This window comes from Schistocerca americana, chromosome 2 (genome assembly GCF_021461395.2).
Source record: "Schistocerca americana isolate TAMUIC-IGC-003095 chromosome 2, iqSchAmer2.1, whole genome shotgun sequence".
Classification (NCBI taxonomy): Eukaryota; Metazoa; Arthropoda; class Insecta; order Orthoptera; family Acrididae; genus Schistocerca; species Schistocerca americana.
Window position 1 is genome coordinate 774,878,915 of NC_060120.1, and position 288,358 is coordinate 775,167,272.

The 288,358-nt window shown below is 42.7% G+C and overlaps 1 protein-coding gene and 1 pseudogene across 1 annotated transcript; one reads left to right on the plus strand and one right to left on the minus strand.

The window, feature by feature from the left end:
- Positions 1–34,625: 34,625 nt before the first annotated feature.
- LOC124594416 lies at positions 34,626–218,887 on the minus strand. Its single transcript, XM_047132787.1, has 6 exons — positions 218,579–218,887; positions 180,000–180,310; positions 129,411–129,651; positions 103,016–103,503; positions 41,797–42,211; positions 34,626–34,919 (listed from the first exon to the last, which is right to left on the minus strand). Exons 1-5 carry the CDS (start codon positions 218,885–218,887, stop codon positions 41,800–41,802), a joined length of 1,761 nt encoding a protein of 586 aa, XP_046988743.1. The 3' UTR covers positions 34,626–34,919; positions 41,797–41,799.
- Positions 218,888–232,681: 13,794 nt separating this feature from the next.
- On the plus strand, positions 232,682–232,799 carry LOC124597491 (annotated as a pseudogene).
- Positions 232,800–288,358: the final 55,559 nt, after the last annotated feature.

Sequence of the window (288,358 nt, forward strand, 5' to 3'; positions counted from 1 at the left end):
TGTAGAGACTGACAGTACATTGTCGTGGATGCTAAGGCCAAACAAATCAAAAGCATCTAAACCGAAAATGTTCTCACTGTCTCTTGATTTCAGCACAGTAAAATTCACTGTCCTAGTGAGGGATTTGTAAGTGGCAGGCAAACTACACTGTCCAAGCACTGGGATTTCCTGTCCATTTTATGCAGTGAGGTGCTTGCTAAATTTATAAAGGCGTGATAAACCTAATTGTTCGTACGTGGCACGATTAAGCAAAGTTATTGAGGCACCTGTGTCTGACGGAAAGTTCACACGACGACCAGCAATGCGTAATGAGACAAATAGTTTGTTAGAACGTCGTTGCACAGCACTAGGGCGAGAAGGAGGCAGGACCTTAACCTTACTTTTGTCAGATCCAGTTGTAGGTTTGGGAAACACAATGTTCACTGCATGTGCACGAACCTGTTTTTTACGAGAATGGGCAAAATTGACTCTTTTGTGTCATTGCAAACAAACTGCTTGGGCATGGACTTTTTTCCACACGTGTAACACGTTGCGTTACGTGATGGGCAGTTCTGTCTTTTATGGCGAGCAAAACATCTAGGGCAAGACTTTATAATATTCACAGGCCTGTTTAGATGTCTACCTGGCTGTCCGCGCGGCTGTGTTCGCGCTCGTTGTGTCTGCTTGGGGCAGTCGCGAGCAAGGGGCGACTTGGCCCGACAAATCGGGGCGTGGTCAGACTTATCGGCCGCTATGGCATCCGAATCACACTGCTCTAAGATTTGCAATACTTGGGGAAGTGATGGACCAGAACACTTTAGGATCTGTCCCCGTATTCTGCTATCGGGGGCATTGAATGTAAAGCATCTCTAATCATTAAATCACTGTAAACGTTGCCACAACTACATTTACATTTCCTAGTCATGCCCGTTAGTTCCGTGTACCATTGACGATATTGTATTGTGTTGTATGTTAACCGGGGACCTAGAAACGACGGAGAGGCTCCGTCCCCGCCGCAGCCGCAGTGGTCCACACAACCCCACGACGACTACCGCAGTCCACTTCACACCTCTGCCGCCCCACACCGAACCCAGGGTTATTGTGCGGGTCGGCCCCCGGTGGACCCCCCAGGGAACGTCTCACACCAGACGAGTGTAACCCCTATGTTTGCGTGGTAGAGTAATGGTGGTGTACGCGTACGTGGAGAACTTGTTTGCGCAGCAATCGCTGACTTATTGTAACGGAGGCGGAATAAGGGGAACCAGCCCGCATTCGCCAAGGCAGATGGAAAACCGCCTAAAAACCATCCACCGGGCGGATTCGTGTCGGGGACCAGGCGCTCCTTCCCGCCTGGAAAGCCGTGCGTTAGACCACAGGGCCAACCGGGCGGGCACCATTGACGGTACGTCTGTTCCCGATTTTTCTGCAAGCGAAAGAACTGATATCTGGCTCCAGCTACTTGAACTTGTTCGTCATAGTATTGAGTTAGTGCAGCGAGTTCGACGGGAGGCGCAGCTGGGAATAATTTTTGTATTAACCTGAACACTGGGGACCCCGCAATCGAAAGAAAGTACTGTAGCTTCACAGTACCTAGAAACTCGAACTTCTCAATGTGCTTGTAACTGTTTCAGATATTCGAGCCACTCCTCTTCTGTGTCGTTAAATTCCCGGAAGGATGGTATGCTGGTCGGCGGCACTTGTTGGGACAGTCGGTAGGTCGGATGTTGTTGTACGGCCGACGCGGCTTGTGCAGCCAGAAGCTGTTGCAACGTAGTCAGAAAAAAAAGCAATTTGTTGGTTCTGAAACTAAAAAGCTCGAGCTAGATACATCACATTGTCCGTCTGCGGCTGAGGCATGGGGCAGTAGTTGGAGGGGGCGGGGTAGCCATGGTTTACACAAATATGTCATAGCAAAAAAGCAAGCAAAGCATTTGGAAAGAGAAATCTGACTAGTTCTGCGGCTCCCCTCCTGGAATACATGCTAGTACACAACAACAAATTAGCAACACGTCAATACGAGCAACCCTGTAAGATAAAATACGGGATGTTCAAAAAGACTCTCCGCAGTTCCGTATGATTGTTAGCCGCGCGTGCCGTATGCCGTACTGAATATACCGAAATGAAACTCAGTGAATTACCAGTTATTAATTTATTGAATATTCATTTTTACTTACAAATTTTGACATAAAATGTTGAAAGTGTCCCCCCTATTGTTGAATACACAATTCAATTCGTCTAATCATGTTTCCAAACACAAGCTGTAACATTTCTTCCGTAACAGAAGCAGTGAAAGTGGATATTGCAGTTTTCAATTCATCGATGGATTTTGGACAGTTTTTATAGACAGTTGCTTTCGCTGCATCCCAGAAGAAGAAGTCAGGTGGTGTTTGGTCAGTTGAACGAAATTTTTGAACCATTGACAATAATGCAGTCTCTTGCCATGATCAGTATTTTTCAGTTCTTGCACGACGTTCACTTTGTATGGGAGAAGTTCTAATTTTTTCCTTAGAGCTGTGTCGGCCGTTCCGACACTAACATCGATTTCCTGGGCGAGTTTTCTTACTGACTTGTTCGGACTCATGGACATTTTATCGGAAATATCGAGTAGTTTATCCTCAGACAAAACGCTACGACGACCACATCTCGGTGCATCTGTCACTGAACCCGTACTTCGAAATTTGTGACTCAAATCTCGCACAGTATCGCGATGTGGGAGTGTTGTCTCCGGGAAAACTGAATTAATTGTTTGACTAACTGAAACTGTGTATTTACCGCCAGCTGTGAACACTTGTTCGACTAAAAACACACGTTCTTCAATGGTTAGCGTTTCAACAGTAACAAAAACGAAACAAATGAACACAGGAATTAAACGTTCACGTCAACACGTAACGACACACACCAACGGCACTACTGACGCTGGCTGAGATAAGCGAAACAGTAGAATGTTGGGAGAGTGCACTTGAAGGGAAGTCACCCAGACAGTTTGAACACCCCGTACAAGAGAAGCAAGCAAAATCTCCACTGAATTACATTCGTCGCCGTTTCTTGTGTAGTCTCGTTGTCACTGTAGGCTTGTACTATCGGAAGCAAGGGGAGGATGTTGTTTGGTGGCCGGTATCCTCTTTCCATAACACAAACTGGCATGTGTTAACCGGGTTCTTTATTCGTAAGAACAAGAAGTTACTTAAGATAGTCCAGGTGTTGTGGTACAAGCTCTTTGTGATAGTCCACATTAGCATCACTGCTGCTGAAGTACAAGTCCAGTATGTACACTGCTTTGGTCGCTAGGTACTGTCTGCCTCTGAGCTAGAGGCTGAGCTAACTGCGACTGCGATTCCCACTGGGCAGCAACTGATACTCGATGACTAACTGGGTGGGCCTTCCGGTCGGCACCGGCGCTCTAAATACTGGTGGCGTGTTGCCTGCGTCTCTGTTTCTGGCCTCTCTCCTGCTGGCGCGTTGCTTGCGCCTACTATCGAACTTCTCGCAACCTCTTTGCCACCTGCTGTGCTCGCAACAGCTTACGCCAGCAGAGAACAAATTGTAAACAGCTTTTCGCTCCCTGTATTTCACCACTGCCACCTTCAGAATTTGAAAGAGAGTATTGCAGTCAAAATTGTAGAAAGCTTTTTCTAAGTCTACAAATGCTAGAAAAATAGACTTGCCTTTCCTTAACCTACCTTCTAAGATTCGTCTTAGGGTCAGTATCGCCTCGCGTGTTCCAACGTTTCTACGGAACCCGAACTGATCTTCCCCGAGGTCGGCTTCTACCAGAATTCCATTCGTCTGTAAAGAATTCGTCTTAGTATTTTGCAACCGTGACTTATTAAACTGATAGTTCGGTAATTTTCACACCTCTCTACACCTGATTTCTTTGGGATTGGAATCATTACTTTCTTTGGGATTGGAATTATTATATTATTCTTGAAGTCTGAGGGTATTTCGCCTGGGCTATCAGTAGTTCTAATGGACTGTTGTCTATTCCCGGGGCCTTATTTAGACTCAGGTCTTTCAGTGGTCTGTCAAATTCTTCACGCAGTATTATATCTCCATTTCATCTCCATCTGCGCCCTCTTCCATTTCCTTAATATTACCCTCAAGTACATCGCCCTTCTATAGACCCTCGGTATACTCCTTCCACCTTTCTGCTTTGCCTTCTTTGCTTAGAACTGGTTTTCCATCTGAGCTCTTGATATTCATACAGATGGTCCTCTTTTTTCCAGTGGTCTCTTTAATTTTCCTGTAGGCAGTATCTATCTTACCTCATGTGATATACGCCTCTACGTGCTTACATTTGTCCTCTAGCCATCCCTGATTAGCCATTCTGCACTTTCTGTCGATCTCGTCTTTAAGATGAAACTTCCTGGCAGATTAAAACTGTGTGCCCAACCGAGACTCGAACTCGGGACCTTTGCCTTTCGCGGGCAAGTGCTCTACCATCTGAGCTACCGAAGCACGACTCACGCCCGGTACTCACAGCTTTACTTCTGCCAGTATCTCGTCTCCTACCTTCCAAACTTTACAGAAGCTCTCCTGCGAACCTTGCAGAAAGGCAAAGGTCCCGAGTTCGAGTCTCGGTTGGGCACACAGTTTTAATCTGCCAGGAAGTTTCATATCAGCGCACACTCCGCTGCAGAGTGAAAATCTCATTCGTCTTTGAGATGTTTGTATCCCTTTTCACCTGCTTCATTTACTGCATTTTCTCCTTTCGTCAATTAAATTCAATATCTCTTGTGTTACCCAAGGATTTATACTAACCCTCGTCTTTCAATCTACTTCATCCTCTGCTGCCTTTACTATTTCGTCTCTCAGGGCAAACAATTTTTCCGCTATTGTATTTCATTCCCATGTTCTTGTCAATCGTTCCCTAATGCTCTCTCTGAAAGTCCATACAACGTCTGGTTCTTTCAATTTATCCAGCCCCTACCGTTTTTCAGTTTCTTTAGTTTTAATCTACAGTTCATAACCACATCTGCCCCTGGAAATGTCTTAGAATTTAAAAACTGGCTTCCAAGTCTCTTTCTTACCATTATGTAACCTATCTGAAACCTCTCAGTGCCCCAGGCCTCTTCCACGTATAATACCTTCTTTCATGACTCTTAAGCCAAGTGTTAGCTATGATAAAGTTATACTCTGTGCAAAATTCTACCAGGCGGCTTCATCTTTCATTCCATACCCCCCCCCCCAGTCCAATTTCACCTACTAGTTATTCTTCTCTTCTTTTTCCTACTATCGAACTCGTGTCCCCCATGATAATTAAATTTTCGTCTTCCTTAACAATTTGAATAATTTCTTTCATCGCACCATTCATTTCTTCATCATCTGCAGAACTAGTTGCCATATAAACTTGTACTACTGTGGTAGGCGTGGGCTTCGTGTCTATCATGGCTACAATAATGCGTTCACTATGCTGTTCGTAGTAGTTTATCCACGTTCCTATTTTTTTATTCATCATTAACCTGCTCCTGCATTACCCATATTTGATTTTGTATTTATAACCGTGTATTCATCTGACCACGAATCTTGTTCCTCCTGTCACCGAACTTTACTGATTCCCACTATATCTAACTTTAAATTATCCATTTCCCTTTTTAAAGTTTCTAACCTACTTGCCCGATTAAGGGATCTGACATTCCACTCTCCGATCCGTTCCCCTGTTAACAACAATCTCCTGGGTAGTACCCTCCCGTAGATTGGAATGGGGGACTACTTTCTCTCCGGAATATTTTACCCAAGAAGCCGCCATCATCATTTAACCATACAGTAAAGCCACATGTCCTCGGGAAAAATTTCGGTTGTAATTTTCCCTTGCTTTCAGCCGTTCGCAGTAGCAGCACAGCAAGTCGGTTTTAGATGATGTTACAAGGTCAGGTCAGTCAATCATCCAGACAATTGCCCCTAAAACTACTGAAAAGGCTGCTTCCCCTCTTCAGGAACCACATGTTTATCTGGCCTCTCAACAGACACCCCTCCGTTGTGGTTGTCCCTACGGTACGGCTGTCTGTATCGCTGAGGCACGCAAGATCCCCCGCCAATGGCAAGGTCCATGATTCATGGGAGGTACAAATGCCTGGGTGAAACGTGATATGCAGAAAACTTGGTACAGCATCAAGTACTATTAGCGTAGTGGAGTGTGCAGAACAAGATGCCTCTGGTGTGCTATTCTCACATCGTGAAGCACCCAAATGTTTATTTATAGCACACTGCAAGAAAGAAATAAAATGGAATCGATAACATAAATGGTCTGTCCATTCGTCGATTTTATGTTTCAGCTCTGCAGTCGTGATGCCTTGATCTAAACTAGTTTTTCGAAAGAAGTGTTAAGATCATGATGTAATCATACACTCCTGGAAATTGAAATAAGAACACCGTGAATTCATTGTCCCAGGAAGGGGAAACTTTATTGACACATTCCTGGGGTCAGATACATCACATGATCACACTGACAGAACCACAGGCACATAGACACAGGCAACAGAGCATGCACAATGTCGGCACTAGTACAGTGTATATCCACCTTTCGCAGCAATGCAGGCTGCTATTCTCCCATGGAGACGATCGTAGAGATGCTGGATGTAGTCCCGTGGAACGGCTTGCCACGCCATTTCCACCTGGCGCCTCAGTTGGACCATCATTCGTGCTGGACGTGCAGACCGCGTGAGACGACGCTTCATCCAGTCCCAAACATGCTCAACGGGGGACAGATCCGGAGATCTTGCTGGCCAGGGTAGTTGACTTGCACCTTCTAGAGCACGTTGGGTGGCACGGGATACATGCGGACGTGCATTGTCCTGTTAGAACAGCAAGTTCCCTTGCCGGTCTAGGAATGGTAGAACGATGGGTTCGATGACGGTTTGGATGTACCGTGCGCTATTCAGTGTCCCCTCGACGATCACCAATGGTGTACGGCCAGTGTAGGAGATCGCTCCCCACACCATGATGCCGGGTGTTGGCCCTGTGTGCCTCGGTCGTATGCAGTCCTGATTGTGGCGCACACCTGCACGGCGCCAAACACGCATACGACCATCATTGGCACCAAGGCAGAAGCGACTCTCATCGCTGAAGACGACACGTCTCCATTCGTCCCTCCATTCACGCCTGTCGCGACACCACTGGAGGCGGGCTGCACGGTGTTGGATGTTGAGGCGTGAGCGGAAGACGGCCTAACGGTGTGCGGGACCGTAGCCCAGCTTCATGGAGACGGTTGCGAATGGTCCTCGCCGATACCCCAGGAGCAACAGTGTCCCTAATTTGCTGGGAAGTGGCGGTGCGGTCCCCTACGGCACTGCGTAGGATCCTACGGTCTTGGCGTGCATCCGTGCGTCGCTGCGGTCCGGTCCCAGGTCGACGGGCACGTGCACCTTCCGCCGACCACTGGCGACAACATCGATGTACTGTGGAGACCTCACGCCCCACGTGTTGAGCAATTCGGCGGTACGTCCACCCGGCGTCCCGCATGCCCACTATACGCCCTCGCCCAAAGTCCGTCAACTGCACATACGGTTCACGTCCACGCTGTCGCGGCATGCTACCAGTGTTAAAGACTGCGATGGAGCTCCGTATGCCACGTCAAACTGGCTGACACTGACGGCGGCGGTGCACAAATGCTGCGCAACTAGCGCCATTCGACGGCCAACACCGCGGTTCCTGGTGTGTCCGCTGTGCCGTGCGTGTGATCATTGCTTGTACAGCCCTCTCGCAGTGTCCGGAGCAAGTATGGTGGGTCTGACACACCGGTGTCAATGTGTTCTTTTTTCCATTTCCAGGAGTGTATGATAAATTGACCTATGTAGATATTATCTGTCACACCCTTAGGGTATATATACAGCACTTTTTGCTAAGTCCATTATAGGATCGGTAATGCAATATCCAAAACACCTACTTGTATTCTTTATCCGAAGTATCAGGTAAGTTAATGTCCATGTATTAGACACCATCAGAACCATCATTTTTATTCTGCAAGTGCTTAAAAAATGACCGTATCTTTAAACACTTTACAGTAAATGCAGGTATCCAATGTCCAGTTCGATTTGAAAATTTTCCATATTTTACATATTTTTTCCATATTTTACATAATTCAACATATTTTTCATATTTCTCTTATTTTTTTCATCTACATCTACATGGATACTCTGCAAATCACATTCAAGTGCCAGGCAGAGGGCTCATCGAACCACCTTCACAATTCTCTATTATTCCAATCTCGTATAGCCCGCGGAAAGAACGAACACCTGTATCTTTCCGTACGAGCACTGATTTCCCTTATTTTATAGTGGGGCTCGTTTCTCCACATGTAGGTCGGTGTCAACGGAATATTTTCGCATTCGGAGGACAAAGTTGGTGACTGAAATCTCGTGAGAAGATTCCGACGCAATGAAAAACGCCTTTTTTTTAATGACGTCCAACCCAAATCCTGTATCATTTCTTTGTCACTCTCTCCCATATCTCGCGATAATACAAAACGTGCTGCCCGTCTTTGAACTTTATCGATGCACTCCGTCAGTCCTATCTGGTAAGGATCCCACGCCGCACAGCAGTATTCTAAAAGAGGACGGACAAGCGTAGTGTAGGCAGTCTCCTTAGTAGATCTGTTGCATATTCTAAGTGTCCTGCCAACAAAACGCAGTCTTTGGTTAGCCTTCCCCACAATATTATCTGTGTGTTATTTCCCATTTAAGATGTTTGTAATTGCAATTCCTAGGTATTTAGTTTAATTTACGGCCTTTAGATTTGACTGATTTATCGTGTAACCGAAGCTAAACGGATTCCTTTTAGGACTCATGTGGACGACTTCATACTATCCGTTATTTATGGTTACTTTATAATTTTCGTACCATACAGATATCTTTTTAAATCGTTTAGCAATTTGTTTTGATTTTCTGATGACTTTATTATTCGATAAAAGACAGCGCCATCTGCAAACAACCTAAGACGGCTGCTCAGATTGTCTCCCAAATCATTTATATAGATAAGGAACAACAAAGAGGCTATAACACTCTGTCAGAAACTACTTCTGTTTTACTCGATGACTTTCCGTCACTTACTACGAACTGTGACCTCTCTGACAGGAATAATGAATCCAATCACATAACTGAGACGATATTCCATGAGCACGAATTTCACTACAAGCCGCTTATGAGGTACAATGTCAAAAGCCTTCCGGAAATCCAGAAATACGGAATCAATTTGAAATTCCTTGTCAATAGCAGTCAACACTTCATGCGAGTAAAGAGCTAGTTGTGTTTCAGAAGAACGAAGTTTTCTAAATCCGTGTTGACTGTGTATCAATATCCGTTTCTTAGAGGTAATTCATATATATACCAAAATCCTGTTGCATTTCGACGTTAATGATGTGGGTCTGTAATTTAGTGGATCACTCCTGCTACCTTTCGTGAATATTGGTGTGCCCTGTGGAACTTTCCATTCTTTGGGTACGGATCTTTCGTCGAGCGAACAGATATATATGATTGTTAAGTATGGAGCTATTGCATCAGCATACTCTGAAAGGATCGAGTCTGGACCAGAACTCTTGCTTTTATTAAGTGATTTAAATTGCTTCACTACTCCAAGGATATCTACTTCTACGTCACTCATGTTAGCAGCTCTTCTTGATTCGAATTCAGGAATATTTACTTCGTCTTCTCTGGTGAAGCAATTTCGGAAGGCTGTGTTTAGTAACTCTATTTTGGCAGCGCTGTCTTCAATAGTATCTCCATTGCTATTTACTATCTCGCAGAGAAGGCATTGATTGTGTCTTGCCGCTAGCTACTTCACATACGACAAGAATCTCTTTGGCTTTTCTGCCAGGTTACTAGACACAGTTTCGTTGTGGGAACTATTATAATCATCTCGCTTTGAAGTCCGCGCTAAATTTCAGGCTTCTGTAAAAGATCGCCATTCTTGGAGATAATGTGTCCGTTTAAATTTGGCACGTATTTTTCGTTGCTTCTGCAACAGTGTTCTGCCCCTTTCTGTGTACCAAGGATCAGCTCTATAGTTTGTTATTTTATCTGGTATTAATCTCTCAATTTCTGCCGATACTGTTTCTCTGAATTCAACCGACATCTGGTCTACAATCACGCTGATAATTTGGAACGAGTGGAGATTGTCTCTCAGGAAGTCGTCAAGTGAATTTTTATCTGCTTTTTTGAATAGGTGTATTTTTCGTTTATTTTTGGAAGATTTAGGGGTTACTGAGCCTCGCTCGATAACCCTGTGTTCAGTAATCCCTGTATTCGTTTTGATGCTTGTTATTAGCTCAGGATTATTTTTTGCTAAGAGGTCAAGAGTGTTTTCACAACCAGTTACTATTCTCGTGGGTTCATGAACTAAGTGCTCGAAATAATTTTCAGAGAATGCGTTTAGCACAATTTCGGACGATGTTTTCTCCGCACCCCGGAATTATACTTGCATTTTCGCCAACATATCGAGGGTAAATTAAAGTCACCACCAACTATAATTGTATGAGTCGGGTACGTGTTTGAAATCAAACTCAAGTTTTCTTTGAATCCTTCAGCAACTGTATCATCTGAATTGGGCGGTCGGTAAAAGGATCCATTATTATGTTATTCCGGCTGCCAAGAATGACCTCTGTCTATACTAACACACAGGATCTATCTACTTCAATTTCGCGGCAAACACGCCACGGCCAACTGTGTTTAGCCTATCCTTTCGGAACGTAGTTAGCTTCTTCGCAAAAATTTCAGCTGAACTTACCACCAGCTTTAGCCAGCTTTCAGTGCCTATAACGATTTGAGCATCAGTGTTTTCTGTTAGCGCTTGGAGCCCTGGTACTTTCCCAACACAGCTACAACAATTTACAACTGCTATACCAATGGTTGCTGTATCTATGTTCTTGCTGTGTTCGGCCTGTGCCCTTTACGACTGAAGTTCTAACTTAAAAAACGGTCCATTCCACGCTACACAGACACTTCTACCCGTGTAGCCGCCTCCTGCTTGTTGTGGACTCCTGACTTCTACATCTACATCTACATCTAGCTGACTTATTCAGCAGAACCCGAAACCCAACCACCCTATAGCGCAAGTCCAAGAATCTGCAGCCTACACGATCGCATAACCGTCTGAGTATCTGTACCAGAGGTTCGTATCGGTCAAGTCGACTATACTGCAAATGGTCAGCTCTGCTTTCATCTCACAAGAAAGACTGGCAGTCTTTACTACCTCTTTTAGCCGCTAGAAACCAGAGAGAATCTTTTCTGATCCAAAGTGACACACATCGTTGGTACCAACGTGAGCTGCCACCGGCGTTGGCTGCAGCCTGTGCTCTTCATGTCATCTGGAAGAATCCGTTCCATGACTGAAATGACTGCCGGCCGCGGTGGTCTAGCGGTTCTAGGCGCGCAGTCCGGAACCGCGCGACTGCTACGGTCGCAGGTTCGAATCCTGCCTCGGGCTTGGATGTGTGTGATGTCCTTAGGTTGGTTAGGTTTCAGTAGTTCTAAGTTCTAGGGGACTGATGACCACAGTAGTTAAGTCCCATAGTGCTCAGAGCCATTTGAACCATTTGAACTGAAATGACTCCACGCAGTACCCAGAGGGAGTGCACATTGGCTTTCTTCCCCTTCTTGGCAGTCATGTCCCTAAAGGGTCCAATAACGAATCTAACGTTGGAGCTCCCAGCTATCCTCTGTGATCGCCCAGGTCTTGCAGGCTGAGATGTTTCCTCTGAAACAGGACAGGCGACTGCACCTGGCTGAACGACAGTGTCAGTCACAGACAGCACCTGGAACCTGTTTGTCAGACTAGCCAGGGAGGCCTTACGTGCGCCCCACTGGGAAGTCTTTCGGTGCCTACCGAAGGCGACCTCCCACTCGACCACAGGTTAGGGGTCAACCACAGTGCGAGTGTTAACTGGGCTGGCCACAGGTGAGAACCGATTGGCGGACTCGGATGTACTGGACGTCCGTTGTATCCCCACGACTGGCCCACAACAGTGGTGCCCATCCACTGCAGCTTCAAGACGTGTAAACGAAGCCATCACAGCCTGGAGCTGAGAGGGAAGTGTCACCAACTCGACTCGCATCCACACACAAGTCACAGTCCCTATCCATAATGAAGACCGTGGTAAACTGCACTAAACAGATACATGGACTATTGGCGTGTGCTGCGGAACTATGCTGTAGACGCTGACAAAAACGCAGGAACTGTGTCTAATAAATGAGATCAATACGCAGGGATTCAAAAACCAAACTACTGAAGCACCCAGGTGAGACTAAATAATTCGCCCCTGATTAGGAACTTGTAATATGTCTCAAAACCGGTTTACTTTCCGACGCAAACGAAAACTCGAGAACCGTGACTGATACATATTAAATTATTACGCAGGAACTAAAGAAACTAAGCTATCAAAGGACGCATATGAAATTGTACGATTCGTTCCTGTTTAGGAACTCGTAAAAGTAACAAAATCGGTTACTTCCCTGTTGCTGCGTCTGTCTCGGCCGGTCGCTGCTGCTATGTGTATATCTGTGCAAAGTATTTGTGCTTTTATTAATTAGCCTACCGGGTTTCCTTTGCATCGAACAATGATTCAGATTCCTTCCTCTGACAAGCCAGCAAGACTCTACAAAGTGTCCGCGAAATTACTTACTCCTATTCATCCAAATATCAACCCAGAAAAAAAACTTCTGTCACAAACTGCTAATTGCCAAGGTCATCTCTCATATATACTAAAACACACGTGGGTTGTGGTGGAATGATGACCTTAGATATCTTAAATACAAATTTATTTTAACAGATTCTTACAAAATCTGATTCCATGAGCACCTACGAACAATGACATCCATTTGTACTTTCTCGTATACTGATAACACAGAGTACTGTCCAACTATGGTTATCAGAGCTTCATACAGTCCACCAAAAAGTGTACGCGTTATGAAATAAAAGACACTATTATAAATATATGTTTACATGAAAATACATGTTACTAGTAATTGCTCAATTACCTAACAGTAGTCCAATCGACGTCATTATCTGTTATAGCTTGGCACATTTTTGGAATACTTTTCACGAGATTTTCTGCATAATCTGTCGGTAACGGTCTCCATATCGTCCTGATTTTATATGACAGTTGCTTCAAATTATATATTGGCTTTCCTTTAAGCTTCATCTCAATATACGACCAAACATTTCAATTGGATTTGCATCCGGAGATATCGCAGGCCAATCCATCGTGGACACTCCATTGTCTTGTTTCCACGCTGCACAGAGACAGCTGCGATATTTAAGATCATTATCCTCTTGAAGACCCAGTTTGCCTGGTTCGAACCAAATAGGTTCTTAACGGATCTCAGGAGACATTTTTGATAAATATTGTACATTTTTTCAGAGTTTAAATTGGCTGTAAAGAAGTGAAAATAGCCAAAACTGCAAACAATAAAACATAACATTCAACTGTCACACTGTTTTCTATACACCGTGCAAAAGTACATTGAGTACAGATGCAAGACCACTACCGGTTACATTTAAATTATGGTGCACACTTTCTTGTGGAACTGACTGCAAGATACAAGATGTATGTAATAGACGTAAGTAACAAAGTCATCGTCAGCTTAAAACTGAAATCTAATGCGGCATTATCTCCATGAGTCATCAATCATACCGACGTATATTGGATAACAAAAATGAACACAGGGTAGAAAAAAAGAAACTTCATAACGTATAAGTGCAGGGTAGGGGATGTCATATCCTTCCAGATAGACATAACTGTATAATATCTACTGTTATGAAAAAATGTGTGTATAGTGGGTGTAGTGCGTGCAGTGGCTGGGAGTGACAAATGAATACGCGGTGTAGCATTACCTTTTTATCGTTATTAAAAAAACGTATTCGTTAATCGTGTTGTACGCTTGGGGTAAACCTAATATGGTAGTACTGTTTTAAACAGAAGGGGCCTTGTATTCGGAAGGGTAGTGACTCCACTCTTTGTGCACCCACCTTGATTTACGGAGTTTGTGGTTTTCCTAAATAGCCTATTAAGTTGGTGCATAAGTTCCTAATATTTTTGTTTTTCATGTCTTATTCCGGTTACTATGGGTTCACTGCTGCTATGCGAGTTTACATATTGGCATTTTGTCATTTGGAGATACTGAATGGAGTTGTGGACGCTATAAAATGGAGTGGGAAGTTGGAGAAATCGTAACACTTCCGACATATTCTTCTGTTTGAGTTCAGAAGAGGCGCTGCAGCAGGAGAGGAAGCCAGAAAGATTTGCGCCTTGTGTGGGGATAATGCCATTGGACAGAGCCCAGCAAGATAATGGTTTTCTCGTTTTAAGGAGGATTGTTTTGATGTTCGCGACTCTTCACGTTCAGGAAGACCTTCGGGGTTTGATGAATATCGTTTAAACGCATTAATCCACAATGATCCATCTCAGTGTACCCGAGAACTGGCAAATGTGATGAACTGTGATCATCCCACAATCAAGAGATATTTGTATGCAATGGAGAAGGTTGTCGGGTGCGTGGATGCTGCATGCTCTAAGACTCCACCAGAAGAATCAGCATGCATCACAAGAATCAACTCGTGGCTGGGCACACGTGGATCTCTGCTCACTCGTCATCAATCGGCTCATGAACGACACCTATTATTTGTATCCTGAATCGTTGCTAGTGACTAGAAATGGTGTATTTATGCTAACACAAAGAAAAGGAAGGAATGTTAGCCCAAATAAAGTAGCAACGCCCCGTACAAAGACCTGTGCGCATCCACAAAATATAAGTTATTCATCTGGTGGAACAGCGACGGTGTGATGTTCTACGAACTGCTTCCTCGAAGCGTAAACATCACTGCCTCCCACAAATATTATTCTTATTCATCGCTATGAGGCTGCTCGTTTAGGTTTGATAAAAATATCTAAATTAAGGGGTCAAACGGGCCGACTTGGAGCAGGAGAGGCATCACAGGACATTTTAATTTCCAGTGTCTATACTTATACAAATAAATTCACCAAACTTTGTCAGCATCACCAGGAAGGATTCAGGATTCACACCCATTGCAGCGGAAGTACGAAAACATAACAAAATTAATTTTTTTACGTGCGAAATTTCATCATTTTTTCACTTACTAATGGCTGCATTTGTTTCTATAGGTACAATTTTCTTCATAAGTTAGAGAGATTCTTCGATGAATTTTGCACAGCATACATACCATACTCACAGGTGTATGAAACTCTAGAATTTATTTAATTTATGAAAAAACCAATGAACTATTATATTTTAAACTTCACGTTTAGAAAAAAAAATTTTATAGTTAATTACCTCAATTTTTGCCACAGTTTTTAATAGATTTGGAAAATTTTAGAGTTTCACACACCTTTAAGTATGGTTTGTATGCTGTGCAAAATTCATCGAAGAATCTCTCCTACAGCAACAAATGCTGCCATTAGTAATTGAAAAAAATGAAGGAATTTCACACATAAAAAAATTATTTCGTATGTTTTCGAACTTCCACTGCTAAGATTGTGAATTCTGAATCCTTCCTGGTCATGCTGACAAAGTTTTATGAATTTATTTGTAAAAGTATAGACAGTGGAAATTAAAATGTTCAGTGGTGCCTCTCCTGCTCCAAGTCGGCCCGTTTGACGTCCTACCCCCCCCTTAAAAATAATTGAATTAAATGTTTAATAATAATGAGAACTAAAATTCGATTGCCTTCTATGAGAAGAAAGAGAAGTTGAGAACTTGTCATCCTTACTAAAATTTCTAAAGTAGGTGAAAACTCTTCATGAGAAATGGATCTAGTCATTCAGTTCTAAAACAAATCGGCAGTCATAGTTAATGGAGACTTGCAGACTGTCCTAAAATATGTATAAAATAGATTAATTTGTAGAAAAAATTGTGTATTCAATTTTCGTCGTTCAAAAGGTGCCATTCGGTCATTTTAATCAAATGTACAACAACCAGCACCGCATAATATGGCAGAAACTTTTGAAGAAGCAATTTGTTAACTATAAGCTATAAGGTTACCTTGGTTAGAAAACAGATACCAGATACAAGACTAAGTAATGGCGTCCGAGATCTCTTCATATCAGTATCGTTTACAGATTATGCTGTGACACTGAATGGGTGCTGCTTACACTACCAGTCTCATTTTACAGTTATTACTTGTCTTCCGTTTTGTCACATTTGTACACCGAATTCGCTGTACATACAAACTGAATGGAAACGGAGAAAAATAAATGTTTAATTCACAAATTAAAAACATGAACGGTAAATACAACGTTGTGTGCACTACAGACATATCAAAATTTACTGCCTGATAAAAAAAGTGAAGCACCTGGAAGACATGGTCAGATGTCAATGTAACTTCGTATATGTACGCACCGTGGGCGTACTTGTAAATGATTAGAGTTACAGTCTCTCTGAGACGTGGAAACAGTCTCTCTGAGACGTGGAACAGTCAAAATAGTGTATTAGTGTAGTTCGTGTTTAGTGCTGCTACCAGCCCTGGTAGGGATATGAGGATGTGAACAGCGTCAGGTGTTCGGTGATCACTGTGGAGGACATGAAGATACTGAGTAGTAGTGTGAGATATCGTTATCAGCACCTGAGAGAATCTGAAAAGCATTGTGGGTCTCCATATGGTCATCTGGTAGTACTGTGCAATACCGCGAGTTGTATAGCATGCAGATGTGACAGCAACTCGGTATTCCGGTCACCCACATCCGACCACCACAAGGGAGGACTGGCGCATTGTGCACAAAGCCCATCGTAACCCTTGCACATCTGCACCTGCTATCTGAGGACAAGTAATGGACTCCCTGCAACGTTCTGTGTCAACTTGCACCACTTATTGGAGGGTAGCAGCTGCCAGAACAGGGAATTACACTCTCATGTGTAGGCTACCGTTAACATCGCAAGACAGTGGGTGGATTTGGAGTGGTGCCATGAACGAGGACCAGAGTTGTGTTCAGTGATGAATCGCGGTTCAGTACTACTCTGAATTACCATTGCCATTGGCTATGACGGCGACCTGGGGAGAGGTGCCATTCTTCGAATATTATGGAGATGCACTGGAATCTTAGTCCTGGCTTCGTGGTGTGAGGAGTCATTGGATATGAATTCATCTCACAGCTGTTAGTGATAGGGGTACTCTGATAGCACAACAGTAAGTTTCAATCAACTTGCATCTTCATGTGTAACATCTCACATGACAGTTTCGTGGTGCCATTTTTTAGCCAAACAATGCTTGTCCACACATGACACTCTCAGCATGACTATGAGATATTCTTGAGGCCAGAAAGACCCCCATGTCTGTCCATGACAGAACATGTGTGGCACCAGCTTGGATGTCAACTGCATGCCAGTGTTAGTACTCAGGATATCAAGGAACAGTTACAATGAGAGAGGACAAGTCGCTCTCTCACTGTTCTCCATATTCAAGGGCACAATTTAGTGTTAGTATTTCACCCAAGACATCGTGTTTTTGAGACGACAGAAAGTTATCAGCATGAGCAGGCATTGATGGAAGCATGTTCAGTGTTAATGGATGCAGGATCTTTATGGTGGCTCTCCTTCAAGTAGTATTTTCCTGGAGTTGAGGAAAAGCAGGCAGTTTATTCTCTTAACAGTAAATCTTGCAGTGGACATTAGTGGCTTGAAACCATGTGGGGCCATTAGGGAAAGGAACATCTTGAAGCACTGACTTGGGACAGAATGATGGGCCAAAGAATTTCTCCCCAAGTGTGTAGACAATGGGTTGGTTCGAAGAGGTAGAAAAATGGCCTACCTGGACCTTCCTGTTAGGCTCCTCTTGCCATAGCAGGAGCCAGGGTCACGAGAGAAACCTATGTCACCAGCCAACGCATTATGAAAGCGTTGTAAACGCCCTTTATGAACAGGGATGGCAACCATAAAAATTCGTGAGTTTCCATGCTCACCGTGGGCTGGACGCTATCGAGGAAGTCATCAGGTGGTGGTGTCCTTCGGCCTACACAGTTTTCTTGGTAGCCTTCAACCTTCAAAACAATTTTAGAATGAACGATGCTCTGAAGTGATCTGTTTTGGAACAAAAGCACGTCTCTTACTTTAGCCACAGCCCCTAGTTAGATGCAGCATAATGTTCAGGCCATCCAGATAATGATCTCTAAGATAAATGTGTTATTCATTTTAGAGCTATACGGAAACTCAAAAGAACGCACTGCCTAAAGTGGCCATGGAAGAAAACAAGTCGAGAGCATGACGTCTCCTCCTCCCTGCATGGCAGTTTGCCAGCCATGGATTGGACACTTCTCCTGAAAAGAGAAGAATATTGTTAACTTTGATTAGGACTGGCAGATGACTAGAGCAGACGAGTTAGTGGGGAGACATGGAGCTTAGGGAGTCTTGTGATTGGCACAAAACCATTGTGGGGTCAGCATTCGGGAGGACGACGGATCAACCCCGCGTCCGGCCATCCTGATTTAGGTTTCCCGTGATTTCCCTAAATCGCTCCAGGCAAATGCCGCGATGGTTCCTTTGAAAGGGCCCGGCCGACTTCCTTCCCTAATCCGATGTTACCGATGACCTCGCTGTTTGGTCTCTTCCCCCCAAACAACCCAACCCTTGTGGGGTCAGTTGCGGGAGTCCTTTTGTAAAGTTTACTAAAGTTCGATGGAAGGTGAGGAGATACTTGATCTCGGGATTCAGACTCCAGGCTGGAGTGAGTCTTCTGATTCATACTCTGGTCTGGAAAGCATTTGGGTCTTGACTTTTGTTGTGAGTGGGTTGCACTTGTCCTGGGCGTGACTTTGCACTAGCAGGCCTTGACTGGGAAGCCTGTGGTGAGGACTTATCTGTACGACAGTTTAGACCTCAGTCATCCCTGACAATTCGCTGTGGCGTGGGCAATCTTATTCGTGACATGTCTGCCGCTCTGATGTTTGATCTCCTTGTGCGCACTGCCGTATAAGTGAGTCAATTTGGTCCTTGGTATGAATGGCGAACGGGAGCAACACACGTTCAAATCTGCTAAGATTTCAAGGCTCTATTAGAGAGCAATTGCGATGTGTCTAACAGATCGCCAGCCGAAACTTTGCATATTTCGTGCCCGCGATAGGGGATTGCCGGCGCCACGCATTGCTGCTCTGGAGGCGATTGAACCACTGCCGTCACCTGAGAGCGCCACACATTGAGAAAAGGGGTATTGTACTGCTGCTCTGGCTTGTTAGGGCAAACAAGATCACAATCTCGCCACTTGTTCTCAGCTGCACCAACCTAGTGTAACTTCTTTTTGTATAAATCCATCAAGTTCTATTCAGTGTTAGATAATTTCAGAGTGCAACCAGGCAAACCTTAGTCTTTGGCAACCAGTCGCCACATAGGGTTGTTGACTATTTGTTGCATATTTCTACTGCCATCAGATCATGTTTTATTTCTTGCCATCACACTTAACATGTATTTTTGTCCAGATTTTTAATCAATAAACTTGTGCCATTATTTTTATAAATGGTCAATCACATGCTGATATATTAGTCACCCATCAACAATTGACAAAAATAGTAACAGGGCCACTATTTCATTAATATTATTTCAGCATTCAAGTTAATTTAGATTATGATAACTGTGATAAACTCTAATGCAGGTGATCAACAACAAACACACATAAAGGGCAAAATTAATTTTGCAGACCCATGGGGCAGGCAGTCAAGTCGAAGGTTTACTAGTTAAAGTGATTGCTGTCAGAGCAGTAACTCAGAGTCGGCTGTCGCCTTGCAAAATGGTTCAAATGGCTCTGAGTACTATGGGACTCAACTTCTGAGGTCATTAGTCCCCTAGAACTTAGAACTAGTTAAACCTAACTAACCTAAGGACATCACACACATCCATGCCCGAGGCAGGATTCGAACCTGCGACCGTAGCGGTCACGCGGTTCCAGACTGCAGCGCCAGAACCGCACGGCCACTGCGGCCGGCTGTCGCCTTGCAAAACATACCCCCAAGTCCAGTGTAGTCTTGCAGTCCTGCCGCACGCAATAGCAATGACAAACGCTTATGTAAATCAGTTTTTAAATACACTCCTGGAAATTGAAATAAGAACACCGTGAATTCATTGTCCCAGGAAGGGGAAACTTTATTGACACATTCCTGGGGTCAGATACATCACATGATCACACTGACAGAACCACAGGCACATAGACACAGGCAACAGAGCATGCACAATGTCAGCACTAGTACAGTGTATATCCACCTTTCGCAGCAATGCAGGCTGCTATTCTCCCATGGAGACGATCGTAGAGATGCTGGATGTAGTCCTGTGGAACGGCTTGCCATGCCATTTCCACCTGGTGCCTCAGTTGGACCAGCGTTCGTGCTGGACGTGCAGACCGCGTGAGATGACGCTTCATCCAGTCCCAAACATGCTCAATGGGGGACAGATCCGGAGATCTTGCTGGCCAGGGTAGTTGACTTACACCTTCTAGAGCACGTTGGGTGGCACGGGATACATGCGGACGTGCATTGTCCTGTTGGAACAGCAAGTTACCTTGGCGGTCTAGGAATGGTAGAACGATGGGTTCGATGACGGTTTGGATGTACCGTGCACTATTCAGTGTCCCCTCGACGATCACCAGTGGTGTACGGCCAGTGTAGGAGATCGCTCCCCACACCATGATGCCGGGTGTTGGCCCTGTGTGCCTCGGTCGTATGCAGTCCTGATTGTGGCGCTCACCTGCACGGCGCCAAACACGCATACGACCATCATTGGCACCAAGGCAGAAGCGACTCTCATCGCTGAAGACGACACGTCTCCATTCGTCCCTCTATTCACGCCTGTCGTGACACCACTGGAGGCGGGCTGCACGATGTTGGGGCGTGAGCGGAAGACAGCCTAACGGTGTGCGGGACCGTAGCCCAGCTTCATGGAGACGGTTGCGAATGGTCCTCGCCGATACCCCAGGAGCAACAGTGTCCCTAATTTGCTGGGAAGTGGCGGTGCGGTCCCCTACGGCACTGCGTAGGATCCTACGGTCTTGGCGTGCATCCGTGCGTCGCTGCGGTCCGGTCCCAGGTCGACGGGCACGTGCACCTTCCGCCGACCACTGGCGACAACATCGATGTACTGTGGAGACCTCACGCCCCACGTGTTGAGCAATTCGGCGGTACGTCCACCCGGCCTCCCGCATGCCCACTATACGCCCTCGCTCAAAGTCCGTCAACTGCACATACGGTTCACGTCCACGCTGTCACGGCTTGCTACCAGTGTTAAAGACTGCGATGGAGCTCCGTATGCCACGGCAAACTGGCTGAGACTGACGGCGGCGGTGCACAAATGCTGCGCAGCTAGCGCCATTCGACGGCCAACACCGCGGTTCCTGGTGTGTCCGCTGTGCCGTGCGTGTGATCATTGCTTGTACAGCCCTCTCGCAGTGTCCGGAGCAAGTATGGTGGGTCTGACACACCGGTGTCAATGTGTTCTTTTTTCCATTTCCAGGAGTGTAGTTAAAATTTTTATGCCAGAACAATAATGATAAAAAAGTTGCACTTAAACAGTAGGGCTCAAATAATTAATGATCTAACACCACACAATAACAGTAACAAAATTTTAAGCAATTAAATTTTTAGATAGTTAAAAACCGCAACAATCAACCAACTGACCTTGGTATATTAGACTAGGTAAATGTAAATACAATCTGCAGGCAAGCAGAAGGGCACACCACGGCCCTTGCATCCAGACGAGGTACACGACACAGTGCCTCTAAACAGGCTGCTGGCCGGAAATCCGGAATGGAACCACACACATACCACATTAAGGCGATCAGGTACTTTCCTTTTCTTTTTCTTTTTGTCTTTAGGCACTGGACAGAAACAGGGATGGTCTAGTGCGGATTGGACACAAGCAAACAAACATATGAACAAGTAGGGCTGTACTAATAATACTAGTGCTCATGGCACGGTACAGGAGTCTCACTGCGCCGTGAGTTAAAAAAAATGCCTACACATGGAAAGCTTAAAACAATACTCTTGCACACTACCACCATCCAGTGTCATAGGACAATAATCCAGACGAGCACAGTCCGCTATGTTGTTGTTGTGGTCTTCAGTCCAGAGACTGGATTGCTGCAGCTCTCCATGCTACCCTATCCCGTGCAAGTTTCTTCACCTCCAAATACCTACTGCAACCTACATTCTTCTGAATCTGCTTAGTTTATTCATCTCTTGGTCTCCCTCTACGATTTTTACCCTCCACTCTTCCCTCCAATATTAAATTGCTGATGCCTTGATGCCTCAGAACGTGTCCTACCAACCGATCCCTTCTTCTAGTCAAGTTGCGCCAAAAATTCCTCTTCTCCCCAGTTCTGTTCAGTACCTCACCATTAGTTACGTGATCTACCCATCTAATCTTCAACATTCTTCTGTAGCCACACATTTCGAAAGCTTGTGTTCTCTTCTTGTCTACACTGTTTATAGTCCAAGTTTCATTTCCATACATGGCTACACTCCGTACAAATACTTTCAGAAACGACTTCCTGATACTTATTTCTATACTACATGTTGACAATTTTCTTTTCTACAGAAAAGCTTTTCTTGCCGTAACCAGTCTACATTTTATATCATCTCCACTTCGACCATCATCAGTTATTTTGCTGCCGCGCGGGATTAGCCGAACGGTCTGGGGCGCTGCAGTCATGGACTGTACAACTCGTCCGGCGGAGGTCGAGTCTCCCTCGGTCACGGGTGTGTGTGTTTGTCCTTAGAATAATTTAGGTTAAGTAGTGTGTAAGTTTACGGACAGATGACCTTAGCAGTTAAGTCCCATAAGATTTCACACACATTTGAACATTTTTTTTTTAGTTATTTTGCTCCCCAAATAGCAAAACTTAGTATCACCTGATTTAACTCGACTACATTCCATTATCATCGTTTTGCTTTTGTTGATGTTGATCTTATATGCTCCTTTCAAGACACTGTCCATTCCATTCAGCTGCTCTCCCAGGTCCTTTGCTGTCTCTGACAGAATTGCAATGTTGTCGGCAAAGATATGTCTAACAATCAAACACTGCTGACTTAATCGCAGGGCAGTAGAAGGCACTTCGTCGCCAGAACACTCCACCTGCCCCAGTTCGAATGCCTATACATGGCAAGTTTCAAATAAAATACCACATCACTGCAGGAAGCAAGGACAGATGATCGATGCGTTTGTTACTAATATCGCACAAGCTCGGCACGGGCCTTGCGGCTGGCAGCGCCCTCCTTACAGTGTGTCAGCTGTGTACTAAGCTGCCCCACCGACGCCCACAAAGCCCAACCGGTGGAAAGAAAGTCTCTCATGAAAGCCCCCTACGCACGTGCACCAGTTAACACACATTAGGGGCTAAAAGAGTTCGGAGACTCGTGTGGAATTATACACTCGCTAAAGTGTCGTTACTTGGTGGCTGAGACCTTGACGTAAAGGTGTTTTGCTTACACTGCAGACAGATTTAGGCTGTTTCCTGACATTCTTTTCCAAACTAATTCGGTAAATAGGAAGTTGGTAGAATATTTATTTCAACCTTACGTATTGATTCATACCTGACAACGCTATGAATACTAAGTGCAGAAGTAATTCTGTTTGCACTTTAGGGTTAGACTTTCGATATGGTCAAAATACGTTGCCCTGTTTCTTTTATTTTTCCGATCACTACAGTGCAAACACAGTGAACTGGTAATTGACCGTGATCGTTGACAAACTAGATTTATGACCGCCAGAGGTGATGATCGTAGGGATCGCCGATCCATTCCGCATGTTGTGAGGAACGTAATCTAATTCCTGATGGTTCAAGAACTGTCTTTTCACTCATCCAAAAATAAGAGAGGAAAACAAAGTATTTTGTAACGGCTACCGCGCAGTTCCGTGCACTGTCGTAATCTAAAGAGTTCGGTATTTGACCGAAAAGATAATTTTCATAATCTGACGTCTCAATTTCGCTTGAGGATGAAACTGTGAATATTGTCAGTATCGATTACAGTTGCCAGATTTCAAATTGCCCAGACGATTTTCTCTCCCGTGCAAACGCACGACTATTCTTGAGGTGTCTGGTTACGGAAATTTGTGGTAAAATCTTATGGGACCAAACTGCTGAGGTCATCGGTCGCTAAGCTTACACACTGTTTAGTCTAACTTAAACTAACTTACAAGGACAACACACACACCCATGCCCGAGGGAAGACTCGAACCTCCGACGGAGGCAGCCGCGCGGACCGTGACAAGGTACCTCAGATCGCACGGCTATCCCGTGCGGCTGTCAGGTTACGTCTTCCTTCTGTGAAGGAGAAGTATAGCACCGAACACGGAACACAGAAAGTCAGTCTCTTCCCCCCTTCCTACCTCCCGCTATCCCCTTGTACTTCTGCCTTTGTCCTCATGAAACGCATCTTTTTCTTAGTAGCGTCGCTTATATTGTTGAAAGAGTTTACAGAGCATTCGATTGTTTATGGGTCGATTGACTTAACTTTGTCGTGTAGTTTCCACATCGCTATAAGCGCTAGAGTTTTGTTTTGTTTTCTGTGACCTTTTGCCACATGTCTTCCTTCTTAAACTGCGCCCGACACTTAATTTTCCCTTAGTGGACTCCCTGCACCACACTCATATAGGTACGAAACGACAGTTACCTGTCGTAGGAAGGAGGCAGAGGATCAATTTTATTAGTAGTACAGTGCAGGCGTTGGTAGTAGTCAATCACAGTGCACATGTCGGTCCTGCAGTGTCGGCCGCATGAGTACAAAACTGGTTCAAATGGCTCTGAGCACTATGGGACTTAACATCTGAGGTCATCAGTCCCCTAGACTTAGAACTACTTAAACCTAACTAACCTTAGGACATCACAGACATCCATGTCCGAGGCAGGGTTAGAACCTGCGACCGTAGCGGTCCCCCGGTTCCAGACTGAGGCACCTAGACCCGCTCGATCACAGCGGCCGGCGCATAAGGACATGCACTGCCGTAAGCACTGTGGCGCGAAATGGAAACCACGGTGAAAACCATAAATGTTTTATTTGGAAGAGTTAGCTTTTCTACATAGTCGCAGCTCCCACTTAGACAGTTGTCCTACAGTTGTACCAACTTTCCAACGCCCTTATCATAGAAGGCAGTCGCCTGTGCTTTTCGCCAATTCTCTACGCTGGACTGCATCTCGCTGCCTATATCAAATTGTCTTCATAGCCAGCGGTTCATGTCACCGGAGATAAAAATCAGAGGGGACGACGTCCTTGCAGTGTGGTGGGTGATAAAACACTTCCCGTCGAAAATGCTGGAGGAAGGTCTTCATTGCCCATGCAGTGTATGACCGAGAACTGTCATGAAGAAGGAAATGCATGCCAGTTACGTTATGTTGGGTTGCATGAAATCAGGGGAAATCTCTCGGCAGGAAACCATACCTGGAGGAAGACACTATTCTTTAGGGATCTTTACGTGCTAACTGTGCGCTCAGAACTGCAAAGTGCATCGACGGGCATACTAGAGAGACTGCCCAACATACTGTACCTGTTCAAAGCTTCAACGGATTTTCACTGTGGTTTCCATTTCGCGACTGATCGAAAGTAGTGATATTTTCTACCACCAAGCCGAATTCATACGCACGCTGATGGCAGTTGGTCAAAAGACGATGGCTGGAAGAACGCTAATAATTGGGTTTACAGCTTCACACAACAGATAGTACTGTCACATCATCCATTCTTGATTGTTTTGGGGCTAATTAGTCCCACTGTAACCACATTCAAGATTTTTTGCAATGACTATGGTCACATCCGTTAACATCAGAAGTCGCCTTGCCTTCAGAGTTGTAACTGCTTGTGTTAGGCATTATACGGCAAGAATCGCATGATACACAACATTCGGGTTGATCATAGCGTCATTACAGATGGACCACTTCTCAGGTCGCCCCTTAGATTTATATCACGACACGTAGGTGCCAAAATTTGTATGGCGACAATGGGAGAAACTTCGTTGGAGATAGTTGGTAACTCAGAAAGTTACAAGTTGTTGTGAGCAGTCGTTTTCAGCAGACATAGATGGAAAACATTATGAACAAAGAAGGCACCGACTGAAACTTGAGAAATGTGTTGCCCGGAATGTAATCTTAAATCTCACGTGGGGGAGTGAGACGTTATTGGAGGGTAAATTTGATTAAAAATAGGTCGCTTGTTGTGTAGGGTCGTGTGGATTTTTTTGTGTGTTACGTATATTCGGCGTCACTGTTTCGCCAGTTAGTAGTGCCAGAATTCGATGTATTTGGAAACATTACTGACAACTTGGTATGAACCTCTGATGGTAGGCAAATGCATTCGGTTGCCAATGCTAAGATCGCAGATCGAAAAAGCGGTAGCTTATCCCTATGAAACATTGAGAGTGATTATCAGTATAACTGTAGCCTTGCAGGAATCGTTAAATTAAATCCTAATTTCATCAGGGGTCCTCACTTATGTGTTTATGGTTGGCAGACGTTGGCAACTTAATTACAACAGTGGGACAAATACCTGAATCATAGAATTTTGGTCTGCTAACAGCGTGCATTTAAAATTCGAGGATTACACATACAAAGCATATCTCCTAGAAATTAACATTATAACACAAACCAAAGAACAAAATTTTTCAGGAAGACAAACTTAGGGTCGCCACCAGTGTGTTGCTGAACTATACTGGCTGAATTAATGTTCAGTTACTGTCAGAGGTAGCTATTTAATTCAACCGTAGCTACTTCAAAATATTCAAAAAAAGGCAGAAAAGTGAACTGAGTACCCAACATCACTATGAAAATAGCAAGAAGAAAATAATCGTATCAGCATGGTCTCAAAGAAATTATTCGTCATTTCAAAGGCTATACATGAGTGGTGCTTAATTAAAGCTTGCCGGCCGCGGTGGCCGTGCGGTTCTGGCGCTGCAGTCCGGAACCGCGGGGCTGCTACGGTCGCAGGTTCGAATCCTGCCTCGGGCATGGGTGTGTGTGATGTCCTTAGGTTAGTTAGGTTTAAGTAGTTCTAAGTTATAGGAGACTTATGACCTAAGATGTTGAGTCCCATAGTGTTCAGAGCCATTTGAACCAGCCAATTAAAGCTTTCCCCCGAATGTAACATAACAGAAAAGAAATAAGTACGCAAACAGTTGCGTAAAGCGGAATTTACAGTAACAGATTAGCGGAATGAAATCTTCTCACCTCAAACAGCTGAAATTCCTGTCGTCGAAGGCTCGCACTGCAGTGCGCGCATACAGCGTCTACAACGAATCGGAGTGGTGTCGCCGTATGCTGGGCCGCTGCGAGCGCTAGTGGTGGTTTGTGTAGGGCAGGCTGTTGTGGTTTCGGCTGCAGGATGCAGTCATCTTGTCAGACGGGAGCACGAGAAATTCGTCTAAGTCCAGTCAACCGCTGGCGACTTAGCACAAAGCCAAAGCCCAGATTAGCTCATGAAAGTCGCGGCAGTCCTGAGAGTGACGCCCAGAGCGAAGTCCCCATGGGTTTCCACTCAGGAAAACCCACTCACTTCCCTTCAAGCCTCGGTGTCTCCACTCAGCGCGCTTTGTTCGGCCAGTAACCGAAAAAGCCTAATTGTGCCTCCAATGAGTAGGGTTGGAATAGATCCGCAACTTTTTCTATGGTTAGAAAAACAGTCATGAAAACTGTGTTGCACCGGAAGAATATTTATTTATTGGTGACCAGTTTCGAACTATTTATACATCAGCCATAAATGTAAATCTTGTGTCTACCAGTCATACTAGTGGAAAATTGGCCATGAAATCATTGCCTTCACATGTGCTCATCACTATCAGAGTAAAAACTCACTTAGCGATGAGCGTATGTGGCAGCCACATATCTGCCATCACACATTTATGTTATGGTCAATTTTCCACTTGTATGACTAGTGTAACACTTATGGCTGATTTGTAATGGACAAACAGTCCAAAACCGGTCATCAATAAATAAATGTTCTTCCTGTGCAACTTAAGATGGTTTTCAAGACTGTTATTATATGACCAAGATATTTAAAAACGCTAATCTGTTCAACAGTTAGCTATAATTCAGATCTTTACTCTTTTGGAGGATCTCCTGGCAAATTTTGGTATCTTAGTTTTCTGTAAAAATATGTTTTTGGCGGTAAGTACAGTCTGATTCTACGGTTACTTGGTCATAGGTAAGTAATAAATCCATCTTCACGAAGATATAAATAATAGAATTTTGTGCATCAAAGCAGATTTAGTAGAGTCAGGTGTCCAACTACACTACTGGCCATTAATATTGTTACACCACGAAGATGACGTGCTACATACGCTAAATTTAACCGACAGGAAGAAGATGTTGTGATATGCAAATGATTAGCTTTTCAGAGCATTCACACAAGGTTGGCGTCGGTGGCGACACCTACAACGTGCTGACATGAGGAAAGTTTCCAACCTATTTCTCATACACAAACAGCAGTTGATCGGCGTCGCCTGGTGAAACGTTGTTGTGATGCCTCGTGTAAGGAGGAGAAATGCGTACCATCACGTTTCCGACTTTGATAAAGGTCGGATTGTAGCCCATCGCGATTGCAGTTTATTGTATCGCGACATTGCTGTTCGCGTTGGTAGAGATCCAATGGCTGCTAGCAGATGGAATCGGTGGGTTCAGGAGGGTAATACGGAACGCCGTGCTGGATCCCAACGGCCTCGTATCACTAGCAATCGAGATGACAGGCATCTTATACGCATGGCTGTAACGGATCGTGCAGCCACGTCTCGATCCCTGAGTCAACAGATGGGGACGTTTGCAAGACAACAACCATCCGCAGGAACAGTTCAACGACGTTTGCAGCAGCATGGACTATCAGTTCGGAGACAATGTCTGCGGTTACCCTCGACGCTGCATCACAGGCAGGAGCGCCTGCGATGGTGTACTCAACGACGAACCTGGGTGCACGAATGGCAAAACGTCATATTTTCGGATGAATCCAGGTTCTGTTTACAGCATCATGATGGTCGCATCCGTGTTTGGCAACATCGCGGTGAACGCACATTGGAAGCGTGTATTCGTCATCGCCATAATGGTGTATCACCCGGCGTGATGGTATGGGGTGCCATTGGTTACACGTCTCGGTTACCTCTTGTTCGCATTGACGGCATTTTGAACAGTGGACGTTACATTTCAGATGTGTTACGACCCGTGGCTCTACGCTTCATTCGAACCCTGCGAAACCCTACATTTCAGCAAGATAATGCACGACCGCATGTTGCAGGTTCTGTACGGGCCTTTCTGGATACAGAAAATGTTCGACTGCTGCCCTAGCCAGCACATTCTCCAGATCTCTCACCAATTGATAACGTCTGGTCAATGGTGGCCGAGCAAGTGGCTCGTCACAATACGCCAGTCACTACTCTTGATGAACTGTGGTATCGTGTTTAAGCTGCATGGGCAGCTGTACCTGTACAGGCTATCCGTGCTCTGTTTGACTCAATGCCCAGGCGGATCAAGGCCGTTATTACGGGCAGAGGTGGTTGTTCTCGGTACTAATTTCTCAGGATCTATGCACCCAAACAGCGTGAAAATGTAATCACATGTCAGTTCTAGTATGATATATTTGTCCATTGAATACATTTTTATCATCTGCATTTCTTCTTGGTGTAGCAATTTTAATGGCTAGTAGTGTAGAATTGAGCTAAGGGTTTCTGAATATGTAAGTGTGGACTAAACTGTCAAAACCAGACGATAAGCAACAAAAAGCATTCGAAATATGATTCTACAGAATGAAATTGTAATTTTAACAGGTGGCTGATCGTAAAATTCAAGAGTATTAGGAACAATAGACAAATAACAACAGCTCTTCGTAGCCTTCAAAGCTTTCATGGAAGAATCAGCTGCCTTGTGGTGCATGTGCTAAGCGATTCAGGTACAGCTTGACAAAGAAAAGGCAGAGGGTACAAACGGTAGACAAAGACTGGAACATGTAAAACATGCACAACCGTTTCGTCTACTTGAATGGATCTTTCAGCCCTAATAACCACTTTAACGGCGCATCGTTTGGTTTCAATTCGAACTTCCTATTAGTCACATAACAATGGAAATAGTAATACCATTCGTAAATCAGTATCTCTTTCTCCGTGGTTGAGTAATTCAGTTTGACTTTATTTAACTGTCTTGACACGTATACCACAGGGTGTTCCTGACCATTCACATCCAAAGTCAGAATACATCCAATTGTCTGTTAGCTGCATCACAGGACAGGATAAATTATTTCCCTGCTCTGAGAATATCAGCACTAGGCTCTTTCAACTTCATAGCTGAAGCTGTTTCATTGTTTGTGGTTGTAAGAAATCACGGACCGTACATATCAACCTTGGGTCACTCTTTACACCATAGTGGCTAATCACATGACCTAGATAGTTTACCTCCTTAGAGACGAAGTGACACTTTTCAATATTTAACGTTAAATATGCGAAACACAGACTCCTAAGCACTTCCACAAGTCATTGTGTGTCTCCCTCTAGATCTTTAGAAAACACGGTAATATTATCTAAACAAACTATACATTGACATGGTTTTAATCCCCTCATTTTATCAAGTTACCTCTGGAACGTGAGTGGCACATTCGTAACCTCAACTGGCATCCGTCAATAGTAGTAATGTCCTCATGGAACGGTGAACATGATCTTTGAGTGGCCTGATGAAATCACTTCAAGCTGATGATATTCACTCTTCAAATCCAACGCAGTGCTTAAATTGGTCAATGTTGTCCAAAAATCCTTTGAATTTTGTATATGATATGCGTCCATGATTATCCATGTGTTTACTTATCGGTTGTTGCAACAGACCCCTGTATTTCTTCATCCTATCCAATGATTTCCTTCCAACAATGAGATGGCTGTTCCACATAGATGGTCACTTTCCTCAACATTGCCATCAGCCAATTGATGAATTCTTCCACCATCGGTTGCAGGTGCTTAGGTATTGTGTACAACTTTTTGTAGACTGGAGGGTTATCCTCCACTGGCATTTTAAGCTGGATCATGTGTGTTCCCAGCAATAGCCCACTAGGAATGAACAGATCTATGAAATATGTTAATGAAGCCTCTTCATTTTAAGTGCTTCAGTTTCTCGTATAATGTAGATGCATTGATGGGTTGTTTGTGGCAAAGGTCTCCACGAAATCGTTCTTGTGTAGGATGTCCAAATTGGCAACCACGTACCATTTTGGCAAATTCACTTTGTCTGAGGCAGAATTATGTACTCACTGGAACCATGTAATCTCCATCTAATTCCTGCATTCATGTTATACTTACACACATAAAACAATTCAAAGTATCCAATTTGTTGTTGTGTTCCAATGGTTCTATGATGTACATCACATTATTTTGTAGGCTGGAACTCACACTTATCGATTGTAATTTTCTTTTACCTCTTGGTGTTTTATCATGCGAAGTGAGCTTTAATGAATGTGTGCACAGCTCATGTTGTTTCTCCTTCATGATTGGTAAAATTTGTGACAATATATCTGTATGTCCGTTTCGTGACTTGTTTTAGAAGCACTTGAAGAAATGTGTACTAGAAACTACAATAAGGAGTTTCATGCATTTTGTACTTTTTGTTGGTATGCGACATGATATTCTGTTTTGTACAGCATTTGATAATATTTTGAGTTCTACACGTTTAAGAGCTGTAAAATAAATTAAAGCTATTTGGAAGATATTGCTAATTCTTCAATTGCAGAATTTTATTCTGTTTGTTTTTGAACCTGTTTTTATAGAATGTAATTGGTTAAGAGGCATTTTGTCAATTGTGCACCATCTTGTAACCTTGAAATGGAACAAGGTCTTCAACCACGGAGAATATGACATATGCAAATAAACTGAGTTTCTTTTAATATCTTGACAATTTTACCTGTCATGAAAGTGGAAACGAATAGTTTCTATTTCAAATACACGTTTAATGCCTAACTGGTTTTTGATAATAATTGTACTCAATTACATTTTACTTACTGGTTATTGGTGGACAGTAGAGTAATGTGTTGAATACAGTACTGACAAAATTTTCACAACTGTAACACTTCTTAATTACGTTGCTGCGGTAATGGACTCTCGAGTCCGGTATGACCAGTAAGTGAATGTGTGTGAGTGTAACACTTCTTACTTTCAATAGCATGTTTCCTTTTATGTACATGACCGTGTTGTGTCTTGGAACATAATTTCACATTTGGAGAAACTTTACGTTTCTCGAGCCTCTTTTGTATTTTCGGATAAAGACTGCAGCACGCAAAAATATCATTTAAAAATGGAATAAGGAAATATATTAAGTTTTAAAGGTGTTTCAAAGCACTAACTCTCCCCTACTGAGTAGTTCTTATACCCTGGAAAGGTCGAGTAGGGCCTCTTGATTGGCCAGAACCTTGGACTAATTAAACACATATTGATATTTTTCCTTAAGATGCATGCCAAGAGGTTGGTGTACGATACTCGATCTGTCACTGGAGGTCAGTTGATATCTGGAACCATTGATGACGTCAGCAACAGAGTTGGACAGCTATAACTGTGAAGGTATCGAGCTTGTAATGGGGTGCATGTCAAACTGTTTGAATACCAGTTGTAGCTTCTTTCGACCATGCTTTTAATGAAACATAATTTCTGTAAAATTGGCGTTATTCCTTCTCAGAATTCACGTGACTCAAACGACGTATAAGGATAATATCGTTTAGTAAAAAAATAATTACAAAGGCTGATTTTCTGTGTACAAGTTATCATTCCTCAAAGTTTGTCGGTGATATTATGAAACACATTGTATTTCGCATGAAAAGAACCTTGCTGCTTCATCTGTTCGACGTATTTAGTTTGAAGTTCGTACATATCTTTCGAAAAACTATACACTCCTCCGTAACAGAAGCGTAAAGAGAAGTAAACATATTTGTTTGTATTTGGTATCGAAGTGTTCAAGTGTTGCGGGGAACATGAATATGCGCAAATGAAAATTTACGAATTGTTCTTTGGTTGGTTTATTTGTCAAAAGTTATATCCTCTTGAAGAATCACCGAAACTAGTCTTCAGGCTGATGGAAGGGGTGACTGCTCGTACCACACCTAGATAGGCGCTGTGTCTGGTTTACCAGCCTGCTGCGTTTTTGAGGGCGGTTTTCTTACTTTTTTACTTTGTTATACTAAATTCATATTTACATTGTAATGTCTAGGCTTCGAATCACATGGCGGTTTGAAAACGGCGGGAAATAATTCTGGGAAGCTTTCGATATTAGCATCGGTTATGGTTTCGATTGATTAATTTTTCTTCAATTTACAGTATTGTTTGTGTTTAGTAATGAGATTACATCTACACACCTGACCCATATGAGAAAGTACAACTTTTATTACTCACAGGTCGACCAAAACACTACAGTTCATAAGATTGTTTTACTAACCACACATATTTTATTCATAAGAGTACCTGGAGACCATGAAAATTCATTGTCTTTATTTAAGGAAGAAGGCCTCCTTCACTTTTTCCTTATTTTTCATAATCATTAATCTTGTCTTTTTTTCTTTTGCCCTTACTTTTAATTTCTTTTCTTTTCCTCTGTTAACGTTAGTGAGTGAAATGTACATGTGGAAAGCTGTGAAGTTGACAAGTCCAGTATGGATCGCTACTCCCATGCACCTATATCAAAATATTGTGCATACGTATCTCAGTCGTAGGCGACTAATAAAAACAGTAGTTACCTTCTTTTTAATAAATATCAATGTAAAGTAGCATTTCTGTTAATTTATTAAGCCATGTTTTCTTTTCTTTTGTTTCCTACATATTAAATGTATTCAAATTCAGTGCAGTTACATAGCAAAAGTTTACATCTTTAAAATGTAGAGTGCATCCTTCTCTAGCCCGCATCTCGTGGTCGTGCGGTAGCGTTCTCGCTTCCCACGCCCGGGTTCCCGGGTTCGATTCCCGGCGGGGTCAGGGATTTTCTCTGCCTCGTGATGGCTGGGTGTTGTGTGCTGTCCTTAGGTTAGTTAGGTTTAAGTAGTTCTAACTTCTAGGGGACTGATGACCATAGATGTTAAGTCCCATAGTGCTCAGAGCCATTTGAAAATGCATCCTTCTCTAGCGCTGTTTTTAGTCAGTTCCAGCACAGAGAATCCTGTGAACGGATGCAATCGATGATTGCCATGTCTGACTGAGAAGTTTGTGTGAAATTTAATGTTAACAGTACTGCGGAACTGAATTATCGACAGCGGAACTTCGCCATCGTTGTGCGTTATGTAATTTGAAGTGTATATTGCAATAATCACCGTTGTCCACAGCAAACCACTTACAGTCAAATATCATCCTTGAGTGATGTACAACGTTTCTTGAGAAGGTATCAGCTTTTTTTAAAAATTTTTTTATAAATGTGTTGTTTAATCCTCGTATGTGTTTTGTGGGTGAAATATTAAATTTATATACGACTAAAGGGTGAAGTAAAACTTAGTGCTTGCAATAACCACCACGAACTATTATAAATGGTAGGTGACAAACGTGTAACAACTTTTCGGCATAATTTTGACTGATAGTGCTGTGGTAATTAGTGAATCAGAGACAGAATTCATCACCACGAAGAGTTACAAAAGGAAACATCTAAAGGAAGAAATCGTGCTGAAATAGTATGTAAAGCGTTTCGGGTTCACTTACAAACTATATTCCTGATACGCTCAGGATTTCTTTCAGACGATTTGGACACTGGAAATATTTGACTAACATGAAGATCTTTTTATTTTTTAAATGTGAATAATGTATACAGTCACTCATTTCATTTGAGCAATAAGCTCAACATGAACAAAAAATTCCCTCAGTCAATTTTTTGAGTTACAAAATAACTAAACACTAAATAAAATAAATATTTACACTAACATTATGAATATTTACAAATATGTTGATGAGAGTGCACTACGAAAAGAAAATGAGCTACAGTTCTGACGACTGCTCTCTTCCGCTCATTTGCCCTTCTGACTTGAACAGATCCTCAGTGATGCTGAACGTTGAGAGATCCTGCGAACAAAAGAGGAACACATGTTACAGTCTGTATCTTCACAACAATTTACAAACAAGCAATTACCATGCCACCTCCATTCCTTAACATTCGAACTCCCGTGCATAACATCTTATCTCCAGAATGTCGTATAATAACATAATATTGTAGGTACATCTTGGGTTATATGTGGGTACTGCCTGCAAAATGTGTTCAGTTAGCGTCAGTAGTAAAGAAAATTAAGACGTCATGTCTGATAGAGAAGTTTTACTGTACGAACAGCTAAAATGTAGTAAGTGATAAACTTCTTTGTCTTTTGTGTGGTTGTCAGCGAGAAAAGGTTCCTTAAAGATTTGAAATTATGTGTAAAGTTTGTTTCAAGTCGCTAAGTACTCTCATTTCGAACACTGGATGAATGAATTCCGAGAATCTGCGTCTCGTCAGTTAAGGTGCTTCAAGATAAACACACAATTTCTAACTGTAATACATCTTGTCATATTGTGATAAAATTTTACCTCTAACTGGGGAGAATATGACGGCGTTTTAGAATTTTAAATTCGGTCAATAATTACGGGAAACATAGAAAATCGAATTTTTGTTGCCCCTACATAGCAACTGGTAACGCGTCCCGGTTCCAGGAATAGCGTTTTACTAGTATAGATGAGCAAGCGTAGGTTTCCCTGGCCGTTGTGATCTGCAACTAAACGTTTCCAGTTATGCAATCGCATCTTGATTTTGTTTCTAAAACCAAAGTTCGTCTGCTGTAGTTTTTTCTCGATCTGAAGTTTTAACTAAAATGAAAAACAAATGTACCGGTGAAAGAATGAGAAATTTTAATATGAGATTCCATGAACGTAATAATAAAACATATTAATAATAGTGAAAATAATCTTTTAATGTTCAGAACACATCTTAGAGGAAAAAATCATGAAGTTACGTACATACCACATCGCCTGTCAGTTTCACACACAGCTGATAAAGACAAATAGAAAAATAGAAAGAGAAACCTTTCCCTACTTGGAAAAAGGTACGAGGAATATTCCAAAAGACCTTACCGAAAAAAATACTTGTAATATTCTAAATGACCAAACCTATCAGAAAAAATCCATTTTATCGAAAATTTTACAAGCATCGTCGTCCAGAGATGAAATAATCTCCTAATCTAGACACAAAAGAATTTATTCTTACTATATTTTGTACAGTTTAGTTTTATATTAAATGCACTTATAGAAAAATATCTCATCACCAAGAAGGAGTTGTGCGACATAAACGATGCTTGGTAGACGTGTTTCTACATCTGAAAAACGATGTCTATTCAAGTTTCGCGCCAGTCGCACCAGAGTGGCGACAGTAGCGCCACTATGAGGATGCAAATCAGGTTTACTTTTAATACTCTCTATAACGGTCGTGAGCATTAACCTTTTGAAACTAGAGGTGATGAGTTGACGTCAGTCAAGAATACCTTTAAGGCAAGAAAAACGTCATTATCAGCACCTCACTCAGTTTGAACGAGGCCGTGTCATAGGGCGACTAGAAGCTGGATATTCCTTCTGCGAGGCTGCAGAAAGGCTTGGCAGGAACAGAGCCACTGCACATGATTGTTGGCAGCGGTGATCATGAGAACGTACGGTCGCAAGAAGATGGGGCTCCAGACGGTCACGTGGCACTACTGAGAGGGAAGATCTTCGGCATATGATCTGTCGCATCGAATTGCATCTGCAGCAGCAATCTGAGCAGTAGTTAGCACCAAACTTGGGCGGTCATGCAGATTGCACAGCACAGTTGGTTTAATGTGTAACTCACACCATAGACGTCGTAATATGATTTATATGTCCTTTATAACCGAACCTATTAAAGGACGCTTGCGACGCCATCTAGTGGGAAAATTTTCTTTAGATTTCTTTTGTTTCCGTGACGTTTGCCCCCTCTTCGATAATGTTCGTCCAACTTCGATGTTAATATATATATATATATATATATATATATATATATATATATATATATATATATATATATATAGTGGAAATGTGTATAAGTGAATAGACGTGCATCTGCTGAGCAACTCGCCAACCAGATGCACCAAGGGCTACCAACAGTGTGTCCTCAATGACTGTTCAGCAAAGGTTGCTGCATATGGCCCTCTGCAACGGCACTTGGTCCGTACAGATATCCCGATTGCCGTTCGTCGGCGACGAAGTTTGGAATTTGTGCGCAAATGCTGCAACTGGACATGCATCGAGTGGCGACAAGTGGTCTTCTGAGATAAATCAAATTTTATGCTCCATCGGACAGGTGGTCGTTGCAAACACCCTGTAACAATCGTCGGAAGAGTCCAGGCTGGAGGAGTGTGTGTTATGGTTTGGAGAATGTTTTCGTGGCATTGCCTGGATGATCTCGTCATTCTGGAAAGCACAATGGATCATCACAAGTCATTAGGGACCATATCGACCCCTACATACAGTTTGTTTTTTCTTAGCACGAAGGCACCTGTGAGCAAGACAATACAACGTGTCACGCAAATCGCAGTGTATGTGCGTGGTTCTAAGAGTACCAGGATGATTTTCCCGCAGAGCCCCGTCCACCAAACCTCCGTGGATTTAAACCCAATTGAAAATCTGTGGGACCACAGCTACTGAGCTGTTCGCGCCACGGCTCCTCAGCCGAGGAACCTGGCACAGCTGGACATGGCACTGGAATCTCCATGGCTTCACGTCCCCATTGGTAGCTTCCACAACCTCATTGACTATCTTCTTGCGTGCCTGCCAGCGATCCACATTGCAAACGGTTATTATTCAGGCTTTTCACTGGCGGTCACATTGATGTGTCTGGACAGAATATGAAAAAACAGTTCTGTCAACTTTCATTCGAATTTCCAACGTAATCTACATGTGCAGTCAGCAGTCCAGTGCACAGCGTCATTCCGAACGCATTATATAAATTGTTGTTCACCATCTTCGTGAATGCTGCAGGAGATGTTGAATACAAAATGCTTGTAAAAACAGTTAAAGTTCTAACATGTTGGCAAATTTGTTAAAATAATGTTTGCTAAGAGGGAAATGCAAGATTTCACTACGCTGAGTAAGCTGTAAGTGGACTCACAAGGAGAACACAGCAAGTGCCATAACGCCATTTCCCAGAAACTTCGCTCAGTCGAAAAGTGATCAAGTGAACAAGTGTATCGAGTCATAAGTAGATACTCGACCGTTTCTGAGAAAACGACGGAAAACATTTTAGACATAATTTAAATGCTTTTTATCGCGCAGTATTGTTAGCTGAAATGAAGGTGGCAGCGACTAGAGTTGTTGCCTATTACTCTTGCGCCCCGTGTTCGAAACTCGATTATTGTGTTTACATATTTTATCATATTTTATTTTTTTCATTTATCTACCCCATTTCCATAGTAGGTTACTGCACAAATGTTTCTTATCAGTTAGGAGATACAAGCACATTAAATTAACTATAAAATTACAACTGGGCTTCTCAATAAATGTCATACATTTATTACATAAATATATGCGTGTATGGTATTTTCAAGGTTTAAAAACTTTCCAAAATTTTCATAATCATGTATTTCATTCTTATATCGAATCTTATATTAATTCTTACATTTTACTCTCATGTTTATTCTTCAGGAAGGTTTGGTGCGTTCCCTTGGATCATACCAATCACAGAAACATTCGAAACATAGATGTTCCGATCATAGAATGAAGGCTTTCACGACTGAATGACATAGTTCCTGGTGAATCTTTCGGGATGTGACGTTTTGTCGAGGTCCGCGCTGGACATCCTCAGAGGCGCTCCTTCGCTGAGTCTTGCCGACTGACCGGTCGGACGTCGAGGAGCGACGAAAATAATGTAGGAAAGGGGGCGTGGTCAAAGTAACACGTGAAGAGAAGAGATAATCCCTATCAGAGATAAACTAACTATCGATTTTCGTCTTGTCTGGCGATTCTGCAGAGCTACTGTCCACATGTCGCTAAGTTTCATTGCCTCCTCTTTCCTATTAAAATTATCCTGATGCTTATAAATTTAAATTGTTTTTCTACATAGTCGTGGACAGTAATTCGACGTTGTAGATAAAATTTCTGTTTCAAAAAACTTAACTTCGTGGTATCCTGACTGAAGAGCATGCTGTGCTACAGCTGATTTCCCTAGTTTTCCTAGACGGCAGAGACTTTTGTGCTGGTCTTCGCCGACTAGGAAAAATAGAGAAATCAGCTGTATCAGAGCATACTCTTTAGTCAGGAAACCATGAAGTGAATTTTTCTGAAACAGAAATTTTATCTACAATACAAATTATTATCCACGGTTATGTAGAAAAGCAATTGAAATTTATAAGCATCAGGATAATTTCAACAGGAAAGAGGAGGCAATGAAACTTAGCGACATGTGGACAGTAGCTCTGCAGAATCACCAGACAAGACGACAATCAATAGTTAAGTTTATCTTTGACAGGGATTATCTCTGCTCTTCAAGTGTTACTTTGACCACGACCCCTTTCCTACATTATTTTCGTCGCTCTCCGACGTCCGACCGGTCAGTCGGCAAGACTCAGCGAAGGAGCGCCTCTGAGGATGTCCAACGCAGACCTGGACGAAACATCAGGAAGAGAAGAGTTTGTTGGAGGACGACCTCACATCTCGAATAATAAACATAATAATCGAGTTTCGAACACGGGACGCAAAAGTGTGAAGCCGCAACACTAGCCTCTGTGCCATCTCTTCGGTTGAACTATGCACGGTGAACATTAAGAAAATCGACAAACTGCGGGGGCAGATTCCAGATTGCAAATGGGGGGAAAAAGGTCCTATGAACATGTGTCCAGAAATGAATCGTTGCGACCGGCCGGAGTAGCCGAGCGTTTCTAGGCGCTTCAGTCTGGAACCACGCGACCGCTACGGTCTAGGTTCGAATCCTGCCTCGGGCAAGGATGTGTGTGTTATCCTTAGGTTAGTTAGGTTTAAGTAGTTCTAAGTTCTAGGGGACTGATGACCTCAGATGTTAAGTCCCATAGTGCTCAGAGCCATTTGAACCATTTTTGAATCGTTGCCACGGCAGGTGACGCTGACGAATCAAAGTTCCTCCTACCACGTGTCAGGGTGTTCCTTGTGTACTGCAGGCTGTGTGGTTGACATAGTGCACTATAAGCAGCAGAATGGTCCGGTATTCATGCCAGGAACAAGCCGAGATGGTGTCTGTGTACGGCCAAGCAGACGGAAACAATCGAGAGGCAGCATTTCCTGTAGAACCCAGTCCTCCAAATCTGGTGTACACACAGCCCGCCGCCTCCCTGCACATTCGTCTGGCTGAAAGGATCCATGATCACACAAACACCCAAAAAGGGCTCGAAATGTTGTGTGATGTGGTTGGCGTCTGTGAGGGACTTTTTTTTTGTATAACCGTGCTGCCTCTCGATCACTTTCATCTGCTTGCCCGTAAACAAACATCCTCGCGGCTACCGAGCGAGGTGGTGCAGTGATTAGCACACTGGACTCGCATTCGGGAGGACGACGGTTCAATCCAGCGTCCGGCCATCCTGATTTAGGCTTTCCGTGATTCCCTAAATCGCTCCAGGCAAATGCCGGGATGCTTCCTTTGAAAGGGCACGGGCGACTTCCTTCCCCGTCTTTCCCTAACCCGATGAGACCGATGACCTCGCTGTTTGGTCTCTTCCCCCCAAGCAATCCAATCCAATCCAGATCCTAGCGGCTTCTTCCCGGATCATTCTGCTGCTTACAGCACGCCACGGCAATCATACAGCCTGGAACGCGTGACTAGTTCTCAGAGGAACTTTCATTCACCAGCGCCGTCTACCGTGGCAACGGTGCGTTTCTGGACACATTTTTATATGACCTTCTTTCCTCCATATACAGTAAGAGATCCTTACCTGCAGTTTGTAGATTTAATTAATGTTCGCCCTCTACAGGGTGTTACAAAAAGGTGCGGCCAAACTTTCAGGAAACATTCCTCACACACAAAGAAAGAAAATTTGTTACGTGGACAAGTGACCGGAAACGCTTACTTTCCATGTTAGAGCTCATTTTATTACTTCTCTTCAAATCACATTAATCATGGAATGGAAACACACAGCAACAGAACGTACCAGCGTGACTTCAAACACTTTGTTACAGGAAATGTTCAAAATGTCCTCCGTTAACAAGGATACATGGATCCACCCTCCGTCGCATGGAATCCCTGATGCGCTGATGCAGCCCTGGAGAATGGCGTATTGTATCACAGCCGTCCACAATACGAGCACGAAACGTCTCTACATTTGGTACCAGGGTTGTGTAGACAAGAGCTTTCAAATGCCCCCATAAATGAAAGTCAAGAGGGTTGACGTCAGGAGAACGTGCAGGCCACGGAATTGGTCCGCCTTTACCAATCCATCGGTCACCGAATCTGTTGTTGAGAAGCGTACAAACACTTCGACTGAAATGTGCAGGAGCTCCATCGTGCATGAACCACATGCTGTGTCGTACTTGTAAAGGCACATGTTCTAGCAGCACAGGTAGAGTATCCCGTATGAAATCATGATAACTGGCGGTGAATCGAGGAAGTACGGTACATACTGACGAAACTAAAATGAGCTCTAACATGGAAATTAAGCGTTTCCGGACACATGTCCACATAACATCTTTTCTTTATTTGTGTGTGAGAAATGTTTCCTAAAAGTTTGGCCGTACCTTTTTGTAACATCCTGTATACGCACTTAAGGGCACATAAAGTATCTGCAAATCTTTGACCATCATTTTCTCAGGAACGGTCGAGTTTCTATGGATAAGCCAAAAAATGTGTTCGCTTATTTTTACCCATCTTGCACTGACCAAAGTTACTGGGAAATCGGATTATAGCACTTGCCGTGTTCTGGGACGTGGAGGTGAAACGGGTACGTACTGGTCAGTGCGTGGGCGGCAGCGGGCAGCCCTGCAGCGGCGGCGCGTTGCGCAGCAGGTTGACGACGCGGCGCGTGGGCAGCTGCAGGTGGTAGTAGGCGCAGTAGGGCAGCGGGTCCCAGGCGGCGAACAGCGCCTCGCGCTTGTCCAGCACGGTGCCGAGCAGGCGGCGCACGGCGCGCAGGCTGGGCTGCGCGCGCAGCGTCTGCAGCAGCGCGTCGGGCAGCCAGTAGCGGCCCGCCGCCACGGCCGCCGCGCTCGCGCTGGCGCCCTGCTGCTGCTGCAGCTGCTGGTGGCGCCGGCACGGCCGCCACAGCAGGCGCGCGTGCGCGCTGTCGTGGCAGATGTACGGCAGCGACACGCCCACGCGGCTGCCCAGCACCACGAGCGCGCCCGACGCCTCTGACACCACGAACCTGCCACATGCCACCAACATCTTATGGTCTGGGCGCACAACGCTTCTCACAGATTCAGAAATGCTGAGGAAACAGAGCGTGTCGCATTCTCCAGTCCACAAAGAACAGATGAAATTGAAGGTGGCCTGTCGACATCATGCATGTAAGGGACAGAGACAACTCAGCTAGATAAGAGCTACATCCACTTCTATTCAAGCCACAGATTCGCGAGGGTACTTCGTGTATTGAGACGTTATGTGCTCGCCGATTCACGTATTAAAAAAAGAATGTACTCTGTGCGACAGGATTAAAGGATCACTTTTATCAAACCCTGTAATTGTCTCCACCACAGCTCAGGAGTTCATGTGAGTTGTAACATGGTTTAGGTTCTACGCAGAAGCAGAGAGGATAGGGAATATGCGGAAAACACTGACAAGAAGAAGGGACAGGGTGATCGGACATCTGTTAAAACATCAGGGAATGACTTTCATGGTACTATAGGGAGCTGTAGAGGGCAAAACCTGTAGAGGAAGAGACTGGAATACATCAATAAAATACACTACTGGCCATTAAAATTGCTACACCAATAGGAAAGCAGATGATAAACGGCTATTCATTGGACAAATATGTTATACTACAACTGACATCTGATTACATTTTCACGCAGATTGGGTGCGTAGATCCTGAGAAATCAGTACACAGAACAACCACCTCTGGCTGTAACAACGGCCTTGATACGCCTGGGCAAGGAGTCAAACAGAGCTTGGATGGCGTGTACAGGTTCAGCTGCCCATGCAGCTTAAACACGATACCACTGTTCAGCAAGAGTAGTGACTGGCTTATTGTGACGAGACACTTGCTCGGCCACCATTGACCAGACGTTTTCAATTGGTGAGAGATCTGGAGAATGTGCTGGCCAGGTCAGCAGTCGAACATTTTCTGTATCCAGAAAGGCCCGTACAGGACCTGCAACATGCGATCGTGCATTATCTTGCTGAAATGTAGGGTTTCGCAGGGATCGAATGAAGCGTAGAGCCACGGGTCGTACACATCTGAAATGCAACGTCCACTGTTCAAAGTGCCGTCAATGCGAACGCGAGGTGACCGAGACGTGTAACCGATGGCACCCCATACCATCACGCCGGGTGATACGCCGGAATGGCAATGACGAATACACGCTTCCAATGTGCGTTAACCGCGATGTCACCAAACACGACTGCGACCATCATGATGCTGTAAACAGAACCTGGATTCATGCGAAAAAATGACGTTTTGCCATTCGTGCACCCAGGTTCGTCGTTGGGTACACCATCGCAGGCGCTCCTGTCTGTGATGCAGCGTCAAGGGTAACCGCAGCCATGGTCTCCAAGCTGATAGTCCATACTGATGCAAACGTCGTCGAACTGTTCGTGCAGATGGTTGTTGTCTTGTAAACGTCCCCATCTGTTGACTCAGGGATCGAGACGTGGCTGCACGATCTGTTACAGCCATGCGGACAAGATGGCTGTCATCTCGACTGCTAGTGATACGAGGCCGTTGGGATCCAGCACGGCGTTCCGTATTACCCTCCTGAACCCACCGGTTCCATATTCTGTTAACAGCCATTGGATCTCTGCCAACGCGAACAGCAATGTCGCGATACGATAAACGGCAATCGCGATAGGCTACAATCCGACCTTTATCAAAGTCGGAAACGTGATGGTACGCATTTCTCCTCCTTACACGAGGCATGACAACAACGTTTCACCAGGCAACGCCGGTCAACTGCTGTTTGTGTATGAGAAATAGGTTGGAAACTTTCCTCATGTCAGCACGTTGTAGGTGTTGCCAGCAGCGCCAACCTTGTGTGAATGCTCTGAAAAGCTAATCATTTGCATATCACAGCATCTTCTTCCTGTCGATCAAATTTCGGTTCTGTAGCACGTCATCTTCGTGGTGTAGCAATTTTAATGGCCAGTAGTGTAATTGAGGTCGTAGGCTGCAAGTGCTACGCTGAGATGAAGAGGTTGACACAGAAGAGGAATTCGTGGCGGCTCGCATTAAACAGTCAGAAGACTGATGATCCCCCCCCCCCCCTCCCAAAAAATAAGATGGGTTAATGATATCTCACATTGGCACCAAATTTCACCACAATTCTGCCAAACGCCATCGTTGAGGTGTCACACGAAAGGAAGGTCTTCACATCCTCTCCTGCTCACATTTTACCCCTCCTGTCGTCTCTGCAATGGAAGTCAAAACCGCGACACCTACCCTTCAAATCAGCAGTTTTCTAATGAGTGTCCAAGGAAAAGATTTCAGCCACACTGTCAATCAGAATCGATATGAAAAGGCCTCAGCGGCTGGCATAAGAACGTTAATGAAACCTCCGCTTCCCTTGGGTCGTTGATTCCAAAACATTTCGCTGTCGAGAACGATAGTTCGTAGTGCGATGAGAAGCAGGAAATGTTCTTGACGCTTGCTCGGACTTTGTGGAGCTGCAGCCCTATTAAATGTGATCACACTCCTTTGAGGTGCAGAGTGACCGCAATTTTTACTCTTGTATGCAGGTTCGAACCGCTATGGACCGTTCAGTACCATGAAAATGAAGTTTGAACGTAATCCAAAGCACTAAAAGATATTTATGCATTCCCAGCCATCCTGTTTTTCGCCATCCTGTCGCGTGATCACGCGGAGTTCGACATTAACTTGTTCTTGTTGTTGTGGTCTTCAGTCCGAAAACTGGTTTGATGGAGCTCTGCAGGCTACTCTATCCTGTGCGAGCCTCTTCATTTCCAAATAACTACTACAACCTACATCTTCACAATCTGTTTAATGTATTCATCTCTTGCTCTCCCTCTACGAGTTTTAGCCCCCAAACTTCCCTCCAGCACTAAATTGGCGATCCCTTGGTGTCTCAGAATGTGTCCTATCAACCGATCCCTTCTTTTGGTGAAGTTGTGCCACAAGTTTCTTGTCTCCCCAATTGAATTTAGTATCTCCTCACTAGTTACATGGTCGACCCGTCTAATCTTCAACGTTCATTACTTATTGAATGCTTCTGTTCTCTTCTTATCTAAACTCTTTATCGTCCATGTTTCTCTTCCACACAGGGATACACTCCAGACTTCGGAAAAGACTTTCCAACATTTAAAGTTATATTAGGTTTCAACAAACGTCTCTTCTTAGAAACGCTTTTCTTGCCATTGCGAATCTACATTTTAAATCCTCTATACTTCCGCCATCATCAGTTATTTTTTTGCCCCAACAGCGAAACTCGTCTACTAATTTTCTAATCTAATTTCCTTAGCATCAGCTGATTTAATTTGACTGCATTGGATATAAAATGTAGACTGGCAATGGCAAGGAAAGCGTTTCTGAAGAGGAGAAATTTGTTGACATCGAGTAGAGATTTAAGTGTCAGGAAGTCGTTTCTGAAAGTATTTGTATGGAGTGTAGCCATGTATGGAAGTGAAACATGGACGGTAAATAGTTTGGACAAGAAGAGAATGGAAGCTTTCGAAACGTGGTGCTACAGAAGACTGCTGAAGATTAGGTGGGTAGATCACATAACTAATGAGGAGGTATTGAATAGAATTGGGGAGAAGAGGAGTTTGTGGCACAACTTGTCTAGGACATGTTCTGAGGCATCAAGGGATCACCAATTTAGTATTGGAGGGCAGCGTGGAGAGTAAAAATCGTAGAGGGAGACCTAGAGATGAATACACTAAGCAGATTCAGAAGGATGTAGGCTGCAGTACGTACTGGGAGATGAAGCAGCTTGCACAGGATAGAGTAGTAGCATGGAGAGCTGCATCAAACCAGTCTCAGGACTGAAGACCACAACAACAACATTACGTTGTCTTCATTTTGCTTTTGTTGATTTTCATCTTACATCCTCCATTCAAGACATTGTCCCTTCAACTGCTCTTCCAAGTCCTTTGCCGTCTTTGACAGAATTCCGGTGTCATTGGCGAACTTCAGTTTTAATTCTTCTCCCTGAACTTAAATTCCTTTCTTTTATTGCTTCTTCACTGTGCAGATTGAATAACATCGGGGATAGGCTACAACACCGTCGCATTCCCTTCTGAACCACTGCTTTCCTTTCAAGCCCCTCCACTCTTATAACTGCCCTCTTCTTTCTGTACAAGCTGTAAATAGCCCTTCTCACCTTGTAATTTATCTCTTCTATCTTGAGAAAGAGAATATTCCAGTCAACATTTTCAAAAGCTTTCTATAAGTCCTCAAATGCTATAAACGTAGGTTTGTCTTCCCTTAACCTATCGTCCTTGATAAGTTGTAGGGTCAGTACTGCCTGGTGTATCCCTACATTTCTCCGGAATCCAAACTGATCTTCCCCGAGGTCGGCTTCTCGCAGTTTTTCCATTCTTCTGTAAGGAATTCGTGTTGGTATTCTGTAACTATGACTCACTAAACTGACAGTTCGGTAATTTTCAGACCTGTCAGCAACTGCTTTCTTTGGAATTGGAATTATTGCATTCTTCTTGGAGCCGAAGGGTGTTTTGCCTGTCTCATCCATCTTGCACACGAGATGGACGAATTTTGTCATTGTTGACCCTCCCATGGCTATCAGCAATTCTGTCTGAATGTCATCTACTCCCAGAGCCTCGTTTCGATTTAGATCTTTCAGAGGCCTGTCAAATTCTTCTCGCTGTATCATATCTCCATCTACGGTCACTTACCTATCTATAATAGTTCTTTCATCTCCCTTGTATGGACCCTCTATATACTCCTTCCACCTTTCAGCTTTCCCTTCTTTGCTGAAGACTGTTTCCGTCTGAACTCTAGATAGTCATAAGATGTTTCTCTTTTCCCAAAAACCTTCTTTAGTTTTCCTGTAATCCGTATCTATCTTTCCCTTAATTAAATATGCTTCTAAATCCTTACATTTGTCTTCTAACCATTTTGCCATTTTGCACATCCTGTCAATCTCATTTTTTAAACGTTTGTGGACCCTTTCGCTTCCTTCATTTACTGCATTTTTAAATTTTCTCTCTTCGTCAATTAAATTCAATATATCTTTTGCTATCCAAGGATTTCTACTAGGCCTTATCTTTTTACATATTTGATCCTCTGCTGCCTTCAAAATTTCATCTCTTAAAGCTACATCTACATATTCGTCTTCTATTGTATTGCTTCCCTGTTCTAGTTATCTATTGCCTAATACTCCCTCTAAAACTCAACTGCCTCTGGTTCTTTCAGCTTATCCGGGTCCCATCTCCGTATGTTCGTACCCTTTCCAATTTATTCAGTCTTAATCTGCAGTTGATAACCAATAAATTGTGGTCAGAGTCCACATATGCCCCTGGAAATGTTTTGCAGTTTAAAATCTGGTTCCTAAATCTCTTTCTAGCCATTCTATAATCAATCAGAAACCTTCTGGTGTCTCCAGGTCTCTTAAATGAAGTGTTAGCAATGTTTAAATTATGTTCTGTGCAAAATTCTACCAGGCGGCTTCCTCTCTCATTCCTTTCCCCCAGTCCATATTCACCTATTATTCTTCCTTGTCTTCCTTTTCCTACTATCGAATTCCAGTCCCTCATCACAGTTAAATGTTCGTCTCCTTTAACTATCCGAGTAACTTATTTTATCTCTTTATACATTTCTTCGATCTCTCCATCATCTGCGGGGCTAGTTGGCATATGAACTTGTACTCCTGTGGTAGAGGTGGGCTTTGTATCTATCATGGCTACTATAATGCGTTTACTATGCCGTTAATAATAGCTTACCCACATTCCTGTTATCTTATTCATTGTTAAACTCACTCCTCCAATACGCTCATTTGACATTGTATTTATAATCCTATATTCACCTGACCAGAAGTCCTGTTCCTCCTGTCACCGAACTTCACTAACCCCGACTATATCTAACTTCAACCTATCCATTTCCCTTTAAAAATTTTCTAACCTACCTGCCTTATTAAGGGATCTGATATTCCATGCTCCAATCCGTAGAATGACAGTTTTGTTTCTCCTAAAGAAGACATCCTCCCCGCCGGGATATCCGAATTGGGGGGGGGGGGGGAGCAGTTTTACTTCCGGAATATTTTAGCCACGAGGACGCTATCATCATTTAGCAATACAGTAGAGTTTCATGCTCTCGGGAGAAATTACAACTGTAGTTTCCCTTGATTTCGGCTGTTCACAGTACCAGCAACGCAAGACCGTTTTGATTGGTGTTACAAAGCCAGAGGAGAAATTACTCAGATCGTTGCCCTTACAACTATTGAAAAGCCTGCTGCCCCTATTCAGGAACCACACCTTTGTCTGGGCTCTCAACAGATTCCCCTCCGTTGTAGTTACACCTAAGAGACGGCTGCTGTACAGCAAGGACACGCGAACTATCTCACCGACGGCAAGGTCCATGGTTCATGGGGGTTGACACATTAACATGTATTGTAACGCATTAACTTGTACTTGAATAAAACGGCAAAGTGTGTCTCTAAGACCGCCCATTTCGGTAACATCCTCGGTATCACCCACACACCTTTCTTGAGCACTTAGATATGCACCTGCCAGAAACTTCGACACCATTGCAGCCTGGCTGCTGCTCTAGCGCGTGAAGGTAGGCAAATGCCATCCAAGGAGGTCGAAGGCGCTACCTAACACATACGAAAACCACGTGATTTCAACTTTGAGTGTCACGGTTCTGACTTCCGTCACAGAGACGTCAAAAGAAGGGGTGAAATGTGGGTAAGAGGAGCGGTGAGGGCCTTCCCATCGTGTGACACGTCAGCGGTAGGGTTGGGCACAATTGTCATGAAATTTGGTGCCAATGTGACACCATTAACCTCCTTCCAGTTCACATCAACTTCTGAGCTACGGTCTTTTTTTCGCATGTGTCGACACCTTGCTCTTTGAAGAATCGCCATGCCCAAGGGTGAGGTTACAGGGCTCCACGCTTTAGCGCCTTTACAGACGGTGGTTGTAGGCCACTTTGAGCCGAAATTTAAGTCTTGAAATGGGAGCTAATTGCCAGGTTTCGAAAAAGTGGTCTTTTAGTTCTGTTGAGCATTGTACATGCCATAATGGGTATTTTATAACCTTTTTGCGAGATATACAATGGTGGCAGCAGAATTGTTGCTCCGTCTTTCTCAAATATACGTTCTGTGAATTTGGCAAACAGTCCCTACGAATCCTTCTATGGTGCTGGAAGCACGTCTCTGAATTCCTTCATTGTCTGCTCTAATGCCTGCTGGATAAAAACTCCAAACGCTGTCGCAGTATTTTATAACTGGTCATATGAGCACCCTGTATGCAATTTCTGTTCGAGACGTCTGCACATTCCCAGAACTTTCCTCATATCTAATGGTTCCATTCATTTTCCCTACTACCGACTATAGGGTCACCAGAAAAAGGATTAGACACTTCCAGGAGTCATCTTAATACTGCATAACATCGTATTTAGTTGTGACAATTACCACTGTTCGTCGAGGAACAAAGACTACAAGTCTCTTCAGGTTGTATCATATCCAACTTAAACTTTTGATCACTAGATCCACTAGAGTATGTCTCACTAAATGCTAAATACTCCCAGGCATTTCCTATAGGATTAAGATCGGAATTTTATCTTGTCAAAGAACACGTAAGATCATGCCAGTTCAGGACAAGTCAATGAATTTTTGTCGAGCACTTCAACATAAACTCACCACCAGGGACACTGACATGGAATGCATAGGGTTCGACTACAGACAGAACAGGAATAGAACATCACTGAAAAAAACATTTCAAGATAAATTTCAACGATGACTCCTAAAATCTTAAAATTCGTAACAACGTAATATCTAAAACAAACTCTTTCAAATAGCCAGGATAATGGATAACGCGAAATGAAAAAATAAAGATAACAGTAGAAAACAAAGCACATAAAATGGAAATGGCGTTCCATATAGAAAAAACGTATGTAACAAAAAATCTTGGTCCTGGAACAGAAAACTAAGATGCTATCAAACAGTGGTAAGGCATGAAACACTTGATGCAACTATCAAGTTTGGGGATCTTGAAAAACAGGAAGAGTTCTAAGGAAAATAAAGGGACCTAAAAGTAATAGTAACAGTAATTAAGATAAAACAGAGAGCTCTATTTGAAAATGGGAAAAATTAACTTATGTAATGAGGAAGAGAAGAATATTTTATGGACGCTTATACCGAATAGATAATAAGAGACTAAACCAAGCAGATCTCCAGCTTACGAAACAGCTACAAATCCAAACCCACGTGGTTCACTGAAATTGACAAAGATATGAAAAACATTGGAATTACAATGGACATAACAGTTAACAGAATAGTTTTTACAGAAACAACACAATAGGCAGAATATCAAGGAGGAAAAAATTTGGAAATGGAAGAAAGTGTGCCCAAGAAGAAAAGGGACAACACTCTCGAAGGGAAAAGGAAGTATGGGAGCAACGAAAATTAAATACAAATAACCAAAACCAAATTTCCAGAATGAGATTTTCACTCTGCAGCGGAGTGTGCGCTGATATGAAACTTCCTGGCAGATTAAAACTGTGTGCCCGACAGAGACTCGAAAGGTCCCGAGTTCGAGTCTCGGTCGGGCACACAGTTTTAATCTCCCAGGAAGTTTCAAAACCAAATTTGATTTATCGTACTCTCCAAAATGGTTACTCGAAAAACGAAATAAAACAACAAAAGCACCTTCTCGATGTACAAGGAAACCCCATATTCATAAAGAGTAAAGAATAAATAAATCATAAATGATCAGACAAATATGGCAAACCACACATATTAAATACAGCCGTCAACCATGTTTCTGACTTTGCAACAAGTCAAATCATTAGCAAGGGGGACCTGGGAGTACTACATAAACGGATCATACAGAACGTTGGCTGAAGTACAACGACTACAGAACGACTGACAGACATCAATGTAGCCCGAATACCAGATACAGGCCCTTGACCACAGCTCTACCTTTGTCACTCACTATCACCCCTGCCCCCCCACTTCCCTCTCCCACTACCAACTACTTTCCCTGTAATCAGTTTCCCCTCTCCCTCACTTCCCCTTCTCTACTCACATGTCTGTTGAACACCTGCCACATCGTCCCCACTACCATCTCCTCCCAATTGCTTTCCCTATAATTACCCCTCTCCTTCACATCCCCTTCTCTACTCAAATGTCTGTTGAACACCTGCCACATCTTCCCTAATAAAAAACTTGCATAAACAAAGTTCACTGTACATCTCACACAGAAAAAACGGAACAAGATACATAAACATAGTGCTGAATATTTCTCTTTTGAAGTTTACGAGAGTGAGGTGAGGTGAAAAAAACATCAATGCAGAGCAAGACAAAGCAGGTTCATAAAAAGCAAAATATTGCGAAAAGGGAAAGTACAACCAGATTTCTTTCAACTTCAACCTCCTCTAACGGCGAGGGAAAAAACAGTGGATTAATAATAGATGCTGCGGAAGGTGGTCATAGGAAACAAATATATTAATTGTTAGTGTATTTAACGCACGTAACGGAGGAAGCCAGGTAGAAGGTGCATGCAAAAATGATGGTACAGGACAGAACACATCTAGGAGCAATGCTGTATTTGTTGCCCGCTATGTTTGCCTGTCTGACTTTCGATGACTGAGAAAAGATGGCGGATGATTTGTATGGAAAATGTTGCTCTATTGTATTTGAAATTACCAGCTTTAGAGCCACAGCAGTCCCACCAGATGGTGGGTATTTACAGGAACTTCTATATTTTAGGCCAAATGCAGGTAGTAGATACGATATTGGCTCTGGTAAAGGTACATTTACATATTCCACCAAATTATACATATAAATAAAGCATAGTGATATTATTTAGTTCAATACGTGTTACATAATCCCGAAAACTGTACAGCACTTTAAACCGGTCCATTATAAACTGGTATTCGAAACACAGCACATAATCTTGTATCAAAGGATATTCAGACGACTCTGTAATTAGTTTGTCGCTCTTGTGGATGCAGACAAATCATCGTTCCTATCTTCTTATTACGAGGGTGACTAATGCTGTTTAGTCACTTCGGACGAAGGTACCCATTATAATACTAAATTCATCCAGGCATCGACGATCGACCAGGAGCCATTTGTAGTTATCACAAATATGTTAAGGGGTCAATAACATTCTTCTGAGTGTGTGTCAGCATTGTCAATGTGAAAAACTACCGACATTTCGACCACCATTGCGAATAGCCTTCCTCAAGGTGTTTTCGCTAAACACCCTGAGGAAAGCCATTTGCAATAGTGGCCGAAACGTAGAATCAAATGCCAAGTGGTGCACCTCGCAAACATTCGTTGGTCACATTTAAAGCAAGGTTATAAATAAAGCTACACTTGTCATATACTTTACACGAAGGAGATAATGTCATGAAACAGGGATATGTATAAATGAAGATGGCGATAGTAGCGTGTACACAAGGTATGAAAGGGCAACGCATTGGCGGAGCTTCATTTGTACTCAGGTGATTCACGTGAGAAGCTTTCCGACGTGATTATGGCCTCACGACGAGAATTAACAGGCTTTGTACGTGGAATGGTAATAGTAGCTAGACGCATGGGACACTCCATTTCGGAAATCGTTAGAGAATTCAACATCCCCAGATCCACAGTGTGAAGGGCGTGCCGAGAATGCCAAATTTTAAGCATTACCTCTGGCCATGGATGGCCTTCACTTAACGGACGAGAGCGGCGGTGTTTGCGTAGAGTTGTCAGTGCTAACAGACAAGCAACACTGCCTGAAATAACCGAAGAAATGAATGTGGGACGTACGACGAACGTGTTCCTTAGAACATTGTGGCAAAATTCGGCGTTAATGGGCTATGGCAGCAGACGGCTGACACGAGTGCCTTCGCAAACAGCGCGACATCGCCTGCAGCGCCTCCCCTGGGCTCGTGAACACATCTTACACGTATGGCCTGGTCGGATGAGACCCGATTTCTGTTGCTAAGAGCTGATGGTAGGGTACGAGTGTGGCGCAAACATCACGAAGCCTCGGACTCAAGCTGTCAACTGGGCACTGTGAAAGCTGGCTGCGGCTCAATAACGGTGCGGACTGTGTATACATAGACTGGACTGGCCCCTCTGGTCCAACTGAACCAATCATTGACTGGAAAGGGTTATGTTCAGCTACTTGGAGAACATTTTCAGCCATTCGTGGACATGTTCCCAAACAACGATGGAACTGACGCTGTGCCACAGATGTTCGCGATTGGTTTGAAGAATATTGCGAACAGTTCGAGCGAATGACTTGGCCCCATTTATGGGATATAATCGACCGGTCCTTTAGTGCACAGAACCCTGCACCAGCAGCACTTTCGCAATTGTGGACAGCTGTAGAGCCAGCACTCACTCCGTCCACAGACCACGAGTGGCCCACCGGGACCATCCGACCGCCGTGTCATTCTCAGAGGAGGATGTGGATAGGAGGGGCGTGGGATCAGCACACCGCTCTCCCGGGCCTTATGATGGTATTCTTGACAGAAGCCGCTACTATCCGGTCGAGTATCTCCTCAATTGGCATAACGAGGCTGAGTGCACCCCGAAAAATGGCAACAGCGCATGGCGGCTGGATGGTCACCAATCCAAGTGCCGGCCACTCCCAACAGCGCTTAACTTCGGTGATCTCACGGGAACCAGGGTATCCACTGCGGCAAGGCCGTTGCGCTGTATCATGGTTCAATATTTCTGCACGGGACTTACAACGACTTGAAGAGTCCACGCCACGTGCAGCTGCTGCACTACTCCGGAAAAAGGAGGTCCGACAAGGTATTTGGAGGTATCCCACAACTTTGGCCATCTCAGTGTATTCCAGGGTTCTAAACAGACCACTTAATTTCGTATAGTTTTAGTTTTAATTTTAGTTATGTTATGTTCCGTACATCATTTTCCTGATTATTTTATCGATATGATGTGGAACAAGTCAGTTTACAAGATAATATTAATATTACTGAAATTTTTAATTCTAAACATGCAACTACATTTAGAGGTACATTTTTTTACCATCTCTGAAACAGAAACTCGTCCATGGAGCAGAAAGAGTTGTCGAAAAGAAATGATTTTAAGCTAGATTTAAAACTCGATCGAAAGGCATGCAGTCAGACGACTCAGTAACTAGTTTGTCGCGCGTGTGGAAGCCGACAAATCATCGTTCCTGTCTTTCTTATTGCGAGGGTGAGGGTTAGGTTAGTGTTGTTTAATGTCCCGTCGACAACGAGGTCATTAGAGACGGAGCGCAAGCTCGGGTTAGGGAAGGATGGGGAAGAAAATTGGCCGTGCCCTTTCAAAGGAACCATCTCGGCATTTGCCTGAAACGGTTTAGGGAAGTCACGGAAAACCTAAATCAGGATGGCTGGAGACGGGATTGAACCGTCGTACTCCCGAATACGAAGGTGATTAATGCTGTTTAGTCACTTCGGACAAAGGTACCCATTGCAACACTAAACTCATCCAGGTGTCTACGATCGACCAGGAGCCGTTTGTTGTTATCAAAAGTATGTAAAGGAGGTTACACTGTTTCCAAAACCTGTAGATATTTATAATTACAACGTCATTGCAGATTGTTAGAATTTTTCTTCCTATCTGTGGGTAAAAAGAGTTAAAGGACCAGGCTGCCATTGGCATTAATGAAACGCTATTACACAGAGAAAATACCAAGTGGTGCACCTCGCAAAGATTTCTTGGGCATATTTAAAGCAAGGTTATAAATAACACTCCACTTGCCACCACCTTATATTTTATTTTTAAAAAATCTGTTCTAAGTCAGATAATTTATCCATTCTTATGAGGTGTGCTTACATAGACGTAATGAGAGTAAATATCCACCAACGTTATGTGCCTACAGGTTAATGTCATTAGTTGTGGGCACGAGAGCGAGTTTTCTGCAAGACTTTGGTGGAATTCCAGGCGGACTGCGCATCAGGGCGAATGAGGAGCACATGACCAGTGCTGCTGCCTCTGAGTCACCGTGAATATCGCAGCTGGTTTCTTGTGGTACGCTCGCTAAGGAAATGAATCCAGCGTACGGAAGAATTCCATTCAAATACTTGTCCAGTCTCTGCAACAGATATTCTAAAATTTTCTCGTGGTACTTTCGGTTACTATGCACATGGTTTCTCCAAAACAGATTGTTTATCCACTCCAAGACCTACATACAAAGCAAGACATTGCTATTAAATGTAACTTCCTTTGTTAATGAATAAATGAAACAATGTAGTGGTTACAACCCTGAACACGTAACACAGATGAGCGGGGTACAAATATCCGTCCAGCCATCCTGTAAAGGAAACAAAAGAAAAGTTCGGAGTAGGTATTAAAATCCATGGAGAAGAAATAAAAACTTTGAGGTTCGCCGATGACATTGTAATTCTGTCAGAGACAGCAAATGACTTGGAAGAGCAGTTGAACGGAATCGACAGTGTCTTGAAAGGAGGGTATAAGATGAACATCAACAAAAGCAAAACGAGGATAATGGAATGTAGTCGAATTAAATCGGGTGATGCTGAGGGAATTAGATTAGGAAATGAGACACTTAATGTAGTAAAGGAGTTTTGCTATTTTGGGAGCAAAATAACTGATGATGGTCGAAATAGAGAGGGTATAAAATGTAGACTGGTAATGGCAAGGAAAGCGTTTCTGAAGAAGAGAAATTTGTTAACATCGAGTATAGAGTTGTCAGGAAGTCGTTTCTGAAAGTATTTGTATGGAGTGTAGTCATGTATGGAAATGAAAAATGGACTATAAATAGTTTAGACAAGAAGAGAATAGAAGGTTCGAAATGTGGTGCTACAGAAGAATGCTGAAGATTAGATGGGTTGATCACATAACTAATGAGGAGGTACTGAATATAATTAGGGAGAAGAGGAGTTTGTGGCACAACTTGACTAGAAGAAGGGATCGGTTGGTAGGACATGTTCTGAGGCTTCAAGAGATCATCAATTTAGTACTAGAGGGCAGCGTCGAGGGTAAAAATCGTAGAGGGAGACCAAGAGATGAATACACTAAGCAGATTCAGAAGGATGTAGGTTGCAGTAGGTACTGGGAGATGAGGAAGCTTGCACAGGATAGAGTAGCATGGAGAGCTGCATCAAACCAGTCTCAGGACTGAAGACCAAAACAACACAACAAACATCCTGATACGTATTTCATTTTTCGTGACTACTTCAAACACAGTAAGGTGAATGCCAGAATGGATCATTGGTACGGGACACGCCTCATTTCCTTTCCTGTGTTAGCTTATGCTAATAATCTCGTCACCATGGGACGTTAACCTTTACCTTCACTTTTTTGTGTTATTTTATGTTCGGGCAAACGATATGAAACGCTCCCCAAAGGCGATGAGGACGCAGTAGTATGTCAGCACCCATCTACCTTTTCTTCACTGTTTAACGTTAACGCTTATCCAGAACTTGTCACACTACTCTAAGCGTGACACTGTCATCACACTAATCTGAGGAACATCCCCAGCAACGCATGATTAGCGTCTGCGGTCATCTACCCCGAACAACGACAGGCAATTTACTGTGACAAGTTCCTTCGGCCTACATCCAAAATCTAGGTGACTATTGTGAGCCCTGAACTCCACTTATAAACGTGATTTATCTGGTATTCACTACCTAAGAAGTTTGTACAAGTTCTGACTCTGCCAAGACAGTCTGCAGAAAGGATCTGCTCAGAGATTTAACTATTTGTATCCCAAGGTTAACGTGCACCTTTGGCAGTGTATCGTTGTTGTATTTCTGATTCCGTTTGGTTGTTTGTTCATTTTGACCTACATTTTCCAAGCACTTCGTCTATGAGAACAGTAGTCGGAGAAGTTGCACCGCCTGTAATTCGTCCCTCATTTTGAAAAAAAAACTATTTTGAATTACTAATTTAGTTAAAAATATCGCTACAGAATTTAAAACGCTGCTGCTTTACACGTAACTATTTTTACTAACGAAAATTATTTATGAAAGGTGTCACTTACATGATTAACAAGTGCAGCTTATTTTACCTAAGTAGGTTGATTAACGAAAATTATTCAGCAAAAGATAACGCTTACGTGACCCGCTTACTGCTGTGATATTAAGGTTAGGTCAGTTCACTACCACTACACAAGCATAAAAAGTATCGCAATAAAACTCTTGCAGATAAATTATCTACAGCCTGTAACATTGTCGGTACTGAGCAGATACAAAGACTGGAAAACGTTGTGCTAGATGCTATTCTGAAACCGAAACTTGGCCTTTGGAGCCACTCGCTGTTGAGAAGCCTGTTCTCAATATTTATATTCTTTGTAAGAAAAATACACTTTCATGACGCAGTATTGTGGTTTTTTGATGGCAAGCACTAAACTCATAAAATAAAATAAAATCTCCCATTGTAAACATGATAGTATTTTAGGTACTCACGTTAAATACTTGTAATCTACATGTATTGTGCGTCACTGCAGACGTTCAATGCATCACACATCTGAATACATAAATGTATGCATCGTAATGTCCACAGAAATGGATTTAGGAACAAATGTTTAGAAATTTGCCCCCGTTCGCTGCAACATATCGTTCAGAGAGTCGTCAAGTCAACAGACGCTGGATATATTTATCTACTGATGAAGTAGGGAAGTTCCTAATGCATTGTATGGACATGTTTACTAAATAGTTACTGTTTGCGACTTACAATTTGATGCTTATAGTACGTTTGAGAACAAACACAAAAGAGACTGGAGCTATAAAAAGATGGTGTTTAGAGGATTGTATGTTTATTCCATTTTCATTAACTGAAACTTTACCTTTTTAAGTTTCTCATTTTTTTACTCTCTGCAAGACACCTACAGGTGACAAAATCTATCTGGTTCTCTGTAGGCGACTATTAACAACACAAGCAGTTCTATCTATCCAAAAAAGAATTCCCGGAAATAAATATTCCAGCTACAACTTATCACTATTTATACAACATTTCTCTGAAGTCGAAGTTATTAAGGCCAGAACCATTTCTCTGCAGCATTTGTTTTCTGATATCACAATCAGAGTTTATTTATTTAATGAAGTTGGTCTGTTAGTCTTTCGCTATTCTACAGAAATTTATGGTGCTATATAGTATTTTTGTCAAGATTAAGCATAACTGTAAATAATTTATGAAATATTTGAGCCAGCATGCCATAATTATACTATATGTGATTACGATCTTCCATAGCTTCTGTCTCATGCAACACCTGTTTCCATTGGATTAACTCTTGTATGGATTAAGGAAAGTGAAAGTAAACAGTAGGAAAGACAGAGAAACTAATCCACATGTGACATGACAGAGTCTCGACTCGTTAATCTTTCTACCAAACATTTTAGACCATTATGCTAAGAATGCCCTTACGGCTGTTTTGCCAGCTACTGTGGAGTTGAGAAACTGCTGATTGTATACAAACTTTGAGATGACACTAACGTATGCTAATTCGCGTTAGAACAAGAGAAAGCACATATAGCAGCAGCTTTTCTACGTTGTAGCGTTTACAAAATTTAACAGCTAGCATAATTGACTTTAATCATCACCAGGGGTTCACAATATCTTTGTGTACATACCCAAGCATCCAAAACCCTTCACAACACCTATGGAGATACTCTGAAGGTAGTATAAAAACCGCAGTACTCCTGCCTTCTCAGTGTAGATGAGAAATACATACACGGCGTAATAAATTCGAGCAACTGTCTGATTTACTGAAAAATTGAAACTTAACACTGTTATCAAATTGGTACTTTTTTCTAATCAGCTGCTAATGTTTTTTTTTTTAACCACTTACGGTATTTATAGACTGGCCAGTCCTGGTACCTGCACTGTAGACACGTAGATAAGAAACTCATAACATAAATAAAACAGTTACTCCCTAGTAATTTGATCCAAAATCAAGTTTCCCGGCGAAGTATCACAACCAATAGAAATGAAGGTAGCATTCAGGTAACCCGGCTGATCGCCGTCTGTGCTCTTTACTTCTATCTTCGAGTAAGTGAAAATGCGCTGTAACAAAGCGTGGACAAAAACCAAATACATTCGTTTTAAGTTTGTCACGCAGTCCGTATCAAGTACATGTCATACGAACTAATTGTTTCTGCTAAGGAGCGAATTTCAGCCACAATTCAGTGAAGTAAATTGGATAAGACTACCAAATTCCCACGTCCGACCTGAACGAATAACCAAAATGTTCGATACAGCTACATCTCTGATTTTGGTAAGATCAATGAAATCCAAAATGCAAATATTTCGAAGAATTAAGACAGGTACTTAAATACTCCAAGCACATCTACAGCAGTAAAAAAAATCAATAATTCAAAAATCTCACCCTCATGTAATTATATCGCAAGTGTACTTTGCTGTTGAATATCATACGATGTTTACAGGATTTCGCGAACTAGTAAAAGCATTCCACAATGTATACTGACCCAAGCGATTCGAAATTCTCAGGTGTAGCCAATAGCGGAAGACGGATGTTACACAACATGTACAAGAACCGAGAGGAAACAGTAAGAGTTGAAAACCAAGAACGAAGAGCTCGGATTAAAATAAAAGTTTAAGAAAAGGCTGCAGTCTTTCGTCTCTTATGTACAATCTGCACATCGAGGAAGTAATGGCGGCCGGCCGAAGTGGCCGTGCGGTTAAAGGCGCTGCAGTCTGGAGCCGCAAGACCGCTACGGTCGCAGGTTCGAATGCTGCCTCGGGCATGGATGTTTGTGATGTCCTTAGGTTAGTTAGGTTTAACTAGTTCTAAATTCTAGGGGACTAATGACCTCAGCAGTTGAGTCCCATAGTGCTCAGAGCCATTTGAACCATTTTTGAAGTAATGACGGGAATAAAAGAAAGTTTCCGGTGTGAGATTAAAATTGAAAGTGAAATGATGTATATTGTAAGATTTGCTGATAACATTGCTATCTTCAGCGAAAATGAGGAGAAGTTGCAGGACCTGTTAAATGGAATGAACATTGTAATGAGTACAGGATATGGACTGAGAATAACCAAAAGAAAGACGAAAGTAATAAGAGTAGCAGAAATGAAATTAGTAGTTAACATCAAAACCGGAGATCACGAAGCAGGCAAAGTGAAGGAACTTCGCTAACCTGGAAGTAAAATACCGAATGGCGGATGAAGAAATGAGGACAAAAAGCAGGATAGGATAGGCAAAAGGTGCAAGTACTGCTCAGTAGAGGTCTACCAGTTCCAAACATTGGTCTTAGTTAGAGGAAGAAATTTCTGGGCATGAAATATGGACTGTTGGTACTATAGAAAGGCGTTGAAAATTAAGAGAATTAATAAGGAATGAGGAGGTCCTCCGCGGAATCAGCATATTGAAAACACTGTTAGAAGAAGATCTAGGTTGATAGCGTGTGTTTTTAGAAACCAGGGAACGATGTCCACGGTACTTCAGGGAATTTTAGAGGGTATAGAAGAGCTAGGTTGATAGCGTGTATTTTTAGAAACCATGGAACGATGTCCACGGTACTTCAGGCAACTTTAGAGGCTAAAAACTGCAGAGGAAGAAACATTGATATATAGCCAACAAATAATTGAGGACGCCAGGTGCAAGTGTTACACGTCCTCTGGGAATTTGAAAAAAATGTGAGGACAGATCAAAAAATAATTTTTGAATGTTTCAGCAACAAAAACTCAAGAAAGTTAGGAAGAAACAAATATTTCCAATGACGCATGCAACTTCAGGATGTTTAACAAACGAAAAAATAGTGAATACAGAAGAATCCTCCTCTCTGCGGAACCAAGAGGCAAAAGAGAAAAATAATGAAAAAAATGCTGAGAAGAAATAAAATATCGCTAGAAAAGATGAGGTGGTTTATTGGTCCAGAGTAGGACTCAAACCAAGAAGAAGCTGGAACGCAGAACTGTCGGACCTTTCACTAGGCAGTAGAGTTAAAAACTATTGTTTTGTGGCAGACTGCTGTCACTTGTATTCGGCTTGAGCGAGCCAGTATGGCTGAACTACAAACTGTCACACTTCCCTTGTAGTATAACGCCGAGAGAGGACTTCAGGACACGAGAGCTGTGTGCGGCACGAAAGTGGTTCAAATCCCTGTCTGGCCCTCCAGATTTAGATTTTCCGTGATTTCCATAAGCCGCTCCAGGCAAATGCTGGGATGCTGATTTCCTTCTGTATCATTCCGCGATCCGAGCCTGTGATCGTTAAACCTTCATCTTTCTTCCATCCTTTTGTAGTTCAAAGTGGTAAAACCCCGTGTAAGTGGCCTGCTATTTTTAAAAAAGGGAAAATAGTTACTTTTCTTTATACAACCGCCGGCAGATCGGGTTTTGAAATTAGCAGAGACCCGTGACTTGAATTATGCACAACGTAAATGCTCATTTGGGTCGAACCTAACTACACCTGGAAGTGGTTTGGATTATCTGAACATAAAACCATCTTACAACTATATTATTGCCTTTCATTTTCATTACTCTTTAGATGAGGAAAAAATTATTATTGGGCACAACAAACCATTTTTTATGAATGATATAACATTGAACACGCAGTAAGACCATAATCCCTTGACGATCATGATTACTGCAGGAAAACTAATTCCGAAGGAGAAACCAGCCTATGAATTTTGTGAGAAGGTGAGTAATGTGGCCAGATGTGTGGGAGAACCGAAGATAATCTTGCATTAATGTTCTGCCTGGCTAATACTCGACTCAATACAGACATGAAATATTATGTTCCTCCACAATAAGAACTACTTGGACGGTCTGAGGAGGCTACCTGTTCCAAAACAAAGGTTTCCCATCGACACTTGGCACTGAAGCTGCACATTCCTGTATTACACAACGTATACCGCGTAACAGTAACATCTGAACTCGAGTAACTGCTGAGGGCACTTCCCTTGCACGCTTAACTGCTCGTTGATTACTATACTTCATACGTGGTTTACAAGAACGAATTAAAGACAACTGAAATATACTGAAAATGAAACAGATCGTGATACAGTTTTATTAGACTTAACAAGATCCACGATGATCAAGAAAACACCACACCCAATTACTCAAATGACAGACCACTGCTAAATATACATGGCCACCTGCATCGCGAACAAAGCCAAGAGCTAGTCCATATGTAAATTGACGAAACCGATTCACTGAAATTAAGTAATAACACTTCCGAACGTTCTACAAACTGAATGGAATGAAATTCTCCTACCCATGTAACACTGATCCCACCAATCTAACATCTTAATATATGTTCTGGAGGAACAACAGGTCTTGCCACCTCACCTTAACACTCCTCGTGTTAAGATGGCCAGTGGAGGCCTTATACGACGGAGAGAGCTCTTTTTTTACAGGAGTGGGGCTGGAGGGCTCCGCACCCCGCTTGCTAAAACATGGGAAGAGCTCTGATTCTTCAAGAAAAAAACTCGCCCGAATGTTCTAAAAAGCTAACAGTATCAGAAAGCGGGAAACGGTATGGTTCGTGGGTAAGAAAAAAGTAGCAGACTCTTCTGGAAAAAGCTAACAGAACTGATACTAAAGTATGGACTACTCAAGAAAATCTTTGCTTCTCTCGCTAGTCGATTTCAGACAGACAAGATCATAGGCATTAAATAACCAGAGATTTTCTGTGGAAATGGAGAGGAGCTGAAAGGGTAGCTCGTCGATACATGAAACAAATATGTAATCACACACTGCGCATTTTCTTTAAGAGGCATTAGGACAAAACAATCATCTGTTGCATTTTTATATGAATATTAATTGATATGAATCGGTCAGTAATACCGCTGTCTTTCACACGTAGGCGGTAAAATTTGTTTTCGTTGTAATGTGTTTATGCAGAAAATTTAAAGCATTGTGTCTTTTCTTACGTTCAGTTTGCATGTGGCTCTTCCACTTGCAACACAGGAATTCGGTAAAACGGCAGATATTGTCGTGCACAATGACGACAAAAAAGTCGTGCTCATGTACCAGATCTCACTTTCATCATCTTCAGTTCCTGCTGACCACGTTGTAAGATGCATGACCCCATGGATTTGACCGGGGCGCGACTGTCACAAAACGTTTACCACGCTTGTCTTCAATTGGTCCGCGCCCAGCGACCACTCTCCAATGTACGGCCAATGGCGTTTCTCAGTGGCTGTAAGTTGCACCACTACTCACTAGGGTCATGAGTCCTCCTACGCGCGCAATCACACATAGAAGTATTTAACGCACTTGCATGTTTCGTACGCGAGTTGCAACCCATTACTTACCGTGCCTCCAACTGTTTCTATATGAACGCACAACGTAATGGAACTAGGTGTATATCAAGTTTTACCATCAGGAAGGTCATTAGGGTTGGAAAAAAAATAATACGAATACAGATTTTTTCTGGTTGTGGACATCATAGGCATCCAAAAGGGCGTGAAACCTTAGTGTGATCGTCAAAATCTGAATGTTAAGCGAGCCCTTTATTTCCATTTCTCTCTAAACATATTTTTCGATCCCTTTAGAGATAGTGGATGCCAACGTCCTTGCCGCAGTAACACCTTTTCCCGTCAGATCACCGAAGTTAAGGGCTGTCGGGCTGGGCTGACACTTGGATGGGTGACTGTCAGGTCTGCCGAGCGCTGTTGCCAAGCGAGGGGCATTCAGCCCTTGTGAAACCAATTAAGGAGCTTTTTGATTGGGAAGTAGCGGCTCCGATCACGAAGACTGATAACGCCCTGGAGAGCGGTGTGCTGACCACTAGTCCCTCCATATCCGTATCCAGTGACACCTGTGGGCTAAGGATGACACGGTGTCCGGTCGGAACCCTTGGGTCTTCAAGGTCTGTTCGGACGGAATTTAGTTTAGTTTAGTTTAGAGGTAGCGGACGACATGAAAGACATGTCATTTCATCCTTATGCTAATCAAAGTAATGTAGGATATTATAAGAGGTATCTGCTGAGGCTTTCTCGTCTTGGAAGATGCTGAGAACGTTGCATGTGCCACCTCTGCATAGTCACGTAAAACCGTTTCACATACCTTATTCGTTATCTTTTCTTATACGTCTAAACATATGGTCTAATGGGTAATGCACTGAGACAACTCAAACATTTATAGAGTCTTCCATATTCTTAACACATCCCCTTGTCTTATTAGCATGTAAACACATTTTAGTCTTCGTTGTGAGCATTTTTCAAGATGACAAAATCTCAACTTACATACTTAAAATACTCTACACTACTTTAGATTTCATATTCCACCGAAAATAACATACGGTTTGGGATATCACAGCGACTGGGAAGGAGAAGTGTGGGTTAAATCCATCTATTGGAACAGTAATGAAAAAATTATTAAAGCCAAACGTGTTTCGTTTTATTCTAAAGCATGTTCAGTGGGCCCTGTCACAACATGGTTTTTTTTCTCTTACTATGTAAGAACCATTCGTATGCTTTACTTACTACTATAAGAAGTATTCTTATAATTAATCACAATTTTTTGTTATTTACAGAATTCTTCCTGTTCTTACATATGTATGTTAGATTTTAGCATACAGCACTTTTACTGCACTAAATATATTAGAGTTTCTGTGTTGTGAACAAGCACTTACATCTCGCCATTTCGTGCGTTTTCTTTTGCTATTGTGGGATGCACTCGTGTTTTGTTTGTTTTGGTGGTGGTGGAGTATCTGCTATTGTTCTGTCTGTGTGTGTGTGTGTGTGTATGTGTGTGTGTGTGTGTGTGTGTGTGTGTATGAGTGAGTGAGTGTTTGGGTTTCCCTACTAGAGAGAGAGAGCACAATTTTTAATTAAGTAATAAAAGATATTGTTGAGAAAGAACAGCCCTCTAGACACCGTAAAATAATATCACAAAGTAGGTAATATCCCGACCCCTGATCATCCATCAACCACTGTACCATAGTGAAGCAATAATTTACACACGCAGTAGTCAGGACATGTTGACTCCCTTTATAAACTCTCTCTCTCTCTCTCTCTCTCTCTCTCTCTCTCTCTTTCTCTCTAGTCGGAAAACATACACTCCCTCTCCCTCTCTCTCTCTCTCTCTCTCACACACACACACACGCAAACACACACACACACACACACACACACACACACACACACACACACACACAGGGGAATAGCAGACACAACCACCAAAACAAGATAAACAGGTGAACACATCCTGCAATGGCGAATCAAAACGCACGAGATGCCTGTTTCTTCACAGCACAGATGCGTTAACATATTTACTGCAATAAAAGTGCTGAGTGCTAAAATCTAAAACATACATGTGGAAGAACAGGGAGAAGGATGTAAACAACAAAACACCGCGAGGAACGAAAAGAATTAACAGTGTTTATAGCAAAAATGGTTCAAATGGCTCTGAGCGCTATGGGACTTTACTGCTAAGGTCATCAGTCCCCTAGAACTTAGAACTACTTAAATCTAACTAACCTAAGGACATCACACACATCCATGCCCGAGGCAGGATTCGAACCTGCGACCGTAGCGGTCGCGCCGTTCCAGACTGAAACGCCTAGAACCGCTCGGCCACCCCGGCCGGCCAGCGCTTATAGCAGTAAGTAAAGCATGCGAACAGTTCATGATCCCAGCAAACTAAACTGTAAGAGAAAAAAACCATATTGTTACAGTGACCACTGAAAATGCTTTAGAATAAATCGGAACGCCTTTGGTCTTAAAAAGATTTTCATTACTGATGCAAAAGACAGTATTTAACCTACACAACTTGTATATCTACAACTGCGGGAAAAAAAGAGGACGAAAAACAAAGAAGGCAGCATGACTGGCGATAAAATCAACGTTTTGTTTTGTCTTCTTTTTCCTGACCGCTATCCCGAATCTTCTCGAGATCGGCTTTTTCATTACTGAATTTTGCAGTGTTGGTGGTAGACGGTGGCCTGATGCCGTTCCTGTCACCGTCTTTTCCTTGCAGGACTAAATCTGTGTATCCCATCTGTCTGCGTGTAGTGTTAACCCATGTGGAGGATTGATTGGTTGGTTGATTTGGGGGGGAGGGGACCAAAAGGCAAGTACATAGGTCCCATCGGATTAGGGAAGGACTGGGAAGGAAGTCGGCCCTTTGAAAGGAACCGTGCCGCCGGCATTTGCTAAAGCGATTCAGGAAAATCACGGAAAACCTAAATCAGGATGGCCGGACGCGGGTTTGTACCGTCGTCCTCCCGAATGCGAGTCCAGCCTGCTAACCACCGCACCACCTCATTCGGTCATGTGGAGGAGCAGAAGACTAGTGTTTAACGTCTCGTCGACAACGAGGTCATCAGATATGGAGCACAAGCTCGGATTAGGGAAGGATGGGGAAGGAAATCAGCCGCGTCCTTTCAAAGGAACCATCCCGGCATTTGCCTAAAGCAGTTTAGGCAAATCTCGGAACACCTAAATCAGGATGGCTGGACGCGGGTTTAAACCGTCGTCCTCCCGAATGTGAGTCCAGTGTGCTAACCACTGCGCCGCCTCACTCGGTATTAATCCATGTGAAAGTGTGTGAACGTTTTTCCTAAAGGTTTGCGAATCGTGTAACTGAGGGAGGACATGGGTACCAAACCGGTACTCACCAAGACGAATGTGAGAAACCGCCTAAAAATCACGTCCAGGGTGGCTGACACACCGTTCCTCGTTGTTAGGCGGGCTGGCGAGATTCCCCGAATTCCAAAAGAGCAGTGTTAATGCGCATGGCTCTCTGGGTAGATCCAGCATGTCATTTTATGACGATCAAAAATGAATACAGCGACATCACGTAGGAAAAATGTTAGATTATGTGTCGCACAGGATTATGTGAAGATAGAGTGCCACATATTTTTAAATTTCTGTTAATTACGGCACACTACAGGCTTATTTACACGTTAATATATGTGAATATTGTCACAATGCAGCAGTAGTTTGCTGAAGCAAAGGAAATCATGATTTTACAAATAACAACAAGTGGAGGCGATTTGGCTAAAGAGATAAACAGCTGGACTGAGAGAAAAGAAAAAAAACCGACCATCTTCTACACTGAAGCTGGAAAGAGATGTTAATGACAAATTCAAATAATTCCACAGTAAATTTCTGTCGATATTTGAAAGGTCCCTTTCTAAAAAGTTATCCAGAAAATCCATTAAAAAGCAAGTCAGCTATGGATAACTAAGGGAATTTAAATATCGTGTAGGAGTAATGTGGAAGTTTATTTGCATACTATAAGAAATATTGTAATGTTGTAAGGAAAGTCATTAAAAAGTCAAGAAGAATGTATGTCCTGGCACAAACTAATGCTGCAGATAACAAGATTCAAACTATATAGGATATTGTCGAGCTGGAGACAGGACAGCCAGTATACAACCTACCATTGCATTTAAAATAAATGACAATGTTGTGCCTAATAATTCATAAATTTTGAGTTCTTTCTAAGTGTAGCTGGAAAAATAAGATTAACTGTTTCAGTTCAAGAAACAAGAGAGTATATAACTAAAAATATCATTCTGCAAATCTTTAAGCAAATAGAAGTTGCACCAACACCTTTCACTGAATTCAATAGTATTATAAATATTCTAAGAAACAAAAGATCATATGATGTTGATGGAATTTCAAACAAAATTGTGAAAAAGTTGTTCCAACTTAATAAGTAACATACTTCGTGATATATGTAATGAGAGAAGAAAGATTTAAATAATTATTGCTCAATTTCCTTACTGACATATTTTTCCAAAATATTCGAAAAAGTAATGTACTAAGAATTTCACATTTAAGTAGAAATAATGTACTTAGCGTACAATAGTTTGGGTTCCAGAAGTGTTATTCGACTGAGTAACCATTTACACATTCACCCAACAAATATTACAAGCGTTAAAGAATAAATATCACCAGCTGGTATTTTTTGTGATAGTGCCAGGCGTTTGATTGTGAATATCATGCTCTACTCTCAAAAAAACTCAAGTTTAATGGAATTGATTCCTTTACACACTACTTGTTGGAATTATACTTAAGAAATAGAATTCTAAAAGTTGGCTCAATAATAATTGAAATAATTTTAGACGGGTTGAAAATTTTGGAGACTGAGAAAGAGAAGCCACAAAAGGAGTCTCACAGTGTTCCGTTCTAGGTCCACTCCTATTCCTTATGTAAGAGAATGACCTTTTATTCAACATTCAACAAGCAGAACTGGTAGTTTTGCATACGATGCTAGTGTAATAATAAATCTGATCAGAGAGAAAGCAACACAAGGGATTGTTAATAACATTTTCCGAATAACTATTAAGTGGTTTTCAGAAACTGGATTGTCTAAAAATTTTGAAAAAAAAACTTTATTCAGCTGCCAGTGGCTCAGAAAGGTGTTCAATATGCCACGACAAAATATTTTGATGCTAAAATATCAGAAAGGTAGCAAAGCAAGTTTTAAATCGAACCTAAAACCATTCCTCCTGGTCAACTATTCCATTGAAGAATTTCTATTTAAAAACTTGTAGCCTGTAAAAAAATACTTTTTCTGAAGTTTAGTTGCATGAGTAAGACTGAAAAATAAATGTTCTTGAGTATTAACAATAATCATATAAACATGTCCTGTAAACTTTCTCGTTCCTCATCATTTCGATAAAAGAATCGTTCAAAAACCTATGGGTCACGTAACTAAGTAACGAACCAACTAACTAACTGGCCACAGCTAGAACTGCATAACTGCGTTTTTTTATTTTATTTATTTGTGTATTTATTTTTCCAAAAACCCATCGTTAATAAGAGAAAATAACGCTCTTAGCGTTAGATTATTTAGAGGTTGCTATCGGTATCTATGCAGTTCAAGTCTATGTTGTCACCAGTTTCAGCTTATATTAATCCAGTGTGATTAGAAAAAAAATATTGCTCATAAAAGTAAAACAGAATCAGATCCTGGGTGACATGTTTTGGTCAACAAATTATCATTAAATACTTACTAAGGAGAGCATGTCTCTGACTAAGTGAATACGTCTCAATCGAGAAAAAACATTTTTAATGGCAGTTGTACCGATTGTTATCAGAATATATATATGAGCAGTTTGTATCTAGTGACAATGGCCGATGTTGTATTGTTGTGATATTTTAATTGAAGTGAAAGTTACGCTCAGAAATACGACTGCGGTGAAATGGATAGCATAGCAAATATTTCAGATATTTCGCGGTGTAACACCGAGTGGTCTATAAGGATCCAAACAGAGCAATTTTAGCTACAGGTGTTGTGTTGCTGTAGGTTTTTGAACTGTAGCCAACGCAAACAGCATTATTCTATACTTGAAGACATAGCTTGAGTTTCCACAAACTATGTAACAAGTTTATTTTGAAATATTTTGTTGAGTATGGTGACAATTCCTGAAGTTATTTAGATCTTTTTTTCTTTGTCTTTTATGGATATAAAGTGGCGGTGTCAAACTAGAAGTTTTTGTGCGTAGTTCCAATATTGCGTTGGCATAAAGTACCAGCTACTATATTTTATTATTTATTCAGCTTCCTGTGACAGTTGTGTACATATTCCTTAATGGTCACTAATTTCGAACGAGTCCGTTCAGTTTCGAATCACTGTCTGTGCCAAAAAGTACATTTCTATTCAGAACTGCATATACAAAGCGTTAAAATTTATAAAAGTACTCATTCACGCTCCTTGCGACCTTTGATCTGTACACACATGATGTTTAAGAACTTTTATATCTTTTAAAGTTTCGTACTTGTATTTTTCACTAATAATGTACTTTTGGCATACACAGTGATTCGAAAATCAACGGACTTACTCGAAACGAGTCACCCTTAAAGAACATGTATGCAACTGTGGCAGGAAACATAATAAATAGTAGGAGTTTTTGTCAGAAAATTCCAATAGTTAAGTAAAACGGGATACGCTACGAAAATTCAGCATAGGAGGCATGAATAAAGAAAAAAATTTATTTAACTATGCTATAGCAGAATCTAAAAGTTTGGGTTTACATATTTTAGTTTACTCTACCCTGCAGCTAAGTTACCAGCAACAAAATAAAGAAAAACGATAAAATATATACTACTGACGTGAAGAAAATTTTTTACGATAGATGTATATACAAATTGAGATCGATATGAAACTGATTTTTTATTAATCCCAATGTTATTTGAGAAATGACTTTTTTCCAATTGTAGCAGAAGAAGGTGAGTTCAGATAATATTTTATATTGCTTTATTTAAAAGTATGTAAGAAAAGATTTTAATACATCTTTGAGGGAAATACCTTACATCGAAAATAACACGTACTGCGGGACCAGATGGTTAATGTGTTATATCTCAGCAGTGTTTAGCATTGATGATGATCGAAGAGTTCTGTTTAAGAAATAGCAAAGGGAGATATCGATTTGAAAAATGGGGTCTCCCTGTTACGTAGTAGAAGAGGAAATTAATTAATATTACAAAGACAATTTCATCTGGCATCGATCTGACGACGTAGGTATCATTATATCGTAGATATAGATGAATAAAAAATATTATTTTATATACTAAAGAAGATTTCATGACATTGATCGTAACTTTTAAATAGATCGCAAAACATTAAATCCAGTTCCGAGCACATCGGTGAAGCAATATGTTGCTATTTAATATAGCTAGCTGTGCTAAACGTACTAAAAATAATTAACCATCTGTATAAAGCAGATCTGCAGTTTATTTTACTATAATCACCTGTGGTAATTTATGTGGATTTGCAGATTTGTAATAAACGGTTTTAGTTTTAATATTACCATTATTTTTCCATACCGATATCTTGATAAGATGTATCTGCAATTTTAATCACGTAGTTGACTCGAAACTGCTGTCGGTTGAAACAGATCATTAGCGGCACGGCATGTCGACGTAGACTCGTACTTTGCAAAGAAATCATCCTGCTAACCGCCCTACGAATTTGAGTCCAGCAGCAAAACAACGGCGCCACCTCGTTCTGTTCCAGAAATGAGGCGATGTAGGAAGTTCTCCGTCGTATTTTGCCCAGCTACTGCATTCACTGTTTCGTAGTAAGACGGAAGTCTGTTGCTGGGCGGACGCTAGACTCTGCCTTCGACTTGCGAGATAACGGACGGCAGCAGAGTTACAAAGAACGCGTGTCTCGGCTGGGAGCAGAAGGGCGACCTCAGGCCAGAGAGCCGCGTCCAGTCCGGCGCTAATGAAGGCGAGGCCAGCCGGGGGCCACTGCGCCCGTTAGAGGCGTCGCAGCCTTCAACTCTGGCCCGCGGCTCGCTGTCACGCGCCTTATTAATGCCGTCCACGAGGGAGGCGCAGTCACAAACAAGCTTGCCCCTCTCAGTCTCAGTACAAAGTTAAATGCTACTCATTCCAGTACATCGAGAGCTTCAGGCGATTCGGAAAAACTGAGTGACGTTACATCGTATGTTCACTGCGTAGGACCATTGTGACGTCGTGAGCGTCTACAGGCCGGGCCACATATTCCAGAACCTACTGGAGCCTGAAATGGTACTTACCGTTTGTTGGCACTGTTTATGAGCAACGTAAATATTACGAATATTTAACTACATGATAATCCTGTGTTTGAACTGCTTGGGCACCGTGAAGCGCCCTCCCTAACATTTAGTCTGTTAGATGATTCTGTACACTATTAGAACATTTTGACTGTCGCAGCGGCTTTGTCAGTTACAGCAATCGACTGTCATCACGTTCTCAAATATATAAAAAGTACAAGCGAATTGTGACACCACTGGTCTTCATATGGACGTTTCTTGTACCTCTACTCCTTTAACAATATTCTCCAATTTCGTGCCATTCATCTCATGTTTTCCCGAGTTGTTCTTTTTTTAATAAATTTTTCCTAACTTGTGGAAGCCAATATAAAACATTTTCCCCTCCAGCGCTGATAAACTACACTGCCTGATTGAAAAAAGAGATGCTTCCAGAAGACATAGTCGGATGTCAAAGTAACTTCGTATACGCACACACACCATCGGCGGGCATGTAGATAATTAGAGTTACAATTCTCTGTGATTGGTAGAACAGCCACCAGAGTGCATTAGCGTTGTTAATAGGCCTGGTATGGTATGTAAGGGGCGTGAACAAGGTAAGATGTTGAGTAATCATTGTGGACGTGTGAATGCAGCATACTCACGTGGGACGCCTTATCATCACCTGACAGAGTTTGAAAGGGGCTTCATTTTGGGTCTCCATCCGTCAGGCTGCTCGAATTGCTCAAAATCCAGATTTGTGGGGCACTCAGATGTTGGAATGTTCGGAAAATGAAGGTATGTATCTTCGTTGTCGAGGTTCTGGTAGAGCACGTCTGAGCACTGCAAGGGACTGTCGCCATTTCGAGGACCAAGCACATCGTAAGTCCCTTCACATCTGTGCCTGCCGTCTGAGAACAAGTGATGTATTCCCTGCGACTTCCTGTACCATCTCGCACCATTGGTCTGAGATTAGCAACAGTCCGACTAGGGATTTAACGTCCCAAGTGCAGGCTACCGTTACCACGAAATATACAGTAGCGTTTCATGCGGAGCAGCGATCAGTTTTGCAGAGGCACAATGGGATTACTTCTGATGACGATGATGATGATGTTTGGTTTGTGAGGCGCTCAACTGCGCGGTCATCAGCGCCCATACTAAGTCCCAATTTTTGCACAGTCCATTTTTTTTCACAATCCAATCTAGTCACTGTCACAGTTGTTGTTGATGATGATGATGATGATGATGATGACGATGATGATGATGAAATGATGAGGACAACACAAACACCCAGTCCCTGGCCAGAGAAAATCCCAACCCGGCCGGGAATCGAACCTGGGATCCCATGATCCAGAGGCAGCAACGCTAATCACTAGACCACGAACTGTGGACATTGTTACTTATGGAGTCATGGTGTGGAGTGTCGTTCTGTATGACTTTAGGTCACGGCTGATACTGATCGAGTGGACTGTGATGGCATAAAGATATTTCACAGACATTCTGCGTCCTCATGTGTTACCTCTCATGCGACAGTACCTTAGCGCCTTTTTCAACGGGCAACGCACTTTTACACATGGCACATGTCTCTGAACTGCCTGCTTGCTCAAGTACTCCCTTAATCATCAAGATCCCCGGATCTGCCCCCTATAGGACATGTGCGGGATCAGCTCAGGCGACAACTCCGTCCCAGTGCCAGTATCCAATATATCAAGGACCAGCTACAACAGTTGTGGATCAGCTTGCCACGGGACAGGATACAATGTCTTTGACACACTTCCTAACCCAGTCAGTACGTGCATCCAGACCAGAGGGAGTTCAATATCATACTGATATACGAAATCGCGCTGCCAAGTTCTTTGTAAAACTGACACCATTCTGAGGTAACACCTCATATCTTCTCCAAGTGAAGTTTCATTCCATTTTCTCCTTCCCTTCCAGATGATTCACTTTTTTGTCAACCAGTGCACGCCGAGGTGACAGAAGTCATAGGGTACCTCCTAATATCATGTTGGGCCTACTTTGACCCAGCGTTGCGCTGCCATGCCATGGACTCAACAAGGCGTCTGAAGTCCCCTGTAGTAATAATGAGCCCTGTGGCCGCCCATAACAGTGGAAGTTATACGAGTGCAGGATGTTGCGCACGAGCTGGCCTCTCGATTATGTTCCATAAATGCTCGATGGGATTCATGTCGGGCGATCTGGTTGGCCAAAACATTCGCTCGAATTGTCCAAAATGTTCTTCAAACCAATCGCGAACAATTGTGGCTCGGTGACATGGCATAGTTGTTTGGGAACATGAAGTCCATGAATGGCCACAAATGGACTCCATATATCCGAACATCACCATTTCAAGTCAACGATTGGTTCTGGTGGACCTAAAAACCCAATTCCTTCCACGCAATCATAGCTAACACATTATGGAGCCACCACCAGCCTTGACTTCCTGAGGTTTGCACCACACTCGAATCTTACCATTAGCTGTTGCGAATTGGAATCGGGACTCATCTCATCAGGCCGCGGTTTTCTAATGTCTAACGTCCAACCGACAGGGTCACGAGCCAGGAGAGGCTGTGCAGGCCATGTCGCGCAAAGGCACTCGCGCTTGTAGTCTGCTGTCATAACCTATTAACGCCTCATTTTGCCGCACGGTCCTAACGGATACAATGGTTACACGTTTCACATTGATTTCTGCAATTCTTTCACGCAGTGTTGCTTGTCTGTTTGCACTACAACTCTAAGCAAACCCCGCTGTTCTCGGTCGTTAAGTGAAGGCCGTCGGCCACTGCGTTGTCTGTGATGCGAGGAAATGCCTGAAATTTGGTATTCCCGGCACACTCTTGACAATGTTGATCTCGGAATATTGAATTCCCTAACGAGTTTTGCGTCTAGCTCCAACTACCATTCCGGTTCAGAGTCTGTTAATCCCCGTCGTGGGCTCATAATCAAGTCGGAAATTGTGCAGATAAATCACCTGAGCACAAATGACATCTCCGACAATGTACTGTTCTTTTATACAGTATTCTGTTTACGTGATATTACCGCAATCTGTATAATATGTGCATGTCGCTATCCCATGACTTTTATCACCTCAGTGTGTATGGTGGCACGGGTGATATGAAGATATTGAAGAAGAGAGTAAGGATAAAATGTTTGGTGGGAGTATTGTATAATGGTTGTGGCCGACTGCGTCTCTGGGCAGACGAAGAGGATTATTTATCTTGTGCTGGATATATAGTTTCGGTTGTTGTTATAGGATTGGAAAGACATCTCATTTAAAATGAAGGACTAGACTTTCTGTTGCAATAGAGTAAAAATGTGTCGAACAGGAATTTAATATCGGTGCCACAGTTTGGAAATTATTTAAGTAGATGAGGGCTTATTTGTAGGAGTGGGTGACCTAGGTGTTTAGATAAAAATGGAGGGGGTACCAGGGGGTGTGTGGTCTTTGGAATGTGAGGATATTTGGTGTACGATCGTCACGAACCTTATAACATCATCAGCATGGGAAATGGGTACGCACCTATGGTTAATGGTACCTTTATGTCTTGACTATGAATATATCAGGTTTTTCTCCTTTATTGCATTTCAATGCCCCACCTGGGGCAGGCTGGCATCAGCATTTGCGCTGCTCTTCAGCCAAAAGTAATTATACAACAGGAAGACATTTAAAATAACAGAAAGGAGAAAATATGGTGTACATAGATATAAAAAGGGAGAACAGTACGAAAGAGAACAGGTGGCGACTGTAAAAGGAGATAAAAACCCTAAAAGGTAGCGCACACAAAAAACCACACACTGGGACACTTCAAGAACATAAGGCGACGTATGACTGGATCCTAAAAGTATCGACGTATGGCGTCGCACATAAAAATCACTGCAGTAACACTACATTCAAGTCCTGCACACAATTAAAGCACAGCTCTTGATGCATGGAAGAACAGCACCAAACACAACACTGATCTAGGACACTGATGACGATGACGATGAGAAAACTGAGAGGGTCTGCCAGGGAAGAAGGGAGGGAGGGGAGGAGAGGGGGACGACGGGTGGGGGGCGCGTCGATAAGGGCTGGGGAGGAAAGGACATGGGAGGGAAACAGTCGAGGAAAGGGTGCAGGGGGGAAGGAGGAAAATCTGCTCAGGGAGAAGGAGGGGAGAGGAAAAGGGGGGCCCTGGGGAGGGGATGGAAAAAGGCCTGGTTACAGTTGGAAGGAAGAGTAGATGTCACAGCGAAGTTCAACATCCGGAAGGGGGAGGTGCTGGAAATTGCCCTGATGAAGGAGCTGGAGGGTGTGGAGTTGCAGAGAGGGAGGGATACAGCGATAGAGGTGCGGCAATGGGTGGGGGGTGGAGAGGAAGGAGGAAACCAGGGGGTGGGGGGGATCAAGCTTGCAGACAGTGTAAAGGATGCAAAGATGTTGGAGGAAAAGGAGGAGGTGGGGGAAGATGATGAGGTCATACAGGAGTCATGTGGGGGAAGAAAGGTGGATAAGGAAGGCAAAGTGGAGCATGTGGTGTTCTAGGATTTGGAGGGCCTTATAAAAGCTGAGGTGGGGAGGGGGGGCGGAGATCCAGCGACACTGGAATGAGAGATGACAGGATGGAAAAGGGATTTATAGGTGTGGAGTATGGTGGAAGGACGCAATCCCCATGTCCAGCCAGACAGAGGGGGCAATGGGCTTTCTGCTGGATGGTCAGAAGTTGAGGGGGCCAGGTGAGGTGACAGTCAAGAGTGAGGCCAAGGTATCTCAGGGTGGGGGTGAGCTGAATGGGATGACCATAAATGGTGAGGTAGAAATTGTGAAAGCGGAAGGAGCGGGTGGTGTGGCCTATGATGATTGCCTAGGTTTTGGAGGAGTTGATATGAAGGAACCACTGGTTACACCAAGTGGTAAACTGGTCAAGTTGGGTTTGGGGGGTGCGTTGGGACCGTTGCAAGGTAGGGCGGAGAGCCAGGAAGGCGGTGTCATCAACATATTGGAGGAGGTGACAGGAAGGGGTGGCTTAGGCATATCGGCAGAGCACAGGAGATAGAAGAGAGGGGAGAGGACAGAGCCCAGGGGGACGCCAGCAGTGGGAGAAAAGATACAGGAGTTGGTGTCATGGAGGGAGACATAGGAAGGACGGTGGGAGAGGAAGGAAGCGACCACATGGACAAAATTGATAGGGAGGGTGTAGGTTTGAAGAGGAGACCTGGATGCCATATGTGGTCATAGGCATTTTGGAGGTCGAGGGAAACAAAAATGGCGGAGCGACGGGAGTAAAGCTTGAGGGAGAGAAGGTGGACGAGGTTATGGAGTTGGTCTTCGGTGGAGAAGGAGGATCAGAAGCCACACTGGGTAAGGGGAAGGAGGTGGTGTTGATTAAGGTGCTAATGGATACGACGGGAGAGGATGGATTCGAAGCCCTTACTGAAGACAGAGGTGAGGCAAATGGGACGATAAGAAGAGGCGACGGAAGGGGGTTTGTTGGGTTTGAGGAATAAGAGGATACGGGAAATCTTCCGCACGTCCGGGTAGAAGCCGGTGGAGAGGATGAATTGGCAAGGACAGTCAGGAAGGAGAACGAGAATTCTCTAAGGTGGCGGTAGGTGGTACAGTCGTGACCAGGGGAATATATCAAGAATGAATGTCTTATTTCAAACGGCATATGTAAACTGTGTCAATCAGACGAATAATGGGTACATATTCTTTCTCATGGGTAAATTGTGTCATGTAAACAACTAAATAATAAAAATATTTTAAACATTTTACTGGCTGTGATCTGTAATTAAATAAAAATAATTACTCACAGCAAAAGGCTAATACTAACGCTACTTGCAGGACACTGTAACGTGCTGCTACCTACAACAAGATCCTCGAACAGTTCAGTGAGCCGCTGTTTCCGCTTCTTCCGAACTCTTCATCTCGACAATAAAGGAATTAAACTATAATCTTCTTAGTAGAAAGTCGGTACGGAAGTTTTTACCCGGGTTCTGAGTTACAATAGACGAGTCATTCTATTGAGTGTCCTGGCGCATCTGAGCGTGGGAGCGCGCTTATGTACTTTTGGCGCAGCTTATTGTGGAAGTGAGGAGAGAGCACACGCAGGGTCCTGAGCAGCCACGAGCGGACGTGTCGACACTGGAAGGTTGCATGCGAGTCGCGATAAACTGCACGGAGCGCGCCTCGGCCGGGGTAATTACGGTTAATGCGACAGGCGGCTGTTACCGCGCAGGCGCGCAGCGTCTTGCCACGGAATGAGAGGAGCTGTTAGCGGAAATGGGAGCTCGTTGAGCACCGGTCGCCAACTTGGCCGTGCTGTATTTGATACCCGCCCGCAAAACACGTCGAGCTATCCAGAGCCGCACGCTTGCTGGCCGTATGAGGTACGAAAAGCTTGCCACGAAATTCCAGCACGCCTGTTAAATTTAAACACACTTGCAGTAGAAGGTCGCAATACTAGAAAGGAGTTGTGTGACATAGAAAAAAGTTGGTGGTGTGTTTCTATATCTGAAAGATGATGTAGACACACATTTCGCGCCATTCGTATAAGACTGGCGCTAACAGCGCCACTATGAGGATGCAAATAAGGTTTGCCTTAAACACGCGGTTTAACGGCCGCCAGCGATCGCTGCCTTTGAGACTGGACGTGATGAATTGATCTGAGTTGCCTTTACGGCAACAAAGAAGCCATTATCAGCACCTCACTGAGTTACACTACTGGCTATTAAAATTGCTACACCAAGAAGAAATGCAGATAATAAACGGGTATTCATTGGACAAATATATTATACTAGAACTGACATGTGATTACATTTCCACGCAATTTGGGTGCATAGATCCAGAGAAATTCGAACCCAGAACAACCACCTCTGGCCGTAATAACGGCCTTGATACTCCTGGGCATTGAGTCAAACAGAGCTTGGATGGCGTGTACAGGTACAGCTGCCCATGCAGATTCAACACGATACCATAGTTCATCAAGAGTAGTGACTGGCGCATTGTGAAGAGCCAGTTGCTCGGCCACCATTGACCAGACGTTTTCAGTTGGTGAGAGATCTGGAAAATGTGCTGGCCAGGGCAGCAATCGAACGTTTCCTGTATCCAAAAAAACCCGTACAGGACTGCAATATGCGATCCTGCTGAAATGTAGGGTTTCGCAGGGATCGAATGAAGGGTAGAGCCACGGATCGTAACACATCTGAAATGTAACGTCCACTGTTCAAAGTGCCGTCAATGCGAACAAGAGGTGACAGAGACGTGTAACCAATGGCACCCCATACCATCACGCCGAGTGATACGCCAGTATGGCCATGACAAATACACGCTTCCAATGTGCGTTCACCGCGATGTCGCCAAACACGGATGCGACCATCATGATGCTGTAAACAGAGCCTGGATTCATCCGAAAAAATTACGTTTTGCCATTCGTGCACCCAGGTTCGTCGTTGAGTACACCATCGCAGGCGCTCCTATCTGTGATGCAGCGTCAAGGGTAACCGCAGCCATGGTCTCGGAGCTGATAGTCCACGCTGCTGCAAACGTCGTCGAACTGTTCGTGCAGATGGTTGTGTCTTGCAAACGTCCCCATCTGTTGACTCAGGGATCGAAACGTGGCTGCACGATCCGCTACAGCCATGCGGATAAGATGCCTGTCATCTTGACTGCTAGTGATACGAGGCTGTTGGGATCCAGCACGGCATTCCTTATTACCCTCCTGAACCCACCGATTCCATATTTTGCTAACAGTCATTGGATCTCGACCAACGCGAGCAGCAATGTCGCGATACGATAAACCGCAATCGCGATAGGCTATTATCAAAGTCGGAAACGTGATGGTACGCATTTCTCCTCCTTACATGAGGCATCACAACAACGTTCCACCAGGCAACGCCGGTCAACTGCTGCTTGTGTATGAGAAATCAGTCGGAAACTTTCCTCGTGTCAGCATGTTTTAGGGGTCACCACCGGCGCCAACCTTGTGTTAATACTATGAAAAGCTGATCATTTGCATATCACAGGATCTTCTTCCTGCTGGTTAAATTTCACGTCTGTAGCACGTCATCTTCGTGGTGTAGCAATTTTAATGGCCAACAGTGTATATAATGTCGGGTAAGAGAGGTACGAGAAGCTAGGTGTCCCTCCTGCGATAATGCAGAAAGACTTGGAGAGAAGGTATCCATTGTACTGGCAGTGGTGGTCATGAGAATGTACAGTCGCAAGAAGACTGGGCTCCGGACGGACCAAAGGCCATCGTGGTTTTACCACATACTGTCTTTATATCGTCGACCTTGTGCTACTGACCAGACACTTCCTTCACGACTGTCCATTTGGTTTTAATTGTATCCTGTGAATTAGCTACTCTTTGCCTTTCTAAAAACATTTTAAGCACCTTACAGAACTATTTGCAATGGGCTACTGTAGCTCTCTTGTGACTACTTCTAAGGCTTTGATATAATTTCCACTTTGTTCTACATTGTATGCTTATCCCACTAGTTGACAAACCAGACTGCCCTTTACTGCTAGTACCCTGTTTAGAACTTTTTTGTGGAAAGCAGCTTTCAAAGAGCATGAGAAATGTGTTAAGAAAAGCATTATATTTGTCATCTATGTTATCGGCACTCTGAACATCCTGCCACTCTAGTTCCTTAACGAGGGTTAAAAAAAATCTCTGTTGCCGTTAGATTAGCTTTTCTATATAGTTTGTAGTTATGTATAACATTTGCTTGAGCGAAAAAGCCTTTTAGTATTAAAATTTGTGCATCATGGTCTGAAAGGCCATTCACCCTTTTACTAACAGAATGCCCATCTAGTAATGAAGAATCAATAAAAATATTGTCTGTGGCTGTGCTACTGTTCCCTTGCAACCTGGTTGGAAAAAATACAGTGTGGATCAGATAATACGAATTTATAAGTTTTTCCAACATCATTTTTCTTTCACAATCATGTACGAAATTAATACTGAAGTCACCACATACAACTAATTTCTGGTACTTCCTTTCAAGTGAACCAAGAACCCGCCCTAGCCTGAGCAGAAATGCTCTGAAGTCGGAGTTAGAGTTCCCATAAATAACAACAATTAGAATTTTAGTTTCATAAATTCAACTGCCCCTGCATAACATACAAATACCTGTTCAGTACAGTGCTTTGATACGTCTGCAGGTACAAATTGAATACTGTTTGCTAAGTACATGGCCACTCCACAACTCCACAAAGAACTCCCTAAAAACAACCATCTAATCTGTATCATTGTAAAGAAAGCCTCTGAATTGTCAACTTATTTAAGTGGTGGTCATCTATAAGCAGTTCACTAACTTTATCTCTAATACCTCTTATATTTTGATGAAATATGATAATTCCTTCACTACTTGGATATCTAAGCTCCTCTGAAGATGATTCCTTTGTTAAGGAGACTGCCTTTAAGCAGAGATACCTATCAACTGACTTCAATCTAAAAAAAGTGCAGTTCTAACACCAACTACTACAGGAATTTTTCCCATGGGTGATCCCGTCACCGCCCACTACACTGTCATCTATAAATTTTGCCAGCTTTCCCTTCCAATACCTATTGAGGAGCGTGCTATGTCTAGTAAAACCCGATCTATTGATAGACTCAACTGGCACCACTGCAAAGTAAGCCACGTAGTGCACATTTATGCCATCAGTTTCAGCAGCTATCTTTTTCAGATCACCACCTACATCGTTCTCTCATTCCCTATCAAGACAATTCCCAGCTCGACATACAATCACTACCTGAGCCTCTTTCGTAAAATTCCTACATAACTCCCCTCTGTTAACAGTCATCTGAGGCAATCCTGTACTAGGCTCCACAATGCTGGTGACCTGGTACTCACCCCTCAACACTTCCTGCAACTGCTGGCCTACACCTCTCCCATGCCAACTACCTAGCAGCAGAACCGTCTTTTTATGGTGACAGGCGAGATCTCATCGGAGGGAGAGTGGAGGTCTGTTGTGTTTTCTGATGAAAGCTGGTTCTGTCTCGGTACCAGTGATGGCCGTTTCTTGGCTAGAAGGAGGCCAGTTGAGGGCCTACAACCAACCTGTCTGCGTGCTAGACACACTGGGCTACACCTGGAGTTTGTCTGCGGTGTGATTTCGTATGACAGCAGGAGTACTCTCGTGGTTATCCCACGCACCCTGACTGCATATCTGAACGTCAGTGATTATTCGACCTGTTGTACTGCCTTTCATGAACAGAATTCCAGAGGATACGTTCCAACAGGATAACGCTCGCCCACATAGCGCTGTTGTAATCCAATATACTCTGCAGAGTGTCGACATATTGCCTTGGCCTGCTCGGTCACAGATCTGTCAACAACCGAAAACATATGGGACATCATCGGACGTCAACTCCAGCGTCATCCACAAACAGCATTAACCGTCCGACAAAATGCAACAGGTATAGAGCTACAATCCAGAAACTAACATATGGCACAATGCATGCAAGTCTGCATGCATGCATTCAGTTATTTATGTACCAGCATTTCACATCTGCAAAGGCGTATCTCGCGCTTATACACTCCTGGAAATTGAAAAAAGAACACATTGACACCGGTGTGTCAGACCCACCATACTTGCTCCGGACACTGCGAGAGGGCTGTACAAGCAATGATCACACGCACGGCACAGCGGACACACCAGGAACCGCGGTGTTGGCCGTCGAATGGCGCTAGCTGCGCAGCATTTGTGCACCGCCGTCGTCAGTGTCAGCCAGTTTGCCGTGGCATACGGAGCTCCATCGCAGTCTTTAACACTGGTAGCATGCCGCGACAGCGTGGACGTGAACCGTATGTGCAGTTGACGGACTTTGAGCGAGGGCGTATAGTGGGCATGCGGGAGGCCGGGTGGATGTACCGCCGAATTGCTCAACACGTGGGGCGTGAGGTCTCCACAGTACATCGATGTTGTCGCCAGTGGTTGGCGGAAGGTGCACGTGCCCGTCGACCTGGGACCGGACCGCAGCGACGCACGGATGCACGCCAAGACCGTAGGATCCTACGCAGTGCCGTAGGGGACCGCACCGCCACTTCCCAGCAAATTAGGGACACTGTTGCTCCTGGGGTATCGGCGAGGACCATTCGCAACCGTCTCCATGAAGCTGGACTACGGTCCCGCACACCGTTAGGCCGTCTTCCGCTCACGCCCCAACATCGTGCACCCCGCCTCCAGTGGTGTCGCGACAGGCGTGAATGGAGGGACGAATGGAGACGTGTCGTCTTCAGCGATGAGAGTCGCTTCTGCCTTGGTGCCAATGATGGTCGTATGCGTGTTTGTCGCCGTGCAGGTGAGCGCCACAATCAGGACTGCATACGACCGAGGCACACAGGGCCAACACCCGGCATCATGGTGTGGGGAGCGATCTCCTACACTGGCCGTACACCACTGGTGATCGTCGAGGGGACACTGAATAGTGCACGGTACATCCAAACCGTCATCGAACCCATCGTTCTACCATTCCTAGACCGGCAAGGGAACTTGCTGTTCCAACAGGACAATGCACGTCCGCATGTATCCCGTGCCACCCAACGTGCTCTAGAAGGTGTAAATCAACTACCCTGGCCAGCAAGATCTCCGGATCTGTCCCCCATTGAGCATGTTTGGGACTGGATGAAGCGTCGTCTCACGCGGTCTGCACATCCAGCACGAACGCTGGTCCAACTGAGGCGCCAGGTGGAAATGGCATGGCAAGCCGTTCCACAGGACTACATCCAGCATCTCTACGATCGTCTCCATGGGAGAATAGCAGCCTGCATTGCTGCGAAAGGTGGATATACACTGTACTAGTGCCGACATTGTGCATGCTCTGTTGCCTGTGTCTATGTGCCTGTGGTTCTGTCAGTGTGATCATGTGATGTATCTGACCCCAGGAATGTGTCAATAAAGTTTCCCCTTCCTGGGACAATGAATTCACGGTGTTCTTATTTCAATTTCCAGGAGTGTATTAACTTGTGATCTTGCAAAGTTAATCACTTAAATATGATACCTAGACAAATGTATTGCCGAAATTTCGTTACTCTACATTAATTATATATGGTGCTGCTATTTTTTCCACCAGTGTATATTACTTCCAGTAGTTATCTGATATTTTCTGTTGCTAACGAAATTGGTGTTGTACCATCAGACCATGCTTAGTCAACTTATGTTCTAAACTTTGCTGAAATTAGGTGATTCATGTGAATTGCGGATAGTTTAGGACTGGAAATTGGAAACGGGAACGTGCCAAAATTTGATTTTTTATCTGTAAATCACTGAATGTTCCATGGCTAACAACTTGACATTGGTTGCAAGTGCCAGAGGAGCCTTCTTGTACTTCAAAATACCGCCACAAGATTTAGTAGTACGTACACGGTGACAATTATTGAACTATATCAAACAAAATCGTCAAATTTCTAAACGATTTGCGCTAGGACATCGAAACTGTGCGGTTGGCCGTGTGGCATGACGGGAATTGATATGCGCGTATATCGTTTGGTTTAGCGACGAAGCCCACTTTCATTTGGATGGGTTCGTCAATAAACAAAATTGGTGCACTTGGGGGTCTGAGAATACGCATTTCCCGATCGAGAAGACTCTTCGACCTCAACAGGTCAATTTGTGGTGTGCAATGTTCAGAGCCGGCCGTTGTGACCGAGTGTCACAGGTTCGAATCCTACCTCGGGCATGGATGTGTATGATGTCCTTAGGTTAGTTACTTTTTTTTTTTTTGCGATGATCAGTCACAGAAGGCGCGGTGACTACCCATGGAAGCAGGAAAGTATTTGATGTCCTGGAGGAGCACTTTGGGCTCTGGGGTACCTAGAGGTTATCGACAGCATCGATGTTCCACACTTCAGCGAGTCATGCAAAATTTCACTATTCGGATATTCGTCTTTGAGCCACATCATCGCTGATGATGGCAGGCATATCGAACATGTCATAACCCAAACCCGAATGTCTGTAGTGACGTTTACATGCTGGATAAAGTGTGTGCAAGCTGCCGTTGGTATCTAATTTACGTTTTTTTTTTTCATATAGTTCGATAATTGTCTCCCTGTATGTTCCTTTGTTCGTGACATGAAAAAGACCTTATGTGCCGAGTGTGTCTGATCGCGGTATCTGATATGTTTCCTGTTCGCCTTCCCACAAGCAACAAGCAGTAGTACATTTTATTTCATTTTAATTATTTTAGATGGGAATATTTTGTATTCAGTGTTTTATGATTCAACGAAAGGCTAGACTACAAACATAAAGGTGAATACTGAGCAAACAAAAGGACGGCTATTGCTCAGAAAGCACCTGATGTAAGCTGAAATCATTAGAATTTAACTGCGTATTGCACTGAATAATGAAATAAAATATCGCTTAATTTGTGGTTAAAACTGCATGATCTATTCGAAATATTCCTCGCCTTTCAGTGACCACCAAATTATGTTCTGAGAAAAAAGGTCGATTTTCTTAGGTGAAATACAGGGAATTTTCTTTGTTGTTATGTCAGTGATGTCAATATATTTTCTTGGTTACTGCTCAGAAATAAATGAAATTATGTTGTGCACATTGAATAATTCCTTGGAAGTAAAGAATGACATATCTCCACCTAAATTGTCATTTATACATATACATTTGTAAGATGGCAAGAACTATGCCCCTTACATGAAGTCATTAAAGATCACCTAACTCACGTTGAGCGAACAGTAGGGCTGAACAAAAAATGACTGACAAGGCACAATGCATCTTGTAGAGGGTATAGTATGGACGTATTGGAATAGTTAATGTCGGGTGATGGTATTAAAGTAATTCACACAACATGAAAACTTTGTGGAAACGAGTCGATTTACTGGACGCTAGTTTACCTCAAGGAAGCATTTAGAGTTGACCGTGGCTGGCTGGGGAACGGTGAAGGGAAGCAACAATAGGCAGCTTAGGGCGGTTCAAGCTCTGAGAAAGCGGTAACGTGGCGCGGCCTCCAGCCGCCTTAAGATGAGTGACAGTGAGTGGGTGGTTGACCCCGACTCCATGCTGGTGTACCGAGAAACAGACGGAGAACTTGTACGCCTTTTGATAAATGTCCATCGTCCCGTTTTCCGTGAAACATGCGACAAAGCTGCGCAAAGCTATGGTGGAGCGGTCAACAGAGGTTCGTGACTATAGCAACTTCACACTGAATTCACAGTCTGCAGAGCCTGAAGTAAATCAGGTGAAGAGCAACAGCATGAAATACACCGGCCTCCGATGGGAACATAGGACTAAGGAATTTGAAGTACTCTCCTGGGAGTCAGAATTCCGGAAAACTTAGTGTTTGTGCAGACGCTAACCTTGGTGGGTGGCCTGGGGGGAGCTAAATAGAAGAAGATGAGAGGAAGGGAAATTTTGTGGGAATTTGTTCACTTCCCAGAGCAGGCATTGGTCGGCGCTGGGATGCAACACATAATTAACGCAACTTGCGCTGCAATTGGCGTAAGTGATTTTGTTGAAGGGGAAACCTAGGTGAAGAGTGGACTGGCAGAAATCTCAGTAGAGGTCTTCCGTTCCCAGCTTGCCTAGAGTGCGGACATGGCGTTCTTTACTCAGCTTGCCTGAGAAAGAGTGAGCATCTCTGCAGTTTAGGATTTAGCAAATGGAACGATTGAGCTTGGAAATAGAAAGTTTTGGCTCCGCTATGTACTGAGCAAGATAGCTAGGAGTGAATAGACGAGCACAGCCTTGCAGCACCACAAGGTCCGCCGACGTCCACATAATGATGCCGCTCCCCCACGCTGTATTCGGTGATATTGCGCCCGCTCCGGCTACTGATTAATTTGTTGGATCACGTCGGCAAAGTTTCCACGAGGGTTTCATGGGCCGTGCACTGTAGAATTCTTCTCGCACTTTGCCTGGGTCAGTCGATAGGAATTACTTTTGAGTTATCGAGCTTTACTCCACGCAAACGCAATTTATTACCACTGCGTGGTAGGAGAGTCATGTAATGTGATGATTGAAGATCGTGAGTTAAAATAAATTTGTGATAATCGACTGCATCTGTTTTCAATCAAGTAGTTCAAATCCCAAGTCACTTTCTAAATTAATTTTATGTTCAATATTTGCATCTGGTGTTCAATAGCTGCATATAACATCAATGTGCACCACTTTTTAATTAAAAGTGATGAATTCTGAATCAATTAATGTCAACACTGCCACCACAGTTCAATCAGGAGTCACAGGGCCTTATTACTTTCTTTGCGTTATCCGATATTGCGGCAGTTTTGCACTCTCTGTTGATCTGTCAGTCAATTAGCTGGGGTGAACACACGCCAAAACCAGATAAGCGACGGGTGGGGTGTTACACATTTTCTGAATCTACACGTATTACACTTTTGCGACACTTTTTCTGTCAGACGTTAAAAGCGATGTGATTTGCATTCCTTCAAATAAAATTATTTGTAATGTGAATCTGTGACCGTTTTCTTTTTCCTGTTTTCTTACATGTAGACGTTCCACACTTTCATCGTTCCCCATTCATCCCATAAATCTTGTTAGCGCTAGGTTACACTCATTTCGATCAACGTGATGGCCGATAGAAAATAATTTTATTGCCATGCGTAGTTGGACAATGTAAAATATATCATACCTGCACAGAACTGTTCAGAAGTTAAGCATAATCGAAAAAATGAAATGACAAAAGGACGACTACCATGGTAATAAATGATCCCCACAAATATGAAGTATAGTATTTGGATAGCAAAGGGGAAATTCATTAATTCGAATATAAGCTTCATTCAAAGACAGTGAAAAGAAGAGCACATATGCTGTAACGTTTCAATTGTCTTTACCCTTTCTTTGGGAATGGAGTTCAGTTTGTACTGTATCATGTACGATTATTTTACAAATTTTGTTATTATTTACGGAAAGTATCTTCTTGTGTTGAAATCTAGGGAATTAGGTGCGCAAGTGAATGATCTGATTTAATAGAGTCATTGAGCAAACACAACGGACAGATGAAAGTGCAATGCGCCTCGAACAGTTAGAAATAATGCGACGAGATAGACGCTAATCAGCGCAATGAATTCTCTGACAGAATAATTATTCTTTTGAATTACATGTAATTTGCGTACTGAGTTATTAAATTTTAATCACGATGGCGTGAAGCTTTGAAATGGAAAGACGTGTAGTGAGTTTCGGGAGATTTAAGCGTATTGTTGGGCATCATTAGAAATGAACTGCTAATTTGATGAAAACGTTAAGACACAGTCAACTTGCAGCCAAGTGTATGTTGTTTATGGATCGTTTGTCCTTAAATAAAAATAGTAAAACATAGAAATAAGCACAATTGTGAAATCAATACTGTATAAGTAATTTATGAGCCAAATTGTTAAGATAAATAACCTCTGTACAAAAGCATATCATAATCTGTGGAAGACCTATAATGTCATCTCTGTGTAACTGTTTTGTTTATATAAGATATTTTCGATGTGTAAAGTGTACAAAAAGTTGTGTGTGATGTTTAGTGTGTGTGAGACTCTGCACAAATGGACCATTAGAAAACTGTAAGTACAAATTCTTCTAAATCTCGCGACTAACTTCACAAAATGAATTGATGCCCAACTAAAACATCACGTGTTTCTTGTGTATTGCAGTAAAAGTCAACGAAATGAAGCAGACTCTCATACACTGACAACATCAAAAGAAATGGCTCAATACACACAAAAAACGAACTTGAAAATGGGAATTATTTCTCGAAACGCGTCGTGTGAAAAGTAAAATAAAGAAAAATCGTGACTGGTAGCAGAAGATTTATTTAATTATAAACAAACCTACTGAAAATACAGCTCTCATATACAATATGTGGAGCCAGGTGGCAAATAGACCGCTATGTTTTCAGTACCTTTGGTGTGGTTTGGTTTCGTACTTCATTCTAAGTATTGACGGGAGCTATTGTCCAGTGAATCTCATGTTTTTTCCTGAAGCATCATTTACATTGTATTTATTTGTTCTTAGCACAGCTATGTGTGATCATGATGTGTTGAAATGCATAAATAAATTAATTTGCGAACAAGACCTTCCGCAATTCATTATTTGGCAACTCTGAATGGTCGTCTGCCTTGTATATGCAAGCATTTCTCTGCCAAGCGAAGAGAAATAAATAGCTTGATTAAAAAACAGCTTAATTACAAACCCAGTGATCTGCTTCTCGTAATGAAACCAAATGGTTGGCCGCTTAGCTCTTGACTCTTGAACAGTAGATAATGTACCTCGTGTTAGAAACATCTGACAGTGTTCCGATTTGGGGCAGATGAAAATACGATTAATTCTTAAGATGTAGGTGAAATAACGTGATCACCTAAATACAGTTACAAAAAAGTTTCTTGCCTGGTGAAAATTGGGTAACGTACCAGGAAATTCATTTCCGTAAACTTGTCGTGCATCGTTTTAAAATGTGCCATCAGAGATAAAACTGAAATTTAACGTTGTGAACCTCTTTTAGAACACGCTGATGCCAGTTCTGTATTTCTAAATTGTGTGGTTTGCGAGGTTGAGCGGATTGGGTAGGCTGTAAGATTACTGGTGTGTCGCTTGCGGTAACTGCTCCACGCGTCCACGTGCTCCTGCCGAAGTGTCTGCCCTGGCGCAGTACTGAACGGGCTATTGAAGGCGCCGCGTGGACTTATCTCTGACGCTCGTGTGAGTTGTCTGTGAAGTTCAAAAGAGTGATAGCTGTAAACAATTTGACCCTGCCCACGTGTCTGTGCGCGACGGAAGCAGCCGGGACGTTTCCGCCGTCCGAAGGTTTTCGTCCTGGGGTCGCCGGAGGCGAAACAGATACTCTGGTGGACTACTGGACGGTCGGCCTTGGCCCACAGCTCGCAGCGCGCATCGCGAACGTGCCGCGAAGCACGGCACACACAGCGGCTCCCTGCACCGGCGTGTTCGTGCCACACACACACACACACGCACACACACTCACACACACACACACACACACACACACACACTGCTCACGGTGCGGCCGGGCTAGGAACGAGAAAAACCAACCACCTAAAACAGTTACCGGTGTTTTAGTTCCGAATAACCGGAATTTTTCCGTATTTGGTCTCGATTATGACACGTGTTTTTCATTTTTAATAGTAGCCGAGTAAAAAAACCGAAATACCAATTAGCCATAGCAGCAGTGCTAAAATTGTTCGTTTTTAAATGAACCTGGTTTAAAAAGGAGTAATTTTTATTCATAACATCTGCATTGGTTCGCTATGTTGTGCTATTAAAGAAAATTGGAAAAGCGATCAGCGCTATTTTAATGTTCAAATGTGTGTGGATTCCTAAGGAACCAAACTGCTGAGGTCATCGGCCCCTAGACTTACACACTACTTAAACTAACTTAAAGCTAAGGTCGACACACACATCCATGCCCGAGGGAGGACTCGAACCTCTGGCGGGACTATTTTAATGACAACGCCGACGGAAAGAAGCGACAAACACATGGCATAAGAACTGAGACAATTATGACCCTGTTGCTGTGTGTCGTGGCTTGAGGTAAGCATACACTCGCAGTGTTTTGTTTCTCGGAGTCGTCTCCAGACAACCGTTGCGTTACAGAATGGCACCAACCACAGTCTGGAGATATTTTTACGAAGTGACGTAGCAATGAAGAAAAATCCTTTAAAAGATAAAAGTATTTCTACGAAATAATAAAAGAGGAAGGAAGTTATGGTAACAACCCTGGGTGTACATAATTTGCCTTTCTCGGCTATGAAAACGGACAAATTAACACGAAAAATAGAGTTCTTTAATCCTCAGCTTGCATCCTTTTGCACTGTCTATTAGTAATGCCCCAATAGTGGTACGATTCCCGATTGCAAGATGATTTTTCAGCAGTTTCAGAAAATTATAATCAGTAGGAGAATATTGGTGATTTTTTGTAGTATTCAACCACTTATTACTTTCCGAGGAAAGCAGCGAACGGTGGAAAGACTAAGTTTTCTTTTACTTGCCTATTTAATATTTTCATTCTATGTATCTTGAAACTGAGGCAGTGAAAATTTTTCAATTTTTTCGATTTGTACGTTTATTACAGGAAAGAATATGAATTAAAAACCGAAAATCGTTTATTTCAAAAACCTATTATTTTGAGCGCTTTTATAAGTCATGCTAAACTGGCGTGAAAAAAAAACGATATACCCGAATAGCGGTTGTTTCAGCGATAACCGCCATCCCTAGGCCGGGTGCAGTCACTATTGGTATGGGCATTTGGTAACTCTTGTCTCTTTTTGTTAAGTTGCAGACGTTTGTGGTGACACTTTCAGTGTAATCAGGCATCCACTCAAACTACCTGCTAGAAGCTTAAGGGGGTCTCTTTGATGCGCTCACGATCATTCGTGCCGCGTTTCCGTCCCAACGTACAGATATCTACATCGACGTCTTAGCTACGTAAGCTGGAGTGTGGCAGAAGATACACAGTACGTTCTCCCAGCCCCACCTTCCACCCCCACCCCAACTCCCCTCTTCCCCATGCTCTTCTTTTTCATGGATGTTACGTGGGAAGAAAGACTGTCGGTACCCACCACCTGAGTCAGCTCAAATTTCTCAATATGACGCGTCGTAGACATTGCAAGACATGTAAGGTACGAGAGACAGCACGTTCCTTGACTGGTTTTGGGTGCTGACTCACACAGTTTTATAAGACCAGGGCAATTTATAGGACCTATAGACCTGTAGGCTGCACCTGTGGTGTGGGCCCTGTCAGAGAGAGTTTTGTGATAACTAAACCGCTGCAGTAGCACTTTAAGACAATTTTCGAATTAAAAGACTGAAAGGCAACATTTGAGATTTATTATTTAATTCCAAAAAATAGTACTATACAATTTGTGATTTAATTAATTGTTAAAATAAACAATAGAATTTTCGTTTCGCACTTCCGCATTTGATGTCGATACAAGTAATTACAGATTACCAGCGACCCGTCACAGCTTCGCAAGGGTAGTACTATGAATCTGTAACCGGGTGACTTCCTTGAGGTAGTGGCAATTTTGTTTACAGGCAATGAAATTCAGACAATAACGTTTGCTAACTGAATAGTGATTCCAAATTGTAGTGTAACTTAAACGATTTCAGCAACGCACACCATACAAGATCTCGACAGGCACGACTTAAACGTCAAACATCATCGTAGTTCATCCAGTTTGCACGAAATAAAAATTATACACATAAACCTTCTTCATGAATCAGCCTATCTATTAGTGAAGACCATATCAAAACATCTACAATAGTTCCTGAGATTAGGTTTCAGTAACAGACAGAAAAGCTAGGCGAGGACCTTTAATTTAGTGATATGTGTAGCCATATAAAAATATAAAACAACGCCTCATTACGGTAAACTGCACAGTGATCGGAAACAGTCTGGAAAGCTTGTAAGGGTGTTGCAGGGTAGGTTGTGCTGAGAAATAACTGTTAACGTTATACGTTGCACCGCTTCCGAGTTAATTTCAATTGAAATTAGTCAATCAGACGGTTGCCTGTGTAAATTCAAGCGGCCTCCCTGATACAGTTAATGTCATAGCGCAGGTTATGGTGCTCGGACTGCTCAACCTATGGCTCGGGTTCAATCTCTACTATCGTCACACGTCCGATTTTTGTATCGCTCGCTTCTTCGGTTTTAAGAAACCAAACGAAGAACACGTTTGGTGACACCGTCTCTGGCGGACCGCTTGAATTTTCGCGCGCAACAGTCTTTTTGGCTAACTTCAGTGCCAACTAACTCGGAAACGGCACGACGTAACGAATCTTTTCTTAACAATAATTTCTCTGCACCATGTACGCTGCAACACCCTTACAAGCTTTTAAGGTTGTTTCTGATCACCTTGTACATTTCTAAGCGGCTAACCCGGTTCATGGATCATAGTTTCATATTTCCAGTTGAAAGTTGCCTATTTAGCGGCCTCCAGCGGCAACAAATATTTTGTTCTCAGAATTTCATACAGTTATTGAAGAATTTAAAAATTTCAAATGCTGTCACAATTTATATAATCTTATGTCAAACGTTTGGCACAGTAACGAAAGCTTTACAATTAGAAACTGTGTGTATGCACTGAGGCAGCGTAACAGATGGCAGCCCATTGCCCAGACTACATTCATACAGTATTTGAGAATGAGAGCACTTAGTGACTTCCAAAAAACTTTATACATAATTACGAACTTTTACGATCCTTTGTCCGCTGACATTCGGCAAAAAATGATGAACGAAAAACGTTTACCCCTGACTTCATTCGCTGTTCTTGCAGTATGAGTTTTAAACTTAGACCTCTTTACTACTAACTAACATACTTTTCAGACGATATCCACGTATACCACTGATCATACTGGAAAAATTATATTATTTTACGACACATACTTCGCGAGATATGACATTTCATGCATGGGAGATCGATTCTTGAAACAACCGGGGGTGGGGACCTTACTGATGCCACACTACTCGAGATGTGCCAGACGCTACGTTCGCTTCTCAAAATGACTCCCGATGGAGAATGAGACCTCGAGTTCTGCTTGCTAGGATGTCTTCGATGCAATCGCTTATCTGTCTGGATATTCATATGTAGGTATTTTCATTAAACTCAGAATAATAGAAGCGGGGAAACTGTCGTAGTGGGTGTCGCTACGAGTAAGTACGTGCTTCAGCGGAAGGCAATGATCTCTAAATGTACGATACACTTGCAAGCAACGTGCTCGCGAAAAATTCATGAACTACTTGAGTAAAAGACTGACGCACTGTTCTACGCCTGAGCATTCGGTGAGCCACATTGCTTGCGGGCGTATAGAAACTTAGGGCACTTTGAGCTCGCCGAAAAAACAGCAAGTGGCTCAAATGGCTCTGAGCACTGTGGGACTTAACATCTGAGGTCATCAGTCCCCTAGAACTTAGAACTACTTAAACCTAACTAACGTGAGGACATCACACACATGCATGCCCGAGGCAGGATTCGAACCTGCGACCGTAGCGTTAGCGTGGTTCCAGACTGAAGCGCCTAGAAGCGCTCGGCCACATCAGCCGGCGCAAGTGGTTCAGATCAGCGTCTCACTAGCCGCTCGCAGAAACATATGCTCTTGGCGCAATGTGCTCGCGAGCGGTTTATGAAGCGGTTTCCATACGACTGAATACGCACCTTGAGATATTACGGTTCCAAACACTTCGTTAGAAGGAATTCACCACCCAAAATAGAATAGACGACAGCGCATTAGTGGAAGCTAAATTACAAACGAAATTCTGTATGCTAAGTAAACCTACAATCAAATCCGTGTACAGATAGGGTTTTCTCAAAAAATAATTCGAAGAATCTAACTCAAGGGATAAGTGATTGACCCTTCCATTTAGTTGAGAAGAAGTGATATTACTAACTTGTTTACACGTGGTTATTCGTGAGCTAAATTAAAACTTTATCGTAACATTTTCATAAACTATCAACACTGCGTATACTTCAAAATTGATGTTACAACATATTCCATTTTAAATATACTCTTGCTTTATATGTATAAAAACTGTATTTTCATCTTTCTCATTACAGAATTTCATTTATAACAGTGTCTTCTAGAACACTGCAGTGATGTTTTTGAAATAAACATAAAATAAGCACAATTGACAAGCATCTCTCTCTGTAAATGCTAATTTAGGTTTTCTATATAATTTCCTAAAATGGAATAAGGGTAATGTTGGAAGGTTACTTTGAAAAACACATGGCTGGATTTCTTCCCCATCATCCCTCCATCAAAGATTGTGATCCGTTCCTGGTGATCTCATTCTCGACAAGACGTCGAATCCTAAATTATAATTTTTCCTTTTGCTGTTTTTGGGCATCAACCATCCGTTTTTTCTGCTTTCTTGATATCATAGAACAGCAGAGCAAGCTAGGTTTCATATGAGCATTGGATGTGGAAAGCATCTTGGTTCCTAGAGAGAAGTTATTCATTCTCCAGAAATTCTACAACTCTTGAGTGACAGATCTCTATTTGCTTCTGGATAGGAATGATTTTCATTTTTTTGCGCTACAGTCTGGAGCCGCGCGGCCGCTACGGTCGCAGGTTCGACTCCTGCCTCGGGCATGGAAATGTGTGATGTCCTTAGGTTAGTTAGGCTTAAGTATTCTAAGTTCTAGGGGACTGATGACCTCAGAAGTTAAGTCCCATAGTGCTCAGAGCCATTTGACCCACTTTTTTCCATTTACGTGGTATGCTTAGCTGTTCCAGCGAACTTCGGCTAACTGCTGAAGGCTAGGGCCTATTCCTCCGCGTGGTGGATGTAGAACAGCTTCAGTGTCCATTCCTATATCGAGTGATCTGAGCGAATTTCGATTCCGTCCCCATACATTTCTACATGCGATATCTACACATCTGTGGCGGTTTAAATTATAAATTGCTTTTCGATTTATAAAATGAAGTCCAATACGGAAAAGAAGTTAAATAAAAATTAAAATGATTAGTGGACTCTTTAAAGTGATGCTTCATGTGAGCCATTTCACAATTAAATAATGTTGTACTCCATTTTTGTGTAAAGTCTTCAGGCTTATTTGATAACATGATTCATTACTTAGTGTCAAGTGCCAAAAAGCGAATGTATCAGAGCGTTCCTCGGCCTGCAATACAATTTAACACAGTTTATTTTCGCAACAGTGGAATAGTAACTAGCACACTTAACACAAACAGTGTATAATACTTCTGCACATAGTCGTTTAGTGGTAGTGTCTTAGCCTTGGTCCTGGATTCTAACCCAGCTCCTGCATAATTTTTGAATAAAAGTCATCAACAATGGTAGCCGAAGACTTACTGTATAAGAAGTCAACCTCGTTCTGGCAAAGGCCTGCTCAAAGAAATCGAGGAGCAGAAAGAGTTTCATGGTACCCTCTTGCTCTTGGGGTGAGAAACTGCCTCTAAAAGACGGACGAATCAACAATGATCGACGGCATAATGTTGTAGAAGCCAATGGAAATCACTGCATTAAAGACACAACCATAGGGCACATGGCCTGTAAGTGAAAAAGCATCATGATGATCTCTCCATTGGTAAAAAAATTCTAGTTTAGTTCCCTACTCAGATATCCGCAAGGGTTCTGCCAAGTGGAAGGCAAACGTGAGAAAAAGATTATACAATGAAGGCTTCCAGGACCGGATGGTACTGTTGTTGATAATTCTTTCGGGTTATATGGCCGTGGTCCATGGAATACTTCTATTCCTAACGTTTCGTCCAACGCAGTATTGGACGAAACGTTAGGAATAGAAGTATTCCATGGACCACGGCCATATAACCCGGAGAATTATCAACAACAGAAAAAGATTAAATAATCAACGAAAGGGTAACAGAGTCGGAGCGTGGAATGTCAGAAATTTCAACGCGATGGTGAAGCTAGAAAATCTAAATGGGAAATGCAGAGACTCCATTTAGATATTGCGGGGTTAAGGGATCATTGAAGTGAAATGGAAACAAGATAATGATTTCTGGTTAGACGAATGTAGGGTAATATCAACAGCAGTAGCGTTATGAATAGGAAGATACGGCAGAGAGTGAGTTTCTGTGAACAGGTCAGTGATAGGGCTGTTCTCATCAGAATCGACAGCAAAACTACGCCAAAAATTGCTGAGGTATACATTCTGACGTCATAAGCAGAAGATGAAGAGGTAGGGGAAGTGTATAAGAATACTGAGCGAGTAAAGGGAGACCATAATCTAATACCTGGTACGCGACAGTAAGGTAAGGAACAGAAGAACGAGTTACGGGAAACTATGGGCTTGGTAGCAGGAACGAAAGAGGAGAATGAGTTCTGCAATAAATTTCAGCTAGTAACAGCGAATACACCGTTCAAAAATCACAAGGGTAAGCTTGTTTGGTGAATGACGGCGAGACGAAATAATTCCACCTTAATTACGCCGTGGCCAGACAGAAATTCCGAAATCGGATATCGGATTATGGGCCTACCCAGGGAACAGGTATAGACTCAGATCGCAATTTATTAGGTGAAGGTTGTCTGAAGTTTAAGAAAATCATTGGGGTAAGAAGTGGGATGTACTAAGAAATTATAGGAAAGATAAGATGCTTATGAAGTTCTGTAGGGCCGTAGATACTGCCGTGATAGAAGCAAAGATGGAAATAAAAAAGAAAGGTTTAACAGTAGTATTAAAATTCAGGGTGGAAGGATATCAGTGATAAAACTGGATGATGACGGTTGCTATCCTTAGTGACAATGAAGAAGAATTACAGGACCTGCTGACTGGAATTAACAGTGCAACAAGTACGGAATATGCACTGAGTGTAAGCCGAAGAAGGAAGAAAATAAGGAGGAGTAGCAGAATTAAAAATTGCGATTATCTTAACATCAAAACTAGTGGCTATGAAGTAAACGAAGTGAAGGACCTGTGCTACGTTGAAAACAAAATAACACATGACGGACGGAGCAAGGACGACGTAATAAGCACAGGACAGGCAAAAGTGGAATTCCCGGCCAAGAGTAGTCTATTAGTATCAAAGTTCAGCCTTAATAACTGTAGAGGGTAAAAACTGCAAGGGAAGACAGAGATTGGAATACAAAATATAAATCAAATTATTGAGGCCGAAGAGTCAAGTGCTATTTTGATATGACGAGGATGGCACAAAAGAGGAATTCGTGGGCCGCCGCATCAAACCAGGAAGAAGACTGATAATTCATAAAAAAGAATCCTATTATCACACCTTTCCGTACCTCGTATAAAAGCGTTCTTCGTTGAAAATAGTGCACCATCAAACGATGCACGTCCAATGGTGACGACACTTTTTTTACTCTTTTAAATTAAGAATGTAGGTAAAAATCGTTTGCCCTCATTTTCTTTTAATTTTAATTTTTACTATGTTAACCAAGGTTACAGTGTTATGACCTTGACACTTGATCCCAGATCCGTTTGAAGTGTGCTGATATACTGATACAAGAACAAAGAGAAAACCGAACATTTCGGTTTTTTGCTGAGCTAGCAGTTATAAGGCGCGTGTGAAAAAGAATGTGTGGCACTCCACGACCTCTACGATCCTGCGACCTTTGGGGCAACCCTCTATCAGTCTACCCGCTGCATATGAATTATATCTGCGCAGACACTAATTAACTGTTGTTCCAGTAACACAAAAACTTGTTATATGTGACATTATAATGACATTTTTTCCTGAGACCATTCGAATGACATCATTGCCTTAATCTTCTAGGCATTCCAGTTTGGTTGATGTTCTATATTATTGCTGCTTCTCGAATCAGGATGGAAAAATAGAGGAAAGTATTTTGCGTCTTGGTCAGACGAATTCTCGGAGGTTCCCTTCGATGAGGTCACAGTTCACCATCTTTCTAAACTGTGGTGGTCTTGGGAAACCTGGTACCACAGATGGTGGGAGATATACAACACTCGTTCTTGCTGAGAGTGGACAAAGGACAGTTGTGTTGAAATTTTCGTCATTGAATGAATCGGTGGTACAATGACAGTAAAACAGCTTAGGCTACATGAAGAATTTTGATGCTGTCACTGGTTGGAGCAGGGTGAGTACTGTAACAAAGCGATGTTAATGCGAGAAAGAGTAAACTGAAAGAGTGTCTGCTGGTGTTTTGTGGCTGGAAGTTCAGGAGCCTAGATGAACTGTAATTGGTTGCGATAACATAGTCGACTTCTTAACGACAAACAATCCGAACAAATAGAGAGCATCTGACGGAGAAAGAAATTAGGTCATTGACTTAATACAGTAACATCCAAATCCACCAGAAATAGGCCTCAAACATATGTATTTGCAAAAAGATAAAATTCTCTTGTTGAATTCTTACGGGACAGTCTCCATTCCTTTCACTTTATGTAAGCGTCGACATCATCCGGCTTAAACTCAAAGAACATACAAATCCACCAAAAACAATCGTCGAATATATTGATATTAAGTAATTGATGCTTTCTACAAGGGATATAGAGTTGGTTATACTATCCTAGAAAGCTTCTGACATAGTTGCTCACAAGACACTTCTAATCAAATTGTGTGTATATATGGAATATCGTCGCCGTTGTGCGACTGGATTCGTGATTTTCTATTAGAAGGGCCACAGTTCGTAATAAATGACAGGAAGTCATCAATAGAAACAGAAGTATATGGCGTTCCTCGAGGAGGTGATACAGCCCCTCTGCTGTTTCTAATCCACACAAACAGTTCAGAAGACAATCTGGGAAGATTGTTTGCAGATGATGAAGTTATTTACCGTCTCCTAAAGTCGCCAGAAGAGTAGAACAAATTGCAAAAAGATTTAGACGTAAGAGCTGTGTTGTGCGAAAAGTTGGAAGTAAACAATAAAAAGAATAAATAAATATCGTTAAATTTCGATTACACGATAAATCACACAAATTTAAAACTTGTGGATTCAACTCAATACCTACTGATTACTATTACGAATAACTAAAATTGGAACAATCACACAGAAAATTATCTGGGGAAGGCGACTCGAAGACTGCGTTGTATCGGCAAAACACTTAGAAGATGCAACAAATCCTTTGAAAAGATTGGTCTACATTACTGTTGTCCATCATCTTCTGGCGTATTTCTGCGCGGTAAAAGGTCCTTACCAGATAGGACTGACGGAGGACATTGATTAAGTTCAGGGAAGGGCAACTCGTGTTCTAAATCGCTTAATAGTGGTGAAAGTGTGATGGATATGATACGCAAGTTAGAGTAACAGTGATTAAAACAAAGGCGATTTTCTTTGCGGCGAGATCTTTTCACAAAATTTCAATCACCAAATGTTTTGTTGGCACCGTATAAATAGCGAGAAATGACCAACGAAATAAAATGTAAGAAATCGGAGGCTCCACGAAAAGATTTAGCTTTTCATTTTGCTCACTTACTATTCGAGAGTGAAACGATGGACAAATTGTCTGAAAGTGCCAAACACTGAAGTGCCAATTGCTGAGCAGTGGTGTAGATGTAGAGGGAGTGTGCGTACTGACTAGATTAAAGGAACATTCCCTGTAGAATGGAATAATACTGGTGTTCCTCGCGAGAGTAAATGAATGGGAGTTGATATCAAGCTGAGGAAGCTATTGTCGTTTTACTGAATAGAGCAAAATGAGAAAATGAGGCCATCTACGAAATCTAGAATAAAGTAGGGACTACGATACTCTATTTAAGGAAACTTACATACCTAGTTATTAGTTTAATTCGTCTTCACCATCCAGTCTTCTGAAAGATGTCATCAAGGCCTAGAAGTTTATTCAGCGATATGTTCGTGTCCAGAAGGTGAACAGAGAAGAATGTTTTGAAAAGTAATCGTCAGAGCTAACTCAAATGGTTCAAATGGCTCTGAGCACTAAGGGACATAACATCTGAGGTCATCAGTCCCCTAGAACTTAAAACTACTTAAACCTAACTAACCTAATGACATCACACACACCCATGCTCGAGGCAGGTTTCGAACCTGCGACCGTAGCGGTCGCGCGGTTCCAGACTGAAGGGCCTAGAACCGCTCGTCCATACGACAGGCCAGAGCTAACTGTCACGGTGTTTAATTAGTTTCTCTGATATTTATCAATCTTAGTAAAGCTGTGGAAATGTCTGGATTTGCTTCATAATCCCGATGCGAGTGCTGATGAACTCGAGTAGAGTATTTACATGGATTATACACATTGTGAGTGAATGCTCAAGTATTTTCTGCGGCTACGGGCAACGGCGAGATTTGGTAATGAGTGGTAATAGAATGGTGTCTTTCACAGATAACGCTTAATAATGTTCTGGGAGTGTTTCAGCAACACTTATGTGAGGGCCGTAAGCGTACAGGAGTGAAAGCATTACTTCTGTCTACAGCAGTGAGCCAAAACATGCCGACCGCGAGACAAATGCCGACTTGAGGCCTTGCGAACAGGTGACACGGTAAGCACAGAATCTCTCTGGCGACCATACGGACAGAAATTCACTGACATAAGCTATTTCGACAAAGAGAAAATTATTACCTCGTAACGAGCATCTCGGAAACAACGGAACTGGTTAGCTGTTCGCGTGCTACCGTCGTTAACGTCTATGGAAGGTGGTTGAAGGACGGTGACCACAAGTAGGAGACAAGGGGTTTTGACGCACACGCCTCATCACAGAACATAGCGGTCGGGGGCTCGCACATTCTGTAAAAAAGAATAGTCGGCGATCTGTGCCAGATCTGACAACAGAGTACAATGCTGGCCCAGGCACAAGTGTTTCGGAATTCATTGTTCAGCACACACCGTTGGACATGGGGAAGTGCAGAAGACGTACTCTGCGTACTGCCACGTTGACCAACAACATCGGCAATTACGAGTGCAGTGGGTACAGGGTCATCAAGACTGGACAATGGACTATTCGAAACGTGTTCGTTTCAGAAGTGCAGAATTGTGCTACGATATGAAGAACATGACAGTGAATTTACGTTTATGTCTTCCCCACAAAGTTCACCCGATCTGAAACCAGTGGAACACATCTCGTATGCTACAGGGAATTCCGTGACCAGCGAGCAGACTTCTGGTGCTTTATACCTCCCGAAACCTACCAAGAATTTGTCGAACCCATGCCATGGAGAATAACTACTGTTTTACTTTTCAAAAGTGGTTACTTTTGGCTCATCAGTGCATTTCGTCAGCTTGAGCTGTTAAGAATCCAGAATTCAAGGATTATTTTCACCAGTTGCAATGTGATTATCTGCAGTGCATTGTACCTAATCGGAGGCTTTCGATATATACTTGGGTGTTAGCTGCGAGGATCGATGTAATTCAACGATTCATCTGTAGTAACGGATGGAAAATTTCAATCTTCCATTTGAAGAGTAAACATACTTATCCAGAAGTAACTATGGATAATACGAAAAAGTAGTGTCTACGTGATCTCAGGCCAGTGATATGAACGGGAATTTCACAACAGTGGTGTTTAGACCTGTGCAACATGGGCCCATATCGTTCACAAATCTATGCAGATATGTGAGAGTCCTACTTAGGGTTCCACAAATGGTTGAAATGGATCTGAGCACTATGGGACTTAACATCTGAGGTCATCAGTCCCCTAGAACTTAGAACTACTTAAACCTAACTAACCTAAGGACATCCAACACATCCATACCCGAGGCAGGATTCGAACCTGCACCGTAGCGGTCGCGCGGTTCCGCCGCCTAGAACCGCTCGGCCACTCCGACCGGCGGGGTTCCACACACTTGTGAAATACTACCAGCTAGTGGTATGTCAAACTCAGCGCCAGCTGTGATGTCACAACCTCCACTTGGGATCCAGATTGGTATCTGAAGGTACTCCTTTCCAGAGGACCAATCTCTTCCGTGTGGGTAGTTTTACCTTGAACGTTTCAAAAGTAGAGTGTAGAGTTGCGAAGCAGACTCTAAGCGACATCTGTAAGCTATATAAAAATTCAGTTATAGTTACGGTTACCATCAAAAAGGGTAACTACAGACATTGTAATTCTGTCAGAGACAACAAAGGACTTGGAAGAGCAGTTGAACGGAATGGATAGTGTCTTGAAAGAAGCATATAAGATGAACATCAACAAAAGCAAAATGAGGATAATGGAATGTAGTCGAATTAAGTCGGGTGATGCTGAGGGTATTAGATTAGGAAATGAGACACTCGGAGTAGTAAAGGAGTTTTGCTATTTGGGGAGCAAAATAACTAACGATGGTCGAAGTAGAGAGGATATCAAATGTAGACTGGCAACGGCAAGGAAATATTTTCTGAAGAAGAGAAATTTGTTAACATCGAGTACAGATTTATGTGTCAGGAAGTCATTTCTGAAAGTATTTGTATGGAGTGTAGCCATGTATGCAAGTGAAACATGGACGATAAATAGTTTGGACAAGAAGAGAATAGAAGCTTTTGAAATGTGGTGCTACAGAAGAATGCTGAAGATTAGATGGGTAGATCACATAACTAATGAGGAAGTATTGAATAGGATTGGGGAGAAGAGAAGTTTGTGGCACAACTTGACCAGAAGAAGGGATCGGTTGGTAGGACATGTTCTGAGGCATCAAGGGATCACCAATTTAGTACTGGAGGGCAGCGTGGAGGGTAAAAATCGTAGAGGGAGACCAAGAGATGAATACACTAAGCAGATTCAGAAGGATGTAGGTTGCAGTAGGTACTGGGAGATGAAGAAGCTTGCACAGGATAGAGTAGCATGGAGAGCTGCATCAAACCAGTCTCAGGACTGAAGACCACAACAACAACAACATAGATCAGGAACAGCAGAGGTCCCAGGACGCTTCCTTGGGGAACACCCGATATCACTTCAGTTTTACTCGACGATTTGCCGTCTATTACTACGAACTGCGACCTTCCTGACTGGAAATCACGAATCCAGTCGCACAACTGAGACGATACCCCATAGGCCCCCAGCTCGATTAGAAGTCGCTTGTGAGGAACGGTGTCAAAAGCTTTCCGGAAATCCAGAAATACGGAATCAACCTGAGATCCCCTGTCGATAGCGGCAGACAGTTTTAAGCTAGCAGGAAGTTTTAAAATGATGACTCACCTGAAGGAGACGTGTCCCGAGAACTGCCTGAGGACGCGCAGCCTGCTGAAGAAGGCGGTGAGCCACTGGTCGACGGCGCGGTGGTCGACGGGCACCAGCTCGCCCGAGTCGAGCACGCGGCACGTGACGTTGGCGAGCACGACGGCGTCGCGCACCGTGGTGCAGGTGAGGAAGTGCTCGCCGGGCAGGTCCTGCACCACGACCCACGGCCGCTGCGGCGACATCTCGTACGGCATGCGGAACTGGGCGCGCGCCGCGGGCAGGCGCAGCTTGACGCGGTCGCGGCAGCCCAGCGCGCCCGCGCTCGCCATGAAGTGCGTGCCCGCCGCCAGCACGCCCGACTCGTACAGCCGCAGCACGTCGTCGCGGCGCGCCACCGGGTAGTACAGCGGCGCGTGCAGCCCCGCCTCCTCGGCGCGCCGCAGCACCTCCTGCACGTCGTCCAGCAGCCACACCTCGCGCACGCCGGGGCAGAACACGGTGCACCCCTGCCAGGCAACACGCGGCACACTTCAGCACTCTCACTCCAGGCAGTTCCACTTCGCGTGATCGTTCGCCGGCAGTTGGGAGCCCGCGGGCCGAGCAGGACAGGGGTCAACCAACACTAGCAGTCAACACTTTGCACACAACATTACTTGGTATATACAGGGTGTTACAAAAAGGTACGGCCAAACTTTCAGGAAACGTTCCTCACACACAAAGAAAGAAAATATGTTATGTGGACATGTGTCCGGAAACGCTTACTTTCCATGTTAGAGCTCATTTTACTACATCTCTTCAATTCACATTGATCATGGAATGGAAACACACGGCAACAGAACGTACCAGCGTGACTTCAAACACTTTGTTACAGGAAATGTTCAAAATGTCCTCCGTTAGCGAGGATACATACATCCACCCTTCGTCGCATGGAATCCCTGATGCGCCGATGCAGCCCTGGAGAATGGCGTATTGTATCACAGCCGTCCACAATACGAGCACGAAGAGTCTCTACATTTGGTACCGGGCTTGCGTAGACAAGGGCTTTCAAATGCCCCCATAAATGAAAGTCAAGAATGTTGAGGTCAGGAGAGCGTGGAGGCCATGGAATCGGTCCGCCTCTACCAATCCATCGGTCACCGAATCTGTTGTTGAGAAGCGTGCGAACACTTCGGCTGATATGTGCAGGAGCTCCATCGCGCATGAACTACATGTTGTGTAGTACTTGTAAAGGCACATGTTCTAGCAGCACAGGTAGAGTATCCCGTATGAAATGATGATAACGTGCTCCATTGAGCGTAGGTGGAAGAAACTAAAATGAGCTCTAACATGGAAATTAAGCATTTCCGGATACATGTCCACATAACATCTTTTCTTTATTTGTGTGTGAGGAATGTTTCCTGAAAGTTTGGCCGTCCCTTTTTGTAATACCCTGTATTTGAAAATTGTCAAGACTCGCCGCCAAGACCTGGTGTTAAATTATGTATAATCCAAAAGATATTAGCCACTTGAATCGTGTGTTTGCAAACCACTGGACATCTTCGTTCGACTTGTAAACAGTAATCAGGTACAGAGTGCTTCCTCTCGTAACGCTGTAAACTGACTGTTAATGCAACATGGAGTGCAGTATCACAAATAATTATTTGATAACAGGTGACACTGTATATTTGCAAAAAAAAAAAAAAAAAAAAATGATTCAAATGGCTCTGAGCACTATGGGACTTAACTGTGCCGCGCGGGATTAGCCGAGCGGTCAGAGGCGCTGCAGTCATGGACTGCGCCGCTGGTCCCGGCGGAGGTTCGAGACCTCCCTCGGGCATGAGTGTGTGTGTTTGTCCTTAGGATAATTTAGGTTAAGTAGTGTGTAACCTTAGCAGTTAAGTCCGATAAGATTTCACACATTTTGTTGTTTTTTTTTTTTGACTTAATGCTGACGTCACAGTCCCCTAGAACTTAGAACTACTTAAAGCTAACTAACCTAAAGACATCACACACATCCATCCCCGAAGCAGGATTCGAACCTGCGACGGTAGCAGTCGCGCGGTTCCAGACTGTCAGACTAGCGCCTAGAACCGGTCGACCACACCGGTCGGCATACTTGCAAACTACTGATGTATTTCGTGATATGTTTTGACCCTATCTGTTACAATACTTTATGTGTCGCACATTTGTTGCCAATGCAAAATTATGGATTTTATATTTTTTACGTCAATTATTTCGTATCACCTCGTAAACTGTTGTAAATAGTGGGTAGTTATAGTTAAGATGCAGCTACTCGCAGAGATCCAGTAAGTGAAGTAATTATCGCATGGCAGCGAAACTTGGCAGAGATTCTAGTGCGTTATTGAAGAACCCATTTACCTGGAAAAAATTAGTTCCACTCTGAACCACGAGGTCCAAATCTGGCGCTGTGAGTGCAAGGAAGACATATGGAAATGGTTCCGTACGTAATGTTGATCGAAAAGATCAAACAAGTCAAAAAGGCATAATGTTGATTTCAGTATTAACCACCGCTTACGCGATTATTTCAACACGAGCACCTGGTGACTAAAGCTGCATTTTTTTTCCCAGCGTAAATGATTTCCACATTGCTGCATTAGCATACCTACCAAGTTTCGCTGTCATACGATAGTTACAGCCCACGCTAGACCTCCTTGAGTAGGTGTACATTAATTACAACCACCTGGTTCTTATGTGAGTATGTGACATCTTACTATATGTGTTTTTTGGAAATTTGTGATAAGGTCTTACGGGACCAAACTGCTGAGGTAATCGTTCCTCAGCTTGCACACTTCTTAATCTAACTTAAACTAACTTAGGCTAAGGACAACACACACATCTATGCCCAAGGGAAAACCCTAACCTCCGACCTCGACTGGGGGTGGGGGGGGGGGGGGGGGGGGCTGCCGCACGAACAGTGACGAAACGCCTCAGACCGTGCCGCTACTCTGAGCGGCTATACGTGCTTCTGGAAAAGCTGTTACAGCTATAATGACAGTTCAGTTTTCAATGCCTTTTATGTGTCCTTACGATTAGTACAAAAGATATCTGATGAAAGTATATGATTTGTGGGCCGGAACTGGTTGTATGATAACGGGATTTTAATAGCTGCTATTGGCAATTAACCATGATTTTTTCAGAAAAATTCAATGCAAGTAAAAATAGTTACTTTGTATTACGTTTGTGTAACATGACATATCTTTTTATTCACAAATGACAAAATTTTCTGTCAGGCTCCGAGTTATTGCAAGATACAGAACTCTCACCAGTGCAGCACAGTTTTTGTATTTTTTTCATGGCAGGAAAAAGCTGCTCGCAACAAAACGTTAGGCCAAAGAACTGGTGTTATCTGCGTTACGGAGTAACTTTGGAATCTCTTTTAGAATTGCATCAGTAATACCCGCACTTGAGCAAAGTGCCGTTCTGTAAATCAGCCATTTATAAATGCCTTGTCGATGGTTCAGTATATGGTGAAACTGAAAATGGCGAGCTGTATGATTTCAGTAAATTTTCTATGCCATATAGGTCTTGGATCGTTTTTTTTTAAAGCTCTGAAGTAGCTGAGCATTACTTTACCATTAAATGATGAAATATGTGTCTTGATGTAACCGTAATCATCAAGGATATTCCAGAAAATTTAAGTTCTTGCACCAAACTGCCTCTGTAAATATTAGGTTGGTCCATAAGTGCGAAGCATTTTTGTTTTGCATGTTGGTATTCCGGTTCCCATTTATCGATTGTCATTTTTTAATTGTATTCAACTGTTGCTATTTATTTGAATTCACATATCGTCATGTTGTTATTTGCAGTTAGTGAATGGAGCTGTGGACGGTAGAAAGTGGAGTGCCAAGTGGAGAAAGCGGAATATTTCCGATAAATTCTTCTGTTTGAGCTCAACAGACGGGTGACATCAGCGGAGACAGCTAGAAACATTTGCACTGTGTATGGGTATAATTCCGTTGGACAGAGCACGAAAAGAAAATGATTTTCTCGTTTTAAGGAGGATCGTTTTCACATTAGTGACTCTCCATGTTCAGCAAGACCTTCAGGATTTGATGAAGATCGTTTAAACACACTTGCCCACAATGATTCACTTCATTGTACTCGAGAACGGTGATCATTTCACCATCGTACGGCATTTACAAGCAACGGGGAAAATTCAAATATCGGGTGTATACGTAAATGTTCTAAAACAAAACCAAAAAAATCAGCAGGTGCATCACTGCTTGTTCGTCGTGAGTTAGCCCGTGAATAACAGCAACCAGTCATATTCTGTATCGTTACTGGTGACGAAAAATTGTGTCTTTATTCTAACATAAGGAAAAGAAAGGAATGGTTGAGTCCAAACAAAGCAGCAACTCCATGTACAAAGACCTGTGCGCATACACATAAGATATTGTTGTACCTCTGGCGAAACAGCAACGGTGTGATGTTCTACGGATTGCTTCCCCGAGGTATAACCATCACTGGCAACATTTACTGTCAACAACTGAGACCTCTTACAGACGAAATCCAAGAACAACGACCAGGAGGACTGCGTTAAGTGATGCTACTCCATGATAACGCTGCCTGCATTCTACTGGACTGATAAGAAACACTGTGCAGGAGTTCGGTTGGGAAGCCACTTCGCACCCTCCTTATTCACTTGCTCTTGCCCTCTCTATCGAACAACCTCAAGGAATTTCCTTCGAAAAAAATGCTCACCTCATTGCTCGCCTCAATGGCAAGTGATTTCTCCAGTTGCGGGATCGAAAAGTTACCCCATCGTCGGCAGACTGTTGTAAACACTGAAGGATAATGTACACTCCTGGAAATGGAAAAAAGAACACATTGACACCGGTGTGTCAGACCCACCATACTTGCTCCGGACACTGCGAGAGGGCTGTACAAGCAATGATCACACGCACGGCACAGCGGACACACCAGGAACCGCGGTGTTGGCCGTCGAATGGCGCTAGCTGCGCAGCATTTGTGCACCGCCGCCGTCAGTGTCAGCCAGTTTGCCGTGGCATACGGAGCTCCATCGCAGTCTTTAACACTGGTAGCATGTCGCGACAGCGTGGACGTGAACCCTATGTGCAGTTGACGGACTTTGAGCGAGGGCGTATAGTGGGCATGCGGGAGGCCGGGTGGACGTACCGCCGAATTGCTCAACACGTGGGGCGTGAGGTCTCCACAGTACATCGATGTTGTCGCCAGTGGTCGGCGGAAGGTGCACGTGCCCGTCGACCTGGGACCGGACCGCAGCGACGCACGGATGCACGCCAAGACCGTAGGATCCTACGCAGTGCCGTAGGGGACCGCACCGCCACTTCCCAGCAAATTAGGGACACTGTTGCTCCTGGGGTATCGGCGAGGACCATTCGCAACCGTCTCCATGAAGCTGGGCTACGGTCCCGCACACCGTTAGGCCATCTTCCGCTCACGCCCCAACATCGTGCAGCCCGCCTCCAGTGGTGTCGCGACAGGCGTGAATGGAGGGACGAATTGAGACGTGTCGTCTTCAGCGATGAGAGTCGCTTCTGCCTTGGTGCCAATGATGGTCGTATGCGTGTTTGTCGCCGTGCAGGTGAGCGCCACAATCAGGACTGCATACGACCGAGGCACACAGGGCCAACACCCGGCATCATGGTGTGGGGAGCGATCTCCTACACTGGCCGTACACCACTGGTGATCGTCGAGGGGACACTGAATAGTGCACGGTACATCCAAACCGTCATCGAACCCATCGTTCTACCATTCCTAGACCGGCAAGGGAACTTGCTGTTCCAACAGGACAATGCACGTCCGCATGTATCCCGTGCCACCCAACGTGCTCTAGAAGGTGTAAGTCAACTACCCTGGCCAGCAAGATCTCCGGATCTGTCCCCCATTGAGCATGTTTGGGACTGGATGAAGCGTCGTCTCACGCGGGCTGCACGTCCAGCACGAACGCTGGTCCAACTGAGGCGCCAGGTGGAAATGGCATGGCAAGCCGTTCCACAGGACTACATCCAGCATCTCTACGATCGTCTCCATGGGAGAATAGCAGCCTGCATTGCTGCGAAAGGTGGATATACACTGTACTAGTGCCGACATTGTGCATGCTCTGTTGCCTGTGTCTATGTGCCTGTGGTTCTGTCAGTGTGATCATGTGATGTATCTGACCCCAGGAATGTGTCAATAAAGTTTCCCCTTCCTGGGACAATGAATTCACGGTGTTCTTATTTCAATTTCCAGGAGTGTATTATTGATGACTCTGTTACGCGTATCTGTTGTGTTTATAAAAATTATAGAAAAACGCTTCGAACTTATGCACCAACACAATGGTTTGTCCACGAATGCATTAATTTTACCATACCCACTAACAGTCAATAGGCTCTTCCCTAGATGTGTCACATTGAAGTTATTTAATACCCCATTATATCACTGAGGGCGGTTGTGTGCACACGATAGAATAGGGCAGTGCAATGACAGCTGCTGGTCAGCCACCAGTGGCACCTGACCGGAGCGGCCGTGTCGTGGCGGGGGGGGGGGGGGGGGGGGGGGGGGGGGGGAGCGAGCCGTAAGTGGTCGTGGCCGCCTGCGTCCGTGGACAGAATTGGAACAACCTTGTCTAACCGATGACTGGCTCAGATTGCTACCCATCACTCATAGCACAAAAAATTGTTCATTTCATTGTGCCAATCTTAATGTATATGAAGCACTGGTGCCCGATCCCAAATAAATGGCTTTCATTGGCAGTGCTCTTGACATGGAACTACCTGAGCCCATTTTCAAACCACAACTCAAAGAGTCAACTTCGAACAGATTCGTCTCCCGTTATCACCACAGAGCTTCTCCCACTGCGTTTTGCGTTTAGCAACTACGAGACAACCGTGAGGCAGACTTCAGTGGAATAGCGTCTAGACAGAGCCTCTCCTATGTCTCGGCGGATCGAGAGGTTATAACGGCATGTAGCAATGAATTGATCCATGAATCATGCTCAGATGGCCGAAGTGTGCAGCACTTATGTAACGGAAGTGTGTGTATTCGGTGGTAACCATAGGAGAGAAGTAATATAGTATCTGGGTGACTATGTGCATGTGGTAAGATCTGAGTAACTGCTGTAGACATTGTATGTGGCTACACTCACAACAACAGTTCGTGAGGGGTCATCCTGAAAACAGCTCAGTATTTGAAACTTCGTGGCAGATTAAAACTGTGTGCCGGACCGACACTCGAACTCAGGACCTTTGCCTTTCGCGGGCAAGTGCTCCACCAACTGAGCTACCCAAGCACGACTCACGCCCCGTCCTCACAGCTTTCTTCCGCCAGTACCTCGTCTCCTACCTTCCAAACTTTACAGAAGCTCTCCTGCGAACCTTGCAGAAGGATATTGCGGAGACATGGCTTAACCACAGCCTGGGGGATGTTTCCAGAATACTTGGGTAGCTCAGTTGGTAGGGCACTTGCCCGCGAAAGGCAAAGGTCCCGAGTTCGAGTCTCGGTCCGGCACACAGTTCTAATCTGCCAGAAAGTTTCATGTCAGCGCACATTCCGCTGCAGAGTGAAAATCTCAAAAAAATGCTTCAAATGGCTCTGAGCACTATGGGACTTAAACATCTGAGGTCATCAGTCCCCTAGAACTTGGAACTACTTAAACCTAACTAACCTAAGGACATCACACACATCCATGCCCGAGGCAGGATTCGAACCTGCGACCGCAGCAGTCGCGCGGTTCCAGACTGAAGCGTCTAGAACCGCTCAGCCACTCTGACCGGCTGAAAATCTCATTCTGAGCTCAGTATTTGTTTGTTGGCAGATAGCTTGCCGTACCTATCTGAAACCTAATCCATCCACTTGGACACCAGAATCGTTGATTGCAACACAGAAAGTCCAGTTAGAAAAGGTCCGCCAAAGACGTCGCAAAATGACATCGAGTTGAAGGGAACGTTGTCGTCGTAAAAGGAGATTTCCCATGGCTACAAGCATATAACAGAAAAACATGAATGTTTCTACGTGTTTCTGGGGGAAGTCGTTTGGCGGATAAACAGAGTTGTTAGCAATAATACCTAATACGAGTTCAGAGCTTGAAAAACCAAATGCCATTACCTGGAGCATATACGGGTTAAACGGATAAATCAGTGTCAATAAACCAATCAAAAAAGAAGAGCGAAGAGGGGAGAACAGTTTGAGGTCGAAGCATTTGCAAGCAGGAATGTTCTGTTGAAGTCTTTGAACAGTCAAATTGTCTCACTAGCCATCACTGCTTGGAGACGGTAGCCTAGTTGTCTTCCACAGTTCCTATATCAATAGCCTGAGATCCGGCCATTTTAGATCTGATCGATACCTGCGTCTGGGATATGCGTCATCGACTGTTTGAGAGGAAGTAATCATACTTTTCATAAGCATTTCTAACTGTAGACCAGAACTTGTATTGGTGTATAATATGTGTCTATTCTTACTCAACTCGGGAAAGTTTTGCCCTCTGAGCAGTCTATTGATATTTTTTCCTGCCAGTCAAACACTGTAAAGACTTTGTCCCGTTGTTGATACTTCCAACGATTTAAGGTACGTGCTTACCAATAATAATGTTTCACTGGCTCATACTTGCACATACGAGGGCGCTGGTAATCTCGCCATTGAGCGTTTATAAGCTTCAAACACACAAGCACATGCATATCACTTTCCTGATTCTTTTCATTCAGCGTTGTATCAACACCGTAACACATTTTAATTAATTGTTTTGTTGTAACTAGTACGAAACCCAGGTCACTGATGAAGTTGAACCCTTTTGCATAAACTCCATACGAATTGATTACCCTTGAAAGTCAAGCCTCAGTACATACTGTATCCGATCAGAATATATTTGTCTCTATGGAAGATGAATCAAGAGGTACATGACCCTAGTGTCGGTAGTACAGGCGTAACAAATGGAAGAAGACTTCCTGCAAAAGGAACATTTCTGGTTTTGAATCACCGAGCCGGCCATGGTGGCCGAGCGGTTCTAGGCGCTACTGTCCGGAACCGCGCGACTGCTACGGTCGCAGGTTCGAATCCTGTCTCGGGCATGGATGTGTGTGATGTCCTTAGGTTAGTTAGGTTTAAGTAGTTCTAAGTTCTAGGGGACTGATGACCTCAGAAGTTCAGTCCCATAGTGCTCAGAGCCATTTGAATCATTTGAATCACCGATACGGCATCCAATGTTAACTTGCCACACACAATCAAAACACAGAATACACCACAAACAGTCAAAGGATTTCTTCGTAATAATTGTACAATAGTCACCTTGAGCGGCCATATCCATTGACTTTATTGTGACACAAGAAACAACATTTAGTGTTATTACCAAAAGGGCTTTATAAGTCGTACTGGAACCGCAAAAGTGGATGGTGAATAATGGGAGTTTTTCGATGTGACAAATGTAGTCAGGCAAGGTCGTATACTGTCACCTCGGTTATATAAAATCTCTACATAATAAGTCATCAGGGATGCAGTGGATGGCTGGGAAGGTGAAATTTCAATTGACGGCGGGAAAATCAACGATCTGCGCTTTTCATGTGCTACTACCCTCACTGCAGGAAGTGAGGAAGAACTCTGTTCTCCAGAGTGAAGACTGTACTTTTTGTGGTTCAGTCCGAAGTCTGTTTTGATGCAGCTTTCCGTGCTACTCTATCCTGAACAAGCCTCTTCATCTCCGAATAACTACTGCAACCTACATCCTTCTGAATCTGCTTGAAGTATTCATCTCTTGGTCTCGCTCTACGATTTTTACCTCCAAACGTCCTTCTAGTGCGAAATTGGCGACTCCTTGATGCCTCAAAATGTGTCCTACCAACCGTCATCAGGATGCGCCACAAATCTCTTTTCTCCCCAGTTCTATTCAGTACCTCCACATTAGTTACGTGGTCTACCCCTCTAATCTTCAGCATTTTTCTGTAGCAGCACGTTTCAAAATCTTCTATTCTCTTCTTGTGTAAACTGTTTGCTGTCCTCGTTTCACCTCCGTACATGGCTAGTCTCCACACAAATACTTTCAAGACATCGTAATACTTAAATTTATATTCGATGTTAACAAGTTTCTCTTCTTCAGAAACGCTTTTCTTGTCATCGCCCGTAACACTTAAATCTATATTCGATGTTAACATGTTTCTCTTCTTCAGAAACGCTTTTCTTGCCATCGCCAGGCTACATTTTATATCCTCTCTACTTCAGCCGTCATCGGTTTTTTGCTGCCCAAATAACAAAATTCAACTACGAGTACTACTCTGCCTCGTTTCCTAATCTAATTTCCTCAGAAGCACCTTATTTGCTTCGACTACAATCTGTCATCCTTGTCTTATTTTTGTTGATGTTCTTCTTACATCATCCTTTCAAGACATTGTCCATTCCGATCGAGTCATTCACTGTATCTGACAGAATTAGAACGTCATCGGTAAACCCCAAAGTTTTTGTTTCATCTTAGTGAACTTTAATTTCTACTCCATATTTTCCTTTGGTTTCCTTTACTGCCTGCTCATTGCACAGATTGAATAACATGGGGAATAGGCTACAACCCTTTCTCACTCCCTTCTCAACCACTACTTCCCTTTCACGCCCCTGAAGGCTATTTCTTTAAATTTGGTCAAAAGGTAAGCATGAAAAAGACCAAAACTAAATGTTATTAATCGACAAGGTTTAGATTAAATTCAACTTGGGAATTAGTTAAAGGATCTAGAGGTAGTGAATGACTGTGGGTCTCTGTTCAATGACAGGAAATTTTGATGAAGGAATAAATCGATTAATCATCTTGGCCGGGCATCAATAATTAATTACACTTAGGCTGGCAGAACCGTGCAATCATCAGTCTTCCGTACGTTTTTGTGCGACTGCGTGAGTGGACTGGAGGCAGAAGCATGGACATTACATTGTCAGTGCTAACAAACAAGTAACACTGCGTGAAATAATCGCAGAAATCAATGCAGGACGTACGATGCACGTATCCGATAGGACAGTGAAGCGAAATTTGGCGTTAAGGGGCTATGGTAGCAGACGACCGACGCGAGTGCCTTTGTTAATAGCACGGCATCACCTGCAGCGCCTCTCCTACGCTCATGACCATATCGGTTCGACTCTCGAAGAATGTAAAACTGTGGTCTGGCCAAATGAGGCCCGATTTCAGTTGGTAATAGCTGATGTTAGGAGTGTGGTGCAGACCCCACGAATCCATGGACCCAATTGTCAACACGGCACTGTGCAAGCTGGTGGTGGCTCCATAATGGTGTGAGCTGTATTCACACGGAATGGACAGGGTCCTCTGGCCAACGGAACCCATCATTGACTGGAAATATTTAGGTTCGGCTATTTGAAGACCATTTACAGCCATTCATGTATGGATGACAATGCGCTATGTCACTGGGTTCGCAATTGTTCGCCATTGGTTTGATTGACGTTCTGGACATTTCGAGCATAAGAATTGAACACCCAGAAAGACCGAATTGAATCCCGTCGAACATTTATGGAACAATCAAGAGGCCAGTTTGTGCACAAAATACTATACCAGCAATACTTTCGCAATTACGGACGGCTACAGAGGCAACATGGCTCAATATTTCTGCACGGGTCTTCCAGCGACTTGCTGAGTCCAGGCAATGACGCGTTGCTGCACTATGCCGGGTAAAAGGAGGTCCGACACGATATTAGGAGGTGGCCCACAACTTCTGCCACCTCAGCGGTGCATACTTTCAGTTGTGTTGTCAAGTAATATCATAATTCGGCACCAGAGGGCAAGGTGAATAGATTGGTATGTAATTAAGTGCTCTTCCAATTATTGAATCACACAAGTATATGTGAGGGCCTAGTTGAGACTGGCTCCCCTCCATTCTCTCTAAATTCCACAGAGACTCACTCACAATAATAAGCAACAGAACCCATTAAGGGAATTGTATACAATAGAGTGAGACCTCATGAAGCACCTAGAGACTGTAGGGGGAAACGATAGGCTTTACTGGTGGCTGATGAAAGACACATGTGGGAGCTCGTAAAGCAGGTACGTCAGTCTCCTCCTACAACTGCCACTGTGTGGAGCTGTAAATTAAGTTATTCTTACGAAGGTTACAATAGCATTATTCGTGAATTTATAGTAAATAATGGAATATGGCATAATCATTTGCATGTCGGAAAACGTTTCAATGTGTGTGTTGTGAAGTGCTTTATACAGGGTGAGTTAGGGGGAAAGGTACGTGTTTTGACGGGTGATAGCAATACCGATTCTGAACAAAAAACTTGATGTGGACCTATGCCGTATTCCGAATGGTTTCCGAGATAGAACACATTTAATGTACATTTATATTTATTTCCTGTATTATTCATTGTCATTGTTTACAACGTATCACAGTAATATAAAGGAAGTTGAGACGAACATTTTGATACAGGACGCTTGTGGTCTATCACGTCGGAAAGCTACCTCAAACTGGCCTACAAAAAGTACCTAAGCTACAGCGCACGCGCGTCGCGCGAGATTTTCAATATTCCCGCGATCTCTACGCGCAGAGTTTTAGTCCTAGACAAAAAGCAAATAGAACCTTTTTTGTAGCAAGTTTAATTTAGTGTATCTGTGTATTGAGACACGTTTTCGTTGGAGTGCGTGGTTTTCGAGTCATTAAAAAAACGTACAAAGTTATATTAAACGTGTTCTATCTCGGAAACCATTCGCAATAGGTCATACGTCCATACGAAGTTTTTTGTTCAGAATCACTAATACTATCGCGTCTCAAAGTATATACCTATCCTCCTGACTCACCCTGTATATCATTTTCAGTTTTATCAATAGAAGGCATAAAGCTCATGATCAGTTTTCGGTTCTCCTGTTCCACTAGTGAATATTATACAGAAATAGCGGATGGCAGTAAGCCTTAGCATGAAAGAAAATTTCTCTGATTTTAACATATTTTTACTACGTTTCCGTCTTATCTGTGTGGTGAGTACAAATTTTGCAATTGATTTTAAGCTTACTTCCCCATAGCTAGAGATACTTGTTTTTACACCTAGCCCAGAACTGGATGACAATGGGACAGTGTGGGGACAAAAATCACTTCCTGCAACAGGGGAGGATTAGGGGTAAACGGGGTAATAAATAAGCGTAACGCAGAGCACCGGCTGTCCACCTGGAGTTCCCGCACGATTTCTCTGCTTAGCAGATTGCGTCATAGCCCCTACGGGCGCAGTGTCTCAAATGGCCTGCTGCAGAACCTCTGTGGCTGAGGGTTGGAGTGAAAAATTGCAATAAAATTTGGTGTATGCATGACTCATTTTATTACGTATTTAACTCTCTCTCTCGTCTGTGTGGTAAAAATTTTGCAAATTCGATTTAAACTAACTTCTCAGTGAGCTAGAGACTTTAATCTTTCAACATAGCTCAGAACTGGATGACAATGCAATATTAATTCGCTTTCTGGTGCGGTGTGTGGTGGAGGGTATTTTCTTTACCACTGTCATTTCCCGTAGCTGGATGACAATGCAATATTAACTTACTTTTGTGCCTGGTGTGTGGTGGAGGTTGCTTTGTGTACCACTTCCATTTCCCCCTTTTCCTGTTCCAGTCGTGAATGATGCGCGGAAGGAATGGTAACTGGTAAGCTTCCGTGTGGGCTAGAATCTTTCCAGTTTTTACCTTCAAGATCTTTTCGCGATATGTACATAGGGGAAAGCAGCATATTGATTGACTCAGGTGTAGAGAAATTGAAATAAACCTGAAATTTGCTACACATCTTAGTTGTTATCTCATCAAAGTTTTTGAAATACATGGAAAAATTTCACATTTACAGGACTGAACAACAGGAAAAGTTATTTAAATAATTTTTTAATACAACATGTTTTTATATTGGACTAAAAAGCATAAAGTAATTGTTCCAAACACTATGCAGATCCCAAACCACATAGAGATAGTTGTGAAAATTGGTGATTGTGAATTTTCAATAGCTTTGAAAACATTTGTAAAATCCATGACAAAAAACATGGGGTGAATGCAATACATAACTGAGGCATGAAGTGCTCACCTCCTGTCCATCTCAAGCGCTCCACGTCTTTCGTTACGCATTTTAGAACTATTTTTATAGCTGTTAAAAATTCACAGTCACAAATTTTCGGAACTCTATGGAGTTAGGAATCAGTATGGGGCCTGGAGAAATTATTTTATACTTTGTAGTCTGGTATAAAAAGTGTTATATTAAAAATTTATTTTTATTTAAATAATTACTATCGTTGTATACCGTGATGCACAATACCTTCTTGTGGCACCAGCCACTGGAGATGATTGGGCGTCATCAACACTTTCACAATAACAAAACTATCCACCGCTAAAATAAGCAGTTCCACCTGAATCTTCTAAGTCTTCTTAAAATACTCTATAAGGCCCCAGATTATGGAGATCCGTTCAAGACTCGATCGAAAAGCGGTTTTACATTGAATTCGTCGAAGAATTACAGTGAATCTTAGTTTGATATTTCGTTACATTTAGAGCTTTTGCTATTGCATGTAAGGCAGATGCTAAAAAAGATGTCTCTATTGCCATGAGCTATCACGATTCTGGCATTTATTTTGGCAAATATAGAAATGCAGCTATCCGGAAAAATAAAAATGGGACATTAGATACCAGGGTGTCCCACCTAAGTCTGCCACCTTACATATTTCCGAAAAGAAACCTAATGTGAAAAATGCAATTGGCCAGGGATGCATTTATGTCACGGGTCACACAATGGTCAGAAATGCACAGTAAACAAACATCAATTTCAACACAAAATTACGTTTTTTTCAAGTGCCATACGTATGTTTTGTCTATGGAAGCCAAAACTAGAGGTACAGTCAGTGACGGCAGACTTGTTTTCACTGTTCTAAACCTCATACCTTCTGAAATACGTAGACTTTAAAGGATGGCAACGGCGCCACAGCTCCCGCTCTAATACACAGAGCAAGAGTTGCCTTCAGCAGTCATCAGCACAGTGCAGGCAACCCCCATTACGACCTTTCAATATCAGAGATGAAACTAAGGCATCGTTTTCATTATTTAAAGTCTAAATACTCCAGAAGACGTGAAGTTCAGGGCAAGTAAACCTAGTCTGCCATCACTAATTGTACCTACAGTTTTTATTTCGGTAGAAAAAAACGCTCATGTGCCATTAAAAAACATAACTTTGTATTAAAAATGTGTGTGAATTCCTAAGGGACCAAAATCCTAAGGTCATCGATCCCTAGACTTACACACCACTTAAAATAACTTTCGCTAAGGATAACACAGATACTCACGCCCGGGGGAGGACTCGAACCTCCGGCGGGAGGGGCCGCGCACCTACTCCGCTAACTTTGTATTAAAAGTCATGTTTGTTTACTTGTAGCTGAGTTTTCATATTTTGTTTCATCTCGGAAATAAATGAGGTGGCAACGTTCTGTTTTTCTTGGAAATTCGAATGCTGGTGTTAGTGTTCGACCAATTTAATATTACCTTTCTCCATCAGAAAAATTATTTTGGAACCATACATTAGTATTACATGTATCACTTACTAATACTATTTTGTGCAGCTGCGAAGAATTTGGGACTGCCCCTAGAGACATGTGAGCAGTCTTGGACACGCATTTCTCTTACTGCAGTAGTCGAATCGTACTTGTTTTCGTAGATATGGTTGCTGGAATAGAGTCGCCTCCTCTATTATGTTGTATGTATTGTTAGAATTCGTACCTTCAGATGAAACAGAGCTTTAAAAGCCGTGTTTGAACTACTGTTGTTGTCAACCCAATCACTAGCTGTAGCAGCTGACTCCATAACCATCCACTTGAACCGAAGTGAAGCATGTCCTTGATTTATTTTCATACTTCTGAGGAGGAATGTGAGAGAGATAAGTCTTGTCATCAACAAGACCGGACGACCTATTCCCACCAATAGATCGGCAAAAATGCAGTTGAGCAATGCTGTTTACATTCTGCCAGCCACAGCAAGCGTTCCGGGTGCCGTCTCTGCAGGGGGCGTTCCACTCGTAATGTAAACCTACACACGGATCATCTTGCTGTACTTTGGAAAAATGATTATCGCCCAGGGAGAAACGGAAGCAAATGCGATTGCGAAATTTATGCTTGGTGAATTGACCACGCAGGTGGGCATGTCCTATTACTTGCCATAAACTCTTAGTTTCAGCAAGGAACTAGAGTTAAGGCTAATAATTCCTTAATCTCGATAAAAACGTACCCTTGTCAGATATTAGTTATGTATCGCCGGAACTTTCCATATTGTCCTACAGGTCTTTGGCTTGTTACGGGGAGTTAGGTTCTATCTAATAAGACGACAGCTATTTCACAATTTTGACAAATCGAGAGCTGGTCTGCAAGTGATGAACACTATTAAGCATCCTACATCGTTACCCGAGCTTTCCAGACTAGACAATCTGTGGCACATTTCTGGATGGGAGTTCGATTATGTACCACAGCCGTGTGATATTTAGAAACTGTGGAGCGTTATTCGAGCCACCTGCTATAGATTGTCACAGAATGTGGATACTTAGCAAATAACACTCAAGTTCCTGGCAGAGGGTTAATCGAGCTACCATCACACTAATTCTCTATTATTCCACACTCAAACAGCAAGCGGAAAAAACGAACGCCACTATCTTTCCGTACGAGCTCTGCTTCCTCGTATTTTATTATGATGATTGCTTCTTCCTATGTAGGTCGGCGTCAACAAAATATTTTCGTATTCGGAGGAGAAAGTTGTGAGTGAAATTGCGTGAGAAGATCCCGCCGCAGTGAGAAAATATTTGAAACTTCCTGGCAGATTAAAACTATGTGCCGGACCGAAACTCGAACTCGGGACCTTTGCCTTTCGCGGACAACTGCTCTACCATCTGAGATACCCAAGCACGACTCACGACCCGTCGTCACAGCTTCAATTCTGCCAATATCTCGTCTCCTACCTTCCAAACGTCATTCTGTAAACATCCCCCAGGCTGTGGCTAAGCCATGTCTCCGCAGTATCCTTTCTTCCAAGAGTGCTAGTTCTGCAAGGTTCGCAGAAGACCTTCTGTAAAGTTTGGAAGGTAGGAGACGAGGTACTGGCAGAACTGAAGCTGTGACGAGAGGTCGTGAGTCGTGCTTGGGTAGCTCAGGTCCCGAGTTCGAGTCTCGGTCCGGCAGGAATTTTCATATCAGCGCACACTCCGCTGCAGAGTGAAAATCTCATTCTGGAGAAAATCTTAGTTTAATGGTGTCCACCCCAAATCCCGTATAAACGTGACACTCTGCCTCTATTTCTCTGTAATACAAACGTGCTGCCTTTCTTTAAAATCTCTCGATGTACTTCGTTAATTTTATCTGGTAAGACTCCCATCCCGTACAGCAGTACTCCAAAAGAGAGCGGGCGATCGTAGTGTAGGTAGTCTCTTTAGTAGATCTCTTGCATCTTCTATTCTGCCAATAAAACGCCATCTTTCGTTCGCCTTCCCCACGACATCTTCTCTGTGTTCTTTCCAATATAAGTTGTTCGTGATTGTAATTCCTAGGAATTTCATCTACATCTACATGGATACTCAGCGAATAACACTCAAGTGTCTGACAAGGGGTTAATCGAGCTACCTTCACACTAATTCTTTGTTATTCCACACTCAAACAGCGAGCGGAAAAAAGGAGCACCACTATCTTTCCTTAGGAGCTCTGCTTCTTCGTATTTAGGGCCTTTAGATTTGACTTATTTATTTTGTAACCGAGGTTTAAGGGATCACTTTTAGCACTCATATGGATGACCTCACACTGCTCAATATTTAGGATCAATCGCCAATTTTCGCACCATATAGATATCTTTTACAAATTTTTTGCAGTTTTTTTTTTATCTTCTGATGACTTCACTAAACGATAAACAACAGCGTCATCTGCAAACAACATAAGACAGCTGCTCACCTTATACAAATAAGGAATAGCAGAGGGCCAATAACGTTACCTTGGGGAACGCCAGAAATCACTTGTGTTTCATTCGGTGATTCCGTTAAATTACTACGAACTGCGACCTCTCTGACGGTAAATCACGAATGCGGCCGCATAACTGAGACGATATTCCATACACACGCAATTTTATTACAATCCGCTTGTGAGGTACGGCGTCAAAGGCCTTTTGGAAATTTAGAAATACGGAGTCAGTCTGAAACCCCTTGTCAATAGAACTCAACTTCGTGTAAGTATATAGATAGTTGTGTTTCACAAGAGCGATTTTTTCTAAATCTGTGTTGACTTTGTGTCAGTAGATGGTTCTCTTCGACGTAATTCATAAAGCTCGAACACAATATATGTTTAAAAAACCTGCTGCACATCGACGTTAATGATATGGATTTAGTGGATTACACCTATTGTCTTTCTTGAATACTGATGTGACCTGTGCAACTTTCCACTCTATGGGTACGGATCTTTCGTCGAGCGAGCGGTTAAGTATGGAGCTATTGCATCAGCATACTCTGAAAGAAACCTAATTGGTATACAGTCTGGACCGAAAGACTTACTTTTATTGATTTAAGTTGCTTCACTACTCCGAGGAAATCTACTTCTAAGTTACTATGTTGGTAGCTGTTCTTGATTTGAATTCTGGAATATTTACTTCATCTTCTTTGGTGAAGATATTTCGGAAGGCAGTGTTCAGAATCTCTGCTTTCGCAGCACTGTCGTTGACACTATGTTCACTGCTGTCGGCAATGCTTGTGACTTTCCGTTAAATAATAATGAGCGTATGGCATTGGTGGCCGGGAGACCCATCGCGGGGCGGTTAGGCCGCCGCTCCACAAGTTCTTTAACGCCACTGTGGCGACTTGCGAGTGAATGAGGATGAAAGACACACAACACCCAGTCATCTCGAGGCAGAGAAAATCCCTGACCCCGCCGGGAATCGAACCTCGGACACCTGCGCGGGAAGCGAGAACGCCACCGCAAGACCACGAGCCACGGATTGTCTTTTCGTTAGCTACTTTACATACGATTAGAATCTCTTTGAATTTTCTGCCAGGTTTCGAGACAAAGTTTCGTTGTGGCAACTATTACAAGCATCTCGCATTGCAGTCTGCCCTAAATTTGGAGCTTCTGCAAAAGATCGTCAGTCTTGGGGATTTTACGTTCGTTTAAATTTGGCTTGCTTTTTTCGTTGTTTCTGCAGCAGTATTCTGACATTTTTTGTGTATCATGGGGTATCAGCTGCATAGTTTGTCAATTTATTTAGTATAAATCGTTCAATTTCTGTCGATACCACTTCTCTGAATTCAGTCACATCTTGTCTTAATTTGGACGAAGTGGTCTCTCGGGAAGGCGTCTAGCGAATTTTTACCTGCTTCTTTGATTAGATATATTTTCGTTTATTTTTAGAGGATTCGAGAGCACTGTATTCAGTTACGCTACGACAGCCCCGTGTTCACTAATCTCTATATCCGTTTTGATGCTCCTTATTGTCTCAGGATTCTTTGTTGCTAAGAGCTTCAAATAGCTCTGAGCACTATGGGACTTAACATCTGAGGTCATCAGTACCCTAGAACTACTTAAACCAACTAACCTAAGGACAGCACACACATCCATGCCCGAGGCAGGATTCGAACCTGCGACCGTAGCGGTCGCGCGGTTCCGGACTGAAGCGCCTAGAACCGCTCGGCCACTCCGGCCGGCTTACCATTAATCCCACAGACAGTGACTGCCGGGATCTTGAAGGCGAGAGGTTTCCTCTGAAACGGGACAAGCAGCTGCATCTGGCTGAGGGACAGTGTGAGCCACAGACGGAACCTGGAACCTATTTGTCAGACTAACAGGGGAGGACTTTTCTTCGGACCCCCGGGAAGTCTTTCGCCGCCTGTACGCGCTACTCCAAGCTACAACGCAACAGCTCCTTCCAGAAATAAGAAGAAAACTGCACTTTGAGAACAGCGTACGTTGAGCAGTGTTCTCAGAAATGTATTTTGGCAGAGTCTTTCGTGGTGGTACATATTTCATTTTTTCGACGTCAAGCGGAATTATGTGCACTTGAAAACAGATAAATGGAACTCATTTGGAATACTGTGTGATAGAAAGAAATAAATACATAGCACTCCTAAGACCACAATTCATTTTTATTGCGCCATAGGGAGGAAGGTGGGCGATTTAGGCCTCGTCTGCGCATAATTAAATACCAAGTAGTAGTTTAGTTTCAGTGGGCTTAGGCGGCGAGCCACCACAGGTTGTCTATGAAACTTTCTTGACGTTCTGTCTGGCATTTAACATTCTAGTGATCTCAGGGAAGGGTGGAGGTGGGGGCTGGAGGGAGGAAATCAGGTTGGCTGAACAAACATATGAATGAAAAAATGAGTGAACTGGCGCAAACGTTAAGGCACTGGACTCCATGTTCGGAAAAAGTGTCGTTCAAAATTCCATGCAGCCAATACAATTTAGTTCCCCGTTCACTGCTGGCGCGACGGGCTCATTAGTTCGCGTGCCGAGCATGTAATTTGTGCGGTAAGCGGGGCTAAATTTTGATGAGGTTCATTTGTTGTGGTGATTATCAGAATGGCGTTAATAAGTAGAGGTGGTCGAGATGGAATTCCTTAAAGTGATCAAAGCATATACGCTACGAGATAAGAAAGAATGAAAATTGTCAGAGAAATTTTGTATCCGGATGACCTGTGCGTCACACTTCGCGTTGCAAGCGGAGAACATCTGTCTTCTCTAAACTGAAGGTTGAAAATTGAGGTGGGTAAGTGTCCTATGCTAGGAGATACCTGCACTTGACTCAGCTATCAAAGGAACTTCCAGAAAAACGAAATCTGAAGGAACCACTAATGAAGTTTAATAGAAGTGTGTTCTCTATCCTTAGGCAACGATAAATTACAAGAAGTACATAGGATGTGCACAGGAACTTCACAAAAATACTCATCTCCGACGGGAGGTAATGTTGGCACCAGTGCTAATTGCTGAGACGTGAAACTTGAGAATGCGTAGTTCTACATCAGATATCGACCATCACAGGTTCGGCGCCTGTGTGCTTGACGCAGAGAAAGCCCTGTTCAAGAAAACATGGAGTTTTATAGGCTAACAAGGAGAACCACGGCCAACCAGTTGGGCTCATATTTGACAGGTACAACCTAAAATGAAAGGCTCTAAAGTATTTTGGCTCAACACGCGCCCGTTGCTGAGATAACCTTCTCTGAAGTTCATGACGCATGATCGACTCACTTTTGACGGAATCGACAGATAATTGAGTATTTATCATCATCCCATACCGGGTCCGTAAAGGCGTGTTTTCCTAAAAATCGTAGAAAGAAACGCTTACGACTGCCGCTTGCTGTATGTACCGAAGTGGTAGACGATATTCAATAACAGCGCCGCTGGTGTAACGACGAAGGCATTTGTTTCTTATGTTACTGTACAATTTTTATGTTGACAGTTCACATTATACAATGTTCCTTCAGACATGCAAGCATTTGCGAATCAAACTTTTTTAATGTTTAAGATACCTTGTTGCTGAAGAAAAAAACTGTGTTCCATTCCCAGTTGCAGTCTGCACTTTTTTTGTTCGTATTTCTTTCCATTTTGTTGTTTGTAGGTATATGAGAGGTAATATGGTAATTGGTAACAAATAATAACAAGATAGGCAAATAAATTTGTCAAAGAACTGAAGTTTTAAGGCTCACTGTGTGAAAAAAGTTCCGAGTAATAGTGCTGTAAATTCGTTACGAGAGACCACAGGCACAAGACCACGAGATGCTTGTTTACACAGAAGCGCGGTATAGCCCTCTATTTGGAGGTTGCAAAATTGCTATATGCTTCTGGAAGCGCAGCACGAATTACATAACCATGCATATGCAACTACGATCCACAACATAATTCATGAGCAACTTTCAGCAGAGATTTTTCAGATCGTGTGATCTCATGCGTGGTATGCATTAAAATTAATTTCCGAAAACAAGAAACTTTTTTAAATGCAAACAAAGTCTGTTTGTCCGTTAAATATTCGGAAGGAACGATGTTATTGCGGGAGGATTGCATTCTTTAGATGTTCTTCGCGCCACGTGTATATTTACTTCGAATGTGTGTGTGTGTGTGTGTGTGTGTGTGTGTGTGTGTGTGTGTGTTTGATCTTTACGGAAGCTCAACGACGAGGTTATCAGCGACCTTACAGATATCCAAAAAAACGAATGTGGGTAAGATGGCTGAAAAACGTTATCACACAGTGAGGAGTAGTGCTACAAAATGACACTCACTCATTTGCTTCGAATGTTTGTATGAGAAGTACCGCCCATGTACTGGGTGGTTTATAATTAATCTGTCGCTGCTTGAGACCATGTAAACGGAAAACTACTTGCCGCATGCGTACGGATCTTTATAGGAATGGTGTTCAGATCGTGTGCTGCAGCATTTGCGCTGTTAAAAAATGGCTCTGAGCACTATGGGACTCAACTGCTGAGGTCATAAGTCCCCTAGAACTTAGAACTACTTAAACCTAACTAACCTAAGGACAGCACACACATCCATGCCCGAGGCAGGATTCGAACCTGCGACCGTAGCGGTCGCGCGGTTCCAGACTGTAGCGCCAGAACCGCTCGGCCACCAGCGGCCGGCATTTGCGCTGTTAGTGCCGTGACTTGCCGTTAGGCGCAGGTACAGGTAGGGCGAAGTAGAGTTGAAACACAACCAACAGACAACACAAACACGCAGTCCCCGGGCAGAGAAAATCCTTAACCTGGCCGGGAATCGAACCCGGGACCCCGTGATCCAGAGGCAGCAACGCTAGCCACTAGCCGTCGAGCTGTGGACTCCAAGCACAGAACTGTCATTTAGTTTCCGTTGGCGAGAAACGAGATCAACGCAGATATTCGTAGGCGCTTGCAAAATGCCTACGGAGACCTGGCGGTGAATGTGGTGAGCAGCTGGGCGAGGCGTCTCTCACCACCGCAGCCAGGTCGCCCCAACCTGTCCGATCCCCCGCGGGCCGACCGGTCGCACACAGCCGTGACTCCTGCAATTTTGGAACTTGCGGACACACTCATTGGAGGTGTGCGACGGATCACAATAAAACACTTCGTCGCACATCTGGTAGTGCTGACACACTCGACCACCGGCTGGGGCGCTCAAAGTTGAGTGCCCAAAAAAATGGTTCAAATGGCTCTGAGCACTATGGGACTTAACATCTGAGGTCATCAGTACCCTAGACTTAGAACTACTTAAATCTAACTAACCTAAGGACATCACACACATTCATGCCCGAGGCAGGATTCGAACCTGCGACCGTAGCGGTCGCGCGGTTCCAGACTGAAGCGCCTAGAACCGCTCGGCCACAGCGGCCGGCGTTGTGTGCCCGCTGGGTTCCTCGTCGAGTAGAGTATGACCATAAAGAGCGATGAAGGATGCATTCCACATGGGACATTGTATGGATGCTGCAGCATGATGTTCGCTCCGACGTCCACCAGTACAGTCGTGCCATGCGAGCATACAGGCCCTACCAGTGAGGTGGTGATAGGTCGTAGCGTAGAACGGAGATGATGTTGAAAAACAGGGTTTTGTGGCCAAATGAGTGTAGGATAATATTGTGTATCACTTATTGAACGCCTGCTCTTGACAGAACCCAGTACGTGTTCCTGCACGGCGTGTGATCACCAGAGACAAGTTGATGGACAGGATGAACAGCAGTCTGCAACACTTTAGTGACGGCTGGTTGGTTGGTTGATTTGGAGGGATGGGACCAAACACCGAGATCATCGGTCCCATCGGATTAGGGAAGGTATGGTGAAGGAAGCCGGCCGTACCCTTTCAAAGGAACCCTCCCAGCATTTGCCTGAAGCGATTTAGACAAATCACGGAAAACATAAATCAGGAAGGCCGGACACGTGTTTGAACCGTCGTCCTCCCGCATGCGAGTCCAGTGTGCTAACCACTGCGCTACCTCGCTCGGTATTTTAGTGATGACCACATAGTGTACGGAAAAGTATCGTCGTTGAGTGATTGAAGGATGATACATGATAACTTATAAATGGAATTACTACTTCGGATGGTGAATAGTACCTTGCTCTAAATGTAGAAAAGAAATGGGATGGGAGGCAGAAACAATGCTGTAACTTTCAAGTACAGTGGTGACCTATCGGGCACAGTCAAGTTGATTAAATATCTAGGTGTAGCGTTGCACAGTCTAAAGGCGGTTGTAAGAAAGGCGAATGGTAGACATGAATTCATTCAGAAAATTCTAAGAATGTGTAGCTTATGCATAAAGGAGAGCGCATACAGATGAACTGTGCGACCCATTCTTGATTACAGCTCGAGATCCCCACCAGGTAGGATTCAACGAAGACATCGAAGTAATTCAGAGGCGCGCCGTAAGATTTGTTACCAGTAGGTTCGATCAAAACGCGTGTACTACGAAGATGCTTCGTGACAGCAAATGGGAAGACGAAATTCTTTTCGTGAAACACCAGTGAGTAAATTTAGAGAACCAGTATTTGCGGGTAGATGCAGTACGATTCTACTGTCATCAATGTACATCTAGCGTGAGGATCGCGGAGACAAGATAAGAGAAATTAGGGTTCGTACGGAGGTTTGTACACTGAGGCGCCGAAAGACAACAAGTGTCTGCGGCAGTTGCTAGATCGGTTACTGCTGCTATAATGACAGGTTATCGAGATTTAAGTGAGTTTGAACGTGGTGTTATTGTAGGCGCACGAGCGATGGGACATGGCATCTCCGAGGTAGCGATGACGTGGGGATTTTCCCGTACGACCATTTCACGAGTATACAGTGAATATCAGGAATCCGGTAAAACATCAAATCTCCGATATCACTGCTGCCGGAAAAAGATCCTGCAAGAACAGAACCAACGACGACTGAAGAAAATCGTTCAACGTGACAGAAGTGCAACCCTGCTGCAAATTGCTGCAGATTTCAATGCTGACCCATCAACGAAACATCTTCGATATGGGCTTTCGGAGGCAAAGGCCCACTAGTGTACCGTTGGTGACTGCCCGACGCAAAGCTTTACGCCTCGCTTGGGCCTGTCAACACCGACATTGGACTGCTGATGACTGGAAACATGTTGTCTCGTCGGACTAGTCTCGTTTCAAATTGTATCGAGTGGATGGATGTGTACGGGTATGGAGACCTCATGGATCCATGGACATGGCAGGGGACTGTTTAAGCTGGTGGAGGCTCTGTAATGCTGCAGGGCGTGATATGTTGGAGTGATATGGGACCCCTAATCCATGTAGATGCGACTGACAGGTGACACGTACGTGAGCATCCTGTCTAATCACCTGCATCCCTTCATATCCATTGTGCATTCCGACAATGCGACACCCCAAACGTCCAGAATTGCTACAGAGTGGCTCCAGGAACACTCTTCTGACGTTAAACACTTCAGCTGTCCACCAAAGTCCCCAGACATGAACATTATTGAGCATATCTGGGATGCGTTGCAACGTGCTGTTCAGAAGAAATTTCCACCACCTCATACTCTTACGGATTTATAGACAGCCCTGCAAGATTCATGGTGGCAAGTTCCCTCCAGCACTACTATAGACATTAGTCGAGTCCATGCCACGTCGTGTTGCGGCACTTTTGCGTGCTCGCGGCAGCCTTACACGATATTAGGCAGGTGTATCAGTTCTTTGCCTCTTCATTGTAGATGGTCGATTTTCTTTCGCTCCATTTGCCAGTAAAACACAATGGACAATGACTAGTATCGATAGAATGTATAACGCCCCTTAGAAAAATTTAAAAATGACAGTGGTTGAAAACCTCTTACATTATTTGATTTTCAAACAGCTGAGCGAAACTGAACGTACTGAGACATTTCTCTCTTTACTTATTCTGATCATCACTAAACTGACACACGATATTTTTAGCGCAACGCAATCTGACTTTCAATAATCCCTACAAAAGAATGGCCCTGACTAACAATAACCTATACCTTTCATGAATCACTTACCTCACAAAAATCTTCGTTATTCGAACTACTGCAATACAGCGAGCGCCAATACTGCCAGCTACATAAAAGATTCTAACTGCTGAAGGCACTAACTACTGATAGGAATAGTTAGCAAATGAAAGATTTTGATAGAGAAGAAACAATGTATTTACCTTAATAGTGTTCAAAAGTGACATCTAGTCTTACAAATCTCGTCTTTCTGACGGACACACGTCCATATCGTCCGCTCTCAAAACTCTGGCATCTCTGCCCCCACTTCCATGACTGCTGGCGGCTCACCTGCAACTGCCCAACACTACGCGCTGTTCACATCCAAATGCCCAGCACTACACATGCGAATATTGCAACAGTGAGTCCAACCAGCCACAGACTGCACACAGCACAGTCAGTGATTTTCATACAGAGCGCTACGTGGCGTTACCAACATAAAAACCTAAACAGCCTACTTACAAAGGTACCCTCTGCCCCGCATCGTATGTTGGCTTGCGGCCTATGTGTGTAGAGCAGGCAGGTGTTGTGCGTACTTACTAGCATTTCGAGGTGCGGCTTGGCGAAGGCGTCGTAGTAGGCGGTGGTGGAGGAGCAGACGGGCACGTAAAGCGAGCAGCGCTCCTTCTGCACGATGTCGCAGAGGGCGCGCACGTAGCGCTGCACGCCGTCCTCGGAGGCGGCGGGAGCCGGCAGCGTGTAGAAGCGGCGCACCGCCGCAGAGAAGCGCGACAGCCGGAACACGCCCTCCACCTCCACGCAGATCACGCGCGCCCCGCAGCTGCGCACGCACACACACACACACGTCCAACAAGGGCGCGTAAGGCTGTCTCTCAGACAAGCAGCATTAAAACAGCACGACTACAGATAGTGCAAACTCTCACGGTAGTGCCGGGAGGTTTTACGAGGGCTATTCGCAAAGTAAGGTCCGATCGGGCGCGTAATGGAAAACACAACGAAATCCAATAAAGCTTTGCACTGTTGTGTTGGGCAGTGTGTCTAGTATCCCCATCGATCGCGTCACGTCGCTCTTTTCAGTTCTGGGCGCACAGTGGGCACGTAAAGATACCTAGACTAATACTATCTTTTGCCACGTGTGAGGGTCTGATGACAGATTTTACCTAATATCATTGCAACGAGTATAATGTAACTGACATTCTTTTCTTTCTTCATGACAGTTCTCAGCCGTGTGTACGATGGGAAGTGTCTGACCATGCAGAGCACAGTCCGTAACCCTCTGAGATCCATCTCTGCTCAAAAGAACTGCTGATTATGAAGCAACGTTTTGACACACACAAGAGCTACAGACCAGCGTAGAGAATTCGTGGAAAAAAAAAAAAAAAAAAAAAAAAAAAAAAAAAAAAGTTCAAATGGCTCTGAGCACTATCCGACTTAACTTCTGAGATCATCAGTCACCTAGAACTTAGAACTAATTAAACCCAACTAACCTAAGGACATCACACATCCATACCCGTGGCGGGATTAGAATCTGCGACCGTAGCGGTCACTCGGCTCCAGACTGTAGCGCCTAGAACCGCACGGCCACTCTAGCCGGCCCGTGGAAAGCACAGGCGACTCCTTCCTATTACGAGGGTATAGAAAAGTCCGTACAATGTTAGAACAAATGTGTAAGTCGGAGCGGTGACTATGTAGAGAAGTAGCTGTGAGGTGTAGCTAACTATTGTAAATAAAGCATATTTGATTTTGACAGTGGTTTCCATTTTGAGACCAGTCGGACGTAACTTTCCGAATAGGCCTCGTGATTAAACTGACAGTGTTCCGAGCGCTGCAGCACGGGACGTATACATTGCAGGACGCTGAAACACAGTAGGTATGTTCATTAATCGGTGCGCTAGCGGAGTAGTGCCGTTCGTATTCATATCGAGTCTCCAGCCGGAACATATCGTCATCTGGACACAATATTTCGGCGGTCCGCTTGGCCACCATCTTCAGGTGATTAGGCCGTCGCACCCCGACATTGCGGGAAAGCCTATATTGGACAAACGATTCGTACGGCCCAGGACAATGCGTGGAGCATCATAGCCACACGTGTTTATTTCAGCCAGAAAAATCTGTTGTGGCGGAACATTTCCTTACTGAAGGACACAAAGTGTTTTACGATGAGACACAAGTAGTTGCCCCTGTGTAGCGAAATTGGGACTGTGTAGTGAAAGAAGCCATTGAAATCAGGCTCTCTGATAATATTATAAATAGAGATAAGGGGTATCCTTTAAGTAAGAGTTGGAACCCCGTTATGTTTGACATTAAGAAACAACGGTCTCTGCTTCGGTTATCAAAAATTGTCAATAGTGTTTGATATCGACATATCGTTTCCGCGAGCTTTCACCACCGGTGCGCTGTTGTGCCTGTCGCTAGAGAGCAATTACGTTCCGCGCACGCGCGTTGGACCCACCGTCGGTGTATAAAGGAGCCGCCGCGGCGTATTTGATTTCAGTTCCGGCGAGATAGTGCGACGGCCTGCTCACCTAAAGATGGCGGCCAGTTGGACCAGCGAAATATTGTATCCAGATAACGATATGTTCCAGCTGGAGACCCGACATGAATACAATCAACTATTACGTCGGGAAAGTTTACGGAGCCACAATAGTGCCACTTTCTGCTGCCAGGTCAAAATATGGTGCTGTAAGGTGTCAGAGTGTGGTGTGGATGCAGGAAAAGAGGAGTAAGGATCAAACAAATGATAGTGGTCGATCTGGCACGTTTATTAGGATATGGTTACAAATTACAACATGTGTCGAGTATGGTCTCCCGACTAAGTAACATGCTGCATTTATAACACGGCATATCCAGTGTAATCGGAGTGATATATCGTCGAATGCTTTCTTTGAGATCGTGAAGAGTCCGGATACCTCCCTGACAGACACGATCTTGGAAAACTTCAACCTTCTTAACCGTTTACACCAACAGTCACTTCACAAAAGAAATCAACATGCACTGCGAAGTGACAAACAGCATACTGACGTCAAAACAGAAAACATTTCACACTCTGCTTACAGCTCCATATTTTCACCTGGTGGCAGAAAGCGGACTATTATTTGTTCAGCATAGTTCGCGAGGGCACCAATTAATGAACATATCTACGATGTTTCATCATCCTGCGACGTATACAGTCCACACTGCAGCACTCAGATCACTGTGATTTTAATTATGACCAGCCGGGAGCAGCAAAAACATTCCTTTGAACATCGGTCCATAAATGACATAATTGCGAATGTTTGACGAAGAGACGCTACTGACTTCGGTACAATGCTGTCCTACTGAATACAAACATTTTTTAAATGTAAACTTTTCAGTTGTATCCCTAATGAACGGGGATCAAATTTCGCGAATTGTCTATCTTAGCAAAATTATTGCAGTATTCCACTTGAAAATGGCCTAAAAACCGAAATTTCAACAGTGAATTTTATGAACAGATAATTTTTACAGTCAAAGGGTGTAAGGATGTCCTTCAAAAAAATTCGCCGCTCAAGGTCTTCAACAGTACGAGAGCGCTATGTACTTCACTCGTGACCTGACCACAGACAGGAAACTCAAAATCGTGCACGTATAGTAATCTTCATGGCCAAAGTGCAGGCCTTGCTGGACCAATCCATGAATATATCGAAACATTAAATGGCATTTCACGTCAGCAGCAAAATGAAACGGTGGCCCAACACGCCTGTACAATACAATTTGAGCCCAGTTGGATGCGAACTCTATCGACAAGTTTGTATTTCAAATACATTTTTACTAAACAGGACAATATTTCATACTGAAGTTCGCAAACTTGAAAACGGCTGTTTTGCGGATCTATGTTTATTGGAACGATTCATGCCTCTATTATCGTGTACTTCCGACCGCCTCAGTTTTCGCACTTTCCTGATGTTCCACAAAATATTATTTACTTGTCCACGATCTGGCTGAGTTATGCTTTATTTAGCATGAAATGAGGCCCCTGATAGTTAACCACCGTGTGTCAATGTCGAACGATAAAGAAACCACGATGGGTCACGTGCATCAACTTGCTCGTACACAAACGACCAGTACCTACTCCACCACGCCGCCCCTGAATAGTATCAGAATGGTTTCAGCAACATTCCACTTATGATAGAGCTTTATAATATCTCAGAACGCTCGACCTGGTGCGCCAAGAAGTCAATGAGACAGGGTTGCAGTCTATCCCTATGTTATTCGTTCTCTACATAGAGCAAGCAGGAACGGAAATGAAAGAGAAATTCGTAAAAGGGATTAAAAATCTGGAAATGAAGGATTTGGCGATGACACTTCGATTCTGAAAAAGACACCAGAGGACTTGAAATATTTGAGTATTTCGAGCAATAGTTTTGTTATAACCCTTAAACCATTAAAAACACAACGACACCTGTATCAAAGTATGCTGCTGTCAGCAATTGAACTCATGTGGCCATTCTAGCTCATGCATGTGTGCTGAATCTATATCGTTACTTCCAACTGTTCGTATGACTTTTTTGCTGTAATTCTTGTACGTCAAGAGCTGGTTGCCTATTTTTGCGTCAAACTGATACATTGTTATGATCTAATTCGACGTGAATATTTATTTATTAGACAGGACTTCCTCTTAGATAAATTATCTAATGCCAAAAAATTTTGCTTTGCAGCTACCACTATCATCTATATCCATCATGTATAAAATAAAAAGCAATGGGTCTCGTTCACTTTCATGTGGCGCATGGAACATTATTTCTGCTTCTAGATGACTCTTCATCGAGGATAACGTACCGCACTCTTTATATCAAGAATCTTCAAACAATTCTCAAGCCTGGTTAGACACAACATATGAAAATATTATCTTCATTACGCATGTGTACAGTACTTGGTAAAAAGCTTTCCAAAAGCTCCTGAACAGTGTGTTGAACGGGTTACTTATGTTGGTAGCACTTAGGATAGCGATTTAAGTGTTGTTTCTGTATAATCGGTGCTAACCAGTGCGATACTCTCTTTGCAGTTGAAGGGCCATTGAATGGAGGCAATGTTCCTTGACTTTAATTTAAAGGAATCTTAATACAGACATCAACATTTCTAGAACATTAATACAGACATCAACATTTCGAATTTCGTTTTCGCGTTATTTATTTCGATTCCTGTATATTAGTACGTTTCTCTAGACTTTAACACATAGCCAAAATTTCGAAGGAATCTTGTAATAGGGTATTGCTGCTGAAGGTAATGAAAGCTTAACTCATTGCCCTTTTGACAGGCCAGCAAGTTTCCTTAACATCTCCCTATTTTTTGCTTTAGTTTGTACCTTTTGCTTAGTAAGATCTGGTACTTAACTTGGTATATTGCTTGAAACAACACCCTTCAGGCCACACGGATTATGTTTTTCATGTACTACCTAAATCGCTTAAGGGTAACAGAAATGACTGCTTTGAAAAGAATGCCAACTATTTGCTACCCGTATCCGTCCTCATCAATAGTTTGTGTTCCGCCTCTTATGACCTCGCAGTCGACTAAACGTGAAGCCCTAAACTTCCTAACATTTTCCATTTCTTATATTGTTTGTGACTCAAGGAATATGTTTACACCTTTTAGTAATAAGTTAAGAACACATTTTTCAAGGGCTTGATCAGACACGCTCTTGAATTTTCAGCCACAGTTCCTCTGTATCTTCGTTAAAACGATTTACCTCTTGACTGAAAAATGAGGTCATTTCTTTCTTAAAAATGATCATACACATTTTTATTCTTGTTTTTGCAGCAGCTTGCGATATCTAGGTATCGTATAATCACAATACTCACAGGCAGGGCATATGTTATATTCTGAGACCCTGTTAAGAGTCCCAAACTAAAACGAGTTCCAATATCCAAAAGAGCTGGTTTACAGGATTACGGGAGATGTACGTATTACTTTTCAACATCATCACCATGGCGATCCAAGAATTTATCGTCTCACCGCATCAGCATTCCACTAACTGCAGCAGTGAGTTGTCAGTATTTAAAGCCAATACCTTTAGAAGCGTTTGAAATTCTCCATTTGGGACGAAATTATGAAACACAGCTTTCGAGACCTTTCTTTTTATCTCTGGAAAAAGAAAAAGTCGAACGCCACATGGTGCCAAGCTTATAGCTGAATCTTTCAAAAAGTAATTGTGCTGAAGCAGCACGTAGACTGGCTTTTTCATATAACCGGTGAACGTCTCAAGATAACATAGGCGTCTGTTGTTTTGAAACTTGCGTAATGATCTTTGGATAGCGGAGAGTATAGCTTCACAATGAATTGATTTAGGGTCTATGAAGTCGATATGCAGAACAGCGCTATGCATTCAGATAATTATAGCCACCAGTATTAATGAAGTGAGTGCGTGCTTGAATTTTTTTGTTTCGGAGTGTGTCAGCATCCACTGTTTAAGTTGCTCTTTGTTCTCGGGTGGCTGAAAGAAAGCGTTTCATCTCTTCTCACGTAATGACCTAACACACAAGCGGCAATCTCACTGACAAGGTTGTTACACACTTGCGCACCTGTGAAAATGCCTCAGCTGCCTGAGTAATTGTGTTCAGAAGTACTGTAAGCAAATCTTTATTGGTACGAACACTTATTTTATTTCCAGTCCTTATAACGAGCCTTAGGAATTTTCCCTCCTAAAAACAGTATTGGGTTCGTCTGGCGTCTTCTTAGTGGGGAAACTGAGAAAACTTGTCGTGCATCAGTGGCTGTGGTGAAGCAACTAATGACAAGATGATGACGTAATGATCCTCTCATCAAAAGAATTGTGCTATCAATACTGCGCAGCAGAAATGCAGCTACAAGCAACTGTGTAGGCACGCGGTCAAGGCCCAGAGCGTAAGTCTTACAATTTGAGAAGCTATAACGTAGTCGTAAGCTTTACGCGATGAAAATAGCAATGCAGTCACTTGCCATGATATCTTGATCACAGTGTAATAGCCTGCAATATGGCGCAGATCTACTACTGCATAAGTGACGAAGCTAGTCGCTGTCAAGGCGTATTCTGTGCGTTGTTATGACGTGGTTCTTACACAATGTTAGAACTGTTAGATACGCAACGACATTTGTATCATACCGTTATGACCAGGACAAACCCATACATAGCTACTGACGACAGAGCAGCTGTAATGTTACATATTATGTAATGTTCTTCCCACTCTGGCATACCCCTCAAGATTTTTTTGTGACTACACGCCAAAAACGATCATCAGACAACTGCAGAATTTTGACGTAATTTGCTTCTAGTTTAAAAGAAAAAGCCTGCGATTGTTTGTATTAAGTGTTACTCATTTAACTACTGAACAGATCTCATTGTCACTTTTGTACTATAGGAGCTTGGGGGTATGTTCACTGTTACTGCGTTTCTGTGGTTGCAGCCTTGTAACCCCTATGGCCAAGCTGTTATTCACTTATTTTGCGTCGGATTATTTCATGTTTTTTCCCCTTGCAATTGGTAAAATGTAGAATATAAAAAATGTTGTGATCAATACTGGGACCACCTCGTAGTGCAGTCCATATTTATGAGTAATTATATTGTGTTAGGGGACTGATAACGTTTCATTTGTTTTCCGCCTATTGCACAAGCTGAAATTGGTACAGCTAACGTGTGATAAAAGTCAATATTCTTGGAATTAAAATGTGTGCGCATTGGAAGACGATCATTATACCCTAGAGGAATCGGAAAGGTATTGATTGTCAATTTTCTTAACGTCAAGAGAAGCTTCACAGTCAAGGAAATTTATATTGAAGTCACACCTTCACTTCAGTAACCAACGAAAAAATGTGCTGAGGCTATCTGTTCGAGTTGTCTGGTGAGATTGTTCGTGCCTTGTTAGAATTATATCTGTAGTGGCTGCTGAAAATATGTTTTAACACTTTTCTGTAATATTTGTACTGTATTCGGAAGATGTGATTATTTCGTTAGACTACCGAATTTTCTCTTCTGCTTTCTGCCGTGTGTTGAGCTCAACAGATATTGCATTACTATTATTTTAACATATTTTTTTCTTGCTGGGTAAACCTTTTTTTTACAGATTCATACTTAATCCGACGTGTGTGCGCTGAAGAATATTAAGGGATTTAATTTATTAATTACGTAAAGCATTCAGTATGGCGAAGTCTGTACTGATTGTCAGTTCCGTCAAAGATGCTGGAATACAAACCAGCTATGTTTCGTACGAGGTATCATTTATCATTGGCGATTTGTTAATACGCAAATATCGCTCTCACAGCTAAACAATTCATGTTCTCAATACAAATCAAAGCCGGCCGAAGTGACCGTGCGGTTAAAGGCGCTGCAGTCTGGAACCGCAAGACCGCTACGGTCGCAGGTTCGAATCCTGCCTCCGGCATGAATATTTGTGATGTCCTTAGGTTAGTTAGGTTTAACTAGATCCAAGTTCTAGGGGACTAATGACCTCAGCAGTTCAGTCCCATAGTGCTCAGAGCCATTTTTTTACAAATCAAATGTCAAGAATTAATCAGGGGAAATCCGCAGTTACATACACTACAAATGTTGATCAATTCATCGTCTATACTTAGTATACACGTGAACCAACTTCCCATCTTTGCAAGTGACATATTGCCTCAGAATTCAGTCAAGAAATATTCCGATCTCCGATTGTGACTAAGGTGTTAGGGAGGTTTTCCTTGGTTGTGAGGCAAATTCTACAACTGGAAATTCAGTCCCAGCTGTTCGCAATTGGGATTCCCTCTGCCCCACCAACAGCTCATGTATATTTGACTCTTCAGTGGCTCATTACTCGAGTGAAATTTTGGGGTAGGGAATGAAGAGTAATATATACAAAAAAATTAGCAATTAAGCTACCCCTGCTCCACTCCCAGCCTGCTGCGATATTTGGTTGAAAAAATGGTTCAAATGGCTCTAAGCACTGTGGGACCTAATAACTTAGGTCATCAGTCCCCTAGACTTAGAAACACTGAAACCTAACTAACCTAAGGACAACATACACATCCACGCCCGAGGCAGGATTCGAACCTGCGACCATAGCACCAGTGCTGTTCCGGACTGAAGTGCCTAGAACCGCTCGGCCACAGCGGCCGGCTATTTGGTTCAAAAGTGACTGCATTCGCACAAGACATACAGCGCCAACTCAAGGTGTCAAGCGTCACTCCAGAAGAGCTGGTTGCCCATTAAGCTCTGGAGGCAGCCATTATTCGTGAAAGTAGTGGCTGTTTTGTTCATGTTAGACAATCAGTAATAGGCATATGACAGCTGCGCCTTAATGTGAATGGAAGACATTTTCAGCAACATCTTTGAAATAATATTCATCAGTTTGCAGTCAGTACTTTCATGGTCCCCAATCAGGAAAACGGTGCATCTGACATTTTTGGCACATAAAAGATGTATTTCTTATCATCTCCGCTAAACAACCCAAAATTTTGTATCCAGAGTTTTTTTACAGCAAGTATACCAAAGTCCTTGAAAACATTTGCCACAGATACAAATTACAATCGGAGATGAAGAGTTACACTGTCTTTCCACGAGTGATTTCTATAACACTGGTCTCTGAGAACAGAACTTCAGCTTGCCGCAGATTCCTGTCACATGCATCGTATGCCGTGTTGTTCTTAGGTAAAACATTTCGGTCGGCCTGTACACGCATAAGTATTATTCCTTCTCATTTTGGCTTACGGACCTTATGCCACTGACTGTAACCGTATCTGAAGCATGGAAGCAGGGGATCAACACTACACTGCAATATTTCTTAGATGACTCCCACACTACAAGAATAGCCCCTCCCTTCGCATTAGCTCGGAGTTTTAAAGCCTCTTTTGTGGTTTTGTTACTGCAAACGGTAACAGAAAATTATGACCGGCTTATTAAATTAAAATTGCTCACACGAATTTGTTGTGTATGTCCTGCAAGAAAATGATAAGTATTTACGACACTATTTCAATTGTCACCTAGTTCACGTTTGTCTTTATCGGTGAGAACGACCAACTGGACAAATCCAGTGGCAGAATGATTAAGCTGCAAGATTGATGGCTTAGTGTTTGACCATGCGGCCTGAGTCCAATTTGTCAGCTAATAAGGCCACATGTAGTAGGCATAAGTACAGATCATCTTCCTGAAAACGCATCACATAATATCCTTTTCAGAAAAGAAGTAAAATTGACAGTACGTCTCTCTATGACACTGGAGAGGCAACATAACTAATCATAGACACTGCGTAACTTACGATACAAAGTGACCCTAAGGAAAAATGTACTTCGCTTAAGATTGAGAGATAGGTCTTTAACAGATGTTAATATCAGCTTCTGTTTAAGGAGTACTTGCGCAGCTCATTCGTAATTTTTATTACCAGCAACAGAATGTTTGAGCAAACGATGTCAGGAGGCGTCTAGATTGTTTGGGACTCTTGATTCTACGAATGTGTACTTAAAGATTTGGAAAAAATAGTTTTTTTTAGCAGTTTCAACTACATCTCGTAACTTCGTTTTGCGCTCACGACTATGGAATGAATGACAGAAACATAAGTCAAAATAAATCAGAGTTAAATTTGTGACCAGCCTGTCAGTATTATGATCATTCTCGAAATTTAAAATAATTCTGAAGAAGTGTCATCGTTTTTCGCGCAAGTTTTGAAACAGTTCATTCTGTTCTCTAGAAATCGTAAATGACTTATGCAACAGATTCATGAGGGTGCAATAACGGAAAGTATTTTCTCTTGCTTTCTAGCAACACTTTTAGGCCACCATGTATATAGTCAGGCAAGAATCGAAATTCGGGGATCTGTGGCCGGCATACTAGAAATGCTGTAGCTCCGCTTCCACTTTAGACAGGATCACTACTTTTCCTGCGTTTATCTTAATTTCTTTGCGCCAAGTTTCAGGTGACTGCACAGATATTACAACGATAAATGTTTATGATCTTAGCCTCGCTATGATTGCTGGCAGCAATTGTTTTGGATTTTAACTTTCAGTTGATTTGTTTTCGGGGTGAAAAATTTATCGTTTTGATGCTTCCGAACTTACTCGTAAGCTCGGATAGCCTTCCCATCATCATGGAGAAACCTTGTACCTAGGATATATCGTCAGGAAAAAGACATGCATTGGAAAGCAACAACATCAACATTTCTGAAGGAAAAATGTCGTAAAAATAGTTGCTTTATCCAACATGTCATACGAGATCAGCTATTTGACACTGTCTGGAACGGGGATAAGTATACGGTACTAACAGACAATCATTTGGACTGCATTGTCAATTTACCTTTATGCGTTAAGTTGAAAAATGCTACCTTAAACGTCAATCCATGTTGCATTTTCTATAGTCGCATCGTGTGTCGTTAATCGAATTTGGCGTCTAGGTTTCTCTTTAGCTTGAATAGACACAATTAAAAAGGAAGTGAGCGCTTCCTTCGCCGGCCGCTGTGGCCGAGTGGTCTAGGCGCTTCAGTCCGGAACTGCGCTACCGCTACGGTCGCAGGTTCGAATCATGCCTCGGGCATGGATGTGTGTGATGTCCTTAGGTTAGTTAGGTTTAAGTTGTTCTAAGTCCAGGGGACTGATGACTTCAGATGTCAAGTCCCATGGTGCTCAGAGCCATTTGAACCATTTAAGCGCTTCCTTCCAGTTTTGCCTGTTACCTTCGTCCTATAACGAAAGCCACAAAAAACGTAGAGGAGAAAGGTTGCTCTCGAGACACCCATATCAGTATATTCCTACAACCTTATCTTTCAGAACAACATCTGCCAAAGACAGATTGAGAAAAGTACAGTCACGACATAAATTCTTCTGTGTTTTTTTGAAAGGTAATGACGAAGAGCACGAGCGCTATTACGCACTGGCTTGGTCGGAGTTGGTGGACCATGGCACAAGGCTGCTGCCGTGGCGCCTGCTTAGTTCCTGACTAGCGGCCAAATTGGATCCAGGCCGCCGGTCACACACCAAGCCATCTATCTGCGGCGTAATCGCTTTGCCACTGGATAGATCCGGTTAGCTTTTCTGGTCGAAAAAAAGTAGGAATATTCTCAAGAGCATCTGTCAACTATCTCCAGGAATGCTATGATGCAACTTGGTCTCCCAAACGGTAAGCTATCCGTCTGTTTACTTCTCGGTTCACTTGCTGCGGTTTTATTTGCACTCAGTATGTTTTACGATTTTAATCATGACCCTGTGAATTATTTCTTCTGCTTTGGTGGATTGTAAAGTAATACAGCTTTGGATCATTTTTATAAATGTTTAAATTTTAATTGACATGATCATTAAAATGCGCAACATAGGCTCAGATAAGCTCGCTTTTGACAATGTAATGAGAGAGAAAACTGGGATAATTAATATTCTGTAGACACTCAGTTTTTATTTCCACACTATACCACCCTCCCCTTGTCTGATCCAACCCACATTACACTATCATCGTAAGTCACTGATACTGTCTAGAGTATAGTGTGCACAAATGTAGAGTGTGGTCTGTCTGATTAAATTTCCATGTACTCAAGGGGCACTCAGCGAGGGGCACGAGGGGCAGAGTAGGGCACGTGACCCACCCCCCCTCCCCACTTCCCTTTGTAGAAAAAATTATCTCCACACAACCTGGACTGGCATCGTACCCGGCATTACAGATAAACTGAGTTCAAAGAAAGCCAGAATGTGTGAAGGATATTAACTTGTAACACATATACCTAGAACCGTGTGGTGTACAATCTCTAAGTGCAGATATTTCTTTTGATGACTGAGGACAGTGTATTTAACAACATTACTTCAGTATTTATGTCATTTGCAAATTAGTAATTGCAGCTACTAGAAGTTGTATGTTTTCAGGCAAGTTAGTACCACCAGGTATGCATGGCAAAAGCAAGCCATTAATGTTTATCTTCCCATGGGCAGTAGGTCAAGTGTAGAAGTGTGGACACGTGGACGCAAAACGATTAGTATGCTGACTTAATGGTGCAGTTACGACCGTTCAGGAAACGACAGGTCATAAGAGAAAAAACGACTAACACAAAAAATGGTTCAAATGGCTCTGAGCACTACGGGACCTAACATCTGAGGTCATCAGGGGACTAGAACTTAGAACTACTTAAACCTAACTAACCTAAGGACATCACACACATCCATGCCCGAGGCAGGATTCGAACCTGCGACCGTAGCGGTCGTGCGGTTCCAGACTGAAGCACCTAGAACCGCTCGGCCACAATGGCCAGCCAACTAAAACACTGATAAGATACCACATACAGAAAGATTTGCAGTTATACGTGTCATACCTTCTATCTTGATTTACTGTGAAACTAACAAGCGTGCTTCCACCACTGTGTCTAACATCCTTATTCCTTAAGACAATCTAATATGGTTTCAGATATAAATAAAGATTCTGCAGTACGACGTAATTATTAAGATCTTATACAGTTTATTCCACCTTCAAATCTGTCTGACAAAGGCTCCTTGCACCACTTGGAATATAACATATGTTTTTGTTAAGTTTATAGGGTGGTTTACGTGCTGTTACGGGAATGGATATAGTCCAGAGCTCCTCAAAATTTCAATGTTTTTCGGCAATCGCTGAGCAGTTGCAGAAGTCACATTCAGACGACTCGCAGAAATGCAGCCAGATGACGTCCTTGACAACCACCGATAATTCGACAGGTGAGCAGCCTGTCTTTTCAAGGCACAAGTGAACGTTATGGTGCAGTTTGTATAAATTTAAGCCTTCGGTAGGCGGGGCAACGCCGACCAAGAAAGATGATACGGCACGTGCAGAAAGACTACACACACGCTGTAAGCAACTAGCTCCACCACACAGCCAAAGATGACATAGAGAAGTAGTAGGTAATGAACAGTAATTACCAATGGACGAACAAGTAGTGTTAACTTTGTCCTTGTGTTATCTGACGAGCGAAAGAGTAATATTTCAAGCAGACCTGTTTATCAGGTCATACGCTAATTTAATCCCTACCCCCTTTTTGATAAAACTATACCAGTAGCTGAAAGTGCGTGCCAGATTCTCTGTTCTGTTATGTTCCATACGATGGCCGGCACTATGGGAAATATCTTACAGCAACAGATTTGCCCGGCTGTTGTGACTGCAAGCGAATGTGACGCCTATACTTTATACGCTGACCCTCGTCGTCCAGGTGGTCTGACCAATGTATGACACCGGTACAGCTGCATGGGCCTTACGCAAACCAGGACCATCCTCCACAGAGCCTAAAAGAATCCTAATCTTATATGGTGGTCGAAATCACGCTTCACATCAATTTTTCCGCAGAATACATCCAATCCTGTTGGGAATACAACGTGCGTAAGGCAAAAAGATCATAATTTAGGTGCGATCTCGGTATTTGAACCACTCGCCTGGTTCCCTGTTGTCGATAACACAACGCGCCTCTGGTCTGTTTCTCACAAGAGGAGGCCCCCAGGAGTGGGACTGAAGTTTGATACGGTGATGTAGGCTGGACTCCCAGATATCACACTCTGCAGCCATTCACCCTGATGGGCCCTCGTTTGCGAGTAATCGGTAATCGATGAAAAAAGAATTCGGAATTTCGCGTGACATTCTAGAGCGTTAAAATGGTGATGATTCATAGAGCATCATTCTTATGTAGTGGTTAATCCACGTTTCACACGTACAGAAAGTTGTAGGTTCAGCTCTCATCAGGTTCTTCAAAAATTTTTATTTTGAAATCTTAATCGAAATTAGTTTGACCATTTTTTAAATTCAATTAATTGGTTTAAATGTAACGGGGTTGTTTTGGGGAGGAGACCAGACAGCGAGATCATCGGTCTCATCGGATTAGGGAAGGACGGGGAAGGAAGTCGGCCGTGCCCTTTCAAGGGAACTATCCCGGCTTTTGCCTGGAGTCATTTAGGGAAATCACGAAAAACCTAAATCAGAATGGCCGGACGCGGGATTGAACCGTCGTCCTCCCGAATACGACTCCAGTGTGCTAGCCACTGGGCCACCTCGCTCGGTTGAAATGTAATGTTTTAAGTTTTTAATCCTTTGTCACATCATTTTAATCATCGTTGTAACTATTTCATTTGGCCTTATTTTGTCTTAGATTTTTTTTCCATTTGGAATCTTTGTACACGTGATTTCACTTATTTGTATGTATTAACTTTGATTTAAATTCTTCCATTTTATCGTTTCATATTTTCATCTATGTTATTACATTCATCGTTTCTGTTCCTCATGTTGCTTGAATTTCGTTTTGTTTATAATTCCTGCTTTCGTTTGGTTCTTCATCTGCTTTACTTTGCCCACAGAGCAATAAGAATTTATGTTTTAAATGTTCGTGTGACGATCAAATGTTTGTTTGACGATTACCATCCACAAAGATGTACATCTTGTAACAAAAAATATATTTTTGACACCACTGCACAAGCAATGTAAGTAGATTGTTTCGTATTTCGTCTTTTAAGTCACAGGTCGGCATTGTCAAACTTTAAATATCGTGATACATACATAAAAATAATGAAAATCACATGCACAAAAATTGAAATGATTCTTTTTATCCAGACAAAATAAGAGCAAATGATATAGACAATACGGTGGGTAAAATGATTTGACAAAGGATTAGAAATTTAAAAAAAAATTACATTTAAACCAATGAATTGAATAAAAATAATGATCAAAGTTATTTCGAAAAAATTTTGAAATAAAAAATTTCAGAGCACCTGACGAGATTCGAGGGCACTATTTTTAGCACTTCTGGAAACTAACTTAATCACTACACTACGACGCCACTAAATGTACACATGTCTTTATTAAGGTTCTAGAAAATCACGCAAAAGTCCTTTTTTTTCTGTCGATCACTTGCTCACAAAGGCCCACCAGGGTGAATGGCTGCAGGACATAACACCCGGCACCTTAACCTACATCACCGTATAGATGGTTTCAAAGCTTCAATCCCAACCCCGAGGACCTTCCGTCGAAATGTGAATTCGAGGTGGGGTAACAGCTGACATATTTTCAGGGTCTCAGATGACACAGGCCCTATGAACCATGGCATGAAATACGCCAGACCGCTGAGCTAGAAGGTGACAACTATCAGCCTGAAGTGTTTTGGCTTCCTGTTAACCGTACCATCAAGCTTCCTCCAGACCAGCACATCAAGGAAGGGAAAGACGATCATCCGTTTCAACTTCCATAATGAAGTGAAAGGTTGGATTGAATTCAGATGCTCTAAAAAGCTGTGCAAATACCCACTTTTATGAGGTCAAACAACGTATCTGTGGTCTATGTATCTTTTAAAAAATTGCAGTTTGGAATGCTGCCAATTTCAGGCCACATCTCTCGCAATCTTTCATAAACAGATTTGCAATAATAGCTGACAGAGAGCTCCCCATCACAACTTCATCTTTAAGTTGTTTCAACATTTTTTACGTCAGGAGAAGTCGCATTCAGGCTGCCTGTGAGCGTGGACGCTCGCAAATATATGAGGGTGCAAACTCGAAACGCAGGCCGACAGGATGATTAGATCATTCATTTCAGAAACGTTTTAAGATAAACGTTAGAGCCAGAGCGCTGAATGGATATAATTTTTAAGTGAACTGTCATTAATTAAAGTGAAGGTAGGATATTTTAAAATTTGAGTGTGATCGGGTAGGTGTACATCTTCACCTGATGGATTGATAACGGACAGTAAAGATTAGGGGCACTCATACGACATTTAAGCACATGAACTGTGTTTCATAGCCCTCAGGGTCAACATAATTTATGATATATCTCAGTCATGAAACTGAACAGTGATTGCATTAACGACAATCAGGAGCGTTTCTTACCTTTTATTCCAGTAGAAATCAGAAGTACAATGAAACTCTTTATCTGAATCGTGTAATAATAAGTATCAAGAACATTTAATAATATTAGGCATGTTTATGTTCTAGGGCATGTGGTCATTAATACCGAAAGTAGGTGCTAACTGTTTGGTTAAGATTTTACCCTGACAGCCTTAACCTTGTGACTTTCAATAATTCAAAATTGGAAGATAGGCGATTGGTGTTGGTGGGGGAGGGGGGGGGGGGGGGGTCGGAGGGGAACTTACAGTTCTTTCCAGGCCTGATATACACGACTATGTGATCACAAATAGGGCACGATAATAATACTGCTGTTGCCTTCTTATTTATCCTTACCCTGTTAAGCTATTGCAAGTGTTCTACACCATCAGTAAGTCTGTGATGTTAAACTATTAACTTATCGTTAGTTGTAGCATATCTGATAACGACTGCAAATCTGCTAGGAATCTAGTGTTAGTATTGAAAAACAATAGTGGAAGAAAAGCCAAACGGAGTGATACAGTAAACCATAAAAGAGGTTTGTTACCTGTAACAAAACGACGACAGTAACGAAAGTAGCTGCTAAACATAATATGAGTCTCGAAAAGACAGTGTTAATGAAAACAGTAATAGGGACTGTATGAATAAGACTTTGGTGGTTGATCCATCGTTGTCTAATATCGTGAAACCAAATAAACGCAGTGAAGAGGCCTCTATGACCAAATCTCGATAATGGATATGTAACCATGTAGTCTTATACAACTAGTCTACTTTTATAATTTTTTCCGATGCAGCACATGTTTATGTGTGGAGAAGTTCAGTAGACACCGAACTACCATCTTCGAACAATGAAATATAATGGTGGTTCTACACTGGTAATGGTTTGCAGTTCATACTGAAAACACAGGATATGAAAACGTTTTAGGAGATATGCTGTCAAAATTGTGCAACCATTATTCTCAGTGCTTGACTAGCATTTGTGAGGTATTGAGCACGAATTCCCTTCCAGACATCCAGATTTAGATTTCTCACGGTTCCCATCAATCACATAGGTCGATTTCAGATTGGTCCCATTGAAAACACCAAAGATAGTCATCTCTTCCAATCTCGTGCTTCGTCTCTGAAGTCTTCGTCCGCGAAGAGACTTTAAAGTTTTATCTTCACTTTCTTTACTATTCCTGCCAGAACATTACATCTTCCATGATGACAGTGCGTCCATTCACACGACTGGACTAGCCTCACGATGTTGCTTAGCAGCATCAGTTGCCTTACAGATCCCTAGCTTTTGTTGACTAACACATAACATCACCGCCAAACACTGAAGTCTCAATGTTGAAAACATTATGATGGTTCTATAAACAGGCACAAATTAGGATACTCATTAAGTTGATGGAAACTTGTACAGTTTTCTCTGTACATCGATATCTATATTACGACAGTCGCCATAAGGTGATGACGGCGGATACATATTGCTCCAGTGTTATTCCCGCGACCCTTCTCGCCAAACTCCCAAATATATTAAGAGATGGCACGCATCGCACAAACTGTCATCAGCAGAAAAGCAAAATATCAAGAGCAAGAAAAGACGTCCCCAACACTGCCCACGCTGACCTTGTGCCCGAGTGGTTCTAGGCGCTTCAGTCCGGAACCGCGCTGCTGCTACGGTCGCAGGTACGAATCCTGCATCTGGCATGGATGTGTGTGATGTCCTTATGTTAGTAGGTTTAAGCAGTTCTAAGTCTAGGGGACTGATGACGTCAGATGTTAAGTCCCATAGTACTTAGAGCCATTTGAACCATTTGAACACTTCCCACACCTTATTATGAGTTTATTTCTCTGCACTCTGTTTGTGTATGATGCAACAAAGAATAACTTCTACGACAAATTGTCAGGTGCAATGGAACAAAGTACCAAAACGCTGTGACATTATAGTAATAGGGGTTTTTAAAGCAAAAATAGGAAAAGAGGAAGTACTCAAACCAACTATCGGAAATTAAAATTTACACGATAAAAGTGACAATGACATTCAGCTGATAAAATCTGCTCATCAACGGAGGTAATCATTAACAGCACTACATTCTCTCAGAGACGTTTACATAATGAAATCTTGTAGACAACAACTGTAGAAAGGCGGTTAGTGATGCACTATCCTTCTGTGGAGCGGAAATGGAGTCAGACCACAATCTAGCAGTAAGTGAAGGAAAACCAAGTTCACGACAGCACCTAAGACAAAAAATAAAAAAAAAAAAAAAAACTAGAAACACCTGGTCTATAAAATCTAATAGGGACAAAAAAATACTAAATATGAAATACGAAGCGATTTGAGGTTTTAAGTATCTTGGGAGAAAATCATGAATTAACCAATAATAAATGTTGGAATAGAATGAAAGAAGTCCTCCTCGCAGCTACGTGTAATAGCCTGCAGTGGGTGAAGAAACGCATTAAGAAGAAAGTGAGGAAGCTGAAGACAATGTTATGAAATTACACAGGAAATAGTTACAGGGAAGAATCCTGAAATAGAACTTCCTTATTGGTAGCCACAAAAGCAGGCTACTAAAACAAATGGTAGGGAAAAGACACAATACCTGAGACAATAGAATGACTATTCACGAACACTGTCAATTAATAACATTAGGAAAATGAATGACCCAGTCAACAAAATAAAGCTTTTAGTTGCAAATTTAAGATAAGAATGGCAATGTGGTTAGTGGTCCAAGCAAAATTTTCCCAACAAGCAAGGAATATTTTGACGAGCTACTGAATTTTTCTGATGCGGAATTACAATTTACAAATTCCAGCAGCAACCCCAATAGTGACCAAATTCCAGAACCCACACAATAGGAGGTGGTGGGAAGTATCAAACATCTAAAAAATCACAAGGCAACTGGACGTTACGTAATTCCAGCTGAGATACTAAAATATGGAGAACGACTGTACAAATATTAGTTTCACCTGACACAAGTAATATGGACACTGAGACCATACCAACAGAATGGAATAATAATTAATAATCTCAATACACAGAAAACGAGACATGGAAGACTACATAAACTATAGCGAAATATCATTAGCTAACGCAGCCTATAAGATTTTATCTTGTTTAGGGCTAAACAGCTTGAAACCCTACACAGAAAATATAGGGGATTATCAAAACGTTTTCGTAGTAACAGATCCACTACTGACAATTTATTTGTAATCAGAGGAATAAATAAAAAGTATGGGAATATAAACAAAAATACATTACTTGCGCATCCATTTAGTGAAAGCTACTTTCACAGGCAAAGCCTTTGTAGTGTAATAACTGAACTTGGATTTCCATTTGAACTTATAAATCTTTGTAAAATGTGAATGAATAATAATATAAACAGGTTGTTGCTAAATGGAATAGAATCTGACCACTTTAAAAATAAAACTGGACTAAGACAGGGAGATGCTCAGTTCCCTCTTCTCTTCAATGAAGCATGGCAGAGAGTTGTTTGGAAACTCAAACTAGCACCTTCTGGGATCCTCAACAGAAACAACGCTAAGGTTAGCAGATGCTGATGGTATAAAGATCACCGAAAAATGTTAAATAAAAATTACACAGTTATTTTTGGACCGTGAAGAAGAAGAATCAAAAGTTGGACGAAAAGTAAACGACCAAAAAAACTACACGATAATTCAGAGATATAGAGAAGAATTGCGTCTAATAAGCGGCAAACATTCAAGCAGTTCAAATTTCTGGGCACGATTACACACGAACGAAGTCAAGGACAAGTAGAAGTGAAAATTCGACAGAGATATGCTAACATAGCCTGCTATTCCATACAAAAAATTCTAGGGTCTAAACAACTGAGAAGAAAAACTAAAATAAAGCTGTATAACACAATCATCAGAGCAATCCTAACATATGGAGCACAAACGTGGAGTTTAAAGAAAACGGAAGAACACCAGTTGCAAGTATTTCAAAACAAGGTGTGTAGGGAAATAGTTGCTCTATACTATGATAATGAATCGCAAAGCTGGGAGAGAAGACACAACACGGAAATCCACATGCAACGCAAGAAGCAAAAATAATTAGCATGATAAATTCCAGAAGAATTCAAGACTTTGGCCATTTGAAGCAGGCCATTTGATGAAGACGAAAGAGGATCGAGTGGATTCAAGGGTATTCAAGGAGACGTCATTTTAAAAAGAGCAGGAGTACATGGCTAAATGAAATTGAAACAGTATACAAGAAAATTGGCGTAAATAATCTCCAAGAAGTAACACAAGATAGTAGCACTTGGAGGCAACGTGTGAGATCGGCTTGGAATCTTCAAGTACCTTAGAAGCCAATAAAAAACCGTACATTGTCTCTTACTTTGTCAGAAATTAATTGCTTTCGTATTAAAATAGTCGCTGACATAAAAAAGACTTCATCAGTTGAGTATTCTTGCTTATACGTATTTTAATTCTTCTTGCAGCCTGTGTTGCGTTCATTACTTTCTCATGCATAATATAATAGAAGAAAGAAAATTGTAGCATGGTAAGTGAAAGAAATGCAACGAGATCAAATGCAATAAAACAATAAGCTCAAATCAAAAAGTCTTGTAATGCACAAGACCTTGAACTGGATGGGAAGATATGTGGCGTAAGTCAGTCAAGTACTTTCATTGGTCATATCTGAGACCTTCAAAACCTTTTTCCTATTTCAACACAACTTTCAGAAGTGCCAGACTGTAGGGTTTTAGGTAGTAGCAAGCATGTTCTGACTATTCCAGTCTCTCTCAGCCGTTAGCAACGTACTTTCGCTACATCTTAGCTCGAATAATTTGCCCAGCTATTCTCTGGCACACTTTTTCGCTATCGACTCATGTGTAACATGCTTAACGTACGCCACTGAATTCTAGAACATATCCAGACATCTTCCTAATTTACATGTGTCTGCTCTTCATGGATGTTTCAGTTATATGCAGTGGAACTACATATCTTTAGAATCTTTTTCGACAACAGAACTTAATTTTACGGAAGCACATAGCGTAAAGTCTGACAGACAAATTCTGGACCGACTTTGCAGTCTTTCTCTAGAGGAGGATCTTGTCGTGAACGCAACCTCATTCCACTTAAACTCCGAATGAGCGTAACTGTATGTGGCCGACTTTCGCATCACTCAAGCAAAAGACAAATGCAAATCTACTACTACTGCATTCACAAATCTCAAACCCGTTTAGCCTTTAATTACCATGTTTTATAGTGGAAACTATACTGTTCTCAAAAAATTACAACCGAATGCTACTCGAACAGTGAGAAAGATTAATCAAGAGAGCAAAGGAACCTTCGAAATTGTACATACAGGTATGATAATGTTAGGAAAAGTATACAACGAACAAAGGCAAGAAAAAATAGTTGCTAAGAACAAGTACTTCTTTTAAGAAAGTAAGATTGATACTTATATATCCCATATCAAAAATAACGGTTTAGGAAGCACAAAAAGAACAGTCCTAAAGAAATTTTGTGGTTAACTACTACAATATCTGGTGGTGTACGTCAGAGTGATATTTTTTAAACTCATTATGTGACACACATCGTTTCCCTACTAATACAAATGCTTCACATCGGCATTGATCTTAAGTTCATATGTCTGTCTTCTTCACATGGACCACATCACATGTTTCATTTGGGATGTCGATCAATTTTCTTTTTCATTACTTGAACTCAGCATTGTCTGAGACATTTCAGATGTTTTGTCAGATCGGCAGAGCAACACGGGAGTAGACCTTTATTTACGAACTCTGAACTGTGTTCGTTCTCTTGCTCTGATGTTTGGACTGAGGCATTGATTGATTTCCGATGTGCAAATTTTTGGGAGAGGGGCCAGACTGTGGTGGGGGGAGGGGGAGGGGTAGGGGGAGAGGGACGAGAGCACTAGCCTTGCCCTGAAGTGCAGCCGGATGTGAGGCGCCAAAGGCCGACCAGCATCGGTTTGTTTGCAGGACTTTGTTCTATTGTCACTCGCGACCACGTTGTGCAAGATGTGGGAATTTCTGATAGTAACACACATGTCTGCGATCGTTACTGCCGGACACTGAAACCAGGGAGTTAATTACCGAGGGCTAGAGGACTTTCTTGGTTGTTACTTTTCGTAATTATTACAAAAATTTCACAGACGTCGCTAATGGAACATTAACTCACTGACTGAACCATGCCAAAAAATCCCACTACAAGATGGTAATGGGGTATTGTAATGCAAAAGTAGCATCAGAACTAGAGGACCATACTTGGTTGTGAAACTTTTGGTATAATACTAGAGATGACAAAAGATATAAGTTATTAGAATCTTCGGAGAAGAACAACATATTTCTGCTTAACACGTCCTTTCAAAAGAAAGAAAACAGGAAATGGACTAGGTAAGAATAAGATGGAAGAAAAATAGAAACTGTCTCTCTTTTATCATACAACAAGAAAATTATGCTGTAGGCGGCAGTCTCAAATCATTTTAGAATTTCATGTTTTCATAACCTAGTAATGTAACTATTATTTGTCTAGATCGCGAGTTTATAAAATATTACCGGTTTCGATTGTATAGCTATCATCTTCAAATTATTAAAAAAAAAGTTACAGTATGCAACACGTCATATGCAGCACATTAAAGTACTGAATCAGTACTTTAATGTACAAAATGCGACTTGATAGACTTTGTAACGATTTTTTACGCGATCTAGACAAATAAAATTCATGCTAAAAATCAAGATCGCTGTTTCACTTTCTTGATCATGTCAAGCCTAAACAAACTAATAATTGTGTGTGTGTGTGTGTGTGTGTGTGTGTGTGTGTGTGTGAGGTACCCTTATAACTTATAAGTCGAAAAACGGATTCGTAAGAAAACTAGCAAAGTCTCAGCCTTTCTGCGCGCCTTCGACGAATTAAGACCTCTGCTATTCGATACACAAGACAGTCAAAAATAATCTGAAAAGCTTGAGCTGAGAAATAATTATTAAGAATCAAAATTCTATAAGTTGCATTGTTTCCGATTTAATTAGCATTGAAGTTAGCTAATCGGGCCGTTCTGCGATCTGATTGAAGGGGCCCGCCAATGGAGGTGTAGCCAAACGTGCTCTTAGTTTGGTTTCCTAAAATCAAATGAGTGATCGATACAAAAATTAGACATGGAACGGTAGTAAACATCATACCCGAGCCAAAGGATGAGCAGTCTCGTGCACTATCATCTATGCTATGAGAATAACTGACACTAATTGCATCTGGCGGGCCGCTTGAAGTTGCAAGTGTAACGGCCTGATTGTCTAACTTCAGTGCTAATTATCTCGGAAACGGCGCAACGTATCGAATTTTTTCTTAACAGTTATTTCTCAGCACAACGTACCCGTACCCGCCAATTCCCTCACAAGCTTTTTAGGCGGTTTCTATCCACTCTGTATATAACTTGCATGTGGATATCTGACAAGGAATGAATAAAAAATCGCCTAGAGGAGTAGGTTTGAATGTCATTATTTACTCAGACATTGACTAACGAACATTTTACAAAAATTCATACCAAATGATCAAAATGTCGTCTGCTTGCTTGGATACTCGCATGTACTCGTCAGATCACAAGACTGTCAACTTCTCTCAAACACTAACAGGCGGCGCCGTATGGTTTTGCAAGCTCCTATGACATGTTGATGGAGTGTTCCTTAGTTTAGTATGTCTGCTTCATAAACGATTGTTTTATGTGATGTCAGAAATAATGATAAATACAATAACTCATGCCGAAGGAATGTTCAGCCGACGGTCATCTGCTCCAGCAGCCATCGTGCGTGCTTCGTTTTGTTTGCAAGAGGCGCATAGTATAATAATTCTGGAAGAATAGTTTGAAAAACGTTCTTGTAGCCAACACCTGTAAGACGTGCTCGGATAACGTATTACTCTTCAGTCCATATTCAAACCATTGCAAAGTTATGCTAGAGTGCTAGTATCTTGCCTGAATTTGTTACACGAATATTTCCGTCTGTCCACAATAGCTTGTTGTCTAAATGGCTTAAAAACTTAATTTGTTTCGTTTCACCTAAACACTGTTGAATGAAAATTTCTGAATAACTCAAAAACGTATGAGTTTCGGACACATTTTTTATATTAACTGTTATCCATTGTTTTGCTACGAGTAAAATTTCTAAAATCATTACCGATATATCTTCATGAGTATGACATCAATTATAAATAAAATATTTGATCTATGTAATATAAATACCTGGTTACAACGTAAGGCTCCAGGGTTTGAACAAAGAGAGACCACCTAGCACTGTAAGAGGTAGGCCTAAATATCATGGAACCGTATGACAAAATCTCTTATGGTCTCCCGAGGAATGTTACATCAGATAGCTTGCTGTTATTGTGGTCTTCAGCGATAAAATTTTTTGGAGCGGCACTCTGTGACACTCTGTCCTTTGCAAACATATTTGTCTCTGCGTAACTATTACAACCTACAACCTATTGTTTTTAATGTAGTCTGCATCTACATCTACATGGCCACTCTGCAAATCATACTTAAGTTCCTGGCAGAGGTTTCATCGAACCACTTTCACACTAATTCACTATCATTCCACTTTCGAATAGAGCGTGGAATAAAGAACACCTAGGTCTTTCTGTGTAAGCTCTGATTTCCCTTATTTTATATTGACGATCATTTCTCCCTATGCAGGTGAGCATCAACAAAATATTTTCACATTCGGAGGAGAAAGTTGGTAATTGAAATTTCGTGTGATGATACCGCCGCATGGAGAAGCGCTTTTGTTTTAATGGTTTCCACCCCAAATCCTGTATCATGTCCGTCACAAACTCTCCCCTGTTTCTCGATAAAACAAAACGTGCTGTTCTTCTTTTAACTTTCTCGGTGTACTCCGTTAATCCTATTTTGTAAGGATCCCACTTCGCGCAGCAGTACCCCACAAGAGGACGGACAAGCGCAGCGCAGGCTGTCTCCTTAGTAGCTCTACTGCATCTTTTCTTCCGCCAATAAAATGCAGTCTTTGGTTCGCCTTCTCTATAACATTTGCTACGTGTTCTTTCCACTTTTAGTTGTTCGTAACCGCCAATAAAATGCAGTCTTTGGTTCGCCTTCTCTATAACATTTGCTACGTGTTCTTTCCACTTTTAGTTGTTCGTAATTATAGTTCCTAGGTATTTAGTGAGCAGATATAGTTACGCCTTGGCATCACTCTTCAGTTTGTACCCCGCTTCCCTAGATAAACAGCTTGATCATTCGTTGATACCTCAGGGTGCGTCCAGTCAACCAATCGCATGGTTTAGTCCAGTTGTGACACAACGTCCTTTTCTCCCCAATTGTATTCCGTACTTCTTCATCAGCTATCCGCTCTACCCATCTTACCTTCAGCAATCTCCAGGCATCTATTCTCTTCTTGTCTGACCGCTTATAGTCCAAGTGCAAGGCTTCACTCAAGACAAATATCTTCAAATAAGACTTCCTATCTTGGCGCTGTGTTTGTCTTGGCTACCATAATTGATTCACTATGCTATTCATTTTAGCTCGCCTGTATTTCTTCCTTCTTTTTCATGATTTGTGTTACCCCTGCATTGCCATTAGATGCATTGGCTGGCTTTGCGTTGGTAAAATTGTACTCATGCAATCAGTAATCCTGTTCTTCTTGGCACCACCACTAATTACCAATATAACTTCAGCCTATCTATGTTTGTTTTCCAGTTTCTGTAACCGATTTTTACGATTAATAGGTCTTTAACATTTCTGGTGACGACCTGCAGAATGTCAGATTTGTTTTTTTGAGGTGACAACATCTTTCTTAGCAGACCTTTCCTGGAAATCCAAATGTGAGACTATTTTATGCCTCGAATATCTTACCGAAGAGGATATTATCGTCATTAAACTATACGGAATAGCTGCATATCCTTGGGAAATATAATACCTGTAGTTCCGCTTCCTTTTAGGCAGTAGCAATATAGCACAGCCACGTTAATTAATGTTACAAAACCAGATCAATGAACTATCCAGACTCTCGCCCTTTAACTACAGGAAAACCTTCTGTCACATTACGCGAACCACACGTTAGTGTGGGTTTTCCATTGATAACCCACCGATGTGGTTTCATCTACTGTACAGCTCTCTGCATCGTTGAGGAACATAAGCCACACCACAACAACAAGGCCAGAGTTTCGTATGGGGAAGTTTATCACAATTTATATAGACATCACAAGCGAATCACCTATCGACGATATACCAGACATGTTCCACTGTCGCCGTTTCACCTGTGAGCAGGCATGGGAAGTAGCACTTCAGTCTTAAGCATTGTTAACAATGTGTGTATGAGTAATATACAATTGCAGTTTTCCAGAACTGCTCAGTAACTTGATAAACAGCCCACTTTTCAAGTTAACTACCAAATCAGTTCAAATTAAAATTGGAGCATGAAAGTAAGCAATTGACTGAAACAAACGCCAATGCTCGTGATTTAATAAGTACTTCGCTTCATTTCTAAACGCTGGTGAAAAAAATGTGCAATTTTTTGTGAGCTGAGCCCACTGGTTGTCTATGAGGACGCAAGGGACGCAGGTGAAGACTAGCAAATAGGTCGTAAAACTATTCTTTCGCCAAAGAGCTAATTAACTGGCAGGTATGCACTGGGCGACAGCCGCTCTTCATCATGGCCATAGCACCTCGCAGTCGGCCACAGCAGGAGGCTGTGGGTCGAAATCGGCAAGTTGTAAACTGGTATTGTGAGATGCAGGGAAAAGAAAATCTTTATAGAAAGATAGGGATATGCATGGGGATGGGAAAACACGAGATACTCACAGCGAAACGAATCTGCTAGGTTCAAAGGAGACCAGCAATAATTAATGTGTTAGTTTTGTAAGGAAGCCTAGGATTATCTCACCAGAATTAATATTGTAGCGGGGATGAAAACTTGTAAGTGCCTATATGCAGCCGCAATCATTGGCCAAAAAGTGAAACCATGCTCATAGTGGGAGATAATTTCTGCTTTCTGCCCTCACTCTAAGAATGGAATGTGTATTATTGGTTCATCACAGTAGATTCGTAAAGGCGTGAGATGGATAGTATTTTTACGAATTTTTAATTGGACAGCACTCAGAAGATCCCCAACTACTGACTACCGATAATGCGGATATGAACACTAGTTTCGTCTTAGAGCTCCACTTGGTCTTCGTCTGCATTTCCAGTAGGTGATGCTTTGGCTGGTGGTTGCCTTGAGACTCAGGGCTGAACTTGTGACTTTCAGCTACGACTGCAGACATCTGTGCATCTAACTTCTAGACTAATGGTAAGCTTCTGCAGTGTTTGCGCACAACGTGGCCAACAGAACACGAAATTATTTGATTCAAACTAGGGTTTTGCTTTTCTGAATTAATTCACGCACATAGATAGTCGAGCACAAGATGCATTTAGGCAAGGGTATCGACTTTTATGTACTTTTCTGGTTTTGTCGTTTAATCTGTTAACTAATTCAGCATTCATAGGAGGTGTATGTGGACATAGCAAACTGCATGACATTATGCATTTCCGTTCAGTTCCATCCCCCTGTGCAAGATATTATCATTTATGTTCAATAATCCTATTTAAACCATCGTGCACTTAATAACTACTTGTATTATCTATTCAGTGCTTGGAGTCAAGTCCATGCATTTTTAGCAATAAACACGACTTGATTGTAACCTTCCGTTTCATTCCATAGTTTGATGAAACACTTTCTCATTATATCTATGTGAACTAAGGTACCCATATTTCATGTTAGAATGGGCCACTCATGTACAAGCTCAGATGTTCATTAATATCCGTTTCACAACTTGGTCTTAATATTCCAAATGATCTTATGGGGAGCCGTCCTCTTATTGTATAGGTCACCAGGTTCACATCTTCACAGCATTACAATCTTCTCTGCAGTTTCACACAGCTTCACAATCGCAACAATGGTGATGCAGTGCAACCTAACGGCGGTCTGAACACTAAGCTAGACTATTCGTTCAGTGTGGCCCTGGACCCCTTAGTCTGACAGGCAAAGTTAAAATCCAAAGCATGCCATGTTTACTTACGACTGCGATAGACCCCGAAGCGGGACTCGTCAGAAAGACCATACACATTGGCTCACAAAAAATGTGAGGCATCCAGAAGAGGAGGAGCAAACGAAATGAGGCTTCACGGGTTGAGAGGGAGAGGTTACGTGATTTTATTGCAGCGATTACAAAATCGAGCTACGTTTACAAAGAACTCGGCTGTATGAGCCCACTCACGAGTAAGATGTGGCACCCCCTCTAGTCTGTATGCATGTTCTAATTCGATTGGGCAGGTTAACTGTTGTAATTGCTCCTTGGTATGCAGGACAGTGGCAGTGGGATGGACTTGATGTCCCAGCTGATCCCAAATATGTTGTATCAGGGACAGATCTGGGGCTCTTGCTGGCAATGAGAGTATCCCAACATCATGCAAACAGATTATAGAGACAAGTGCCATGTGTGTACGAGCATTGCCATGATGAAAAACGGGACCATGACACTGTCTCATGAATAGTACCACAAAAGGGCGCAGAATGTCCGTTACTTTCCATTGTACCGTCAAAGTTCTCGAAATTACTAACCAGTTGTGACATGAAGTCATATTCTATGGGCCTTCACACCATGGTCCCAAGAACAACATCGCTGTGCCTCTCCAACTCTGGTGGACGTTCTATCTCTCATGGAAAATTGCCCCACCGATGGTGTGTGCGTACAGAGTTACATTGACATCCAATCATGTCTAGTGGGTGCTTCAATTTTTTTTGTCGGGCAGTGCATTTGCAATCAACTTTTCTGCCAATACTGACGGGCTTCTTGTGGGAATATATTTCCAGTGCTCCATTGCTGCACTTAGACTCAATGGTCAATCATTTCATTATAAAGTTGGTGTCTGACGATCATATATTGATCAACTCTGATCACCTCCCCCTTCCTGGCTCTGTCCTTCTCCTGGGCTCCCTCTCCCCTCCTTCCATCCGGTGTTTCCACCGCCTACCCTCTCTTTATCCCCATTCTCTCCCCCAAGTCCTTTTGCTTTCCCCTCCACTGCCTTCCCTACTCCTTCTCGCGTCCACCCTGCCCCTCCCCTTTTATGTGTCTTCTCCCTTCATCGGCTCCCCCCTCTTGCTTTTCCTCTACTCTCCCCTTTTTCCCCCCTCATCTGTCCGGGTCCTCCCCTCTCCCATCTGCCTTCGTGTCTATAGTGCAGTGTTTACGCGTGTGTTCAGTGTTGTTTGTTTTTAAATTTTACGAACAGACAGTCGCTAGGTATGTTTTTTAACTCTTGCGAACAGAAACAAACTGTCGCAGTGTGTTTTTAATTGTGCCTATCTAATTACTATGTGTTTTCATCACCATCACCGACCCTTTGTTTTTATATTTTCACTTCCTCAACTTTTCGCCATGTTACTGTTTTAAACAGTCACCGTTTTATCGCCTGTTTTTAGTGTTTGTTATCTACTCATTACGTTTTTAACTCTTCTGTAGGCTGCAGAGCGGCATAATACGCTGATGCCAGCCGGCCTCCCCACGGGTGGGGGGGGGGGGGGGAGAATCGAAATTCAATAAAGAAAAGAAAATCATATACTGAAATCAAATTCCGTGATCCTTAGCCAGTTCTGTTGGACCTGCTTCTTCCATAAACGCCAAGCGAGGTGATGCACTGGTTAACTCACATTCGTAAGGATTTCAGTCCGAAAAATCGTTCTGAAATTCGGCTGTAGATATTCCGGGATTTTATTAACGCGACACGGGCCAAATGCTGCGACGGTTACTTTTCAGATGCGTATTTCCTTTCCAATACTTCTTTAATCCGAGCTTGTATTCTATCTCTAAGGACGTCGTTAACGAGAATTTAAACCCTAATCACCTCCGTTCTTTGCCTCCACATGACCCACGTGACAGTGGCATTACACAGCATAACCAACGCAGTTTCATATGGTGGTGACCATGTTCACGAATGCTGGCTGTTTAGCCCCCTTCAAATTATGCATTCTGATTATATTATATTAATCATAATAAAGCATAGCGACCCCTCACGCAACATTTACCATTAAGAGACAGTGATACAGATTATATATCAACCAGTGTTGATCAAGATTTACCACGTGTCTACAAGAGTTTCCTACAGGGGTAATAAATCTATTCAGAATCCACGCTTCAGACCATGCAGGTGTCATCGCCAAGTTATTACAATCATTTACTCGTCCTCTACTGTTCTGTTTGTCACGTCCTCTAACTTTATAGCTAATTGAATTCTTCCTCCGTTGTATTGAAAGTTTAATAGTCGTTATTCTGCATTTCTAACAAAATTACTCTAATTGCGAGTCTAATTTTCCGGGTGTCGTGTTTCTGCAATTAGCAAAGTTTCAATAGTCGTGGTTCCTCATGTAAACCCAGTGTCGGTTCTTCTGATGACCTTCCTGAATTAAACCATCATTTATAATTATTAAACTTCGACAAGACACGTAACTTTTATTTGTACATATATCACTGGGCGCTTCTTTTTAGAATTATGTATATTTGAAGTCTGGATACTAGTTTATTTGCCTGTTTCTTGAGGAAGATAATCTTTGTTCCATGGTAGTCTAAACGTGTGAGCTGAGAATGTTATTAAATGTATTGCTCTTACGTCAACTCAGTGTCCACCACTGCCGGCCGGAGTGGCCGAGCGGTTCTAGGCGCTACAGTCTGGAACCGCGCGACCGCTACGGTCCCAGGTTCGAATCCTCCCTCGGGCATGATGTCCTTAGGTTAGTTAGGTTTAAGTAGTTCTAAGTTCTAGGGGACTCATGACCTCATATGTTAAGTACCATAGTGCTCAGAGCCATTTGAACCATTTTTTTGTCCACCACAGATGTCGTCTCGTGGAATATCCAAGAAATCACTCACGTTATAAAATGTTTTGCACGAACAGTATGCAAAACGCTACTCAGCAAGTGTAAGCGATTTTCCAGTGTTCTGGCAACACTTTTTTTGAGTAGAGCGAAACAAATATTGTTAGTCCAAGACTACCCTTTGCCTTTGTGGACTCATATTCTGAGGAATATAGTATCCTCACTAAGTTTCCCTGGTTTGCGTGTGGCCCACTGTCAGAATAATGAAACTTTAGACGATAGATTTTGCCACCGTAGCATCCAAAATTCACTAATAATATAGCTGTCAGCTGGATATTTCACTTCAGCGTGACATTTCACTTCAGTGGCAACGCCTGCCCTGTACCAAGACGCTCCTCTTTCTACCCGTGGAACACAGTTACTGATAATACTCACTAACTACAATCTACACTTTTGCTCTACTGTAAGATCAAGCTACGGCAATTACAGATGACGTTGGAACAATTTTCTTACTATATCACTCATCATTACTTAAATATATTTCTCAAATTTTAACTATGCGTCGGATCAGCATACTTTCTCTCCGTTCTCATAGCAACTGGCTTAGCTTACTTCAGACCTGCATTCGGAAAACGGGACAAGATGCAATCTCTAGAGTCTAGCCCATCACCTTCACCAACAACATTCATAATTACTTAATACACACGAATCGGGTTAAACAGAGTGCTCATTTTGTAACATCTAGCAACAGTAAAAAGACTGCACATATGAACAGGAATGCAACCCAGTAAACAGACAATATGCGATAGTGACAATATTTTCTGCTTAAAGTATCCATTAAATGAGTGAAAAAGTGAGATTTCACTCATTTAACAGATAAAATTTAGAGATTATTTATTTACGACTGCCTCGTTTTGTGGCATTCATTATGTCGTGTCTATACATTGCAGGCATCACGAAGTGGACCAAAGACCAAAGATCGCTTCGCAGGGTCTTCTGTCAAAGGCGCAATAGATCGAAGTCCAGCTCGTGTCAGACTCAACATTGGCAGGCGTCCCACAATTCTGATGAAATGAAGGAAAGAAGTGAAAAAACTAGCGGGCTAAATACAATTGTTTTTGAAAGCGTAAAATTTCCTGTAATTGTTGTCATGACCAGTTTTTGACAATGGCATACAAATTTAACTGTATATATTCTAGGGTGTAAAATAATAAACATTAGAAGTCACAATAGAAAGTGATATTATTTAATTTACGACTGGTTTCGGATTTGTGCCCATCTTCATGTGGTTTACAAGTACATTTAATCGCATGTTTCAGTGCTCAGTGTTGGAAATCACTGTTTAAGTAAAGAAACAAATAATGTGATGATGACTAGATAGACCCAACTGAAACATTTGGAAGATACTAACCGACATGTGTTGTGAACTAGTATAGTACTGACATAGAGCTGTATACAAGTATTGTAATACTTTACAACCGATGTTGCTTAGGAACTTCCAGTTGTTTCAGTTGGGTCTATTTAGTTATAACATTATTTGGTTTTTTAATTTAGACAGTGATTTCCAACATCAATAGAAACTCGGAACGAGTCGTGCATTAAATAAAATCACCTTCCATTGTGGTTGGCAGCGGTTATTATTCTACATCCTATAAAGGAACGGTCACAGAGTTCAACTGAATCCATTATGGATAAAATTCAGATAGATGTTCCGTTTCTTGAAGCCATTGGTTTATGTCGAGGATCAAAATCGACAAAATTATCACATCCAACAAAAATATTCAGCAGTAATGGCCATAAAATTGCCAGTTTAATACCTGTAATTAGTAGGACTATATGAAAATGTAAACAAAAAAATAGACAAATGTAATTTTATCCGAAAATTACCTTTATTAGACAATTAGAATTGAGCAGGTAAGGAGTCCAGAATTTATATTATATGAATTTGATATTTTCTTGAAACCACTGCAGTCTAAACAAAACGTAGCCGTTTCATCGGTGGAAATTATGCAACGCCCTGAAAAATCCTCAGAGAGATCCGTGATAGTGTTCGTCCTGAGTTTCGATTAACGGCGTCCGTCGAAGACAGTATTTAAGTTAGATGTAGAGTAGACGATATCTGCTACTTTATTAGAAAGAGGACAAGCCAGAACATTCTGTTCAAAGTTGAGAGAACTTGCCATACTACCGCACGTTTCAAGTCAAATAATCGCTGTGGGACAATAGTTTCGTTTAAGCTCAAGGTGCACCCTGATATTGGTAAACAGATTTGAGTCCATTTTCGAAAAAACTACATGACGTATAGTAAGGAAATTCCTAAAACCTCTGAAGCCTAAAATCAAAGTCTAGTGCTATTTTTAACGATGCGACATGTACTACAAATCCACAAAGCATACAAGTTTTGAGACTTACCTAACAGGTAATGCAAGGAAGCATGTTGTTAATAGAGAGCAGACGTTGGAAAACAGTTAAATGGGTAAGAAAATATGTAACAGCTGAAGGTGTCATAGTGACAGCTAGAAACTGAAATGGACCCAAACGGACGAACTTCGTGATTCAGTATGGAAGCTCTTTTCCTTATTCCTCGTGACGAGGTGTAATATAAATAACAACTTAATAAAATGTGGAAGGATAAGATCAACAAACAACCAGAGTACAATGAGATTCGAAAAACTGAAAGCGTGATATGTACAGAAGTCTTAAAAGGATCTTTATACAAGTGTAGATGAATAGTGACTGATACGGTTGTGCTCTGTGCTACGAGGTGTACGTATTCATTTCCAGAGCTCTGGGGTTCGACCCAGAAACTTGATATTTGAATCTCAGAAACGCAAGGAATTGCCACGCTTCGTATTTACCCGGAAACGTGGAAAATATTTTTTAATCTACGTATTATACTTCAAGGATAACATTAAAGACATCAGTGGGAAGGTCTTTATCCATCAGTGGATGATAAATCGTTCATGATGATGGAATTCAGTTGCGCTCCATAATCATTCTCATATGTCGAATTTACAAGTCAGTGCAATTCATTACAAGATGCCATTGCATTACGAGTCATACAGATTAAGATCGAATAGTTGTATTTTACTGAATGTTTAGATTAGAATCTGAATGACCTGTCACACAACTGAACTAGTGCATTCATTAAGTTAGTAAACAATTCCTCAGTTTTCAGAGAAAGCTTATAAGAATGGTAAGCAGTGTTTATGCCATGCAAGTGTTGCATACAAAGGCGTGAAAAAAGTCATCCATTATGTTTACTTGCAAGAAAGAGTTACACTAAATAAATATAACTGGTAACTTATCTTAGTGTATCAACTGATTTCTACCTTTGGCTATTACATCAGGATGTAGGAAACGTAACAGTAGATATTTGTAAAGGAATGTTTATTTACCAAAGCAGCCAACAATACTGTTTTCCATTTTCTCACGCCTTTACATTGCGTTTTGCTGAAGAGTTTCTTTGAAGTAAAAATAGTCCGATTTAGCTACACGATAACCTGTTATTCAAAATAGGAAAAACGCCGAGATAAGAGTTACACATGGTCGAATGAATGGGCTACTCACATCTACAGTAAACGTTTTCCTGACATATCGTTTCGTCTCCTTCATAAAACCTAGACAGCTATTTTTAAACAGTAGGGTGACACATATTCCTATGAAAAAAAAGTGAGTGTGGTCGAGTAAAGTTCGAACCCGGAAAATGGAAAAGTATGTACTACGAGTCACCAGCCAATGATATTGGGTGCTGTAATGAATTCATTTCTTGTACACATGTGGCAGCTGCAGATGTGAAGGGCTACAATGTGTATGCTGCACAGCAGACAATACTCCCTTGGTGCACTCAGGCTTGTTTACCAGTAGGCTGTACTTTGGTGATGAACATTGTATCTCTTGTGTACCCGTTGTCCACCACCGGACAACTGCCTCATATAAACACCACACATACCTGAATGTTTAAGACTACCGACCAATTGGCCACCTGCAGACCCACAATGACATCCCGTTTAAAACTCTGTCAAGTACTGTTATCACTGTCTCATGCTAGAAAGTAAGTATCTTATCCTTAAATAACGAAGTGTACTATATTTTGATGAAAAGTCTAAAAATTTACGTAATATATGCAGTTTTAGACTGTTACAATAATTTTACTTACTGGGAGACTTTACTTATGTATGTTTTGTTGTGTGAATGAGTGAGGATATGAATGCGACATGTGTATGAATTATAAATCACTGACATTGTGAATAACTAGGTGAGTGAGCGCGTGAAACAAATAGTGTAGCCTTGACGTGAATCACATACATGGGGGACGATGATAATTGTAAAGCACTCAGTTCTTGGTGTTTTAGAAATGTAAAAATTACTTCTGTCCTTCAGAAGGTTAAAGGTGGAGTTAACTGGTTTTTATCAGCTCTTTAGAAATGTGTAATTTTGTAATTCCATCCAAAGTAATTTGGGGGGGGGGGGGGGGACCGGTCTTAATGAGGAGATTATCGGGTTATGTGAATCGAAATATGTAACTTATTGTGTATGGTGTTATTTAGGCCATGAAACAGAATACCTATCGCGCGCTTTGGTACAGGTAGAGAAATTTCGCGGATGAGTCGTGAAGAGCCCTCGGTCCATTCTTGCGACGAGAGGTCATGTAGCTCAGAGCTCTACATACTTTTGTCTACTACAGCGGTCTTTTGGAGGACTTCATTTATCAGTAAAATTTCATATCATTAGTGGATGACGTCTGCGAAAATTTCTGAATTTTTAATGAGAAATGAGAATTTATATCGTAGGCTATAAATTCCGCGTGGTGTACTGTGCAGTCATAAGCGCGAACTTCAGAGTTCATAAGTAATATCATGGACAGTACTTGAGCAAGCATTCAGAAGTATTAAGCGCCATGTGTTTTTACAAACAGCTTATTATCATGTATGAATGCATGGTTTCGCGGCGATATGAGTTAATGAAATTTTCTCGGGCTTCCAGCCGCGTCAGGTGGTTAAAATCCCACGAGCTTTCAACCGAGCTCTCCTCAGTCATTGTCAAGTGGTAAGACTGATTCGCCACTTGACAATGGCTGAGGAGAGCTCGGTCGAAAGCTCGTGGGATTTTAACCACCTGACGCGGCTGAATGCCCGAAAAAAATTTATTACCTTATTATCAGATGAAAAGTGCTGTTGCTTCAATATCAGCTCTGACTGAAACCTTAACTGGCTACTAGGAAGAGAGAGTGTGCTCCAAGTGTGAAAGGATTAGCAAAAAATATACTTATTTTTGCACTTACGTTTCTCATACTGTATGCTAGGTCGGACTTGCTAGCAAATATGTGTAGAGAAAGTGACAATACAGAACAGGTATTTCTATCTAGGACTTTGCTGCATTTGGTAGTTACAGTCAGACCTGGAAAAATTAGTGCACTTCGCCAGTATAATACAGTTCAAACACTTAGTGCGCCTTTTTGACATGTGTAGTGCAGCAGTTTTTTTTACAGCTTTCCTTCGCTAATGTACATTATACGTCGTTTCAGGGCAGGCCGTGCTTCTGAAAAACTCACTAAGGAGAGCACTTTCTATGTCAGCAGGGAAGCAGAAGAAAACCGCGCTGCCACATTGCGAAAGCCTACTTACAAAGTTGCAAGCACCATCAGTAAGTGAAAAATCTAGAGGTCTACTAGATCAGACTAATTACAGCAGGCACAGAAGCATTTAAGCAGCAATTCTTCCCGCATTAGACATGGACTGGATCGTGAAGTAACAATAACGTGTTGTAAAAAGGCGGAGTAACGTCTGCCATCATTTCACAGTAGTTTGCAATGTTCAGTGCGTAGCTCAAGACACCGTAGTTCGCTGGAGAAGCGAAGCGTTCGTAGTGATTGGAAAAATATGCGGGTCACTCTCGTTTTCAAGAAGGGTCAACAAACAGACGTCAGAACTATAGGCCTGTTTCGCTGACGGCAGTATGTTGCAGAATTCTGGAACACGTCTAATGCTAATGCTCGCAACCTCTACAGGAAACAATATGGATTTAGAACCTAAATCGTATGAAATCCAGCTCGCTCTGCTCATCCACGGGACTAAGACGGCAGTAAATTCCGGCGCTCAGCTTGATCCGGCGTTCCTAGAGTCCTGGTAGTCGTTCGACCCGGTTCTTCACTGCCGTTCAACGATAGAAATACGAACGTATAGAATATCATACCAGCTTCGTCACTCGATGAAAGGAAATCTATTAAACATTTCACCTCCTATCATTCTTTTTCTTTCTTTTTTTTAATCATCAGTCTTCTGACTAGTTTGATGCAGCCCGCCACGAATTCCTCTCCTGTGCCAACCTCTTCATATCAAAGTAGCACTTGTAACCACCTTGTCAATTATTTGCTGGATGTATTCTGACGTCTGTATTCCTCTACTGTTTATGTCCTCTTCAGTTCCCTCTAGTACCATGGAAGTCATTCATTGATGTCTCAACAAATGTCCTATCATCCAGTCCCTTCTGCTTGTCAGTGTTTACCACATATTTCTTTCCTTCCTGATTCTGCGAAAAACCTCCTGGTTCCTTACCTTATCAGTCAACCTAATTTTCAACACTCGTCTGTAGCACGACATCTCAAATGCTTCTATTCTTTTCGCTTTTCCCACAGTCCATGTTTCACTACCATAAAATGCTGTGCTCCAGACGTACATTGTCAGAACTTTCTTTTTAAAATTATGGCCTATGTTTGATACTAGTAGACTTCTCTTGGCCAGGAGTGCCCTTTGTGCGAGTGCTAGTCTTTTAATGTCGTTCTTGGTCCGTCTGTCATTGGTTATTTTGCTGCCTAGGTAGCAGAATTCCTAAATTCATCTACTCCGTGATCATCAGTCCTGATTTTAAGTTTCTCGCTGTTCTCATTTCTGATATTTCTTATTACTTTCGTCTTTCTTCGATTTACTCTCAGTCCATATTCTGTACTCATTAGATTGTTCATTCCATTCAGTACATCACGTAATTCTTCTTCACTTTTACTCAGTATAGCAATGTCATCAGCAAATCGTATCATTGATATTCTTTCACCTTGAATTTTAATCCCACCCCTGAACCTTTCTTTTATTTCCATCACTGCTTCTTCGATATACAGATTGAACAGTAGGTGTGAAAGACTACATCCCTGACTTACACCCTTTTTTATCCGAGTACTTCCTTCTTGGTCGTCCACTCTTATTATTCCTCTTGGCTCTTGTACAAATTGTATATTATCCGTCTCTCACTATAGCTTACCGCTATTTTTCTCAGAGAAATCTTGAGGCGTTAAAATAACATGAGGGGTACCCCAAGGGAATTTATAGCACCATTACGTTTCGCAACATACGCAAGTGAATAACATCGGATTTCCGGTTAGGCTACTCGCGGACAATGTTGTTATATACAGAGAAGTCCCAATGCTATAAAATTGTTGCGGGATGCGAGGAAGACCTACAGAAGATCAGCTCTTGATGTAGAGATTGTCAGTTGAACCTCAACCTAAAGAAATGTAACGCATTTCGCATAAACAGGGGAAAATACCCATTATTGTGTGATTATACGATTAAATAAGAATCCAGGAAGTAGTCACATCCATAACCTATCTAGGGCTATGGATACGAAAAGGTTTAAAGCGGAACGGCCACATAATACTGACCGAAGGTAAGGCATATGCCAGTTGAGATTCGTTGGAAGTACCCTCAGGAAGTGTAGTCCATCCATGAAGGAGGTAGCTGAAAAAGCTCTCGTTCCACCGATATTTTATATTAATCGTCAGTCTGGCACTCAAAGCAGGTAGGAATGATGATACAGAGAAGATACAAAGAGAGCAGCTCCTTTTGGTACGGGTTCATTCAGCAAGTGCAGAAATATCATGGAGATTCTCTACAAACTCAAGTGGCAGTCACTACAAGACAGGCATTGTGCATATGTAAAATTCTGAGAGGGTATGTTTCTAGAAACGTGAACCAATAACCTCTTTCCCCCTGTCTCGCGAAGATACGGTGAAGGTCAAATTAGGATTCGAGCTCACATGCAGACTTGCCAACAGTCATGCTATCTGCAGACTATTCACGACCAGAATAGGAAAAGGAGTGAGTGACAGTGGTAAACAAAGTACCCTCCACCACACACCATGACGCAGCTTGCAGAGTAGAGATGTTGATTACACTCTGAGAAATTTGTGGCCTCTGAGCAACGGAAGCTGGTCCAATGGAATGACTGCAGCGTGTAGTATACAGTGTCAAACCTAATCCAAGGTTGACCTGACACTATGATCAATGATGTTTTATTACGGGTATATTGATATCCCGTGCTGTGGTCATGCTGCATGCTCGACTAGTAGCTCAGAACTGCTTATAAACTTCTCACCACCAATTCTCCAGTCAGTGTCGAGCTGCAGTGTCGAGTACAAGAGACCCATTTCTTGGTGCCTAACGATTCTCATCCATTCTATGTACCCACTTGAATTGCACTTTTCGACTTGCTCTCTAATGTGTTTTTACTTGACCCTACACATGTTTATTGACTGGGCTTAGCATAATAGTTCCATTTACGGTCAAACAAGTTGGGAAGCAGTTTGATCCAAATGCCCACAGTTTCACTTCAATAGGCTGTTCCAAATCGGCCCCATACGACGCAAAACTCCTGGAAGTTCGTTAGTTCATGCCTGTCAAGGCACAGCTAATATAGGCTACCCACCAGAGGCCTTCATTGCTCTCATTATGCGCATGCTCTTGCCACTTAGGCCAGTATTACACTATCAAATTTCTTCGTCAAAGATTTGATCAAAGATGTGATCAAATATTCCGTCAAATATATTTGACAAAGATCTTTGACGGAGCGCTAGAGGGAGTATTTCACTGTCATCACATTTTTCGTCAAAGTTCAAGATGGCTGACAACCACAACTTGTTATTAACCGCAGCAGTTGCATGTACCACAAGTGCACGGTGTGCACATGCGGAAGAGAAGCGGGGAAAAAAAGGAAACATACCTGGGTGAAGCTGTGGGTTTTACGACGACACGATAAAAGCATTCAACAAGACTTGTTGCGTGAGCTTATAGTGGAGGACGTCAAGTCGTACATCAATTACTTAAGAATGGATGAGCATACATTTCTGTATGTGCTCAGTGAAGTGTATCCTCATATCACAAAGCACAATATTCACTTAAGAACTGCTACATCGGCAGAAGACAGGCTCATTGTAACACTCCGATTCCTTGCTACAGGAAAGGATCAGGTTAGGTTAGGTTAGGTCAGGTCAGATCAGGTCTCCAATCTTCTTAATCTATTCTTGTATTCATGGTGCCTCACGTTGTAAAGCGCCTCATCAGCTTCATACATCTCTATTAATTTTGTAGTTGTCGGCACACACCAATTGTATTTACCAGCAATGTTTATAAAAACATTACAGACGACAGAACGCTGCAGCGATGCTAGCTGTCCATGTGGTAACATGTCACATCGCAGTGAACAGAAGACAAGCGACTTCTTTGATCAAATCTACAGCGAGGCCCTAGATCTGATCAAATATTGGACGACATTTGATAAAGTTCCCTATTACACCATCAAATATCTTTGACAAAGATTTCTTACAAAGATATTTGACAAAGAAATTTCATAGTGTAATACCGTCCTTAGCCAACCCAGCTCGCTGGCGCCCAGATCGAGCAGTATGACCGCGTACGCTACTTCCTGGCTGCCTGACTGCTCTCACATCAGATGTTACACACCCCTTCAACCTGTGTCTCTGAGCGTCTGCTGCCCGCCAGCCGGCATGCGACCTTGAACAGCTTGCTACGTAGTCATAAGCACTCATTACTGGTACACTGTTCAGTACAACCTCCGAGTTTGGATTCGTTCGGATATTATATCCGGGTGGTTTCAAAGAAAGAAAAATCCACCTACGATGCGATAAATCACACCTCGGATGTACGTCATAGGTGTAATGATTGATATATCTGGGACATTTGATAATATATGGTGGTCTGCCTTATTCAGAACACTGAAATAGGTATCTCTATAACAGATTACGAGATTATTTCAACACAGACAGGTGCAGTTAGAATTCCCAAGAAAGAAAATAGTGAAAAACATCACTAAAGGCTGCCCACAGGAATCTGTGGTTCTGAGATTTGGGTTGATGGCATAAAGCCATTACTGAACCATCTTCAGAGTATAACAAATGCATCGAAAACATAGACAATCTGCTAATTATAGCATCTGTCAACATAAAGAATAAATTAGAGGAAAATAGAAGGGTAGTTCTTGAAAGACTAAGTAACTGGTGCTTTTATAACAGGCTAACGACACAAAGTAGTCTGTACGTTAGTAAAAGGAACATTGTCAAGAACGAGAAACCTCACAATAAGAACAAATCATGAACCTATGAAAAGAACATAAGTATATAGTTATCTTAGAATTAAAATCGGGGAAAAGCAAAATTTTCATGTATATGTAGAAATCAGCTGCCACAGAGACATTAAAATCCTAAACAGAATTGTAGCAGTTGACAGTTGACCAAAGAAGTTTTCAGCTACCCCTAAATGCAAGAAGTACGTACACTATGTGATCAAAAGTATCCGGACACCTGGCTGAAAATTACTTACAAGTTCGTGGCGTCCTCTATTGGTAATGCTGGGATTCTGTATGGTGTTGGCCCACCCTTAGCCTTGGTGGCAGATTTCACTCTCGCAGGCATACGTTCAATCAAGTGCTAGAAGGTTTCTTGGGGAATGGCAGCCCATTCTTCACGGAGTGCTGCACTGAGAAGAGGTATCAATGTCGGTCGGTGAGGCCTGGTACGAAGTCGGCTTTCCAAAACATCCCAAAGGTGTTCCAAAGGATTCAGGTCAGGACTCTGGGCAGGCGAGTCCATTACAGGGATGTTATTGTCGTGTAACCACTCCGCCACAGACCGTGCATTATGAACAGGTGCTCGATAGTGTTGAAAGATGCAATCGGCATCCCGGAATTGCTCTTCAACAGTGGGAAGCAAGAAGGTGCTTAAAACATCAATGTAGGCCTGTGCTGTGATAGTGCCACGCAAAACAACAAGGGGTGCAAGCCACCTCCTTGAAAAACACGACCACACCATAACACCACCGCCTCCAGATTTTACTGTTGGCACTACTCACGCTGGCAAATGACGTTCACCGGGCATTCGCCATACCCACACCCTGCCATCGGATCACCACATCGTGTACCGTGATTCCTCACTCCACACAACGTTTTCCCACTGTTCAATCGTCCAATGTTTACGCTGCTTACTCCAAACGAGGCCTCGTTTGGCATTTACCAGCATGATGTGTGGCTTATAAGCAGCCGCTCGACCATGAAATTCCAGTTTTCTCACCTCTCCTCTAACTGACATAGTGCTTGCAGTGGATCCTGGTGCAGTTTGGAATTCCCGTTTGATGGTCTGGATAGATGTCTTCCTATTACCCATTACGACCCTCTTCAACTGTCGGCGGTCTCTCATGGCCGGCCGGAGTGGCCGAGCGGTTAAAGGCGCTGCAGTCTGGAACCGCACGACCGCTACGGTCGCAGGTTCGAATCCTGCCTCGGGCTTGGATGTGTGTGAAGTCCTTAGTTAGGTTTAAGTAGTTCTAAGTTCTAGGGGACTTATGACCACAGCCGTTGAGTCCCATAGTGCTCAGAGCCATTTGAACATTTGAATCGGCGGTCTCTGTCAGTCAACAGACGAGGTCTATATGTACGCTTTTGTGCTGTACGTGTCCCTTCACGTTTCCACTTCACTATCACATCGGAAACAGTCGACCTTGGGATGTTTAGAAGTGTGGAAAACTCGAGTACAGACGTATGACACAAGTGACACTCAATCACCTGGCCACGTTCGAAGTCCGTGAGTTCCGCGGAGCGCCCCATTCTGCTCTCTCACGATTTCTAATGTCTACTGAGGTCGCTGATGTGGAGTACGTGGCAGTAGGCGGCAGCACAATGCACCTAATATGAAAAACGTATGTTTATGGGGGTGTCCGGATACTTTTGATCGCATGGCGCTACTGTGGGCTACGGGTGGAGCGTTTGGATGCATTGAGCCAGAAAGGTAACCACAGCACAGGCGCCATGGCGAGCACAGAGAAGTGTACTTCTGTAACTGATAAGCTCGTGTAGAACAATACTGACTGAGGAATTGCTGGTGATAGTAGGCTTGCTACCTCTGGATCTAGCGGTAAGAAAAAAAAATTGCATAATTTTGGCTCAAAAATAGCGAATATAATAAGGTTGGAAAGACAATGGAGACAAGGGCCACCTGTAATAAAGAAATAAAGGCATGCATTGACAGAGAATGGCAGGAAATATGGGAAAGGGCAGAAACATGGAGGAGAACCTACCAATCCGTTCCTAACATAAAAGGAAGATGCAGAATGGCACACTTCCTTCCGGCCAAGGAAGCTATACACTACTTGTCGGGACGTGGTCCATAGCACAGCTACTTACTAAAAGTACACTACTGGCCATTAAAATTGCTACACCACGAAGATGACGGTCTACAGACGCGAAATTTAACCGACAGGAAGAAGATGCTGTGTTATGCAAATCATTAGCTTTTCAGAGCATTCACACAAGGTTGGCGCCGGTGGCGACACCTACAGCGTGCTAACATGAGGAAAGTTTCCAACCGATTTCTCATACACCAACAGCAGTTGACCGGCGTAGCCTGGCGAAGCGTTGTTGTGATGCCTCGTGTAACGAGGAAAAATGCGTACCATAACGTTTCCGACTTTGATAAAGGTCGGAGTGTATCCTATCACGATCGCGGTTTATCGTATCGCGACATTGCTGCTCGCGTTGGTCGAGATCCAATGACTGTTAGCAGAATATGGAATCGGTGGGTTCAGGAGGGTAATACGGAACGCCGTGCTGGATCCCAACGGCCTCGTATCACTAGCAGTCGAGATGACAGGCATCTTATCCGCATGGCTTTAACGGATCGTGCAGCCACGTCTTGATCCCTGAGTCAACACAGGGGGACGCTTCCAAGACAACAATCATCTGCACGAACAGTTCGATGATGTTTGCAGCAGCATGGACTATCAGCTCGGAGATCATGGCTGCCGTTACCCTTGACGCTGCATCACAGACAGGAGCGCCTGCGATGGTGTACTCAACGACGAACCTGTGTGCACGAATGGCAAAACGTCATTTTTTCGGATGAATCCAGGTTCTGTTTACAGCATCATGATGGTCGCATCCGTGTTTGGCAACATCGCGGTGAACGCACGTTGGTAGCATGTATTCGCCATCGCCATACTGGCGTATCACCCGGCGTGATGGTATGGGGTGCCACTGGTTACACGTCTCGGTCACCTCTTGTTCGCATTGCCGACGCTTTGAACAGTGGACGTTACATTTCAGATGTGTTACGACCCGTGGCTCTACCCTTCACTCGATCCCTGCGAAATCCAACATTTCAGCAGCATAATGCCCGACCGCATGTTGCAGGTCCTGTACGGGCCTTTCTGGATTCAGAAAATGTCCAATTGATGCCCTGGCCAGCACATTCTCCAGATCTCTCACCAATTGAAAACGTCTGGGCAATGGTAACCGAGCAACTTGCTCGTCACAATACGCCAGTCACTACTCTTGATGAACTGTGGTATCGTGTTGAAGTTGCATGGGCAGCTGCACCTGTACACGCCATCCAAGGTCTGTTTGACTCAATGCCCAGGCGTATCAAGGCCGTTATTGCGGCCAGAAGTGGTTGTTCTGGGTACTGATTTCTCAGGATCTATGCACCCAAATTACGTGAAAATGTAATCACATGTCAGTTCTAGTATATTTGTCCAATGAATACCCGTTTATCACCTGCATTTCTTCTTGGTGTAGCAATTTTAATGGCCAGTAGTGTACAATGCACGACAGTCGCTTGTGAATGTGGAGCTACTGACAGCATGGAGCACATGATTTCCGTGTTTGAGAGTGTGGTATTACAGGATGTTACAGACCAGTACAGGAACGTCTTTGGTAATACAATGATCTATAGCATGATAAGTAATGCGGAAGGGTGGCATAAGCTGAACTTACTGATAGCTAAAATATCAGCTCGTAAACTGCAAGCCTACATGCCTGAGAGACAAGCAAGACGAGGCCACGAGACACACCACGACAGAACGTCCACCTGCAATAACATTTTGGAAACAGTGAGAATATGAGTCTTGGAAAGGACCAGGCAAGATTTAGGGAGAGCCTGATATCCATCTCCCAATTTCTACATCTTTGGTGTCTAATTCCACAACTAATGTCACAGCTCCCCGATCTCAGAGATGTCCTGTGATTTATTCACAACATGATTTTGTTGTATTAAAAAGGCTAGTGTCTCAATACTGTCCGGACTGTGGCGACTGTCCGGATAAAAGGTTGTGTCTTACGGTATTAATTTAGATAAAGCTGAATTGGTAATATGAATATTTACTTTATTCATTTGTATTATTGAATTTACGTCCTGGCCTCATTTAATAAATATTCGTTGCTGGTCGTCGTAATACGATGATGCAGTGTATCGGCCACCATTGTCGCAGCCTTAAATGCTTATAGCACGTTCCAGAAAACGAACCTATCTTCATTTAATTACACGAGAACGAAGTCCCATGTCGATTTATTGCAAAGTTAACTCTGATTCATAAAAGTGATTAACCATCTTTTTACGGTCACACATCATCGTGTTAATGATAGGTCTACAACACAGACTTCACCGATTTTCGTCATTCATCTCATCATTACAATCACCCCTTCTCTCTTCCGAGTTTTAGTTTCACTTCAAACAATGTTAACAACCTACTAAACGGAAAGAGCGCAGCCGCTGTGACTCCTGAGTTGTGCCTCAGCGCGCGATGGGCTAACTATCCAGACAAATGAGGAATATAGCTTAGTTCTAATGCCAAGTACGATAGGGTAGTATAGTATAGTGGAGTGCAGTGTAGTATAGTGTAGTCCTATGCAGTGTAGTGTTGTATAATACTGTAGCCTAGAATTATAAATTTCAAAAGTTTCGGTCCAGCAAAGTAGCACAGTACAGCAGAACGATAGCAAATGCCTTCTTTATTCCGAATGAACTTATATCTGTGTACCAAATGCCCAAAGAATGGTATTTAGAATTGTTTCCTTTCTTTCAAAAATTATTATAATTATTTTTATGTAGAGCCCCTAAAACACCATAATGCTTAGCTACATTGACACATTTGAATTATTGTAAAATATTATGTGCTGTATTCAAGGCAATTCACGTGCGACAGTTGATGAGAGGGTGTTGCGAAATTCCCGTTAAAAACTTCTAGGACTTATGAAGGGGACAGAGACATAATAGTTCGAATAGGAACCCATGTCCGGAATCCTTATCCAAGGACGCTGCAAAGCGTCAAAGTATTGTGCCCCGACGCCTGTAAACATATGCGTATACAAGTTGATTCTGGATAATGTTGCAGACTTAACAGAATACTGTAGACGGATAAATGTATCAATTGCGGATAAGGGTCCCTTTACCAGAAACGAACGAGTCGAAAGTTATAAGTGAAAACTGTTCTGATACTTCTGACGCAGGAGTACATGTACTGGTACTGTTTTGGCTAAGATTGTAGGGTACACAGCTTTCAAAGGTGGTTTTATGGACCAAAACAAGGAAAAATGTTCAGCAAACATGGGCTCTAAAATGTCTACCTGAGGGTCTATTAGCAATTGTTCATCTTCGCTACTGTGAAACATCTCCTCTACTGAACAAATGTTCATAACTCTTGAGGAATGCATTTTAGAGCCCATGTTTACTGAACTTTTTTTCTTGTTTCTGTCCACACTATCACCTTTTAAACTTGCCTACCCTACGATGTTAACAACAATAGTAACGATTCATTATTCAACTGTCAGGTGTTGCAACACCAGAGCTCCATAGCTCTACTGACATAATTTTTTCTTTTTTGTCTGTTCTACCATTTGTCATTAAGATATCGTAAATATTGTTTGATTGTATTGATACCACATGAGTGTTCGTTTTTTCCTTTGTAAAAACTTCGATGTCATGGTTTATTCCTATACGATGTAGTGTCTCTGTTATTTAAATTCTTTGCCTCATTTGGAGGGGGACAAAACTTACTGTGTATAATTGTAATTTCTGTGTGAATAATTTTTTGTAGAAATACCAATATGTATAACTGATCTATTTTATTTAAAGTGACTGTTTCCTGTTATGTACCTGCTGATCCTCACTGTGGTTCCCCTCGGTAACGGAATCACGCAGCGCGTGAAAAATGTGGTTGGCGTGGATTGAAAGGTGGAACCAAGAGTCAGTCGGGAAGGAGCTACCAAACTGTCGACAGCTTATGTAAAAGTCGTCTATTGTATTGGTGCCGAGAGAGGCTTTTTGTGGCGTTTTCCAATGTTGCAAAACCTCGGATGGGTGTATAAATAGCTGGAACTATTCTAGAATTGATATCTATCATCGCCACCAAGAAATAACAGGGTCCAGCATTCCTACCTGCAAATCCACCTACCAACATGCACTCGCCACCACATTCCGCAGTCACTGTAATGGAATGGAGGAATTCTAGATATGCAAAGTGAAGGATCAGCTCATTGGATGTTTTAGTGTGCTCAAATATAAAATAACTTATACCTGAATCTATGTACCTCTCTTGATTTTTTCTTTATCACAACACCCTCAGGAATCTCTCTGTTTGAATTATAACTTCCGAGTGTCCTGATTTTGAAAAATAATATTCAAAAGGAAAGACTATTACCTAATTAAATTTGTTCAAAATTTAGTTAAGTAAATTATCTAATATTATTGCGGATTTTGGTGAAGTCGAAAGAGGAAGTAAGTGTAGCTTTTGTAAGAGCCTCCCAGTATCTGAAATTTTTCATATTTTTGCTTTGAGATCTTTCAAAATGTCTTACTTCTGGTTTAAAAAGATAAAGAACTATGAAACAGTTTTCTTAAGTTGGCATTCTTTAGATCATTTATGAAAGTGTGTTTAGTTTACTTTACTACAGTGATCAAAATTAAGCACGCCCCCCCCCCTCCCCATTGAAAGTTGCTCAAATGCACAAAGTTACTTGATTATAGAAAGTTCTAACTACTCTTGATATTTACGTTGAATTCTGTGCTCATTGTGTTCTAAAAAGTGTAATAGCAGTTTATGAGCACCCTCTTAATGTTTTATCCTCACTGAACGTAAAGTTACTATGAATCTCAATACCCATGAGAACAGTTACTTCTTTGCATTTAAAGAATAGTGTGATACTTATTGCATGTGAATATTATTTAAATTTGTACTGTGTAGAAAATATCTGATGAAGGAAGACTAGGCCCATGCCGAATTTTCAGTTTAACAGTGATTTCCATGTGTAGTGTTGATGGAGTTATTCAGTTTGGCGAAGCATTTAATACTGATGAATGTAACAGTGTCTTTTGTGAATGTGAGAACGTGAACATCTAGCTGCTACGCTCTTGTACACTATAACGTCTGTTGTGGCCTGTGACTGGGTACATTGCACTTTCGTATGAGAAAAGAATAAGCTGTGTCGTTCCACTAAAACTGCTTACTTTTTCTTTAAAAAGGAATGTTACTTATTCTTATGCCTAACTGGGCTGGCGACCTTTTCTTTATTCTTTGAACAGTGTGGATAGGTAAAATATTGTTTATTACTGATTAATTATTTACGTAATTTTAACTTCCACATCCGAGAAGCCACCTCCGTTGGGTACATTACGGTCAACACAACGAAATTTCTTTCAGAGGGTAACACTGTACTGTTGCTATATACCATAATTGGTCACCAATATAGTTTCAGAACGTACGTAAAGAGCAGTGACAGTGTTGTAAGGTGTCAGAACGGTTTTCGCTTATAACTTTCGACTCGTTCGTTTCGGGTACTGGGACCCTTATCTCAAATTGATGCATTTATCCTTCTCCATATTCCTAGAACGTTTGTAACCTCATCACGGAATCACCCTGCATATACACTACTGGCCATTAAAATGACTACACCACGAAGATGACGTGATCAGGCACGAATTTTAACCGACAGGAAGAAGATGCTGTGATATGCAAATGATTAGCTTTTCAGAGCATTCACACAAGGTTGGCACCGGTGGCGACACCTACAACGTGCTGACATGAGAAAAGTTTCCAACCCATTTCTCATATACAAACAGCAGTTGACCAGCGTTGCTGGGTGAAACTTTGTTGTGATGCCTCGTGTAAGGAAGAGAAATGCGTACCATCACGTTTCCGACTTTGATAAAGGTCGGATTGTAGCCTATCGCGATCGCGGTTTATCGTATCGCGACATTGCTGCTCGCGTTGGTCGAGATCCAATGACTGTTTGCAGAATATGGCATACGTGGGTTCAGGAGGGTAGTGTGGAACGCCGTGCTGGATCCCAACGGCCTCGTATCACTAGCAGTCGAGATGACAGGCATCTTATCCGCATGGCTGTAACGGATCGTGCAGCCACGTCTCGATCCCTGAGTCAACAGATGGGGACGTTTGCAAGACAACAACCATCTGTACGAACAGTTCGAAGACGATTGCAGCAGCATAGACATGGACTGTCAGCTCGGAGAGGCTGACGCTGCATCACAGACAGGAGCGCCTGCGATGGGATACTCAACGACGAACTTGGGTGCACGAATGGCAAAACGTCGTTTTTCGGATGGATCCAGGTTCTGTTTACAGCATGATGGTCGCATCCGTCTTTGGCGTCATCGCAGCGAACGCCATACTGGCGTATCACCCGGGGTGATGGTATGGGTTGCCATTGGTTACACGTCTCGGTCACCTCTTGTTCGCATTGACGGCACTTTGAACAGTGGACGTTACATTTCAGATGTGTTACGACCCGTGGCTCCACCCTTCATTCGATCCCTGCGAAACCTTACATTTCAGCAGGATAATGCACGACCGCATGTTGCGGGCCCTGTACTGGCCTTTCTGGATACAGAAAATGTTCGACTGCTGCCCTATCCAGCACATTCTCCAAATCCCTCACCAATTGAAAACGTCTGGTCAATGGTGGCCAAGCAACTGGCTCACCACAATACGCCAGTCACTACTCTTGATGAACTGTGGTATCGTGTTGAAGCTCCATGGGCAGCTGTACCTGTACACGCCATCGAAGCTCTGTTTGACTCAATGCCCAGGCGTATCAAGGCCATTATTACTGCCAGAGGTGGTTGTTCTGGGTACTGATTTCTCAGGATCTATGCACCCAAATTGCGCGAAAATGTAATCACATATCAGTTCTAGTATAATATATTTGTCCAATGAATACCCGTTTATCATCTGCATGTCTTGGTGCAGCAATTTTAATGACCAATAGTGTTCATAGATATACAGGCGCCTGTATCTTTAACTCTGACGCTTGTGGCGTCATCGGATGACATTTCCAGACACGGATTCCTACTCAAAATATTATGTACACACTCCCGTCCCCAAGTCCTAGAAGTTTGTAACGTGAATCTGCAAACAACCTGTAGATAACAGACTAAAACAAAACAGTAAATAAGTAATTATTTTATCCGAGTGCTAGGGCTTTCATTGACAGAAGAGATGTTGTCTTGTACCTGTAGAGGTTCCTGGCGAGGTGCAGAGCCTGCACGGAGCCGCCGCCGCTGACGAGCACGGTGGGCCTGTTTGTGCGCACGCGGTTCCAGCCCCAGGCGAGCAGCAGCCGCCAGGGCCACAGCAGCACGTACAGCCAGGCGGACAGCCAGACAGCGGGCCACAGCAACAGCAGCTGGCTCCACACCAGGTAGGCCGTCGTGCACAGCGCGTGCCCCAGGAAGTGCAGCACCCACCACAGCGCGCGCACCGCCAGCGGGCTGCGGCGCGCCCCCAGCCGCGCGCTCGCCGGCGCCGCCACGACTTGCCGCACCTGCGCCGGCAGACAGTCAACTGTTAGCTGTGTGCCACGCTGCAGCTCTGCTGGTGCCACTGCCGCCTAACTTGCTACTAGGATGAGATTTTTACTCTGCAGCGGAGTGTGCGCTGATATGAAACTTTCTGGCAGATTAAAACTGTGTGCCGAACCCAGACTGCAACTCGGGACCTTTGCCTTTCGCAGGCAAGTGCTCTACCAACTGAGCTACCCAAGCACGACTCACGCCCCGTCCGAGTTCGAGTCTCGGTTCGGCACATAGTTTTAATCTGCCAGAAAGTTTCAAGCTTGCTACTGTTCACAACTATTTCCTGAAGCTCACTGAGGTTACGCAATATCCTCAACCTGACAAAAAAGGCGAAATGAAACTCCACATCTGAGACGATACGTGACGTTGTGTCAGTGATTACAAATCTAATCAAATATACAAAGAATTTAGCAGTATAAAGCCAGTTATTAGTGTGACGTGGCACACCTGGCCCGACTGAATGCATGATTGGGTTGGGTACAGTGTCATAAAGCTATTGTACCCTCTCTGGAGGCAAGATGGCCCGCAACTATTCTAACTGGCTTTGATATCCTCAATACTGGGCCTGAAACAGCGTTGAAGTCCTAGCTGTTCAATTGGGAACAGATCTGCGTATCTTGCTGGCTGAAGGAGTACCTCGGCATCACGCAAACAGTTTGTAGAGATAAGTGCCATGTGTGGACGAGCACCATCCGGTTGCAAAATGGCACCACGATAATGTCTCATGAGCGATAACACACGAGGATGCAGGACGTCCATGCATACCACTGTGCCATCAGAATCCCCTGTCACCGACAGCTATTACCTGACGCCTCTCCACACTATGACACAGGTACAGATAGAATTACGATGCACTTGGTGCACACTACAGCCATCCTCTTTTGTAGTTGTTAGACGTATTCGACTGGAACCTTGATAACGAATGTGCCTGACATCACGTTCCCATTCCCATGCAGTCCAACATCAGGTCACTGTCACATCTGAATGCCCCACATATCTGGATATTGCACGATTCGGTCAGATGGCCAAGCTGGGATCCAGAATGAAGACCCTTTCACACTATGCTCTGTGCTGACTATGCTGTCTCACATGAGTATGTGGAACCTCCCTATTCTTCACTGGAGTGTTCTACGTCTAACGCTATTCACTCCCCTTATCCTTCCTACCAGGCATGGTCAACACTAAACACGAAAATACCAATGTCCTATTGCGGCCGTCCTACCTGTGACACGGAACTGCAACTCTAATCATTTACAAATATGCGCAGATGAACTTAGATTGATATCTGGCAAAGTCTTAGAGTGCTTCACTTTTACTGTCAGGCAGCGATTTTCCTGCTTTTCTGGACAGTGACTGTTCCATTAGAGTGCAGAGGTAAACTGTAGGAACACAGTTACATTGATCTAACAAAACACTTCACTTCTATAAAAAGGCAGCCCACTCTCTCTCTCTCTCTCTCACACACACACACACACACACACATATATATATATATATATATATATATATATATATATATATATATATATATATATATATATATACTCCTGGAAATTGAAATAAGAACACCGTGAATTCATTGTCCCAGGAAGGGGAAACTTTATTGACACATTCCTGGGGTCAGATACATCACATGATCACACTGACAGAACCACAGGCACATAGACACAGGCAACAGAGCATGCACAATGTCGGCACTAGTACAGTGTATATCCACCTTTCGCAGCAATGCAGGCTGCTATTCTCCCATGGAGACGATCGTAGAGATGCTGGATGTAGTCCTGTGGAACGGCTTGCCATGCCATTTCCACCTGGCGCCTCAGTTGGACCAGCGTTCGTGCTGGACGTGCAGACCGCGTGAGACGACGCTTCATCCAGTCCCAAACATGCTCAATGGGGGACAGATCCGGAGATCTTGCTGGCCAGGGTAGTTGACTTACACCTTCTAGAGCACGTTGGGTGGCACGGGATACATGCGGACGTGCATTGTCCTGTTGGAACAGCAAGTTCCCTTGTCGGTCTAGGAATGGTAGAACGATGGGTTCGATGACGGTTTGGATGTACCGTGCACTATTCAGTGTCCCCTCGACGATCACCAGTGGTGTACGGCCAGTGTAGGAGATCGCTCCCCACACCATGATGCCGGGTGTTGGCCCTGTGTGCCTCGGTCGTATGCAGTCCTGATTGTGGCGCTCACCTGCACGGCGCCAAACACGCATACGACCATCATTGGCACCAAGGCAGAAGCGACTCTCATCGCTGAAGACGACACGTCTCCATTCGTCCCTCCATTCACGCCTGTCGCGACACCACTGGAGGCGGGCTGCACGATGTTGGGGCGTGAGCGGAAGACGGCCTAACGGTGTGCGGGACCGTAGCCCAGCTTCATGGAGCCGGTTGCGAATGGTCGTCGCCGATACCCCAGGAGCAACAGTGTCCCTAATTTGCTGGGAAGTGGCGGTGCGCTCCCCTACGGCACTGCGTAGGATCCTACGGTCTTGGCGTGCATCCGTGCGTCGCTGCGGTCCGGTCCCAGGTCGACGGGCACGTGCACCTTCCGCCGACCACTGGCGACAACATCGATGTACTGTGGAGACCTCACGCCCCACGTGTTGAGCAATTCGGCGGTACGTCCACCCGGCCTCCCGCATGCCCACTATACGCCCTCGCTCAAAGTCCGTCAACTGCACATACGGTTCACGTCCACGCTGTCGCGGCATGCTACCAGTGTTAAAGACTGCGATGGAGCTCCGTATGCCACGGCAAACTGGCTGACACTGACGGCGGCGGTGCACAAATGCTGCGCAGCTAGCGCCATTCGACGGCCAACACCGCGGTTCCTGGTGTGTCCGCTGTGCCGTGCTTGTGATCATTGCTTGTACAGCCCTCTCGCAGTGTCCGGAGCAAGTGTGGTGGGTCTGACACACCGGTGTCAATGTGTTCTTTTTTCCATTTCCAGGAGTGTATATATATATATATATATATATACGCAAGCACACATACACACAAAGTCACTGAGTTAGAGACATTAGCATAAGACCCATGTGTAAACACTGTAGAATAGACATCTCAGAGCTAGAGTATTCAGGTACAATCTATGAACCCGAAAGGTTATCATTTCGGAAACACGTCGTAGTTCATATGTTGCACGACTTCCTTTCGTTAATATTACAAGAAATTAATCTTCAGATATACTTCATTTACTGAGGTAACAATTTGTCTTATTCTTCCTATTTTTATAGCACATCAATCTGTCGTGCAACTAACAATCCGGTTCATCCCACAAGTAAACATTGGGGCTTAATCTGGTGTTTTTAGTAGTTTAGTCTGCCAAATATAGCTGATTTTCTTCTAACAACTATGTAATAATATTTATGGATAACACCATTATAACGCTAAAACTGAGGATTGATGGCTAGATGATACACTGCGAAATCCAGGCCACTGATGCAAAATATGGTGATCAGGAACTTTATCGTATCATAACGAATCAAACTGGCTGCGAGTCGAGTGCCAATGAACAAGTGACTGTTAGTAACTGACTCTGGAGGTGCATGCACATTTTCAACTTACATACCAAGTCACACACATCATAGCCTAATCGTTGATTGTAACAACTGTGCGTATTTTACTTAAAGACCGCCTATATACTGTCTCTTACCACATTTATGCTGTCTTAACCGTCACCTCCTCAAACTAGGCTGCACGAGAGGTCAAAGCAGGCTAATTTATGAGGCTTGTGCAGGGGAGAGAGTTGTACCTGGTGAGCAGTCTGCCTTTCACACATCATGTTTTCTGGTCAGTGTCAAAGTCTAGTGACTGATTTTAGAATCACGTGTAGGAATGCGCACTGGAAACCGCCTTTGCTGCCTTTGTTGTTGTGAGATACGAGGTTGTGATTTATGCATCGTGTGTAAACATTACGAGTTCTAGATACTTAATTGCCATATAATGTATTAAAGCTATTTGAAAGATACTGTTAATTCTTCAGTTACAGAGTTTTATGGTCAGTAAAATAGTTCGTGAACCACCCTTCCGTGAAACGGAAGAAGGTCGTCTACCGTAAAACTTTTGATATTTATAAATGAACTGAGTTTTTTTAATGTCTTAACAATTTTCCCTGTCTTGAAAAAGGAAATTTGCTTTGGTTGCCAATAGCTTCTACTCCAAAATGTTTTTAACTTTTAACTGGGTTTTGATTATATTTCTTCTTAATTTCATTTCACTTACGGATTGTTGACGTGTAGTAGAATAACAATGTAACACACAGACCATTAAATAAATTACTGACAAGATTTTGTCGATTGCAACACTTAAATTCGAATAGAGGCTGCACCTTGAAGAACTGAAACATCTCATGAAGCTCACAGACTCTGCACATCGTGCACGAAAAATCATATAGCTTAAGAAGCAGATGCGCAAGAGAATCAGACAAGCTGTAAGAGAGGCAGTACTCAGACATGCCCGTATATTAACCGAGAACAGAAATAGATCAGCTGTCCTATTGAAAAACCTGCGTGGTCTTGCAATAGGCTTAGTAAAACCTGCAGCTTATACCATTGTCCTAGCCAAAGAACTCAACCAGTACTTCACGTTACCAGCAGCCACAAATGAAACACAAACGAACCAGAGACTCGTTGATTACTTCATGGGGGTAAACGACTGCAGCCGCGAAAAATTCTGTCTAAAGCATGTTACTTGCAATACCGTCAAAAAAACATATATATATATATATATATATATATATATATATATATATATATATATATATATGCCGTCATGTCCAGTAGATGCTGATCTGATACGCTTCATATATATATATATATATATATATATATATATATATATATATATATATGAAGCGTATCAGATCAGCATCTACTGGACATGACGGCATCACTGTCCAAATGATGAAGCTTATTACTGAGCCACTACTGCCCACTATAAGAGATATCTTCGTCCACTCCTTAAGCACAAGTGTTTTCCTAAGGCCTGGAAACAGGGACTATTCAAGTCACTATCAAAACAGAACGTTGTCACAGCATTCTTTGATCGTCGTCCTATTAGCACTCTTCATGCGCTGTTCAGGTCCTTAGAATATATAGTCCGCGACCAGCTAACGAAGTACCCAACTACAAACGACCTACTAGACGAATGCTGATCAGTTTTCCGTAACTTCGCAGCATACCATCTGCCTTAATAAAGGTAACAGATGACCTTACTCTCGCCATGGATGCACAAGAGGCAACTATCATGTGCTTCTTAGGCAAGCCTTTGGATCACACTACATGCCTCCTTTCAGCCACTGTCCAGTTTATGCGTTCTTTGGTTCAGTGAAGGCGTGCAGCTTTATGTGCCGCTGCAAGGCTTGTTCTTCTTCTTTTTTTTTTTTTTTTAAGTCAAATATCCACTGCATGATCGCCTGGAGACTGGTCGAGACGGACCCGCTTTCACTGACAGAAATTCGTCTCGTGCTTGCTGAGATTGTCATTGACAAGACGTGTCGCTGTCTGTTAGAATCTTTCTACGACCACTCTTTTCATGATGTGTTAAAAGGCTGCGAGTGGTATGTCATTCCTTGTGGAAACGTTGAACGGTCCGAGTTGATGCAGCAACAGACCGGATAACTACATTCACGGTATGTTCATGGGCACGGCCACAAACGATAACTCCATTTTATAAATGTCTCACGCCTCATTCTCTACCCATCTTACTACGATGATGCCATACAACCGAAAGGACACACACATCTCACTGTGACGAATTACATCAGAGGTGTGGGATCACACGACCTTCTGGTACCCTCTAAAGCACTCCAGAGCAAATAGTATAATCTTTTTTTCTTTAATGACTGATATTTTGTCCGATGAACGTATCCTCATAAGTGTGCTTATACCGATGAGGAATTAAATTAAAGTCGCCAAGCGAGGTAGTGCAGTGATATGATATGGCCTCCCATCCAAGAGAACGGCGGCTACATCATTCTCCAGCCGACCAGGTTTATGTTTTACGTGGGTTTCCAAAATCAGTTTAGGCAAATAGGGGGATAGAGCCTTAAAGACAAGACCGATTTCCTTCTACAATCCTTCCAAATCAGAGGTTGTGCTTCATTTCCAAAGACCTCATTATCGACGGAACGTTAAACTGTCCTGTCCGTTCTTCCCTGAATTAGACACACCAAGTTCGAACCCTCACGTCCCCTCCTACCTTGACGATCTCCGCGACACGTCATTGCATGGACGCCATGAGGCATCGAAAGCCTTGTGCAGCTGTTCTGAGCAGTGAACACTCAACCGTCGTCTCACTAGTGACGGAGGTTACTCGGATCCGGGTGCGAAGTGCAAACTTCTGTCTCGATGATGTCCCATATGTACTCAATATTGTAATCTTGGCAAGCACCTTCATTTCTTATGAACGTTCTTCAAACCTTTCTGACGTAATATGGCAGCGGCGGGATGGTGAATTCTCTTCTGAAGGTAGGTCGTCTGTGGGAGCTATTGGCTTCACACGATCAACTAGTAGTTTCACCGTTGATCGGTACCAAAAGCCGCATTGCAACCCATGCAAACATCTCCGGCTTGAGAATATCTGCACCATTTATCTAAATAGTAGCCCGTTGACAAGAGCGATCTACGTCATCATCTCCAATCCTTTAACAACCCTGTAGTGTGCGACGAAGGGCACGTTGTGTGCCACTAGCAATATCCCCCTGTATGTTCCAGTCGCGAATGATGCAGGAATAACATGAGTTGGTAAGTCTCCGTACTGGCACAAATCTAATATTGCCTTTATTGTCATTTAGTGGAACATATGTAGGAGACGCAAGTGTACTAACTGACTCTTTTACGAACGTACGCTCTTGGAACTGTAACAGTAAACTACAGCGTGATGCACAACCCCTCTCTGGTAGCGTCTGGCACTGGAATTGCGTGAGTATCTCCGTGATGCTTTCGCGATTACTAAACGGAATTATGACGAAACGCGCTGCTCTTCTTCGGAGCTTCTCTACTTTATGTATCTACACTGAAGAGCCAAAGAAACTGGAACACCGGCTTACTATCGTGAAGGGTCCCTTAGAACAAGCAGAAGTGCCGCAAAACGAAGTGGCATGGACTCGACTAATGTCTGTGGTGGAGGTAATTGACACCATGAACACTACACGGCTATCCATAAATCCGTAAGAGTACGAGAGGGTGGAGATCTCTTCTGAACAGCACGTTCCAAGGCATCCCAGATATGCTCAATAAGGTTCATGTCTGGGGAGTTAGAGGGCCAGCTGAAGTGTTTAAATTCAGAAGAGCGTTGCTGCAACCACTCTGTAGCAATTCTGAACATGTGGAGTGTCACGTTATCCTGTTGGAATTGCCCAAGTCCGTCGGAATGCACAATGGAAATGAATGGATGCTGGTCATCAGATAGGACGCTTGCGTACGTGTCATCTGTCAGAGTCGTATTTAAACGTGCAATATCAGTCCATCTGCACAGAGCCTCCACCAGCTTCAACTGTTCTCTGCTGACATGCAGGATCATGGATTCATGAGGTTGTCTCCATACCCATCTACGTCCATCCGCTAAGTTCAATTTGAAACGAGGCTCGTCCGATGAGGTAACATGTTTCCAGTCATCAACAATCCAATGATGACGTTGATGGGCCCATGCGAGGGGTAAGGCTTTGTGTCGTGCAGTCATCAAAGGTACACGAGTGAACTTTCGACTCGGAAAGCCCATATCGATGATGTTTCCTTAAATGGTTTGCACGCTGACACTTGCTGATGGTCCAGCATTGAAATCTGCAGCAATTTGCAGAAGGGCTGCAGTTCTGTCACACTGAACGATTCTCTTCATTCGTCGTTGGTCTCGCTCTTGCAGTATCGTTTCTGGCCGCAGTGGTGTCGGAGATTTGATGTTTTACCGTATTTCTTATATTCAAGGTACACTCGTGAGACGGTCATACGGGAAAATCCCCACTTCATCGTTACCTCGGAGATGCTGTGTTCCATCTCTCGTGCGTCGACTATAACACCACGTTCAAAGTCAATTAAATCTTTATAACCTGCCATCGTAGCAGTAGTAACCGATCTAACAACTGCGCCAGATACTTGTTGTCTTACGTAGGTATTGCCAACCGCAGCGCCGTATTCTGCCTGTTTACAAATCTCTGTATTTGAATACGCATACCTATACCAATTTATTTGGCGCTTCAGTGTATCGACTGACAAGCGATACTGAAAAAAGTGAAATGATCATGTGGCATTATTGGCAGTGAGGCCCCATTCGGGGAAGTTCGGCCGACGAGTGCAAGTCTTATTTCAGTCGACGCCACATTGGGCATCACAACACCCAGTCCACATGCAAAGAAAAGCTCAGACCCGGCCGAGAGTCGACCCCGGGCCCGCTGTATGGGAGGTAAGCACGTTACCACTCAGCTAAGCAGGCGGACAGCGATACTGAAGTTTCGGTCGAACGAGAGTTTTTGAAACTACCTCTTTCATGGGTGGACTACACTTTCTAAGAACTCCTTCCATGAATCTTGAATCTCAATTAGCTAACGGGGAACACCGAAGATCCTGAAGAAGATCCCAGCAGATAGGTTGAAACGTCGATTATGTAAGAAGAAACTGAAAATAAACATGACGCGGCCTAACAACTTAGAAGATTTTACCTTCTCGACTGCGTACTAATTGGGACGGATGCCTTGAACCTTCGCCTTGTTGTCAAGATGGATCATCTGTGCTCGGCGTGACTCCTGCAGTCAAATTTGGCGTCCGCACTCGTTACATATGGATGTCCCAGAGTTTATCGGGCGTGTACCCGACCCTTTGACAGCCGAGCGGTAATGAGACTGCCATGCTTATATCAATTCAAAGTTCAGGGCTTCCGCACAACCTGCACTGTGATTTACTGTAGGTTACCTTATGGAGCTAACCTGTAGATAACTGTTTTCTCCTCTCCGACCTTCATGAGGCATTATAAGTCCTACTTATGTTCCCACAAGGCCGTATATTGCTGACTGATACGGAGTGGCTTCCGTGTCATAGAGTTCAAAGCGATAGAACTGTTAAGAAATCTTCGTCGCTGACATCAGCTTCACGAGTCCCCTAGGAAAATGTACTGCTGATGGAGATGCTGCTGAAATGCGAAAGTTGGCACCGTTAGTGAGCCTGCTACGTTTACTGTGTCCAGAAATGTTGCAGTTACCACAAAATCACTCAACATGAGAAGTCAATCTGATTCTCTTTAGGATAAAAGGATTGTATTTTTTCATGTCATAATATTTAAAATATATTTCGAAATAATGCATACTGCCTTCATTTTCCGACTCTGAAAAGAGACGAATATCGACGTATATGGTAGGAGGGAAGAGGGGATGGGTCAGTTAACATACTTTTTGAATGTAACACTAAATAGAGGAAGGAATCACATTTGAGTGAAAGAATAGCGGAATACCGACGACAATTCGTCGCTGACAAGGTCATTAAGAACAGATCGCAAAACCAGGCTGAGGAAAAATGGGGCACGGAATCGGGCGTGTCCTTTTCAAAGGAACTCTCCTAGTATGTGCCTTATGTGATTTAGGGAAGCCACGGAAAAATTAGATCTGGTTCAGAATGCGAGTACTGTGGATTATACTTACATCAGGGCTCAGGGAATAGCTCGAAGAAACTGTTTAAACAAAATGTAGTTCACCAAAAGCTTCAAAATTGTATGTCTCGAGTAAGATAGTAATATAAAAAGGCATTTTCAGGAAATGCAATGACCAATGCCGTAAATACTTGTGGTACAGAACACAAAACATCGAAATGTAATATGACTTTGACACTTTCGGCGCGACGTGTTATAGCGATCGCCCGATGAATCATAAAGTTTAAACTGCTTCTTCCAATTCTGCTACAACTTTTACAGGACATTCTGAAAGTGTCTAACAGCTGTTTGAATATTAGTGTACCAATGGAGTATAATTCCGGCAGGTGGCTTCGTATGACTGCCCTGCTAACGGCAGGACAAGTGCGAAAGAACAGATACTATTGGTGATCTTGCAGCACTAGAAGAATGAAATTACAATGAAATCCAGACCTTTAGCTGATTACAGGAGTTGATAAATATCAACGGGGTCAACTGAAAATGTGTGGCCCGACTGGGACTCAAACCCGGGATCTCCTGCTTACACGGCAGACGCTTTATCCGACTGATCCACCGAGGACACAGAGGACAGTGCGACTGAAAGGACTTATCTCTGGTACACTCCCCGTGAGACCCACATTTCCAACTTACTGCCCACACACTACATTTGTAGTGCCCCTGCCCACTATACTCATTACTTGCGGCAGTCAATCTACCGATTCCCGTAAGAGTTTGAGTAATGGGAGTGCATCCGCACTGAAGACCATTGGCCGGTAAGCCTTATCTGTGTGAAGATGGTATCCGTTCTTTCGGACATGTCTTCGAGAGCTGCAAGATCATCAATGGTAGTCCGAAACAACAGATGCCATCTTCATATATATAAGGCTTACCGGCCAATGGTCTTCAGTGCGGATGCACTCACATTGCTCAAACTCTTACGGGAATCGGTAGATTGACTGCCGCAAGTAATGAGTATAGTGAAACTGGATCAGTACGGTGGCCCCGAGCTTGAGAAAAAGCCGGAAATTAAAAATTCGAAATGATAAGATCACAAAAGCTCCAAAGGTTTTTTGTTAAAATCTTCCATTACACTCTACTGAACTCCTTCGTTTCGGATCATGGTGTCGCTGAGAGACAACTGGGACAGAATCGTGTGAAGCTCCTGAAACCTTTATGGATTCTTAGAAACAACAGTTTTTGTACCGTTTTCATATTAGAAAGATTCAGTCACAGTTTGACAACGAAAAAAAAAAGTGTTTCATAGCAGCAGTACAAAACATATTACGTGTTTGTTCGTGAAGCAGAATAGACACATATGTTGAAAAATCTAAATCACAGCCCAGGATATTTTCAACGATGGAAGATATAGATATAATCCTGTGATGGCGACGCCAGGGTGTTTGATAGATTTTAAGGTAGTAATAATTCTATTATTCAATACGTTGTAAATCTTTTTCGATTGTTTATGTCAGCGTTGTATTCTTTCTGCGAGTCTTTATATTTCAGAATTTTCCAAATTGTATGTATAAGTATTTTGACTACTTCTGTATCACTTTGTTTGTTTTAATAATATCTGCAACGGTGAATTCCTTCAATTGCAAGTCCTTGAAGACCAGCCAATTAACTGAGCCACATAACTTACCAGGACTGTTAATGTAACTCGGACTGCTAACAGCGTGAAGAATTGTAATTTTTTGATCTAGATGATATTCCTCAAACTCTTTCAAGTTGAAGAATCTTGATCACAAAGAAGATCTGTTGCTTATTTAGTTGTTCTATACCACAACAAATACGAGGCAAGTATATTGTTGCGTTGACGTGGATAACCATCACAGTCTTCAAGACCAAGAGTAACCTATCCCAATGTGTGAACTAACATGGAATTCGTTTCCTGCCACATACAAGAAAGATATCGGAAAGAATCTAGGAACATCACTATCGTGTATCATCAAGCCACATGACAACCAGTGTGTTTTTGTTAAGGATAATGGTACAACTGCTGCCTCTTCGTTGCCCATTAAGTCCGTAATAAAAGCTGAGAAGACCTAAATTTCGAGGAGACCAGTGGCTGCTCAAACATTTGTCCATACTTTGGAAATACGAATGTTCCTTTAGATGTTCCTCTGCTTGATCCTGTCCTCAACGATACTTCACGGCAGAGAATTTGCGTTTTACCGTTGCATATGAATTTAATACAGGAGCACCCTGAGAGTAGTATATCCGTCAGTGACTAAAAAGGGCATGCATCCAGGTAACCAATGGCAGGTTACAACGCGGACGACCTCAACAGAGATGGCGCGGTGTCATTAAAAAAGATACGAAGCTCGTCGGCAACCCAGAAGACGTAAGATATTGTAAAAGGTAGCTGTAGTCCTAAGGTTGTTAAGCTACAGAAAATATATTTCCCGGACGACATAAACAGAGATGGCGAGGTGTCATTAAAAAAGATGAATCTCGTCGGCCACTCAGAAGATACAAGAGATCGTCATAAGTTCATTAAGCTATAGAAATAAATGTATTTCCTGGACGACCTAAACAAAGGCGATAAGGCGTCATTAAAAAAGATACGAAGCTCGTCTGCCACCCAGAAGACGTAAGATATCGTAAAAGGTAGCTGTAGTCATAATGTTATTCAGCTATAGAAAATAAATACATTTCCCCTCGAATACGATAGAGAAAAAAATGTACGCTCAATAGACTAAGAGCCGACCGTTTAATAGCGCCTGTTTCCCTTGGTGGGTCGTTAGTAGGACAGTCATACGAAGCAATCTGCCGGAATTGTACACCATTGATACACTAATGCTCAAACAGCTGTTAGACATTTTCAGAACGTCCTGTAAAAGTTGTAGCATAATTGGAACTTACTAGAATAACAAAACGCAAACCAATGCAAATCGAGCCCCCTTGCACACAAGCTTCTCAGTTTCATTATTTGTCTACTGTACGCTGGTCCCCAGAGTCTCAAGTACTAAAAATCATCTTATGCGTCACACAGTTTCATTTGTTACTGTGGTCTTCGATCCGAAGACTGCTTTGATGCAGCTTTCACCCATCTAAAATTTATACCACCTACCCTCTCCTCCAATACGACACTGACCATTTCTTGATGCTTGTGGACGTTTCCTATCAAGCTATCCACTTAGCTAACTTACGACATAAATTTCTATTCTCCCCAGTTAGATTCACTACTCTTTTAGTAGTTAAACTGTCTATCCACCTAAGTGGGTTCCACAATTCGAAAAATATATATTGTTGGGTACGGAATGTCTTGCGGACTGCTAATTCTTACTCGTTCTTGCTGTCGCGTTTCCAAAGTCACAGCAATGGGCGTGGTTCGTTATATAAAGCTAGAGAGGGGCACGCGGGCTTAATCCCGTGCATGAGGTACGGCGAACAAAAGCCGGCTTGAGAGCACCCCTGGAAGAATGCCCGCCTTGCGCAACTGCCCGCCGGCTAACGGCCGGGGTCAGGGGCGGACGCGCGCTCGTCTCCTCCACAGCCGCCCGCTGCATGCTGCCTGCTGCTGATACCGCAAACACGCTGGCCGTCTCATTACGACCGCAAAAATATGCCCGTATCGCTACTTGGACAATCCCGCTCCCAGAACTAATCTCACACAGCTGACATTAACACAATATTTTCCTCACTAATTAGTTACGCCTCGCGCGAACTCCTCAACATCATGGCCCAGAATCTATTAAGCAGCAAGAAGAGGTAAATCTATCCTCAGTCTGAAAATTAGTTGGAACACCGCTCTGTTTTACTAGATATCGTTATTTTACGGGTGATGTACCCCTGTCCTCTTCTGACTTTTCATTTGACTTATTGGGTCAGTTGTAGAGGAGGGGGGCTCCAAACCACTGCGCATCGTGGCGTTTTTCACATTGACAAATCATTACCAGAGGGAAGGAAGGACCGCCTGAGGAATGAACCCCGAAGCTTTAGATTCAGACTTTGACACCTATCCTCTAACCCACCAAGTAGCACCGAAAACAGCTACAACAAGAAAAAAAGATATTCATATAGTCGTTACTGGCTGAGAGTTTGCTTGGGGTCCTTCGGATGCCTACCTGCTGGAAAGAATTTCTCCTCGTACCCCCGAACTCTTTCGCGGCGTTATACCTAAATAAAATTTTCTCACATCAAGCACCATCATTTAGAATAATTCTAGAAATCCAACCGGTATTCTTTCTTGAGGCACCAATCTTCTGACTGGTTTGATGCGGCCGGTCGTGGATTCCTCTCCTGAAACAACCATTTCATCTCACAGCAGCAGTTGCAACCTACGTCATCAAAAATTTTCTGGGTGTATTCCAATCTCTGCCTTGCTCTGCAGTTTTCTAACCTCTACAGCTCCCTCTACTACCATGAAAGTAATTCCCTGATTTCTTAATTATTATATCATCCTGTCCCTGCTTCCTTTTCTCGTCTATGCTTACTAGGACTGTCGATGAAATATTAATATATCGATATATTGATATTTTCTACTGGAAATGTCGTTAGATATATAGATAACGGCGATATTTTCTTCCCAGAAAAATCGATATCGAAATGGCAACATCGAGTGCCTATATTTTTATATGATATTTTTTTTCGCAATGTCGGTAAATATCTGAAATTTTCTTTCGTAACTGTAGAAGAACATAATTTTATTTTCACTTTGTGAAGAAGTCTCACTGCGTTATGAGCTTTCATCACGTCCACTCTTTCTCTTCGACTGTGTGAAACAAGTATAGGTGGCACGAAGAAGACGTCCGACTGCACTGGGGATGTCTGAATGGAGTAACAAAATTTCCCATGTGAAGAAATAGCACACCAGTTGCGTTAAAAATCAGTTTTTAAGGCAACTGGTGTGCCACTTGTTAACATCGGCATTCTTCAAAAACGGTTGCTGAAAATGAACATAAATCTAAATGATAACATTGGTCTTTGCGGTGGGCGGAAACGTGTAAGGGGAAATGTTGACGTAATCGGTACTCGGCGCTACTAAGAGAAATTGCAATATTTAACTGCACCACGCAGTTTTCACACTACAACACCTAGGTCGCAGGCGTTTGCAGAAATGAAAAAACAGGGAAGTCGATATGTTCCGGACAAATCCGATATGTGACGAAACCGAACGGCGAACCCTTAGGACACCATTTATTGTTCCACTTACATGGAGTTACCATTTTTAGCAAAGTTGTTATCGCCAAGCGTGAACGTGAATCGTTTTCCTTTCATTTCTTCAAGGGGCATAAGCAGGCTGCTAATTTGTTGATGTACGTACTATCTTACAATAAATCAATACTTAAATATACAGCTCTAAAACCGGCAGTATATTTACAATGTGCAGCCCTTATTTTTATACGGCGGTACTTCGATATCTTTTCATGCGACATACCCTTGTAGCGATATTCCTTTCGATGTATCGACTGCATATTATGGATTGTTCTAATATCGATACATCGGATTCCAGATATTTTTAAAAATGTCAACAGTCATATTTCTTACCTCATCAGTCCACTTTATTTTCAACATTATTCTGTAACACCACCTCTCAAATGATTCGATTCTCTTCTGTTCATGTTTTCCCACATCCCACGTTTCACGACCATTCAATGATGTGCTCCAAACGTACATTTTCAGAAATTTCTTTCTCAAATTGAAGTCTATGTTTGTTACTAGTAAACTTCTCTCAGACAGATTCTTTAAAGAATCTAATCCCCGTGTACAAAACAGCTCAAACATTTCATTGATTTATGAAGCCAGAAAATGTTTAGAAAATTTTTGAAATTATGTTTAAAGTTTGTCGAAAATCGCTAAGTGCTCTCATTGTCCAATAATGGATGAGTATACTCTGGCTAATTGACGTTCAGTTTTAAGAATAGCTAATTTTTCACATATATTTCAGTGAATTTGACATCTCTCCTGAACTATTTGTCTTACAACGGCATTATTTTGCAGATACATTCAGTGGTGTGTCTGGATAATATCTGCAAAATGTATTCCGAGTAGTTTTAGTAATGAGGAAGTAATAAACTGAAATTTTGCTGTATGAACACCGAAAATGCAGTAAGCAATAAGCTTTTTATATTGCGACTTTTTCGTCATGAGTGAAGAGTCGTAGAGCAAAAAATTCGAAGAAGATTTGAAAATTACGGGTAAAGCATCTAGGAAGTCACTAATTGGTCTCATCCTCTAATACTCGATGAATACAGTACGCGTAATTTGCACCTCATGAGTTCTACATCTACATCTACATTTATACTCCGCAAGCCACCCAACGGCGTGTGGCGGAGGGCACTTTACGTGCCACTGTCATTACCTCCCTTTCCTGTTCCAGTCGCGTATGGTTCGCGGCAAGAACGACTGCCGGAAAGCCTCCATGCGCGCTCGAATCTCTCTAATTTTACATTCGTGATCTCCTCGGGAGGTATAAGTGAGGGGAAGCAATATATTCGATACCTCATCCAGAAACGCACCCTCTCGAAACCTGGACAGCAAGCTACACCGCGATGCAAAGGGCCTCTCTTGCAGAGTCTGCCACTTGAGTTTGGTAAACATCTCCGTAACGCTATCGCGCTTACCAAATAACCCTGTGACGAAACGCGCCGCTCTTCTTTGGATCTTCTCTATCTCCTCTGTCAAGCCGGCCGCGGTGGCCAAGCGGTTCTAGGCGCGTCAGTCCGGAACCACGCGACTGCTACGGTCGCAGGTTCGAATCCAGCCTCGGGTATGGATGTGTGTGATGTCCCTAGGTTAGTTAGGTTCAAGTAGTTCTAAGTTCTAGGGGACTGTTGACCTCAGATGTTAAGTCCCATAGTGCTCAGAGCCATTTGAACCATTTTTTTCCTCTGTCAACCCGACCTGGTACGGATCCCACACTGATGAGCAATACTCAAGTATAGGTCGAACGAGTGTTTTGTAAGCAACCTCCTTTGTTGATGGACTACATTTTCTAAGAACTCTCCCAATGAATCTCAACCTGGCACCCACCTTAGCAACAATTAATTTTATATGATCATTCCACTTCAAATCGTTCCGCACGCATATTCCCAGATATTTTACAGAAGTAACTGCTACCAGTGTTTGTTCCGCTACCATATAATCATACAATAAAGGATCCTTCTTTCTATGTATTCGCAATACATTACATTTGTCTATGTTAAGGGTCAGTTGCCACTCCCTGCACCAAGTGCCTATCCGCTGCAGATCTTCCTGCATTTCGCTACAATTTTCTAATGCTTCAACTTCTCTGTATACTACAGCATCATCCGCGAAAAGCCGCATGGAACTGCTGACACTATCTACTAGGTCATTTATATATATTGTGAAAAGCAATGGTCCCATAACACTCCCCTGTGGCACGCCTGAGGTCACTCTAACGTCTGCAGACGTTTCTCCATTGAGAACAACATGCTGTGTTCGGTTTGCTAAAAACTCTTCAATCCAGCCAAGCAGCTGGTCTGATATTCCGTAGGTTTTTACTTTGTTTATCAGGAGACAGTGCGGAACTGCATCGAACGCCTTCCGGAAGTCAAGGAAAAGGCCATCTACCTGGGAGCCTTTATCTAATATTTTTTGGGTCTCATGAAAAAATAAAGCGAGTTGGGTCTCACACGATTGCTGTTTCCGGAATCCATGTTGATTCCTACAGAGTAGATTCTTGGTTTCCAGAAATTACATGATACATGAGCAAAAAACATGTTCTAAAATTCTACAACAGATCGATGTCAGAGATATAGGTCTATAGTTTTGCGCATCTGCTCTACGACCCTTATTGAAGACTGGTACTACCTGTGCTCTTTACCAATCATTTGGAACCTTCCGTTCCTCTAGAGACTTGCGGTACAGGGCTGTTAGAAGGGGGGCAAGTTCTTTCGCGTAATCTATGTAGAATCGAATTGGTATCCCGTCAGGTCCAGTGGACGTTCCTCTATTCCGTGGACACTTATTTCGATGTCAGGCATTTTTTCGTTTGTGCGTGGATTTAGAGAAGGAACTGCCGTGCGGTCTTCCTCTGTGAAATAGCTTTGGAAAAAGGTGTTTAGTATTTCAGCTTTACACGTGTCATCCTCTGTTCAATGCCATCATCATCCCGGAGTGTCTGGATATGCTGTTTCGAGCCACTTACTGATTTAACGTAAGACCAGAACTTCCTAGGATTTTGTGTCAAGTCGGTACATAGAATTTTACTTTCGAATTCACTGAACGCTTCACACATAACCCTCCTTACGCTAACTTACACATCGTTTAGCTTCTGTTTGTCTGAGAGGTTTTGGCTGCGTTTAAACTTGCAGTGAAGCTCTCTTTGCTTTCGCAGTAGCTTCCTAACTTTGTTGTTGAACCACGGTGGGTTTTTCCCGTCCCTCACAGTTTTACTCGGCACGTACCTGTCTAAAACGCATTTTACGATTGCCTTGAGCTTTTTCCATAAACACTCAACATTGTCAGTGTCGGAACAGAAATTTTCGTTTTGATCTGTTATGTAGTCTGAAATCTGCCTTCTATTACTCTTGCTAAACAGATAAACCTTCCTCCCCTTTCTTATATTCCTATTAACTTCCATATTCAGGGATGCTGCAACGGCCTCATGATCACTGATTCCCTGTTCTGCGCTTACAGAGTCGAAAAGTTCGGGTCTGTTTGTTATCAGTAGGTCCAAGATGTTATCTCCACGAGTCCGTTCTCTGTTTAATTGCTCGAGGTAATTTTCGGATAGTGCACTCAGTATAATGTCACTCGATGCTCTGTCCCTACCACCCGTCCTAAACATCTGAGTGTCCCAGTCTATATCTGGTAAATTGAAATCTCCACCTAAGACTATAACACGCTGATAAAATTTATGTGAAATGTATTCCAGATTTTCTCAGTTGTTCTGCCACTAATGCTGCTGAGTCGGGAGGTCGGTAAATGGAGCCAATTATTAACCTAGCCCGGTTGTTGAGTGTAACCTCCACCCATAATAATTCACAGGAACTATCCACTTCTACTTCACTACAGGATAAACTACTACTAACAGCGACAAACACGCCACCACCGGTTCCATGCAATCTATCCTTTCTAAACACCGTCTGTGCCTTTGTAAAAATTTCGGCAGGATTTATCTCTGGCCTCAGCCAGCTTTCCGCACCTATAACGATTTCATCTTCGGTGCTTTCTATCAGCGCTTGAAGTTCCGGTACTTTACCAATGAAGCTTCGACAGCTTACAATTACAATACCGATTACTGCTTGGTCCCCGCATGTCCTGACTTTGCCCCGCACCCTTTGAGACTGTTGCCCTTTCTGTACTTGCCCGAGGCCATTTAACCTAAAAAACCGCCCAGTCCACGCCACACAACCCCTGCTACCCGAGTAGCCGCCTGCTGTGTATAGTGGACTCCTGATCTAACCAGCGGAACCCGAAACCCCACCACCCTATGGCGCAAGTCGAGGAATCTGCAGCCCACACGGTCGCAGAATCGTCTCAGCCTCTGATTCAGACCCTCCACTCGGCTCTGTACCAAAGGTCCGCAGTCAGTCCTGTCGACGATGCTGCAGATGGTGAGCTCTGCTTTCATCCCGCTAGCGAGACTGGCAGTCTTCACCAAATCAGATAGCCGCCGGAAGCCAGAGAGGATTTCCTCCGATCCATAGCGACACACATGATTGGTGCCGACATGAGCGACCACCTGCAGATGGGTGCACCCTGTACCCTTCATGGCATCCGGAAGATCCCTTTCCACAACTGGAATGACTTCCCCCGGTATACACACGGAGTGCACATTTGTTTTCTTCCCCTATCTTGCTGCCATATCCCTAAGGGGCCCCATTACGCGCCTACTACCAGTAAGCCCACCCTCTGCGACCGCCCGGATCTTGCAGACTGAGGGGCAACCTCTGGAACAGGAAAAGCAGCCATCTCCGGCTGAAGATCAGTATCAGGCGGAGACAGAGCCTGAAACCGGTTCGTCAGAAAAACTGGAGAGGCCTTCCGTTGAGCCCTTCGGAATGTCTTTCGCCCCCTGCCACACCTGGAGATGACCTCCCACTCTACCACGGGTGAGGGGTCAGCCTCAGTATGGGCAGCCACAGCCGTAGTCCGATCGGGGGATGCATAGGACGAGCTGGCCGTCCCCGGCAAACCCCCATCCGGACCCCCACAGTGATGCCCATTGGCAACAGCCTCAAGCTGTGTGACTGAAGCCAACACTGCCTGAAGCTGGAAGCGAAGGGATGTCAACTCAGCCCGCATCTGAACACAGCAGTCCCAGTCCCTATCCATTCTTAATACTGTTGTGCAAAGAACGTCTGAACTAATCTACAGAGAGCACAAACAATTCGACACAAAATTTAAACGGTTATTAAAATACAAGATTGCCTAGTAAATGCAGTAATGCTGCTACTTGCGCACTGCTGGCACACTGCTCGGCGGCAGAAGGAGACTACGCGATTTTACACAATTCAGATACTAAATCGCGATGCTACAACTCTCAAATACTATAATACGCCCGAAATTTATGAATTAAACAATGCAAGTACCCAAAAACACGCAAAGAAATTAAGAATTAAACTATGTGACAAATAAGTGAGCTAGGAGTATACGACTTGCTGCTGGCAGCTGCTTATCCAACGGCGACAGGGAGCACACTGAGTTGCGCTGCTCAAGAAATTTACCAAGTTTTTAACTTTAATATCTGGGTTATTGTGTCAAATCTTTAACGTAAGATTTTATCTCTTAATGAACAGATTATGAAAGCATATTAAATTTGTAAGTTCGGTCAGTAATTACATGGAACCCGTAAATCTAATTCTTGTGGTCCTTGTAACCCGTCAGACAGGCAGGTACCAACTAGAAGCTGATGAACGGATGACCCTTACAGCCATTCAGTAATATAGATTGTCGGGTTTTTGTTTGCTGCCTCCTCCACGGTCAGCAGGATTAAAAACTACTGACCTCCAAGGCTGCCATGAATTCCAGTTACACAGCGTTGGTGACATACTACACCCTTTCCTTACTGTCTGGCTTGTCTGTTTCTGGTATCAGCATTTTGGCAGTGTCTATTTTTATTTTTGTGTTCTCATACAGAGTGCTCAGAAACAGTCTGAAAAGCTTTCAATAGTGTTGCAGTGTAGGTTGCACTGACAAATAACTGTTAAGAAAAAAATCGATACGTTGTGTGGTTTCCGAGTCAATTAGCATTGAAGTTAGCCAATTAGGTCGTTATGCTCACAGATTCGAGCAGCCCGCCAGATACAATTAGTCTCAGCCGTTCTCATAGCTTAGATGATAGAGCACGACACAGCTCAGCCTTTGGCACGGGCTCGATTCTCACTACCATCCCGTGTCAAAATGTTGTATTGCTATCATGTTCAGTTTTAGGAAACTAAACAAAGAACGTGTTTGGCGACACCGTCTCTGTTGGGTTGCTTGAATCTACGCGCGCGACGGCCTGATTCAATGCTGATTAACTCGGAAACAGCGCAGCGTGTCGAATTTTTGTTCGTCACAGCTATTTCTCAGCAGAACCTACGCCGCAACGCCCTTGCAAGCTATTCAGGCTGTTTCTGACAACCATGTTAAGTCGCGGCAGTAGCCTGAGGAACCTTTGAAAGGAAAGTCTTTGATGCACACTTTTCCTACTGTGAGTATGATGGACCTGCAATGTGGCTTGTGGAAACCGAACCGCCTGAAAGCCGTGAAGATGCCATAACGTTGAGCAGTAAAGTTTTGTTTAAAGAGCAGACAGTTACAGCTAGACAAGCAGTGTCTATACGGAGACCGAGTAATCGCAGCGCTGTAATCACAGAATAGACACAATAGTAGCAACAAGAAATGTGTCCATCAAGCACCAACACAAGAACTCACGGACATGGACCAGCTTTTTATTTACACCGCTAGTAGACAGAATAAAGTACTAATGAAACACATCGTGAGTCTTGAGTGTCTGAGAGATACATTACACGAGGAGTGAGATCCGAAGGACAGTGATTCTGGAATAGTGCGAACTTTTCCTGTCCCGCCTGAGCCAGATTATTGGTCTCAAAATATTGTCAGTCAACGTAGACAGTAATTATTTAAAGCAGTCCACAGCCACAAAGTCTAATATTAACATCATAATTTAATGTAAGTAGTACTTAAACCTATGCAGCCATTAAGGACAGCATAAATTTTCGTGAAGTACGTACATTGGTGGCCAGTATCGTTGTTGGCGAAACACTTGATGTCCTCAAGACCACTAAAACGGACTATCCCAAAGACCTATCTTTGATAAGATACTTTGAGATCTCACAATTCCGAGAGACTAAGCCACAAAACGAATCAGGAAAGATATTACTTTTTCCAACATACATACTGTTGTATCACCAAAATGGTAAAAGTACCGAATGTGGGACTTATACAGTTTTTCCTCCCGCTTAACATCGGGGAATGCATTATATTAACAGCAATGTCCTAAACTCGTATCTTTTCAGGAACAAAATGGTTTCCGAGAAACGGACGAACTTGATATTTCCCTTTCTTTGCCGTAAAATTCAGTAGACTAATGATTAAATTGAAGCTCTGCTGATCAACAACTTTTTCTCGTACAACTGGCCCTGCATCCTAATTTATGCTGCTGCATAGCTTGCGAAGATATTTTAAAATGAATGGACTTCACTACATTGATAATACACAGAAACAAAAACTTTATCTGCCACAAGTCACTCGCTGCTGCGATAAGCTGTGATGTATAGTACGTTCACGCAGTATTTGCAGTGGCAGTCTGTGTAGAAGCCCTTGAGTTAGAGGGTCAGAGGTATGATTTCATCAGAGAAAGATAAAGAAAGAAATTGTGAGTCACCACGCTGTTAAAAGCCTCCAGAATGATGCCAACGTGTCACATGCTAGCGTGTTAAAATTTCTCTTATCACCGCTTCACTAAATGTTCTTCGTGCTGTTTCAATCGTACAAAAAATTAGCAGTCATTTAGAGTGTACTCATGTAAAATTTGTTATTTAGAAATAAAGGTTATGTTGTTTACTGAAAAAGCAAGGCCGATTACACAAATTTATTTTAAAATGTGAGAAGTCACTTTTTAGTCAAGGAGATGTTCGAAAATTCTTTGTTACTTTTGCTGATACGACTTGTAGATTCAAAGATATCATTTTAACATGATATCTGTGGCTTAATGCATTAACAAATAAACCAAGTTCATTAGTTTAACGTTACAATAACGTAATTAGAGATATAACGCTGTTTATTTGTAAAATAAATCACGATTAGTGCAATATTCTTAATACTGTCAAGGATGAAACTTTTTTGACCCAGATAAGCTTTGTTTCTTGTTCGTCTAAAAAGAAAACAGATTTTTATGTATCACTATTCATCCAAAGTACCAATAAATAGAAAGAATAAAAACATTAGCACTGCTGTTCTAATCACCCGTCTCTATGTGTTGAATAGAAACACCAGGTTTTTATTTTTTTATGTTATAAAATCATGATCTAGGTCACAAGACATAATAAATAAAGTTTAGGTCAAAGCTCCATAATCCCATAGAATTTTCATTTTTTTAATTATTAATTTTTTCCTTCAAAGTTTAAAACTGTTTCTGTTCACCCCATTTGACGGTATTGTTTTCGCACCATGAAATGTTATTTACTATTAGAGAAACTCAGTGGTAGTGAACAGCCAGTTTACTACAGAAGTGTTCTTTCACTGGGCAGCAAATCAAAAACGTCGGAGATACAGCTCAGCTGCATGGAATCGAAACGCAGAAATCTGGTATAAAGCTGTGACGCTTGGTCGTGAATCGTACCTATGTACACAGTCTGATGTCGAAAATCAGTCGCCCACTAATATTTTGTGACGAATAACTGGTTAATAAACCCATCATTTCCGTTTCTTCTGTACCAGAATTCTCAAAACACTGCACTCGTGACCAGAACGTCTGCGTTCCTAATCCATTTGCAACGGTTCCCGTTCAGCTGTTCTGTTATACTCATACATCAAAATCATTCACGGGATTGGAGTGTGCGTTCCTTCAAGAAGTTCACGGCCGTTCCTTCGCCGATAAAGTACCAAATACTCCCTCTCCCTGATGACCTCGATGTCGGCAGGATGATAAACTCCAACAAAACAACGGCATTAGCCACTGCCTGCTGCACAAATAAGTTCGCTTCAGTTGAGGAGCATTTATCATATATCTTTCCTTGGCAGCAAGCCACTGCATATAAATCATGCACATTAATGCAATAAATTAATGAGACAGCATAGTGGTGGCTACTGCACAATTACAATATAATCAATAACTGTCCGTAATATGCAGCTGTGGTTGGAAGGAAAGTGAAATTAATTTGAAACGCAGCTAGTTTTGTGTGGCTGGTGATGAGCTGCTTCGTCTTGGTATGCTTCCCACGGTTACGTAAGTTAGCGTAGTAATTAAGGTTTTTCGTCATGGACTCACACTATTTATCGTAATGTGTAATAAAATTTTACCAACTGCAATACCTGCCTTGTTGTATGCGGCTTGCTTTAAGCAGAGCCGCCATAAATCTCTCCTCATAAATCCTTCTATAGGGAAGACAGCTACCTTCCTGGATAGTTCACTTGCTGGACCCAAGGACGGTCGCAAATATTCGCTAGACCCCTCATCTTCTTACAACTGCCTTTTGCGTGAGTAGATGTGAGGGCGTCAGACGCTGTGCAGTGCTTTGAAGTGAAGTGCAGCGTACAGCAAAAGTTAGTTGGCCTGTAATATACACTACTGGCCATTAAAATTGCTACACCAAGAAGAAATGCAGATGATAAACGGGTATTCATTGGACAAGTATATTATACTAGAACTGACATGTGATAACATTTTCACGCAATTTGGGTGCATAGACCCTGAAAGATCAGTACCCAGAACAACCACCTCTGGCCGCAATAACGGCCTTGATACGCCTGGGCATTGAGTCAAACAGAGCTTGGATGGCGTGTACAGGTACAGCTGCCCATACAGCTTCAACACGATACCACAGTTCATCAAGAGTAGTGACTGGCGTATTGTGACGAGCCAGTTGCTCGCCCACCATTAACCAGACGTTTTCAGTTGGTGAAAGATCTGGAGAATGTGCTGGCCAGGGCAGCAGTCGAACATTATCTGTATCAAGAAAGGCCTGTACAGGACCTGCAATATGCGGTCCTGCATTATCCTGCTGAAATGTAGAGTTTCGCAGGGATCGAATGAAGGGTAGACCCACGGGTCGTAACACATCTGAAATGTAACGTCCACTGATCAAAATGCCGTCAATGCGAACAAGAGGTGACCGAGACGTGTAGCCAATGGCACCCCATACCATCACGCCGGGTGATACGCCAGTATGGCGATGACGAATACACGCTTCCAATGTGCGTTCACCGCGATGGTGCCAAACACGGATGCCATCATCATGATGCTGTAAACAGAACCTGAATTCATCCCAAAAAATGACGTTTTGCCATTCGTGCACCCAGGTTCGTCGTTGAGTACAGCATCGCAGGCGCTCCTGTCTGTGATGCAGCGTCAAGGGTAACCGCAGCCATGGTCTCCAAGCTGATAGTCCATGCTGCTGCAAACGTCTTCGAACTGTTCGTGCAAATGGTTGTTGTGTTGCAAACGTCCCCATCTGTTGATTCAGGGATCGAGACGTGGCTGCACGATCCGTTACAGCCATGCGGATAAGATGCCTGTCATCTCGACTGCTAGTGATACGAGGCCGTTGGGATCCAGCACGACGTTCCGTATTACCCTCCTGAACCCACCGATTCCATATTCTACTAATAGTCATTGGATCTCGACCAACGCGAGCAGCAATGTCGCGATACGATAAACCGCAGTCGCGATAGGCTACAATCCGACCTTTATCAAAGTCGGAAACGTGATGGTATACATTTTTCCTCCGTACACGAGGCATCACAACAACGTTTCACCAGGCAACGCCGGTCAACTGCTGTTTGTGTATGAGAAATTGGTTGGAAACTTTCCTCGTGTCAGCACGTTGTAGGTGTCAGCACCGGCGCCAACCTTGTGTGAATGCTCTGAAAATCTAATCATTTGCATATCACAGAATCTTCTTCCTGTCGGTTAAATTTCGCGTCTGTAGCACGTCATCTTCGTGGTGTTGCAATTTTAATGGCCAGTAGTGTATGTGGCACTAATGGCTGTATCGTTTGGCTACATTGACTTAGATGCTTCATTTTTTATATCGCCAAGGGATTGTAGACCTTAGTACGTGACATAAATTTCAATACAATACGTGTACTCGTTGCTGGGGAAAATAGCTCTGAATAGTCGGACAGATAGACTGATAGACTGGGGGACAACAGAGTGATTCTATAAGAGTTTCCTTTTTACCATCTGAGGAATGTAACCTTAAAAACAGTAATAAGTGACTGCTAAAAAATCATTCAGTTAGCAGGTTTCAGAACTTGAGCTGGCCAGTTAAACGTAAGGAAACGTCCATACCAAGTTTTACAGCACGTCGGGTAAAGAGAGATAACAGCTACCAATGTGATACACCAAACAGTTGCTGAGAAAAAACAGGCAGACGGACAGACAGACAGTCATAAATAACGACAATTTTTTTTCATGTGTTATAATTACAAATTCACCATTTTCGGATTTTTTCGTTTATTTGTGCAGTGAAACCTTGTTTCTTGTCAAGTTTCATGATTCTCGATCAACGGAAAACACTTTGCTGTCAAGTATTTCGATTTCTGGTGCGGAGAAGCTCAAGATTGATTCTCGCTGTAAGAAATGATCATCAGTAAGGTTTTGCCAGTAGACACCCATCTTACGAGTCACTCGGCAGTAGACATACAAACTGGTAATGAAATACACTGCACAACCCGTCTAAAAGACAGCCTGCCCATGTTCCATTTTATTTAATTCACTTACAGATAAGTTCCTTGACAATTTTCTAACTCAAATAAAAACAAACACATTCTAAAAGTAAAACAATCATCTAGCCGAAGACTGTTTTCAACACCTAGGCATGGTCCTGTTGGACGTGGTATGCCGTTAACTTCGTCCGACGTCTGAACTGTCTTCCTCAGCCAAGTATCGGGGGACCAACAGTTTCGAGTGGATTTCCAACCACGATGCCACTCGGCTTTTTTCACACCAACAAACACTGCTAGAGCTGAAAGAAGTGACTACTGACAGATAAAAAATCCTAGGGTTGACCAGGGTTCGAATCCGAGGCCTTTGGATTTATAGTGTACCACTTTACAACAAAAGTAAATGGATAATGGAATGTAGTCGAATTAAGTCGGGTGATGCTGAGGGAATTAGATTAGGAAATGAGACACTTAAAGTAGTAAAGGAGTTTTGCTATTTGGGGAGCAAAATAACTGATGATGGTCGAAGTAGAGAGGATATAAAATGTAGACTGGCAATGGCAAGGAAAGCGTTTCTGAAGAAGAGAAATTTGTTAACATCGAGTATAGATTTAAGTGTCAGGAAGTCGTTTCTGAAAGTATTTGTATGGAGTGTAGCCATGTATGGAAGTGAAACGTGGACAATAAATAGTTTGGACAAGAATAGAATAGAAGCTTTCGAAATGTGGTGCTACAGAAAAATGTTGAAGATTAGGTGGGTAGATCACGTAACTAATGAGGAGGTATTGAATAGGTTTGGGGAGAAGAGAAGTTTGTGGCACAACTTGACTAGAAGAAGGGATCGATTGATAGGACATGTCCTGAGGCATCAAGGGATCACAAATTTAGCATTGGAGGGCAGCGTGGAGGGTAAAAATCGTAGAGGGAGACCAAGAGATGAATACACTGAACAGATTCAGAAGGGTGTAGGTTACAATAGGTACTGGGAGATGAAGGAGCCTGCACAGGATAGATTAGCATGGAGAGCTGCATCAAACGAGTCTCAGGACTGAAGACCACAACAACAAAGCTTTTCTACCGAGCCTCTTTTTCTAGAGAGCCACACGATAATTGAACTTGCAAGGAGAGTAACAGTCAAGAAAGCAAGCCTGCATCGGGCAGAAGACTGGGTCAATCACCACCAGCCAACAGACCAACAGGCGAAGTCTCGACAGTTCTGGAGTTGAGTACCGAACTCCATGACTAGAAACATACGGTAGGCACTTCTTTTGCGGAGGTATAATGTTTCCACTCAGCTAAGCAAACATAAGGAACATTCAAGAATAACTTAAAGTAAAACTAAAGAGATACATATTGTATTTCAGTGACATTCGTAGTATTTATTCACAACATTTCTGAAGAGAGTCTCAAAAAATCCACGTGAAAAGGAATAACCATCAGTGTTCATAAAATTGCTAAAATGCGAACCAAAACACAGAATACTATCACAGTAAACATTATGAGTTTACGTATCTAGCAAAATAAATGTTATTTAACACTTATTTTATTTATAGAACTTAGCTTCGCCGTAGTTAATTTCAATTTTGCCCAAGCGGAAATTGTCAGCGATGTGTTTCTATCTCACGTCACAGTACTTTGCCATCCTTCAGGTTTATCAAGGTTTCACGCGCGAAGACTGTTCGGCAGTGATGCTGCTTCGGCTGCTGTTAGGGGCTTCGTATTCTTAAACACATCCACACAGACACACAAACCACAGAGCGGCAGATAAAATCCTACATTTGGCCATTTACTTTAAAAATTGCTTTGTGTCGATTGCTGTGCGCCCTTTTTGATTTTCGTCTTCCTGTTGCTTGTTTTCGCATTGATCTCCAGATGTGAATCGTCTGTGCATTAAGTATCATTCAGAATACTCACATAGTCGCTCATTAATTTTATAACCAACAATCGGTATTTTGCCTAACAAATTCCTCAAAAAAATTTTTGAGATGCGTACGAAACTAATCTGTGTCGCAAAATCCTACGCAGGAAGCCCTTCAAAGATGCAGTTACCACACGTGCTCAGTCAGTTTAATTACGTATGAATTTTATGCAATGTATCATTGCTCGTCTAGCAGAAAAATATTTGCATGACAGAATGTTAAACCCAATGTTGTGAACCATAGGTAGTTCTGGGACTTTATTTTCCTCTTTATTTTTTAATTTCTTTGTTGTAAACGAATTCCCTTGAGATTGCTCACAACTGTTATTATCAATGCTTCTAAGAACACAATTTACACGCTTACTGGTGTTAAGCTCTGAATTTCATGATGCTGAATAGTTTCGTACTATACGTTTTAGACATATTCCATATTATACATATAACACAGAATGTTCTCTATCATAAATTAATTTCAGTGTTTCTTATTATATACTTATCTGTGAACGTTCAGCCCCTAGAAATCAACAATGCACTAAGGTAGGTTGTTGGTTTATAATATAAGCCCACAAGCGTTTTATGGCTTTACTAATTACCGTCTATAATTTTTTACACCCATAAAGGATGCAGTTTTGTTGTTGACCTCCAAAAATATCGAATGTTTATGGCTTTTAGATAAACAAACTTCCCTACGAAATTATCTTTCCTACGAATATTTTTTGAGTAGAAAATTGTGACAATACCTACAATTGTTACTGTGGCAGGCTTCCATGTAGCTATTGTTTTAGACATTGCGGTATGGGAATTGTGATGAAGAGTGTAGTACTGCGATACAATTTGTCTGTACTCCTGACTGTAAAAGATATTACGTTATCTCGATAGATACACGTCTGAATAGACTCATAAAACTTTTTATTTGGAATATTAGAACACGTTTAAAAGCCGTCACTTTCATAGGGGCCACAACGAAACCTTACAGCCATCGCAATCAAGCAAACCCAGCACCAGTTTACACATTTTTTATAAAATTGGGCATAAACGTTAGACTCGGCAAAATAAAAGTGGTCTTCCAAAGGAAAAGACGCAAGAGTTTCAACACAGCTGAATGTCGTTAAAAGCAAGAATGGTGCAGGAAGGAAAAGATATGACAATTTTAGCTTAGAGTACAGTTGTTGTGTTAATACATTTGCTTCAGTCTGTATGTACAGCGCACACTCATCCTGGCCCAGGGAACTAGATATTCTTGTGCGTGATTTACTTTTCAAATATCAGCGTTGAAGTTAACGCATACGCGCAATAGTCGACAGATCGAAGTTACGAGCATCTTATGTACAGGGTGATCAAAAAGTCAGTATAAATTTGAAAACTTAATAAACCACGGAATAATGTAGACAGAGAGGCACAAATTGACACACATGCTTGGAATGACATGGGGTTTTATTAGAACAAAAGAAAACTAAGTTCACAAAATGTCCGACAGATGGCGCTGGAAAACAAAACGTCAGTAACTGCTACCGTGACGGGTGAGAGGTATGTTACAGAATGACATCATCCCCAGGCTGGCTGATAAACACCTGCTGGAACGTACGATGTTTATGCAGGATGGCGCTCCACCCCATATTGCTAGACGCGTGAAAGATCTCTTGCGCGCGTCGTTTGGTGATGATTGTGTGCTCAGCCGCCACTTTCGTCATGCTTGGCCTCCCAGGTCCCCAGATCTCAGTCCGTGCAATTGTTGGCTTTGGGGTTACCTGAAGTCGCAAGTGTATCGTGATCAACGGACATTTCTAGGGATGCTGAAAGGCAACATCTGACGCCAATGCCTCACCATAGCTCCGGACATGCTTTACAGTGCTGTTCACAACATTATTCCTTTACTACGGCTATTGTCGAGGAATGATGGTGGACATATTGAGCATTTCCTGTAAAAAACATCATCTTTGCTTTGTCTTACTTTGCTATGCTAATTATTGCTATTCTGATCAGATGAAGCGCCATCTGTCGGACATTTTTGAACTTTTGTATGTTTTTGGTTCTAATAAAACCCCATGACATTCCAAGCATGTGTGTCAGTTTGTACCTCTCTATCTACAGTATTCCGTGATTTATTCGTTTTTCAAATTTATACTGAATTTTGATCACGCGGTATTTGTGAAAGTGCCCGATAATGTTCTAGGTGAAGTAAACTCAAAAGAGGAATGTACAAATATTGCATTACATAAATTATCAGCAGGCACGTGTTGAAATTAATCTGAGCAGTAATATCCTGAGAGTACATGTAACGACCTTAGACGTGGGACAAGAGGTAACACATTTCTCAGGCACGTGCCGTTCAGGAGATTAGTTTAGGAGAGTTCTGCTTGTAACGCTCTTTTAATTTCCAGCAGCAGATTTTTCAGCATCATATCATCTATTTACAAAACAAGTTGGCGCGATTCATTTCAGCAGCAACTTTTTATCTTCCTGCACTCGTGATGTAATACGGAACTTACTAGCACCATGTTAGCTCATCCACTCATAAAGCGTAAGGAGTAAGAGGCAAGCTTGAGCGATACAGAAGTGACCCAGATCCGTTCGAAAACGTGTACCAGATTAATGAAGTTGCTGAACTATACTGGCAAGCGTAAGTATGCTTTTAGAAGGTCTTCCATACAAATTCAGGCGACTGCAGCGCTGGTTTCTTATCTTCCTCTTGTAACGGGACATCCTCCTCTAGCCTTACTTTTCCTCAACAGTAGTTGTTGATACCATTATTATTTTTCGAATTTTGGGCAGGTCAGTTTTATCTGAGTTGCTTTTCTGAGAACTTTCGTATAATTTTATACACAGTATGTTACATTTCAAGCTAAAATATATGAAAATGAATTACTTTATAAAATATTTTAGTTTCGATGCTATAATCGATAAGTACTAGTTCTGAATGTACAGTTAAAATTATTTTTTTTAGGAACATCTGAAATTACGAATTACTTGCACACTTAAAATTTCTATTATTAATAACGCAATCCTGCACTCTTTACTACGTTTATTTGTGGAGTCATTTATGAAATAGTAATCGAAATTAATAATTTAACGAAAACTAGTAGGAATTCAATTGTTAAGAAAAAATTGTAAACGCTTTGGAATATTGTTATTTCCGCAAAGTGTGAGAGTCATAAGCTTGCTTCTGATGGGATCGGACGTACTTTTGTATAATAGGTGGGAACAACGTAATTTCGGCTTTGTTAATGAGAAAAATCAGAATAGGCCTACTGTATGATATACTAAAATGTGAGAAAATCAGTGGCAAATACATTTACGAAAAAATTCTGCAACAACAATCTTCCAATTTATTTAGTTCAACAAACCAATCGTGAGGACTTGATGCTAGATTTTTAACTTCAAGAATTAGACCTCTAGACAAGAAGAACTGGAACAATCTCAACATGAAAAGCGAAGTAAACTTAAAAGTTTACTGTAATCTTCGCTCCTCTCAAATCTTCATGAAAGACTTTGCTTATTAATTACATGGACTGGGCATTGTCTAATGTGGACAGTAGATGGGAGAAGGAAGGAGGGGGGAAATTAAACTCTCCTCCTCCTTTCCTTCTGCCCTCCCAAATGATACATACAAACAGCATTCCATCTGAAGTTAAATTCAAGGTTCATGATTTCGTAACGGGAATACCATACGGATGTGGAAATAAAAGAATGATAACTCCAGGAGATTTAATGAATCCCTGTGATGTTGTGCGAATAACCCTAGGGAAGAAAGACACCAGTTTAAAAAGCCCATAACAGCATATATTTCTGAAGGCGGCTCATACCATGCATGTCACATGAGAGTATTAGGTAGACGAAAGGCTAGATGGTAACAGGCGTGTGATTGACTTCAGACTAGACAATAAAAGTCTTAAGACGTCAATCAACAGGAGTTCAAATTTTGGGCATCTTTCCGTAATCACGTAAAAGAATCGAATTTATCACAGCGGTTTCTCACTGACCAATCTAACTCTCTCACGAACATACTCGCATTTTGCAACGGGAACGCAGCCTTGCGTCTGCCTTATAAATGACATTACATTCGTAGATGTTCATTTATCTCGTTGTATATTGCGTAGCGTATTTAGTCAGGTGAGAATATAGTTATTAATTGAATTCAATGCGACACTGTAGAAACGGTTAAGGGACACCATTGTTGCTATAATAAGACAATGTGGAAAGACACAACCAAAGATAACGTGTGCTGCATTCTGCAAGATTTGACAGAGCATATGGAATTGATAGAAGTGGTGCTCTAACGTTCCTACTTCATCTTTGTTCCTCATTCCCTTGTTTTGTCGCAAGAGAGAACTAGTGACTGTTGGAGATTCCACCTATTAATGTACTTTTTCACTCTGTCCTGACTATGCTGAGGCTCTAGCTTCTTTCCTTCGACTTGAAACATGACATACGGCTTTGCGGTGGATTATACTGATGAAGAGCGTCATTTCAGCTTATAATATAACAGTATCTCGTAAGTGCTGCGTCTAATTGCAGGGGTCAAGTCATTCTCAAGATTTCGCACTGCATTTGCGCTGAAAAAATGGTTCAAATGGCTCTGAGCACTATGGGACTCAACTGCTGAGGTCATTAGTCCCCTAGAACTTAGAACTAGTTAAACCTAACTAACCTAAGGACATCACAAACATCCATGCCCGAGGCAGGATTCGAACCTGTGACCGTAGCGGTCACGCGGTTCCAGACTGCAGCGCCTTTAACCGCACGGCCACTTCGGCCGGCATTTGCGCTGAATTTCTGTAATTTATTCTAATATCAATTCTCCAGTTGTAAAGGTATACATTTTTGAAACTATCCAGTTAGCGTGCCGTGTTTCGAATCACGAGAGATAGCAATGTCCACCGGGATTGGGTACCGCTGACAGCAGTGATTTTACAGGCAAATAGGGCATTACGCAATACATCGTTTCTAATAGCTACGATGACGACAGGCTTTACGATCAAGAAAAACCTAGAAATTATTAATGAAGTTGTATCTTAAATGTAATCCGAGCTTCTCTGTGTTGCTTGTAAACAGCTATTGGTATTTTATCCCGGCATTAGATAAGGTTGTTTTGATTGTTGCCTAATGCTTATAACGGACACAGCTCTTAGGGACGACAAAATTTCCTATTTGCTACACACGTCAAACAGTCCTCTGTTTTGTGTAAGTACTGATCAGATGACAATCTCATTTACCCGCCCTTGTGTAATTACAACTTAACTGCTACTGGGTTCATTACTTATTAACAGTTCGGTTCTAATATCTTAATGACTATTAGATAGTGCGCTGGTAGAAAATACTTGTTAAGTACTAACTACATAAGTCCAGAAAGTTACAGGCTGTCCAATGTTTACGATTGGTTAACTGATGTCTCTAGGGCACACAGAGATCCAAATCTAAAACCATGATTTCTCCCGTCGGAATGTCTCCTGTAAAGTGTTCCTGCAGCTCTCTACTTCTGCGATTAGATGGCGCATATTGATGAAAGGGTTACGCATGAATATAGGATCAGGAGAAACATTCTTTATCCTCGTAGATGGAAACTGTTTTTAAGAGTAACACATTAATGTGGACAAGGACGGGGCAGTATATTAAGATCCGTTTTTATGGAGGAAGCATCACGATATTACCTGAAACAATTAAAGGTAACCGTGGAGAAGCTAAATTAGGACTAACCAATAGGGACTGGTAGACTAGTTTTGAGTACAAGCTCAGTCGTAAGTGCGAAGGCTTCTGCGGCCCGTGTCCGCAAACATAAGAGTTTTCAGGGTATGATGACGCGTCACGTTGTAAAATATGTGTCACTCAACTAAACTGACGTTTAGGCTACGGTTTACAGTGGTCTTCCTCCAGGTCTGCTGTACTGGAGGTGTGCCGGCAGGAGGAGTCAGCCAATCAGGTTTGTGTTCCTGTGCTGCGGATCATTTCGCTGGGTGTAATACACAGATCCATTCGTCAGACGTAATCGTACTTCGGCCGGTAACTTTCTAGCATTGTTATGCTGTTGGCATCAGCACAGTAATTAATTTTCTCACTTATTTTTGCTTATAGTAATTAATTTTTTCACTTATTTTTGCTCATAATCGGTCACGTTCAGGCCAAACTTTCTCATCTGCATACTACCTGTATAGTACCTGAAAATGGACTTTTGAAATAAAGATATTTTGCTTTTGTGCCTCCACCCATTATGGCACCTGGTACCTGAATCCACTTTATTCTGTGGATTATTTTATAACTTATTTTGATTGGTTGTGGTTGGTGTCAACAGATAATGAGACGGACGGTCGACGGTCGACGAAATAGAACGTCTGCTAGCTGACAGTTATAATATGCACATAAAGAGAAGGACAACTATGGTAATTATGTCCGCAGCGGGTGGATACGCTGGACGGCTAATTGAAAATGTGAAAAGACCCTCTTGAACAGGTGGTCGGATTTTCCTACCTCGGTAATAAAATAGATTAGGAAGGATCACGTAAGAAAGCTTATAATACAGTCTGGCGCAATGGCCGAGTGGCCGAGTGTGTCTTTCAATTGGGCGGCACTTCGGCGACTTCAGTGTCCCCTACTATATCCCATTTATTCATCCGGGGAAAGGGGATCTACAGTTTAATGTAGAATCCGAAAGACGTGCTATTCCTGGCGACTCTTCACGTCGTTGAGAGGAGGAGGCTAAAATAAAGACAGACTGAAAATTTTCGTGTTCTGGCGGGGATTCGATCTGCGACCTCTCGGTTTTCAGGCACGCGCTATATCGCTCGACCACCAGGGCCGACTGATCACAGTTGACACTCAGCACGTATTTTTAACAGTGCTCTGTCTTGAGTGAGTACTAACCATTACAGATTCTCATTTACCTCTCCTTATGTTTCCTTCTACAAGGTGTACATTGTTTAAACCGACTAACTCTGGGAGGTTGCACCGGACTTTTTTTCTAATGTCATTATTTCTTGCGAGTATTATTTAACCCGTGGAGGGCGTATCCACTTTTCAGTTGTAATAACTGATTTATTGTTGCAATTGTTCTTGTTGTAGCGGTAGAGTGCATACTTCACTCTTCAGTTGTATTAGCTGTTTCGTATTCACATTTAGTTGTAGGTCTTGACGCAGCACTGTACAGGTTTACCAATGGGACGATAAACCTTAAGTGACAACACTGATATGGTTGGTGCTTATTACATAGCAATGGGGGTCTTCAATATCCATAAGTACCATGTATGTAGTGAGTTTAATCCAACTGCCACATTTTCTGGTGCTCATCAAGTGCGGTTCTACGTGAATGTGTCGGAAAGTGTTGTTGGTATCTGCTTAATTGGGTCATATCTCCTACCTAGGCTATTAAATGGCAAGTATTATTACAATTTCCTTACAGACATTACCAGAATTGCTAGATCACTTTCCACTCGCTGCAAGACAACGAATGTGTTTCCATTAAGACGGGACGCCGGGACATTTCAGTCGTCGTGTGCGTCGATTCTTTGAGATACATTTTCCAGAAAAGTGGATTGGCAGAGGTGGTCCTATACATATCCCCTGATTTGACCCCCCCCCCCCCCGACTATTTCGTGTGGGAAGAGATGCGCAACATTGTTTAGAAAACCCCTGTTGAATCAGAACAGGATCTGACTGCCCGGACAGTAGCAACAGCAGGAGAAATTAAGGACACTGCTTCTGTCTTTAACTGTGTTAGACAGAAGGTGACCCGCCAGTGTAAACTTTGTTTACATATCAGTGGAGGCATTGTGTTAATGTTGTTGTCTCTTAGCAACAAAAAATTGAAATTGTTTTATTACTTTTTGTCTATTGTAAGTAAGATTTGATGCCCTCCTCAATGGTGTCTCACAGGAAGACACATTAGAAGAAGTGTTTTCAATGTCCCATGCAATGTACAGATTTTCTTGGTTTAATTAATTTGTATCCAAAGAAAACTCCTTCTACCAGTTTAAAAATTCTCACAGGAAAATATGACATTATGGAAAAATATTTGCTTTGGTGACCCGTGCAGCCTGTCAGAGTAAAATAATTTTCTGCATTTTCTATAAAATTTCGGGAGAACTGCCGTATGACTGTAACTTGCTGCTACGATATTTCGACTCAGAGTCTCCTGGCCATCTTCAGCTGAACACTAACGAGTTATACACTAAGCTGCCCTAATCAAGATTCCGCCGGCACATGCTTGGTGTGCTAGTTGGCATTGTGTAAGCGTTCCTTGAGGGCATGCTCGTGTGCTGCAAGTTTGTGCGCTGCTCTGCGCGCCCTACGTGGTGAAAACTGGCCTCTTCAGTATCAAAACGATTGTCTTCGCATTGTGAGATCGCAGTACGACGGCTATTACTTAGAGCACGAATTTTTTCTACAGTCGGGTCCTATGCAGAATTCGATTCATAATGGATTCACACAGTCGTATTTCCACTGACTCATTGATGACTCAACTCCAAAAGACTGATGTATGGGCCACGATTTTATTTCGTTATATTTCATCGAACGAGCAGTGGAAATATAGTGTTCAGCGATAACGGACTTATTTTCTAGGAGGAGTATGCCGCTGATGTTCTATAACTCGACCCTGCACAGTGCGCGTCGTTTGCGGTATGTAAGATTTTCGACGTTCATACGGAATCCTGTACACACTTGCTTTGCGCAACTAAGAAGTCTTTAACACATCCAAAAAGCTCTAATATTTTGGAAGGAGGTCGAAAGATTAGTTTAACTTTATGTCTTTTAATATTCCGCCTATTTTAGTTGAAATATTTCCAATATATCGTAGACAAGCAGTCGTTCTGAAGGCCTCATCCTCTTCCTTGTCCTGTCTGTCGTACGTCTGTAACTCTCTCTGCTCTTATTGAGATAAATATCCGTTGTTCAGGAAGGCAGTTTGCAGGAGTTCCAGTTCCGTCTATCGGCATCTGAGGTGGTACGGGCTCGGTGGATCAAGGTCTTTAGGACGATCATCGTTTGTGCAGTATGCTGGCAACTAGTAGATTGTAAATAATGGTCAGCATGAGTGGCATTTCGAAATTGTGCCAATTGTGGAGTCACACAATTTTCACCATGTATACGAAATTAACTTTACAGTGACATTCGAAGGATATCGGTGCAGTCCTGACAACAAACACTGATGCCCATTCATAAATTACAACAGAATGGCTAACGGGTAATGTAACGTTGGTAATTCTTCAAGCCCTAAGGCCTGCCTACGAAATGTGACACAAAAATGACGCGTTTCTACTCACGCTCATGCTCTGTATTGAGTCAAGCCCATGACTATCACTATTCGTGGCAGCGACGGTGCCCCCAGGCCGTGAATACTGTTTTCCCAAATGACTCGAGGCCAGTTTTGGGATAGACTCCAACTGGGCCACAACCGAGTCAGTTCTCTTCTTCGTATTGGTTAAAAACAGTCTTGGTTGCAATTTTAGTTTCTTTATTTTTCAACGACGCGTTTCGCCTTATTTAGGCATCTTCAGGTTATCTTTTCTAGATGGACGCGAGAGGCACCAAGATCTGCATAACGCATTCCCGTTCCCAGGAGCGAGTAACAGAGTAAGATGGAGGCTCAGGTAGTAAGCATAATGCGTCACAGAGTCGTATGGCACACGTCCATCTAGAAAAGATAACCTGAAGATGCCTAAATAAGGCGAAACGCGTCGTTGAAAAATAAAAAACTAAAATTCCAACCAAGACTGTTTTGAACCAATACTGTTAAGCACTGGTTTGCTGTATGCCACATTATTGGAAGAATTTCTATTCCCTCCGTCTCTAATGGCCACGATATGGACGGTGCATAAACCCTATTCTTCCTTACTTCCGCAGCCCGGACCATCACAGCAGTGAGCCTTGCGCTTACTCTTTTTCCGAATCCCGCCGAACTGACCTGGACAGTGGTCGGCGCGCCGGCCACGTGGCGGCGAATGGCGCCGGCATGTCCGTTGGCGGTGGCCGACTTGTGGCGGAGGTGGTCGCGCTCCGCGGGGGCGGCCTTGTCGCGGGGGCTGCAGGGGGCGGAGGCGACGGCGTCGGCGTCGGCGTCGGCGAACCTGGGGGCGCCGGGGGCGGGCCGGGAGGCGGAGGTGGCGCGCGGCCGCGGGGGCGACGTGGGCGCCGACGGCGGCGAGCCTGGTGGGCTGGCGCTGGCCGGCCGGCTGGGCGGCCGAGGGGCCTCGCTGGCGCTGGCGGACGGCATCGCGGCTGTGTCTGCCGAGGCTCCAGCCGCCAGCCGCCAGCCGCCAGCCGCCAGCCGCCAGCCGCCAGCCGCTGACCGCGCGGCCTCCCCCTATCTTATCTCCAGGTCACGCAGAGGTGTTCGCCGCTCTTGCTGAGACAGGGCTGCGTAAACACACGACGGCCGCACCCTACAGCCGACGTCTCGGTCCTATCGATCTACATCTACATCCATACTTCGCAAGCCACCTGACGGTGTGTGGCGGAGAGTACTTTGAGTACCTCTATCCTTTCTCCCTTCTATTCCAGTCTGGTATTGTTCGTGGAAAGAAGAATTGTCGGTATGCCTCTGTGTGGGCTCTAATCTCTCTGATTTTATCCTCGTGGTCTCTTCGTGAGATATACGTAGGAGGTAGCAATATACTGCTTGACTTCTCGGTGAAGGTATGTTCTCGAAACTTCAACAAAAGCCCGTACCGAGCTACTGAGCGTCTCTCCTGGAGTTTATCCATCATCTCCGTAACGCTTTCGCGATTACTAAATGATCCCGTAACGAAGCGCGCTGCTCTCCGTTGGATCTTCTCTATCTCTTCTATCAACCCTATCTGGTACGGATCCAGCACTGGTGGGCAGCATTCAAGCAGTGGGCGAACAAGTGTACTGTAACCAACTTCCTTCGTTTTCGGATTGCATTTCCTTAGGATTCTTCCAGATCGACGGTGATTTGATCTCTGGACATTAGTAACAGCTACCCCTCGCGAAGAGAATAATAGTGGGGAACCCACAAGAGACTACAAACGGAACGAGTACGGATCTGACGTTGAGCGATGCATACATTAGGCGTCAAGGCGCAGCTTTTACGTCAGTGCTATACCGCCTTCCTTCCTTTCATCCCACTACAGTTCCGTGAATACGACGAGACTTCATATCAGTGGTGCTGCAGTTCCTTCCTACTCACACAGGAAACGTATCCACAGTTGCGAATATGAACCACCATCTGCTGTATAATGGAATGGCCACAACGAAAATTTGTGCCAAACTGGCACTCGAAAACGTATTTTCCGTTTTTGGGCCAGCCGTCACCTTAAGGGGGAGTAGGACGTCAAACGGGCCGACTTGGAGCAGGAGAGGCATCACACGAAAATATAACAAAGTAATTTTTTTTACGTGCGAAAGTTCATCATTTTATCACTTACTAATGGCTGCATTTGTTGCTATAGGTACACTTTTCTTCATAAGTAAGAGAGATTCTTCGATGAATTTTGCACAGCATACATACCATACTTACAGGTGTATCAAACTCTAGAATTTATTTAATTTATGAAAAAACAAATGAGCTGTTGTATTTTAAACTTCATGATAAGAAAAAACAAAATTTTTGTAGTTAATTACCTCAATTTTTACCACAATTTTTAATAGATTTGGAAAATTCTAGAGTTTCACACACCTTTAAGTGTGGTTTGAATGCTGTGCAAAATTCATCGAATAATCTCTCTTACTTATGAAGAAAAGTGTACCCATAGCAACAAATACTGACATTAGTATGTGAAAAAAATGATGAAGTTTCACATGTAACAAAAATCATTTCGTTATGTTTTCGAACTTCCACTGCTATGAGTGTGAATTCTGAATCCTTCCTGTTCATGCTGACAAAGTTTTATGAATTTATTTGTAAAAGTATAGACAGTGAAAATTAAAATGTCCCGTGGTGCCTCTCCTGCTCCAAGTCCGCCCGTTTGACGTCCTACTCCCCTTAACCTCTTCCGCTATCCGTGCACGAATCACGGTCGGACCGAAACTTCCACGTGTCGTCGTCCATGTGTCACAACCGGCACTCGTACGTTACGTACATTCCCGTCCAGGGAGGACGTACACTACTGGCCATTAAAATTGCTACACCCAGGAGAAATGCAGATGATAAACGGGTATTCATTGGACAAATATATTGTACTAGAACTGACATGTGATTACATTTTCACTTAATTTGGGTGCGTAGATCCTGAGAAATCAGTACCCAGAACAACTACCTCTGGCCGCAATAGCGGCCTTTATACGCCTGGGCATTGAGTCAAACAGAGCTTCGATGGCGTGTACAGGTACAGCTGCCCATCTGAAAAGTGCCGTCAATGCGAACAAGAGGTGACCGAGACGTGTAACCAATGACACCCCATACCATCACTCCGCGTGATACGCCAGTATGGTGATGGCGAATACACGCTTCCAATGTGCGTTCACCGCGATGTCGCCAAACACGGATGTGCCCATCATGATGCTGTAAACAGAAGCTGGATTCATCCGAAAAAATGACGTTTTGCCATTCGTGCACCCAGGCTCGTCGTTGAGTACACCATTACAGGCGCTCCTGTCTGTGATGCAGCGTCAAGGGTAAACGCAACCACGGTCTCCGAGCTGATAGTCCATGCTGCTGTAAACGTCTTCGAACTGTTCGTGCAGATGGTTGTTGTCTTGCAAACGTCCCCATATGTTGACTCACGGATCGAGACGTGACTGCACGAGCCGTTACAGCCATGCGGATAAGATGCCTGTCATCTCGACTGTTAGTGATACGAGGCCGTTGGGATCCAGCACGACGTTCCGTATTACCCTCCTGAACCCACCGATTCCATATTCTGCTAACAGTCATTAGATCTCGACCAACGCGAGCAGCAATGTCGCGATACGATAAGCCGCAATCGCGATAGGCAACTGTCCGACCTTTATCAAAGTCGGAAACGTGATGGTACGCATTTCTCCTCCTTACACGAGGCATCACAACAGTGTTTCACCAGGCAACGCCGGCCAACTGCTGTTTGTGTATGAGAAATCGGTTGGAAACTTTCCTCATGTCAGCACGTTGTAGGTGTCACCACCGGCGCTAATCTTGGGTGAATGCTCTGACAAGCTAATCATTTGCATATCACAGCATCTTCTTCCTGTCGGTTAAATTTCGCATCTGTAGCACGTCATCTTCGTGGTGTAGGAATTTTAATGGCCAGTAGTGTATTTATTGAGAATCGAGGGCCTACAGGCGTGTCCGAAGGATCATCGTACTTCTTAATAACACAGGCACTGCTATTTCGTATTCGTGCTTCCTAATCGTAGACACGGACCCCTCTCTGAAGCGTTCAGAAATGAGAGGCACGATCTTGCGGTTGCAATGTACACTGGCGTACAAAACTTACGAACGAAAGTTGCATTGCTGCCAAGTAATCTTGACCAGAAAGAGCTGCTGCCGTATAGTGCAAAAGGCAACTGAAAGAAATACGCAGTGAGAGGAACAGAACTGTCACTTTCATTCAAAGACAGTAACTGCACAGAAGTTAGCGCTATTCATTATGACCCCGTTGACAAACGGTGGGACTTGGTTCTTAATAGGATGTGCCATCACCAGGGACGGCAGTGGATGCTCTGCAGCCTGCTCACATGCTAGCCACCGAGGTTCATAAGGAGTTGGTGTGGTTGGGCGTTTCATTCCTCCACAGCCGCGGTTCGTGCCCGTGGACGAGCTGCAATACGTCACCTCAATGCGTTCCACACGTTCTCGATGAGATTTAACTAGGCGGATAGGCGGATACGGCAGGCAAACTCCTCCACCGGCGCTTTCAATACGGTCATGCGTTGTCATCCATAGAATGAAGAGGCAGACGAATGCACACCTAAAAAGACGCACGTCGGCAAGGACTGCAGTGTCATAACAACGTTCGTGTTCAAAGTTTTGGAGGTCAGTACGCCCAAGCAACGTAATATCCCCCTCGCCATAACACCTGGACCACAAAACGATCACATTCAATGATGTTCCTTGGTGCCGTATGACGGTATGTATAGCATTGTTAAACATCGTTTAGGTGATCCAGATAATGTACTGTGGGAGGCATATGTTACATGGGCGTACTAATCTCAAAATGTTGCAAAACGATACACTCAATCGTCAACGTTATTCTAAAGTGTACTCCTTCCTCATGTGCGTCTTTACATGGTTGCATTCGGCCCTCACTTCATTTTTATAGAGGACAACGCTCGACAACATCGAACATCGCAGATGGAGAAGCCCTTGGAGCGAAAACATATTCAGCGGATGGACTGGCCTGCCTGTTCGCCGGCCGGGGTGGCCGAGCGGTTCTAGGCGCTACAGTCGCTACGGTCGCAGGTTCGAATCCTGCCTCGGGCATTGATGTGTGTGATGTCCTTAGGTTAGTTAGGTTTAAGTAGTTCTAAGTTCTAGGGGACTGATGACCTCAGATGTTAAGTCCCATAGTGCTCAGAGCCATTTGAACCATTTGAACCTGCCTGTGCCCTCGACTTAAGTCCCATGGGGCACCTGCGGAATGCGTTGGGGAGGTGTTTTGCTACACGTCCGCATGAAACAATAGCCATCCAGCAGCTGTCCACACGTCTGGTGGAAGAATGAAACTCCCTGCCACAAGAACTTAACAAACTTGTGGCCAGCGTGGGAGAGCATGCACAGCCTTTCGTCATCACATATCCTATTAAGAACCATGTCCGCCAATTGTAATGTCCAGGGGATAATGGTGTATAGCCGTCTCTTCATTGTAATTATTCTCTTTAAAAGAAGTTTCCTTTCTGTTTGTCTCATTCTGTATTTCTTTTTACTATAGTGTAGTAGTCCTTTATATGTATGGACCACGTTTCAACAAGCTATGCCACTCGTCAGTGACATATCCGAAGGTTACTCTCGACCTTAAATTTTACTGACCAATGTAACTCACACTGGACAAAATGAGAGATTCTGCGGTTAGATGACCTGTAAGAAAGCTACGTTTTGTGAGATTGTGGAAAGTGTAAGACGAAAATTAAGTAATGTACTTTATAAAACTGGAAATGTGCTCCATGAAAGAAAGAGTTATATCTGGAAAACAGTTGATGCTATAGTCCACGCTTCAGGCGAAAAACATACGAAATTCATTCAATGCAAACAAGTAGATGTATCCTTGTTTATTCCATCTCCACCATGAGAAAACATATGTGCTCCGTCAAACGAAAACACGAAGCAGCCCAACGGCACTTTTATGTCCCTACAACCAAAAAGCGAGCTATTTGCGAATTCTTTTCATCATGGCAAATTGCGTGTACGGGATAATAGCGTGTAGTGTAGCTTGTCAATGAGTTCTGTAATTTTTTAAAGAGCGCTGGTACATTTGTTTTAATAACTAACAACCATTTAGAGAAGGCACTTATCTAGGCGCTCAGTCCGGAACCGCGCGACTGCTACGGTCGCAGGTTCGAATCCTGCCTCGGGCATGGATGTGTGTGATGTCCTTAGGTTAGTTAGGTTTAAGTAGTTCTAAGTTCTAGGGGACTGATGACCTAAGATGTTAAGTCCCATAGTGCTCAGAGCCATTTGAACCATTTTGAGAAGGCACTTCCTCCTCCGGTCTGGTATTTTTGACAAACACACACACACACACACACACACACACACACATATATATATATATATATATATATATATATATATATATATATATATATATATATATATGCACACTGGACTCACATTCGAGAGGACGACGGTTCAGACCCGTGTCCGGCCATCATGATTTACGTGATCTCCCCAAAATCGCTTCAGGCAAATACCAGAATGGTTCCTTTGAAAGGGCACAGCCGGTTACCTTCTCGATCCTTCCCTAATTCGATGGGACCGACGACATCGCTGTTTGGTTCCCTCTCCCAAATCATATATATATATATATATATATACCTACACACGCTGAAGCGGAACTTGTTGTCCCATTCCATATTTTTCTCAATAAATTCCGGTACCGGAAAATTATAGCGAGAGTGTTTCTACTCTGCAGAAATAAATATGTGGGTAACAAGCAGGGGAGAATGGACCCTACGGTGTTTATTTATATACTCATTGATTTTATTTCGTGTGTGCCACGTTTCCCTGCATCCTTCCCCTTATGCGACCTGGACTGTATGAATGAGATATTGTATGAAGTAGCAGAAAGTTTTAGTCAAAGGCTGTAGCACTGCGTGAGAAGACGAGTTCTGTGGTTGGATAGTACCAACCCCTAAACACGAACAAGTTTGGCAAAGAAGTTGAGCAAGTCAGGTCAGATAGGTTGCGAAGGCACGAGTATGGGGCTCTGTCAGGTTGGCGAACCACCCCCTCCACCACTTTTTGAACAAACAATAGTTAGACGATGTGTCCGCAGGTCGACTCGTTCCTGGGTAACGGCACTGGACAGACGTGGAGGATCGAGCTCACAATTTTGGTAATGTTAACAAATGTATTAGAATGTTTAAAATATGTTCGTTAATAAAGTCCAGATGGTGAAGTAAGGTGTGCGATTACCACGAAACCCCCATAAGGGAGTTTATTTTCGTATTTCAGTCAGATTTCAGTAAAAACTTTGCGTTTGTGCCATGGCCAGGCGACGCATCATGGGCCTCAAGCTCACGATCGTAATATTAATCTGTGCTTAACAGAAGTTAACTCATTTAATGTACGAGTATTTTAATGTGGCCTTTCTTTTACAGTAATATTTTGGGGGATTTTTTTTATTTTTCATACGTTTTCCTTATGTACTTGCTTTCCCGCCACATGATCGGTTGGAGCAACCGCCACAATGGTAAAGTGCAGTTTCGGTCTGAAAATGTACAGTAGACGAGTGAATAACTGCAGGGTTATTACAAATGATTGAAGCGATTTCACAGCTCTACAATAACTTTATTATTTGAGATATTTTCACAATGCTTTGCACACACATACAAAAACTCAAAAAGTTTTTTTAGGCATTCACAAATGTTCGATATGTGCCCCTTTAGTGATTCGGCAGACATCAAGCCGATAATCAAGTTCCTCCCACACTCGGCGCAGCATGTCCCCATCAATGAGTTCGAAAGCATTGTTGATGCGAGCTCGCAGTTCTGGCACGTTTCTTGGTAGAGGAGGTTTAAACACTGAATCTTTCATATCACTATGCGTGAAACTTGCCCGCACGCGTTCAACCGTTTCTTCGCTCACTGCAGGCCGACCTGTTGATTTCCCCTTACAGAGGCATCCAGAAGCTTTAAACTGCGCATACCATCGCCGAATGGAGTTAGCAGTTGGTGGATCTTTGTTGAACTTCGTCCTGAAGTGTCGTTGCACTGTTATGACTGACTGATGTGAGTGCATTTCAAGCACGACATACGCTTTCTCGGCACCTGTCGCCATTTTGTCTCACTGCGCTCTCGAGCGCTCTGGCGGCAGAAACCTGAAGTGCGGCTTCAGCCGAACAAAACTTTATGAGTTTTTCTACGTATCTGTAGTGTGTCGTGACCATATGTCAATGAATGGAGCTACAGTGAATTTATGAAATCGCTTCAATCATTTGTAATAGTCCTGTATATGGTAGTGCATGAGTGTAAGACAGGGAAGGAACAATCTCGTGTGTTGGTATTTTTTGCATCTCTGTTGGCTACCGCAACTTGGCCACGTGTGTGGACCACTATCATGCTGATAGTTAATGTTTCTTGTGCCAGCCATAACTATTTGATTCGCTTACAATGAAGTGCATTACGTAAAATTCACGGTTTAAACTAATGTATCTAAGAATGATCAGATTTTAATGCCCATTGATTCGATAAAGACTTGCTAAATTTTCCCACCACATGATAGTAAATGTTCTTCCTCCCAGCTCAATAACGTGGCGTTGTTTCTGAACGCAAGATTACACCAAAATAGGCAGTCATAGTCAAGTGCACCACTTGCTACCGCCTCTTCAGCATACGTTTCAACAAAAATTGAAATATTTAGGCAAATACTCTTCCGCTATGACCGAGTTCACTTTTAGTGTATTTACTGAGCTTGTTCTGCGTGAATATAGCAATTAAACGTAATAATCACGGGTTTAGGTATAACTGTGTGCCTGGATAAAATTCCATTGAAACCAGGTCTGCACTCCCCTCTCCCTTTCTATAATTACGTGGCGTAAGTGAATCATGTTAACTAGAAAGACGAGCTGTGATGATGTATATTCCAACAGACGCAGGGCTAGTTGTTGAAATGCCATCGATATTGAATAAATATCAATTGATCTACACCCTCGACTGATTATTTCCTCTTTTCATCATAAAGAATAGATGAAAGTCAGTACCACAGTCGAATGCTGGGTCATGAAAGTAAATAAAGGCTTTATGCTGCCTATTAAGTCCTGCATAGGTGCCTGGTGTAGTGGTTCTAAGAAACTATTGCGTTATCCGTTTCGTTCAAATTTTTACCAGTTGGTTAAACCCACCCGATAGAAATTGTTAATACCCCAGCAGTAACACTCAGAAGACTGTAATTTCGTGGACGACATGAATTTTTTAAGCCATACCTACAGAGGGTAGCTTGCAGGAAGTGTAGGACATGATAAGCGACGTTAAACTTCCTACCAGGTCATGTTTTAACTATCCCACCGGTAGTAGAAGGTTACGTTGCAACGCGCACACGCAAATTCATTGGTATACACACATATACATACATATACCTTCATTACATATATACATATACATACATATGTACAGATACATGTACCTGTACACAAATACAATACACTCTAAGACAAGAAAAACGACACATTGCAAAGCCATTTATTGAATGAACAGAAATCGACAGGTATGATGGGCATGGACAGATGACCTAATGATCAAAATTTCAGAAAAATTGGAGGATTTATTCAAGAGAAAGACCTCCACAAATTGAGCGAGTCAATAATGCGTTGGGCCACCTCTGACCCTTCTGCAAGCAATTATTCAGATTGGCATTGGTTGATAGAGCTGTTGGATTGGTGGATGTTCTCCTGAGGGATATCGCGCTCCCGCTGCGTGCAGTGGAAACTCTTGCTGAAATGTGAGCCCAGGAAGACTTGTAATGAAGTGCAACAAAACAGCATCTGCAATATCTTCGACGTACCGCCGTTTTGTAAGGGTGCCGCAGTCGACAACCAAAGAGGTTCTGCTGCGAAATGAAACGGCGCCCCGGAACGTCACTCATGGCTGTTGGGTCGTATGGCGAGCAACAGTCAGGTTAGTATCCCCACCACTGTCAGGGGTGTCTCAATACGCGTCTTCATCTTGGAATCTCATTGACTGCAGTAGAATTGTCTCCAGTGATGAGTCTCGTTTCGAAGTGAGAGCTGACGACCAGTGAAGTTCTCTCTCTTGAATAAATCATCAAATTTTTCAGAAATTTTAATAATTTGTTACTTTTTATACGTACAGTATACACTCCTGAAAATGGAAAAAAGAACACATTGACACCGGTGTGTCAGACCCACCATACTTGCTCCGGACACTGCGAGAGGGCTGTACAAGCAATGATCACACGCACGGCACAGCGGACACACCAGGAACCGCGGTGTTGGCCGTCGAATGTGGCGCTAGCTGCGCAGCATTTGTGCACCGCCGCCGTCAGTGTCAGCCAGTTTGCCGTGGCATACGGAGCTCCATCGCAGTCTTTAACACTGGTAGCATGCCGCGACAGCGTGGACGTGAACCGTATGTGCAGTTGACGGACTTTGAGCGAGGGCGTATAGTGGGCATGCGGGAGGCCGGGTGGACGTACCGCCGAATTGCTCAACACGTGGGGCGTGAGGTCTCCACAGTACATCGATGTTGTCGCCAGTGGTCGGCGGAAGGTGCACGTGCCCGTCGACCTGGGACCGGACCGCAGCGACGCACGGATGCACGCCAAGACCGTAGGGTCCTACGCAGTGCCGTAGGGGACCGCACCGCCACTTCCCAGCAAATTAGGGACACTGTTGCTCCTGGGGTATCGGCGAGGACCATTCGCAACCGTCTCCATGAAGCTGGGCTACGGTCCCGCACACCGTTAGGCCGTCTTCCGCTCACGCCCCAACATCGTGCAGCCCGCCTCCAGTGGTGTCGCGACAGGCGTGAATGGAGGGACGAATGGAGACGTGTCGTCTTCAGCGATGAGAGTCGCTTCTGCCTTGGTGCCAATGATGGTCGTATGCGTGTTTGGCGCCGTGCAGGTGAGCGCCACAATCAGGACTGCATACGACCGAGGCACACAGGGCCAACACCCGGCATCATGGTGTGGGGAGCGATCTCCTACACTGGCCGTACACCACTGGTGATCGTCGAGGGGACACTGAATAGTGCACGGTACATCCAAACCGTCATCGAACCCATCGTTCTACCATTCCTAGACCGGCAAGGGAACTTGCTGTTCCAACAGGACAATGCACGTCCGCATGTATCCCGTGCCACCCAACGTGCTCTAGAAGGTGTAAGTCAACTACCCTGGCCAGCAAGATCTCCGGATCCGTCCCCCATTGAGCATGTTTGGGACTGGGTGAAGCGTCGTCTCACGCGGTCTGCACGTCCAGCACGAACGCTGGTCCAACTGAGGCGCCAGGTGGAAATGGCATGGCAAGCCGTTCCACAGGACTACATCCAGCATCTCTACGATCGTCTCCATGGGAGAATAGCAGCCTGCATTGCTGCGAAAGGTGGATATACACTGTACTAGTGCCGACATTGTGCATGCTCTGTTGCCTGTGTCTATGTGCCTGTGGGTCTGTCAGTGTGATCATGTGATGTATCTGACCCCAGGAATGTGTCAATAAAGTTTCCCTTTCCTGGGACAATGAATTCACGGTGTTCTTATTTCAATTTCCAGGAGTGTATCTAACGGTTTTCGTCCCATTCAGAAAATTCCTTCGTAGTGCGTCATACTTTTGTGTCTTAGAGTGTATAAACATTTATGAATATAGATGCGTATACACATACATACACATAGATACATATACAAACACGTGGGCACACACACGTAAACATTTACATCTATATAAATGAACGTATGAACAGAAAAATATTCACTGCTGGCTGATCAGTCATTATATTGGTATATAATAATCGACACGGCCAACAGTTGCATACGTAGCAGGCAATGCCACGGGACCTCGTATACTCACTTTCCTTTCCGTATGGTCAATTTCTACCCGAGCGTAGACTGAAGTCACGAGTTATATAGGCAGAGGCGGAGACAGGCGAGTCGAGTGTCCGAGCGTTCTGAGGCAGCAAGTTCGCGAGGTCCACGAGAAAGAGAGGCCGCAGCGCGTACATCACAGCACGTGATACTGTACGTTTTAATGTGTGTTGGCAACCGTTTCCGTCGAGGAACGAGTAATTATTTAAGGCGAGTATACTAAGTCTTAACTGCGCGTTTAAATGCATCCAGGCTCTCGATAGCTCACACCAAAATTAAGACTTTAGTGAGTACCTTTTCACTCATTTTCCGTGAGCCCTGCGCGGAGCCGAGTGTTCGCGAAGTATGGCGCACAAGGCGACTACTGTGACGTCACAAGTTTGTTACAGGGACCCTTACTTCTTTCGGTCGCTGCGAGTTCTAAGACGACGTCATAAAAACCGCTTGCGAGTTTAAAGAGACTACACAGAGCTGATTTCTGATCTCCAAAATCCACTCCATTTTGGAGGTGAATACCAACTATAGCTCGTGTCAAACATCGAGAATTTAAAATGTTTTTACGTTACCCTCAACGTTCATCAAAGGTAAATCCGCAGCCTAGGTAGCTTATACCGCTGCAGGAAGCTGGTTCGTGGCTAGGTGTTCGAACAAATTTCACGTACTAGAATTACGCTGGGAAAGTGATGAGCTACATTAAGAAACAATGCAAGTTAATGACAGCGGTTTGTAGATGGTCAGAGAATCTAATACGGAATCTTTAGAACGAAGATGACGTTCTTCTTTCGAACCAGAGTGGAATAAGAGACACCTTCTTCGTCGTGGAGATGTGTTGTTGAAGCGCAAATGATTTACTGTAGGAAATAAATACGTCACCTCTTACAGTACGCCGATGTCTTCGGTTTCCTAGCCTTCGCTCACACATCCAGATATCCCAAAGGACTTCTCAGCTCAATTCGACTGTTTTTCTTCCTCATGTGATCAAACCATCGGAAACCAAGCCGATAATTACAGAAAGAATCGTCTGCAACGTACCTCTCCAGAACTTTTTCATATCCATTTACCACCGATTAATTAACAATCGAAAATACCAGTAGTTTCTTCCTGTGCGAGTCCACATCCTCGACATAATTTCTGAATGCCAAAATCATTTTAAATATCCACCTTAGGCCGTCAAATTCTATATAAACCATGTAATACGTTATATTACTGTTCAGTTTTGGTCCGTGTTCACTTGAAAATACTGTTGCGTCAGTGATATTACGCAGTACGCAGCTGCATTTTAAAATGAACACAGAAACGGACAGTAACGTAACATTATACGTGATTCATTTAAGGTCATCTCGTATATAGCATACGACAGCTTACCGTGGCTATTTAAAATAGTTTTAACATTCAGAAAAAAACACCTCGTACTAATCTTCGAGCACAAACTGATACGGAAACCACTTACAATGTCCGTCCAGCAGAAAGCCAATAAAATTTAAATATGTAACTCATTTCTCGTAGGGACTAAATATTGAAGCCATCATTTTATATCTATGCAGTAATCAGCCGAACATAGATTTGCATCCCTCTACCATCTCTCACAACTACAAAAGCTTGGTCCTTCCTACGATCTGTTATGCCAATGCAAACTGACATTGACTTCACCTAATGTTTATCAAATCCTTGAACGTCACACACTCCGCCTTCCTTTTAGCGTCCTTTTACCCTCCATGACATGAATTCCTTGCCAACTCTTGACTTTCCCCTACGTCCTCATATACATTAAACTCCTTGGTTTATGCTAGAAATGTGGTGTCGAGCCCACTCGTCTGTTATAGTGTGTCTAAAGGATGCTGCTTTCTCGGGTAGCTGTACAACAATTCAAGCAAATCGTGTTAATGGTTTTTATTACAATAAAGTAGACTGACAATACTTGACTTTGATTTACAATGTCGTGTCGCAAACTATTGACGACATGCAAGTAATCAATGTCTTTCGCTATACAGAATGTCCACGCAAGTAAAGGATATGGATCACACGTAGCACCTCTTCTAGTGCTCTCTTGTAGCCCGGATCTACTTGCGTCCGTCTTCTACTGTCTGGCCGAGGCTGGCAGGAGCGGCTCTTGTATTCTCCTCTTGCAGAGGCCGCTCCTGTCGTGGTGCGGTCCTAGTCAGCGAACTATTGGCTGACGTCGTCCCGCAGCCTTCCCTGCTCTTCGTGTCGGCGCTTGTGGTTACGCCTCAAATTCGACTGCAACAAGCCTACAAGTCCGTCTCTTATTCCAGTGCCAGTACGCTGCCGCATCTGTATCAACACATCCCAGCACCCCTACACCTACACATAGTCCATATCCTTTCCCTGCGCAGTTTTAACACACTCCCTCTACCACAAAATGAAAATAGATCTGACATTTAACTTCTCTTGCTAATCAGATTTACTCCTTATCCTCTCTCGTATCGGTCTTCTCCCTTCACTACCCTCTTTTACTGTTCCCATCTCATAGCACTGGCCTAGGCTCCTGTATTACACCCATTTCCATATATCATCTCTCCTCCTCCACTTATACCCATACCTAACCTTACACCCAAATTATGCTCAACCATCCCCCTTTTCCGCCGTAGAAACGTCGTCTTTTGTGCAGCGAAGAGTTTCGTCAGTTTTGTCAGTATGTCTTTTAAAAGAAAAGTGGTTTTCAACACCATGATAACTAATCATCATTTTAACAACTTTAAAGAGTAATGCAAATATATTGTCTTTTTTTAATATTTTACGGCTCTTACTTTTAATACAGACGCTCGTGACCGAAGGGTGGCATGTTCTTCTGCTGTCACGCCACCGGAGCCCGTTAGCGACGAGAGAATGAAAGGACCTAAAAGGACAAAAGCCAACGGCCTTACTGCAGTGGTAACACTGGTTCCCGTCAGATCACCGAAGATAAGCGCTGTCGGGCTGGGCTAGCACTTGGATGGGTGACCATCCGGTCTGCCGAGCGCTGTTGGCAAGTGGCGTGCACTCAGCCCTTGTGAGGCAAACTGAGGAGCTACTTGATTGAGAAGTAGCGACTCCGGTCTCGGAAACTGACATTCGGCCGGGAGTGCGGTATGCTGACCACATGCCACTCCATATCTGCATTTAGTGACGCCTGTGGTCCGAGGATGACACGGCGGCCGATCGGTACCTTTGGGCCTTCATGGCCTGTTCGGGAGGAGTTTAGTTTAGTTTTAAAAGGACAAAAAGGTGACTTTTCACCACTTCACGGGATCCCTACTGCATAGTTCACATAAATACTATTTCAATAAATTTTGGAAGTGTGACACAGATATTGTCAGAATTTAATAGCGAAGGTGTGTCGTGGTCGTGCCTGTATAACTAAGTAAATGACGGAAATGAAGATTCACTCCTTCACATTCCGACAAACTCAAATGATGCGAAAATGAAATCAGTTTCAATCGATTTTAACAAGGCATTTGACAGCTTCAGTTACTACCATCCGCAAAAGACTTTTAGATAGACTGGGGTTTACTGAAACACAGTGTAGCACAATTCAGCCAGTAGTAATTGAAAGAAATCTAGAATTCAGGTTAACGGTTACCCCTTTGAAATGATTTTATTCGCTTGTGCTCTTCAGCCATTAACTCTATAATGAGCTAACATTCAGATGAACCGAATGTAGTTGCCGTGAAGAACGATGAGGTAGAGAGGATTCAGGAGCTACTAAAAAGCTATTCCTAGACTTCTTACACGGAAGTAAATATCAGGTTGGCTACATTAATCTGCATAGATCTTAGAAGAGATTAAAATTCATCAGAATGGGTAGAAACAACTCATGAAATAAAGGCCCTAGTAGTACAATTTACAAATAGTGTGCAAAACGTTATCGCCTAAAGTTGGAGAGCAAGCCTACATTTATCATCCAACCATACAGAATTTATCAGCTCAATTTTCATTTAATACCAAAATGAAGTACATTACGCACATTGTAAAGAATAGTTGATAGCAAGCAGTACAACTCAATTTTCACTTATCTGTTTTGTCTCGATGTCGAAGGTAATACATTGTAGTCATCTGTAGAACACTATCCTCAGGCAACTTTGTGTCTTTCCTAATTTCACATACCTCATGCTGAGTATGAGGGATAGTCATGAAGTTTTAATTGCAGCCTCAAAATGTATGGCTAATGCTGTTTGTGGATGACGCTGAAGCCGTCGTCGAATGATGCCCCATATGTGCTCTATTGGAGGTAGATCTGCTGATCGAACACGCCAAGGCAACATGATGACGCACAGTAGAGCATGCTGGGTTACAACAGCGGTATGTGAGCGAGTGTTATCCTGTTGGAAAACACCCTCTGGAATACTGTTCATGAATAGCAGCACAACAGGGCGAATCACCAGACTGACGTACAGATTTGCAGTCAGAGTGCTTGGGATAACCACGACAGTGCTCCTGCTGTCATAGGAAATCGCACCCCAGACCATAACTCCAGGTGTAAGTCCAGTGTGTCTAGCACGCAGACAGGTTGGTTGCAGGCCCTTAACTGGCCTCCTCCTAACCAAGACACGGTTATCACTGGCACCGAGACAGAAGCAGCTTTCACCAGAAGACACAACAGACCTACACCCTGCCCTCCAATGAGCTCTCGCTTAACACCATTGAAGTCGAAAATGGCGGTAGTTTGGGGTCAGGGGCCACACTACGGGGAGTCTGGCTCGGAGCTGTCCTTGAAGTAACAGATTTGTAGCACTTTGTTGTGTCACTGCGTTGCCAATTGCTGTTCAGATTGCTGCTGCAACACGATGCGCCAGAGCCATACGCAGAAACTCGGTGGTCGTCCCTCTCTACAGTGCCATCTGGCCATCCGGAGCCCGGTCTTCTTGCGATGGTACACTCTCGCGATCTCCGCTCGCTGCCAGCAGTCGTGCACAGTGGCTACATTCCTGCCAAGTCTCTCTGCAGTACAGCAAAAAGAACATCCAGCTTCTCGTAGCCCTATTACACGGCCTCGTTCAACCTCACTGAGGTGTTGATAATGGCGTCCTTATTGCCTTAAAGGCATTCAACAACCGAGGTGATCAAAGGGCAGTTAGGCTGCTGAATACAGAATTCAAATATGCTCTGTGGCGAATTACGTCGTGATGTGTGATTAGTAGCGTAGAGTAGTAAATGTTCGTCGACGGCCAAGAAATGATTCTAGGACGTCATGTCGAAGGAAATGCTCTTAATGCTGACAGGGTCACCATGTAGGCCTCTTAATAATGTAGACTACGTTGGTGTGGTTTAGAATGGCAATACCAAATTTGAGGTGATCAATCGAAAGGATCATGAACTGAAATATTAAGAAACAGAATTCCTCAAATAGTTTGATTATTCTTACGATAGAATGAAGAATGCAGTGCTACAATCGTGAAGTAAATCAGCCATGGCGTGTTATTGTTTTTTATTGTCATTGTTAAATATTCGTTACAAAAGTTTACCAGTATTCTGTTTGCGATGATTGTTCACACGCTGCAACGAGCATGCTGCTGATGGAGGAGAGCTATTACTTATTCTCTGTAGAGTTGTACTTTAACACGCTAGTATGAGATCATTTAAATCATTGTATCATCTGACGGCGAATTGCTTAGTAGTTGAAACCCGCAATGATACCATTTGGGCGAATTCATAGTGAAATATACCACGAGAAATCTCGTGTGCAATACGGCCAGTGCGTTCTCGTAAGGCAGCATCCCTGTTACGTGCAAACAGTCATGAATTTATAATTAACCTCCCCGTTCATTTGCTACGTCTGTTTTCCATGTTATTCTGTTTGTCATGCAGAACAGAATACACTCCTGGAAATGGAAAAAAGAACACATTGACACCGGTGTGTCAGACCCACCATACTTGCTCCGGACACTGCGAGAGGGCTGTACAAGCAATGATCACACGCACGGCACAGCGGACACACCAGGAACCGCCGTGTTGGCCGTCGAATGGCGCTAGCAGCGCAGCATTTGTGCACCGCCGCCGTCAGTGTCAGCCAGTTTGCCGTGGCACACGGAGCTCCATCGCAGTCTTTAACACTGGTAGCATGCTGCGACAGCGTGGACGTGAACCGTATGTGCAGTTGACGGACTTTGAGCGAGGGCGTATAGTGGGCATGCGGGAGGCCGGGTGGACGTACCGCCGAATTGCTCAATACGTGGGGCGTGAGGTCTCCACAGTACATCGATGTTGTCGCCAGTGGTCGGCGGAAGGTGCACGTGCCCGTCGACCTGGGACCGGACCGCAGCGACGCACGGATGCACGCCAAGACCGAAGGATCCTACGCAGTGCCGTAGGGGAGCGCACCGCCACTTCCCAGCAAATTAGGGACACTGTTGCTCCTGGGGTATCGGCGAGGACCATTCGCAACCGTCTCCATGAAGCTGGGCTACGGTCCCGCACACCGTTAGGCCGTCGTGTCGCGACAGGCGTGAATGGAGGGACGAATGGAGACGTGTCGTCTTCAGCGATGAGAGTCGCTTCTGCCTTGGTGCCAATGATGGTCGTATGCGTGTTTGGCGCCGTGCAGGTGAGCGCCACAATCAGGACTGCATACGACCGAGGCACACAGGGCCAACACCCGGCATCATGGTGTGGGGAGCGATCTCCTACACTGGCCGTACACCACTGGTGATCGTCGAGGGGACACTGAATAGTGCACGGTACATCCAAACCGTCATCAAACCCATCGTTCTACCATTCCTAGACCGGCAAGGGAACTTGCTGTTCCAACAGGACAATGCACGTCCGCATGTATCCCGTGCCACCCAACGTGCTCTAGAAGGTGTAAGTCTACTACCCTGGCCAGCAAGATCTCCGGATCTGTCCCCCATTGAGCATGTTTGGGACTGGATGAAGCGTCGTCTCACGCGGTCTGCACGTCCAGCACGAACGCTGGTCCAACTGAGGCACCAGGTGGAAATGGCATGGCAAGCCGTTCCACAGGACTACATCCAGCATCTCTACGATCGTCTCCATGGGAGAATAGCAGCCTGTATTGTTGCGAAAGGTGGATATACACTGTACTAGTGCCGACATTGTGCATGCTCTGTTGCCTGTGTCTATGTGCCTGTGGTTCTGTCAGTGTGATCATGTGATGTATCTGACCCCAGGAATGTGTCAATAAAGTTTCCCCTTCCTGGGACAATGAATTCACGGTGTTCTTATTTCAATTTCCAGGAGTGTATATCTTAATAATTTTTCAGCGTTAATGAAGAGGAAAACTTGCTATTTTTTTAAAACACTGACAGCATTCCCTGATGCTTTCTATCAAAAGCGATTCATTGTAATACCTGCTTCATTTCCTCCCCCGTGAACCATGGACCTTTCAGTTGGTGGGGAGGCTTGCTTGCCTCAGAAAAGATACAGATAGCCGTACCATAGGTGCAACCACAAAGGAGGGGTATCTGTTGAGAGGCCAGACAAACGTGTGGTTCCTGAAGAGGGGCAGCAGCCTTTTCAGTAGTTGCAGGCGCAACAGTCTGGATCATTGGCTGATCTGGCCTTGTAACACTAACCAAAACGGCCTTGCGAACGGCTGAAAGCAAGGGGAAACTACAACCGTCATTTTTCCCGAGGGCATGCAGCTTTACTGTATGATTAAATGATGATGGCGTCTTCTTGGGTAAAATATTCCGGAGGTAAAATAGTCCCCCATTCGGATCTCCGGGCGGGGACTACTCAGGAGGACGTTGTTGTCAGGAGAAAGAAAACTGGTGTTCTACGGGTCAGAGCATGAAATGTCAGATCCCATAATCGGGCAGGTAGGTTAGAAAATTTAAAAAGGGAAATGGATAGGTTAAAGTTGATATAGTGGAAATTAGTGAAGTTCGGTGGCAGGAGGACCAAGATTTCTGGTCAGGTGAATACAGGGTTATAAATACAAAATCTAATAGGGGTAATGCAGGAGTAGGTTTAATAATGAAAAAAAAAATTGGAATGCGGGTAAGCTACTACGAACAGCATAGTGAACGCATTATTGTGGCCGAGATAGATACGAAGCCCACGCCTACTACAGTAGTACAAGTTTATATGCCAACTAGCTTCGCAGATGACGAAGAGATTGATGACATGTATGATGAGATAAAAGAAATCATTCAGATAGTGAAGGGAGACGAAAATTTAATAGTCATGGGTGACTGGAATTCGATAGTAGGAAAGGAAGAGAAGGAAACGTATTAAGTGAATATGAAATGGGAGTAAGGAATGAAAGAGGAAGCCGCCTGGTAGAATTTTGCACAGAGCATAATTTAATCATAGCTAACACTTGGTTCAAGAATCATGAAAGAAGGTTGTATACATGGAAGAAGCCTGGAGATACTGGAAGGTATCAATTAGATTATATAATGGTAAGACAGAGATTTAGGAACCAGGGGCAGATGTGGAATCTGACCACAACTATTGGTTATGAACTGTAGATTAAAACTAAAGAAACTGCAAAAAGGTGGGAATTTAAGGAGATGGGACCTGTACAAACTGACAGAACCAAAGGCTGTAGAAAGTTTCAGGGAGAGCATTAGGGAACGATTGACAAAAATGGAGGAAAGAAATACAGTAGAAGAAGAATGGGTAGCTTTGAGAGATGAAATAGTGAAGGCAGCAGAGGATGAAGTCCGTAAAAAGACGAGGGCTAATAGAAATCCTTGGGTAACAGAAGAGATATTGAATTTAATTGATGAAAGGAGAAAATACAAAAATGCAGTAAATGAAGCAAGCAAAAAGGAATACAAACGCCTCAAAACTGAGATTGACAGAAAGTGCAAAATGGCTAAGCAGGGACGGCTAGGGGACAAATGTAAGGATGTAGGGGCGTGTATCAATACAGGTAAGATAGATACTGCCTACAGGAAAACTAAAGAGACCTTCGGAGAAAAGAGAACCACTTGCATGAATATCAAGAGCTCAGATGGAAACCCAGTTCTAAGCAAAGAAGGGAAAGCAGAAAAGTGGAAAGAGTATACAGAGGGTCTATACAAGGGCGAGGTTCTTGAGGACAATATTATGGAAGTGGAAGAGGATGTAGATGAAGATGAAATGGGAGATATGATACTGCGTGAAGATTTTGACAGAGCACTGAAAGACCTAAGTCGAAACAAGGCCCTGGGAGTAGACAACATTCCATTAGAACTACTGATAGGCTTGGGAAAGCCAGCCCTGACAAAACTCTACCATCTGGTGAGTAAGATGTATGAGACAGGCGAAATACCCTCAGGCTTCAAGAAGAATAAATAATTCCAATTCCAAAGAAAGCAGATGTTGACAGATGTGAAAATTACCGAACTATCAGTTTAATAAGCCACGGCTGTAAAGTACTAACACGAATTCTTTACAGACGAATGGAAAAACTAGTAGAAGCCGACCACGATCAGTTTGGATTCCGTAGAAATGTTGGAACACGTGAGGCAATACTGACCCTACGACTTATCTTACAAAAGAGATTAAGGAAAGGAAAACCTACGTTTCTAGCATTTGTAGACTTAGAGAAAGCTTTTGACAATGTTGACTGCAATGTTCTCTTTCAAATTCTAAAGGTGGCAGGGCTAAAATACAGAGAGCAAAAGGCCATTTACAATTTGTACAGAAACCAGATGGCAGTTATAAGAGTCGAAGGCCATGAAAGGGAAGCAGTGGTTGGGAAAGGAGTGAGACAGGTTTGTAGCCTCTCCCCGATGTTGTTCAATCTGTATATTGAGCAAGCAGTAAAGGAAACAAAAAAAATTTGGAGTAGGATTTAAAATCCATGTAGAAGAAATAAAAACTTTGAGGTTCGCCGATGACATTGTAATTCTGTCAGAGGCAGCAAAGAACCTGGAAGAGCAGCTGAACGGAATGGACAGTGTCTTGAAAGGAGGATATAAGATGAACATCAACAAAAGCAAAACGAGGATAATGGAATGCATTTGAATTAAATCGGGTGATGCTGAGGGAATTAGATTAGAAAATGAGACGCTTAAAGTAGTAAATGAGTTTTGCTATTTGGGGAGCAAAGTAACTGATGATGGTGGAAGTAAAGAGGATATAAAATGTAGACTGGCAATGGCAAGGAAAGCGTTTCTGAAGAAGAGAAATTTGTTAACATCGAGTATAGATTTGAGTGTCAGGAAATCGTTTCTGAAAGTATTTGTATGGCGTGTAGTCATGTATGGAAGTGAAAAGTGGTCAATAAATAGTTTGAACAAGAAGAGAATAGAAGCTTTCGAATTGTGATGCTACAGAAGAATGCTGAATATTAGATGGGTAGATCACATAACTATTGAGGAGGTATTGAATAGAATTGGGGAGAAGAGAAATTTGTGGCACAACTTGTCTAGAAGAAGGGATCGGCTGGTAGGACATATTCTAAGGCATCAATGGATCACCAATTTAGTATTGGAGGGCAGCGTGGAGTGTAAAAATCGTAGAGGGAGACCAAGAGATGAATACACTAAGCAGATTCAGGAGGGTGTAGGTTGCAGTAGTTACTGGGAGATGAAGAAGCATGCACAGGATAGAGTAGCATGGAGAGCTGCATCAAACCAGTCCCTGGACTGAAGACCACAACAACAACTGCTTCATTTATCAAATTTGAGGTCATTCATGTACAGGTAATTCAGCTGCCCCTACCACTGTCGTTTTATAAAACCCACAATGTTGTATCTGGCTTTCAAAAACCGCGCGCGACTTTTTCATATTCTCTCGCTCGCTACGCACAGACTACTTTAAGTTTTTCTTGAATAACTCGAAAACTGTGGGCTCCAGCGAAAACGTACACAAGTAAAAATATTTAACTTCATTAAATTTGTTACATAAAAGTTCCTGTTCATTTTCTTCTGTAGGACTAGTAGTCTGCAGGTAGAGAATATGAAAATCTCGCACCTGGTGTTTAAACACCAGGTACAACACTGCGGTTTACATAAAACGATAGCGGTAGGGGCAGCTGAATCATCCTGTATATGATGAACAATAGTGACCCTACGATTCAGCCTTGTGAAGCTACGTTGCTAATGTCTCTCGAGTTCCAAAAAAAATCTCTTTGTCACTTGCGCTGTTTGACGTAATTACCAGCAAAATTTGAATAATTAATTTCAATATGGTGTCAGGTCAGGTGTTTCTAAGGTGTTCTTAAACAGTGTCATGATTTATGTAGTCAGTTGTTTTTAACCAAATACAGAGAAGTCAATTAATGATCTTATGTGTCCTAAGAATTAAAATATTTGACGAAAGAATCTTTAAATGGCTTTTCAATCGAGCAACATTTCTGGAACAAAAGACTGTAACTGTGACTCATTGTGTGAGAACAGTTGTTTGCAATTTTGTCCAGATTACCAGGGACAAATGCATTAGGTTCTAAAATCTTATAAAGTAATATCAGAGATTCTACAAGTTTCAAGAAAGCTTGCGACAAGTGAGAATGGATAGTTGAAAGCGGATTTGTGGCACGGAGTCTTGGTCCCCTAATCTTTGGCTCATGTCATAAAAATTGTGAACAAAAAAGTAAAATCACCTGCCACGCTGTCGGCCCTGATGTTCTAAGCGCGTGCATAGAAACGGAAAGGTCGCAGTATCGAATCCCACTCGGCCACCAGACTTTTTTTCGCTGTCTCTTTAACCAAGCTTTTATCTCTCAGTGGTGTGAAGATTCGCCAGAAATTACATGTGGTTCGGATTCCAAGTTAAACTGTAGGTCCGCTTTCCCCAGTAGAATAACTGACGCTGATCAGGGACACGCAAGTAGCCGAAGTGGTGTCGAGTTGAAAGAGTTTTACCAGCTCAGTGATCCACACGAAATTATTATTAACATCTGCGCTACCACATTTATAGGACGAGGACAGAAGTGTAATTGAGAACTGGCAACAATTAGATCAAATATCAATCGAGACGTTATTCTCAGACGCTACTGAGGACGTTAACACCGAACATTGGTGGCTTAGTAACAAACATCAGAGAAATGTACTAAGTGATTTAGTAATGTGTTCTTTTGCCAAGGAAGTCCGAGAACAAATATGGAAATAAATGACCAGGTCAAGGCATATTCCCGTGGAAGTTCTGTAAGCTCGTCATGTGCGTATCAGCCTATACTACTATCAGTTGAACAGTGCATATCTTGTAGAGGGAGAACATAAAAAATGTGAGAAAAGGCAAACGCGATTATTTCAAAGAAGGATGAGAAGAATGAGCCACAACCTATAAAATATACAGGACAATTTGTCTGCTAGACACTTTAGAATAAGCATAAAGAATGTTATATGGAGTTAGTCTTGTTGTAACGATCCCCGTGTATGGTACATCGAAAAGCAATATCGAAACATTTTGTAGTGTAAATCCTCAAGAGGCAGACGACTGGTGACGGGAAATAAAGTTATCCGTAGCGCCCCGAAAAACGACACCCATTTTCTTGAGTCCGGTTTTAGAAAACGGAACTAAACGGAGGATACTCTAAGCGAGGCAATAACTTCAGGATAAAAACTCTCCCTACACATACGTTGCGGCCATAATTAAAGACATTCCTGGGGCGTTTGACTATTTGTGGTCAGAGCCTTTTGATCACCTGAGAGAGTTGGCTTGTCCTACAGCTGCATACAAATGTCAAAAAAATTTATTGTCTAGACGGAGACCAAGACTTGCATGTCAGCACTTACATAAAAATATCTCCAACGGATGCCTACAAGAATATATTTGTATTCTTTTGTTATGGAATTTGATCCTGGATCTATTCTTAGGAAGCCCGAAAAAAAAGATCAAGCAATCAAATGACTGGTGATATATGCTAATGTTGTAATGATGCTCGTAAACTGTAGCTCGAGAAGCTGTCTGGAAAGAGTTTTTTAAGAGCTACGCTTTTGGTGCCAAGAGGTAAAGTTATCAGTGGGGTCCCAAAGAATTACACCCAGTTTATTAAAAGGTGCGTGTTAAGAGATACACTAATACGACGTAATAAGATTCCATAAGAAATATGTATGCTGATATTTAGGTGTGTTTATAGACGAAGACCCAATTTCAGCGTTCATATGGAAGAAGCACATTGGACAGGCGGAAAACTAATGCAAAAAAAAAACAAAAAAAAACAAAAAAACAGTCTCAATAATGTGGAAGCATTGTAAAATCTAAGGAAGCATCAAGAAGAATTTCTTCAGTTAAAGCTCTTTTCGTGCTGCTATCCGGTACAAACCAACCACACCAAATTAAGGCACCCTGTCTCTGATAATTCTTGCCTGGCTGACTCCTGTCACTAGATGTTGTATGCATCCGTGTGCGTTACCTATGAGATGTCAAAGGACATTGCATAGAACATCAGCATGAAACTAAACAGAAAATTTTAAAAGAAACGTATTTTCCTTGGACAGCTATATATATGTCATGTAATTTCCTCTTATAACAAAATACCAGTTGGTGGTGGAGAATTATCCTTGAAACAAGTTCGATATAACGAAGACACTGCATCATGGCGGGCACGCGAATCCTGTATTGGAGAAAATACTGTTACAGTGTCAGGATAATAATTTAGAGTTGAGCTCTTCTATCTTTCTCCTAATTAAGCTGCTTCAGTGTATAATATGTTATAGTGTTATAAAACATGTTTGTTGCACAACATAAATGAAGAGTGCTCAGTTCAACAGTTTCTCAGTCAACGTCAAGACTTCAAAAACTTTAGCATTTTAACCATTGACTCTGTAACGTTGTGTAGTTTAATTATTTATTATGCTTAATATTGTCGATTGGGTAAAGTGAAATTTCAACGTTAAGAAAGAAGTTTGATGCATAACACTCTACGCGAGTGGAATGTATCTTTGCTTATAATGTTTGGTTACCTAACAACTAGCGTCCCTTCCAGCAGGTGCTCGATTGTTTCCTGAAGATGTCTCAGTAAGCCGAAAACTAGTTTTAAATAAACAAAAATCACCAGAACAAAAACAGTGGAACTTGTTATTCAACATTAAACGTGGAATTGTGCTACCAAGAAGTAACGGAAGAGCCCACAAACAGGTAAAACAGAACAAGTCACTCGGAGTTTCGTTTATATTCCGCGTTCTCTTTTGCCAGTTCACACGTAGCGACGGACAGTGTTACAGGCTATTGAGAAACGTACTGCGACCAGGATGTGCTCTGGCGTACAAAGTCCAGGCTTGTCGAGTAGTAACACTGCAGTCAGCGCATATCTGTTGACCGTCAGTGAAGCCTCTCTGACGCCACAAACATCTACTCATTACGTGCTTAAATGTGTACCGTAACTGTAGACCCGATGGACATTGAGAAATGTCAAAGTAAAAAGGCGTATACCGATAAGCTTGGTAAAAAAGCCATTAAGATTTTAAATGTATTCCGAACATAGCCTCGACAATTATATACCACACGTGAATGTTGTAGGCAAACGTTGTATATGGCGCCAATGTATCTACACCCACATTTACATAAAAACAGACCTATAAAAACACACATACATACTTTCACAAGGAGAATGCTCCGGACGACATAGAAACAGCTGCGACAGCGAAAGTACTCGATTCGGCTTCGGTCTTAATCTCCAAATGATATTTCCTGTTCTCTACTTTGAAAATTTGGTTGAGTAAGAATAAATTATCGTTAAACGAAACTTACTTTTCTAATGGAACGAAAGGATTATAATGTTTCTGGTTCCGTTAACATGTGAGATTACAATCTCTTCGTTCTATGGAGGTGATTTCGTATGGTAACACTTTATCGCAATGAGTGCCTAAAAGTGAGGAAGACGCCGTGACACGAGTGGATCATCAGCTACTGCAGCCTACACGGCGCACTTGTCTTCGTACAGTTCTGGTAGAAATGGATCCTGACATCCCACATCCAAATCGGCGGTGATCAGCAAAATGTCAGTCATCCCTTGTGACTCTGTGGAGGCGACGTGACGTCGGCTCATCACATGCTTGCCGTCGTCTTATACGGCATTTGAGGCGTGTTTAGACATTGTCTCTGCGATGCTGAGTTAAGTAGTTAGCTGCATGTTCCACGATCATTTGAACGACTCTTTTATCGAAATGATGTGGAACGTGTCAGTTTACAGGATTTATATACATGATTAGATAATAACTGTTAACATTAATGAACACATTTTTTTTACCAGCTACCAGATTTTAAATAGAAATTCGTCAATGGAAGAGAATAATTTTTCCCGGAGAAATTATTTTAAATTAGATTTAAAACTTGCTTCACCACCTATCAGACATTTTATTTTGTTGGATAAATGATGAAATATTTTTATTGCTGCTTATTGAACTCCTCTATGAACCACTGACACCTTTAACAATGGGTAACGAAGATCATTTTTCCCTTCTGTGGTGTGCGTACAACTGTCACTGAGCTTGTCACGAATTTCATTAGTGAAAATATGTACTGTGAAGGCGCAGTTAGCATACCTACTTCCTTAAAGAGGTACTGACATGACGTCCTTGGGTGAACACCACATATTACTATTACTGCTCGCTTTTGTGCAATCAATACTTCCTTTCTAAGTGATGAGTTACCCCGGAAAACTATTACGTAAGACCAGAATGAGATTTTCACTCTGCAGCGGAGTGTTTGCTGATATGAAACGTACGACACTGTTGAGTGGCAACATCCAAAATATGTCAGGAGATTGATACGTTTGTTTCCTAGATTAGTACGTATACGAGAAGCAAAAGTGGCTGAACGTCATTGTTTGAGAAGCTCAGTAATAAGCTTATTCCACTTCAAGTTTTCTTCAACATGTACACCCAAAAATTTGCAGTGTTCTACCCCACTTACTGATTCCTTCTCATGTGCTTCACCAGTTGTTGGCATGACTGTATTTATTGTACAGAACTGAAAGTAGTGCGCTTTTTTTTTTCAAAATTTAGGGAGATTCAAGTTTCAGAGAACCGCTTACAATTCTTTGAAAGTCTCATTTACTAACTCTTCTGTTGGTTTCTCTGTAATAGGATTCATTACAACACTATTATCGTCTGCAAAAAGTATCAATTTTGCTTCTTGAGTTTCAAGTGGAAGGTCATTCATAAGGAATAGGAGTTGGCCCAAAATTGAGCCTTGTGGGACTCCCGAAATTTTCTGTCTTTTCGACATTGTCTGAATTATTCAGCACAACCTTTTTTATTGTGTTTGTCAAGTATCATTCCAACCAGCTGTGTGTAAAACCATCAGTTCCACAAAACTTGAGTTTTCCTAAGAGAATATCATGGTCTACACAATCTAAGGCCTTGGAGGTATCACAGAAAATACCAACTGGCGATATATTATTATTTAAGGTTTGTACTATTGGATGAGCGAATGTAGAGATAGCATTCGTCAGTCGAGCAATTTTCCGGAATCACATTGTTATATGCTAAGTAAATTGCTTCCATTTCAGTGTGTTACTACTCTTGAATACATTACTTTTTCGAATATTTTGGAAAATAAAACTGGACGATAATTGTTTAAGTTTGTGTTGTCGCCTTTCTTATGAAGTGCTCTAATAATTGCATATTTTGATCCATCTGGAAAAAATCAACAGTGCCAGTGGTGATTTGCATATATCACTAAGGACATAACGTATCAAGATGGAACAACTTTTCAGAATTCTGTTTGAAATTCCGTCAACCCCCCAAGACCTTTCGTATTTTAGAATTTTTATAATTTGGTGTAGAAAAATTTCCGTTACCAGTCACAATAAAAGGTTATTTATTTGTAACACGACCGGTTTCGGGCGTGCGCCCATCCTCAGGTGTTTATACATTCACATACATGTTTATATTGCTGGAAATCACTGTATACATACAAAAAATTATTTGCTGGTGACTTAACAGATACAAGTTGGACAATTGTAAGTGGCAAGGCAGCATTTGACGAAAATATATCTGTACTTACATAAAGATGAAGCATCATTATTACAGTTATGCTGTTGTGACAGTTTTTCCACTTAATTGCACACTTATTATCATTTTCACGTCCATATTTCAGTTCTATAAAGTTTAGCTGCATATTTCACTATTACGATGTGCACTCGTGAAATGCACTGTGTTTGCATACAAACATGTGGGCTATGGTCAAAGACCTTAGACGTTACCGGCCGTTGTGGCCGAGCGGTTCTAGACGCTTCAATCTGGAACCACGCGACCGCTACGGTCGCAGGTTCGAATCCTGCCTCTGGCATGGATGTGTGTGATGTCCTTAGGTCAGTTAGGTTTAAGTAGTTCTAAGTTCTAGGGCACTGATTACCTCAGATGTTAAGTCCCGTAGTGCTCAGAGCCATTTGAACCTTAGACGTAGCAGGTGTAAAGATGTTGCTCATACAGAAACATGTAGGTTATGGTCAAAGAATGTAGCCACAGGAAGTGTAAGGGTGTTGCACATATAGAAACTTAAAAAGCTATTATAGACTGCGAAGTTTTTTGATACACACCCACTATGGATAAAATTCATTTTTATAATTGTATTGATTTCAGTGAAGGGCGTTGGTACTACTTCTAGTTGCTTACAGTTTTGTAGAAAGAAAATTTTAATATATTCTCTTCCTTCTTCAACTGAACCATTTAATCTTATATTTGCTGCTACTTTTAGAAAGTGATTGTTAAAAGTAGTTGCAGCTTGTGAATTACCACCACAACATCGTCATTCAGTTTAAGTATTATGGAATCTAATATACTGACTGGCTGTGATGTCTCACTCTTGACAATGTCCCATATAATTTTAATTTTTAATATCTGCAGATGCACAGTAGACAATGTAGACGGTGGAAGGCCGAATTCTTTCTTTGACGTAAATCCCCGATATTGTAGCATTCATGCGCATTGCAGTGATTATCATCCCACGGCCAAAGTGGTTTAGTTTCCTACATATCTGAGTAGTCTGTTACAGACAGGTGTGCAGTGAACTACAGACCTGACTTTAACAGATAGGTTAAATTTCTGCGTTCAGATGTCATAAAAGGCACACCTTCAAACACGACAACCCTTCCTGTTACTATGATTACACGGTCTAGTCACATTAATGTGACCACCACCTATGTACAACATCAGCGAGCAATAACCACTCGCAGACACAAGGTGGCAGCATTAGCAGTTAAGGGTGCGCAAAGCATGTCGCAGGGACGCGGAAAACAGTGCAGTCGTCGTGGTAACACGGAAACGGAGAGATTTATTTGACTTCCAAAAGATTATCCCCGTTAGCTTTCGGGCCAATAGTGGAATCATTTCCGAAACGGGTATGTTCGTGAACTGTTCGCGTGGCGCCACGGTTAAGGTATACCGTGCGTGAGAAAATGGCGCTGTTCAAAACCGTCGCCGAGGCAATTTTGGTGCACTACGGGCCATAGATGAAACGGATGAATGGCGGCAGTGGAGATGCGTAGGGGCAAATAGACGTGCAGGTAGCTGTAGAACAACTGACCATCGAGGTGAACCGAGTGGCTACCGACAGTATCTCCTCAACGAGCGTCCAGCGAACGTTGCTGCGTATAAGCCCCTGCAGCAGGTGCCTGATTGATGCATTGATGCTGACTGCTATTCATCGGTGTCAAAAGCTAGAATTAGCCCGCCAGTATCGCAGCTGGATGTCCACTGAGGAGTGACAGTTGACCTTTCCGGATGAATCACGATTTGTGCTCCATCGGACTGACAGAAAACATCCTGTAACAAACGTCGGAAGGGTCCAGGCTGGAAGAGGGAGTGTTATAATCTGAGGAATGTTTCCGTTGCATTCCCTTGATGAACTCGTCATTATGGAAGGAACAATGAATCAACATGAGCATGAATTTATCCTTGGTGACCACGCTCACTCCTAAATGCAGTTTGTTTCTCCTCGTCACAAGCAGCACAATGCAACGTGTCACACAACTTGTAGCCTACGTGCGTGATACGGAGAGCACCAGGACGAGTTCATCGTAATCCCATTTTCCCGGATTTAAATCCAGTCGATAATCTGTGGGACTACCTCTATCGTGCTGTTCGCGCCATGGATTCTCAACCGAGAAACCTAAGGCAGCCGATCAAGGCACCGGAGTCGTCATGGGTGCGCATCCCAGTCGGCTCATTCCAGAACCTCACTGACTCTCTTCTCGCAGAAGTCTGCGCTGCAAAAGGTAGTTATTCGGGCTTTAGACAGATGGTGACAGTAAAATTACTGTACAGTGTAATATTTAAGTACGTGTGATATTCCTTCGAAAAATTATCAGACACAGTACCATGCCGCTGCTTATTAACGAAAGTACGACTATATGGAAAATAAAATGAGTTGAGGATTTTCTCATATGGAGGACAGGTTATGAAATCTTAGACGCACTGTTATCGACAGGCGTGAATGTAACTTCATGCCTACCCCAAGGGAGTGTATTCGCGCTCTTGCTGTTGATGTTGTATACCGATGACGAGGCAGACAATATAAATAGTAACCTCAAACTATTCGCAGATGAAGCAGTCGTCTATAATAAAGTACTGTCTGGAAAACCTGAACAAATATTCAGTTAGGTCTTGATAAGATTTCAAAGTGTTGGAGATACTGGCATCGTACCTTATATGTCTAGAAATATAATTTGCACGCTTTACAAAATTTAAAAATATCATCCTGTGTCTACAATATTAGCGTCACGACTGTAATCACTCAACTCATACAAATATCTGAATGTAAAAATTTATGGGGACATGAAATGGAATGACCACATAGGCTCAGTTGTAAAGCAGGCAGGATGATGTTGGGACGTTGGGCAAATGTAATCAGTTTACAAAACAGATTGCTTACAAACACTCGTGTGAACCATCCTCCAATATTGCTGAACTGCGTAAGACACACATCAAATAAGACAAACAGGGCTTGTTGAACTTGAACAAAAAATAATACGCTCCACGTCTAGGCTCTAGAGGCCAAAGGGATGTCGACCGGCCGCCATGTCATCCTCTATCATGTGGCGTCATGAAAATGTGATATGGTGGGACACGTGGTCAGCAAAGCGCAGTGCCGGCCGTTTTGCTGACCTGCCAAATTTTGGAGCCACTACTTCGCAACCAAGCAACCCCTGAGATGGCATTACGAGGCTGAGTGCATGCTATACCAGTCCTCACACCGAGGAAGTAGTCTTTGCAGTAAAGGAAATCGAACCCGTGTCCTCCGCATGGCAGTTGCTTTGACCAGCCAGTTACTGTAAACTTCATATGGAAGATGCTTGGAGGTAGACTGTGGTTTTTTTGCGTCATCAGTCTTGAGACTGGCCTGTGCCAACCTTTTCATCTTAGAGATAATCTTCCAACGTATGTCCTCAACTACTTGCTGGATGGATTCCAGTCTCTGTCTTCCTCTACAGATTTACCTCGCTACACCTCGCTCTGGTACCATGGAAGTTACTCCCTGATACCTTAAAAGATGTCCTATCGTCCAGTATGTCCTTCCTATTCGTCAGTGTTTTGCATATGTTCCTTTCATCAGCGAATCTACAGGGACCTCCTTATTCCTTACCATATCAATCCATATAATTTTCAACATTCATCTGTAGCACCACATCTCAAAGGCTTCGATTCTCTTCTGTTCCGATTTTCCCCACACTCCATGTTTTACTACCATACAATGCTGTGATCCAAACGTACATTGTCAGAAATTTCTTCCTCAAGTTAAGACCTATGTTTGATGCCAGAAAATTTCTCTTGACGAGGAATGCCCTCTTTGCCAGTGTTAGGCTACTTTTTATGTCCTCCTTGCTCCGTCCATCATGGGTTATTTTGCTGCCTAGGCCAGTTCTTACGTTAAGTTTTTGGCCGGCCGAAGTGGTCGTGCGGTTAAAGGCGCTGCAGTCTGGAACCGCAAGACCGCTACGGTCGCAGGTTCGAATCCTGCCTCGGGCATGGATGTTTGTGATGTCCTTAGGTTAGTTAGGTTTAACTAGTTCTAAGTTCTAGGGGACTAATGACCTCAGCAGTTGAGTCCCATAGTGCTCAGAGCCATTTGAATTTTTTTTTTACGTTAAGTTTCTGGCTGTTCTCATTCCTGACACTTCTCATTCCTTTCGTCTTTTTTCTATTTAATATCAGTCCATATTCTGCACTTATTAGACTGTTCATTCTATTCATCAACCCTGTAATTCTTATTCACTTTTACTTAGGATATTAATGTCATCAGTGAATCATATCATTCACATCCTTTCACCCTGAATTTTAATCCCACCCTCGAACCTTTCTTTTATTTCTCTCGTTGCTTCTTCATTGTGTAGAATGAAAAGTAGGGCGAAAGACCACAGCACTGTCTTACATCCTTTTTAATCCGAGAACTTCATTCTTGGTCTCCCACTCTTATTGTTCCCTCTAGGCTCACGTACGTATTGCATATTACCCGCCTTTCCCTATAGTTAACGCTATTTCTCTGAGATTTCGAACATCTTGCACCATTTTCCAGCTCGGCAAATCTTATTAATGTGTCTTGATTTTTCTTTAGCATTGCTCTCATTATCAACCACAACGCCGGAGCTGCGTGTTTGGTGCCTTTATTATTCCTAAAGCCAAACTGATCGCCATCTAACACATCTTCAGTTTACTTTTCCACTCTTTTGTATATTATTCTTGTCAGCAGCTTAGATGCGTGAGATGTTAAGCTGATTGTACGATAATTCTCGCGCTTGTCGTATCCTGCTATCTTCGGAATTGTGTGGATGATATTTTTCAGAAAGTGTGATGGTGCGTCGTCAGTTTCATACGTTCTATGAACCAATGTAAATAGTCGTTTCGTTGTGACTTCCCCCAACGATTTTTGAAGTTCCGATGGAATGTCATTTGTACGTTTTTTTTTAAGTCTTCCAAAGCTGTTCTAAATTCTGATTCTAATACTGGATCCCCTATCTCTTCCCTGAGGACTTCTGCTTCTTCTTCTGTCATGTCATCATACAAGAGTTCCCTGTTGTAGAGGCCTTCAATGTACTCTTTTCACCTATCTGATTTCTTCTCTGCATTTAACAGAGGAATTCCCATTGCATTCTTAATGTTACCTCCCTTGCTCTTAATTTCGCAAAAGGTTGTTTTGACTTATCTATTTGTTGAGTCCGTCCTCCCGACCATCATATCTTTTTCTATATCTTCACAATTTTCATGCGGCCATTTTGCCGTAGCTTCCCTGCACTTCCTCTTTATTTCATTCCTAACTGATTTGTATTTTTTATGTATCCCTGAATTTCCCTGAAAATTCTTGTGCTTCTCTTTCGTCGATCAACTGAAGTACTTCTTTTCTTTTTTCCTTGTACTTACGGTTTCCTTTCCAACTTCTGTGAGTGCCCTTTTCAGAGATGTCCATTCCTCTTGAACTGAACTGCCTACTGAGCAGTTCATTACCACAATATCTATAGCCTCAGAGCATTCCTCTTGAATGAACTGCCTACTGAGCTATTGGTTATACGAATATCTATAGCCTTAGAGAACTTCAAGCGCGTCTCTTCATTCCTTAGCACCTCCGTATCCCACTTCTTTGCGCACTGGTTTTTCGTGACTACTTTCTTAAACTTCAGCCTACTCTTCATCTTTACTAAGTTGTGATCTGTATCTGTGTCTGATCGTGGATAAGTATTACAATCCAATATCTGATTTCGGAATTTCTGCCGGACTATGATGTAATCTAACTGAGATCTTTCCGTATATCCCGGCCGTTTCCAAGTGTATCTTCTCCTCTTGTGATGCTTGAGAAAAATATTCGCTATTACTAACTGATATTTATTGCTATCTATTGCAGAAATCAATTAGTCTTTTTTCTCTCTCGTTCCTTCTACTAAGCCTTTATTCTCCCGCAACCCTTTCTTCTACCCATTTCTGCCCTGAACCTCTATCCGCCCCTCCGTCCTCTTTGATAAGACCGTTGATAGAATGAGGATGACTTCTTATGCCGAAAGTCATTGACTGCCATTGCTGCTGATTTTTATTCAAAATACAAGCGGTGGGGAGGGGGAGGGGGTCGTCGAATATGGGTCCGAGTGCGTTTTGATCCCTAATGAAAGAGACTGCGTCTAGACCACGGTCTTAATAATAATTAATCGTCCATAGTGTAGCGGTAAGTATGTTATAGTACATACGCAGTGTGAAAGTTGTCACAGGCAGCTATTGGTTGTTACACATATTCTCTGAATACACCGTTGAACTGGTCTTCAACACCTCTAGGTACAAAATGTTGAATCAAAACACTTCAAGCCGACTAAATTTCCACTTATTTTATTTCGGAGCAAACAGTTCCAGCGCTATATTACGGCATCCTCAGGCCCCTGACCGACATGTAGGAAGAATGCCACCTCTGGTCCAGGCGTAATGCTGAAAGAAGTTGCTCAAATAAAGTAACTAGAAAATTAGATTGCTGAAGGTGTTTTGATTCGACATTTTATACTGAACAGCCGAGGTCTCACAATCATCTGTACAAAGATGAACTTGCAGAGACTCCTAGCTAAAGTCCACTCTATCTTCATTTTGCCTGATAAAAGTACTGGTGTTCGATAGAATTGCAACATAGTGAAGGAATCATCGGGAATAAATGGATTGTACTCCAAATGGGACCTATAGTCGCGCAGGAGGATGATTACGTATTCGGAGCAATGAAACAATACGAATTTCTCAAAATCAGTATGTGGCTGAATCAGTATGGACTACGATAAGAACTTTCACACAGTGCTATGTTTCACACAGTGCTATGTTTCGGGTGGGGAGGTTATAGTTTCTTGCTTTCTCCTCCTCCCTTTCCACAACCCAAATAAAATGTACGGTCACTCCCAATTTTAACGTACTAAAATACCTCTGATTTTAACAATAACATTAAAATACTATAATAATAACTTGACTGATTTTTTTTTCGGATCGTTTCCGCCATACTCGATCCGTCATTCTGAATTTTTCAATTATGATACAAAAATCGTTATCAGAAGGGTCAGAAAGCACATTACAGCGCTGGAAGGAACAGGAATTGCTGACGACTTGAAAGCGGGGCTGAGAAATAAAGTAGTGTCTATGCGTCAATACAGCAGCTTTCACATAACTTCGGGTTTATAAACAGTAAAATAAAGATAAAAAGCTTCCAGTAATAAAGCATCTCATCTTCCTCTCGCGATGCCGTCATTCAGTCAACACACGCGGATACAAAACACCCTTGTCATGCCATAGTTTGAACCGTGAAGAAAAAATCGATTTCATCGTCTCATAAGATTATGAGAACATATTTCCAAAACGGCGACTGGAAACAATCTGTCATCAGCTGGTTATTATTTCGATCAGAAATTTTTGACAATTAATACGACTCAAAAAAGGGTCCCACGTTGAGACAAGCGTCCGACAAAAAAAGGCAATTACATAGAAAATTATCAGGCGACACTTGTCCACGTATTTATTTATAGTTTATATGACATCGGTATATACTTTCCAAATGGCCATCGCATGGAGAACTGTAGTTGTGTGTTGTAGACTGTGTATAGGCTTCTGTTTCAGAAGCAGTGACACTAACGTAGCTGTTACGAAACTTCGCGAGTAGTCATCCTCACGGTTCCCCTCAATGTTGCTGTTTTATATTGAAACATGATCGGGTTATAATTCCCACTTATTGTAGATTGTAGTAGGTCGCGGAAGCTACTGAAGCTACTAAGCGACTGAAAAACGAACAATTCGTTAGTGATTTTAGGAAGGGCCTTCAAACTGAACGGAGCTCATATATCGTTTACGTTGCTCTGTTGCCGTAATATGCGATCATTAAATTTGTTCCATAATTCTGTAACAGACGAACGCCAAGGATACAGACTTACTATCACGTACAGTTCCACGACCCTTCTTGAGAATAGTAATAAACTACGCCTGATAGAGCAGATAATCATTTTCGAAAGAGGTCATAATACGAGACCATTAAGTGTGTTTCATAATTTTACCTCTCTGGAAAATGATCATCTCGTCTATACGAATCAACATGGATTTCGAAACAGGAAAGCTTACTGTGTTTGTCCATGAGATCCAGATGGTCGTAGATAATGTCGCCCACGATGATGCAAACAAAATAGGAGTTCTGTCATTCTCCAAGTTTTCCCGGTGTGAAGAGGATTCCGTTAAGTTTCGAGATTGCAGCCGGATGAAGTCGACATATCGCCACGATATTACGGTTGTCAACAACTCAGCCACCTTCAGGTGAGTGTTTTAGACTGGAGACTGCTAGTGCATCTCGCCAACTTTATACCAAAAATTGACACAGAGAAGCATGAGCATAGACAGCCACTACATCAGGGCCCTCTATCGAGTTTAGCGCTTTCTTCGAATTTTGGTTCATCTTTGACGCGCGTTGCATGTGTAAAGATTATACTATACGCTCCCTCTCTGTCGGAATGCGAGCTCGCAGAGTTAAAATTCAGATGTCAAATTAATGAAAGAAATTGTCGCTATAGAATCTTTAAGGATAAAATATTTTATTTTTGATGATATCAAGTCACCGGAGCCCACACCTTATCCAGTTCAAAGCCGTCATCAGTATTAATAAGATCTCCTGCCACAGATCTCTTAATAGTTGAGTCTCAGAAGGATCTCGTCGAAGCCAAGATTTCCATGGAAGAATAATGAGTAGAATGCCCTGTCGAGATTCAATGATCAGAAATGCTGAGAAAGGCGATTGTGGCGACCGTGTGCACTGCACCTTTCTACGATAAAATATTGCTAGCATATGGAAGGAACGGCAAAGGACTTGGAAGAGCAGTTTAACGGAATGGACAATGTCTTGAAAGGAGGGTATAAGATGAACATCAACAAAAGCGAAACGAGGATAATGGAATGTAGACGAATTAAGTCGGGTGATGCTGAGGGAATTATATTAGGAAATGAGACACTTAAAGTAGTAAAGGAGTTTTGCTATTTGGGGAGCAAGATAACTGATGATGGTCGAAGTAGAGAGGATATAAAATGTAGACTGGCAAAGGCAAGGAAAGCGTTTCTGAAGAAGAGAAATATGTTAACATCGAGTATAGATTTAAGTGTCAGGAAGTCGTTTCTGAAAGTATTTGAATGGAGTGTAGCCATGTATGGAAGTGAAACAAGGACGATAAATAGTTTAGACAAGAAGAGAATAGAAGCTTTAGAAATGTGGTGGTACAGAAGAATGTTGAAGATTAGATGGGTAGATCACATAACTAATCAAGAGGTATTGAATAGAATTAGTGAGAAGAGGAGTTTACCGCGAGACCGCTACGGTCGCAGGTTCGAATCCTGCCTCGGGCGTGGATGTGTGTGACGTCCTTAGGTTAGTTAGGTTTAAGTAGTTCTAAGTTCTAGGGGACTAATGACCTCAGAAGTTGAGTCCCATAGTGCTCAGAGCCATTTTTGAGAAGAGGAGTTTGTGGCACAACTTGACAAGAAGAAGGGATCGGTTGGTAGGACATGTTCTGAGGCAACAAGGGATCACCAATTTAATACTGGAGGGCAGCGTGGAGGGTAAAAATCATAGAGGGAGACCAAGAGATGAATACACTAAGCAGATTCAGAAGGATGTAGGCTGCAGTAGGTACTGGGAGATGAAGAAGCTTGTACAGGATAGAGTAGCATGGAGAGCTGCATGACGCCAGTCTCAAGACTGAAGACCACAACAACAACACATGGAAGGAACGCCCTTAACTTCAACAGCTCCTTCTTTTGATCTCGCCAGCCGGGTTGGGCGAGCGGTTCTAGGCGCTACAGTCTGGAACAGCGCGACCGCTACGGTCGCAGGTTCAACTCCTGCCTCGGGCATGGATGTGTGTGATGTCCTTAGGTTAGTTAGGTTTAAGTAGTTCTAAGTTCTAGGGGACTGATTACCTCAGAAGTTAAGTCCCATAGTGCTCAGAGCCATTTGAACCATTTTGATCTTGTGAGAAATTGGATTTCTACCACCATAAAGATGTGCTGTTCTAATGTAGAGACTATCAATTTTCTTTGAATACAGACTGTAGATGTTCCCGCTCATTTGCAACACTGTCTCTATCCGACACTACCTGTGCCCGGTGCACCAATGTTCGAAGGACGCCCGCAGTTCGTGATGGGTGTTGACCACTATACCCCTGAAAATACGTGTCCATATGAGTGGGGTTACAGTAAACGTAATGTTATAATCACTCATCCACTTTCCGACTGACCAAGAAGTCCAGAAACGGCAGACAGCCGCCCCTCTTCACATCCATCGTAAACTGGATTTTCTAGTTGTTTGAATTAGCAAACAGAACTCGACACGTCTTTCTTAAAGGGGCGAGGTCGTCAGATGCCAAAGGTATTCATTCCAAAGGCGTTGCTGTTTACGATATGTGTAGTTAGTGCATGCTAATGTGTAGTTAGTGAGGCTGTTTGCGAATTATTGCTGTAAAAAGCCAGTAAGCCGATTTTCCACGAAGAATCCGATAATGTATCACTTCCTCACACACACACCTCGCGAAATGACCGCGATGAGGAAATCTGGTAAACTGAAGCTCTTACAGAGGCTTTTGAACACTTTTGCGTCGTACAACATTCGCAAACAGAAACACGAAACGGGAAAATGACTGCGATACTAAAGGTAAATACCAACAGACCCCGTGAGAACTGAAGGAAATTTTTATCCGGATGATTGCGGTAGCATTATCCAATGATAATATTATCACTCCAGAATGAGCTTTTTACTCTGCAGCGGAGTGTGTGCTGATATGAAACTTCCTGGCAGATCGAAACTTTGTGCTATACTGAGACCCGAACTCAGGACATTTGCCTTTCGTTGGCAAGTGCTCTACCATCTGAGTTACCCAAGCACGACTCACTACCCGTCCTCACAGATTTACTTCTGCCAAGATCTTGTCTCCTACCTTCTAAACTTCACAGAAGCTCTCCTGCGAAACTTGCAGAACTAGCACTCCTGGAAGAAAGGATATTGCGGAGACAAGGCTTTGCCACATCCTAGCGGATGTTTCCGGAATGAGATTTTCACTCTGCAGCGGAGTGTGCGCTGATATGAAACTTCCTGGCGGATTAAAACTGTGTGCCGGACCGAGACTTGAACTCGGGACCTTTCCCTTTCCTGGGCAAGTGCTCTACCAACTGAGCTACCCAACCACGACTCAGGATATGTCCCCACAGCTTTACTTCCGCCAGTTCTTCAAGTTTCGCAGGAGGGCTTCTGTGAAGCTTGGAAGGAGGGAGAAGAGATACTGGCGGAAATAAAGCTGTGGGGACGACTCGGCAGTCTTGCTTGGGTAACTCAGTTGGTAGAACACATTCCTGCGGAAGGCGAAAGTCCCGTGTTCGAGCCTCGGTCACGTACAGTTTTAATCTGCCAGGAAGTTTCAGTATTATAATTACTGGAAAATTAGCACATCAATACTGTAATTACATCGTAGCCCAAGACGGTCTTGTTCCAACGTATGCATTTCACATTGTAGGAGCCGTCAACAAACTGTAGGAGCAGACAAAGGGAAACTTACAATAGCGTTCCAACGTTACGCCACGCAGCTATAAACTCCATCAGCACCTAGCGGACACGGCATTTGTTGAATGCCGTTTACGTAACATTTGTGGACAATATTCACATCGATCTGATTCTTTTCCGTTCGGGTGATAAATGTATCCCCCCTTTCACTCACTGTGGCCAATGGTCAATCGCACGTTACATTTTGAACCTGAGCGGACTGGCAGTTCATAACACGACTATCCACGTTTGAGAAGGCTGACCATTCTGTTTCACTCCACTTGCACAACTTATGGCGCCCACTGTAATCTCGGAACATATAGATCTCTCCCGCTTATAGATACCTATACACAGTGTACAACACACAACTACAGTTCTCGATGCAATGGCCATTTGGGAAGGATATAACGATCTCATATAAACTATAAATAAATACATGAACAAGCATCGCCTGATAATTTTCTACGTAATTGCCGTTTTTTGTCGGACGCTTGTCTCAACGTGGGACCCTTTTTTCCATATTAATTTTCAAAAATATCCGATCGAAATAATAACCAGCTGATGACAGGTTGTTTCCAGTCGCCGATTTGGAAATCTGTTCTTATAATCTTATGAGACGATGAATTCGAAATTTTCTTCACGGTTCACTTGTAAGGGTATTAGCGCCCTATAAGGTTTTTACACAGAGGAGCTCGGTTGGACTGTGCAAATACACATACATTGTTCTACGTGTGTGATTCACCGTGCAATTAAGGTTATACATATAAATTTTGTCCAGTGTTTTGGGAACTGAGTCATATGTTGTCGACGAGACTGCCCTTTATTTCAACATTACGTTTGCTGATCATCTTTAGGTGCTGTTGATAATCGTTGGGCTCTGTTGCATGCAAAAACAGCATTGTAAAAGTCATAAACAGCTGATAATTTAATAACAGGGATTGTATTGTATTGTACTGTATGGAACTGGGGACCTAGAAACGACGGAGAGACTCCGTCCCCGCCATAGCCCTCAGTGGTTCACAACCCCACTGCAGGCTACAGCAGTCCACTCACCCCACCGCCACCCCACACCGAACAAAGAGTTATTGTGCGGTTCAGCCCCCAGTGCCGCCCCCCCCCCCCCCATCCAGGGAACGTCTCACAACAGACAAGTGTAGCCCCAAATGTTTGCGTGGTGGAGTTCAAAATGATTCAAATGGCTCTTAGCACTATGGGACTCAACTTCTGAAATCATTAGTCCCCTAGAACTTAGAACTAGTTAAACCTAACTAACCTAAGGACATCACACACATCCATGCCCGAGGCAGGATTCGAACCTGCGACCGTAGCGGTCTCGCGGTTCCAGACTGCAGCGCCTAGATCCGCACGGCCACTTCGGCCGGCCGCGTGGTGGAGTAATTATGGTGTACGCGTACGTGGAGACAGTGTTTGCGCAGCAATCGCCGATATAGTGTAACTGAGGCGGAATAAGGGGAACCAGCACGCATTCGCCGAGGCAGATGGAAAACCGCCTTAAAAACCATCCGCAGACCTCGACACCAATCCGCCGGACGGATTCGTGCCAGGGACAGGCACGCCTTCCCGCCCGGAAAGCCGTGCATTAGGCCCCATGGCTAACTAGCCGGGCTTAATAACAGGGACGCTGGGTGTCATCTCAAAATCATGGGATCCAGCTCTGCGTCGTCTTCTGTAGCCCCCGCCAGGCTATAGAAGACGACGCAGGAAAAGGAGTGGGCAGTACACTGCTTTGCGCCTTGGGATTCTGCAGCCCAACCGACAGGCCTATTTTCGTCGACTCTCAACAGAGCGCGCTCTCATAGCGGGCCTGAAGGCCACAGTCTTTCTGCTTCCGCAACTCTGCGTCTTTTTGTCGATTCGCTCCTGCGCAGTCCGGTTTTGCTACGGGAGAAACAAGATCCTTCTGGGTCTTCCACCGGTAGTTTATATCGTTACCTGACGATACTGAGCAGGTGCCCCGTCTAAATATTACGCAACGCCCGAAAGCATCACAATTGTATACTATGAGTCGTAAATCTAGGTGCACGATTTATAGGTGAGCAGAGTTGTGTCCAAACTGTTTTGATATTAAGGAACAGTTACTGTCTGTTCTCGAGTGACTCGTGGTAAAAACGTTAATGTGGATTGCTGCCGCAACAACTCTGCTTTCTGTACCGACGTAATACGTCTGTACACCACTCCTAATGAGGTTAGCGTGTAGGTGTATTACAAAACCACTGTATGCAGGGACTACGATGTAACTCATCTCTGCACACCTATGGAAAATCTAGTCGGTCCATTTCAGAACGCTTTCCAAGGGGAGTAAACCCTTACAAGAAAATCAGGCACGGTGGAAGGTCTTGACGAGGCAGCCCCATTATCTAACTATACCTCGACAGCCCCCGTAAGGCGGCCAGACGAAATAAAAAGTTACTTGCAAGCTACATAGCGAAAGTCAGACGGAAAACCATACAACGAACCGGAAAAGGAAAAAGGTTAAAGATTTTGGTATAGCGGAAGATATAAACTTAATAAAATGGAACGCCAGAGGGATATCGACAAAGGAAGGAGGACTACACAAAATATTAGAAGAGAGGAGTTGTTATATAACATTTATCACAGAAACTAAAAAGAAAATGAAAGGAACTAAAGATGTAGGAACTTGTACTATGATATACAGTGGAGTAGAACAAAGCAAAAGAGCATAAGCTGGGGTTGCCTTAATAATAAATAAAAAAATGGACAAACGGATTGATAAGCTATGTATGGATAAACGAGCGGATATGCAGCATAAAATGGAAGATTTCTATAGGATATCTAACCTGTATAGCAGTGTATGCCCCAGAGGAAGGGAGAACGAAGGAAAGCGAGACGTTCTTGAAGATCTACAGAAAACACTAGATAGGATAAATAAGAATGACTATATTGCAATTGGCGGAGACCATAATGCAAGAATAGGAAGGGAAAGAATAGATAACATAGTTGGCTACGCTGGAGACACTACAGTCAACAGCGATGGAACCATGTTTCAAAACCTCCGAATATTAAACTCTTCCTTTAAACACAAAGCCATACACAAACACGCATGGGCCACCAGAGGATTTAGAACCATAATTGACTACCTCGTAGCAAACCATAAAACAGCTGTTCTGTTTCAGGATGTGCGTGTATATAGAAGGTACGACATTAACGCACGCAGACCACTTCCTGCTACAAGCAAAAGTTGCCCGAAAGCAGAGATGGCATAAAACACGTAAAAAATCCCCAGAACAACCAAGGGTGGTATATAAAGTCTACTTACTAGAACAGGAATCAATCAAGAATCTTTAGCAAAGACGCTTAGACACAATAATGGGCACATTTCCAGAATCAGAGAGTATTGAAAATGAGAGGGAACAGATTCAGAAGATTTGAAGAACTGTAGCCAGTAAAGCTTTAGTTAAAACGAAATACAGGAAGAAAAAAAGAGGCCCGTGATTTGGACAAAAGTAATTGAGGAGGCTGTTGAAATAAAGAGAAAACTATATAAAAGAACACCAAACTCAGGAGAATAAAGAAGCATATAAGAAGCAGACAGCAGAAGTGAAAAAACTAAGCAGGAAGCTCCATCAAGACGGTTGGGATAACAATGTTGCCAGGATCGAAAACGACGTCCATGGGAGACAAATACTTGCATATAAAATGGTAAAACACTTGAGTAACAGCGAAAAGGATGTGGCAGATATCAATGTAATAAAGAACAAAGACTGGTAGCATTATCACGAAGAAATGTGAACTGATGGAATGAACATAGAAAATGATGATCTTGAAATAAATCCAGATCATCTTGAATTCCAAGAATTAGAACATGCTCTCAGATATACACAGAACCGAAAGGAAGTAGGAAGTGATGGTATTCTTCAGTAGCATTTAAAAAAAGGTTCCTCAAATTTTTTAATCTTTGCTGGATAACAAAGAAACTACCAAAAGAATGGAAGATCTCACTTAAACCAATATTTAAAAAAGGAGACAGATCAAAACCCGAAAATTATAGAGGCATATCACTATTAAATACAGGCTATAAGATCTATGCTAGAATAATAACTGAAAGACTAAAACCCATTATGGAGTGCCTGCTGTCAGAAGAACAAAATTAATTCAGAAAGGGGAGAAGCTGTACAAACAACATATTTATGCTACAGCAAATTATAGAGAACCACAAGGAATTCAATAAAGAAACACACATCCTTTTCGTCGATTATGTAAAGTCTTTTGATAAAGTAACTAGACAGCTATTGTGGGAAATTTTAATAAGAAGACGTATACCAATACACATTGTACAGGTAGTTCAAAAGATCTATGCTAATACAAGAATCCAAATAATTGGGGATAATGAAGAAACAACAAAGTTTATTAATTTAGGAGTTCGAAAAGGTGTCAGCCTCTCTCCATAGCTTTTTAATATATACAGTGACGAGATTATACGGCAATGGAGAATGAAATTGAAGAACTATACGTATAACTTCCACGAAAAATATTACTTTATGACTTTGTCATTCGCAGATGACCAAGTGTTAATTTCTAATAATGAAGATTGGAAGACCTGCAAAACGATGGAAGGACCAGGTGTAGCTGCAGCAGGCTGAGGGACAGCCTAATACATGACGGGAGAAGGAGAAGAAGACTCGGAAAATGTTTTCCAAAACGCCACCAACTTCAGAGACGTGTCAAAATTCTGTCAGCTGCTACAAGTCAACCAGTGAATAAACATAATTTTACGAAACACTTGCCTGAATGTTCGTCACTTTGCAGTAGATTTTGAAAATTTTAGTATCACAGCGCACGTTTTGTGAAGCTAGATAAACAGAATACACCGTCTTGTAGTCATTGAAGTCATGAGTAGCTGCAGTCTTATCTCTTTGGGGTATAGATGTTAAGACTTTTTCGAAATTTGCGCGTTATGGGAACTCACTGTGGACCGTTTGGTATAATTTGTTATGGCTACTTTCAATATAACGACATTTAGAAAACAGATTTCTTTATCCGTCATAAAACTCGTAAACTACTGTTTCACTATGTAATATATGTGACATGCAAAAGTTTGGTTGTGGAGAAAATGTTATGATATGTGTTACTTATTTCAATGTAACCCATTCAATAGCAAGTGAGATAATGGTTGTCAAAATGTTATATGTAACTATTATTGTTACTATTTAGCAACATAGACGTATTCTGTGTGTATGAAGTAGATAAAATGGTTACATTTATTACCGATTTATGCCAATTAGTCTACGTGTATTGGCATACAGCTTCAGAACGTGACTTTGTAATTTGAAATTTAGTGCCAGTTTAAAAATGTGTACCAGTCCAGGACTCGAACCTGGGACATTCACCTTTGCAGACACGCGCCCTACTGGCGGAAATGAGGCAGTGAGGGCGAGGCGTGTGTCACGGTTGGGTAGCTCAGTCGTTAGGACACTACCCCGCGAAAGACAAAGGACCAAAGTTCGTGTCTAGCACAGAATTTTAAACTGCCAGGAAGTTTCCGATCAGCGCACTTTCCACTGCAAAGTGAAAAATCCCTATGATTTCGTATATTTGCTGATCGTTTGAGGCTATGAAAGAGCCTGAAATTTTCCACGACCATAAAATTTTAAAAAATGAATGTTTATTTAAACAATGTAGGCAAAAACCACACACACTTCTACTTTAAAGAATCAATATATCTTAAAGAATTAGACCAACAACAGATATAGGCTACATACATGCATTAAAAACCCCCGTCACAGATCAAAGGACCAGTTTTCATTAGCATCCTCCATTTCCCAATAGAGCTATGTCACACAGTGCTTAAAATGCTGGATTGTTTTCCAATCCACTGTTGGTCACTCTGGTTAAGGCTTGCAGTCGTTTTCGTAAAACATTCCAGTTGGATACTTTGATGATTGTTCGAACAAGACTGTGACCGATCTCCTTTGCTATCTCTGTGCAGCTGAACTAGTGCTAGCCTCTAAGAAATTCCGTGCCGATGACACCTTAATCTTTAAACTTCCTTTCAGAGATATGGCAACGTTTTACAACCTTTAAATACGAGTTGTTCACAAACTGATGAGCAAGTCTCCGTTACACCGCTATATCAGTGGAATTACTGTAGCCTTGTGTATTCGTAAGTCCAAGATGAATAGCATCGAATTAAAATATCTTGAAGTAAAATACGACAATCTAAACTTAATCAATCGTGAAACTTTGCATCATCAAGAAATGCTCGTTGCGTCTGTTACGTGTGCATCACAAATTAAATCAGTTACTTCAGATTTCTCAGTAACAAGTATAAGTGTATTACCGATTTATCATTAACAAAAATGAATGTTTCGTCACTCGAATAATGAGGGTGAATTCATTTTTTATTTCTTTTTAATTTGAAAGAGAGTAGGATTTGATTGAATGCGATAACATGGTGCGCTGTCATGTGTTCTGCTGCGGTGAGTGTGCGTCCTATATACCGTAAAAAAGCAACTCAAAGTAGTTTCCTATAAATGTAAATTTGTGTTTGATAATTTCTGAGTCCATAAGCTAAAATCATCAAATATATTCAACTGCAGTGCCAAAGATCGAAATCCTACCTTTCAAGCTGAATTTCACAACGGGCCATCTTGTTCCATTGCAGAATATTTCTGTGTATGAGTTGGCGAAATATTTCTATTTAAGAGTTGACGATTTTACCATGGGCAACTCGAACGGCTTGCTCTACTTTTTCACATGTTACGCATACGCCTATCAATTCGGCAACCCGCCGAACAAAATGAGAGTGGCTGCCACTTAAATGGATACATGAGAATGACGTAAGCTGTGACGAAGGAGGTACCGCAATTTTCTTTAGTTTTTTTGTCTGTTTGGTTATATACGATTACGTAGTCACACAATGATATCATGTATCAGTTTAACTGAGCGCTTACTTTCACAAGTGAAGAAAGCATAGGAAAAGAAAGTGGTACATTCTGTTTTATTTAGTTCCCAATCGTCAGTTGGCCGATAGTATCATTATTCCTCAAAATATTTGAAATTTCTTAGATTTATCTTTTTACTTGAGCTGTTACGTCCTCATTCCTCCTCTTGATAATCAGCATAGCTTCTTCGATCCTCTCATCTTCATTAATTCCATTTTTGATTCATCATTTTCGTATTCTTCTTTACAGCTATCAATGTAAATTTTTCGTTTTGTAGTTTCTTTATATTTGCATCTTTCATTGACAAGAAAACACTTCCTTCTTCACCTCAGAAATTTTTATTTTCTTGTTTTGTACCTACATATTTTATCGGCCAATTAACAAAAAATTCTGAGAGACTGTCTCAAGTAAATATCAGTACTTACTGCAGTTTCAAGTATCGTTAATACTAAAAGTACTTACTTTCAGTGTTCGATTTTCATAAAAAACCTTTCAACGCTGGCAACAACCGCAAGATGTGGCTCAAACACTACGCAATGGTACATAAGAGTGGTCTCCACTGTACACAGATGTGTCACACACCAAAATAAAGTAATTTTCCACCCTTCTTTTAGATCTGAGCTTTGGACTGGTACGGACTGAGAAGTACGCATTTCTGGGTATCGCTATATTTCATCACAAGAATTAATGCATATTATTACTTTTCATATGAAACATGGAATTAATTTTATGTAAGGAAGGTGATTACGCCTTACTACATCTCTATTTCGTAATGACCTTTGTTAATACACACTCTAAGACAAAAGAAGCGACGCATATCTGGGGTGCCTTGCAACGTGCTGTTGAGAAGAGATCTCCACCCTCTCGTACTCTTACGGATTTATGGATAGGCCTGCAGTGTTCATAGTGTCAATTACCTCCAGCACAGACATTAGTCGAGTCCATGCCACTTCGTGTTGCGACACTTCTGCTTGCTCGCAGGAGCCCTACACGCTAATAGGCAGGTGTTCCAGTGTCTTTGGCTCTTCAGTATAGATGCATATAACAGAGAAGCTCGGAAGAAGAGCAGCGTGGAAATACCCACGTATGTCATGCACATGTACAGACAAACAAATGATTACAATTTCAGAAAAATTGAATGATTTGTTCAAGAGAAAGAGATTCACAAATCGAGCGAGTCAACAACGCTTTGATCCACCTTTGGCTCTTATGCAAACAGTTATTCGGCTTGGCATTGGTTGACAGAGTTGTTGGACGTCTTCCTGAAAGATATCGTGCCAAATTCTGCCCAATTGGTGTATTAGATCGTAAAATCCCGAGCTGGGAGCGGATTGGAGGTCCCTGCCCATAGTGCTCCAGACATTCTCAATTGGAGAAAGATCCTGCGACCTTGTTGGCCAAAGTGATATTTGGCCAGCACGAAGACAATCAGTGGAACCTCTCACCGTATGAGTGTGTGCATTATCTTTCTGAAGTGTAAGCCCAGGACTGTTTGCCATGGAGGGTAAGAAAATGGATCATAGAATATGCCATGGTGTGAGGGTGCCGCGGATGACAACCAAATGGGTCCTGCTATGGAAAGAAATGATATCCCAGACTAGCACTCCTGGCTGTCGGGCAAGTATGGCGGGCGACAGCCCACCGCTGTCCAAGCGTCTCCAGGTGTCTTTGCTGGTCATCGGGTTTCATTTCGTAGCAGGACTCATCACTGAAGATAATTCTATTCTAGTCAACGAGATTCGAGGCCAATGTTCCCGACACCACTGCAGACGGGCTTGTTGGTGTATGGAGGTCAATGGTAGTCCGCACGAGGGGCGCCGTGAACTCAGCTCCTGTGAGCCGCCGTTTAATTGTCCTTGTGGGTACTGAAGCACCAGTTGCACGTCGGATCGATGATAATGATGAATTCGGGACTTCGAAAGTCTCTCTGAAGATTGCTCGGTGGTGTCGTCTCTCTAGGTCGACCGACTTCTTCTTGACGCTGTGCTCGGTCTTGGTTCATCCATTTCTGCCAACATAGTAGAATAGTAGCATCGCTGTTATTCAAACGTCGAGCGATTCGCCGAATACTCCAACCGGCTTCTTTAAGCCCAAGCACAAGTCCTCTCTCACATACTGACATCTGCTTATATTTTTCTCGTGCCTGTCTGCCAGGCATAGTTACTGTGCAACTGAGTACACGGAATGAAATTTGCAAGTATTTTATACTCTGTTATCGAGTTCCTATCCTTGCCACCTGCGCGGTGAAATTACGCTGCAGTGCCACACTTTCATCCATCGGCCACCAACGTTTGCAGTTTTGGTTTTTCCGTCGATACCTGTCTTAATATAAATTTATGACTAGTTTGCATAACTATTTCGTGGAGTGTCTTTTTATTTGCCTTCATATTGTATAAACGAGGGGACTTAGAAAAGTAAGATACATATGTCGTCCACACAACAAGAGTGACGCGTTGTCAAATGAGCGTACATATTCAGGGTCTCCTGCAGACACAGATACTTCATTGCTGATACCTCCATTGCTGATAACTCCAGTGGAAGACTGCAAGAGAGACGCTCAGTAGCTCGGTACGGGCTTTTATTGAAGTTTAGAGAACATACCTTCACCGAGGAGTCAAGCAGTATATTGCTCCCTCCTACGTATATCTCGCGAAGAGACCATGAGGATAAAATCAGAGAGATTAGAGCCCACAGAGAGGCATACCGACAATCCTTTTCCATGAACAATACGAGACTGGAATAGAAGGGAGCACAGATAGATGTACTCAAAGTACCCTCCGCCACACACCGTCAGGTGGCTTGCGGAGTATGGATGTAGATGTAAATGTAGATGTAGATTTGGGCCAAATGCAATGTCCTGTCCAACTGAAGTGAAATGGTACCAAAAATTTGACGAAGGCCTCACAGACGTGGATGGTGCCGACCCGCCGTGACGGCGTTTAAACAGCGGTTCGCGAATGGCTCCGTGGCCAAGGAGTGGATTTCTAACACCGAGGAACTGAACGACTGGTACAATTTACATAGACTTGTGACTATGTTGAAAAATAGTGTCATGTATCTGTGGCACTTTGAAGTGAAGTGCAGCGTACAACAAAAGTTAGGTGGCCTGAAACATACTTATTAAAGCCCCTTCGTACTGATATATAATTAAGCAACTGTACGATCCGTTGCAGCAAGAATTTCAGTATATCGTCGCATTATCAAGTAGTTCAAAAATGGTTCAAATGGCTCTGAGCACTATGGGACTTAACATCTATGGTCATCAGTCCCCTAGAACTTAGAACTACTTAAACCTAACTAACCTAAGGACATCACACAACACCCAGCCATCACGAGGCAGAGAAAATCCCTGACCCCGCCGGGAATCGAACCCGGGAACCCGGGCGTGGGAAGCGAGAACGCTACCGCACGACCACGAGATGCGGGCTATCAAATAGTTCAAATGGCTCTAAGCACTATGGGACTTAACATCGGAGGCCATCAGTCCCCTAGACTTAGACCTACTTAAACCTAACGACATCACACACATCCATGTCCGAGGCAGGATTCGAACTTGCGACCGTAGCAGCAGCGCGGTTCCAGACTGGAGCGCCTAGAACCGCTCGGCCACAGAGGCAAGCGTTGCATTATCAATCGATAGGAAAGATAAGAAAAAATTAACAAACATTTGGCCGGAATCCGTCATTGCAGTCGACAAAGCACCCAGAAGACATGATTGGATTACTGTAACTTCGTACCTGTAAACGTCATAGATGGGTATGTATATGATTGGAGTTGCCATTCTCTGTGACAGGAAGATCGGCTGTCCAAGTGCATTACTGTTGTGATGTTCCCAGTATTAGTAGAATATATGAGAGACGTGAACAGCGTCACCTGTTATCACTGTTAAGGTCACGGAAATGCCGCACACTCATGTGAGACAGCTCTATCTACACCCGATAAAATTTCAAAGCGGAGCTTACTGTGTGTCTCCATTTGGCTGGCTGGTCGAATCGTGACATGTCCAGACTTGTGGGGCATTTGGATGTGACAGTGACCTGATACTGGAATGCATGGGAAGGTGAGTGCAGGAATACTCGTCGCCAAGGTTGCACCACGTCTGACCACCACAAGAGAGGATCGCCGCTTTGGGCACCAAGCACATCTTAACATCTTCACATCTGCGCCTGACTTCGAGAACAAGCAATGGACCTGTGTGTCATTCAGTACCATTGGTCGGAGACTAGCACAGCAGCTGCGCCAGGAATTACAGTCCTATGCGTGGCCTGCCAAGTGGACAACTCAAACGGCTGCTTCTGGAGTAGTACCGTGACCGGGACGAATAGTTTGCTGGTGAACGGTGTAGTATTACGTTCAGCGATGGATCACGGTTCTGCACTACCCTGGATAACCATCGTCGGCTAGTATAAGGACGATCTGGGGAGAGGTTTAATTGTTCCGATGTTTTTGAAGGGGCACAGCGATGTTACTTCTGGGATTATGATGTTGGAAGCCTGTGTGTATGTCTTCAGGTCACGGCTGATAGTGTTTTGAGGAACTCCGGTGGCACAACGGTACGTCACGGACGTCCTACGTCCTCATGTGTTACGTCTCAAGCGACAGTAACGTGGTGGCATTTTTCAAGAGGACAATGCTCGTCCACACACGTTTGTGTGAACTGTGAACTGTCTGCTTGATGATGAGGTACTCCTACTGCCAGGAAGATCCCCATATCTGTCCTCGATAGGACATGCGTTGGAACTCCGTCCCAGCATCAGCATTCAGGATATCAAGGATCAGTTACAACAACTGTGGGCGAACTTGTCTGAGGAGAGGCTTTATGATACCCTTGCAAACCGAACCTGTGAATGCATTCAGGCCAGATTTAGTGCAAAGTCATACTTACAAGTGGGCTCATACTATAAGTTGTTAATCTGACTCGATTACGTAATCACTGAACTAAAATTATATACCCCCTCAGCCAGTGAAGTTTCATTTCATTTATTCCTCCCCTCCTGGATGCTTCACTTTTTTCGGACAGTGTATATTACTTCACTCAACTTATATCGTCAGAAAATGCAGAAATAAAAACAGGAAGGAACTTCAGATTTTGGCTGAGTTACAATTTATAACGGTTCTTTGCTAATACTGAATATTTTTTAAAAAATAATCATTTCGCAGCGAGAGCGCATTCTCGTTGGTCCGTCGTATGACGGGTCTCATTAGACAGTTAACTATGCGTTACTACTGCTGTGAAGCGCGTGAACCGGTAGCATCCGTTAAACGTCATTATTGTCTTCCTTGGACCCCTAAAGTTATTGGGATTATCAAACGAGTTAGGTTACTTTGCGCTCTGAAAGCAAAAAAATATTAGTGTGCACTACGCATAACTTCCTAACTAGTGCATTGCGTGCGGTGCCTTCCAGTTTGAATTGGAACTTAATGTTCCACTGGGTTTCTTCGGGAACGAAAGAGACGCTAGCACCACGTTTTCACGCGTTACTTCCGTGACACTGAGCTGTGTCACTGAAATTCATTTTTAGTAGGGCGCCACCGCTGTGCGTTCATTTGACAGGTGGCGTCCACACTGTTCCGCCGACACTCTGATCGTGTGGCCAAGCTTTCAGATGTCCCTGACATGCCAAGTGGAGCACACACTAAAATAAAATATCCATGGGGTCTATATTCACAGCTACTACTGACAGTTATCATTTGCAAGTTAAGATTCGCTGTCTCCATTTATAGATTTATCTTAATATGGATAGTTACATAGCAGCTACAGACTGTCACTACAGATAGTACTGTAAAAGGATTAAGAAAGACATGAGATAGACCAGTACAATGCTTTACATCAAAAGTATAAGGATATCTAAGAATAAAATTAAAACTATATATTCAGTAGTGAAATAATTATCAGGGATAACGGACAACTCATTACACCTTTTCTTGGGGAGAATGAAACTGTAGGTGAATAATCAGAGTCGCGAAAAATATTTAATGATCACTTTTCGTCAATAGTGAATAATCAAATAGTTGTGATGGTACAGACAAGTATACAGAACTTTCAAACGCTGGTGTACTGAAACAATTATATCACATGCAGCTACAAGGAGCATGCAAAGTGAAATTTGAGTCAGTTATTAAGTAACCGAAAATTGAAGAAACACATGGGTATACAGAAGTAACGAGTACGCATATCACGGCACCGTACATTAGTGCTATCCTCACTTGTGCTATGTGTGTTTCTGATGTAAGCAATTTCCAAACACATCAAAATTTTCGTTGGTAGTACCATTTTGTAAAAATAGAGTAAGAGATATTGGACGTAATTAGATGTCAATTTCCTTGCTGCCAATATTTAAGGACGTTATTTGACAGCGATGTGTTAAGATAGTGATGATACTTTTCATTTTATATAATTTGTTGTCAGACTCCCAGTATGGTTTCAGTTCAAGAACCTCAACGGAAAACAATTTATTCTCTTGCATGAGAGGCAGTTGGATCAAATGATAAACTGAGAACAGGAAGTCCCTTCTATAATTTAATAAATGCATTTGACGGAACTGCTGATTCTCCAGTTCCGCGTGTTGGAGCGTGAAAAACAAGGATGAAAAACAACACTATGTCTCGATCAAACACATGTCCCACCTACTTTCTGTCTAATTGTCAAAACGTAACAGTGCAAGGCATTTTTGTTGTAGATGCCTCAAAACTTTTAGGATGAGTAGCGGTCTTGAAAACTACATAACTGATTAGTTGATAGTTTGAATAATTGATTGATTGATTTCTCCAACCAGGAACCAATATGTGTGAAAATGCCTACTGAGGCGAAGAAGTTCTTAAAATTTAAGAATGGCCATAACAAGGAGCGCTGACCCTATGTAATTTACGAGCATTTCGATTGCCTCCTAGCCCCTGTGGCACGTTGTGAAGGAGACCTCACTGCCTCTCATACTACATTCACAGAACTGCATGTTCCATATGCAGTGGTGTGTCAAGTTGTAACTTGTTTAACTCTAAACTCAGTCGCTCTAATTCACGCACTGGGAATTGTTCTGCAAGGTTGTTACCCTCTAAGTTCGAGAAACTTGAGTGGGGTGCTGAAGGTAATTATAATAAAAACATACCCAAGACCAAATCACGGAAGAATAATGCCTTATACAAGCAGGCATCTGACTGCCATATTTATGGGTTGTCATTGGCTGTCATCTAACTGGCAATCCTGTGGTGTTGCTTACAATACATGTCACTTGAAATACCAACTGCCACGAGGCGGTATGAGCCACGCACGTTCCAAATCAGGGCTGCTCCATTATATCGATAGCAGCCGTCCGTGATGAATGTCTCTAATCAGTCGCTGGGTAACGGAAGGACGCCTTCCCACCAGGGGGGCAGGGAGGCGGTACCGAGCGGCAATACAAGGATGTGCATGGCATACTGCTGTAGTCTTGTCTTGTCGGCAGAACGACGTGTAGTTCAGGGTCTACTGTTGCTGCAGATGTGCTGACATCCTTGTGTGCTGAACACCTCGCGAAGTCAACAGCCTGGCTTGGGGTGCGCATTGTTGGCACCAAGACGCCGATTAGAGTTCAGACTGTCCATCACACAACCATTTCGAGAATCCAGACTTGACTTGGGATTCCGCCCCATCTCAGGATTGTGGTTTTATAGTGTGTGACCATTCCCACTTATGGAGAGCAATTTTGAATTTGACAAACAAGTGTTGTGGCCCTGGGTATCCTGATAACCTTTCTAGTTTCTGAGAGATTTTCCTGTGTCTGGCCTAATATACTGTGGGGTATTTTTGAACTTTATTGTCGCTGTACTGGACTATCTCTAGCCGTTTTGAGCACGTTTCGCAACTTGTGGCGAATGGAGGCTAACCATTAAAGTTACTAGAGGCAATTTTGGCATTCTTTTGTCATACTGATGCAAGGCGTGGCTTATTAGCCTCTGTACCAGCTCCACGTTTTTATTCGTATGCTTTGGGGTCCGTTTAATCCCTTACAAACCAATGAACAGAGTTATGTCTTCTTAAAACAGCTGGCCAGCTAATTTCATGTATGTACTTGATGTAAGTTATTTTCTCTTCTACTACATTTGAATGTCCTCGCCTCGTGTGCTATTATCACACAGCGTGTTTCTTGTCTCCCTTTGCTGCCCCAGTGGGCTTAAGCAGAGTGTCTGAGTGTCTGTACTGTTGGCTGTAGACTACCATTAACAGTTAGTTACACACATTGAGCATTTAACTTCTTTTAGTTATCTAAAGGCGGTTCTATTTTAATTACACTGACGTGCTGGTAGATGATCCTTTGCTATAATATCCACTAGAGCTCACACTTAATTTCATAACTGTTTTAATAATCTGAATGTCTTGTACTGTGCTTGATTATTCACAGTTATTGATGTCAAATCCTTTTGCTAAATCTACTTGTGAAAATCTTTAATTGAATCATGTAGAGGTGCCTGTTGGTATATCAATGCATTTGCCAACTGCAATGTGTTCTAAAATTTAAAATCTTTTCGGGTTCATATTACACCTCATATTTACCTGTGTTCAATGCTCTGTGTATGTTTAACCTTATGAGAGGTCTCACTTACCATAAACATTTGACTGCCTGAGGGGTGCAAATTTAATTCTATTAAAAAAAGGAACAACAGGCTGTCTGCTGACAACGGCGTATGTGAATTAACAGTATAGACATACTTTTTGGTGGATCTTCTTGTATTCTAGTGATCTATTCTGTAACAACCTGATTGGACCTAAGCCATTAATTTAGTTGTTTAAGACTGTTACTATTATTTGTATTGCTTAGCCTGAAGCTCTTGCTTGCAAACTGTTAATGTTGTCTGGGCTCGCTTTTGTATTTTATTTTAGGCACTGCCATACTTTAAAAGTGAACACACAGTCTCGACCGCAAAAAACACTTATTTTGTGGTAAACGGTTTTGGTCAGTTTTAGACCATCATGGTGTAAGGTCTGAAGATGGTCAAAACTGACCGAAATCGGTTACCACAAAATAAAAGTTTTTGTGGTCGAGGCTGTGAGTTCATTTTTAAAATACTCTTCAGTAGAGCGCGGTTCACCATGAGAAATGTTCTCAAAAATTTTTGCCATACTTGTACAATTGTTCGGTGCTTTTAAAATTTTGAAAAGTGTCCTTAATTGTTTCTTAGTTATTTTTTGCTAAAAGGTCATTGACTCTTCCATCTTAATTGTTATCTTTTGCTGTTAAGAACTGTTTTGTCAAGCGACGATAAATGGTCTTTTATGGAGATACTATTTAATTTGCCCAGCGCCTTACTACTCACCAACCGGTTCCTTAACACTTCTTCTGTGGTATGATGCTTACTTTGTTATTGAGCACTATGATGATTTTCGTTTGCAGAAGGGTAACGTCAATGTCATGTCCGACTCCGCTAAGAAGTACATCTCATTTTCCAAGTGAATCACATATAGAATAACGATCCGCTTCCTGGATTCGCTACGGTTCACGCATGCGTCTTTTCAGAAATATGCTAAGACAATGTGTCAGGGGGTTATGCATATCGCCAGAGCTCCAATCCCAATGATGCCAAGTGTCAGCTTGTAACAAAGAAGGGGGAGGGGTCTGTCTTGGAAACACCTGGATTCGAAGGAGAGACTCAACGAATCCTAGTTGCTTGACATGACTACATTCACCAGTAAACTTGCAGACACTGTCATAACGGATGCGGACTACGGGAATGCGGTCAATGTATGGCAGGAGTTCAAGATACCTAAATTAGGGAACTAATTGAAGGACTTATTTCAGTAGTGATACAAATCCATTTTTGTTCATTCTGAGATACAGAGTCCTAAAGTTAAATGAGAGCTGAAAAGTCTGCAGTTGAGATACCAGAAATATTCAGGTATATATACTTGAATGAGCTGCATCAAACCAGTCTCATGACTGAAGACCACAACAACAACAACAACAACAACAACATATACCTGAATATTTCTGGTATCTCAACTGCAGATTTTTCAGCACTCATTTAACTTTACGACTCTGAATCTCAGAATGAACAAGTATGGACTTCTACGACAATTGAAATGAGCCCTTCAATTATGACTATACATGAACACTGATTTATGTTCCCATGAAGATATATTTGACAAATTCTGCAGTGTATGCATGGATATTTACACTCTGCGTCCTGTCTTTTGTCATTCGCTGCACCAAGGCTTCCGTGGGACGTAATGTTAAAAAAAAAAGTCAGCATTAACTGTTGACCCATGTTAGCATGTTGCGCTTTTTCAAACGCTGGATTCGTGGGCGAGTATGCCCGTGGGAGCATAGTTATGCCAAGGCAAATAACCCACGAATGAGTGAGGAGGAGCACAGACCATCAGACGATTTCAGTTACATCCTATATGACCGTGGCGCGCAATATTCTCTGCCGATTAGGGGGTTCTGATGGCTGTCCGATGAGGAAATCGATAGGCCGGATAAGTGCCAAGAAGTGGCTGCGGATTCTGTTGAAGGAGACGTTAATGAGGGAGATCTGGCGTGTCCTGCTGATTCTCATGGAGCGCACAGTAACCTGCCGTTGTGACCGGAGCGGATAAACCCGCGCATTGGTTCCATTACCAAGTTGATAACAACAGGGAATAAACAGAAATTGATTCCGCACGACAGAAACCTCTAGTAGTGTCTTAGTTTGGGGATGAAACTTCCTAGTGACCCCCAGCATCTCCTTCGAAGTCATGTCTGTTGAAGAAGTACATTCATGCAGATACCAAAAAAGTGGACTCTCATTATGCGTGATTTTGAAAAAGTTTTTTTTTGAATTAATTAATAAGGCTATTTTCGTTGAAACCATGAAAATGTAAGAAACCGCAGCGAAATTCATTTAGTTTACCGTTGGGATGGGCATTATGGCACAGCAGATTATATTGCCATGCCAGCTTTTAAGCGAGCCATGATCAATCAAGAACTAGTCGCTGTGGCGATTTCGGTGCAGTTCACGAAGCCTGTCTATGTCAGTATGTGTATTCTGGACTTCTCCAGCCCCACATGTATCAACTCCACTATGAGTTTCCGAAACCAGACTTATTCCAAGTCATTTTATGTGGATACAGAAAGCTTCCTCTACCGGGTGGAAGGCTGCAATCTGTATGAAGTAATCAGGTACCACTACGACGCAGTCAACATATTTGATTATGCGCTGATATCCCTTATAGCACAACACCTCAAAAGATGGATATCGGTCTGGTGAAAGACCAGGTGAATTTGTCACAGATTGTAGATTTTCTGGGGCTCAGATCTAAAATGTACACATAGTGTACATACAAGTGCCATTCAAAGTTGGCGCGGCGTCAAAGGCTCTCAGGACTGAAGATTGTAAGAACCGTCTACTAGATTGCCTTAGCGGTGCTCTGTTTCGCTCTGCACATATGGTGCGCCAAGTAGGCTTTCGATCTTGAGGCCGAAGGTACATACTGCAACTCAGCTGAAAGTAGGTCTGTGCACCATGATGACATACGGTTCACCTGTGGGGACAGAATTGCGACCATCCCATCCTCACATTATTCACTTGAGTGACCGGATGTTTATCTGCAACTAGTGTGTGTGTGCACGAGTGTATGTAGAATAGCTGGAAGAACTGTTTGTCGTAGATGTATGCATGCAAATGCGAGCCCGAGTTGAATCTTCTTTTTTTTTTGTGCCTTTGTTCTACTTCGGAGCAGTGTTGGCATAGTTATTAGCACATTTGGAGTAGTTTATGTAAATGGGTGGGTGGATGCCTTTCCTGTCGCCACCCTCCCATCCTCCCCCCCCCCCCTCCCCACACACACACGGTTACGGAAAATGTGTATCCGAACTGTCAGCGTATAGTGTTATTCATGTGGAAGTGAGGGAAAGTTTTGTTAATGTTGGCGAATCGTGTAACTAAGGCGGGACTGAGAACCAGCCTGGTATTCACCTAGTGAGATGTGGGAAACCACCTGAAAAAAACATCCCGGTCAGCTGGGATACCGATCATTGCCATTAATATGCTGGACGTAATCGATGCGGAGCCAACATACCTCCCTATCCAGAAGTGACACTTTAACACACACATCTATCTGGCCAGTTTGTGCCTGAGTTTATTGATTGTAGACTATGCTTGCTTGCAAATTGTATATATTATGTGTACTATTTACATGTCCAAATCGCCTCCACGCTTTGTATATATGTAGTGTGTGTGTGTGTGTGTGTGTGTGGTTTTCTTCAACTATTTCTGCTGGTCCCCGTTTACCAAGCACTATTGTATAACAGAAATGACTGTTGTAAAAAAAAAATAACAAAAGCAACCAGAAAGAATACAATGAAAACTGTATATAAAAACAAAATTGATTTATACATAAATAACAAAAAAGAAAGTAGTAACTAAGTATAAATGTTGCATAAAAGAGTGTAAACTGTATATATGAGAAAGTAATTATATAGGAAATGCGGTATGTAGGCTTTCCTTCTTCTTCTTCTTCTTCTTCTTCTTCTTCTTCTTCTTATTTACTTATTTTATTTCTACCTTATATTATTAGACTGTAAAAAAAATTATACACAAGCAGTCTTCAAAGTAATAAAAGTACGGCAAATATTTGTAAATAAACTAAAAACTCAAATAAAAAACTCTTTGAAAAAATATTGTTAATAAATAAAAAAATTGTCAACAAAAAGAAAATCTTACTGCCAATAAACCATAAGTTTCCTTTCACTACAGAGACAATACGACAAGACCCATGCAGTTGCTCTGGAGAGAAATTGTTGCAATTATTGTTAATAGTTCAGAAATTAATTTGTGGTTATTTTTATAACAATCTTGATCCTCTCACTAAGGTGAATAGACCACAGTTGACAAGGCTCATACGTTTGAACTGGTGAGAAGGGGAAGAGAGGAGAGGAGTTTAAAGTGATCCCATTGGTACCGGTTTTTGTTCGCACATGTGTCCAAGATACAAGTACATGGATGGGGTGTTAGGTTAAATCCTGACCTTGAATGTACCATATACAATTACCTCAGATGCTTGGACAGACTGATCAAGCACTGGAAGGAGGGGACAGGAGTGGGGTTATCTTGAGACAACAAGACCAACTGCCTCAGCTGTAACATGGTACCTCAAAAGTATTATCTTATATGTATATACATTGTTTTTGGGCGACGTCTCGTTCTCAAGTAGGACCTAGAAACAATGAAGCTAGCATCACCACAAATATCTATTGTTACTGATATAAATACACAATTTTTGGTTGTATTATAATTTTTTACCTTCTAAAATCTTAAATGTCATTTTTCAAATATGGTCCACTTTTGGTCTGTCATATTTGTGCATGGTTGTTACAATATCGATTATGAGTGAGAAATAACTTTTGTTACTAAATTTACATATGTGACGAAAATCGTACATAAAATTTAGGATTCTCCTTTTTACTGAATTATTTATTACCGATAAAAATTTTGTCGAAGTATCTAACATGTTTTTTTGTTTCTAAATCCTCTTTGTTCGTTTAAAATGTTATCTCGATTATTCTCTCAAATGTCTGAGAATTTCTGTTTCTCCTAAAATGTTCGTGTGGGTTCCTTTTTCGGGTCTATGAGAATTGGAAAGATTGGTGCTTATGTCTAAAGTAGAGTATCGATTTTGTCGTAGATACATACTAAAGGTGGTGATGTAGTTTTCGATTTTCTATGTATCTTGTTGTAAATTTACGTCCTTTTTATCCGATGTAGAACATGTCTCAGTCGCTGCATTTAATTTTATGTACTCCTGATCGGTCGTATTTTTTAACTTTGTCTGTTCTATGTATTATCCTCATTCCTAGTTTATTCTCTGCGCAAAAGCTAATTTTAATGTTAGTGTTACGAAACATATTATTTTTTGAGAAATATTTCCCATATACGGTAGCGTAACGAATTTTTCTTTCTTTCTGCTTTCGCTAATATTAGTTCGTGTTTTCGTTTGCAAATTCGGCTCTAGTTTTCTTGATATATATTTTATCGATTATATTAGGATCGTAGCCGTCATTTGCGGCTACATTTCGAATTGCATCCAATTCTGTCATTATGTTCCCTTTAGTAACGGGCACCCTAATGAAGCAATCTATTATATCGTGAAAATACGCTGTTTTACATGCTAGTCGATGACATGATGAGATTTGTATTATACAGTCAATTGTGGTTGGTTCACGAAAAATGTCAAATTTATGGACGCCGTTATCATTAGCTATTTTTATATCTAAGAAGTTTATGCTCTTATCTGTTTATATCCGACGGTAAATTTGACGGTATTACGCATTTTTTCATTTGTTGGAGAAATTATTAATTTCATCATTATTTTCATTAAAAAGGATAAGGATATCATCAACATAGTGTCAGTAATAAGTGACTTTATCAGCCCATTGAACCTCCTCTCTCAAAAAATTATCATTTTCTTTATCACTGTTCACTTTAACGCATACATCATTTTCAATGAGAGATCACTTTTGCCGATATTGTTGCCCTGTCTCTTCTATTGATAATAATTTTTCCATAGTTGTTTGTGATCATTATTGCCAGAAAGGAGCCGCTGTTGTCCTTATCTTATATGACTTCAGCGTAGATTCTTCTCTACGTTTCTTCTACAACAATTTTTCATCCGCTTATCTATTTTGTGGCGTATGTCAATTTTTTGACCCCTGATGACATCAGTTATCAACATAAATAAAGCTCTTTACTTTATACTGTCAATTTTACTTCGCTGTCTTCTTATTCTTTTCTTCCTCTTGAACTCAAGCAGTAGATAATGAGAGAGAATTACCTAACCTAAAAACAAAACTGGTGAATTTTACCTATAACATCCCGTCCTCTTTCAGAAATTTGCGTTACTTATTTGATTGGATTATTTACATCTTTGTCTAAAATCTGTGGTGTCTGCGAAAACAAATTTATATTTTACACAACATTAATTGTTCAGTTTTATAAATTTTCATGTATGGACTCTTTTATCTAAGGTATCAAGAATGTCAACTGCACAGAATTAACATTTGAACAAGATAAATCCGAAGTAAAGACTCTGTTATAAGTAGGTACTTTTTGATGCGTTTAGACGAACAGTATTTGCATAAAATGTCTTAATTACCACAGGAATCAATATTCATGGAGGTCCAACACGCATTTTTGCAATACAGGAAAAATTCTTAAACGCATATAAGATTCAAATTAATAATGGAGTGCAGTTAGTTTGCGAATAATAACTTCAAGAAAAATATAAGTTTTACTTTTTTATTCATTTTTTTCTCAGTTGAGTGATCAATATAATGCAATAGTGTCTTGCTCCGTTCTAGCATATATACAGGGTGAGTCACCTAACGTTACCGCTGGATATATTTTGTAAACGACATCAAATACTGGCAACCGATTCCACAGCCCGAATGTGAGGAGAGGGGTTAGTGTGATTGTTTAATACAAACCATACAAAAATGCACGGAAGTATTTTTTTAACACAAACCTACGTTTTTTTAAATGGAACCCCGTTAGTTTTGTTAGCACATCTGAACATATAAACAAATACGTAATCAGTGCCGTTTGTTGCATTGTAAAATGTTAATTACATCCGGAGATATTGTAACCTAAAGTTGACACTTGAAACCTCCGACGTTCAGTTGCGTGTTGTAACGAACACGGGCCACGGTCGGCGAGCAGCATCTGCAGGGACATGTTTACGATGACGACCGTGTTTACGAGTGTGGCTGTAGTGCACTGTTGTGGTTTGGTCTAGCTGTCGCAGCGTCCGCACGTAGCGCTTGCTGCTATTGTTATCCTGCATTCGTCTCCGCACGCAGACCAACTGTAATACACCGTGTTACCAGACGTCTGTGATAGTGTAGTGTTGTAGGAACTGTGACCATGATGTATTCGAACTCTGAAAAGGCGGAGATGATACTCATCTATGGTGAGTGTCGACGAAATGCAGCTGAAGCCTGCAGGGTGTATGCAGAACGGTACCCGGACAGAGAACGTCCAACGTGCCACACATTGCAAAACATCTACCGCCAACTGTATGTAACAGGTATGGTCGTAGCACGCAAACGGGTCCGTAACAGGCCCGTCACAGGAGAAGCGGGTGCAGTTGGTGTGTTAGCTGCTGTTGCCATGAACCCACACATGAGTACACGGGACATTGCGAGAGCCAGTGGACTGAGTCAAAGTAGTGTCATGCGCATACTGCGTCGTCACCGCTTTCACCCGTTTCATGTGTCGCTACATCAGCAATTACATGGTGATGACTTTAACCATCGAGTGCAATTCTGTCAATGGGCATTAACAGAGAATGCGTTGCAGTTCTACCTGTTTACCGATGAAGCGGGTTTCACTAACCACGGGGCAGTGAATCTACGGAACATGCATTACTGGTCCGTGGACAATCCTCGCTGGCTCAGACAGGTAGAACGACAGCGACCGTGGACTGTAAATGTATGGTGCGGAATCATTGGCGACCACCTCATTGGTCCTCACTTCATTGCAGGGGCCCAAACAGCTGCAACATACATCGCGTTCCTACAGAATGATCTGCCAACGTTGCTCGAAAATGTCCCACTGGAAACGCGTCGATGTATGTGGTATCAGCATGATGGTGCACCTGCACATTCCGCAATTAACACTAGGCTGACCCTTGACAGGATGTTCGACGGGCATTTCATAGGACGTGGAGGACGCATAAATTGGCCAGCCCGTTCTCCTGATCTTACACCTCTGGACTTCTTTCTGTGGGGTACGTTATAGGAGAATCTGTACCGTGATGTGCCTACAACCCCAGAGGATATGAAACAACGTATTGTGGCAGCCTGCGGCGACATTACACCAGATGTACTGCGGTATGTACGACATTCATTACGCCAGAGATTGCAATTGTGTACGGCAAATGATGGCCACCACATTGAACATCTATTGGCCTGACATGTCGGGACACACTCTATACCACTCCGTAATTGAAAACGGAAACCACGTGTGTGCGTGTACCTCACCCCTCATGGTAATGTACATGTGCGTCAGTGAAAAAGACCAATAAAAAGGTGTTAGCATGTGGACGTAATGTGCTGTTCCAGTCTCTTCTGTACCTAAGGTCCATCATCGTTCCCTTTGGATCCCTACGTAATTCGGTGCTCTCCGATACACACGATCGAACAGCGGAGGAGTGGTACTCAAGCGTCAACTTTAGGTTACAATATCTCCGGATTTAATTAACATTTTACAATGCAACAAACGGCACTGATTACGTATTTGTTTATATGTTCAGATGTGCTAACAAAACTAACGGGGTTCCATTTAAAAAAACGAACATACTTCCGTGCATTTTTTTATGGTTTGTGTTAACCAATTACACTAGCCCGTCTCCTCACGTTCGGTCTGTGGAATCGGTTCGTCAGTATTTGATGTGGTTTACGAAATATATCCAGCGGTAATGTTAGGTGACTCACCCTGTATATCTGTGTGTGTGTGTGTGTGTGTGTGTGTGTGTGTGTGTGTGTGTGTATGGCGGAAATCGTGCGCTTTGGACAGATGCCTGAAATCGACCCCCTTCCGAGGAAGACAGAAGACAGGTAGCAACGATGATCGCTTATCAAAATATCTGATAAGCTAAATTCAATCAGAGATAATTCAATTTGATTCTCTGGTGCTGAGACCACGTAAAATTATTAGATTATTGCAATAAAGTCTTTAAGTTTTGGGGTTGACCTTCTAAGTCTCACAATAATGTTTTTAAGAACTGACTGCGTCGCCACATTTCATGAGCGAGGGAGTGTTGTTAAACATTTGATTTACTTTGGACAGGATTCTTGGAACATAAAAACCTATTTTTATTAGTAACATGGAAGTGAAATTTCTTGACCTTATACATACTTATTACTTTCGAACATCTATGTTTTCAGACTGCACTCTTCACACTCTTCTCTATGAATTTATACCAAGTAATCACGTCAATTTGTATTAAAATAATTACGCCACACTTTATGAGGGATAACAGTTACTGGCGGAGGTCGTTACAATAGTGTCCGTTCCCCCGCTGATGAGCGTGAAATTTCGCTAGTAGCATCTTTGTCTTCGTAAAGAGCAAGACAAATGAACACACAGAGAGTAAGTGAAGTCATTGCTCTACACATCGTAGATAACAACATCTGCATAAAATTACGTATGGATATGAATACTGCTGCGTTGGAGGCGCAAAATAAAATTGAGATACTACATTGCGACCTTTACTGTATGATCTTGTAGAGGTGGGAAATTGAATACGTACTACACCTTTTAACAGTACAGATCAAATTTAAGAAGATACTAGTGTGAGGTGAGTAGGCAAACGTACTCAACGCGTCTCACGGAGTTTTCTAGCTGTTGTTATAATGATAAGGACGAGAAACTCAGCCTTTTCAGATTTACGAGTTTAGGAAATAGTTACTAAACAAACAATCTTTACAAAAGGAAAAGCTGTCTTGGATTCTAATGTCAAACAGTCTGACCTTTCACTCAGATCGTCAATTGCTACGCTCCACCATCTCAGTTTTCCCTGTGTTAACAACTATAATTTTGAAGCTCGTTTTACGGAAACTAGTTGGATTTTTGAATAGATTTAATTACGTGTCTGACTGGAAATCAAGTTTCGTTGAAAGTCATCTTCCCAGCTAAGCCATTAGAGAACGGTGTGACAAAAACTTCGTAATGTGTGATTTGCTGGACATTTTTTCCTAAGAGATCGGTTACCTTGAATATTGGTTGTCTCAGAAAATGAGCCATGCATTGCTCGCATTTTCCGTTACGCATGTGAAGTTGAAATAATGTACTGACCGCAGCCACGTAAATTGCCTTCCTAGTGATTAATTATTTTTACAGCAAATCAAATTATGTGGAGTGTTATAGTAATGAATTATACACTACCTGAAGAAAAGAGATGACGCAGAATGAGAGAAGGAAACCAAGTGAATATTCACGGGTTGAGAGGTTATGCGACGTAACTTCAGCGATTAAAAAATCGAGTACAATTTACAAAGAGCTTGGAGTATGAGCCCACTTATCAGTATGACGTTACACCCCCTCCAATCTGGATGAATGTATGCATTGATTCGGTTGAAACGGATGTAAGAAAACCGTTGTATCCCTCCTGAGGCAAGCTAGCTCATAATTATTGTAACTTGTACTTGATATCCTCGGTACGTTCGAGCTGTTCCCACATATGTTCTATCGGCCATAACTCTGCAGATCTTCCTGGCCAACGTGACACAGATAGTTCATAGAGACAGGAGCCACGTGTGGACAACCATTGTCCTGTTAAAAAATAGCACTACGGTAGCTTCGAAAGAGAAGTAACGCACGAGAAGGGAGGAAGTCAGTAATGGACTACTGTGCCAAGTTCGCTCAAGCACTACCAGCCATGACGTGGAGTAGTTAGTACCCAGTGGCTACCCACACCATGGCACCGGGAGTAACACTGCTGAGCCTCTCCATAACATTGGAGAATGGGGCTCCTCCCCAGGTCCCCACCATACTCTCCGACGATGATCATCCTGGGTAGTGCAGAGCAGTGATTTGTCGCTGAAAGTGCGACAGTATTTATCGCTTCCATACATGCGGTCACGGCACCTCTCAAAACGCCGACATTTGTTTTAAGGTGTTAATGGCAGCCTACATACTGGATGGTACTTACCTTGCCCGCCTGCTGTTAGTCTCCGACCAATGGTGCGGGATGACACAGAATTACAATGAAATGAATACCCCTAGCTGGATACATGCGTTGATATAAGTCAACGGGGACAGTTGAAAATGTGTGCCCCCCATCGGGACTCGAACCCGGGATCTCCTGCTTACATGGCAGACGATCTATCCATCTGAGCTAACGAGGACACTGAGGATAGTGCGACTGCAGGGACTTATCTCTGCCACACCTCCCGAGAGATTCACATTCCCAACTTATTGTTTCGCACTAGATTCATAGTGCCTCTGCCCATTATACTCACTGCTCGCGGCTTTTTGCCGATTCCCGTAAGAGTTCGGGCCCTGTTTGTGCATCCGCACAGAAGAAGATGGTCAAATGGCCGTTGAGCCTTAACTATATATCTGTATAGGAAGATGGTATCTGTTTTTTCGGAAATGTCAAAAATGGTTCAAATGGCTCTGAGCACTATGGGACTTAACATCTGAGATCATCTGTCCCCTAGACTTAGAACTACTTAAACCTAACTAACCTAAGGACATCACACACATCCATGCCCGAGGCAGGACTCGAACCTGCGACCGTAGCAGCAGCGCGGTTCCGGACTGAAGCGCCTAGAACCACTCGGCCACAACGGCCGGCTCGGACATGTCCGAAAGAACACATACACACACACACACACACACACACACACACACACACACACACACACACAAAGAGAGAGAGAGAGAGAGAGAGAGAGAGAGAATGTTGCAGGGAGTCAGTTGTTCTCGGGTGGCAAGCGCAAATCTGAAGGGGCTACAATGTGATTGGAGCTCAGTACGGCGTTTATCCCTTGTGCTTGTCTGACGAGGTCAACCGGAACCTTGACGATGAGTGTGCCTGCTCTCATGATCTAATGCAGTCCAACTTTAGGACACTGTCACTTCCGAAAGCCCCACTAATCTGAATATTGTCCAATTCAACCAGCCGGCGAAGCGGAGAGGCACAATGAGGTCCCTTTCAAACTCTATTAGGTGCTGTTTCCACTTATCTGACGCTGTTCACGCCCTAATATACCCTACCAGATCTGGAAACATCATTAAACACGAACGACATTCATGCACCTGTGACCATTCTACCTGCCACAGAGAATTGCACAATCATTTACATACCTATTAACGATGTGTACGTGTACATATTTACATTAACATTCGGCCACCTCTTATTGTTGTTTTACTTCCGAGTTGCCTTGCAAAGGAATGTACATATAATTACTTTCATTTGTACATTAATTACATTCTTTTGACAACGACTAAATAAATTTTTTATTTTATCATACGAGGGCGCACTGAAAAGTAATGGCTCCAATTTTTTATTCTTTTCTCAACATCGTTTGAGGCATTACATGTCATTCATATTACTTGGTCGACTTTCGGCTTCGCTAACACAAGTTGCAACGCTCTCCTGCTAGAGGGGTCCGAACTGAAGCCTGTCAACATGGCGGCGTGTGACACAACGAGTGACTTTGGATTTTTCGGGTTTGTAATGAAGGAACCAGTGGTGTTAAGTTCAACGTGTGTGACAGAGCTTCGTCTGTTTCCAAAAGAACAGCTTCGAGGACTTCACTTTGATTGTAATGAAGTAGTACAAGGTGAGGTAAGGTTGTGGCTCCGTCAACTGAGTCAAACATTCCACAGTGACGGTATCAATAAAGTGGTCTCTCGTTGGAAGAAATGTATGTTCGTCGCGAGGGTGACTGTGTTGAGAAATAAATATGTAGACATGAAGAATAAAGCTGTAGAGTGTTAATCAAGTTTGTTTTATTTGAAAAGCTTTGCGATTGATCATATTAAAAATTCAAAATCATTACTTTTCAGCACGTCCTCGTAGCCACCTCTTCTTGTGTACTCTAATTTGTGACTCTTAACTGTTAGATTTTTATTATATACACACACACATATATATATATATATATATATATATATATATATATATATATATAGAGAGAGAGAGAGAGAGAGAGAGAGAGAGAGAGAGAGAGAGAGAGAGAGAGAGTGTTAAAACTTATTTGCGTGAAATTATACGATAATAAAAGCAGAAACGTTCTAATAAAAATGAGTCCACATGCGAGTTGTTTACGAGATAATTTCAATGCGACATAACCAGTGGCAACTTATTTCAGTATGAAAAATTGTCGTAATTGGTGCAAATGCCCAAAATGTAGGCTTATCAGTTCAGTTCCCATCTAACTGGGCTCAAATTTCACCCCTTGGTTATCTAAGCAATTAATATCGTACTACTGCAGCACGTTACATGTTACAGTTTAGCGTTCTCTCGTGCCTATCGAGTTGTTTCACGAGTCATCCTCGCATCTCGACGCAATACTGGACTTGAGTCTGTGGAGATTTACGAATCATCCCTGAATCATCTCGTAGGTACTGACAAGCCTATACAGTTCGCCACTTCAATTCCTCAGCTGTATCAACAGGAGTACTGTGTACTCCACTTTCGGGATAACCTCAGGCAAAAATATCCACAGGAAAATCCACAGGACTCATGTCAGGTGATGTTGTCGGCCAAGGTGCAGGTCCTTGTCTACCTTTCCACCTTGGTGGATATTGGTGTGTAATATATCGTCTTACATCATCAGCAAAACATGCCGGTGGCGTTTCAGGCATCTACCATATTTCCCAAGCAACATCGGTGAAATTTGAGACCACAAACACAAACCATATGTGTTAAGTTCAACGTGTGTGACAGAGCTTCGTCTGTTTCCAAAAGAACAGCTTCGAGGACTTCACTTTGATTGTAATGAAGTGGTACAAGGTGAGGTAAGCTTGTGGCTCCATCAACTAAGTCAAACATTCCACAGTGACGGTATCAATAAATTGGTCTCTCATTGGATATATATATATAAGGTTGTGGCTCCATCAACTAAGTCAAACCTTCCACAGTGGAATGTTTGACTTAGTTTATATATATATATATATATATATATATATATATATATATATATATATATATATTCCAAGGAGAGACCAATTTATTGATACCGTCACTGTGGAATGTTTGACTTAGTTGATGGAGCCACAAGCTTACCTCACCTTGTACCACTTCATTACAATCAAAGTGAAGTCCTCGAAGCTGTTCTTTTGGAAACAGACGAAGCTCTGTCACACACGTTCAACTTAACACATGGTTTGTGTTTGTGGTCTCAAATTTCACCGATGTTGCTTGGGAAATATGGAAGATGCCTGAAGCGGCACCGGCATATATACACTCCTGGAAATTGAAATAAGAACACCGTGAATTCATTGTCCTAGGAAGGGGAAACTTTATTGACACATTCCTGGGGTCAGATACATCACATGATCACACTGACAGAACCACAGGCACATAGACACAGGCAACAGAGCATGCACAATGTCGGCACTAGTACAGTATATATCCACCTTTCGCAGCAATGCAGGCTGCTATTCTCCCATGGAGCCGATCGTAGAGATGCTGGATGTAGTCCTGTGGAACGGCTTGCCATGCCATTTCCACCTGGCGCCTCAGTTGGACCAGCGTTCGTGCTGGACGTGCAGACCGCGTGAGACGACGCTTCATCCAGTCCCAAACATGCTC

What these genes read in the sequence shown, in the direction of transcription:
- LOC124594416 (XM_047132787.1), bottom strand. Translation starts at nt 218,887, where the DNA reads ATGCCGTCCGCCAGCGCCAGCGAGGCCCCTCGGCCGCCCAGCCGGCCG. An exon ending in GCGCGCCGACCACTGTCCAG is followed by an intron (nt 180,311 to 218,578) that starts GTCAGTTCGGCG and finishes CTGCCGGCGCAG; the next exon opens with GTGCGGCAAGTCGTGGCGGC. An exon ending in AGCCGCACCTCGAAATGCTA is followed by an intron (nt 103,504 to 129,410) that starts GTAAGTACGCAC and finishes GTTGCCTGGCAG; the next exon opens with GGGTGCACCGTGTTCTGCCC.